Source organism: Callithrix jacchus, chromosome 8 (genome assembly GCF_049354715.1).
Source record: "Callithrix jacchus isolate 240 chromosome 8, calJac240_pri, whole genome shotgun sequence".
NCBI lineage: Eukaryota > Metazoa > Chordata > Mammalia > Primates > Cebidae > Callithrix > Callithrix jacchus.
The window spans coordinates 22,701,177-22,980,324 of record NC_133509.1 but is presented as its reverse complement, the minus strand read 5'-3'; the positions used below and the strand labels follow the sequence as shown (position 1 = coordinate 22,980,324).

Here is a 279,148-nt window from a genome sequence, read left to right as displayed (position 1 = left end):
AACTGTTAGACCAAATAATGTGGCTGATTAACAGGGGTACGATTTCTAGCCCGAGGGTTGAAAATGGACTTAAAGTAACTATCTTTAAACTGAACTCAAAGAATGCAAAAGCGGCAAGTTCAGAAATAAGAAAACAGAACTTTAAGTCCATTTTAAACCCCCAGGCTAGAAATCATACCACTGTTAATTAGCCGCATTATTTGGTCTAACAGTTTTCCTTGATCGTTCTGAAACTGGGTTTATCTGATACATTGATAAATCCCTACAATTTGGAAGAGTCAGTTCAAATCACCAGGACCCAATATTTGTACTCTTTCAGGGAATGCAGGCAAATGTGTTATTCCATCTGTCAAATTGTATGAGTGCTCTCCTATTAATGTCATATTTATGAAAGTATCATGAGGATGCCAAATGCTAAACCTGGAGACGGTCAGTAACTAGGAATCTCCCCTTCAGGTAGCACACATGCATATCTCCCTCCATCCTAACAATGGGAGGTATTTTGGTAGACGGACATTAGAACTTCATGAAGTTTCAACTGTTGATTCTGTCCCAAGCATCATAAAGTTATGATTTATGCAATGTCTGACTGAAAGAATTCATTCATAATGTAGAGACACATTAACATAAATCTTGAACAAAATGTGCCTCTAACTGAAACTGAAAGGTATAAAAACATATTTCTCTCTTGGTAAAGAACTTGCTGAGGAAATAGAACTCTGTGATTGTTAGACACTTTTCCTGATAATACATTGACGTTCACAAACAGTAGATGGCACTGCAGGCTATAAACATTTTACGTTGCATTAATTTCTCTTGATTGTCAAATAAAGTACAATTCTGTCTACTGAAACTCCTTTTTTTTCAGCCAAGTACTCTCACATATATTAGTTTATAATAATGTTTGTGATTATTGTTTAAAGTCCTTTTCGTTGAAGAAAAACAAGGCAATTCCTATGTCAGAGTAACCAAGGTGGTTGAAGAATAGGTATTAGCCAGAGAAGTCTGGATGGTCAAGTCAATCTCGCCTCAAAGAAGCTCCGTGAACACAGAGGGACGCCAGGTGTCACACGGCTTTCCTGCACTCTAGTTCATTCTTGACTACACCCTGTGTGCCTGTTCCAGGGACATTTAAACTTTTTAAAATTTTTTATTCAAATTTTTATTTTTTTTCTGGACATTTAAACTCTGAAAGGATTTTGTTGTTGTTGGAGATGTTTTATGAAAACAGACATTTTATCAGCAACTTGCTATGTGAACTGTAATCAATAGCAATTTTTAAAACTGTGAAATGATACAAAGGATAATCTCATCCGTGGTCTTTTTCTGTGTGCAAGGCACTCATTATACCAAGTGTCCTAAAACATTAACTGTTCAGTCATCAATATTTAGTGCCTATCCATTCTAAGATACAAATTTCCATTCCTGTATATAATATATATGTATATATATATAAATTACACTTTATCTTAAAGGATTTCTTATGACCTTCACTAAATACATTAAGAAGAATGCCAACCAGTGCCCTTTTGTGTACTGAGACTTAGAGTCAGGGGATTAAAACAGGTAACGAGCTCTGACTTTACAATGTATTATAGATGTAAATGCTCTAAGCTAGGAAAGGTTTTCCACATCCACCATCAAAGATGGGAGCCTTTTATTCCTCAGAAATCATCTCTTTATAGGTCATAAAAAGAATACAGCTGCTGCAGCTCATCATGCAGTGTCTTCATGAGCCCAGAGCACAGAAAAACCCTAAAAGAACTACCATAGCGCAGCGCTCATTCTTGGCACGGGAACCAATGAACTACTCTATTCTGCACATACCAGCCATAGCAGGCCGCTTTCCTCTTCTGTGAGATTTTAAAAGCTCCCCAAAATGTTATTACTCCCATTTGCAATACACAGAACATGGAAGAAAGGCTGTTTCCAGTTCTCGGCCTTTCAACAACTCTAAATGTCAGTACTCACAGTAGCACCTTACAAAGTAATAAACAGTGTGCACGTGAGGGCAAAGCACATATTGAGCTAATTAAGAGCTCACTGTAAATAGGATTTGATCAAATATCATAGCAGAACATAAGCAAATTGTATCTGAATTCCATAATGAATACACATGCTTCAATAACATTAAATAACCATGGCAGCCTATTCCAAACTAGCGAGAATAGTTTTGTGCCAATAGTGGGTCTTTGTGTGTTTGAACTCCCACCACGTAAGGGCAAACTCGATAGGCATGCTAATGACCTACGATTATCAAATTAAAAATGAAAAATTCTAAAAAATGCCAAAGTGAACATCAGTGAAAGCTACAGGAAGACCCACTCTCCTTTAACTTTTTACAAATAAACTATAGATTAGAAACACAAATCATCCCAAGTGGCTCTAACATTCAAATGAAGTAAACGTGAAGACTAAACCTATAACTTTGTTTGTTTGTAAACTTCTGGGCCAGCTCTTAGCTGATCGTGATGTTTACCCGCTCCTTCGCCCACAGCCTGGTAAAAGCATGGCGTGGAGGGACTGCTGCCAGAGGGTCGGTGTTGCTGGCTGTCCTGCAGCTCACAAAGCCATGTGCCATCTGCTGTGCAGTGGGGTTCTGGTGTATCCCCCCCTCCTGCAGGCTGCAGGCTGTCAGCGAGGATCACTTGACAAAGTTCTTTGGAGAGAGGGAGGCAGGGATATGAGTGCAGTGCCAGCCTCCCCTGCTCCTGCCTGCCCACCCCGCCTGAGGGCTCTACTCACCATCCTTGTCAGCAGCACCAGGCTCCTGGGGGGCTGGGGCCCCTGGAGTGGGCTCATTAGCAGGGTGCTGGACGACCTCATGGTTGATCATAAGCTGCATCACTGGCCCCTGCAGCTCCAGCAGCTTTACCTGGAGAAACGGGTGCTCAGCTGCCATGCCGGTGCCGGCACCCATGCTCACGCCCACCCTTATCCCCCTCACCCCTGCAGAGATGCTGTACACCTTACCTTCATCCCCTCCTCGGCCTGCGACAGCATGCTAACATCGTTCTTCTGGTGCTGGGTTTTGGCCACTGCCCTCTGACGGTCATTTGGTTTGATGGACTTTCCTGTGGGAGGACAGGCTCAGACACTGGGGCCCCTCCCACCACCCTGCAGCTCCCCCTGCCCTGCCTGGCCTCCTGCTCACTTATCATGTCTCTCTCTCCAGAGAGCTGAATGAATCCGAGCTCTAGTTTTTCCACCCGCTCCTTCAGGTATGAATTCTCCTTCAAAATGTCCATGAAGTCTCTCTGGAGCCGAAATAATGGGGTCACATCTTGGGAGCAACCTGCCCCCTTCCCCACCCTTCTCGGCCCCTGCCAGGACTCACTCACCTGCAGCTGGTCGAGAGCTCCCTGCAGGGCCCGCTGGGTCTCCCCACACCCAGACTCGCTCCCAGTCCCTGTGGCTGCGGCCGCTGCCTCTGGCTCCTTCAGGGCCGAGGCCCCCAGCTGAGCCTGGTGCTGGCAGCACACCTGTTGTTTCTGGAGCTGCTCACAGAGCCGTGCCTGCTCCTCCTGGGCACTGGCTTTAGCAGCGTTCAGAAATGGCACCTGAAGGCAAGAGGTGAGGGTTCTTGTAGGGCATACACAGGACAAATGAGGCAGGGAGGTAGAGCATAGCCCCTTCCCTTGGGGCCTCAGAGGGTGCACCTGTCAGTCACAAAGGTGTCTGACCACCGGCTCCCGGAAGGGATGAGAATCCAGAAGAATCAGAAGTCAGGGAAACCAAGAGCATAAGGGGGTCTGGGAGGGACCACAGAGGAAGGTGGCCTGCCCATGCGCCTGGCCCCTGGCTCCAGCCCAAGAGACTGCCTCCCTTGCCTAGAACCCCGTGTCTCCTTCCACAGCCTCAAATCTCACATCCTTCTTTCCACCATTTAAACTGTAGGCCACAGACTGCTGAAAAGCAGAGGGAGCCAATCACCATCTGCCAAGTGTGCTACATGCCTAACGCTTTCTACGAATCATCTCATTTATTCCTCAGCACCCACGCAAGGAAAATGCTAACTTCCTTTGGAAGGTAAAGAAACAGAGACTTAGAGATGCAAAGCAGTTGAATGGTGACCAGTGGAATCAAGGTCGGAATCCAGTTTGGATCTAAGAAGACTTTAGTGTTGTTTTGTGACAGAGTGTCACTCTGTGGCCCAGGCTGGAGAGTCGTGGTGCAAACTCAGTTCACCGCAACCTCCACCTCCCTGGCTCAAGCGATGCTCATGCCTCAGCCCCCTGAGTAGCTGGGATTACTGGTGTGCACCATCACATCCAGCTTTGCTGTTTTGTGGTTGTTGTAATTTTAGTAGAGATGAGGTTTCGCCATGTTGGCCAGGCTGATCTCAAACCCTGCCTCAGCCTCCCAAAGTGATGGGACTACAGGTGTGAGCCACCGCACCCAGCATAAAGAGTCTCTCACACCACTGTCTCTTGCCCTATGACTAGGGGGCTCCATGCCTCGAGCTGGAATGATGATGTCCAGACTGGTGTCTGCCTCCCATGGCACCAGGAAGGGTGGAGGCAGGTTAGAAAAATTGTCTCCTTTCTCCCACAGCCATCAGAGCAGGGTTCTGGCTCCCAGGTGCCTTTAGAAAGCCCATTTCATGGGAGGGCTACACTCTCACATTTTACAGGTGGGAAAACAAAGGACTGGAGGGCTGGGGAGGAGGGCAGGCTCCCCAGGTGGGCAACACACCAGCTCCTCCTCTTGCTCCTGGAGCCCCTCCTGCTCAAGAAGCCTCTCCTGTTCTCTCAGCCTCACCTCCGTCTCCCAGAGCCTCATTTTTGCCTCCTGCAGTCTCTCCTGTTCCCGTGGCTCATCTCTCAGGTACTTGGTTTCAGTTTTTAGGTTTTCTTTCCAAGTCAGAGGACCCTGTGGGTGCTTCGGGATCGGGGGTTCAGCTGAGAAAGGAAGCAGACAATAAGGGCCTCTGGATTCTAAAAAAGAAAAAACTCTTCTGGGTGCACAGCTCCTCTCAAGCTCCCCAAACCTGGCCTCACTGCTAATGATTCCTCACACCCAAATGGTAGCCAGTCTTCCAAGCCACTTTCAGATAGAGAGCACTGTGGGTGGCTGACCACGGGCACCCTCCCTCTTTCTGATGGGGACACTGAGGCCCATGGAGATGACAAGACATGCCATCTCCCAGCACAGACCTCTCTCCCTCTGCCTCAAAGCCCTTCCAGCCACCCACCTCCCTGGGGCACTCTAAGCCACCCCCACAGCCCTCTGATGCCAGTCCTGCTCCCGGGTCACGCCAGCCCCATCTTACCCAGAAGGTTTTGTAGGTGGGCAAGGCTCCCCTTCAGCTTCTCGATTTTCATTGCATCTTGACTTTTCTCCATTTTGAATATTTCAATCTGCCCAAAGAACAGCGGGAAAGGGCCCTGGAGAAGGGCTGGTGGCTGGACAGGCTACCATCTCCCTCTCTGCCCCCAGCTACACACAGCCCAGTCCTGTGACCACCCCTGGCTGGACTAGTCTCATTTTACAGATGCCCAGTAAGATCCAGTGACCTATCTAAGGTGGGGGCTGAAGGGTCAGCTCTCACTTCTCCTGCCATTGTGAGGATTTTCTGCTGCCACTGCACCTTCTGTGTTTTGAGTTGTTGAGCGTAAGCGTCTCTTTCTAGCTGAGCTTTCTTAAGACACTCCGTCACCTGCAGGAATGGACCCAGAAGTTAGGAAGGGCTGTCACTGTCCTCACCTGCTCCTGGCCACCTGGGCTCATCTTCCTTCCACATCCCTCCCTCTGCATAGTCTCACCTCTGCCACCTGCGCTTTTAGCAGTTCCCGCTCCTGTAGAAACTGCTGTACCTGCTGCTCAAGGACTGCTTCACGGCGGCTCGAGGGCTGGAGGGAAGAGCGAGAAGCTTCAATCTGGAGAGCCTGGGCCATTCCACACAGTGCCCCTTAAAAGGGCTATGGCTGGGCTTAACACACAACTCAGTCAGTAAAGATCAAGTCACGTCCAATCCCGTGGTCTGGATTTTAAAAGACCTCAGTAAAGTTGGAAGGCACAGGGAAAGAGGCCACAATTACAGCTGGCTAACAGAGGCCCAGAGAGGTCACATCATATCCTATTGTTATTCCTGTCGTTACTACCGCTGTTGGAACCTTTATTGAGTGCGTCACCAGGTAGCGTGCGAACAATCCCAGTTAACCTCACAACCACCATGAGGGGCGGTTACTACCATTACCTCTATTGTGGAGATGGAAAACATGGAGTATTAGAGGTCAGGTGGTTGACTAAGATCACTTAGACAGAGCTGGGATTTGAACACCCAGGTCCATCTGATTCTCTAAGTCCATTTTTTTTTTCTGCTGGGTGTGGAGGCACAGACGGGAAGGGGGAAATGAATCTTTTGCTCATATTTTGAAAGGAGGATACATTCACATAGTCCAAAACTTAGAAGGTACAGAAGGGAAGTATCTCCCAGCCACTTGTGCTCTCACCTGAGTTTTTTACAAATCCTTGCAGACATGTTTTATGTATATTATCATAGTATGTACACACACACACACACACACACACACGTTTCCTCTCTCTACACAAATGGTAACATACTAAAGCTACTCTTCTGTACCTTCACAGTCCAAGGGCCAAGTGCACAGTCCCCCACCTAGGACTTGGCCAAGGCCACAGCCAAGTAAGGGCAGGGCGGGCATTTGGCCTCCAAACTCTGCGTCCGGTGCTGGCTCCCCATAGCGCCCTTCAATTCACCCACAGCAGCCCCAAGGGGAAACTGGAGCCCAGGATTGGCAGTGTGGAATCAGGGGACCCCACTGGACTCTTACCAATAAGTCGATGGTGTTATTCAGTTCACTAGTTGTGACTGAGCTCGAGTCCAGGGCTATTCGTACTTGGTGTGTGCTCTGAGGCACATGCAGAGAGGAGTTGGAGGAGGATTGAGGGAGAGGTAGAGAGAACAATCATTACGGTTGGGGTGTGTGGGGCTGTCTCGGCTGGCAGAGGGGCACCCAGCTGCCACTGTGGGAGAAGGGTGGAGGGCTGGCCTGCAGGGTCACTGTACCTCAGCTCAGGGCCTCTTACCTCTGGACCTTTCATGGTGGCACACGGTGCAGGGCCCTCCTTGTGACCACCTGCTGCTGACTACAAGAGATGAGAGTGCACATGGAGATGTTCTGTCCCCCTCAGTGTCCAAGCCTCTGACTTCCTTTCTTCCCATCAGCTGGCAGCATTTTCTGTTCTGCCTCCCTCAGACCCTTTGTCCCATAACTCCTTTGTGCCAGCTCCTCTCATGGTTCTGATCTCCCACCACCCCCCCCCCCCCGGGGCCCTTTCAGTGACTCTTAAAGGGACAGCCTGACAGCAAATGGCTGTTCTCATTGGGCTGGCTTCCCCCTTGAGACTGGGGGTGAGGAAAACAAAACAGCAAGGACCATTTCCTGGGTGTCCTGGGTGTTTACAGCAGGCCATGTACTAGGGATTAACAAAACAACAGCAATAACGAATCTCATTTCACCCTCACAAATGGAAGTCAGACAATATCACCTCTATTTCACAGATGTGAAAGGAGAGGCCCAAAAAGCTCAAGGAACTTGCCCTAAATCCTATCCCTCGCAGATGGAGAGGCGGGATTCAAACCCAGAATTCCTAACCAGTACCCAGAAGTTCTTCCACAACCTTAACAATTACCCTCTACTGCCCCTTGGGCCCCTTTTCCCCAGAAGCCTGGCCAGCCAAGACTCACATGGCATGGTGACTGGCAACCATCAGAAGCGGATGTCTCACGGCTACTGTTGTTTCTTTTCTTTCTTCTTCTCACTCGAGATGGAGCAGCAGGGCTGTTTCTTTGTTGAAATTCTTTTAACTGTGGGAAAAAGAGCAGTAACGCCCATGAGAACTACAAACCCCTACAGTCACAACCTACTTTACAGTTTTTACAAAATACTGTTATACACCATCTGATTTAATGCCACCAACAACTCTATACTGTGTTGTCACACTCACTTAGTGACTGAGAGGGATTGATGTCATGACAAAAAAAAAAAAAAACAAAGAGAGAAAGTAATACTAAAACTTAAACTCATTCCTCTGACTCCAAGCTCTAGGGTTTTGCCACGAATCAGCAACTGCCAGAGACCAAAACCACAGGCAGAGGTAGAAAAATCAACATGAAGTAGGCAGGAACTGTATGCCGTGTGGTTTAGCATCATAAAGCCTCACATGAGCACCACTGGCCGGGAGCGGTGGCTCATGCCTATAATCCCAGCACTTTGGGAGGGTGGATCACAAGGTCAAGAGATCGAGACCATCCTGGTCAACAAGGTGAAACCCCCACTCTACTAAAAATACAAAAATTAGCTGGGCATGGTGGTGCGCGCCTGTAGTCCCAGATACTCGGGACGCTGAGGCAGGAGAATTGCTTGAACCCAGGAGGCAGAGGTTGCGGTGAGCCGAGATCGTGCCATTGCACTCCAGTCTGGGTAACAACAGTGAAACTCCATCTCAGAAAAAAAAAAAAAAGAAGAGCACCAGTACCTCTCACACTTTTATATCAATGTGTCCTCATGGCAGAAGGCAGCCTTTTTGTTAAATCTGGGAATTCATCAGAAGGAGGACAACCCAAGTCTTATTGAGAGAGGTCTGGTATACTCTTAGAAACCTATGTGACTGTCATCCCTAAGTACATTAATGCTTTTGCTCTCTCTAGAGACTCAAGGGAAACTGATGCTTCAGAAAGATGTCCCATGTTTATCCCGTGGCATTCAAAGTAGCCTGAGTTGCAATGATTTGAGGAAGATTCAAGCTGTCAGTTTCAATTTCCCAAGATCTGTTCCACAGAAGATGAGCAAATCTCACTCCAGAGGCCAGTGACTGAGGGCAGTCTGGTCCCAAAACCATGGAGAATTTGAAGATGAGCTGGAGAACTCAGAAAGTAACGTCAAAGTCTCTCTGGAGAGTAGAAGCCTGAGAGAAAACCAAACCAAACCCATTCTCCCATTGCCACCCAGAGACACTGTCAATGTTTTGAGCTCATGTGGGAAGTGTAGGCTTTTCACACTGTCAAGGTCTATGTTAAAGGAGTGGGCAGCCTGAAACCTCTCACTCCTAGGTCCCATAGTCCACATTCCCCAACCAGCTGGAAATGTGTGCTGGGACCAGAGGAGCCAGAAATGCTATGAGAATGCTTAGGGGTCTGGGCGGTAAGATCAAAGGCTGGTCTTGTAGCAGGAATGATGGTTCCTAGAAGGACTGTGACATCACTACATCTCACTCCTCCTGGGGGAGGGGACTACACCCACGAGATGCCTGAGTCACTGCTCCATGATGGGGGAGGGGGATGCAGGGTTGGGACCCAGGTCCTTGGAGATGCCAGCCCAAAGAGCACAGGGAGGCCACCCTGGGGGAGGAGGAGGGGAGGGCAGAGTCTGCAGCAGGGATTCCCAGGAGTCACCAGCCCAAAGTCACCCAGAAATGACTGGTGAGGGCGGGGGCTGGGAGACCCAGGTCCTTAGAGATGCGAGCCCACAGAGCCCAGGGAGGTCAGGCTTGGGGCAGGAAAAGGTGAGGTCCAAGTAGGGAGCGGGGAGCCTCAGGAGTTACACATTCAAAGTCACCCTGGGGTGATTGGCAAGGGTAGGGGCTGGGCTCCTTGCTGAAGGGGTGGGGCTGACAAGACGTTGGTAGGGGGAGCCCAGAGGCAGCAGGGTTAGGGGCCCACCCAGTCTGGTGTGTCTCAGAAGTGTTATGGACTGTGGCAGCGGTCTTGCTGTTGGAGGGGATCTGTGTGCATGTTACCTTTTTCCTAGCCGAGGCTATCATCTTGCGAATTTCTTCTGACATCGACATGGTGGGTGGGGGAGGGAGGTGGGGTTGGGGAGGGAGGTGGGGTTGGGGCCACATCAGCACAATTCAAAGGAGCACTGGTGAGCAGCTCCACTCCTCTACCAGGCAGCTGTGTGTCTGAGACAGAGGAGGCGTAACCAGGGCCACACTAGAATGTAGAACAGGGGCGTGGCCTTCATGCTCCAATCCCATTGGTCATGAGAAAGATGAAAGGAAAGGAGGCGTGGCTAGGCAGCTCCAGAGAGACCTGTGGCATCCCAAGGAAAGCTGCCCCTGCAACTCCTGTCCCCGCCCACTCTGAGAGGGGTGGGGCCACCCACTCCGGAAGAGTGGAAGGGCTGACTTTTGCCTTTGAACTTTTACATATACCAGAGCCTGGAGCCCAGTGTTTGGGGAGGTGACTGTATGGGGAGATGACAGTGTGGGAAACAATCCTGCCTAGGCCAAGGTCTCATGGAGCCCAGGGTTCCCTAGGGCCAGGAGAGCACTGGAGCACACCCTGACAACCATTGGAAACCTGAAATCCACACCTGCAGATCAAGAAAGGGGTTCAGTCTCCAATGCACCTGCAGCCAGGTGAGACAGGCACAGGTGGGTGCCAAGCAGATCTCCTGCCTGACCTTCCTCTCCTACCTCCCCCAAGCAAAGGAGAAGTGACAGCTGCCCATCAGCCCATTGCCTAGATTGAAGCCAATGAATCTGGGTTTCAACAGGCAAGTGTAACTTCTGACTGTCCCAGGCCTGGCCCAAGGCAGTCATGTCTCTGGTGAGGACGTGGTAGACAGATGTGATGTTCCCAATGGCTCTATAAACCTCTTGTTGAGGATAATCAAAGAAATGGGCAAGACCATCATGCTCAGCCAAGAACCTGTCAGGTCCAGAGAGAAGTCAGTTTGGTTCCAGGCCTGGCCCTGGAAGGATGGTGGACTGGGGGCAGCCACAGTGTAGGGGAATGGATGGCCATGGGCTGCGTGGCCAAGGCTGCCAGCTCCTGCAGCACCTGCGGAACGTCAGCCCAGGCCTGGCTCTGCACTCACGCTTCTGCCTGGAGCCACCGGTGCCTGGGCAGCAGCCTGAAGTACGGATGTTGGAAGGAAAGGCACTTGTGGCCACATGTGGGCACCTAAGCATGGGACAGAGGGGCATCATGCCCCAAAGAGACCATAGAGGCCAAGAACTCAAGCAGATGTAACCCCCTTGTCCTGGGTCACATCAATTAGGTCAGAGCCTGTCCTGACCCTGAAGCTGCGGCTCAGTCTAGTTGAGACTCACGAAGAGGTTAGTGCAGGGCAGGGGGCCCGGCCCAGCCTGCGATATCCAGCAAAGCTGTGTGCTGGACAAGCATCTCTGAAGATGAGTCCAGGACAAGGAAAGCTGTGCCTGGGCTGGGAGTGAGGGAAATGCCCAGGGGCGGGAGGCCTGAGGACCTTTAACTAGGTGGGATGCCAGGTCAGCATGTGGAGAAGCGAAGGTGACATGGCAGCAACTGTCTGAGGCCTGGCTATAAACCTAGGGGCCGCCTTGTCTAGCCTAAACCATGCTGCTGCCCAGCCACCATCCTTCAAATGCCAGAGGCAGGGCTGGGAGGGCCCCCAGACCCCTCTTCCCTCCCGCCCTAAGCTGGTTCTCATCCCTCACCAGAAGGAAACTGAAGCCTTCTATGGCTCACAGACTGCCAGGTTCTCTGTCACCTGGTGGAAGGGGTGGGAGAAGCTGCAGCTGGGTGAGGAAGAACCCAGGTACCAGAGCTAGAAGGGATTTGGGAAAGTCTTGAACAGGGCCAGGACCTCAGCTCTGCCTGGCTATGGTGACTCTGAGCCAGGCAACCCTACGATAGTCTCAGTCTGTCACGGTCACACGGGGGATGTCGGCATTATTACCTTTGGAGTCAAAGTGGGTAATCCAGGGAAACCAGGGTTCCCAGTAGGGACCAAGACCAAAGGATGGAGGGGTCTGGCCTGTCCCAGAAGGTCAGGCTGGACGAGGGGCTGTGTGAAGCCCTGGCAGCCGAGGCCCTTGCCCTTCAGGTTACAGGCATCTGGGTCCTCGTCTAGATCCTCACATGCCATCCAGAGACCCAACCCTAGGGACAATTCCTCCCAGCTGGTAGCAGTGAGTCAATCCTGGTACTCACCCCACCAAAAGCTCTGAAATGAGGAGGCCTGTGGGTGAGGGTAAGACTCTTCACGAGAAGGTTCTCAGTGGCAAGAAAGGTTTGAGCTGTGCCTTAGGGAAGCCAGAGGGTAGGTAACAGGCCCCCTCACAAAGCCTGCCAGGGAACACAGGAGAAACACAGGTGTAGTGGTGGGAATGTTCTGGGAGACAGCAGGCAGCCTCCCACTCACTGATGGGACCGAGTGAGGTCAGGTCCACACGCCAGAAGCTGGATTCCACACACAATGCACTTTGTTTCTTGTTTTAGAGACAGGGTCTTGCTCTGTTGCCCGGGCTGGAGTGCAGTGGTGCAGTCATAGCTCACTGCAGCCTTGACCTCCTGGGTTCATGCAGTCCTCCCACCTCAGCCTCCTGAGTAGCTGGGACTACAGGTGCATGCCACCATGCCCAATTTTATTATCTGTAGAGACAGGGTCTTGCTATGTTGTCCAGGCTGCTCTCAAGTGATGTTTCCACCTCAGCCTCCCAAAACACTGGGATACTGGGACAAGCCAGCGCTCCTGGTTCTGCTGCTGTATTTTGGCTGCCTTGGTGCACAGGAGATAAGAGCTGGGGGGCAGAATCTGCTCCTGGACCTTTCCCAGGTCTGCACCCAGACTGACCCCTGGGCTGCAGGAGGCAGGTGTGGAGAGAACACAGCAAGCAGAGCCGGCCAGCCAGTGATGGAGACCCAGGCTGGGACTAGGAGACGGGGCTCCAACCCTCAGCCTAGTGGCCCTACCAAACCTTGAAAAAGAGAAATGAATGATCTAGTCTCAGGTATTCCTCTGGAGCAACGCAAAACCGACTGATACAGCCTCCACGCTTGGTGTCCACCGGACCCGACCACTCGAGGAAAGGCTGCTCTTGCCTCTGCTGTTAACATCCAGACTACGACAGAGTTGTTCCCCTGCTCTGCCTCAGTTTAACTCTCTCAGCTGAGCAGAGTAGGGATAATTGCTTCTCATGTGGGCCACAGGACAAAACAAAGCCCTGAGTCCCACAGGAAGGCAGGTGGGCCGTGTCCAAGGGAAGACATAACGGGGGAAATATTTTATGTCCTCGGGGTGGCAGAGGGATATGGAGAAGATGCCTCTTTTGTGGGCAAAAGAGAAGGGAAGATAAACAGAGAGGTGCTGGACACCTGTCTCACCCTGACCTCCCCCACCCCACCCCAGGCCCATTCCCACGTAGCCCCCAGCTCAGGAGGCACCGTTCTCCTTAGGGTCAGTGGGACTTCCAGGCTAAGCTGCGGAAGCTGACAGTCCGGATTCATCAGGGGCAGACGTAGTGTAAGTGATGTGCTGGACGGAAGTGGAGAGGGGACACGGGAGCCGTGGTGTCAGGTCTGGGGCTGCCAACGTGGTACCTGCCCTGGCCATGGGCAGGCCACGCTACTCCACCCTGCCAGATGTGGCCTCTAATTCTAAGGCATCTGAGTTCCAGGCCAGGACTGGAGCCACACTCCCCTTGGAAACAAAGGACAGTCCGCGCAGACTTCACTGGTGCTTTGGGCAAAGGCAGCTGCACAAATGAACAGAAGGGGCCCTGATGGAGAGTAGGAACGGGCCTGGACTACTCAGACCTGCCTCTGTGACAGGTCGGTCCCAGCCTTCCAGTCAGACCCCTGAGAAGAAAGCTCATTCAGCCAGGGAGTGGGAGGCGTGGCCTGCAGGATCCCTGGTGTCTGTAGCCCCTCCCACCCACATAAGCTCCAGAAAAAAAGATGCAGAAACAGCAGGTGTGCCTCCCAGCTGCAGGCTGCTTCCTGGTGTGGCCTCAGGGATCACAGACAAGTCAAGATGGGGCTGCCAGCAGCTGGGGGCAGGGGGAAAGTGGGTCCCCAGGGTGGATGCCCAGCAGGGACATGCAAGTGTGGGGAGTGCTGGGTCCTCAGGGCTGAGCCCCTTCTGTCCAGGGGGTCTTGGTGAGAGAGAGGCCTGCTGCTGAGCTCAGCCCGAAGAGTCAGGGCCTGGTGACAAGTAGCCTCTTTGCTTGTGAAGACAGTCCAGGGGTCGTTATCCCTCTGCCCAGGCTCAAGGATCCAGGCTGTGGAAGGGCCAGCATTCAGAAAGAAGGGCACTGTGGGTGTGGGCTCCCCGGCAGTCAGGGGCCTTGGTGGACAGAGCCCCCTATGACGGTGAAAGCCCCGTTCTCACTCCACGGCAATGCTGTGAGAAGAGTTGTAGAGATTTGGGGTGTGGTCCCTCCCCACCCCCACCCAGGGGACACTCTGGGTTAATTAAGTGCTGACTTTGGTCTCGTCTTCCCCACACGCTCCTTGGGGCCTGCTGGGTCCCCACCCTCAACCCCAGGAGTCCCTCTCCTGGTCCTCAGCCCATGCAATACCCTTTGCCCTGGAGACTTCTTGAGGCTGCCACCTGGGACCCAGCCAGTAGACAGGCCACCTGGGACTCTCAGGAGTCTCTGTGGGAGAGGTGAGGGCTCCACTGAGCTCACAGAGAACTCTTAGGGGTGTGGGAGTGACCTTATGTCCCGTCAGTAGGAGGTGGACAGCCCAGGACACACTCCCTCAAGGGAGGTTGCTCCTCCATTCAAGACAGTGGCCATGGCCGGGCGCAGTGGCTCAAGCCTGTAATCCCAGCACTTTGGGAGGCTGAGGCGGGCAGATCACGAGGTCAAGAGATCGAGACCATCCTGGTCAACATGGTGAAACCCCGTCTCTACTAAAAACACAAAAATTAGCTGGGCACGGTGGCACGTGCCTGTAATACCAGCTACTCAGGAGGCTGAGGCAGAATTGTCTGAACCCAGGAGGCAGAGGTTGCGGTGAGCCGAGATCGCGCCATTGCACTCCAGCCTGGGTAACAAGAGCGAAACTCCGTCGCAAAAATAAAAGACAGTGGCCAAAATATAGGTGATGTGTGTCAGGCAAGCAGCAGGGCCACAGGTGTGCAGCAAGAGAGGGAGGGAGAGGAGGGAGGAGAAGGCGGAGGGAAGAGGAAGGATCTAAGGAAAAAGAAAGCACCTACTCCAGTCATGCGCTGGCCATGAGACAGACTGACAGAGCTGATGAGGCACCCATGTCGGCCCAGGGCCTGGGGGAGCCCCAGATTCAGAAACTCCACCTCCACTGCATTTCTTCCATCCCTGTAGGGGTAGCCTCACATGATCCCTCGTGGCTCACGCCCCCATTCCTCAGGTTGTGGGACTGAGTTTACGGGTTGCTCGATTTCTAGCCAGGCTTCTCAGCCCCGCCTGGGGATTTCCCTGCAGCAAACTCATCAAGACTCTGCATGCACGGTTCTGTCCACCCAGACCCCACTTTGCACATGACTTCCTAATTGTCTTCAAGGTCCAGTTTAGAAACCTCTTCTGGGTCCCAAGGACCCTCCCCCAGGTTGACACTGCAGTGGCCAATGTGTTGTGCTTACCTGTCCCCTCCACAGCCCAGGACTCTTCCTAGGCCAGTATGAACAGTATAAGGGGACAATGGCAGCTACCACTCCAAATCCCAGCCTAGTGTCAGGCCAGGCTGCTACAGGAGGGATGGCGCAGCTGGGCCCCACCACCAGGATGCCACACAAGTCTAACAATGACCCAATGGACTGGCCCCAGGCCCAGGTGGAGGGGGAAGACCGGCCCAGGAAGCTACCTTAGCTGCCCTGAGGACAAGCCTTTGAGGAAATCGAGCCCAGCTGGGGTAGGGTCTCTTTGAGGGTGGGCCCAGGAAACCACCCACCACTCACCCAAGCTGATGACAGTGGGCCGCATGGTCACCAGCAATGGGGAGGTTGGGAGTTCCACACAGACGGTGAAGGGCATGCTTGGCCCTGGGAGAGGGGCATGTGCTGGGGTCTAGTGACCAGCATTTCTCAACAGGCAGTAAGCCACCGACCCACCACCACCAGGACCCATGGGGTCCCAGGAGGGAGGGCTTTCCCGGAGCAAGTATGCATGGGAGAGGGGCCCACAGAGCCAGAGCTGGCCACTTGCTGGAGCAGGTGCTCAGCACCTTCTGGACTGGGAGCAGGGAGAGCAGCCTGAGAGCAAGGGGTAGGTACACAGTGACGAACATGAAAGCCACCACCCCACACACAGCCAGGCCCCACTTCCGAGCACAAGCCAGGTGCTTTAATGGCTGCCTCGAAGGCCCAGAGGCTCATCAACATCCCTTAAATAAGATCCAGAGCTCACCAGCCTCTGGCTCAACTCAGCCCTCCGAAGGCAGGTGGCTGCCAGTGGGCCTGGCTGATGGGTTCTGGCTTGGGGAGCAGCAGGGTCCTCAGTCCAGACGATCAGAGGCCTTCTGAGCCTGAGCTGCCATTCAGCCTGCCTGCACCAGTCCCCGAACCCCAGCAGCTGCTTCGCTCCTAGAAAATGCAAGTTTCCTGGGAGAATGCCTGGGGTGGGGGAGGCAGTTCAGGGAAGCACTGACATCGATTCAGGACAGGCCTGGGGCCTCCTGGGGTGGCAGTGGTAGCCCCAGAACAAGGACACCAGCTCCAGGCTGCATCCCTGCACCATCACTGGGGATTGGGAGTGGGCAGTGCAGGCTCCCTCAGGGAGCTCCAGGCTGGAGGGCTGGGGCCAACCCAACCCCAGGTGCTGGGGGTGAATCCTAAAGGTGTGAGTCACATCCACTGCATAAGGCACCACTCTTCGACAGCCACGTCCTAGAACACACGAAGACTTTCTATAGGAAGGTTCTCTGGCTCCGATTCTCCACCATCCCAGGGAGGAAGCAGAGACCAACCCGTGACGGAGTACGTGTCAGGCAGTATCCCCACGACAACCCTGTGAGGTAAGTGGCGTTGTCCCATTTTCCACGTGGGGAATGAGGGCTCAACAGAGCCCTCTGCTGTGTGACGTGTCTTGCCCAGGTCACGCAGCAAGAACACGAGCCGGGTTTCAAGCCCAGGCCTGTTGGGCTCCAGAGCCCATGTGTGTGTTCTCTAGGGAGAAACGGGAAGGAGTCCTTCCAATAAAGACCCTCATATGAAAAGCTCAGGGGCTCTCAGCCCACCCTGGGTGGGCCCCAGGGTCAGAGCTGGACCCCATCCAGGAGAGCAGCCATGGCCCCAGCATCCCCTCCTGGCCCAGGCAGCTGGGCAGGCAGAAGGAAGGCTGGAGAGTGACCGCCGTACACACGGCACCAGCAACCAGCGCTACAGGTGAGGGTTCTGGCTGTCCAGCAGCTGTGGGTGGGGCGAAGGCCGGTCTGGTCTTGAGGCCTTGTGGCCCCAGGTAGGCAGGGCCAGCCCATTGAGCCAGGTGGTCTCCAGCAGACTGCGGAAACCGGCCTTCAGCCTGCGGCCAGGTGGGCTGGTGCTGGCAGCAGGGGTAGCGGAGGCACCACAGGACTCTTTCCCAGCAGCTGCCTCTGCTTTCTCTGGGCCAGGCCTTGGTGGCTTCCTCCCTGGCTTCCTGACCTTGGGGGCCGGTGACTTCCGAGCCAGGGCAAGTTTCTCTGGCTCATATCTGGCCACAGTGGGCTCTGAGGGGGACACAGCTCCAGCCTCAGTGTCAAAGTCACCTGCAAAATGAACACATAGTCAGGTTGCAGACCCCGTACCCTCAGGTCCCACCTCCTGGCCTCCAGAGCCCCCCCATACAGTGCTTCTGCTCTGCCCCACATCAGGCTGGCATCACACCTCTTCCCCACATGTGCCTACTGGCCAGACCATCCAAGCCAAAAAGATGGGCTTCTCCGCAGGTGACCCCAGAGCTCTATCTGATGCAGGCACTGCTCAGGAGAGGCTGTTTGGGTACAAAGATGAGAGGAAAGGGGCTCAGCAGTTCAGGAACCATTGTCGTGGCCCAATACCCACTGTCCAGATGGGAAAACTAAGGCATGGGAACAGAGGGCCCTGCCATACATAAGACCGCCATCATCTTTATGCCAGCTCCAGAGCCAGAACCCAAGCCCAGGCCCAGGCACGGACTGCCCTAAAAGCCATGCTGGGGAGCGCAGGAACCTGGAAGAAAGGCAGGCCGGAATCACTGTCTAGGGGCACACACAGAAAGGAGCCCCCAAGGATGGGGGGAGGGAGTGAGAACAGGGGCAACACTATTCAGCCAGAGGCAGGAAGCCTGGTCCCAGTCACTTCCTTCCCAGGCCCCCGACTCTTGCAAGCTCCACTCGGAGCAGGCGGGGACTGTGTGGCGGCCAGACTCCACTGCCCACCAGGCAGCCCAGAAGACAAGGACCTGACCCTCTTTGGACCCCAGACAGCCCAACTGTATGGGGAAGAGGACTGAGCTGGGCAGCCCAGCCCTGAGTGATGCCTGACCCTCACACTCAGTGGTAACAGAACGCCTGAGCCTGGATTTCTTTTGCATCCCAGTAAGGCATCTGCTCCAATTCTGTAAATGTTCAGGGTTCAGGGATGCTAGTCAGCCAGGCTGCTGATCAGCATCTACATCTCACTGCCTCAGGCCCTTCTCCATCCTGACCAGGTAAGGGCCAGAGCAAGGCTGCTGCTATGGGGATGGAACTAGGAGGAACAGTTTCTACAGGAAGAGGCGGATGGAAGAGGGTGGCGGTGGAGGCCACAGGGAGAGTAGAACTAGAGGGGGCCTCAGGCCGTGATGCCAGGTGTACTGACGCAGGAGGGACAATGGCGGAATCCCGTCGGTCCCATCATCAGATCCCTAGCTGAAGAAGTGTGATCATACATACCACGGGACACTTCGGCAGTTGTGTGATCCTCCAGGACATTAAAAAAACAAGCTGGAGAATAGTAGACACAAGACGACGAGTAGAGGAAAAACAGACCACAAAACGACGCAGCCTATGGGCACTTTTGTGCCGTCAGGGCTGAGGACTGCAGAACCGCTCGGTCAGAAAGGCACCTGTGACCCTCAGGAGATCTCACGCATGAGGAGCTTTGTGAACAGGGGTGCCCTTCAATGACATGGAAAAGACTGAGGGTGGCGACTGAGGAAGGCTCAGGAGTATGATTTGGGATAAGTTCAGTGTGGGAAGAGACCTGGCGCAGAAGACCACTGCAGGCCGACACCACTGCAGGCCGAGAAGGTCAGGGTAAATGTCGGGCAGCTGGCGCAGCGCCAGCAGCTTCAGCATGCGTGAGGTACAGCCCGGTAGGGCGAGCTCCCGAAGTGCCCGCTCCTCCGACAGTGTGTTGGGCCGCAGCTCCACACGATGCTCCTGCAGCACATGGTCCACAGAAGCAGGTGGCAGCCGAGGGAAGAGCCGCTCCTTCACCAGGTGGATGGGCACGAAGATGGCGCCAGCTCACACCACGTGGGGGAAGGGGCACCGGTGGGTGCGATCGAAACACTGCAGCTGGGACAGCAGCTTAGCCAGCAGTCCCTGCACACCCTGGCAGTCCTGCCACGCAGCCTGGCCCCAGGGCCCAGCCGTCTCTAGCCACTCTCGAAGCTTCTCTGGAGGAGAGTGGGTCACTGAGCCTGAAATAGCATCACACAGCGAGGTGTGTAGTCCTGTAAAGTGCTGCTCCGGGGAGTCCTCTGCTGTGGAAGTAGATGCCGGAGCAGGGCCTGGAGCAGGGGCAGGGGCAGGGGCAGAGGAGGCCACAGCTGCGGCTGGAGGGCTGGGCAGTGCCAGAAGTCTGTCTCTTCCTCTGTAAAACAGGGATAATAGTATGTGCCTCATGGACCCTGGCAATGCTTCCGTAAAAGTAAGAGACAGCCAGAGAGAATGAGAGAGAAATGTGTATTTACGTATGACCAAGAATTGGAAATAAGAAGTATGTGAACAGAAACCAATACTCACTAGCTCGCCTCACAAAGTTCCTATTACAAAAGAAAGAAGAAATGCTAAAGTCTCTCACTTTCTAAACTACAACCATGGAAATAATGGCTGCTATGGTTTTTGTCCTTGTATACAAAGCAGAATCCCCGGTTTTCAGAAAATGATGGAACGGCGTCCTGCTTCAGACTTAGAATACAAGCGGGAGAGGAACAGGAAGTCAGAGATAGGTTTTGCTCTTACCTGCACAGTAGCTTCATTGGCGGTGTCCCAGGCGGTGACCGTGTCAGCGGCAGTCCGAGGCGTCTATGGTGCGTGGCCGGAGTCCCAGGCGCGGATGGCATTGGCGGCGCGGTCGGCGCCTCGGAAATGTCGCCGGTGCAGTAGGCTGATCGGAGGCACCCACGGCGCGGTCAGCGGTTGGGCGGCTTTCCAGCCGCTCACAGGGTCAGCGCCGTAATCGGCACAGTTCACGCTCCGGCGGCGTTAGCAGCGATGGAGGCGCGGTCCGCGCCAGCGGCGTCCAGGGGTGTCTATGGCGTCAGCGTGGTCCGCGCGTCAGTGACGTCAGTGGCGCGACCCCGGCGTCTACGGTGCGTCGGAGGCGTCCCAGGCGCGGAATGCATCGGCGGCGCGGTCGGCGCGTCGGGTATGTTGGCAGTGCAGTAAGCTGGTCGGGTGCATCCACGGCAGGGTTAGCGGTTCGGCGGCTTCCCAGCCGCTCACAAGGTCAGTGCCGTCGGTGGCGCGATTCGCGCTTGGACTGCGTCAGCGGCATTGGAGGCGCGATCCGCGCAGGTGGCGTGGGGGGGGGTGTTCTATGGCGTCAGCGTGGTCGGCGCGTCAGTGACGTCAGCGGCGCGATCCCGGCGTCTATGGTGCGTCGGAGGCGCGTTCGGCGCGTGCAGAATGTAGGCGATGCAGTAAGCTGGTCGGGTGCATCCATGGCGCGGTTAGCGGTTCGGCGGCTTCCCAGCCGCGCAAAAGGTCAGTGGCATCGGCGGCGCGGTATGCTGGTCGGGGACATCCGCGCCGCGGTCATCGGTTTGGCGGTGGGGTCCCCGGCGCTGACGGCGTCCGCGAGGTCTGCGGCGCGATGGTGGCGTCCCAGGAACGGTCACTACGTCGGGGGTGTACGCGCCGCGGTCTGCATAGTGGGCGTCTCTGGCATGTTGGGGATGTTCGCGGCGCGGTCGGCCTCTGCCACGCGAAGGCGACATCCGAGGCGCTGCGGCGGCGTCGCAGGCGCGGGTGGAATCAGCGGTGCAGTCGGCACGTCGGGAGTGTAGGTGGCGCGGTAGGCTCGGAGGCGGCCGCGAGTGGTCAGCGGGTCGGCGGAGTCCCAGGCGCCACAGCTTCAGTGGCGTCGGCGGCGCGGTCACGGTCAGCAGCGTCCAGAGGGTCTGCGGCGACCGCGCGTCGGGGGCGCCCAGAGAGTCTGTGGGGAGACAGCGGCGTCCGAGGCTCGGTCGGTGCGTCGGCAGTGACCGGGCATCAGCGTCGCGGTAGGCGCGGGCGGCTCAGTGGCGCGGGCCGGTGCGTCGGCGGCGCGCTAAGTGAAGCTTTACCGTGACGTCCAGGCAGCGTTTCCGAGGTGAGTGTCGCCGCGGGGCTGCGGTCGGGATCTGCACTGAAAGTTGTAGGTCTACTAGGAAGTCGAGGTTTAGGGGGAAGTCCACTCAGCCTTTCCGAGGTAAGGGCGCCGCGCCAAGCCGGGAGAGCGGTGAGTCCGGGAACAGAGGCGCACAGCTGGGTCGATGTGCGTGCCGGCGGCCTCCACAACTTTTGCTGTGCCAGAGGGGCGGGCGCGCCTGGCCCCCCGAGCGCTTAAGTTGCCTGCATTGGATTCCTAGCCTGCCACTGCCGGCCGCAGCCCTGCTCTCCTGTGCTCTGGGGAAGAAACTCGTGGGCGAGTCTTCCTGTGGCATCCCAGGAGGTGGAGGGATGGAGCAGCTTCGGTGGCACATCCTCCTCGATCTGGTGGAGGACATTGACCCTTTGCCCCACCTTGGAGGCCAGAAATTGGTTCCCTCTGGGGACCTGAGGGGCGGGAGATCTCAAGCCCCAAATTTGCAAAGTTGGGGTCTTTATTGGCCTCCGGGATTCCGCACCTGCCGCGGTCTCCAGCTTGGTGGGGGGCAAGCCAGGTGTGCCAGATCCAGGAAGCACTAGGGGAGCGTTTGTAGCCGTCGCTGAATCGCCTCAGGACTAGCGGGGCAAGCCTCAGATGACCCGCAGCATTTCCAGTAGGTTAGATTGTGGTGCTGCTGTTTGCGCTCCAAAGAGTTGCTGTGGTTTCCCTGTGTCTGTCTGCCTTGGGAGCTTCTCAGATCATCTGGGTTGGCATCCTCTCACAGAAGAGTTAAGCAAGACTTCCGGAATGCTTTCCTCCATTTCCTTCTGTGTTTTGCTGGTAAAGCTGCTTTCAAAAGGAAGTATTTTCTTGCAGTGCTATCTTTTCTTTGACTCCCAGTGCTTGACAAAGTTAAAGAAAAGTAATCTGCTGGTAGTTTTCATCTTTGTTCTGAGCTGATACGCGTTAGTAGCTTTCTTTTGTTTTTAAATTTTATTGGTAAAATTTCAGCTGTGAACCAGAAGCTCGTTTTTTCTCTTCTAAAACGGTAGCTTTAAGATTTCTGAGACCTTTGTGTCAAAGAAGTCTTGGGAAAGTTACTCAAGTCTACAGAGGAAGCTCACAATTTTAAATGTACAGGTGGTCCCGGGACCGTGGATCACACCTGTAATCCCAGCACTTCCGGAGACCAAGGTGAGCAGATCAGTTGACCCCAGGAGTTCCAGACCAGCCTGGGCAACGTAGCAAACCCCGTCTCTACTGAAAAGACAAAAATCAGCTGTGTGTGGTGGTGTGTGCCTGTAGTCCTAGCTACCCGGCAGGCTGAGATGGGAGGTTGAGATTACAGTGAGCCATGATTATGCCAGTGCACTCAGGCCTGGATGGCAGAGTGAGAGCCCGTCTCAAGAAAAGAAAAGAAATACAGGTAATGAATTTACACTAAGTAAATTTCACTACGTATCAAGAAATAGAACATTTCCAGATTGGTGTATAAATGTAGGAGTGGCATTGTTGGTTTTAGAGGTATGTGAATGACAAAACTTTAGTATCAGTTATTGTTGATCATTTTCACAAAGTGGTTGTACCGCTTAGCTGGGAATATTCTGGTTACCCCACATCTTTGCTTATTCTTGTCCATTCAAAATTATTTTGCCATTCTAGTAGAGGTGCAGTAATATATCAGTGTAGTTTCATTTTGCATTTTCCTGGCATTGAGATTGTGTATTTTTATTGCCATTTATATGTCCTCTTTTGTGAAGTGCCTGTTCAATCTTCGTATCCTGTTTTCATTGATATGCTTGTTTTTCTGTTAATTCCTAATACTTTATTCTGGATGTGTCTCCTTTTTAGGATATATATGTATTATATGTATTACATTTCTCGGTTTTTCAAACTGTAGCATGCCTTTTCACTCTTTTAATGGTGTTTTTATGTGAATGGAGATTCTTCAGTTTTCTTTTGTTTTTGAGGCAGGATCTCATTCTGTTTTTCAGGCTGCAGTGCAGTGGCACAATCACAGCTCAGTGTAACCTCCACCTCCCAAGCTAGGCTCAAGAGATTCTCCTGCCTGAGCCCCCAAGTAGCTGGGACCTACAAGGGAGCACCATTATGCTCAGCTCTTTTTTGTATTTTTAGTAGACATTGGGTTTTAACACGTTGCATAGGCTGGTCTGGAATTCCTGGGATCAAGTGATAGTACCTGCCTTGGCCTCCCAAAGCGTAGGGATTACAGTCATGAGCCAGTGTACCCAGCCTGAGTTTCTTAATTTTAATGAAATTATACTTGATCAATCTTTTCGTTTACGGTGACTGCGTTTTGTGTCCTGTTAATCAATGCCTAACCTAAGAATTTGAAAACTTAATCTCATAGCAATTTTAGTTTAGTTTATGCTTCCCCACCCCCCACCCCTATGCCCCAGATAGGCTGTCACTCTATTGCCCTGGCTGGAGGGCAGTGGCATAATCTCAGCTCACTGCAACCTCCACTTCCTGGCTCAGGCAATCTTCCCCACTCAGCCTCCTGAGTACCTGAGACCATAGGCATGTGCCACCATGCCTGGCTAAGTTTGGTTTTTTTGTAGAGATGGGGATTCACCATTTTCCCAGGTTGGTCTCAAACTCTTGGGCTCAAGTAGTCTGCCCGCTTCAGCCTCCCAGAGGGCTAGGATTCGAGCCAACCCACCCACCCATGATTCACTTTTTACTACATGGATGTGACTGACAGCTTGATCCAGAACCATGTATGGAGAAGACCATCTTTGTCCTTCTGCGCTGTGTAGCGCTTTTGTTCATCAATTGGATGGCTGTATGGTCATCTGATTGAGGAAATCAGTGTGGGTCTGTTCCTGGACCAACCTGGGCAGCATAGCAAGATCCAGTCTCTACAAAAAATAATAAAGAATAAAGAAATACATGACATTTTTTAAGTGGGTAGAGCAGATGGAGTCATAGGTGGTAATTTATAAACTATTGTCAATTTCTTGGCTACATAGAGGTGTTGGTAAGTGAGATCTGTGGGGAGTTCAGGCAAAATGTATTAAGTGAATTCTTTGGTGTTCAGAATGATTGCTAGATGTTCCTTGTGACTTCAGTTAGATGTTATTTGCGTATCACAGAGCTACAGGTTTTATTCTCTTTTTATTTATTTGTCTTTAAACATTTTTACAATCTTCCTGTCAAGGCAGTACCTCTTTTATACTTAATTGTTCTTAGGTATGCTTAATCACCAGGAAAATTTTATGGATCATACCTAACTGTTAAGCCACTTAAAGGGCTGATGTGATGTAATGTACACGATAGGATTCTACATAATAGTTTCACGAGTATATCGATTAAATTGTTTCTTCTTCTCCTTTTTTTTTCTCCTTGAGACAGGGTCTGGCTCTGTTGCCGAGGCTGGAGTACAGTGGTGTAGTGGTATGATCGTGGCTCACTGCAGCTTTGACCTCTCAGGCTCAAGCAGCCTCCCACCTCAGCCTTCTTAAGTAGCAGGGACTACAGGCATGCACCACCATGCCTGGCTAATTTTGTATCTTTTGTATGCAGGGTCTTCCTATGGTGCCCAGACTGGTTTGAAACTCCTGGGTTGAAATGATCCTCCCACCTTGTCATCCCAAAGTTGTTGGTATTACAGGTGTGAGCTATCACACCTGGCCATTTTAGTTTTAATAATTTTATATTTTTGTAACTTAGAATATTTACTAAGTCTATTTAATTTATGAATATGATATTCATTATGGTTGTTTTGTATGCATTTAATCTCATTTTAATATAAGGTCTTGGAAATCAGAGATGTTGTTTCTTATTTGGTACCGTGTTCTCAGTACTTGACCTTGCCTGGTATGATACAGTTATTGAAACAGTTGTTAAATGAATGAATGAACCACATTCATAAATTCTCCAAGTATCACAGCGTTCACCATCTAACGAATAAAAGAGCTTGTCTAGAGTAGAGTCACAGTTAACCTGCCATACAAGGAAATGTCAATGAAAATCGACCTTTGTATGTGTAGCTGCTAAGATTTGGGGGCTTTTGTTACTGCAGCATAAACTAGCGAAGCTCAGTGAGATGGCAGATAGAATACACACACACACACACACACACACACACACACACACACACACACACGTATATAAATAGACCGGATGGACCAGTAGATGAGATTCCAAAGATAATTCATTCAGCATTAACTAACCACACCTACACTCTTAATTTCCTAACAGAATGAATGCAATTCCTGTTCACTAAGATCTGCCTCCAAGAGTACTTTGTGAAAACTTCTCTGGGTATGCAAGTATTTAATCAGGACCTTTTCTTTTTCCTCCTGCAGGTTGGAGTGCAATGGTGCCATCATAGCTCACTGTAACATCTAACTCAAGGCTCAAGGAATTCTCCTACCTCAGTCTCCCAAGTAGCTGAGACTGCACGTGTGCACCACCATGCTTGGCTAATTTTTTTTTTCCAGAGACAGGGTCTTACTATGTTGCCCAGGCTGGTCAAGAGTGTTGATTGCATACGACAGAAACCCAGCCAACCCTAGTTCCCGCCACCCTTCAGTCTGCTCCTTTCTTAGTCTTCCGAGTCTCAACAAATGGCAGTTTCATCCTTCACGTTGCCCAAGCCCCAAATCTTAATGTTAACCTTGATTTCTCTTTTATGTCATAGCTTATATGAAGGCCAATCATGTTCAGACCCTGGCGGAGGTTCTTGCTGACCCAGGCTCTCACCGGCACATTGTCCTTTACTGTCCTCCTGAGGGCGTCTGAGCTTCAATGCTGTGTGCTCTGGGCCTCCATGCTGGGGCACCACCGACTCTCGGTGTCCAGGGCTTCCAGTGGACTCTCCGAGGCACTGATGTAGAATCTTCCCCATTCAGCGCACCAAGAGCAGCCTCCCACGGTGTGGGGTGACATGAAGAGCTGTCAGATCCAACAGGTAAAAATCATGAGGCACTGCCAGCTGGTTGGGGTCAGAGAGTCCTCTCTCTATTGGGATTCAGATGAGAAGGGAAGATTCCTTAGGCCCTAAACATCGCAGCATGACCAGCGTGTGCCACCGACGAGATGTAGTGCATGGTCAGGTGGAAGTTATTTGACTTCAGAAGAGGACGGTTTCTCTTTAGGCCTTTTTCTCAGTCCTTCTCCTCTCTCTTCCCCCTCACCCCCTAGTCTCCATCCCCATTTGTCTCTCTTTTCACCTGCTTTCTCCTCTTCAGCTTTCATGGTTCTCCCGTCCACCCACATTTTCCAGGCTAAGGCCCCTGCACTGTCCTGGGTGGGGAGATGTGTCTGGATTTAGGCGGTGCCTCTAGATGTGTCCAGGATGGGGAAACATGGCTCGGCTGCCTGTATAATCGTTTCAGAGTGTGGCCACTTTTGAAGGCCTTTCAATATCCCATTCTAGAATGGTGTGGGACTTAAAATTGATGGGCCACTGTGGAATTCTTGGTTCCTCAGGACCTTGTGGTGGATGCCGTCTTTCACTGAGCATTCACAGGGTGGCTGTTGGTGCCAGGCCCTGCTCTGGGCTAGGGGCACCATAATGAGTAAATACCAGGTCGCTATCCCATGGAACCCACCACTGCAGGCATCAAGAGGGGGAGAAAGAAAGCGATGTGGCCTGTTTGTGTCCTTCTCATATGGTCACCTGCCAGGTCCTGGGGGAGTGGGAGCCAGTGCAAGGAGAGAAGCCCAGTGAGAAAGGCAAAGGGACGATGTCAGACCCAGGGGCTAAGACCCCCACCTGCAGCCAGGTAGCTTCTGGAGTGGATGAGGAGCAGCAGGAAAGGTCGTGGCCTGGTGTTGAGGGGGTTCACTGTTTCATCTCATTCCTGTGGGTGCCAGAACTTATCCAAAGGGAAGACTCAGTGTCTCTAGCAATAGCAGGTCAGAGACAGAAAGTGTCCCAGAGAAGCAGGAAGGATTGTACACCATGGACACGGTGTATGGTTTTATAGTAGTGCCTCTCTCTCTCTCCCTCCCCCCCCCCTCTCTCTCTCTGTCTCCCCCCCTCCCCCCCTCTTTCCCTTAGATTTCGTGTTCCTGTTAATGGAAAATATCGGTGGTGTAAGTTCCCCTGGATCTCCTCATCTTCATGTAAGTTTGTCTGTTCCCCCATCCCTCCCTTGTTTCCTTCTTTTCCTTCCTTCCTGAGTTTTTTGATCAGGGTCCTGTGAGGCTAAAATCCAGGAATGGCCTGGGAATGCTTTTTCTCTAGAGCTCAGGCCATTTTTCTGAGTTCACTACATGTATTGAAAGAGTTTGTATTCTTGTTCGTGGAGGACTGAGGGCCCTTTTTCTGTGCTGGCTGTCAGCCAGGAGACACTCTGACTTCAAATGCTACCTGCTTTTCTCCTTACCTGTCTTTTCCATCTTTCAACCAATCACAACTCATGGAGTCCTTCTCAGGCGCCTCCCTTCTCTGCCTCCAGGCTCTGCGTTTTTTTTCTATCATTTTTGAACACATTTTATTTTTCTTCTTCCCCACCTCTTTTGGTTCTTCCCCTTTCCCCTCATGGCAGCATTCTCCACTTAATCCTTGTTACATCATCCCCAGAAGAATTGGTCAGATATTGCCTGTGTCACAGTCCTGAGCATCTTTAGGAGGGGCTGTCCTTGTGAGCCTGTGCTCCTCTTCACTGTCCTGAGTTCTCACAGTCATGATTGCTTTCAGCTGACCTGGCTGGCTCAGGAGAAAAACCTAAGACTTTGGAGTCCCAGAACCCATCTCTGCTCTCTCTATCTCCAAGAAAGGAAGAAAACAACAGGGATCTTCCTGGAGAAATGGCCCATGTGAGGGCCTGGACTCTCCAGCAGTTAACAGCAGAGGAATCTTTCTGAGGAAGAATGGAGGAGCTGAGAGCCCAGGCCAGGAAAGCAGGGTTGTGTGAAACACTCTTTAATCCTGTGTGCTCCCTGCCCCAATCTAGCAGCTAGTGAGTGACAGCTGACCGAGTATAAATGCCAGGACTATAGAACTGTGATAAAGGGTTTGTCCAAGGAAAGGGGCTTTTACTGTTTTTGTTTTCACAGAGGAAATTGGTATTTCTATTCTAAAGTTTTCTGAAAGTCAGCAGTGAGCTTCTGGAGGGTGAGTTACCTGCTCTGCACAGGGAGGCTGAGGCCAAGGCTTGTGTGTGGGCTCTGCTGTCACCAAGAGGTGAGGGTGCCTGGGAGAGTCTTAGTCTTTCTGGGTTTCAGGTTCCTCATGGGTAAGGTAGGGGCTTATTGTACCTCTCTGAGGTCCCTTCCTACTCTGTTTCTCTGAGTCTCCGAGGAATTGAGATGGTTTTCAGTGCTCCCTGGGACCGTCGGCCGAGACCTGACTGTGTGTGTCTCCTGCAGGAGCCTGAGCTGAGTCTACATCCTGAAATCCCAGAGCTGAGGAAAGAAAGAAAGTCAGCAAGTTTAGGGGATGAGAATAATCCACAAAGGATAAGCCATTGATAGATGAAAACCAAAGAAGGGGAGAATAAGGACAAACTGGGACAGAAGCCTCAGGGGAAATGGGCAATGCCTATGATCACTTAAATTCTCAGGAAGCAGCATGAGCTGAGCAGTGGGGACTGAGAGAGAAACTACTCCACAGGAATCTCCTGCCTCTGGCCAGGGAGAGCCATAGGGTAGATCAGAGCTGGTTTATAGTGAGGGGCAGCTTCAACTCCAGGAGGGGGAGGATGTGACCATGAGCCCCCCTCCCTCAGACCCAGGAGCCTCGACCTCGGGGCTGCCGTAGCAGTGGATGCTCTTCAGGTCACTGTGGGTTCGAGGGAATAACCGTGCTTAGAGAAGGGTTGGAGGTGTTCATTCTTACACCGAACAGCTCTGCCCTAGGTCAGGCGCCAGAGTAAGTGTCCCTCGCTTGTATGTGAAGCAGTGATACTTTACTATTCTTCTGCACCTTCAGTTGAGGGAAGTTTCTCATAAATTTTTATTGAGTATTTAATTTTCTTTATACTGTGCTAAGCACTTGGGATTCAGCTATTTAATGTCTCCAAAGAAAAGCCAGTGAGTGGAAGAACACAAATATCATTTCAACAAGATACAGTAGTTCTAACCAACTGAGGTATTGTGGCAGCCCAGAGGCTGGGAAGGTATGTCAGAGGACATTGCTCCTAATGACAGGGGGAAGCATAAGAGAACATTTTCAGATTGGCCAGGCCTGGTGGCTAATACCTATAATCCCAGCACTTTGGGAGGCCGAGGCGGGTGGATCAGAAGGTCAAGAGATCGAGACTCTCCTGGTTAACATGGCGAAACCCCATCTCTACTGAAAATACAAAAGCAGTAGCTGGGCATGGTGGTGCGTGCCTGTAGTCCCAGCTACTTGGGAGGCTGAGGCAGGAGAATTGCTTGAACCCAGGAGGTGGAGGTTGCAATGAGCTGAGATCACACCATTACACTGAAGCCTGGGTAACTAGAGCAAAACTCTGCCTCAAAAAAAAAAAAAAAAAAAATTTCTGAACAGGCTAGCCTTCCTTCAAGCTCCCACAGGAGAGGATCCTGGGGCAGGGACGGTGTAGGGCAGGCACCTCTCTAGAGAAGGGGATTTGCAGCATTCTGAGGGAAGGAGAATCCTTAGTAGACACTGGTGACAGAAATGTAGGCGAAAGGGTCAGAGGTTTGTAATCAATTTTATTCAGTCATGGATGAACACTGCTGAGAGACCCGTCTGTGCTGGGCCCTTAGCTGAGAACCATGACCACAGAGGTGAGTAAAATAGGATCCCAGCTTTCACACAATTCTCAGTCTAGTGACTGGTGATTGATGAGAAGTGTAGTCATGGTGGGTTCATTGGAACCAGTGGCCGATGCTGCATGAGATGACCTCAGTGTATGGCCTAAGCCAGTGATTCTGGACTTCAGCCATATTTCAGCATCCTGAGGTACAGTGCACCAATACCTCTGCTCCATGTTGAGTCAAAGCAGTTAACACAGCCAAGGTTTTCAGAAGACACTGATGATATCAGTAGCTATTGACTGTTTCCAGCTGGGCAAACAAAGAAGTAAATTTAATAAGTCTTCTAAATTTGTTCTTGCCATGATGATAAATAAGTTGATCTTGATAATGAATGAAATTCTGGCAAATTAATTATAACTTGCCATAATGAGAAATAACTTTATGCTGAGTACAGCAGACACACAAGCCCTTGGGGACACATGCCTGAGGATTCTGATGAGGATATTATGTCTAAATATGTACACGTTTGGACCTACAGTCCAGCTTTGAAACAATGGAAGACCTAGTTTCAAATTCAAGGTTTCTTTGAGTAGAAATTCACTTTACCTCTCTTTGCATGGCAATGGGGCCAATCTTCCCTAAGGTGCCCCTTACAAGAAAAGAAATCATGCTGGTAAGATTCCAGACTTCAGCAGACATGGGTAAGTAAGGAAGTCTTACAAATGTATTCTAGCCACCTAGTGAGAAATCAGAAATTTAGCAAGTTCACTCACATGTAGGACAGTTGTGTGCACTAGATCAGAGGCCCTGCTACATGAAGAATAGAGCCCTAACAAGGGAAAGTATTTCTTCCCATCCTAGGACATCACTGCCAACTTCAGGGAAGTGGGAACACAACCGCCTGCCTTAGGGTATGGGTTACTTTTGTGCCTGGAATGTGTCTGATATCCTGCTACCTGTACCCATTTCAGGGAGCCTTGGGAGGAGCCTGAATCACTGATGGAATTGGACTGTGCATGGAGATGGTTGAGCAAGATGAGGGTAAGTGCCGGGGCATGGCCAGGTCATACTGGGAGACAATGAGCAGCACTGATGCGGACAAAGATAAAGTCAACAGTTTGTGCTTCAGCATCAAAAACTCAAACCAAGCCAGGCGCAGTGGCTCACGCCTAGAATCCCAGCACTTTGGGAGGCCGAGGCGGGTGGATCACGAGGTCAAGAGATCGAGACCATTCTGGTCAACAAGGTGAATCCCCATCTCTACTAAAACTACAAAAATTAGCTGGGCATGGTGGTGCGCGCCTGTAGTTTCAGCTACTCGGGAGGCTGAGGCAGGAGAATTGCTTGAACCCAGGAGGCGGAGGTTGCGGTGGGCCGAGATCGTGCCATTGCACTCCAGTCTGGGTGACAACAGCGAAACTCTGTCTCAAAAAAATAAAAAAAAAATCAAACAAAAAAGGAATTTGCTTTTAGTAATAAGTATTTTTCTATTTACATCAGAATTTAATCTCAAATCATAAAAATAGTAAGTCCAGGGCATAAAACCTAAACCATAGCTCATAGTTATTCTTTCTTAATGGAGGTATCAGTAAAATCTTCTTCATAAAACATACATTGTGGTTATAAAAAGGCAAAAGTTGACCAGGTGCAGTGGCTCATGCCAGCAGTCCCAGCACTTTGGGAGGCCGAGACGGGTGGATCACGATGTCAGGATATCAAGACCATCTTGGCCAACATGCTGAAACCCTGTCTCTGCTAAAAACACAAAACTTAGCCAGGCATGGTGGCACGTGCCTGTAGTCCCAGCTACTTGGGAGACTGAGGCAGGAGAATCACTTGAACCCAGGATGCAGAGGTTGCAGTGAACTGAGATTGTACCACTGCATTTCAGCCTGGTGACAGAGCAAGACTGTCTCAAAATAAGGAAGGAAGAAAAGCAAAATTCTTAGTGAAAATCATAGGTGTACCTTAGAAGAGAGAATTAAATATAGTCAAGGGAAGACCAAGTCTCATAGTTCTCTTGTATATTCCAAAGTTCCAGGGAAATGCCAGGTAACAGAGGATATTTCCCATGCTGTTAAAGCAAGGTTGCAGACACTAATGAATTCTGGGCCCAATATTCCAGGAGGGCACACCTCTGTCCTGGAAAATTGTACAGGAACGAATACTTTTCCTTTGACTCATTCTGGTTATTCATCCAGGATCACAGAAACTAAACAATGGAAATATGGCCAAATTCATGATTTGCTAACCCTCTTCTCAGGTTTCTTACCTGACTCTTAGGATAACAGCATTACTTTGAAGCATATGATGAAGATATGCTGTCCAAATATGAGCACAGTTTTGAGCAAAATGCCTGATACAAATTGGTCAACAAACAATTACTGGATGATGATATGAATATTTACTGAATGACATGGATCCTATGAATAACTGTGGAATAATTGTTGTGATTGCTTTTATTAGCAGTGCTCAAAACTCATCTCTGTGTGACCTTGCAAGTAAGCCACATAACTGTGAACCTGCAGCTTCATCAGTTTTAAAATGAAGGAACGTGACAGATTTTCATTCTGCCACAGAATGTCAGGCCTCCCAGACACCAGAACATACATTTACGTAAAGCCTTTGATATATTTCCATGCAGTATCCCTACAGGTAGTTGGAGGATGGTGGGGGCTGCAGAGAGGCACGCTTTCCAATGGGATTGAGGCAGTCCTTCTTCCTTGACTTTTGCATGAATGCTGGGCAGCCCAGGGTCACACCCATTGCACCCTCAACTCAGGCAAGCCCAGCAGCCAAACATAGGAGACTTGGGCTACAGAACAGTCTTCCAAATCCCAGGCTCAGAAAACCGAGGTGGAGATGACAGCCGAGAAAGTGAGGGGGTGGTTCAGGGGATCACTCTTCCCTACTCGTTCCTCTCATCTCAAATTCACCTTCCATTGCACAGCAACACTGAGGACCACCAACCACCCCTGACCATCACCTTGATCTTGCCATGTTTGGTTAGTGGGATGCACCCCCACATCAGTGGTGTTAGACCAACTCAGAAAAATATCTGTCAAACAGTGTTTTCGTAAGAACCGCTCATGGCCCTGTTATTTCCAATATATGGAAAAAATGAAATGAAAACAAAACCATACCAGGTTTCCAAGACTTCCCAAGATAGATGGTCACACATGCTTTCAGGAGATCTCTATAGAAATGGTTTCAATGATGCGACACCTTGAAAAGAGCTCTTCTGGGACTAGAATGACATCTATAAGTGACAAGTATGAGATGTAGTGTTCACTCACATTAAAAAACAGAATTTAAGGCTGTTTTTTAGAGGAAGCTTTGGACATAGGTACGTCACACTGGTCTTGATTGTAATGAAAAGCCTCTACTGCCACAAACATTAGTGTACTGGCACATGCCAGTAAGAAAAGTAAATCAGCATAACCATGGGATGCAGCAAGAAGAATATTGAGCCAGGAAAGAAAATATTTTTAAGAAATGAGTTACTCATTGACTTTCTAGTGGATACAGAAAAAACTGCAGAAGACTCAGAGGATATCATGGCAGTGTAATAGATTGACATCTTAAACTTGTGGAAAAGCCTTAAATTCTGTTTTAACATGTGAGAAGGACTCACATGTTTAACATGACTGACTTCATGAGTAGCATTAAGGAAGTATCACGTGTTGGGAAACTTTCTGCCTTGATGATTTTATACACATAAGAGATGAAAAATGAGGCACATGCTTAGATGTATTGGGAATGAGATGGCACTGTGGCATTGTCACAATGGTACACAAATACTGAGAGTGACTTATAGAGTAATGGTCCCCATCTGTTGTGACCTCAGGTGAGACCAGGAGGCCTGTGTTTTAGCAAACCCTGGGCAGTTGGAATGAAGGGCTCCTAAGATTCCATGACACGGCCAGCTTTTAATTCTGTTATTGCAACAGCAGACGGTTACCTGGGACACTGGCCGCTATCTCTCTCACTTGTCAGAGTCTGAGCTACAGGCAGCTCCTTCAGTTCTCAGCTCAAGCATTTTCAACCTTGTTTTTGCGGTTAAGGACCTTAGCTAAAGTGCTGTGAGGAGGGATCGAGTTTTTCTCAACAGTAAGTTAAGAATTTGAGTTCCTGACATCCCCCAGTCCTGATGAAACCTATTTGATTTCCAGTTTTTAACCCATCATGTGTTTGCGTTTCTTCTCCCAGTCCCTGGCCCTACCTGTGGTGCCCCAAACATCGGCATGATAGCATCTCGCAGGACATGTTCCAGGAAGACCACAGAGGCAGACTTTCCAGATACCATCGAGAATTCCTACTCCCAGCAGGAAGAGACCAAACCAAATATCGGAGCCAGCAAAAATAGACTTCTTCTGAGTCAGGTGGCTTACTTCCTGAACTACCAGCTGAAGACCTACAGTAAGTTCTATAGGTTGACCACCATGAAGGTGATGAAGGATGTCCTGTCTTGTCTCAAGAAACTAACCGTTCTCTTAATCAAAATTAATTTCATCCTTCCCATACTTGTGGAAACTAGCAATGGGTATTTTAACATTTACTTAAAATGGAAGACAGTGGCGAAAGTACTTAGCAACTTTTCCACATCTACAGTAATGTGGGTGCAGGACTGGGTTTAAAATCCCAGTGATTGATTTCTGACACAGGCACTGAACCACCTGTTTTTCTCAGCAAAAGGCTAAATCATGTTTACAGGAATCCTCTCTGTACCATAAAAGATGCTACATACAAGTAGCATCCAGTCTGTTGGTCTTAATGTCTGAGGCTACTGAACTTCCATTTGGTTCCGGTTTCTGCTGAGGCCCAGTAGGCAAAGCTGTATTCTGGGACACTGGGAGAAACACAGTGATAGCGCACAGTACCCACTATGAGAGGCTGCAACGGGACCCTGCTCCTAATAGAACCTGTGGTATCTATAAGTGGCTCCATCAAGGGCAGGGAGTACCCTGGTACTGGTGCCTCAGCCTCCCAATCAGCTGTGATCTCCGATGGGCACCAGCACACCTGGAAAATTTTTGTATATTTAGTAGAGGCAGGGTTTCACCATGTTGGCCAGGCTGGTCTTGAACTACTGAGGTCAAGTGATCTGCCTCCTTGAGCCTCCTAAAGTGCTGGGATTCCAGGCGTGAGCCACCATGCCTGCTCCACAGATTCTTTTTTTCAGTAGAGATTGTTAGAATTCATCCCTTGGTCCAGTCTCCTATATAAATTTCTCTAACAATTCATTGGCAATGACATATGATCAGATAAATCAGTATTACACCAATGCTTCTGGAAAGTACTTAGGGCAATTTTTGAAGATTTTGGGGACAAAGGTTTAATTTTTTGCACTGACTTAGGTCAGATGATGTGACATAAGATCTACCAGATGAGGGAGATTTTGTCCCATGGATCTGAAAAGCAGGCTCATCTACTTCTAGGGTGACCTAATCTAGGGACCAGTAGAACATTCCCTTCAGAATATCACATTCTGAAACGGAGAATATTTTACGTCCTTGCGCTATGACCAAACACTGTTTTGGTCCTGTGTGAAGTGTGATTTCCTTAATGTGACCTGCTCTTTTGAATTTGTTTACAGGAGATCGAAAAGATCACGATGAAGAACAGAAAGGCAGAGACAGCAAAAATAAACTTCTTATGAGTCAAGTGGCCTACTACCTGGGCTGCCGGCTGAAGACGGAAGGTAAGTTCTCTAGGTTCACTGTCTCGAAAGTGATGAACAGTGTCCTGCCTTGTCTCTGAGAAACGATGCACTCTCTTCAGAGTTAATTTTATCCTACCCATACTTCTAGGAATATAGCAATGGGTATTTTAACATTTTGTTAAAATATGTTAACAAACTACTGGACGACAGAGGCCAAAGTATTGAGCAACATTTCCACATCTGCAGTAAGGCAGGTGTGGGACTAGTGTTAATATCCCAGCAATTGATTCCTGATACAGGCACAGAACCACCTGTATTTCTCAGCAAGAGGCTAAATCATGTTTAAAGGAATCCTTCTAACATAGACGATCCTGCAGAACTCATAAGCAAGATAAAGGTAGAAGTGTTAATTTCCTGGTTTCAAGGTGACTGAGTAGTTAAGACAAGTTGACTTTAAAGAGAATGAGAGAGGAGGTAAGAAGAGTAAAAGCAGGGAAAGAACATCTTCAAATCAACAGGCAAGGCTGTCAGTGACATCGCTCAGTCCCGATTAAACCAACTTGATGTCACCAGTTTCTAACCCATCATGTGTTTGGGTTTCTTCTCCCCAGTCCCTGGCTATCTGTGTTCTGCCCCAAACATCAGCACAGGGGCATCTGGCAAGCCTCCTTCCAGAGAAAACACAGAGGTGAACGTTGCAGAAGGCATTGAGAAATCCTGCTCCCAGCAGGAAGAAAACAAAGCAAATTTCAGAGCCAGCAAAAATAGACTTCTTCTGAGTCAGGTGGCCTACTTCCTGAACTACCAGCTGAAGGCCTACAGTAAGTTCTATAGGTTCACCACCACGAAACTGATGAATGATGTCCTGTGTTGTCTTGAGAAACTAACCAGTTTCTTCATCAAAATTAATTTCGTCCTCCTCATACTTGCAGAAAATAGAAATGGGTATTTTAACATTTTGTTAAAGATGGAAGACAGAGGCCAAAGTATTTAGCAACTTTTCCATGTCTGCAATAAGGTGGGTGTGGGACTGGGATTAAAATCCCAGCTATTGGCCGGGCGTGGTGGCTCATGCATATAATCCCAGCACTTTGGGAGGCCGAGGCAGGTGGATCACGAGGTCAAGAGATCGAGACCATCCTGGTCAACAAGGTGAAACACCGTCTCTACTTAAAATACTTAGTCGGGTATGGTGGCGTGCACCTGTAGTCCCAGCTACTCAGGAGGCTGAGGCAGGAGAATTGCTTGAACCCAGGAGACGGAGGTTGCGGTGAGCCGAGTTCGTGCCATTGCACTCCAGCCTGGGTAACGAGCGAAACTCTGTCTTAAAAAAAAAAAAAATCCCACCTATTAATTTCTGACACAGGCACAGAACCACCTGTTTTACTCAGCAAAGGGTGAAATCATGTTTACGGGAATCCTCTCTACTGTATAAGATTTTGCAGACCAGTAGCATCTAGTCTGTTGCTCTAAATGTCTGAGGCTAGTGAACTTCTACTTGGTTCTGGTTTCTGCTGAGCCCCAGTAGGCAAAGGTGTGTTCTGGGACACCAGGGGAACACAGTGATAGCACATGGTACCTCCTGTGAGGAACTTGAAGGGGACCCTGCTCCTAATAGAACCTGTGGTATCTGTAAGTGGCACCATCAAGAACAGGGAGTACCCTGGTACTGGTGCCTCAGCCTCCCAATGAGCTGGGATCCCTGGTGGGCACCAAGGCACCTGGCTAATTTTTGTGTTTTTAGCAGAGGCGGTGTTTCACCATGTTGGCCAGGCTGGTCTTCAACTCCTGAGGTCAAGTGATGTGCCCGTCTGGGCCTCCTAAAATGCTGGAATTCCAGGCAGGAGACACCGGGCTGCCTCCACAGATTATTTTTAAGTAAAGGTTGTTAGAATTCATCCCTTGGTCCTGTCTCCTATTATAAATTTCCCTAAACATTCATTGAGCATGATATATGATGATATAAATCAGTATTGCAGCAATGCTTCTGGAAAGTGGTCGGGGCGATTTTTGAAGATTTTGGGGACAAAGTTTTAATTATTTGCACTGACTTAGGTCAGAGGATATGTGATTAAGATCTACCAGATGAGGGAGACTTTGTCCCATGGATCTGAAAAGCAGGCTCATCTACTTCTCAGGTGATTTAACCTAGGGCCTGTTAGAACATTTTCATCAGAATATCACATTCTTACACTGAGAATATTTTACATCCTTGTGCTATGACCGAACACTGATTTGGTCTTGGGTGAAGTGTGATTTCCTTAATGTGACCTGCACTTCTTAATTTGTTTGCAGGAGATCCAAAAGATTACAATGAAGAACAGAAATGCAGAGACAGCAAAAATAAACTTCTTATGAGTCAAGTGGCCTACTACCTGGGCTGCCGGCTAAAGACAGAAGGTAAGTTCTCTGGGTTCACTGTCTTGAAAGTGATGAACAATGCCCTGTCTTGTCTATGAGAAGTGATACCTTCACTTATTCAAAGTTGATTTCATCCTTTCCATAGTTTATGAAAATAGCAAAGAGTATTTTAATGTTTTGTTAAAGATGGAAGACAGAGGCCAAAGCATTTAGCAACTTTTCCACATCTGCAGTAAGGCGGGTGTGGGACTAGGGTTAATATCCCAGCTATTGATTCCCGACACAGGCACAGAACCACCTGTTTTTCTCAGCAAGAAGCTAAGTCATGTTTACAGGAATCCTCTCTGTACCATATAAGATCCTGCAGAACTCAAAAGCAAGATAAAGGTAGAAGTGTTTATGTCCTGGCTTCAAGGTGACTGAGTAGCTAAGACAAGTTGACTTTAAGGAGATCAAGAGTGGAGATGAGAAGAGTAAAAGCGGGAAAACAACATCTTCAAATCGATAGGCAGTGCTGTCAGTGACATCCCTCAGTCCCGATTAAAGCAATTTGACGTCACCAGTTTCTAACGCATCGTGTGTTTGGGTTTCTTCTCCCCAGTCCCTGGCTATCTGTGTTCTGCCCCAAACATCAACACGGTGGCCTCAGGCAAGCCTCCTTCCGGAGAAAACACAGAGGTGAATGTTGCAGAAGGCATTGAGATATCCTGCTCCCGGCAGGAAGAAAACAAACCGACTTCCAGAGCCAGCAAAAATAGACTTCTTCTGAGTCAGGTGGCCTACTTCCTGAACTACCAGCTGAAGACCTACAGTAAGTTCTACAGGTTCACCACCACGAAAGTGATGAATAATGTTCTGTCTTGTTTTGAGAAAGTAACCTCTTCATCAAAATTAATTTTGTCCTTCCCATACTTGTAGAAAATAGAAATGGTTATTTTAGCGTTTTGTTTAAGATGGAAGGCAGAGGCCAAAGTATCTAGCAACTTTTCCACGTCTACGGTAACATGCGTGTGGGACTGGGGTTACAATCCCTGCTATTGATCTCTGACACAGGCACAGAACCACCTGTTTTTTTCAGCAAATGGCTAAATCATGTTTACAGGAATCCTCCCTGTACCATATAAGATCCTGCAGACAAGTAGCATCTAGTCTGTTGGTCTACGTGTCTGAGGCTACTGAACTTCGATTTGGTTCCAGTTTCTGCTGAGGCCCAGTAGGCAAAGCTGTGTTCTGGGAACACTGGGGGAAACACAGTGATAGCACACAGTACCTCCTGTGAGGAGCTCAAGGAGGACCCTGCTCCTAATAGAACCTGTGGTATCTGTAAGTGGCACCCACCATCAAGAGCAGGGAGTACCCTGCTACTGGTGCCTCAGCCTCTCCATTAGCTGGGATTTCTGGTGGGCACCAAAGCATCCGGCTTATTTTTGTACTTCTAGTAGAGGCGGGGTTTCACCATGTTGGCCAGGCTGGTCTTGAAATCTTGAGGTCAAGTGATCTGCCCTTCTGGGCCTCCTAAAAGGCTGGAATTCCAGTCATGAGACAGCGGGCTGGCTCCACAGCTTCTTTTTTAAGTAAAGGTTGTTAGAATTCATGCCTTGGTCCAGTGTCCTATATAAATTTCTCTAAGTATCATTGACCATGATATATGCTGAGATAAATCGGTATGGCCGCAATGCTTCTGGAAAGCAGTTATTGCAATTTTTGAAGACTTTGGGGAAAAACAGTTTTAATTATTTGCACTGACTTAGGTCAGAGGATATGTGATAAAGATGGACGAGATCAGGGAGATTTTGTTTCACGGATCTGAAAAGCAGGCTCATTTACTTCTGAGGTGACTTAATCTAGGGCACAGTAGAACATTCCTGTCAGAATATTACATTCTTACACTGAGAATATTTTACGTCCTTGGGCTATGACCGCAAAAACACAGTGTTTTTGTTTTTTTTTTTCCTCTGAGATGGAGTTTCGCTCTTGTTACCCAGGCTGGAGTGCAATGGTGCGATCTCGGCTCACCGCAACCTCCGCCTCCTGGGTTCAGGCAATTCTCTTGCCTCAGCCTCCTGAGCTGAGATTACAGGCACGTGCCACCATGCCCAGCTAATTTTTTGTATTTTTAGTATAGACAGGGTTTCACCATGTTGACCAAGATGGTCTCGATCTCTTGGCCTCGTGATCCTTCCGCCTCAGCCTCCCAAAGTGCTGGGATTACAGGCGTGAGCCATCACGCCCGGCACTGATTTGGTTTTGTGTGAAGTGTGATTTCCTTAATGTGACCTGCTCTTCTGAATTTGTTTACAGGAGATCGAAAAGATCACGGTGAAGAACAGAGAGGCAGAGACAGCAAAAATAAACTTCTTATGAGTCAAGTGGCCTACTACCTGGGCTGCCGGCTGAAGACGGAAGGTAAGTTCTCTAGGTTCACTGTCACAAAAGTGCTGAACAATGTTTTGTCTTCTTTCTGAGAATTGATACACTCTCTTCAAAGTTAATTTGATCCTTCCTGTACTTCTAGGAAAATAGCAGTGGGTATTTTAACATTTTGTTAAAGACGGAAGACAGAGGCCAAAGCATTTAGCGACTTTCCCACGTCTGCAGTAAGGCGGTTGTGGGACTAGGGTTAATATCCCAGCTATTGATTCCCGACACAGGGACAGAACCACCTGTTTTTCTCAGCAAGAAGCTAAGTCATGTTTACAGGAAACCTCTCTGTACCATATAAGATCCTGCAGAACTCATAAGCAAGATAAAGGTAGAAGTGTTTATGTCCTGGCTTCAAGGTGACTGAGTAGCTAAGACAAGTTGACTTTAAGGAGATCAAGAGTGGAGATGAGAAGAGTAAAAGCGGGGAAACAACGATCAAATCGATAGGCAGTGCTGTCAGTGACATCTCTCTGTTCTGATTAAAGCAATTTGAAGTCACCAGTTTCTAACGCATCGTGTGTTTGGGTTTCTTCTCCCCAGTCCCTGGCTTTCTGTGTTCTTCCCGAAACATCAGCAAGGTGACATCTGGCAGGCCTTTTTCCAGAAGAAACAGTGAGTTTAACATTCCAGAAGGCATTGAGAAATCCTGGTCCCAGCAGGAAGATAACAAACCGAATATCGGAGGCAGCAAAAATAGACTTCTTATGAGTCAGGTGGACTACTCCCTGGACTATCGGCTGAGGACATGCAGTAAGTTCTATAGGCTGACCACCACGAAAGTTATGAATGATGTCGTGTCTTGTCTCGAGAAACTAACTGCTCTCTTCATCAAAATTAATTTCATCCTTCCCATTTTTGTAGAAAATAGCAATGGGTATTTTTAACATTTAGTTAAAATGGAAGACAGAAGCCAAAATAGCAACATTTCCACATCTGCAGTAAGGTGGGTGTGGGACTGTGGGACTGTGGGACTGGGGTTCCAATCACAGCTATTGATTGCTGACCCAGGCACAGAACCACCCGTTTTTCTTAGCAAGAGGCTAAATCCATGTTTACAGGAATCCTCTCTGTACCGTGTAAGATTTTACAGACAAGTAGCATCTAGTCTGCTGGTCTAAATGTCTGAGGCTACTGAACTTCCATGCAGTTTCGGTTTCTGATAAAGGTCCAGTAGGCAAAGCTGTGTTCCGCGTACCCTGGGGGAAACGTGGTGATAGCAGACAGTACCCACTGTGAGGAGCTTAAAGGGGACCTTGCTCCTAATAGAACCTATGCTTTCTGTAAGTGGCACCATCAAGAGCAGGGAGTACCGAGGTATTGGTGCCTCAGCCAGCCAATTAGCTGGGATCCCTGGTGGGCACCACCACATCTTGCTAATTTTCGTTTTATGTAGAGGCAAGGTTTCACCACGTTGGCCAGGCTGGTCTTGAACTTTTGAGGTCAGGTGATCTGCATGCCTGGGCCTCCTAAGCTGCTTGGATTCCAGGTATGAGCTACAATGCTGGCTCCACAGATTCTTTTTAAGTAAAGGTTGTTAGAATTCATCTGTTGGTCCGGTCTCCTATACAAATTTCTCTAATTATTCATTGGCCATGATATATGATGAAATAATTGGTATTGCAGCAACCCTTCTGGAAAGTAGCGCAATTTTTGAAGGTTTGGGGAGGAAAAGTTTTAATTGTTTGCACTGACTTAGGTCAGAGGACACATGATTAATATCTACCAGTTGAGAGAGGTTTTGTCCCATGGGTCTGAAAAGCAGGTTCACCTACTCCTCAGGTGACTTAATCTAGGGCCCGATAGAACATTTCAGTCAGAATATCACATTTATACACTGAGAATATTTTATGTCCGTGTGCTGTGACTGGACACTGATTTGGTCTTGTGTGAAGTGTGATTTGTTCAATGTGAGCTGCTCTTCTGAATTTGTTTACAGAAGATCGACAAGAGCATGAAATACAGAAATACAGAGAAAGCAAAAATAAAGTTCTTATGAGGCAAGCGGCCTACTACCTGTGCTGCCGGCTGAAGATTGAAGGTAAGGAAGTTCTATAGGTTCATCATCATCATGAAAGTGCTGAACGATCTTCTGTCTTTTCTCTGAGAAACTGAACACTCTCTTCTTCAGAATTTATTGAATTTTTCCCATACTTCTAGGCAAATATAAATGGGTACCTTAGCATTTTATTAAAAATGGATCCGTCGGTCCAGTCTCTTCTGTAAATTTCTCTAACCATTAGCTGACCATCACATATGATGAGATAAATCAGTATTGCTGCAATGTTGTCCCGCAGTCAAGTGGCCTCTAGTCTGTTGTTCTGAATGTCTGAGGCTGCGGAACTTCCATTCGGTTCCGGTTTCTGCTGAGGCCCAGTAGGCAAAGCAGTGTTCTGGGGACACGGGTAAACACGGTGATACCACACAGTACCCGCTGTGGGGAACTTAAAGAGGACTCTGCTCCTTACACAACCTGTGGTATCGGTAAGTGGCACCATCAAGAGCAGGGAGTACTTTTGTATTCATGACTCGGCCTGTTAGCTGGGATCCCCGGTGGAAACCAAGTTTTTGTATTTTTAGTAGAGGTGGGTTTTCACCATGTTGGCCAGGCTGGTCTTGACTTCCTGAGGTCAAGTGATCTCCCTTCCTGGGCCTCCTAAATTGCTCCAATCCCAGGCATGAGTCACTGTGCTGGCTCCACAGATTCTTTTCTATGTAAAGCTTGTTAGAATTCATCCGTCAGTCCATTCTCCTCTATAAATTTCTCTAACCATCATATATGACGAGATAAATTAGTATCACTGCAATGCTTTTGGAAAGTAGTTAGGGCAATTTTAGAAGATTTTGGGGACAAAGTTTTAATTGTTTGTGCTGACTTAGGTGAGAGGATAAGTGATTAAGATCTAGCAGATAAGGGAGATTTTTGTCCCATGGATCTGAAAAGCAGGCTCATCTACTTCTAGGGTGACCTAATCTAGTGACCAGTAGAATATTCCCTTCAGAATAATCACATTCTGAAACGGAGAATATTTTTCATCCTTGTTCTACGACTAGACACTGATTTGGTCTTGTGTGAAGTGCGATTTGCTTAATGTGACCTGCTCTTCTGAATTTGTTTACAGAAGATCGGAGACGTCACGGGGAGGAACAGAAATACAGAGACAGCAAAAATAAACTTCTTATGAGTCAAGACTACCCGGGCTGCAGGCTGAAGACGGAAAGTAAGTTTCATAGGTTCACCGTCACCAAAGTGCTGAACGATGTTCTGTGTTTCCTGTGAGAAACTAAAGGCTCTGTTCATCAGAATTAATTTCATTTTTACCATACATCTAGGAAAATATAAATGGGTATTTTAACATTTTGTTAAAGGTGGACAAGAGAAGCCAAAGTTATGTAGCAACTTTTCCACATCTGCAGTAAGGTGGGTGTGGGACTGAGGGTAAAGTCTCAGCTGTTGATTTCTGACACAGGCACAGAACCACCTGTTTTTCTCAGGAAGAGGCTAAATCATGTTCACAGGAATCCTCTCTGTACCACCTAAGATCCCGCAGACAAGTAGCATCTAGTCTGTTGTTCTAAATGTCTGAGGCTGTTGAACTTCATTCGGTTCCGGTTTCTGCTGAGGCTCAGTAGGGAAAGCTCTGTTCTGGGGGACATGCGATGGTAGCACTCTATACCTGCTACAGGGAGCTTAAAGAGGACTCTGCTCCTTACGTACCCTGTGGTATCTGTAAGTGGCATCATCAAGAGCAGAGATTTCTCTGGTCAGAGGGACGTCCTGCTGTCTTTGCAGAGGCTCTCGTTGGTAAAGAGGAAGAACGACGGCACCCATGACTTTGTGAAGGCAGCAGTGCATAGAGGAGGGACCCTGGGCCAGTCTCCTGAGCTCCCTCCAAGTTGCTTCTTTTGTTTGTTACTCAGTTTTGTCATCTGTTTGTAGGATACTATAATAATGCCTACCTCTGTCAATTGCTGCACTGAATTAGATGGCCTATTTCTTGTAACTTTCCTGGGACAGTTGTTGGCACAGAGTAAACACTGTCTATTAGTTCCTTTTTTTTTTTTTTTTTTTTTTGAGATGGAGTTTTGCTGTTGTTTCCCAGACTGGAGTGCAATGGCATGATCTCGGCTCACCGCAACCTCCGCCTTCTGGGTTCAAGCAATTCTTTTGCCTCAGCCTCCCGAGTAGCTGGGACTATAGGTGCACACCACCATGCCCAGCTAATTTTTGTATTTTTAGTAGAGACGGGGTTTCACCTTGTTGACCAGGATGGTCTCGATCTCTTGACCTCGTGATCCACCCGCCTCAGCCTCCCGAAGTGCTGGGATTATAGGCGTGAGCCACCACACCTGGCCAACACTGTCTGTTAGTTCTTCATTCTACTGTGTCTAGCATAAGGGAAACGTTATTAGTCTTTGTGCATATTTCTTTTATGGCCTTAGGAGAGGCTCCAGACCTTTATAATTCCACAATGACAGTTTTATCAGTGGTGTTTTCTTCCACGAAACATATGTGGCCATGACATGACTAGGACTTTCTGAATGAGAACACAGATGGGAAACCCATGGATTTGGAGGTCACCGTATTGCAAATGTCCCTCCTTTTGTGATGGATTGTGGTCTTTGGAACAGGAGGCAGTATCTGTCCAGTTGTAAAGGACAGGAAGGAAGCGGTGGCAGGAGGGCAGTTGTTGGAGTGGAAAGAGCTCTGGACTAAGAATGAAGGTCCCAGGCTGTATCTTCAGCAGTGTTCTTAGGAACTGTCAGGGAGTAATTGATTTCTTCTTCCTGATTTTCTCTGCCTCGATCTGCAAAGACAGGTAAATTTCTCTCTCTCCATCTGCAAAGGCAAACATCTTGCAGTGTCTGAAGCATTCAAATGTGTGAGCACTTATGACCGCTTATCACAATGAGATAAAGCCCCTCGCTGTGTGGTGTTGGAGAAAGCACTTGATGTGTGGGCATTTGGTGGTAGGAAGTGGTTCAGATTGGAGCATTCCCCATGGAGAGAATGTCCCTGAATAACATAGCAGAAGCCACTTGGAGGGCCTGTGAAGTCACCTGATGTGCAGAGGATTGTGGGACAAGTTTGTTTATCTTCTCCTAAGAGAAAGAAATAGGTTGTAAATATGAGCTGTGACGGGACGCCAAGCCTGTCCCTGGGAATCAGATCTGTGTCGGGATGGGGGGGACAGCTGCCAAAGTCCAGAGAGAGGCTGCACAAGCCTCCAGTGATGTGGGAGCAGAAGGTCTTTTCAACATTCGGCCTCATCTTGACGGTGAGCCTCCTGATCTGAAATGCATTGCCTGGTGGATCAGGAAACCATGCCAGGGCATTTTGTTAGAGAGAAAACATGAGAGCTTTCAGTAGAACAGGGACCCATACACAGATGTTCATGTCCCTGCGCACATTGGGCCGACTGTCCCTGCAGAGTGAGAAATGGGAAATAACTGAACGAACACATCTGTACTTGCAGAAAACGACAAAGACGAGGATGAAGATGTTCGTGTCATGGAGGCTGAGAACATCCAGGAATCACGTGCCCCCAGGTAACACTGAAGAAGCCGGAGCAAGTAATGGGTGGTAAAGTATGGAAAAGGTCTAGAAGCACACCCTCTCTGGTGTCTCCCATGGGCCAAAAGCCTGTATTCCCTTGGCCACAATATGTTCAGTTCAACCCAACTTTGACACAGGATGTGGCAGCTGTTGTGGTTCTTTGTATGTGCTGAGTGCCGTGTCTGAATTATACAGGGATAACTGAGTCTTTTTTCTTCTCGGCTCCTTTCTGCCCAGTGTAAGGAATACCAGCTGCTGTCTTTCTCTCCGGTTCCCATGGCAGCCACACTGTGTTGCAGAGAGGACAGTGTTGTGGGTGATTTGTGGCACGTGTATAGATTTTAATTTCTGACTCCTCCCAAGATGGGAACCTGCAATCAGATGAGCCAGGTGAACTCAGCAAACAGGGATTTCCTGGTTTTGCCTGTTCTCCCCACTGTGTTTAAACCCAGGGAGAGACACATATATGCGTTCTGCCCATTTGTTGTGAGTGTGTTTGCTAGGATTTGTGAACAGAAGAAATTCACAACATAGACATATTATATCAAAATACTGGAAAAAGGAGGCCCTTAATACACCAGATCTGGGTGTCTGAAGTGCCTCAAGAGCTGTATCCACTTGAATGCCGCATGTAAAATTCAACACAACTTACGCGAGGTGGTTGAAGCCCGTGTTAGTTCTCGTGCTGCAAGTCGTGATGAGAGTTTACAGGGAGAGTCTGTGTGGCCTGCAGTGGCTCATCTGTGGCACATGCACTGAGCACATGCTGCTCATTTGTTCTCTGTCCCCAGGGCAGTCACCCTCCACCCTGCATTTAGAAGCGATAGTTTTTTTTCTCTTGAAGGAAAAAGGCCTTTGCTTTCTGTGACCACTCCATTCTGACTTCCATCAGATCAGCTGGGAGACTTTGTTGTCTAATCCGTGTTGGTTTAATCTTCTGTCATCCCTGTCCTGCCTGGCTCATCAGGAATCTGCAGGAGTCTGTGGAGGAGGAAGCCACCCAGGAGTCCTGGGATGAAGATGATTCGACTCTCTCAATTCCTCCTGGCACATTTGCCTTCAATGAGCTTTACAGGACCAACTTGCACTCATTAGAGGAACAGCAGGTCAACTTGGCTCATGACACAGACAGTGAGTACTCTGTTGTGAAAGTGGTAAAGCTCCACTTTGTGTCCCAGATAGACCCCATAGTCTTTGTGTATTGCTCCCCTGGCCGTGCTGAGAGTTGTCATCACTGTGGGCTGAGCCTATCCATCAGTGCAGATTTCAATCACTCCGGATTCCAGTCTGAAGCATGGGCATGGGGTGGTTCAGTGAGCTTTGCTCTCTCTCTAGTCTCAGTCCATGCCCGTGGCACCCTAGACCAACTGTCAGGACGTTGAAACCCAAGGCGGCTGTTGCAAACTCACACCAAGCTATGCAGCACATGCCCACGAGTTGTCTGTCAATCTGAATTAAATGTCTCTTGCCAGCTACCAAGTTCCTCATGAGTTTTGTTCCCCAGGCATGTCTGTGAGGTTCTTTCCTGTTTGTACAAACTTGGCATAACTTTTTGTACAAACTTGGGATAAAGGGATAATAGTCTACCAGAATAGGGACGTTTCACCATTGGTTCTGAGACACAAACCAAGGAATCTCTATCATGATTGGCCTTGAGACCTCCTGAAGTCTCTCTCTCACGTTATCCTGTTCTCAAGCTGAGGAGTCTGAGGTCCCTGTGCAGGGATTAGACAGTGGACTGTTATGGGTGTAGGGCAATGGCTAACTTTGTCCCTATCTGAATTTATTGCAGAGATTAAAAAGGACCAAGAAGAGGAAGAAGACCAAGGCCCACTGTGCCCCAGGTAACTTTGAGCAACTGTGAACAGCTAATTTTGTGTTGACACCTGGAGACGCCAGGTCCACGGAAAACAGAGTGGGCTGACAATATCGATGCTATCTTTTCAATGAAGCCTGAAGTATTCCTCCAAACGTCGCTGTTGGTTTTCATTGCAGTAGATACTTAGGTTTCCTTCCCATTTACTAACTGCTGTAGGTTGACCATACTTGTTTTTATGATCAGTGTACGCTGTGTGTCCTGAGGGTACTAACTCAGAGTGTCCTTTTACTCCCTCATCAGTGTGTCACCTGGACGGTTCACTGAGCTTAGTTTCTCTCTTTCTCTGTCTCTTTTATTCTTTTCTCCCCTACTCTTGTTCATCCCAGCATAAGGCAATAGTTTGTTACGTCATTAGTGGATCTATGTTTTTTCTTTATCAACCACTTTCTTGTGCTACCCATGAAATCTAGTTGGGGCTCTGCGGTGTCTTATTTTCCCTGACTTATTCTTTGGTTTTTCCTCCTTTTTTAGGCTCAGCATGGAGCTGGTGGAAGCAGAAGAGCCTGAAGTCTTCTGGTACTCACTGGATATATTGTATTCAACATATACAGCTTATCTTGAGTTTTATTACACATGCCAGGCTTACACATATGCCATTTTTTTATATGCAGAAGAGCATGTTCGCTTGACTTTGGACATGGACAGTAGGTTTCTTACTATGACGGTGGTAGGACTCCACCTGGTCTCCCGGGTCGGGGTCATATTCCCACACTAAGACAACGTGTCACATGGGACTCTGCCAGTGCAGAGTGTGAGCAACACCATGTTCTTGCTGAAAACACTTAGCCCGAGTTTCATAGCCTGAGGTAATCTCCAGACGACTTCAGAATGTAGAACAGTGAGCGGCACAGCTGACCTGTCTCCTTCAGACAGCCCATGTCACCACAAATCACACAACTGAAAGGAGAAGAGACGTTTTGGGTTGAAAAAGAGTAAAAAGATAATGTAGCTACATTTCTTTAGTTCTTTTGAACCCAAAGTGCCTCCTCACCTTTTTGTTGTTGTCGTTGATGGTGGGGACATGGGCTTGTTTGTAGAGGACAGGTCAGCTGTCCGGCTCAATGGTCTGTACCCTGAAGTTGTCTGAAAATGTCCTCATGCTTAAATTCAGCCTAAGTGTTTTTCCGGGAACACTGCAGGGTCAATGCTACCTCGCCCATCTGCAGGTAGAGAAGGTCCCGTGTGTCTGCCACCATGATCGTGATACCAGGACTTTTCCACCATTTGTCTATCACCATGATCGTGACGCCAGATCTGTACCTTTCAGAGACACCTTATTTATATGGATATATATATTTATTCAGAGACACCTTATTTATACGGATATATATATTTATTCAGAGACACCTTATTTATACGTATATATATATTTATTTAGAGACACCTTATTTATGTGGATATATATATTTATTCAGAGACACCTTATTTATACGGATATATATATTTAGAGACACCTTATTTATACAGATATATATATATATTTATACGAAAGTAATTGGAAAAATGGTTTTTAAAAGTATTAATATCCTGTATTCAAATGATCATCCCTCAACATTTTATTATTCATTAATCATCCCTGGCTGTGTCAATTATTGTATTTACATCTCTACACTGGAAATTTTTCATTATTACTGTATCTTTGCTTTTGCTGGTTTCTGTTGTTGAACCAAAAAAATTCCCTGCCTGCATTTCAATTTTTGCCAAAGTTAATTTTAATCTGTATAATGAAAATTTTTTTCTTTAAGATAAGACTGTGAGCACATAAGGCCACAGCAAAACAGAGCCTTTGTTTGCTAATTTTTAAGCCTTTGTTAATTTCTGGCTGACGAGAGAGGTAGTTTATTTAATTAGCTGGTAATATCTATTTAAGTAAACAGCCAGAGAAATGTCTATCAGACTAAGGATGTGCAAAGCCCAGACCATTCTCTTTGAGTCTTTTAAACTATTTCAGAAGAGAAGGGAATAGGCAGATTCCACATTTGTGGACAGGAAGGAGAATATGCTAAAAGACACAAACAACTGTTGTCCAAAACAGAATAGAAAATCCATTAAAATGCATAAGATATTTTCTCATGAAATGTAATCTCTCTAAACTTAGCCATTATGTGAAAGTCAATTCTTAATATGCCACACTGCATTGATGGTTGACGTTCATAAGAATTCATTTCCATGTTTGTTATTTGAAAAAGCAAAAGGACTGTAATTCTTTCTTTTCTTTGCCATGATCATTTTAAGATTGAGGATTTTTTTTCCAAAATAAAATAAAAGATTTTAAAGATTGAAAATTGACATTAAAATTTATCTTCTCAAAGCAATGATGTGTAACGCAGGCTGTCTTATTCCTGTTTGTAGTGTCAGTGTCAGGTGCTCATTTAACCATTCTTTAAATGTTTCAAATTACTGGGAACAAACCACTTTCCAGGGTGGTTTGTTTCTTTTGTTTTTGTTTTTTTTGTTTTGTTTAGTTTCCTTTTTTCTTTATTTTACTTTAAGTTCTGGGTTACATGTACAGATCTTGCAGGATTGTTACACAGGTATGAGCATGCCATCTTGGTTTGCTGCCTCCCCCCAGCCCCGAGTCACCTACATTAGGTATTTCTTCTAATGCTATCCCTCCCCAATCTCCCCACCCCCTGCTATCCCTCCTCTAGCTCCCCCACCGCCTGACAGGCCCCAGTGTGTGATGTTCCCCTCCCTGTGTCTGTGTGTTCTCATTGTTCAACACCCACTTATGAGTGAGAACCTGCGGTGTTTGCTTTTCTGTTCCTGTGTCAGTGTGCTGAGAATGACGGTTTCCAGTTTCATCCATGTCCCTTTAAAGGACATGAACTCATCGTTTTTTGATGGCTGCATAGTATTCCATGGTGTATATGTGCCACATTTTCTTTTTCCAGTCTATCACTGATGGGCATTTGGGCTGGTTCCAAGTCTTTGCTCTTGTGAATAGTGCTGCATAAACATACATGTGCATGTGTCTTTATAATAGAATGATTTACGATCCTTCGGGTATATACACACTAATGGGATTGCTGGGTCAAATGGTATTTCTATCAGATATTTATTTCTTTATTTTTTTTGAGATGGAGTCTTGCTCTGTCAACCAGGCTGGAGTACAGTGGCACTGTCTTGGCTCACTGCAAACTCCTCCTCCCGGGTTTAAGCAATCCTCCTGTCTCAGCCTCTGGAGTAGCTGGGATTACAGGCACCTGGCACCATGCCTGGCTAATTTTTGTATTTTTAGTAGAGACAAGGTTTCACCACGTTGGCTAGGCTGCTCTCAAACTCCTGACTTCAGGTGATCTACCCGCCTTGGCTGCACAAAGTGCTAGGATTACAGGCATGAGTCAACGTGCCCAGCCTGGATGAACTCTTTAGAGATGAAGAACTGAGACTGGGTGTGGTGGCTCACACCTGTAATCCTAGCACTTTGGAAGGCCAAGGTGGGTGGATCACTTGAGGTCAGGAGTTAAAGACCAGCCTAGCCAAAGTGGCAAAAACTCCATCTCTACTAAAAATACAAAAATTAGCCAGGTGTGGCGGCAGGCACCTGTAATCCCAGCTACTTGGGAGGCTAAGGCACGAGAATCTCTTGAACCCAGGAGGCGGCGGTTGCAGTGAGCAGAGATCGCACCATTGCACTCCAGCCTGGGTGACAAGAGTGAGACTCCACCTCAAAAAATAAATAAATAAAGAGTATTCCATTGGTGTTATTGTCCCAATATCCTAAAAATAATGATGGTCTGTGGCTTTGAAGAAAATAATGCATTTGAGAAGTAAAATCATTAGGTGCAGTGACTCACACCTGCAATCCCAGCACTTTGGGAGGCCGAGGTGGGAGGATCACTTGAGCTTGGGAATTTGGGACCAGCCTGGGCAACACAGCAAGACCCCACTTCTGGGGAAAAAAAAAAAAAGTAAAATCAACTGGAGTCTATGCTAAAATCCTGGAGGGAAAAAGTACCTCACTTGAGCTCTGTGTCCATGCCTGTTCTCAAACCCAAAGCAAACTCCTCAAGAAAGCTCCATCGGAGAGAAGGCCCAGTTCATCTCTCAGACGCAGGAAGGCACAGCACACTCAGGAGAGCTAGGGAGCCCCGGTCTGAAGCTGGAGACAGTCCTGTCCCGAGATCCCGAGACTCAGCAGACCTGACCTGCCCTGGACATCACATATTGAGAGAGAAGACAAAGCCCTGCCTGAGGGCTGCAGTCTGAGGAGAAAATTCCCTGCTCTGAGAGACGCATCTGAGGAGGGAGATGCAGCCCAGCCCTCGGCGTCTCAGCAAAACTCACCTGTTCTGAGATCCCTTGTCTGAAAGCGGAAACACAGCTTTGTCCTGGGAGGGACCACGGACATGGCGCTGCCCCAAGGGGCCAATCTGAGCAGGGAGGCGGAGTCCTCTGAGATCTCTCAACTGAAAGGAATATGGCTCTGTCATGAGCAGCCCAGCCCTGAGAATCTCAGGAAAAGAAGTTGGCCCTGTCTGAGAGAGAAACACGGCTGGCCCTGGAAGCTCCTATCTGAGGGGACATGGCCCTATTCTTTAGAGCCCCTAGACTGCCAGCAGGCTCATGATGCACCCTGGTGTCACATACAAAGACTCCCAGCAGGCCAGGCTCCAGGGCTCACACCTCTAATCTCAGCACTTTGGGAGGCCAAGGCGGACTGATCACTTGAGGTCAGGAGTTCAAGACCAGCCTGGCCAACATGGCGAAACCCTGTCTCTAGTAAAAAACAAAACTTAGCCAGGCATGGTAGTGGGTGCCTGTAATCCCAGCTATTCCGGAGGCTGAGGCAGGAGATTCACTTGAAACAGGGAGGCAGAGTTTGCAGTGAGCCGAGACCACAAGCAGGCATTGCCATACTTTGCCCCTCTAAGCTGCAGCAGGGCCCAGGTCCCTGAGGAAATTTCAGGACAGATCTGAGGTGGCTCCATGGTCACCAGATGATCACTGCCCCATCTGACTCACCGTGGTCTGGAGACGGCCTGAGCTGCTCACGCACACCTGGCCAATCTTTAACTGGTTGGCCTGGAGTTTCCCACTCGCCAGAGCCAAGGTAGAAGGAATTAGAGACTTTGCTCTACTGTTTGTCATCCTTGCCCCCTACAGCAGGCAGGAGGCACATGGGGTCAGCCTTTTCTGTTTCTTCCCAGGAGGCCATGGACACACGTCATCTCAGGCTGTTCTCTTAACAGCCACAGGAGATGGACACTGATATACCCACTTTAGAGATGAGAAGCCTGAGGCTCAGGAAGCACAAGGAGGACCCGGGTGGTGGAGGGACTCAGGACTGTGCCATTTACCCTCTGCCACCTCCAGGGTCTCTTCCCTGCCCGTGTCTCTCCTGAGTCAGGACTGGCTGGCTGGGACAGGACAGCGTGGAAATGCAACATGACTAAGGAAAGGCATGGAGAGTTGGAAAGAGCTCTTGGCCAGAGGGCTAGGAGAACTGCGCCCGGGTTCCAAGTGTGGGTGACCTTGGGCAAGCCCCACCCATCTTCAGCCTCCTCTGAGGTCTTCTCCAGCACCATTCGCCTGAAGCTCGGGCCTCTGACAATGCCCCCTGCTCTGCCAGCCTTGCTTAATAAGGCTGTGGGCAAATCCAGTGAGGCTCTGGCAACCCGTGAAGTGCAGTGCACCCAGGGAGGGTGATTTTTGGCTAAGATGATGGAATGGAAGATGGTGGAATGGTGGGAAAAGCCTTGAGCTGGGAATCCCATCTCCACTTCACAGGGAAAATCAAGAGACTTCTCTAGTCCTCCTTGTCTGTCCAGTTCAGAGCCTCAGCTCCCTTGCTCTCAAGCATCTGCCACCAACCAGATACCAAATTTTTTTTATACCTTAGCACAGGTCTATTTTTTTTTAAGAGATGGGGGTCTCCCTCTGTCACTCAGGCTAGAGTACAGTGGTGAATCATAGCTCACTGCAGCCTCGGACTCCGGGACTCAAGCAATATTCTCCTGCCTCAGTCTCCTGCCACTGTACCGAGCTCGTTCAGCTCCTTGAGAGAGGAGTTTGATTGGCTCAGCTCATCTTTTTCAGCCAGGCCACACAAGTCAGAGGTCACAGTCAGTCAGGGTCCCCTTGGAGCAGTGTTTACTGCCACAGCCAACAGGGTCAGGGTCACAGCATCCTGGCTACCTCAGCCCAGGGCCCCTGCACACCCCTCCTTACACCCCCACTGCAAAGAAAATCACCCATGGGTTGGGCACGCCTCTAATCTCAGTACTTTGGGGTGCGGAGGCAGGCAGATCACCTGAGGTTGGGAGTTTGTGACCAGCCCGACCAACATGGAGAAACCTTGTCTCTACTAAAAACACAAAATTAGCCAGGCTCGGTGGTGGTGCATGCCTGTAATCCCAGCTATTGGGGAGGCTGAGACAGGAGAATTGCTTGAACCCGTGAGGCAGAGGTTGCAGTGAGCCGAGATCACACCATTACACTCTAGCCTGGGCAACAAGAGTGATAGATATTGGGGGTAGGATTACAGAGACGGGTGATCACAGAATCAGCAGGCAGTGTTGGTGTGATGTTGGTGGGGAGTCTGGGGTGCTGGAGAGCACAGAAGAGGTGCTTACTCCAGCTGGGTTGGGGGGATTCCAGAGGCTTCCTGGACAAGCTTGCAGTGTTTGAGTTTGATGGGGTATCCACGTTTTTAACAGGCTCCTGAAGGTATTGATTCTGATGTAGCTGAAGTTTTGGGATCACAGAACAAGGGCTTTCTCTGCTGGGCCAAGATGTAGGGTAGGGTGTGAGAAGTTTTGGGCTGGTAAAGAAGGAACTGCAGCCTGGGGGTCAGGACAGCCTACAGCACCTCTGGCAGGACAGCTGGCTCCATTCTGGGAGCTGTGCCCCTGTTCCCAGTAATCCATTGAGTGTGTGTAGGGGCAGGGTAGTCCCTGCTGCCTCTTGTAGGATCCTCTTGGGGGATTAGATACCCCCAAGAGGACTGAGGCTATTCCGGGCCCTGGAGCCTCCATTTCCTGACCTGTGTCATTGGTCTTATAGCACTGCCGGCCTCCTTTCCCCAGCCCCTCCTCCCACCTCGCTGGAGTGAAGTGACCATTCAGGAAGGACACCAGGGGGCCCTTCATGGTGAAGGGCCTGGGATGGGAGTGGGGCTAGGTGACCCTCTGGATTCCCAGCCTGGGCCTGTTCAGCCTTGCCGCTCCCTCTACCCTCCACCCCCTCCCCATCTAGCCTGGCTTTGGCCCTTCAAGGAGACCGTGAGGAAATGTGCCCAGAGCTGGGTGACCGCCCTGCAGCTCATGGAGCAGAACCCTGAGTTCATCTTTGCCTTCTCCCAGGTCAGAGGGACAGCTGCAAGAGGAAGGGGAGGCACGTACCCCTCCCTGGAGCTCCACAGGCCCCGAGGGCTTCCCAGGCCTGGGGGCAGTGCTGCTCCTCACCCTCAGCCACTCACTGGGTCCCAGATGCTTGGCCCTGGGTGGGGCCCTCGTCCCTCTGGGCCCAGCTCCCCTCAACCTGCCCACAGGTGCAGCAGCTGGAGTGGGTGAAGAGCCACTACCCCGGTCTGTACTCCCGCCTCCAGGAGTTTGCCTTCCGTGGGCAGTTTGTGCCCGTGGGGTGTACCTGCATAGAGACGGTAAGCGCACTGGGCATCCCTCAGCCTTGAACCATGTGACGATGGCCTTCCCTCAGGTGGCCCCAGCCCTCCTGCTTTGCTGGTGACTCTGCAGGCCACTCAGTTCCCCTCTAGGGCAGGCTGGCTCATTAGTCCCTGGGATGTCACAGCCCTGGAGGTTGCATGGCCTAGTCCCAGGCATCCCCTGAGGCAGATGGCCAGTCAGGCCTGAAGGACGGGCACTTTCTGAGGTCTGGCTGGAGCTGGCGTGTCAGAGCAGCCCTGGCTTCTCCTGCAGGGTTGGGTTGGCCTGAGCGCCCCCTGCTCCCCATCTGGTGCTGACCTGTGCTGCCTCCCACTTCCTTCACTCCAGGACGGGAACCTGCCCAGTGGAGAGGCCATGGTGAGGCAGTTTTTGCAGGGCCAGAACTTCTTTCTGCAGGAATTTGGGAAGATGTGCTCTGAGGTAGGCCGAGAGCTATTGCAGCAGGCCGTGAGCAAATGGGGCTGGCGTGCGGCTGGAAGTGCTGAGGGCTGGGGCCGAGGGGAGGCCGCTGGGAGCCCCAGTTCCTGTACTCCAGGACCTTCTTCCCCACAGTTCTGGCTGCCGGACACCTTCGGCTACTCAGCACAGCTCCCCCAAATAATGTGTAGCATAATCTGTAGCATCAGGTGCTTTCTCACCCAGAAATTGAGCTGGAATTTGGTGAACTGCTTCCCGGTGAGCAGGCAGGCCCCTGGGGGGTCAGGGTCAGAGTGGGCCTCAGACCCACATGGCCCATTTGCCTCTTTTCCTTTTTGAGGAGTTCCAGAGAGACCACCGAACCCTCCCCCACAGACAGCAGGTCACACAGCAGGTAGGGGCAGGACTGAGTTTGGAGATTGCACCTCTGCCTCAGCCCTGACTCTGGCCTCTCCACCCTGCCTCTGTTTCCCTGCAGGTAGCACCATACCTTTTTTTGGGAGGGACTGGATGGCTCCCATGTACTGGTCCACTTTTCACCTGGCGACTCATATGGGATGCAGGGCAATGAGGAGGTGAGGGGACGCCTAGGGTGCTGGGGTGGGGGCAGGCTGGAGAGGGCTGGCTTGCTCCAGGCTGACCCACGCCAGCCTGCCCTCACCTGTTCAGGTGCTGAAGACCGTGGCCAACAACCGGGACAAGGGGCGGGCCAACCACAGTGCCTTTCTCTTCGGCTTTGGGGATGGGGGTGGCGGCCCTACTCAGACCATGCTGGACCGCCTGAAGCACCTGAGCAATACGGATGGGCTGCCCAGGTCAGGCCAGGCCTTGGCTGCCATTCAGCCCCATCCTGGGCCCTTGCCAGGAGCCCTGCCTTCCCTCAGACATGGGGCCCACCCCTCCTCTGGACCTTGTCCTGTTCCAATCCTAGACCATGGGCTCCTCCAAACTTCCACCCTGAGGTTGGGGGGAAGCTGAAGGTGGTAAGGGCTCCAGCCCACCAGAGAGAGAAGCTCTCCTACAGCATCCGGGGCTGGCAATGTGTGGACGGGGAGCTTTCTGGAGTGGCTCCTGTGTGTAGGGGCTGGATCCTTTTTCTGCTCTGGGGTGGAAGAGGGGGTAGCCATGTGGTCTCCAAGGCTGGGACACCCAGGCTTGTGGTCTCCTCAGGGTGCAGCTCTCTTCTCCAAGGCAGCTCTTTTCAGCGCTGGAGAGCGGCTCTGGGCAGCTGTGCACGTGGGTCAGGGAGCTCTTCCTGGAGCTGCACAATGGCACCTACACCACCCACGCCCAGGTCAGGGACTGGCTGCAGGGCCATGCAGGGAGGGTGTGGCATTGATCTGCAGATGGTCAGAGAAGGCAGCAGGGGACAGAGCCCAGGCCAGACCTAGGAGAAGAGGTTCATGTTCCAGGAAGTTTGGAGGAGAGAAGTCCAAGAGCTGGGTTGGCCACAGAAGCGTGGACGAGGCAGCGTCTCTAAAGAAAGAGGGGTTTGGGCTTCAGGGAAGAGATGGAAAGCATTTGAGGCAGGTCACCTGCCAGAGGCCTTCTTCATGAGGCCCCTGGGGAGTCCCCAGGGATTCTGAGCATGGGAGGGCTTTGGAAGGTGTCCTGGGACCCTTAGGCAGGCTCCAGACTGATCTTCCCATCCCGGGCTCAGATCAAGAAGGGGAACCAGGAATGTGAGCGGAACCTGCACAACGAGCTGCTCAGCAGCCTGGCCCTGGCCCGCAGTGCCCAGTTCCTATACCCAGCAGCCCAGCTGCAGCGCCTCTGGAGGTCAGCCTGGTTCTGCCCCTGCCGCCCACCTGACTGCTCACAGCAGACACTTCTGTAGCTGCCCCTCCCAGCCTTTCCATCCCTGTCCTTGGCCCCTGCAGGCTCCTGCTTCTGAATCAGTTCCATGATGTGGTGACCGGAAGCTGCATGAGATGGTGGCAGAGGATGCCATGCGCCACTATGGTTAGGCTCACTCCTGCCCACTCTCTCCAACCCCAGGGCTGAGCCTGGAGTGTCTCCTCTGTGGGATACTCATGGGCCCATTCCAGACCTGTTGCCCACCCATGACCAGCCAGTCTCTCCTCAGACATTCGTTCCCGTGGCAATACACTGCTCAGCAATGCGGCCACAGGCTTATGTGCCGGGGAGCCAGGTCCCGAGGGCCTCTTCATCGTCAACACCCTGGCCTGGAAGCTCACCGAAGTAATGGCCCTGCCCAAGCCGGGTGGGGCCCACAGCCTAGGTACGAGCTGAGGGGAAGGGGTACTACTGTGGCAGGAAGGGTGGATGTGACAGATCAGGCCTGGGATACCCCTGGGGGTCTGTGCCCTGGGTGCCCCAGATTGGAGAGTAGCAGCACATCCTCCACCACCCCACCCCTACCTGTGTAAGCTTTCCGGAAGGTCAGGGAGGCTGCACTGATGCCCAGGCCTCACCCCTAGCTCTGGTGACAGTGCCCAGCATGGGTTATGCCCCTGTTCCTGCCCCCACCTCACCGCAGCCCCTGCTGCCCCAGCAGCCTGTGTCTGTAGTGCAAGAGGTGAGTCCTGCATGCCCTGGGGGCAGGAGCGGTGCTGGGATGCCTTCTAACCCAACCGGGGTCCTGAGTTCCTCTTCCTGGAGCAACTGGTGAGGCGGGGCTGGGGCTGGGGCTGGGGCTGGGGCGGGAGGACTTTTGGTATGGGAAGCCCCTACAAACTCAGCCTCAAGGCCTCCTCTTGCAAAGACTGATGGCTCCGTGACTCTGGACAATGGCATCATCCAAGTGAGGATGGACCCGACTGGCCGCCTGACGTCCTTGGTCCTGGTGGCCTCTGGCAGGTGCCAACTCGTCACTGCCCTTTCCCAGTGCCTGGCAAACAGATCCCAGCCTGCTTCCTCTCTCCCATGGCCACAACACTGCCCACAGCAACCCACCAGTGGGTCTGTGCTGGAGCCCACACATGGGGCAAGGCAGGCTGGGCAGTAGTCCCCTGTCTGCTGGGTCTGCTCACTCCACCCTACCCCACCAAGTGCAGCTGGAGGGAACGAAGTCAGATGGTTGTAAGCACCAATCCCATGTCCTTCCAGGGAGGCCATTGCTGAGTGGCCGTGGGGAACCAGTTTGTGCTGTTTGATGACGTCCCCTTGTACTGGGATTCGTGGGACGTCATGGACTACCACCTGGAGACACGTTACAGGCTGGGCAGCACGTGGGGATGGTGGAGGTGTGGGGAGCACAGGCTGCTCTGGCTCAGTGTGTCCACCCTTCCCATAGGAAGCCTGTGCTGGGCCAGCCAGGGACCCTGTCAGTAGGCACCGAGGGCGGCCTGCGGGGCAGCGCCGGGTTCTTGCTACAGATCAGCCCCAGTAGTTGGCTTAGCCAGGAGGTCATGCTGGACATTGGCTGCCCCTATGTCTGTTTCCACACTGAGGTAGCAGGGGGGTAAGGGGCTGGCTGTTTTCCCCAAGCATGCTTGGTAAGGAGGGAGCAGCCCCAGGCTTTGGTGGGTCTCTTCCTTCCCTTACTCCCACCCTCCATCCCGCTCCCAGGTACACTGGCATGAGGCCCACAAGTTCCTGAAGGTGGAGTTCCCGGCTGGTGTGCGGAGTTCCCAGGCCACCTATGAGATCCAGTTCGGGCACCTGCAGCGGCCCACCCACTACAACACCTCTTGGGACTGGGCTCGATTTGAGGTCTGACATGGCAGGGTGGGGGTGGCCTTGGACTCCTCCCTGGCTGGGGAGGAAGAGGATAATCAACATTTGCCGCTTCCTAACATGTGCATTGTACTAAACACTTTACATTGGCTGGGCGCAGTGGCTCACGCCTGTAATGCCAAGGGAGGCCAAGGCAGGCAGATCACCTGAGGTCGGGAGTTCAAGACCAGCCTGGCCAACATGGAGAAACCCTGTCCCTATTTCAAGCAAAAATTAGCCAGGTGTGGCACATGCCTGTTATCCCAGGTACCTGGAATGCTGAGGCAGGAGAATCACTTGAACTCGGGAGGCAGAGGTTGCAGTGAGCAGAGATTGTACCACTGCACTCCAGCCCAGGCAACAGACTGAGACCCTGTCTCAAAAAAAAACCAAAAACACTTCACATTTAATTTGATACTCATGATCACTTGGTGAGGTGAGTACTATTATTTATTCCCATTTCTCAGATAAGGAAACTGAGGCTTAGGCAGATATGGTGACATGCCCAGGGCCCCCTAGAGTGGGAGCTGGAGTTGAGTTGTGTGGTTCTAGAGCTTGCACCCCACCAAGTGACAGGAGCTCTGGAGTCTGGGAGCAAAAGGAGAGGCGCAGGGCCAGCACGTGTGTCTCGGATCTGCCCTCAGGTGTGGGCCCAGCGCTGGATGGATCTGTCAGAGCACGGCTTCGGGCTGGCCCTGCTCAACGACTGCAAGTAAGGCGTGTCGGTGCGAGGCAGCATCCTCAGCCTCGCACTGTGAGTGGGGTACCCACCAGGCCTGGGAGCTGGCAGGGGACATGGGTCTTCCCGGCTGCAATTCCACCAGCTTCAGCCTGACCCCTACCGGCCCTCCTCACCCCAGCTTGCGGGCACCTAAAGCCCCAGACGCTACCGCTGACATGGGGCGCCACGAGTTCACCTATGCACTGATGCCGCACAAGGGTGAGTGCCGGGCACGGTGGGGCCTTCCTGCAGCCCTAGGCACCTCTCTGCTCTTCTCTGAGCACAAACCCCAGCAGCCTGGCTCCCTGCCCTCCTAGGGACATGGGAGGGAAACCCCCATTCTCCACCAGCATCACTTTCTGGTCATATCCGAGGCTCTTTCCAGGATGCTGGCGTTATCCAAGCTGCCTACAGCCTCAGCTTCCCCCTGTTGGCTCTGCCGGTCCCGTGCCGAGCGCCCGCCACCTCCTGGAGTGCCTTTTCCCTGTCTTCACCCGCTGTCGTGTCGGAGACCGTCAAGCAGGCAAGGGGTGGGACGTGTCGGGGGTGGGGTCCCGGACTGGGCGCCCCCTCGGCCTCGCCCACCAGCCACATCCCTCTGCAGGCTGAGAGCAGTCCCCAGAGCCGCTCGCTGGTCCTGAGGTTGTATGAGTCCCACGGCAGCCACGCGGACTGCTGGCTGCACCTGTCACTGCCAGTTCAGGAGGCCATTCTGTGAGTGGCGCCATGAGGTGGGGGTGGGGGTAGGTCCTGCCCTGGCAGAGCCCTCATGGCCCCTCCCATTCTCCAGCTGCGACCTCTTGGAGCGACCAGACCCTGCTGGCCACTTGACCCTTTGGGAGAACCACCTGAAGCTCACCATTTCTCCCTTCCAAGTGCTGTCCCTGTTGCTCGTGCTCCAGCCTCCGCCACACTGAGTCCCTGGGGCTGGGGTCTTTTTTGTGGAAGGCTTTGGGGACTCCTAATTTCTGCTTCCCCAGCCTAAAACAGGGATCAGTCTCTTCTTGTGGAATAAATTCTTGGATGAGAAACCTGCTGGTAGCCACTGCCCGCTCCTTTTAGGGCCCATCCTCAGGCTTTGGGTGGGGGTGGGAAGTCTGGGGTGGGTTGGTTTTCGGTGGGTAGGGGCAAGGTCCTAAGGTACCTGTGTGTGGAAGGTCTGGGTTGCAGCCCCCACAAGAGACACTGGGGACCCTGAGTGACCAAAAGCCAATGAAGAGACCATGCGTGGAGAAGCTCCTCCCCTGTGCCTGCAGGCAGAGGGCCCGGGATTGGGGAGCAGCTGGACGGCAGGTTCTGCCTGGCTCCTGCCAGGATGGGAGAGCAGCCCTGGACCCTGGAGAATCTGGAGTGGAGGAGCTGTAGCTCCCAGGCTGCCTGGGGCCAGACACCACCTCTGAGGGGCTGTCTCTGCAGAGGCACACTGTCCTCTGACAGCCAGAGCCTTGAGGACTAGCATGAGGGCTGTCTGCCCTGTGAGGAGGTAGGTTTCCTGTCCCCAGGCCCAGACAGCAGGCCTTCCTACCTGGCCCGCTCAGACCAAGAGGTGCCAAGAAGTTCACATTTATCAGTTTATTAAAAATACAGCATTTTTCACATGAGCTTGAGGGATGTGGAAGGTGGGGTGCAGTTAAAAACATCACAGCTGTCCCGGGAGCAGCCGTCGGGCATTTGCACCTTCTAAGAATTCAGACACTGCCCACTCCTGAGAATTCAGACAGACCCCAGATTCAGGGCAAGGCAACAAGAAAGGGCGGGTGCATACAAAGAGACCCTCCTGCTAAGAGGCTGAGGTCCCCTCCAGTTCCAAGGATGGGGTGTCAGCCTTGGCCTTCCGAGGTCTGCGCTGGCCTGGGGGAAGAAGAGGTGAGATGGTCAGCTCAGACTCCGGGGCTGCCCTGACAGCCTCTCTCCCAGCTTCATTCACGGGCTCCTAGGCTGCCATCCCATCCTCTCCTGTAGAGCTGGCTGCTGGGGATGCTGAGGAAAGCCTACCAGAGGCTGCCTGTTGTCCCTTCCTCCTCCCCTTCTTGGGGATTTTGGGAGCCTCTGGGTCCTGCTGGAAGCTGGTCGCCTCAGGCCTCTGGGTTGCAGTTCTCTCAGGAAGGTCTCTCTTTGCCCTTCGTGTCCTGGAAGGGGCCTTGCTTGGAGGTGGACGGTCCTGGATGGAGGAGGCACGGGTCCCTAAGGGGCTCTGCAGAGGTTGGTTAGGACTCGCCACTCCCCCACCCTCTTAGGGTAAGGCAGCTGCCTGGGGGGCGAAGCCAGGGGGAGGAGGAGGTGGGACGGGGGCAGCCAGGGCAGGAGTACAAGGGAGGAGGCGGCGGAGCAGGCAGCCATACCTCCACTCCGTCCTCAGGACAGCTGTGTGGCCTTGGGTTTCTTTTTTCAGGACTCGCCCCCTGCAGGACACTGATGTTGGAGTTGGAGGGTCTTGTCCTGCCCCGAGGGGGGGACTCCCAGGGTTGCAGGGGGATAGGGTAGAGAAGGGTGTTGTAACCCTAAGTCCTTTCTGCTCTCAGCCTATTACATTAGGAGTAGCTTACCTTTGGGTGTCAAGTGTCCAGGATCCCCCTAAAGTGGGACGGGGATAATTCAGCCTGCATTGGCTCAGGGGCAGTATTCCTGGGAGAGGCAGGACTCACACACACCCTTCCAGATCAGTGTAGCTTCTGCCCTAGGAAGCCTCTAGGACCTCCCCCATGTCAGAGTCCACATCAGCAAAGCTGCCCTGCCCTTAGCTACTTTGACTGGCTGCGAACCTGGGACACAAGGGAGGGGAGTGGCATGACCCTCAGGAACAGTGTGGTCCTTGTCTAGACAGGCCCCAAGCATCTCCACCCCAGTTCTTGTGACCCCAGGTTTCATTTCCACCCATCAGCCTCGTGGGGTCTCTTTGCCTGTGTGAACAGGGCCCAACCTGGAACCAGATGGTGCGGCCATGCTGGTCCTGCAGGGAGCTCATGCCCGGCATGCCATAGCACGGGAGCCAGGTGCAAAAAGGGGCAAAGTCCCTCTCCCCGCTCTCTGACCCGTAGCCTTTGCCCCCTGTGGGACAAAGGAACAGGCAGAGATCAGAGGGCAGATGGGTTGGGAGAAGCAGGGAGGCTGGTTAGACCTGGCCCAGACCTCAGCTACACAAGCTGATGGACTGAGTCAGGGGCCAAACTCCCTCTGGTGATGTGACCTCAGCTGGTGTCTTCCCACTCAGCCACGACTTTCCCATCCTGGAGTGGGGTTAAGGATCCTTGTCCTGGCCCTACGCAGTGACTCACACCTGGAATCCCAACACTTTGGGAAGCTGAGGTGGGAGGATCCCTTGGGGCCAGGAGTTCAATACAAGCCTTGGCAACATAGGGAGACCGTGTCTCTACAACTTTTTTAAAAAATTAGCCTAGTGTGGTGGTGTGGGCCTGTAGGCTGAGCCACTTAGAGGCAGAGGTCGGAGGATCACTTGAGGCCAGTGCAGGCAACATGGTGAGATTCTATCTCTACCAAAAATGTGTGTGTGTGTGTGTGCGTGTGTGTGTGTGTGTGTGTGTGTGAATATATAAAAGAATCCTTGTCCTGTCTGTCTCATGGGTTGAGGAAACACATTTTTTTTTCTCAGACGGAGTTTTCGCTCGTTGCCTAGGCTGGAGTGCAATGGCCTGATCTTAGCTCACTGCAACCTCTGCCTCCCGGGTCATGCCTAGCTAATTTTTTGCATTTTTGGTAGAGACGGGGTTTTACCATGTTGGCCAGGCTGGTCTTGAACTCCTGACCACAGATGATCCCACCCACCTCAGCCTCCCAAAGTGCTGGGATTACAGGCATGAGCCACCGCACCCAGCCAGGAAACACTATTGACAAGTGAGGCCTAGTCCACTGAGTAATAGCTAGGGCTACAAACGTCCAAGCCAGTGAATCAGGCCCGAAGAGGGACACCTGCCCCAGGGTTACACAATAATTTGCTCCAGCAGAGGTCATTCCATCTTTGGCCTCACCCAGCTGGACCACTTCCTTGGGCACTGAGTGGCACAGCTCCAGCAGGTCAGGGCTCTGCAGCTTGGCCTTGATCTTCTGGCTCAGGGTCAGCTCCAGGCTCTGAGGAAGGGGCAGGGGCAGGACCTTTCTGTCAACGGGGTCGTGTAAAGGCAGCTGACCTTCCCTCTGAGCTTGGCAGGACCTTGGGCCATTCATCCCCTCCCCATCCCCGTTGTTGAACTAAGCTGGGGACACCTGACCCCACTTATCCGCTAGGCAGCCCGCGTGGACACCAGTGTGGCAGCACGTGCTCCATCCCTCGGGCTCACCGGCCTGGGCTGCTGCAGGGCCTCCAGGACCGAGCGGGCCTTCTCAAAGGGAGGGGTCTTCAGCCTGGAGTGGCTGTGGGGGAAAGCCATGCTAGGCAATGGGGAATGTGGACACACCTGGCCCACCCGTCTCCATGCCCATGCCTGCTTGCTGACCGGTACAGGATCTCCACCCACAGATAGTTGCCAATGCCATTGAAGAACCTCTGCTCCAGGAGCGCCCCCAGATGGGCCGGTCAAAGGCCTTGTCTGATAGGTTTTGTAGCACATTCTCCCTGGAGGGATACAGTCTGGGTGCATAAGAGGACGGGGACAGGGGCTCAGAGAACTTGTTTCTGGGTACAAGGGGAAGGAAGCTGGGAGTTCCAGAGTTTCCTCTGCTCCCTGCCTTGGTTTTCCTGTTAATTGGGAACATATGGGATTAAAATTCATTGTGAAAGGATGGCTGGGTGAGGTGGCCCACACCTGTAATCCCAACATTTTGGGAGTCCGAGGCTGGCACATCACTTGAGGTCAGAAAGGCAGCCTGGCCAACATGGGGAAACCCTATCTCTACTAAAAATACAAAATTAGCTGGGCATGGTGGGAGGTGCCTGTAATCCCACCTACTTGGGAGGCTGAGTCAGATCACTGGAACCCGGGAGGCAGAGGTTGCAGTGAGCCAAGATTGCATGATTGCACTCCAGCCTGGGCAATAGTGAGACTCCATCTCAAAAAATAAAAACAAAAATAAATTCATTGTGAAAGGCGAAAAATGCTGATCAAAAGTAACGCGAGGCTGGTGTGGTGGCTCACACCTGTAATTCCAGCACTTTGGGAAGCTGAAGCAGGAGGATCCCTGGAGACCAGGGGACCAGCTTAGACCACAAGGAAGGCCACATCGATACCAAAAATTTAACAAAGTAGCCAGGGGCTGAGTGATGTGCCCTGGTGGTCCCAACTACTCAGGAAGTTGAGGTGGGAGAACCACCTGAGACCTGGAGGTTGAGACCACAGTGAGCTGTGATGGTGCCACTGCATTGCAGCCTGGGCAACAGAGGGAGATCCTGTCTTAAAAAAAAAAAAAAAAAAAAAGCAGCATGCGGTTGTATATGAGGTTGTGTGTTTATCACTGCAGACTCCTCAGGACATGAGAACTTTGTCCACAGCACCTCATGTCTGCAGTCTGGAGCTCCCTGTATAGGACTGGTGGTGGGTGAGACTACATGTGGGTTTGCCATTGGTAGGGTCCACTCTTCTCAGGATCCTGGATGTTCTCTGGCTCTGTGCAGCAGATAGGTGAGGTACCAGTGAGGGCCCTAGAACCCCCGCCCCACCTCCAAGGGCCATGGGTCTCCTCCCCACCATGAAGAGGATGCACATCTTGTTTCTTTGAGAGAAAGGGTCATGGCAAGACTGACTGACTGATGGGTGTGATGGGTGGGCCAGAAGACAGAGTCCTGGGGTGAAGGTACAAGGGTTTCCTGGGAGGTGCCCTGATTCCTGAGGGAAGCCAGTCACCACACACCCCAGCGGAAGCACTAAGGAAACAGTGCAAATGCTCTCACTGTTTGAGAGAAACGTCAGTTAACTTGTGGCATGACTCCCCAGGAAGGCAGAGGTGGGAGGAATCCAGGACCAAAGACTGAGGTTTCCCTGGAGATGTGCGTGGGGTCTGGGGAGGCCAGGAGTCCACTGCCTTCGAAGGCGTCGGAGACATCCCCGAACCATCCCACAGGCATCCATGTCTCCTAAGGGCTAACTAACAGCACCACGTCCCCCAGAAAGGGAGAAGTCCACTCCGGGCCTCTGCGTCTCTTGCCAGTTGAATGCTCTTCCTCTGGCTGGCTCATTCTCATCAGTCAGGCCTCAGCTCACCTCCCTAGAGTGGCCACTGCCAGTAGAGCCCCACCCTCGCCCAAGTCATCCTCCACCTCCTTCACCTGTTGGGTTTTCCTCAGGCATGCATCTGCCCGTTTCTCATTCCCCTACCCTATCTGAACATCAGTTCTGTGGGAGCAGGGACCACATTCATCTTGTTCACTGCTGTACCCCGAGCCCTTAGAACAAGGCCTGTCATGAAGCAGACTCATATATGTTTCCTCTTCAGAGGAAAGAAGCTGTCAACACTGCACCATCTGAGGTGACCTGCATCACATCCCAGGTGGGACTGTGACACCCTCCTGCAGGCAGGGAAGAGGCACAGAGGAGACCACAGGACACAGACCAGTGGGCAGGCAGGATGTGGGAGACCACAAACCCAAGGTGGAAACGTGTCATGAGGCAGTCCCCTCCCCACCCCCTTGAAACAATTCTGCTCAGCCTCTTATGTTAAAGCCCCTCCACCTTCTCAGCCTCCTGGGAGCCCTGAGAGGTACTGTGGCATTGAGGGTGGGAGCCCCAGCTTCTCTGACACTACCTGGCCACCTGTCCTCAGGGCAGTGCCGACCCATCCTCCGCTTGGCTTTCCTCTCTCCTTCCCCATCACTTAGTTTTTGAGACAGAGTTGTTGGAGTACAGCGGTGCTATCCCGGCTCACTGCGACCTCCACGTCCCTGGCTCAAGCGATTCTCCTGCCTCAGCCTCCTGAGTAGCTGGGATTACAGGCAAATGCCACCATGCCTGGCTAACTGTTGTATTTTAGTAGACACAGTATTTCACCATGTTGCCCAGGCTGGTCTCCACCTCCTGACCTTAAGTGATCCACCCGCCTCAGCCTCCCAAAGTGCTGCGATTACAGACGTGAGCCGCCACACCTAGCCCCCAATTAGTTTTGAGTTTCCTTATCCACTGGCTCGGGGAGCTGACCCAGGACAGGGACACTGTCTTGATCTACAGATAAGGGGACTGAGGCCGAGAAGCAGCAGACCTTGCCCTTCATTGGCCAACAAGGCAGTAACAGAGCCAGGTGTGGAGCCCGTGACTATGCTCATCACACCTGGTGCTGACCCTACCTGAACTGCTCGTACTCCTGCAAGACGCAGGGCCCGCGGCCCGGCTGCCACTTGCCCCCAAGATCCCAGTGGCCAACCCGGCGGATGTCCACGAAACACAGGGCGAGCTGGGGGCTGGGCAGAGCCGTGTAAAAGCTCGGGTGGGCGTGGCGTAGCAGCTCCCCGCGGGGAACCAGCTGGAAGGAGCCAGACATGCCCAAGCAGAAGACCAGGGCCAGCGGCTCCTGGGGGGGCTGGGCCCCAGGCAGGGGGCTGAGAGTCAGGCGCAGCTCCTTGTCACGTGCGGAAGCCGAGATGCGGTAGGCGCTGCTCTCAAAGGGCACCTCGGGGTTGCAGCTGACGGGGGACTTCTCCACGCAGCCCCCGAACACCAGCGCCCTGCAGGCCTCGTTCACAAACTGGCTGGCCAGGTGCAGCTCCGGGCCCTCGGGCATCCTGAGGGAGGGTGGCGGAGTCCTGTCGGGAAGGAAGGCAGCAGGATGAGCCCGGCATGGACCTTGTGAGGTAGCGGCGGTCAGCCCCATTTTTAGAGAACTCGGAGGGTCGGAGGGGCACGCGGCCAGCTGCGGCTGGCGGGGAAGTGCGGGCCTGGCCACCGCCCCCAGTCCCCTCCCGGGACAAGAGCCTGGAAAGCCCAGGGCACTGGGAGCCGGGCGGCTAACCGCTTCCTTCCGTGAGCTTTCGGCACGTTTAGAGGAAGGTTCCAACCCGTGCGTGGCCGCGGCTCCCGCCCTGCTTCCTCCGGGTTCCCCTCACTCACTGGCTCTTCTCATCTCCGCCTTGGCCCCCCGCTGTCCCTCTGTCCCGGACACTTAAGGGAGCCTCCCCTCCGCACTCGCTGTCGCTTTCTCCAGGCCCTCCCACCATCTGAAAGGGCCTTAGGGTCGTGTGGCCACCCCTCCCTGCGCCCCCACCCCACCAAGGACACGCCGGATCTGTCGGCACAGGACGGAGGAAGAGCGCGCAGCCCGGCCTGGCGCGGGGGAGCTGTCGGATCGGACGCTCGGCCGCAGCGAGCCCGGGGCCTGCCCCACGGGCCGAACACCCCCGCGGCCACCCCCGGGCCACGACGAAGTGGGGCTGCTACGGTGCGCTGGAGCCACCCCCGCGGCTCCGCACAAGGAGAGCGGGCACCAGGAAGGTCTCCCGGAGCTCTAGCCCGGTCCTGGCGCAGGTTAAGGACCCGGGGCAGCGTCTACTGCCTGGGGTGGGGGTATCCACTCCTGACCTTCGCCCTAACCGATTTGCCTCTGTCGCTGGGCAGTTCCGGATGGGACGCGAAGGTGTGCCTCCAGTGGAAGGGGGCACTTAGCCATGGGAGATGCCGTTACCTCGCTGTCCCCGCACCTGGGCGCCGACCTGGGCCTGGGGCCCTCAGGGCTTGTTTTGAGGGAGAACTTAAGGCTCCAGATTCCTAGTTTTGGGGAGGAGCGGTGCTCTAGGGCCCGCCCTCCCCATGCTCCCGCTGAGACCTCGTCCTCGGTTAATCCTGGCTCCTCTTCTCCTCACATTTGGGAGCCAGAACCCTGATTTTCCTCTCAACAGACAAGCAGATGCATTTCAGTGCTCAGTCTGCCTCACCTGTGGCCTGCCTCGATCAGCAACTGACAAAAGAAAATGAGTGATGGACCAAGGAGGCCGGTAGGTCACTTTCATTTCTCTCACAAAAGCCCTTGATCTGAACCCAAACAGAAACCCCTGTACACATTCCTTTTGCTTCTGTTTATTTTTCCTGCTTACGAAAACGGCCAGCAACTGCCTTTCAAGGGAAGGGAAGGTAATGTTGGGAAAGGTCCTCACGAGCCCTAAACTGAGCTCTCAAGAAAGAAGTGAGGCTACCGGGGATCTGGGAGGCTAGAGCCCAGCTAGGGCCCCAGTTTCCTAGAAGCAGGGCACCTCCTGAAGAGCAGTGCAGACGGCATGACTCCATATAGGTAAGGTGGCTCCACACAGGCCTGTAACTCCCTTCTCCTCAGCCCAGGGAGCTCATCAGGGTCTGGGCCTGCTTCAGCTCTGCAGAGGGAAGAGGTGGGCAGGTGGGAGGCAGTCAGGCAGGATCTGGGAGGAACCCTTAACCCTCCAGGAGTAGCTGAGCCTCACCTGCCAGGAGGACCTGGAACTTGTCTGCTGAGAGGGACACAGCAACAGGCTGGGCTGGGGTACCTGGGACAGCTGCCACCTCCAGGCGCAGGTGCACCATAGGCTCTTCCACAGACTGCAGCAGGCTGGAGCTCAGGGTGTAGTCTACCCGCCAGCCCACACCTGCCAACCTATTTGCTGGGAGACGAGGTGGGTGGCTCTCAGGATCAAAGGCAGGAAAGCCAGTGGCCCTCAGCCCACACCCTGGCTCAGCCCTCAACCCTGCAAGGCTGTGTGGCCTCGAAGAAGCTCCCATCTCCCTGACCCAAGCTCAGAACAGGGCAGGTGCCCAACAGTCAGGAGTCTGGATCACGTACAGCAGACCTCAATGGCAAGAAACCTTAGCTGGAGTCAAGAGAACCAGGGCCAGGCCCCAGCTCTGCGGCTGCTCAGTATGTCACCTTGGTTAAGTCGTCTCCCTAGAGCTAGCACTTTGCATGCTGCATGCCCCTTCGAGAATGAGCCTGGAGCCTACCCTGGCTGGCCTCATACTTACTGCGGAGGCTGCAGACCCGCAAGTGCTTCTGCAAGGGAATTTGCTTCTCCTCGTAACAGCGGCACAGGCTGGCCTCGTGCTCTGCAGGTGGAATGGAGGAGCTCTGGAGGTAGCAGGTGGGGGCTGGGCTCGGGCTGCTCAAAGGCAGGTCTCAGGCTCCTGGCCCAGAAAGGGCAGGGTACAGCTCAGGGTCACAGGGCCTGGTCCGCTCTCTAGCAGCCCTCGGCCCACAGGCTGCCCAGCTGCCCACCCACAACCCGTACCTTTGGGCAGCCCAGCTGCTGCAGTTCACTGGACAAGGATTCGCCATCAACACTGTGCTTGGCCGCACTGGAGAAGATGCTCAGCACTGCCACTGTGGCCTTCACATCGCCTGACTCTGAGGGACCCATGGGAGAGGCAGGGGGTGTCACTGTGGCCCCAGCCACCTCCCTATTGCCCTATTATCTTCAGCTCAAAGCCCACAGGCCTCCTGAGCCACAGGCACTGCTACTACTGCCCCATGAGGAGCTGGTGATGGGGAGTGTGGGGGGTCGGGTTGGGAGTGTGGGGGGTGTCAGGTTGGGATTGTCGACGTCTTTCTTTCCCTCATGCTCTTCCACTAGGGAAGGTAGGTTAAGGACGCTGCTGGGAGAGATGGGTGGGCCCCTCTGTACCAGGAACCATGCTGAGTTCCCAGGGTTGCCGAGGACCTGTGGACTCAGCAGGGTACTCACCAAACTTGGTGTCAGCCGTGAGCTTCAGGATCTTCTCATACTATGGGGAAAGAGATCCTATAAGGAACAGACAGGCTGGAAAGAAGGATGGAAGATGCCCAGAGAGGCTGAGAGGATGGGTCAGCCGTCTCCCTGGGCCTGGTGAAGAGTTTGAGGGCACTGTGGGTCATAAGGTCGTGGGCAATAGGGTGCTGGGTCTTTACTCACATCAGTCCCCTGTCCCAGCAGCTCCTTTAGTACCTGGCTGCAGAGCAGCCGCAACTTCACAGAGGACTGGAAGGGAAGTCCTCTTATCAGCCAGGCTGTCATACCTCACCCCACCTTCCTAGGCACTGGCTCAGAGCAGGCCAGCCGCTGATCAGTATCACAAGGCATTGTAGCACAGGCTGAGAGCACTGAGGTCCTAACCCCAGAGAAACCTCACCATCCTCTACACCCACAATCCCCAGCCCCAACACCCCTCCTCCACCCAGAGTAGACCCTGTGCACTCAACCATCTTGGCCAGCGTGCTGATCTCAGCCAGGACCCAGTCGGGACAGTCCAGATCGCCACAGAACCGGAACCTCTGCAAGGGAGGGAGGCAGGTCATCAGGCTGGAGGGAGGGCTGAGGTGTGGCCAGGATCCGTGTGTGTCTCCCACAGTGCTGCCCAGCACAGACCCCTGGTCCCTGTCACAGATGAATACCCTCTGGCCACTTGTTCTCCCCTATCACCAGGCTGTTCAGTAAACTCTGCCTGACCCGCTTTGCCACCAAACCCTGCTGAGGTCTATTGCAGGCATTTATCTGCTCAGCGAACATCAACTGAGCGCCTTCTCTGTGCTAGCTCCCACTCTAAGGGCTGGGGGTACAGCAGGGGATAAAACAGAGTCCTGGGCCTCACAGACACGAGGGACCTCTCTCCCCTCTTCCCCAGATCCACACAGCTCCAGCCACTCCAGCTTCCCTGCTGCTGCTCAGGGACACCAGCCTTGCTCTGCCTCCATGCCTGCTGCACTCTGCGTGGCTTGCTATCCTTTATTTCATCCCAGCCTCTGCTCAAGTGACACATCATCAGACAAGCCCTTCTTAAACAAACAAACAAACAAACAAAAAAACACGCTCATGGCTGTAATCCCAGCACTTTGGGAGGCTGAAGCAGGTGGATCACCTGAGGTCAAGAGTTCGAGAACAGCCTGCACAACATGGCAAAACCCTGTCTCTACTAAAAATACAAAGATTAGCCAGGTATGGTGGTGCGTGCCTGTAATCCCAGCTACTAAGGGGAATGGAGCAGGAGGATTGCTTGAACCTGGGAGGTGGAGTTGCAGTGAGCTGAGATCCTGCCACTGCATTCCAGCCTGGGCAACAAAGCTTGACTCTGTCTCAAAAGAAAAAAAAAATTTTTTTTAATTAGCCAGGCATAGTGATGCATGCCTGTGGTCCCAGCTACTCAGGAGGCTGAGGCAGGAGAATCGCTTGAACCCAGGAGGTGGAGGCTGCAGTGAGCCGAGATCAGCCACTGCACTCCAGTCTGGGCAACAAGAACGAAACTCCGAATCAGGGGAAAAAAAAAAAAAAAGAAAGAAAGACGGAGTCTCTCTCTCTCTGTTGCCCAGGATGTAGAGCAATGGCATTATCTCGGTTCCCAGCAACTTCTGCCTCCCAGATTCAAGCGATTCTCCCGCCTCAGCCTTCTGAGTAGCTGGGACTACCGGCATGCACCACCACCCCTGGCTAATTTTTTATTTTTCATATGGAGTTTCACTCTTCTTGCCCAGGCTGGAATGCAATGGCTCTATCTCAGTTCACTGCAACCTCTACTTCCTGGGTTCAAGTGATTCTCCTACCTCAGCCTCCCGAGTAGCTGAGATTACAGGCATGAGCCACTGCACCCAGCTAATTTTGTATTTTTAGTAGAGACAGGGTTTCACCACGTTGGCCATGCTGGTCTCGAACTCCTGACCTGATGTGATCTACCCTCCTCAGCCTCCCAAAGTGCTGGGATGACGGGTGTGAGCCACCGCACCTGGGAAGACTGGCCCTTCTTGATCATACTTCCTAAAATAGCCCCTCACACAAGGAAATTTTGGGGCCAGTCGATATGCTCATTATTTTGATTGTGGTGACCCAAGAGCCAGGAAGATTTGGTCTTTACTTGTCCAGCCTCATCTTTCACTAACCTCCAGATGACACTCTCCCAGCTATATGACATGCATTCATTGCTGGGGAGCCATGCTCTCTCTCAGACCTAAGTCTCTGCACATGCTGTTCCCTGTCTGAAGACACACGCCTCACACCCTTACCTCCCAACCCCTGGGACAGAAACTGTGCTTCAGCCAGCCAGCTCCTGCCATCCCCCTTTAAGGTTGAAGTCATCCTCAGGAAGCCGCCTTAACCCTACACACAAGGCGCAGTTAGGTCTCTGTCCCTAGAGCCTTAACTATGACTGCCAATTCCCTCGGCAGCTGAGGTCCTCCCAGTGCCCAGCACACTGCATGGTATAGACGCGGCGCTCAGAACGTACGGGTGGGTGGGTGGGTGGATGGATGGATGAGTCTCAACCCAAGTACTACTACTTTCTGGCTCTGGAAGGAGCGGAGCGGCTTCCCAACAGTATGGAAGAGGGAGCCTGATTCTAAGCACGCTCCTGTCCAAGTCCCACAGCAGGGGTGGGGAAGTGGGCGTCCTTGGAAGGTCCTCTTGGGGCTGCGGAAGACCTGAAAGGACTCCAGCTCCAGACAAGCCCCAGTTCCTGCCCCGGGAGGCAGGGGCCCTTCCGTCCGCCAGGGAGGCAAGGGGACTCTAAGCCGCCGGCCGCGCTGTCTTACTCGCCCGCGTCGCGGGAACCGGCGGCGGCGGACTTTTCTCTACCAGACTCGCAGTCCTCACGCCCGCACACCCTGTGTTTGCGGAGAGGCCAGTGGAGACAACCTCCCCCGTTTCCGGAGCCACCGGCGCCCCCTCATTCCCGCTCCAGCAGCCCAGGCCTCGCTTCACCCCGGTGCCTCACCATCGCGCCAGGAAGCCCGCCCCGGGTAATTCCTTTTTCCGCTCGCGCCGGGTCAGCTGATTCCACCGTCACTTGACTTGGAGTCACGGCCTCTGGGTGGGCGGGGCCTGCTCGAGTGTGGCTGGGAGCGGACCGCCGCCCCCTGGAGGTGGCGAGGGCGAACTGCTGCGTCTCCTCCGTCTCCCAGAACCCTTCCCGGGAAAAAACCGGCGCTAACCGGCAGTTTAACAGAGGTCCGAATGCAGGCATTAGGAAAGACCGCGGAAGTTATTTCATTTAACTTAAGCGGGTCGGATCCCGGGAGCTAGGGTTCCAGGTCATTGCCATGTTTTCCACTATTAAGCAAATGCCATTATGCACAGCTGCGGGCTGTGGCAAAAGACGTATTTTGAAAACTTGAAATATACACATACAGAAAACTGTATATATTATAAATGTAAACTTTTTAAGTTTTCATAAACTGTAGACCTCACATAACCAGCACCCAGATTAGGAAATAACCAGATATCTTCTTCAAGTGTGTGTGTATTTTATTTCATTTTGATGAATCCTCTAAGCGCCTAGGGAAAAGGGCTGTCATCATTTACATGCTCAGGAAAACTCCCTACGACTTCGACATCAATAGAAGCTTATCTTAATGTTTGCCCATGGGATGGGGAAAAGAATCGGTTGCTTACATTGCAGCGGTAGTCTGCTTACGGGTGACTTGGAGCAAATGAGTAGTCTACAAAAAGTTAAGTTTCCGACATTGATTTGAACAGGCAAAAACAAAAAGACAAAACAACAAAAATACATTAGAGACTAGCCTAATAACCAAAGAAGAAATCGAATTCGGTCGTCGCTTAACAACCTCAAGATATTGGTTTCAGGACCCCAGAGATACCAAAATTCACAGATGCTCGAGTCCCTGATATAATGTGGCATAGTACTTGCATATAACCTATGCACATCGTTCTGTAGACTTTAAATCATCTCTAGATTGCGATAATGCCTAATGCAATGTACACGGTTTGTAAATAGCTGTTAAAAAGTATTTTGAAATTTTTGTTTTTTTTTAATTGTTTTACTTTTTTTGAATATTTTTGATGCACAGTTGGTTAAATCCAAGGATCCAGAACCTGAGAATACAGAGGGCTGACTGCAGTTTGCACGCTCTCCTCAATTCCATGCCTATCCCATGCACCAGGTGCAGCTGGCTTTGTTGTTTCAGGCTTTGAAGCTTTCAAAAGACAGAGCCCATGACAATTAAACTTCTCTATAAAATACAAAGAAATGGAGAATGTCCCAATTCATGGTAAAAATGAGCTCATTTCTGAAGAGTTCTTTTACAAATCAAAAACACTAGCCTGTTGAAAACAACAGTATGTTAAGTTACTATATCACGTCAAAGAAAAATTTTAAAAACATAAGACCTGGAATCATAGCACTTTGGGAGGCCAAGGCCAGTGAATCACTTGAGCCCAAAAGTTCTAGACCAGCTTGGGCAACATAGGGAGACCCCAGTGTCTACAAAACATTAGCCGCTTGTGCTGGTGCATACCCGTCGTCCCAGCTACCTAAGAGGCTGAGGCGAGAGGATCTCTTGAGCTTGGGGGATGGAGGCTGCAGTGAGCCATGATGGCGCCACTGTACTGCAACCTGGGTGACATAATGAGACCATTTCAAATAAAAAAAAGGTCTGGGTTCAGTGGCTCATGCCTGTAATCCTAACACTTTGGTTGGCCCTGGCAGGCAGATCACCTGAGATCAGGAGTTCTAGACCAGCCTGGCCAACATGGCAAAACCCTGTCTCTGCTAAAAAAAAAAAAAAAGCAGGGCATAATGGCAGGTGCCTATAATTCCAGCTAATCAGGAGGCTGAGGCACCAGAATCGCTTGAACCTGGGAGGTGGAGGTTGCAGTGGGCTGAGATCGCACTACTGCATTGCAGCCTGGGTGACAGAGTGAGACTTCATCTCAAAAAACAAAACAAAACAAAAAACACGTAAGAATGGCTCAACTTTCATTTTGTCCTATCAGTAGGATAAAGAAGAGAAAAATGGACCAGGTGCAGTGGCTCACGCCTGTAATCCCAGCACTCTGGGAGGCTGAGGCATGTGGATCACGAGGTCAAGAGGTCGAGACCATCCTGGCCAACATGGTGAACTAAAAATACAAAAATTAGCGGGGCGTTTGGCACATGCCCATAGTCCCAGCTACTCGGGAGGCTGAGGCAGAAGAATCACTTGAACCCGGGAGGCGGAGGTTGCAGTGAGCCGAGATTGTGCCACTGTACTCCAGCCTGGCGACAGAGGAAAACACCATCTCAAAAAAAAAAAAAAGAGAGAGAAATAGATAGATTTGGAAAACCATTTTTATTTAAAAAGAGAAAATTAGGAACAGATAAAAACTTCCTTAAATTGGAAAATGAAACAGCAAATTTAACATCAGACAAAATATTTAAATTCAGAAATAAGATAAAAAGGTTTGTGGTGTGTTTTTTTCTTTAAGCATTGTTTCATAGATATTTGTTTTACAGATTATTTGACTATTTAGAGCAGTGGTTGTCAAACATTAGTGTGCATGATAGTCACTGCAGGGCTTGTAGAAAGCCTGGCTGCTGGCCCTACACCAGAGTTTCTAATTCAACAGGACCCAGGTGGGTCCTGAGCATTGCATTTCTATGTTCCCAGGTGGCGCTGATGCTTCCAATTTGAGACCATGCTTTGAAAACCACTAATGTACGGAAATATACTTGACAATATGTTATGAATACACTTGAGAATATGTATATGTTAACTTACAGATTTCTGTCCAGTAGAAAACTCCCAAAGATGGAAGTTTTATGTCTCTATAAGAATTTTTTTTTTTTTTGAGACAGAATCTTGCTCTGTTGCCCAGGCTGGACCGCAGTAGCATGATCTCAACTCACTGCAGCCTATGTCTCCTGGGTTCAAGCAATTCTCCTGCCTCAGCCTCCCAAGTAGCTGGGACTACAGGTGCCAGACACCGCGCTTGGCTAATTTTCGTATTTTTAGTACAGACAGTATTTCACCATGTTGGCCAGGCTGGTCTTGAACTCCTGATTTCAGGTGATCTGCCCGCCGCAGCCTCCCAAAGTGCTGGGATTACAGGCGTGAGCCACCGTGCCCGGCCTCCCTATAGGATATTAACAAGTTTGTCTCTGTGTCAGAATGCATTTCAGAATGCCCTCCCTGGAGCACTACAGACACTGTCTCTCAGCTCACTGGACCCTTGAAGTAGCTTCACCGGTTGCTGACTCCCTTATGAATGAAAGAAAATGTCTTATACATATTCCTTCATTCTTTGTATGAAAGTCATGCTTTTCACATTCTGAACATTATAATTCAGGCTGCGTGAGGTGGCTCATGCCTGTAATCCCAGCACTTCGGGAGGTTGAAGTGGCCAGACCACTTGAAGCCAGGTGTTTGACACCAGCCTGGTCAATATGGTGAAACCCCATCTCTACTAAAAAAAAAAAAAAAAAAAAAAAAAAAAAAAAATCAAAATTAGCCAGGCATGCTGGCTCACACCTGAAGTTCCAGCTGCTTGGGAGGCTGAAGCACAAGAATTGCTTGAACTCAGAAGGCACAGGTTGCAGTGAACTATCGTGCCACTGCACTCCAGCCAGAGCAAGACTCTGTCTCAAAGAAAAAGAAAATTACACTTTGATACAGTATGCTAATGTGAAGGATATGATTCGGTTTGGCTGTGTCCCACCCAAATCTTACCTTGAACTGTAATAATCCCCACGTGTGGGGTGGGAACAGGTGGAGGTAATTGAATCCTGGGGGCGGTTTCTCCCACTCAGTTCTCGTGATAGTGAGTTCTCGGGAGATCTGATGGTTTTATAACAGGCTTTCCCCTTTGCTTGGTTCTATTTCTCGCTCCTGCTCCTCCGTGGAGAGGTGTTTTCTGCCATAATTGTGTTTCCTGAGGCCTTCCCAGCCCTGCAGAACTGTGAGTCAGTTAAGCCTCTTTTCTTATAAATTACCCAGCCGTGGGTATTTCTTCAGAGCAGCATGAGAATGGACTAATACAGTATAGTGATATAGCAGCCCAGACAGTAGGATGCGGGTACCACTATACTTTGATACTAGAGGTATTCCCAGTAAGGTCAGGAGCAGTGTGTGGATCATCCCCGTGATCTAACATTGTTCCAGAGGTTTTCAGGTCAGCAGTTCTCACCTGGAGGTGACTTTGTCTCCCTGGGAACATTTGGCAATATCTGAGATCACTTTGGCTGTCACACCTGAGGAATGTTACTAGCGTGTGGCAGGCGGAGGCTGGGGATGCTGCTGAATACCCTGCGAGGCACAGACAGCCCCATAACAAAGAATTCTCCAGCCCAAAACGTCAATAGTGCTGCTGAGAAACCCTACCCTAGACAAGTAAAACCTGGGAAATCCATTAACATAAATGCTGGAAAATAATAAACAGTATTTGCCACTGGCAGTGTAGCTAGGAGGTCCAAAGGAAGCACCTGGATAACAGTCAGATTTTGTATGGGCTGCATGGTGGCTCATGCCTGTAACCCCAGTGCATTGTGAGGTCACATTGGGAGGATAATTTGAGGCCAGGAGTTCAAGACCAGACTAGGCAAAAGAAAGAAAGAAAGAAAGAAAGAAGGAAGGAAGGAAGGAAGGAAGGAAAGAGAGAGAGAAAGAAAGAGAGAGAAAGAAAGAGAGAAAGAAAGGGAGAAAGAAAGGGAGAAAGAGAGAAAGCCAAAGGAGATCCCGCCTCTGTAAAAAAAAAAAAAAAAAAAAATCTTAAAGAAATAGCCAGGCATGGTAGTGCATTCCTGTAGTTGTGACTACCTGGGAGGCTGAGGGAGGAGGATCACTTGAATCCAGGACTTGTAGGCCACAGTGAGCTATGATTGTGCCGCTGCACCCCAGCTTGCACAACAGAGCCAGACCCTGTCTCAAAAAATATATATACATATATATGTATATGTGTGCATGTGTGTGTGTGTGTGTGTATATATATATGTATATATATGGTTCGATAGCTGGAAAATAATATACATAGCATGTAAATTATAAAGTATAGTAAATACTCATGAACTACATCACCAGGCTGGGCTTGGTGGCTGATGCCTGTAATCCAAAGCTCAGGGAGGCCAAGGTAAGAGGATCACTGAAGTCTGGGAGTTCAAGACCAGCCTGGGCAACATAGTGAAACTCAGTCCCTACCAAAAAAAAAAAAAAAAAAAACAGGTATGGTGGCAGCACCTATAATTCCTATAATGGTGGGAATTTGGGGGCAAGAGTGGGGAGGATCGCTTGAGGCCAGGAGTTCAAGACTGCAGTGAGCCATGATCACATCACTGCACTCCAGCTTGGGCAACAGAACAAGATCCTGTCTCTAAAACAAACAGAAAAATTACAGATCATTCACTTTAAAAAATCTAAATGATTTTTTCTTTTTTTTTTTTATTTCTGTTCCTTTTGGAGATGGAGTCTTGCTGTGTCACCCAGGCTGGAGTGCAACAGAGCAATCTCAGCCCACTGCAACCTCTGCCTCCTGGGTTCAAGCTATTCTCCTGCCTCAGCCTCCAGAGTAGCTGAGATTACAGGTGCCTGCCACCATGCCCAGTGAATTTTTGTATTTTTAGTAGAGATGGGGTTTCACATATTGGCCAGGGTGGTCTCGAACTCCTGACCTTGTGATCCGCCAGCATCAGCCTCCCACCAAAGTGCTGGGATTACAGGCATGAGCCACTGTGTCCGGTCTTTTTTTTTTAAGATGGAGTCTCAGTTGGTCACCCAGGCCAGAGAGCAGTGGTGCGATCTTGGCTCACTGCAACCTCCACCTCCTGGGTTCAAGTGATTCTCCTGCCTCAGCCTCCCCAGTAGAAGGGACTACAAGCCCACACCACCACACCTGGTAATTTTTGTATTTTTAGTAGAGATGGGATTTTACCATGTTGGTCAGGCTGGTCTCAAACTTCTGACCTCACGCAATCCACCTGCGTTGGCCTCTCAAAGTGCTGGGGTTATAGCACTTTGAGATGCCCAGCCTAATCTAATAGATTTGAAGTTGTTTTTTTTTTCTTCTCCTTGGGGAGCAGGGATAACTCCTAGGCAGGGCACTCAGAGTCAGCCTGAAGGTATTCTTGGCATATTCTGGATATTAACTCATAACTCATTATGTTCATGCAATTCTCTTCTAGTTTCTACTTCATCCCTACCCTTCATTTTCCCTCAGCCCCACTGTCTTCCATCATCAGCCCTTACTCAATGTGTCTGCAGCAGGACTCTTGGATAATTTCCTTCTTCCCAGACCATAAACATCAAGAATAAGTAAAGTGTGTATGTTAGCAGGGGATGCGTTATGAAACAGAACTGAGCAGCTTATAGAAACTAAGCAGAGCTTGGGGTGAGGATGGGAATCATTTCAAAGGAGTGTATGGCAGAGCAGGTCTTACTGAGAAGGTGCTATTTTACAGGGGTTAAGCCACCTGTGGCTATCCAGGGGGAGAACATTTCAGGAAGGGGACACAGTGGAAAAGCCTTAAGATGGGACTGTGCCTGGCATGTCAGAAGAGCCAGAAAGCTGTCTCGGCTGGGGCAGAATGGGCAAGAAGGAGAGGGAGACATTAAAGAGCTTGTAGCCCCTTGAAAAGACTTTGGCTTTTATGCTGAGAGCGGTTACTTCGGGGTTTTAAGCAAAGGACTGATACTTGTTTTTTGTTCGTTTTCATTTCCGAGATAGAGTCTCACCCTGTTGCCCAGGCTGCTGTGCAGTGGTATGACCAGGGCTCACTGCAGCCTTAACCTCCCAGCCGCAAGCGAACCTCTTGAGTAGCTGGGACTACGGGGTGTATGCCACCACGCCCAGCTAATTTTTGTTTTTTGTTTTTTCTTTTTTTTTAGTAGAAACAGGGTTTCATCATGTTGGCCAGGATGGTCTTGATCACTTGACTTTGTGATCCACCCACCTTGGCCTCCCAAAGTGCTGGGATTACAGGTGTGAGCCACCGTGTCTCACCTATTTTTTATTTTATTATTACTCTTTTTTGAGACAGAGTCTCGCTCTGTCGCCTATGATGGAGTGCAGTGGTACGATGTTGGCTCACTGCAGCCTCCGCCTCCTAGGTCCAAGCAATTCTCCTTGCCTCAGCCTCTCAAGTAGCTGGGATTACAGGTGCTGGTCACCATGCCCGGCTAATTTTTGTATTTTTAGTAGAGACCAGGTTTTGTCATGTTGGCCAGGCTGGTCTCGAACTCCTGACCTCGAGTGATTCATCCACCTCAGCCTCCCAAAGTGCTGGGATTATAGGCATGAGCCACTGCGCCCAACCACTAATTTTTAAACTTTTTGTAGAGATGGGGGTCTCACTATGTTGTCAAGGCTGGTCTTGAACTCCTGGGCTCAAGCAATTCTCCTACCTCAGCCTCCCAAGTGCTGGGATTATAAACATAAGCCACCATGCCCGGCTCATAAATTTAATTTGGGACATGTTGGGTTGGAGGCAGCCATTAGACTTCTGAGGGGAGACGTCCAGGATAAATATATATTGAGTTGGGAGGTTTTTGTTTTTGTTTTTGTTTTTTTTTGGTGGTTGTTATTTGAAATCCTGTCTGGCTCTGTTGCCCAGGCTGGAGTGCAATGATGCAATCCTGGCTCACTGCAACCTCTGCCTCCTGGGTTCAAGTGATTCTCCTGCCTCAGCCTCCTGAGTAGCTTTGACTACAGGTGCCTGCCACCAAGCCCAACTCATTTTTGTATTTTTAGTAGAGATGAGGTTTCACCATATTGGCCAGGCTGGTCTTGAACTCCTGACCTCAGGTGATCCACCTGCCTTGGCCTCCCAAAGTGCTGAGATTACAGGTGTGAGCTACCATGCCCAGCCAAGTTAGGAGTGTTTTTAAAAGGGTTGGAGATTTAAAAAATTGGGCATTACTAGCATGAGTGGTATTGGAAGTCATTTGTCTGGATGAGACCATCAGAGGACTATGGATACAAAAGACAAGACCACTCTGCTGTGGTCACGCTAATGTTAAGGATTACTGGAGAGAAGAGGACAAACCCGTGCTGTAGAAGGGACACCAGGAGAGTATGTTCTCACCAGTGCAAATGAAGGCAGTGTATCCAGGAGGAAGGAGTGATCAACAGGTCAGGTGCTCCTGAGAGACTAAATAAGAGAAGAACTGAGAATAACCATAGGGTCCAGCAGCACCGAGGCTACTGATGACCTTGACAAGAAGAGTTCAGCGGGCCAGGCACGATGGCTCATGCTTGTCATTTCAGCACTTTGGGAAGCAGAGGCGGGAGGATCTCGAGGTGGGAAGTTTGAGACCAGCCTGACAAGCATAATGAAACCCCCTTCTCTACTAAAAATGAAGACTTCACCAGGTGTAGTGGCAGGTGCCTGTAATCCCAGCTACTGGTGAGGCTGAGGCAGGAGAATCACTTGAACCTGGGAGGTTGCAGTGAGCCGAGATCATACCACTGCACTTCTGCCTGGGCAACAGAGTGAGACTCCATATGAAAGCAAAAACTAGTTCAGTGGAGTGTGGGAGTAAAAGACTGGTCCGCAGGTCTCCCAAGTTCAGCCGTAGGACACAGTGCCAAGCCACCACCGTGCCCCCAATTCAGCCTGGGTCCCTGCCCCTGGGTCTCTGCCTTCTGGGTCCACCTTGGGGGAAGTGCCCCTGTACCCTCCAGGCCGGGGCTTCCCTGACCCCTTCGGCCCTCTCCCTACAGGTGCCCTCGCACCCCACCAGGGGTCCCCGGGTGCGTAGGGGCTGAATGCATGGAAGAGGCTGGTGGACGGTCATGGCCTGGAGAGAAATGGTGCTGGATTTCAGAGCATCGGACCTGGCCACCAGAACCGACCGTCTCCATCCCAGGCACTCGGACCTTCGGTACTGGAACCACATGTGGCTGAGGGCTGGTGGAGCCTGCCCTCCAGGGAGGGCTGAGTCCGGAGGGGGTTGTTTCTGGGGAGGGGGCTGTGGGGCTCATCACACCTGCCCCTTCTGTCCAGCACTTACATGGCATTTCCCTCTATGTTCACTGGGCAGCTGCCCACACGTTGCACTCCTCCTCCTTTCTTCTTCTCTCTGTCCTGCATCCTCCATTCCGTCCAACTCCCCTCTTAGGCCCTGGGGAGCCTACCTTAGGTCAGAGTCTGAACCCAGATCTGCTCTGAGTGTGTGGATTTCCTTCAGCTACCCCAATGCTTCCACTTCCAACTCCTGACTCCTTTGAGCCATCCCAGGGGGTGTCCGGCCAGTGGCCCACAGAAGCAGAGGCCAGGCTGTGACTTTAGGACCATCAAGGTGTGTGATGTGTGTGTGAGCGTGCACACGAGCGTGAGAGTGTAAGAATGGCTCCCAGGCCTGGGCTAGGATGGAAGCAGCTGGGGAAGGATGCTGAGGGCCATAGTCAATCTGATTTTTTCCTCCACCCCTGCTTAGACCCCCCACCCTACTAGGCCTACACCCATGTGGTAGGGGTGGCTACAGGGAAAGGGATGGGAGCGGCTGAAGCCTGCTTCACTCCCAAAGATTTCTGGGGAAGAGCGTTCTGCTGCATCCTTTGTCTCGGCCTTGCTGACCCATGTCCCTCTTCAAGGACATTCACTCCGATTCCCAGTGTGCCCTGTTTCCACTGGCCACAGTCTCTAAGGAGGAACCATAGCATCTGTTTTTGTCTCCAGATGACTGGAGGGTAGGGCTGTGGGTCCAGAGCCCATAAACCAAAATGAGGCAGGGATTGGGGCTTGCCCTGTGACCTCCTGATGACCAGTGTAGACGGGTAGTGGCAAGCAGCATGGTACTGGGCAAGAGCACTGCACTGGGAGTCCAGAGATGCTGCCTCACCCTGGGCCTCTAGGCAAGTCCCTTTCCCTCCCAGAGCCTCAGCATGGCTTCTATCAAATGATGACCTTCTGCCTTTCTCCCAGGGTGGTTGTGGGGATCAAGGGAGACAGTGGCCACAGGGATGCGTTGTTAACTGCAGATGGGGCCGTAGGGGCACTTTGCTAACTGCCCATGTGAGTTCAGTCTCTTCAGGGTATTTGGAGCCCAGGTCTACGGTAAGGTTTGATGCCTGCTCTGACTGCAGTTTCACTGACACACAGGAGACATTTGGCAACTCATGGCCCTGCCTTGGGGAAAAGAGCAGTCTGGGGGAGCTTCCTCAAGGCAGGCTGACTTCACTGTGGTCTGGGGCATGACTGAGACAGGCTTATGTGGTGAGGAATTGGAGGGTATCTGAATAAAGAGCTACAGTGTGGGCAGAGGTGTAGTGTGGGCACCGAGGACAGCCACTGGCCAAAGCAGGGAACAGAGACAAAATGAGGAAGCGCTCTGTGGGAGGGCGGGCACAGGGTGGAAAACCTTCAAAGTCTGAAGAGTTTGACTTGATGGGGCTCAGTGCTGTGGGCAGTAGGAAGGCTCTTATGTGGAGAAATGACAGTTGGACATTAGCAAGCAAGCCCTGTCTCCATGAGCAGCACAGGTTGTCCTCTGAGCATGCCAGGCATGAGTGTGCCAGGAGCTGGTGACTCTGTGTGTGGGAGAATCTGTGTTGTGACTCTGCCCAGGAGTGTGCTTCAGTGTGCCGAGTGGCTGCACGCCCCAGACCTGTGTGGCACGTGCCGGCCAGTGAGGGTGCTGGACACTGGGAGGTGGTGGGGGAGGAGGTGTGTGTGTGTTGTTTGTGGGCATGTGTGTGTGTGCACACGTGCATGTGTGTCCCCCACCCTCAAGCCTGCCACAGCCATGCTTGTGAGCTGCCATGTTGGTTTTATGCTGTCTTTCTGAATCACTCTCAGTGACCCTGAGGAGCCTCAGCCATGGTAGGTACATGCCTCGCCCACCCTGCTGCATGAACGGTGTGCCCACCCTGCTGTGCCAGCTCCACACGGGGCACACCTGGGACCTCAGAGTCAGGCTCCTTGCCCCACCCTTCTGGAGCTGCAGACTTGCTCTTCCAGCTTTCTGTCCTTGTGCTGCTGTCCTCTCTTCCCTGGGAGCCCCAAGGCCTCCATGGCTGAGCCTAGGGCTCGTGGAACAGGCTCTATGCCCAAGCTGACACAGTGGGTCCTTTATGGTGTAGGGCTGCGAGCTTGGAGGGGTTGTGTGTGGGGCTGGACTCGGAGCCAGAGGCCTAGGAACGTCATCCTGGGCCCGCTGTGTCTGTCCTGCAGTGTGAGTCATGCTGCCAGGCAGGGCATCCAACTCCCAGCCTGGGAATGCCAAGAGCCAATCCACTGCAGAGCCAGGGTGATAGGGTCTCACCTCCTTTGTCTGTCGGCAATCAAGTGGCGATCTAGGTAAAAGCTTGAGAGTCCCATACACATGATCATTCTAGCACACACCTCACAGGTCAGGCAGGACACACGGCCCCCTCCCCTCCCTCCCAGGTCCCGTGTAGATGCTGTCATGTGACTGAAGACAGGGTCCCTGGCCCTCTCTGACCCTCTGAAACACTACCGCCAGCCAGCAGGCTCATGCACCTTGGCCTGTTGCTCTTACCCCCTACTCAGCCAAGGGACCACAGTGACTGCTGTCCCAGCTGAGCTCTGTCCAGAGAGCTAACCCGCCTCCCCTGCCACAGACTCTCCCTCTTCTGCTTTTCCCTGCAGGAAGGGCCCAGCCTCAACTTTGTGACCTGCAACCCCCGCCCCCTAACCGACCAGCTGAGAGTCCCCACTTAGACTTATAAGTCTGTGGCCACTGGCATCCAGCTGCCTGCCCTCCCCACCTCCCCCAGGGTCCCTTCAGAGGGTCCTGGGCTTTCTGACCACTCAAAGGGTGAGGGAATCTGTGGGGATCGCTCCCGTGTGAGGCCCCTGGGAAATGGGCCTCACAATATGGTGAGCTTGAGCCCAGACACAGATCCCTGGTTGGGGGAGTCGAGCTGAGGGAAAGCAGGAACCGAGAGAGGGACTGTGTTATTCTAAATAATTAACAGACATTACTTTATGGATATGAGGACTTGGGAGGCAATGTGTCCACTTTCGGCTTCTTATGGTTTATTGCTTGTGTTCATTTTGGACCCTTGTTACCTTCATTGTAAAATATTAACTTAAGTATTTACACTTGGTAACTTACTTACCGTAACTTACTGGGTGTAACTGTAACTTACTTCCCATAGCTTACTGGGCGTGACTGTAACTTACTCACATTGATCTATTGGGCGTAACCTAATTACTGAAAGTAACCTACTTTATTGGGCGTAACCTACTTAATGGGATCAACTTACTTACTGGGTGTAACTTAGTGGGCATAACTTGCTTACTGTAACTTAAGTACTTTCATCTTAGGTGTAAACAACTTTGACTTCAGAAAAGTATAAAAGGAAACATATTGCAAAAATAAAATTGCTGCTTGGACGTAGCCTAAGCCAGCCCTCCAGACTCTGCTCTTCTATTTTGTTTCACTTCCGTGCACTCTCTCCCTCAGTTTGAACGAGACATCTACGTTGGCGGTCTTGGGGACTCCTGCAGGTCAGTAGTCCCCTGGCAGACGTGCCGGACCCCGACAAAAGGGGGTTGGGCACTCCCTCGAGCCATCCAGCTCTTTTAGCTTTGCCCTCCTGGTTCAGGCAGTGTTCCTTCTCTATCAGGCCTGGTGGCTGTTGTGTGGGGCTCCCCAACATGAGGGGTGGCCCTGGGCCAGTGGATTGGAAGACAGGGTGACCAGGGTAGAGGGCAGTCCGAGAGTTGTCAACATGGGTCTGAACTATGGGTGCACTGCCTGGGTGCCGTGGGAGAGGCTAGCGTGTTTGGGTGGAGAGGGCTGTCGCAGCCCCCGGGCACTACCTGTGAAGCTCCGGCTCCTTCCTCTTTCTTCCTTCCCTTTCCCTTCCAGCCCCTTTCCAGGAACCTTGCCACACCTGCACCTGTGCCCTCCCCTGCCCAGCCCTCCCCCAGCTGCTGCAGCACCCCTGCTCTGTGCTTATCTCACCAGCTCTCTCCTCGCTTTTCTCTCTCCCGCTTCCTCTCTGCTTTATCTGCAACTGCCAACCGATTGTGTCAGGGAAGTCCATCCCATCCTGAGAGCCCCAGGTCCCCCTTCGACCTCTACACAGATCCCCCCTCCTGTCAGAGACCTCCCTTTCCAAGCCTGCCTGGGCGGCTGTTCTGTGACTCACCAGCCACAAAGCCAGCCCCCTTCATCTGTGACTTAGTCTGTTGTAGTGGTGAGCTGACACATCAGATGTGACCGTCCCCCTCTGTGGCACGCCCCTGCCCTGTTCTAGAAATATCTAGAAATACTCACATATATATACACACCTACACATGGCCGACCACCTCGCCTCTGGCACTGGGAGTCAGTCACCGGGCTGTCCTTGTGGAGTCTTGTGGTCCAACAAGAGAAAGTTGTCCCCTGACACTGCCCCTCCAAAGTGCGCCACCTCCAGTGAGCCTCCCTGTTATGCTTGGCATGTGGACACCCAAGCCCCTCCATCCCTCCAGCCCCCACCAAGCATGGGGGTGCTGTGCAGGCAGCCCTGTGGTCTGACAGTCTCTATCAGTCCTGCTGTCCCTCGGCTGAGAGTCAAACCCATTTCTAGATGACGGGGAATGTGTCTTCTGTGGACTGTGTTCTCTGTGGAGCTCAGGGGAGGGGAAAGGGCAGACCATTTCTGGGGTGCTGTTGGGAGCGGTGAAAAGGTTCCACCCTTTCCAAGGGACATTGTTCCTGGAAAGGCCCTGGGGCTTAGCTGGTCTTATCCCGTGAAGCTGGCTCTGGCCACTAGGGGGCAGGGCCAGGAACTCAGCCTAGAGGGAACCTGCCTGGCAGCTGGTACTTTAGAGAGACAGAACAGGCCACCAGGTGCAGACAGGAGAGGGAGGCAGGGGGATGGTATAAAGATGCTTAGGGTGGATTGAAGTCAGTGCCCTTGGGTGCTGGTACCTGCCTTCCCAGCCACCCCTAGATCAGGCTTCCGAGCCTGCTGGCTGTCAGGGCCGGAAGTGCCATGGCAGTCCCCGTGAAATCCCCCAGGTGTCACCAGGCAGCACACAGGTAACAGGCCTGGAAAGTCCCCAACAGCCCAGCTGGACATGCTCAGACACTGGGGCTCCTCATTCAGTGGCACAAACTCCAGGACCCAGTGAAAGGAATGGGAATACGCCGGGCTAAGCAGTGTGACTAAATCCATTTATTCCAAAATAAAAAGCAAAATACTGTCCTCTGCTATCAATAAACAAGTTTCCCAACTGCAAATAATTATTTGAACCTCCTCCCCATGTGCCAGCTCCAACCTCTGCCAGGTATGATACAGGGGGCACCCCAAATCCCTAAAATATACAAAATGTTACACAGATATAATACCTACACTGGGGAAGGGGGTCACCGCAGCAGCCCATGCCCTCACCTGGTCCACAGTTAGCACCACTGTCCTGCCTCAGCTGCCTCTCTGAATAAGATGGGAGCCCCCTGAGGGAAAAGTTGCTTTGGTGAGAGAAAGGAGGCCATCAGGCCTCCTCCAAACCAACCAACTCCAGCAGCCTCTGGCTCCCAAATAACAACCATCATCATCCAGAAATTTAAGGACTCAGCCCTGGTCAAGCTGGCAAAAGGTCTGTCTTTCCCCATTAGACAGGGGTCTTGTCTTGCTGCCTTAACAATAAAGGGGTGACTGGGAAGGGGTGGCACATGGTGGGGGTAGAGACTCCAGTTCCCCCTTCTCAGGCCTTGCTGACAAAAGCCTGCTGTTATTTATTTTTATTTTTATCCCATGACTTAAAAAGAAAATCTCATAACTTCCTTTTCATAACATTTATAACTTTTCATAAAATTTTTCTACTTTTTATCCACAATGCTTTTTGCCACAACTTTTCCATTTTTTATCCAATGACTTTTTTATCCCATAACTTTTAATCCCATAAATTTTATTAGTTTGTGTTCTTTTAATAAACACACTTGCATAGTTATATTACAATTTTGTAAAAATAAAAACAGATTATCTCATGCCAAGTGTGCCCAGCGTTTGCAGTCTCAATACCTTTAATACCATAGCTGTCAAGACGCACAAAATTTTAAGGCAGAAACAGCGCTTTGCAGCAACTGAATAATTTATTACATCACAGGAGCATCACAGCAGCAGTCAGTATTGCCACTTTAGACAAAAGCCTCAGGATTTCCATCTTACATTCTGTTCACAGGAGTTCATACAGTGGTAAAAGTCATTCTTAGAAAACTTGGCAAATAAAGCTTTGGACTGGAAGTGGCATTTCTTCACTTTTCCTTCCCCCTATTTCTTCTAAACTGCAATATTCATATTTTTTAATGTTTTAAGTAATTTCAAAACATTAAGAGAGCAGTTTTTTTAAATAGCTATTTTTAAATACTCTTTAAGATAAAGTTTTAGAGAAACTATATTGTGAACAGGATAGGACTGATTTACATTTTCAAATTTTCTAAAAAGCAGCTTTGGTTTTAGAACTGAGTTTTATTCATTTCTGGAAAACCTATCAGGTTTAATAAAATCCTTTAAAAATTATTATCATATATTGCAATCTTTAAACAGGTATTTTGATTTTTCCTACAGAAATTCAAATTTGGTCAGTTGAACACACATTTTAAAATTCTGTGTTTTTGATGAACGCTAACCTTCTGATGTTGCCTTCTAAGCCAATTGAAAGCTGCCTTCTACTGAATGAGGAAGAGAACAGACACTTGGCTGAATGAAGTACTGCAGGAGACTCACGTGCACTTTGAAGAAAGACTTAAGTCACTGTCATGTGATTTCCGTTCTTTTAGATTTGTCTTAAATAGATGACAAAATGCCTACTCAGAGTGATATTTCGGTTAATATAGTAAATGTATTTTCCTGACTGCCATTCAGCTTAAACATGCCTGTATGGGATTTACTCCACAGGTACCTGATGAACACATTATCATCAGATTGGGTACAGATGCTAAACACTATCTGAAGGTCATTCCTAGTCATTTGTATTTCTTAGGGTAAAAGTGAAGTGATTTGAACTATCAAAATCCCTTTGAAATAATTTATCAATGTATTAGATAAACCCAGTTTCAGAATGATTAAGAAAAACTGTTAGACCAAATAATGTGGCTGATTAACAGGGGTACGATTTCTAGCCCGAGGGTTGAAAATGGACTTAAAGAACTATCTTTAAACTGAACTCAAAGAATGCAAAAGCGGCAAGTTCAGAAATAAAAAAACAGAACTTTAAGTCCATTTTAAACCCCCAGGCTAGAAATCATACCACTGTTAATTAGCCGCATTATTTGGTCTAACAGTTTTCCTTGATCGTTCTGAAACTGGGTTTATCTGATACATTGATAAATCCCTACAATTTGGAAGAGTCAGTTCAAATCACCAGGACCCAATATTTGCACTCTTTCAGGGAATGCAGGCAAATGTGTTATTCCATCTGTCAAATTGTATGAGTGCTCTCCTATTAATGTCATATTTATGAAAGTATCATGAAGATGCCAAATGCTAAACGTGGAGATGGTCAGTAACTAGGAATCTCCCCTTCAGGTAGCACACATGCATATCTCCCTCCATCCTAACAATGGGAGGTATTTTGGTACACGAACATTAGAACTTCATGAAGTTTCAACTGTTGATTCTGTCCCAAGCATCATAAAGTTATGATTTATGCAATGTCTGACTGAAAGAATTCATTCATAATGTAGAGACACATTAACATAAATCTTGAACAAAATGTGCCTCTAACTGAGACTGAAAGGGATAAAAACGTATTTCTCTCTTGGTAAAGAACTTGCTGAGGAAATAGAACTCTGTGATTGTTAGACACTTTTCCTGATAATACATTGACATTCACAAACAGTAGATGGCACTGCAGGCTATAAACATTTTACGTTGCATAAACTTCTCTTTGATTGTCAAATATAGTACAATTCTGTCTACTGAAACTCCTTTTTTTTCAGCCAAGTACTCTCACATATATTAGTTTATAATAATGTTTGTGATTATTGTTTAAAGTCCTTTTCGTTGAAGAAAAACAAGGCAATTCCTATGTCAGAGTAACCAAGGTGGTTGAAGAATAGGTATTAGCCAGAGAAGTCTGGACGGTCAAGTCAATCTTGCCTCAAAGAAGCTCCGTGAACACAGAGGGACGCCAGGTGTCACACGGCTTTCCTGCACTCTAGTTCATTCTTGACTACACCCTGTGTGCCTGTTCCAGGGACATTTAAACTTTTTAAAATTTTTTATTCAAATTTTTATTTTTTTTCTGGACATTTAAACTCTGAAAGGATTTTGTTGTTGTTGGAGATGTTTTATGAAAACAGACATTTTATCAGCAACTTGCTATGTGAACTGTAATCAATAGCAATTTTTAAAACTGTGAAATGATACAAAGGATAATCTCATCCGTGGTCTTTTTCTGTGTGCAAGGCACTCACTATACCAAGTGTCCTAAAACATTAACTGTTCAGTCATCAATATTTAGTGCCTATCCATTCTAAGATACAAATTTCCATTCCTGTATATAATATATATGTATATATATATAAATTACACTTTATCTTAAAGGATTTCTTATGACCTTTACTAAATACATTAAGAAGAATGCCAACCAGTGCCCTTTTGTGTACTGAGACTTAGAGTCAGGGGATTAAAACAGGTAACATGAGCTCTGACTTTACAATGTATTATAGATGTAAATGCTCTAAGCTAGGAAACGTTTTCCACATCCACCATCAAAGATGGGAGCCTTTTATTCCTCAGAAATCATCTCTTTGTAGGTCATAAAAGAGAGTACAGCTGCTGCAGCTCATCATGCAGTGTCTTCATGAGCCCAGAGCACAGAAAAACCCTAAAAGAACTACCATAGCGCAGCGCTCATTCTTGGCACGGGAACCAATGAACTACTCTATTCTGCACATGCCAGCCATAGCAGGCCGCTTTCCTCTTCTGTGAGATTTTAAAAGCTCCCCAAAATGTTATTACTCCCATTTGCAATACACAGAACATGGAAGAAAGGCTGTTTCCGGTTCTCGGCCTTTCAACAACTCTAAATGTCAGTACTCACAGTAGCACCTTACAAAGTAATAAACAGTGTGCACGTGAGGGCAAAGCACATATTGAGCTAATTAAGAGCTCACTGTAAATAGGATTTGATCAAATATCATAGCAGAACATAAGCAAATTGTATCTGAATTCCATAATGAATACACATGCTGCAATAACATTAAATAACCATGGCAGCCTATTCCAAACTAGCGAGAATAGTTTTGTGCCAATAGTGGGTCTTTGTGTGTTTGAACTCCCACCATGTAAGGGCAAACTCGATAGGCATGCTAATGACCTACGATTATCAAATTAAAAATGAAATATTCTAAAAAATGCCAAAGTGAACATCAGTGAAAGCTACAGGAAGACCCACTCTCCTTTAACTTTTTACAAATAAACTATAGATTAGAAACACAAATCATCCTAAGTGGCTCTAACATTCAAATGAAGTAAACGTGAAGACTAAACCTATAACGTTGTTTGTTTGTAAACTTCTGGGCCAGATCTTAGCTGATCGTGATGTTTACCCGCTCCTTCGCCCACAGCCTGGTAAAAGCATGGCGTGGAGGGACTGCTGCCCAAGGGTCGGTGTTGCTGGCTGTCCTGCAGCTCACAAACCCATGTGCCATCTGCTGTGCAGTGGGGTTCTGGTGTACCCCCGCCTCCTGCAGGCTGCAAGCTGTCAGCGAGGATCACTTGACAAAGTTCTTTGGAGAGAGGGAGGCAGGGATATGAGTGCAGTGCCAGCCTCCCCTGCTCCTGCCTGCCCACCCTGCTTGAGGGCTCTACTCACCATCCTTGTCAGCAGCACCAGGCTCCTGGGGGGCTGGGGCCCCTGGAGTGGGCTCATTAGCAGGGTGCTGGACGACCTCATGGTTGATCATAAGCTGCATCACTGGCCCCTGCAGCTCCAGCAGCTTTACCTGGAGATACGGGTGCTCAGCTGCCATGCCGGTGCCGGCACCCACGCTCACGCCCACCCTTATCCCCCTCACCCCTGCAGAGATGCTGTACACCTTACCTTCATCCCCTCCTCGGCCTGTGACAGCATGCTAACATCGTTCTTCTGGTGCTGGGTTTTGGCCACTGCCCTCTGACGGTCATTTGGTTTGATGGACTTTCCTGTGGGAGGACAGGCTCAGACACTGGGGCCCCTCCCACCACCCTGCAGCTCCCCCTGCCCTGCCTGGCCTCCTGCTCACTTATCATGTCTCTCTCTCCAGAGAGCTGAATGAATCCAAGCTCTAGTTTTTCCACCCGCTCCTTCAGGTATGAATTCTCCTTCAAAATGTCCATGAAGTCTCTCTGGAGCCGAAATAATGGGGTCACATCTCGGGAGCAACCTGCCCCCTTCCCCACCCTTCTCGGCCCCTGCCTGGACTCACTCACCTGCAGCTGGTCGAGGGCTCCCTGCAGGGCCCGCTGGGTCTCCCCACACCGAGACTTGCTCCCAGTCCCTGTGGCTGCGGCCGCTGCCTCTGGCTCCTTCAGGGCCGAGGCCCCCAGCTGAGCCTGGTGCTGGCAGCACACCTGTTGTTTCTGGAGCTGCTCACAGAGCCGTGCCTGCTCCTCCTGGGCACTGGCTTTAGCAGCGTTCAGAAATGGCACCTGAAGGCAAGAGGTGAGGGTTCTTGTAGAGGCATACACAGGACAGACGGGGCAGGGAGGTGGAGCACAGCCCCTTCCCTTGGGGCCTCAGAGGGGGCACCTGTCAGTCACGAAGGTGTCTGACCACTGGCTCCCGGAAGGGATGAGAATCCAGAAGAATCAGAAGGCAGGGAAACCAAGAGCATAAGGGGGTCTGGGAGGGACCACAGAGGAAGGTGGCCTGCCCAGGTGCCTGGCCCCTGGCTCCAGCCCAAGAGACTGCCTCCCTTGCCTAGAACCCCGTGTCTCCTTCCACAGCCTCAAATCTCACATCCTTCTTTCCACCATTTAAACTGTAGGCCACAGACTGCTGGAAAAGCAGAGGGAGCCAATCACCATCTGCCAAGTGTGCTACATGCCTAACGCTTTCTACGAATCATCTCATTTATTCCTTAGCACCCACGCAAGGAAAATGCTAACTTCCTTTGGAAGGTAAAGAAACAGAGACTTAGAGATGCAAAGCAGTTGAATGGTGACCAGTGGAATCAAGGTCGGAATCCAGTTTGGATCTAAGGAGACTTTAGTTTTGTTTTGTGACAGAGTGTCACTCTGTGGCCCAGGCTGGAGAGTCGTGGTGCAAACTCAGTTCACCGCAACCTCCACCTCCCGGGCTCAAGCGATGCTCATGCCTCAGCCCCCTGAGTAGCTGGGATTACTGGTGTGCACCATCACATCCAGCTTTGCTGTTTTGTGGTTGTAATTTTAGTAGAGATGAGGTTTTGCCATGTTGGCCAGGCTGATCTCAAACCCTGCCTCAGCTTCCCAAAGTGATGGGACTACAGGTGTGAGCCACCACACCCAGCATAAAGAGTCTCTCACACCACTGTCTCTTGCCCTATGACTAGGGGGCTCCATGCCTCGAGCTGGAATGATGATGTCCAGACTGGTGTCTGCCTCCCATGGCACCAGGAAGGGTGGAGGCAGGTTAGAAAAATTGTCTCCTTTCTCCCACAGCCATCAGAGCAGGGTTCTGGCTCCCAGGTGCCTTTAGAAAGCCCATTTCATGGGAGGGCTACACTCTCACATTTTACAGGTGGGAAAACAAAGGACTGGAGGGCTGGGGAGGAGGGCAGGCTCCCCAGGTGGGCAACACACCAGCTCCTCCTCTTGCTCCTGGAGCCCCTCCTGCTCAAGAAGCCTCTCCTGTTCTCTCAGCCTCACCTCCGTCTCCCAGAGCCTCATTTTTGCCTCCTGCAGTCTCTCCTGTTCCCGTGGCTCATCTCTCAGGTACTTGGTTTCAATTTTTAGGTTTTCTTTCCAAGTCAGAGGGCCCTGTCGGTGCTTCGGGATCGGGAGTTCAGCTGAGAAAGGAAGCAGACAATAAGGGCCTCTGGATTCTAAAAAAGAAAAAACTCTTCTGGGTGCACAGCTCCTCTCAAGCTCCCCAAACCTGGCCTCACTGCTAATGATTCCTCACACCCAAATGGTAGCCAGTCTTCCAAGCCACTTTCAGATAGAGAGCACTGTGGGTGGCTGACAATGGGCACCCTCCCTCTTTCTGATGGGGACACTGAGGCCCATGGAGATGACAAGACATGTCATCTCCCAGCACAGACCTCTCTCCCTCTGCCTCAAAGCCCTTCCAGCCACCCACCTCCCTGGGGCACTCTAAGCCACCCCCACAGCCCTCTGATGCCAGTCTTGCTCCCGGGTCACGCCAGCCCCATCTTACCCAGAAGGTTTTGTAGGTGGGCAAGGCTCCCCTTCAGCTTCTCGATTTTCATTGCATCTTGACTTTTCTCCATTTTGAATATTTCAATCTGCCCAAAGAACAGCAGGAAAGGGCCCTGGAGAAGGGCTGGTGGCTGGACAGGCTACCATCTCCCTCTCTGCCCCCAGCTACACACAGCCCAGTCCTGTGACCACCCCTGGCTGGACTAGTCTTATTTTACAGATGCCCAGAAAGATGCAGTGACCTATCTAAGGTGGGGGCTGAAGGGTCAGCTCTCACTTCTCCTGCCATTGTGAGGATTTTCTGCTGCCACTGCGCCTTCTGTGTTTTGAGTTGTTGAGCGTAAGCGTCTCTTTCTAGCTGAGCTTTCTTAAGACACTCCGTCACCTGCAGGAATGGACCCAGAAGTTAGGAAGGGCTGTCACTGTCCTCACCTGCTCCTGGCCACCTGGGCTCATCTTCCTTCCACATCCCTCCCTCTGCATAGTCTCACCTCTGCCACCTGCGCTTTTAGCAGTTCCCGCTCCTGTAGAAACTGCTGTACCTGCTGCTCAAGGACTGCTTCACGGCGGCTCGAGGGCTGGACGGGGAAGAGCGAGAAGCTTCAATCTGGAGAGCCTGGGCCATTCCACACAGTGCCCCTTAAAAGGGCTAGGGCTGGGCTTAATACACAACTCGGTCAGTAAAGATCAAGTCACGTCCAATCCCGTGGTCTGGATTTTAAAAGACCTCAGTAAAGTTGGAAGGCACAGGGAAAGAGGCCACAATTACAGCTGGCTAACAGAGGCCCAGAGAGGTCACATCATATCCTATTGTTATTCCTGTCATTACTACCGCTGTTGGAACCTTTATTGAGTGCGTCACCAGGTAGCCTGCGAACAGTCCCAGTTAACCTCACAACCACCATGAGGGGCGGTTACTACCATTACCTCTATTGTGGAGATGGAAAACATGGAGTATTAGAGGTCAGGTGGTTGACTAAGATCACTTAGACAGAGCTGGGATTTGAACACCCAGGTCCATCTGATTCTCTAAGTCCATTTTTTTTTTCTGCTGGGTGTGGAGACACAGACGGGAAGGGGGAAATGAATCTTTTGCTCATATTTTGAAAGGAGTATACATTCACATAGTCCAAAACTTAGAAGGGACAGAAGGGAAGTATCTCCCAGCCACCTGTGCTCTCACCTGAGTTTTTTACAAATCCTTGCAGACATGTTTTATGTATATTATCATAGTATGTACACACACACACACACACACACGTTTCCTCTCTCTACACAAATGGTAACATACTAAAGCTACTCTTCTGTACCTTCACAGTCCAAAGGCCAAGTGCCCAGTCCCCCACCTAGGACTTGGCCAAGGCCACAGCCAGGTAAGGGCAAGGCGGGCATTTGGCCTCCAAACTCTGTGTCTGGTGCTGGCTCCCCATAGCACCCTTCAATTCACCCACAGCAGCCCCAAGGGGAAACTGGAGCCCAGGATTGGCAGCGTGGAATCAGGGGACCCCACTGGACTCTTACCAATAAGTTGATGGTGTTATTCAGTTCACTAGTTGTGACTGAGCTCGAGTCCAGGGCTATTTGTACTTGGTGTGTGCTCTAACGCGCATGCGGAGAGGAGTTGGAGGAGGATTGAGGGAGAGGTAGAGAGAACAATCATTATGGTTGGGGTGTGTGGGGCTGTCTCAGCTGGCAGAGGGGCACCCAGCTGCCACTGTGGGAGAAGGGTGGAGGGCTGGCCTGCAGGGTCACTGTACCTCAGCTCAGGGCCTCTTACCTCTGGATCTTTCATGGTGGCACATGGTGCAGGGCCCTCCTTGTGACCACCTGCTGCTGACTACAAGAGATGAGAGTGCACATGGAGATGTTCTGTCCCCCTCAGTGTCCAAGCCTCTGACTTCCTTTCTTCCCATCAGCTGGCAGCATTTTCTGTTCTGCCTCCCTCAGACCCTTTGTCCCATAACTCCTTTGTGCCAGCTCCTCTCATGGTTCTGATCTCCCACCATCCCCTTCTGGGGCCCTTTCAGTGACTCTTAAAGGGACAGCCTGACAGCAAATGGCTGTTCTCATTGGGCTGGCTTCCCCCTTGAGACTGGGGGTGAGGAAAACAAAACAGCAAGGACCATTTCCTGGGTGTCCTGGGTGTTTACAGCAGGCCATGTACTAGGGATTAACAAAACAACAGCAATAACGAATCTCATTTCACCCTCACAAATGGAAGTCAGACAATATCACCTCTATTTCACAGATGTGAAAGGAGAGGCCCAAAAAGCTCAAGCAACTTGCCCTAAATCATATCCCTCACAGATGGAGAGGCGGGATTCAAACCCAGAATTCCTAACCAGTACCCAGAAGTTCTTCCACAACCTTAACAATTACCCTCTACTGCCCCTTGGGCCCCTTTTCCCCAGAAGCCTGGCCAGCCAAGACTCACATGGCATGGTGACTGGCAACCATCAGAAGCGGATGTCTCACGGCTACTGTTGTTTCTTTTCTTTCTTCTTCTCACTCGAGATGGAGCAGCAGGGCTGTTTCTTTGTTGAAATTCTTTTAACTGTGGGAAAAAGAGCAGTAATGCCCATGAGAACTACAAACCCCTACAGTCACAACCTACTTTACAGTTTTTACAAATACTGTTATACACCATCTGATTTAATGCCACCAACAACTCTATACTGTGTTGTCACACTCACTTAGTGACTGAGAGGGATTGATGTCATGACAAAAAAAAAAAAAAGAAAACAAAAAGAGAAAGTAATACTAAAACTTAAACTCATTCCTCTGACTCCAAGCTCTAGGGTTTTGCCACGAATCAGCAACTGCCAGAGACCAAAACCACAGGCAGAGGTAGAAAAATCAACATGAAGTAGGCAGGAACTGTATGCCGTGCGGTTTAGCATCATAAAGCCTCACATGAGCACCACTGGCCGGGAGCAGTGGCTCATGCCTATAATCCCAGCACTTTGGGAGGGTGGATCACAAGGTCAAGAGATCGAGACCATCCTGGTCAACAAGGTGAAACCCCCACTCTACTAAAAATACAAAAATTAGCTGGGCATGGTGGTGCGCGCCTGTAGTCCCAGATACTCGGGACGCTGAGGCAGGAGAATTGCTTGAACCCAGGAGGCAGAGGTTGCGGTGAGCCGAGATCGTGCCATTGCACTCCAGTCTGGGTAACAACAGTGAAACTCCATCTCAGAAAAAAAAAAAAAAGAAGAGCACCAGTACCTCTCACACTTTTATATCAATGTGTCCTCATGGCAGAAGGCAGCCTTTTTGTTAAATCTGGGAGAAGGAGGACAACCCAAGTCTTATTGAGAGAGGTCTGGTATACCCTTAGAAACCTATGTGACTGTCATCCCTAAGTACATTAATGCTTTTGCTCTCTCTAGAGACTCAAGGGAAACTGATGCTTCAGAAAGATGTCCCATGTTTATCCCGTGGCATTCAAAGTAGCCTGAGTTGCAATGATTTGAGGAAGATTCAAGCTGTCAGTTTCAATTTCCCAAGATCTGTTCCACAGAGGATGAGCAAATCTCACTCCAGAGGCCAGTGACTGAAGGGCAGTCTGGTCCCAAAACCATGGAGAATTTGAAGATGAGCTGGAGAACTCAGAAAGTAACGTCAAAGTCTCTCTGGAGAGTAGAAGCCTGAGAGAAAACCAAACCAGACCCATTCTCCCATTGCCACCCAGAGACACTGTCAATGTTTTGAGCTCATGAGGGAAGTGTAGGCTTTTCACACTGTCAAGGTCTATGTTAAAGGAGTGGGCAGCCTAAAACCTCTCGCTCCTAGGTCCCATAGTCCACATTCCCCAACCAGCTGGAAATGTGTGCTGGGACCAGAGGAGCCAGAAATGCTATGAGAATGCTTAGGGGACTGGGCGGTAAGATCAAAGGCTGGTCTTATAGCAGGAATGATGGTTCCTAGGGGGACTGTGACATCGCTACATTCCACTCCCCCTGGGGGAGGGGACCACATCCACGAGATGCCTGAGTCACTGCTCCATGATGGGGGAGGGGGATGCAGGGTTGGGACCCAGGTCCTTGGAGATGCCAGCCCAAAGAGCACAGGGAGGCCACCCTGGGGGAGGAGGAGGGGAGGGCAGAGTCTGCAGCAGGGATTCCCAGGAGTCACCAGCCCAGTCACCCAGAAATGACTGGTGAGGGCAGGGGCTGGGAGACCCAGGTCCTTAGAGACGCGAGCCCACAGAGCCCAGGGAGGTCAGGCTTGGGGCAGGAAAAGGTGAGGTCCAAGTAGGGAGCGGGGAGCCTCAGGAGTTACACATCCAAAGTCACCCTGGGGTGATTGGCAAGGGTAGGGGCTGGGCTCCTTGCTGAAGGGGTGGGGCTGACTGACAAGACGTTGGTAGGGGGAGCCCAGAGGAACCGGGGTTAGGGGCCAACCCAGTCTGGTGTGTCTCAGAAGTGTTATGGACTGTGGCAGCGGTCTTGCTGTTGGAGGGGATCTGTGTGCATGTTACCTTTTTCCTAGCCGAGGCTATCATCTTGCGAATTTCTTCTGACATCGACATGGTGGGTGGGGGAGGGAGGTGGGGTTGGGGAGGGAGGTGGGGTTGGGGCCACATCAGCACAATTCAAAGGAGCACTGGTAAGCAGCTCCACTCCTCTACCAGGCAGCTGTGTGTCTGAGACAGAGGAGGCGTAACCAGGGCCACACTAGAATGTAGAACAGGGGCGTGGCCTTCATGCTCCAATCCCATTGGTCATGAGAAAGATGAAAGGAAAGGAGGCGTGGCTAGGCAGCTCCAGAGAGACCTGTGGCATCCCAAGGAAAGCTGCCCCTGCAACTCCTGTCCCCGCCCACTCTGAGAGGGGTGGGGCCACCCACTCCGGGAGAGCGGAAGGGCTGACTTTTGCCTTTGAACTTTTACATATACCAGAGCCTGGAGCCCAGTGTTTGGGGAGGTGACTGTATGGGGAGATGACAGTGTGGGAAACAATCCTGCCTAGGCCAAGGTCTCATGGAGCCCAGGGTTCCCTAGGGCCAGGAGAGCACTGGAGCACACCCTGACAACCATTGGAAACCTGAAATCCACACCTGCAGATCAAGAAAGGGGTTCAGTCTCCAATGCACCTGCAGCCAGGTGAGACAGGCACAGGTGGGTGCCAAGCAGATCTCCTGCCTGACCTTCCTCTCCTACCTCCCCCAAGCAAAGGAGAAGTGACAGCTGCCCATCAGCCCATTGCCTAGATTGAAGCCAATGAATCTGGGTTTCAACAGGCAAGTGTAACTTCTGACTGTCCCAGGCCTGGCCCAAGGCAGTCATGTCTCTGGTGAGGACGTGGTAGACAGACGTGATGTTCCCAATGGCTCTATAAACCTCTTGTTGAGGATAATCAAAGAAATGGGCAAGACCATCATGCTCAGCCAAGAACCTGTCAGGTCCAGAGAGAAGTCAGTTTGGTTCCAGGCCTGGCCCTGGAAGGATGGTGGACTGGGGGCAGCCACAGTGTAGGGGAATGGATGGCCATGGGCTGCGTGGCCAAGGCTGTCAACTCCTGCAGCACCTGCGGAACGTCAGCCCAGGCCTGGCTCTGCACTCACGCTTCTGCCTGGAGCCACCGGTGCCTGGGCAGCAGCCTGAAGTACGGATGTTGGAAGGAAAGGCACTTGTGGCCACATGTGGGCACCTAAGCATGGGACAGAGGGGCATCATGCCCCAAAGAGACCATAGAGGCCAAGAACTCAAGCAGATGTAACCCCCTTGTCCTGGGTCACATCAATTAGGTCAGAGCCTGTCCTGACCCTGAAGCTGCGGCTCAGTCTAGTTGAGACTCACGAAGAGGTTAGTGCAGGGCAGGGGGCCCGGCCCAGCCTGCGACATCCAGCAAAGCTGTGTGCTGGACAAGCATCTCTGAAGATGAGTCCAGGACAAGGACAGTTGTGCCTGGGCTGGGAGTGGGGGAAATGCCCAGGGGCGGGAGGCCTGAGGACCTTTAACTAGGTGTGATGCCAGGTCAGCATGTGCAGAAGCGAAGGTGACATGGCAGCAACTGTCTGAGGCCTGGCTATAAACCTAGGGGCCACCTTGTCTAGCCTAAACCATGCTGCTGCCCAGCCACCATCCTTCAAATGCCAGAGGCAGGGCTGGGAGGGCCCCCAGACCCCTCTTCCCTCCCGCCCTAAGCTGGTTCTCATCCCTCACCAGAAGGAAACTGAAGCCTTCTATGGCTCACAGACTGCCAGGTTCTCTGTCACCTGGTGGAAGGGGTGGGAGAAGCTGCAGCTCGGTGAGGAAGAACCCAGGTACCAGAGCTAGAAGGGATTTGGGAAAGTCTTGAACAGGGCCAGGACCTCAGCTCTGCCTGGCTATGGTGACTCTGAGCCAGGCAAACCTACGATAGTCTCAGTCTGTCACGGTCTCACGGGGGATGTCAGCATTATTACCTTTGGAGTCAAAGTGGGTAATCCAGGGAAACCAGGGTTCCCAGTAGGGACCAAGACCAAAGGATGGAGGGGTCTGGCCTGTCCCAGAAGGTCAGGCTGGACCAGGGGCTGTGTGAAGCCCTGGCAGCCGAGGCCCTTGCCCTTCAGGTTACAGGCATCTGGGTCCTCGTCTAGATCCTCACATGCCATCCAGAGACCCAACCCTAGGGACAATTCCTCCCAGCTGGTAGCAGTGAGTCAATCCTGGTACTCACCCCACCAAAAGCTCTGAAATGAGGAGGCCTGTGGGTGAGGGTAAGACTCTTCACGAGAAGGTTCTCAGTGGCAAGAAAGGTTTGAGCTGTGCCTTAGGGAAGCCAGAGGGTAGGTAACAGGCCCCCTCACAAAGCCTGCCAGGGAACACAGGAGAAACACAGGTGTAGTGGTGGGAATGTTCTGGGAGACAGCAGGCAGCCTCCCACTCACTGATGGGACCGAGTGAGGTCAGGTCCACACGCCAGAAGCTGGATTCCACCACACAATGCACTTTGTTTCTTGTTTTAGAGACAGGGTCTTGCTCTGTTGCCCGGGCTGGAGTGCAGTGGTGCAGTCATAGCTCACTGCAGCCTTGACCTCCTGGGTTCATGCAGTCCTCCCACCTCAGCCTCCTGAGTAGCTGGGACTACAGGTGCATGCCACCATGCCCAATTTTATTATCTGTAGAGACAGGGTCTTGCTATGTTGTCCAGGCTGCTCTCAAGTGATGTTTCCACCTCAGCCTCCCAAAACACTGGGATACTGGGATAAGCCAGCGCTCCTGGTTCTGCTGCTGTATTTTGGCTGCCTTGGTGCACAGGAGGTAAGAGCTGGGGGGCAGAATCTGCTCCTGGACCTTTCCCAGGTCTGTACCCAGACTGACCCCTGGGCTGCAGGAGGCAGGTGTGGAGAGAACGCAGCAAGCAGAGCCGGCCAACCAGTGATGGAGACCCAGGCTGGGACTAGGAGACGGGGCTCCAACCCTCAGCCTAGTGGCCCTACCAAACCTTGAAAAAGAGAAATGAATGATCTAGTCTCAGGTATTCCTCTGGAGCAACGCAAAACCGACTGATACAGCCTCCACGCTTGGTGTCCACCGGACCCGACCACTCGAGGAAAGGCTGCTCTTGCCTCTGCTGTTAACATCCAGACTATGACAGAGTTGTTCCCCTGCTCTGCCTCAGTTTAACTCTCTCAGCTGAGCAGAGTAGGGATAATTGCTTCTCATGTGGGCCACAGGACAAAACAAAGCCCTGAGTCCCACAGGAAAGCAGGTGGGCCGTGTCCAAGGGAAGACATAACGGGGGAAATATTTTATGTCCTCGGGGTGGCAGAGGGATATGGAGAAGATGCCTCTTTTGTGGTTAAAAGAGAAGGGAAGATAAACAGAGAGGTGCTGGACACCTGTCTCACCCTGACCTCCCCCACCCCACCCCAGGCCCATTCCCACATAGCCCCCAGCTCAGGAGGCACAGTTCTCCTTAGGGTCAGTGGGACTTCCAGGCTAAGCTGGGGAGGCTGACAGTCCGGATTCATCAGGGGCAGACGTAGTGTAAGTGATGTGCTGGACGGAAGTGGAGAGGGGACACGGGAGCCGTGGTGTCAGGTCTGGGGCTGCCAACGTGGTACCTGCCCTGGCCATGGGCAGGCCACGCTACTCCACCCTGCCAGATGTGGCCTCTAATTCTAAGGCATCTGAGTTCCAGGCCAGGACTGGAGCCACACTCCCCTTGGAAACAAGGGACAGTCCGCGCAGACTTCACTGGTGCTTTGGGCAAAGGCAGCTGCACAAATGAACAGAAGGGGCCCTGCTGGAGAGTAGGAATGGGCCTGGACTACTCAGACCTGCCTTTGTGACAGGTCGGTCCCAGCCTTCCAGTCAGACCCCTGAGAAGAAAGCTCATTCAGCCAGGGAGTGGGAGGCATGGCCTGCAGGATCCCTGGTGTCTGTAGCCCCTCCCACCCACATAAGCTCCAGAAAAAAAGATGCAGAAACAGCAGGTGTGCCTCCCAGCTGCCCGCTGCTTCCTGGTGGCCTCAGCGACCCTGGATGAGTCAAGATGGGGCTGCCAGCAGCTGGGGGCAGGGGGAAAGCTGGGTCCCCAGGGTGGATGCACAGAAGGGACATGCAGGTATGGGAAGTGCCAGGTACTCAGGGCTGAGCCCTTTTTGTCCAGGGGGCCGTGGTGACATCCCTGATGCTGAGCTCAGACTAAGGAGTCAGAGCCTGGTGCCAAGGAGCCTCTCTGCTTACCAAGACAGTCCTGGGGTCACTACCCCTCTGCCCAGGCTCAAGCATCCAGGCTGTGGAAGGGCAAGCCTTCAGAAAGAAGGGAACTGTGGTGTGGGTTCCCTGGCAGTCAGAGGCCTTGGTGAACAGAGCCCCCTATGAAAATGAAAGCCCCCTTCTCCACAGCAATGCTGTGAGAAAAAATTGTAGGGTTTTGGTGTGTGGACCCTCCCCACCCACCCTTGGGACACTCTGGGTTAAGTGCTGACTTTGCTCTCACCTTCCCCACATGCTCCTTGGGGCCCATTTGGTCCCCACCCACAACAGCAGGAGTCCCTCTCTCCTGGGCCTCAGCCCATGCAATACCCTTTGCCCTGGAGACTTCCTGAGGCCCCCACCTGGGACCCAGCCAGTAGAGAGGAGGCCACCTGGGACCCTCAGGAGTTTCTGTGTGAGGGGTGGGGGCTCTATGGAGCCCAATGAGAACTCTTAGGGGTGTGGGAGTGACCTTTGTCCTGCCAGTCGGAGGTGGAGAGCCCAGGATACACTCCCTCAAGGGAGGCTGCTCCTCCATTCAAAACAGTTGCCAAAATGTAGGTGCCTCCTTCCCTGACCCTCTCGGAAAGGGCACGTGCCCAAGGAGCAGGCTCAGGTCACCCTGGAGAAGCAGCTCTGTGGATCCTCCCTGTCAAGCTCCAACCTCACTCAGCACCCAGGCCAGGGTCCCGGAGAAGAGCCCACCACCGCCGCACCAACCCTGCCTTTGGCAGTGGGAAAGGAACAGCTCTTTGTCTCCGTTCCCGCTTTCACCTTACAGGGACCTCGGGATGGCCGATGGGAAAGACCAGGAAGAGGTCAATTACTGCCCAATTGTGGCCAGCATCTGGATGCTCCCGGAGGGCTGGATAGGGGCCTCTGCGAGTGCTCTTCCACCTCCCACCTTCTCTATCTGAGGCTCCGGGCTCTCCATACACTACAACCCAACCTGGGGCAGCCCAAAGTCTCCAGTGGAGGGGAAGGTGAACGGACCGTCTCTATCCCCTTTCCCCTACCGCCCTGAGCATAACTCTGGTGCCTGGGGCCCACGGTGGACTTGGTTTTGAGGCTGCAGCAGCACCGGACCTGGCGGGCTTCCGGGTGTCCCCAAGCCCCTCCCGGCCGCGCTGAAACGCGCGTGCATCCAGCAGGCTGACACACAGGCTGCCGCCATGCATGCAAACCCGCGCCTGCACGTCCATGCATGGCCCACATCTGCACACACGCCATTCCAGAACTGCGCTATCCCCTCGCTTAGGCACTGGCACACGTGTGCACGCAGGAAAGCCCATGCACCCAGCCAGCCCCAAACCGACGCCCGCAGACCTGCGGGAGGTCCCGAAGCAGGGACGGCCTGGCCGCGGGGTCCGGGCAGCCTCCGCCTCAGGGCGATCCCGCCAGCCTGGGCTGAGGCCAGAGGGTGAGTCAAGACCTCGGCCTTTTTTTTTTAAGAGGTCTCCCCCTGTTACCCAGGCGGGAGTGCAATGGCGTGGGCAGGGCTTGCTGCAGCCTCAACCTCCTGGGCTCAAGCGATCCTCCCAAACTCAGCCTCTTGAATAGCTGGAACCACAGGTGCACACCACCCTGCCTGGCGAATTTTTGGCGTTTTTGGTAGAGATGGGGTTTTGCCATGTGCTCAGTCTGGTCTTGAACTCTGGAATTCAAGTGATCTGCCCTCTTTGGCTTCCCTAAGTGTTGGGTTACAGGCGTGAGCCACTGTGCACAGATCGTTTTTCTTTCTTTCTGGTTTCTTTGGAGGGGGGATGAGGTCTCACTCTGTTACCCAGGGTAGAGTGCAGTGGCACTACAGCTTGCTGCAGCCTCGAGCTCCGGGAATCAAGTGATCCTCACACCTCAGCCTCTTGAATGGCTGTGACAGCAGAGGCACACCACAAGCCTGGCCCTTTTTTTGTGTGCTTTTTGTAGAGATAGGGTTTGCCTTGTTACCCAGTCTGGTCCCAAACTCCTGAACTCAAGTGATCTGCTTATCTTGGCCTCTCAAAGTGCTGAGTTACAGTCGTGAGCCACTGTGCCCAGCCATTTCTTTCATTTTTTTTTTTCTCCTTTTCTTTAAAAAGTTTTTTTTTTTTTGAGATTAAGTCTTCCTATGTTTCTCAGGCTGCAGTGCAGTGGCACGATCACAGCTTCCTACAGGTTCAACCCCCTGGGCTCAAACGATTCTCACATATCAGCTTCTAAAATAGCTGGGAACACAGGTGCACACCACCATGCCTGGTTAATCTTTCGGATTTTTGTAGAGATGGGTTTTGCCACGTTGCCCAATCTGGTCTCAAACTCCTGAACTCAAGTAATCTGCCCACCTTGGCCTCCCGAAGTGCTGGGTTACAGGTGTGAGCCACTGTGTCCACGTGTTTTTTCTTTTTAAATTATTATTATTTTGGGATTAGGTCTTGCTCTGTAACCCAGGCTGTTGTGCAGTGTTGCGATCACGGCTTGCTGCAGCCTCAACCTCCTTGGCTCAATCAATCCTCCTACATCAGCCTGTTGAGTAGCTAGGACCACAGGTACACATCACCATGCTTGGCTAATTTTTTGCATTTATGGTAGAAATGGGATTTTGCCATGTTGCCCAGTCTGGTCTCAAATGCCTGAAATCAGGTACTCTGCCTACCTCAGCCTCCCAAAATGCTGGATTACAGGTCTGAGCCACTGTGCCTAGCCCTTTTTTCTTCTCTTTTTTAGATTATGTCTCACTCTGTTATCCACGCTAAAGTATAGTGGTGTGATCACGGCTTGTTGTGGCCTCAACCTTCTGGGCTCAAGTGATCCTCTCACCTCAGCCTCTTGAATAACTGGGACCACAGGTACACACACCCACGCCTGGATAATTTTTTGTAATTTTTGTGGTGATGGGGTTTTCCTTGTCCAGTCTCATCTCGAACTCCTAAACTCAAGTGATCTGTCCAATTTGTTCTCCCAAAGTGCCGGATTACTGGCATGAGCCACTGTGCCCAGCCGGTTTTTCTTCTTCTTCTTTTGAGATTAGGATTCATGCTGTTACCCAGGCTGGAGTGCAGCAGTGTGAACCTTCCTGGGCTCAAGTGATCCTCCCCCTCAGCCTCCTGAATACCTTGGACCACAGGTGCACTTCACCGTTATCGGTAGAGTTGGGGTTTTGCCATGCTCAGTCTGGGCTCCTAAAATGAACTTTTCATGGTGAAATCTAGACATGCAAATACACTGAACACACACACACACACACACACACACACACATATTTTAGGAAAGGCAGGCAACAATGTTTGTATTAAATATAAGAACATAGACCAGTGAGCAGATGAAAAAACGCTCAGTATTATTCGGCATCCAGGAAATGCAAATCAAAACCACCATGAAGACTGGGCAACATGGCAAAAACCCATCTCAACAAAAAATACAGAAATTAATCAGCCAAGATGATGCACACATGTAGTCCCATCTACTTGGAAGGCTGAGGTGGGAGGACCGCTTGAGCCTGGGAGGTGGAGGTTGTATGTAATGAGCTGAGATCGCCTACCTAATATAGATGACAGGGTGATGGATGCAGCAAACCACCACCACGCCACGTATATACCCATGTAACAAACCTGCACGATCTGAACATGGACCCCAGAGCTTAAAGTATAATGAATAATTTTTAAAAAAAAGACAGGTAAAGCAGGGTACACTGGCTCACATCTATAATCCCCGCACTTTGGGAGGCTGAGAGGGGAGGACTGCTTCAGGCTAGGAGTTCAAGACCAGCCTGGGTAACATAGTGAGACTCTGTCTTCACAAAAAAAAATTAAAAAATTAGCCAGGTGTGGTGGCACATGCCTGTGATCCCAGCTACTCAGGGGGAGCTGAGGTGGGAAATCACTTGAGCCTGAGAGGTCAAGACTGCAGTGAGCTGTCATCATGCCGCTGCACTCCAGACTGAGCAACAAAGTGCACACCACCAGTTTTTCTACATCCCCACCGACACCTATTAATATTTTAAAAAGACAGATAACAGGTGTCGGTGGGGATGTAGAAAAACTGAAGCCTTCGTACACTGTTGACGGGAATGTAAAATGGTACAGCAACTTTGGAAATAATCAGGCAGTTCCTCAAAATATGAAACAGAGTTACCATAAGACGCAACATTTCTAATCCTAAGTATATACACAAAAGAAATGAAAACATACATCCATACAAATACCTGTAAATCAGTATTCATTATAGCATTATTTAAAACAGCCAAAAAATAAAAACAATCCAGATGTCCATCAACTGATGGGAAAAAATATTTTTCCCATATAATTTCCATAAGTAAAATATTATTCAGCCATAAAAGGAAATAAAGTGCTGACACGTGCCCAATACGGATGAACTTTGTTTTCAAGGTTCTTGTGCTATCACTGGCATAGTGAAATTTTTTGTAAAAGAGTGAAAATAAGCCAGTCACGAAAGTTCACATTTTGTTTCTTTCATATGAAAGGTCCAGAATAGGTACATCCATTGACAAGGAAAACAGATGAGCAGTTGCCTAGGGCCTGGTGGACTTGGGAGGAATGAGGGGGTGACTCTAAAACGATATGGAGTTTCTCCTGTGGGTTATAAAAATGCTTTTAAAATTGTGGTGATGGTGCATAGCTGTGAATATACTAAAAACCACTTTAAATGGGCAAACTGGATAGTATATAAATTATACCTCAATAAACCTGTTAGGAAAAGATTTATTGAGAATAGCTAAGAATGATAGTAACACTTTGTTCTAAAATCTTTTTACACTGTGCATTTCTTTTTCTATAAACTCTCTTCATATATTTTGCTGACTTTGCCTGCGGGGTTCTTTACTTATTTATGGCGGCTCTTATTTGGGAAATTGGTCATTTATAAATGGGGAAATCTCTTCTCCCACATTGAATTCTTAGTGTTCATATTTGGTTGCCATACAAAAGCTCTTTATTGATACACAGTAAAACTTATCACTGTTTAAATTTATGGCTTGTGAATTCATTAACTTTGATTTATGAAGCTAGGTAAGAAGTTTTTATTCTATAGGGCTACCCAGTTCCTCCAACATCATGTATCAAATCATCCACCTCATTTGAAATGCCTCCTCTATAACTAAATTCTCCTCGTGTATTTGACTCTAAGCTGTTCCACTGCTCTGCCTATTTTAGTATGTAGTAGGACCAGTCCTCACTCAGCTCTCCCCGTCAATCTAATCTTCTTTTCCAATGTTTTCTTATTTCTTCCATATCAAATATTCAAGTCATCCTTTTATCTCAGTATTTGAAGTTTTCTTCATAGCGCTTTCACATTTCTTATTAAGTTTATTACTAGCTCTTTTCTTCTTTTTGTAGCTCTTATAAACGGTATTTGTTGAGGGGGGCGGTATTTTAAAATTCCCTTAGACTTTCTATTTAGCCATTATATGACATGTACTTTTAAATTTCTGATGTTACTTATGATATTAAATATAAATATCTGGTTAGGATAGAAATTCTATATATAGCACATCACCTATATTTTTTTAAATGCATAGACAAAGACACAAAAAGAAATGTATGATAGGGCCAGGCGTGGTGGCTCCCACCTGTAATCCCAACACCTTGGGAGGCTCAGGTAGGCAGATCACCTGAGGTCGGGAGTTCGAGATCAGCCTGGCCAACATAGTGAAACCCCATTAGTATAAAAATACCAAAATTAGCTGGGCATGGTAATCCCAGCTACTCCAGAAGCTGAGGCGGGAGAATCGCTTGAACCTGGGAGGCAGAGTGGGCCAAGATGGTGCCACTGCACTAGTCTGGGCAACAGAGTGAGACTCCATCTCATTAAAAAAAAAAAAAAAGAAATGAACTTTATCAGAGTCCTGCAATCAGTTTTACTCAAAGAATGAGATGTAAAAATATATCAAGCTTAAAGGGAGTCTATTACCGTTACTCCCCATCGAAGAAGGAGAGTTGGTACTAACTTGTTACCACATCACTATGGAGTCTTTGACTTTTAAGGCTGTTAAAGGAAGGGGTATTTGGTAAAAGACAAATACAGTAAATAGGTCATCAACTCTAAAATGTTAACCTTAAAAATATATACACATGCTTAAATGCTTCATTCTTTTCTTCAGGTAAGAATCCTTAAGAGACAATGGGGCACTAGGGCTCACGCTTGTAATCCCAGCACTTTGGGAGGCCAAGGTAGGTGGATCACGAGGTCAGGAGTTCAAGACCAGCCTGGCCAACACAGTGAAACCCCGTCTCTACTAAATATACAAAAATTAGCTGAGCATGGTGGCAGGTGCCTGTAATCCCAGGTACTTGGGAGGCTGAGGCAGGAGAATCCCTTGAACTCGGGAAGTGGATCCCGAGTTAAGCTGAGATCGTGCCACTGCACTGCAGCCTGGGTGACAGAGCCAGACTGTCTCAAAAAAAAAAAAAAAAAAAAAAAGAGACAGATCAATGGTCACAGTGGTTACTAATTACTTTAAGTCTCAACCTTTGTGACTTCTAGTCTGAAGCTCATTTTAAGATAAAAAGATTTTCTAGCTCATAAATGTAATAATTGGGTTCTCACACTCACGTGTGAGATGTACCCCTCTCACCCTTGTTACAACTTCAGCACATAAAAGCTCTGTATTCTTTAAAAGCTTTTAAAACAACTTTTCTAATTAGATAACAAGACTAAACAAGTTAGAAATATAAATCACGCATGCATGTCTAAAAATACAGCAAAAAAATAAAAATACCAAAAAAAAAAAAACCAAAAACCAAATCTGTGGTCTAAAGATACACATTCATTGTGCTCCAGAGGAACACACATACTATTATCACAGGTGTCTACCTATCTCACTTCCCTTTCCCTCCTCCTCCTCTGATATATTTGTTCCTTCATAACCTTGAGCTCACCTTCATGGCTCCCTGTGCTTTCCCCTGTCCCAGGGAATCTTTTTTTTTTAAGATGCTTTATTTTAAAAACAGGTCACAACCCTAAGCTTTTGGCCCATTCTGCCACTGTACAGTCACAACCCTAAGCTTTTGGCCCATTCTGCCACTGTACAAGCTACAAACGATTGTTTAGCAGCTGAGGAACACTCTGAAGTAGCATGTCTGAAGAGTAAATAAAAATCCATATAAAACAAATATACAAATAGTTTCCATAGAAACACAGGTAAAAGTATGACCCACATCCTAGCCTTCTGTGTGGCCAAATCGTGCAGACCCTACCCTTACAAAGACATTTCAAAACTAGCAGTAATTAAGTTAAATGGTCCTCCCAAATCCTTTAATTCAAGCTAAACTTGCAGTTACCAGCTGCAAGAGTGATATCTACACATTAATACTAGCTGAAGCACAAGCTGCTCGGTGGCGTTCCATCCCACGCTCCCAAGCACAAGAAACAGGCAGGGTGCTGACGTCCTGCTCCTCTACTTCGGGCGGGAAGTCCGGGTTCTGGATTTGCTGCATGAGTTGCCATGCAGGCCCTGACATCACATAGGAGATTGTCGGCCTCTGGAAGCCACTGAAAGTAGACGCAGCAGCAGCAGTGTAAGCGCCCATGTTTTCAAAGAGCATCCAATCACCCACATGCATTTCAGGCAGGTTACAGCGCTCAACAATCCGATCAATGCCATCACATGTTGGTCCCCAAATGTTGGATGAATAATATTTCTCATCTGGTGTAGGTCTCTTTTGCAGAAGGGGTTTTACATGTGCATGATCATACAGTATGCAATTAAATGATCCATAGACACCATCATTCACATAATATAAAAATGTTTGTTCACTCAACTCATCTTCATCATCAGAGCCAGTCTGTTCCTTTAATACAATTTTCTTGGCAATGATATTAACTGCAAGTGTGAAAGCTGATGCAACATGGTATCTGCCGGGCTCAGCTATGATTCTCACTTCAGAGTCTGACGGAAAATATTTGTCCAATGCTGGGTTGATTACGCAGGCGATCGCTTCAAATTTAAGCTTCACATCCTCAGATCCAGGAAAGCCACCGCCAAGATCAAGCAGATACATGCTGAAACCAACCTCAGCCCCCATGTCAAAAACACTGCCGGCATCAGTGATTGCCTGCACAAAGGTCTCGGGATTGGTACAGCCGCTTCCTACGTGGAAGCTGACACCAATGACATCGATATTAAGCTCTTTCACCCGTTCCAAAAGGAGCCTGCTGCTGTGGCACCGAATTTAACTCTGAGACGACAGATTGCTTTGGAATCATCAGTGGCAATTCGCAAAACCAACTTTGCTTCTGGATGTGCCCTGGCAACTTTCATCAACTCAACTTCACTATCAAAAGTCATCATCTGGACTCCATTATTAGCAGCGTACTTTTGAGATACTTGTTTACAAGGGTTTGCATAGATAATCCTCTCTGGAGGCACCCCCAGACTCTGCACCAACTGTATTTCAGTCTTGCTACCACAGTCAAACCCTGTCCCAATAGCAGCAAGGGTATTCATGATGGCTCTGCTATCATTACATTTGACTGCATAAAAGGGAGTCACACGAGGAAGGGCTTTTAACCACCTTAGATGTTTCTTTAGAATGTCTCCTAGGTCTGCGACATAGAAGGCATCCTTATCAGAAGAAGAAACTTCATTAATTTTTTGGTCCAGAATGTCCTTGGCAGTAAAACCTTCATCAAGGAAGTAGCAGTCAAACTCTTCATTACCAAAGTTGTTATGATTTCTTCATGTTCCTATGGAAAACTAAGAGATGGATTTGAAAGAAGCATTTCCAGCTTTTCACAAAGGCAACTCTCTAGGAACTCCAAATCCCTCTGCGTGTGCCCTTGGAGCAGCAGTGACAATCTCAGAGCACCCAGGTGTCGCGGGCCAACCCCATGGGGAAGCACAGTCGCCAGAGCACAAGCCGCAGGAGCAGGAATACTCTGCCACCCCTGCTGTGCCGGTCAGCGCCTGGCTCCCACCCGCCAGATGCTGGCCCAAGGAGGCATGGGAGGTGCAGGCAGGGGGCGGCCGGCGGTGGTGGCAGTGGCTACGGGAGGGACTGACCGATCATCTTACCTGTTCACTAAACTTTTATCCCTGTTTGTATCACAAACACATCTGATAAAGAAGGAGCACATGATAAATACAGAAAATATTATCTACAAAGAAAATTAAAGGACTTAAAGAAACTAAAGAATACACTTTAAAAGGTTTTGTTTATCTGGATCACTTTATATAACACAGCAACTAATGCCAAATAGCAGTAAGAAAACTAATCTTTCTTCCGTAAGAAGTTGTCCATAGAATCTCTAAAGTTGAAGCCCCTTTGTTTATAAAAATTGAGCAAATGCCCTAGGGATCTGTTCCCCGGAGTGTAAAATGAAATGTGGTGAAGGAAGATAGGGTTGGACCTAGATATTTTCAAGCAGTGTTTCCAGCAGCACCAAGATTCCTCAGAGGGGCTTCAGGGGTGGGAGACTGGATGGTGGACCACCCTTCCTCACAATTTCAATTCTGCTTTTATCTTCTTCTCATATTTTATTCTTAGAAAATACAAATTATTTACTTCTTAAAAATGAGACACTGGCCAGGCGTGGTGGCTCACGCCTGTAATCCCAGCTCTTTGGGAGGCCAAGGCAAGTGGAGAACCTGAGGTCAGGAGTTTGAGACCAGCCTGGATAACATGGTGAAATCCCTTCTCTACAAAGAATGCAAAAATTAGCTGGGTGTCATGGCAGGTGCCTGTAATCCCAGCTACTAGGAAGGCTGAGGCAAGAGAATCTCTTGAAACTGGGAGGCAGAGGTTGCGGTGAGCTGAGACCATGCCGCTGCACTCCAGCCTGAGTGACAGAGCAAGACTTCATTTGCAAAAAAAAAAGAGACACTGTAGTCCAAGCTAGATTTCCTTGTGCAGTGGTGGGACCATCTTAACTACTTTAACCTAAAACATTAGTATAAAATGAGTAACTGTTGCCATGGTTAAAAATTTCTGAATTGGCCACAACACAGTGGGACAGGAGGGGGGTGGAAAGTGGAATCTATGAATTTACAACACGCTCTGTTGTCTCAGGACATTGTTTTTAAAGAGGCCACTCAGGATAGTTATCTCCAAAGTGTTGTAAACTAAGCTATCCAAAGCACTTATTTTAAAATGTGCGTGTGACCCTGCATAAAGCAAAAATTGCTTTCTGGAAGAAGAGAGATCTGAAAGTACGCATAAGGAAAAAGTACGAATGCCTGGAGAGCAGGAAAAGTAAAATGTGGGAGTCACACGATGTAAGGACAACAATCACTCATCCAATTAATAAAGTAAAGCTTCGTAAAGCAGTTCAGGTGACATTTACTTCCAAAACTGAAGAGGTTAAAATTATCTTTCTATATTAGTCTAAAAATTATGAGAAAAGACATCCTAGATTTGTCATGATACCCAGGAGGTTGCAGTGAGCCAAGATTGTGCCACTGCACTCCAGCCTGGTGCCTGGCAACAGAGTGAGACTCTGCCTCAAAAATAAAAGAAAAGTTTTTATATATTTATTCTGAATTTGTAAATTTCTTCCAAATATTTTCCTTGATCTTTTTTTCTCTCAAATAAGATTTTGAACAAAAAATGCCCTGCCTTCTTTTTCCCATGTTTATGGGAATACTGAGTAAACATACACAATTTTATAAACAAGTGCATAAAACTAAAGCACAACAGTTGGCCAGGTGCGGTGGCTCACGCCATAATCCCAGCACTTTGGGAGGCCAAGGTGGGTGGATCACTTGAGGCCAGGAGTTTGAGACACGCCTGGCCAATATGGTGAAACCCTGTCTCTACTAAAATACAAAAAGTAGCTGGGTGTGGTGGCACGTGCCTGTAGTCCCAGCTACTTAGGAGGCTGAAGCATGAGAATACCTGGAACCCAGGAGGTGTAGGTTGCAGTGAGCCGAGGTTGCGCCACTGCACTCCAGCCTAGGCAACAGAGTAAGACTGTCTCAAAAAACAACAACACCACACCTAAAGCACAACGGCACAATAGTTACGTCATTTCTCCCCAACTAGTAAAGGCTTCATTAAAGGTATTTTAATATTAAACTATGAAAAACAAGAACTATGACTTGGTGGCTAGTAAAAGGCTGGTGTTGTAAACAAGAGACAGAAAGGTTAAAAATTTACTATTTTTCAGTCTTGGGTTTATTTTGTATATGTAAGTATTTGACTGAGTTACCTAACATTCAACTTCCAAAACAATCATTAGGTTTTATGACAAAAGAAGTACTTTTTATAGCAATTTTACTGCCCAATCTAAAAACAGTATAGGGAAGCTTTAAAGGTAACAAAATAAAACTGTACACAATTCTAAACAACTCTGTTTCAAACCCAACCTGGGACTTCCACTCACTGTAATACTACACTTGTGATCAACTCTGTAACAACTTGTCAAAAGGAGACTTGTAACATCTGCTCTGAGGGAATGCTTCAGCATTTCCTGCTCTGCAGCAGAAAACATGTGGGAATCACTCAAAACTCGAAATTTCCAACAGAGCAGCATTTCCCAGAGGGTAAGCCAGAGCACACCATCCTCTGAGATGCTATCATGTAAATTATTAAACAAACTTGGGGGAAAAAAAATGAAAACAGCATTAAGTCTCCAAGAAGTCCTTCAGTAAAAGATATTTTGAACCTGGTTTTCCCAAAACCTTGCAATCCCCTAAAAACAAACATCTATTAACAAACCACTAGGCTGGGTACAGTGCCTCACGCCTGAAATCCTGGCAGTTGGTGATGTCAACATGTGTGGATCACAAGGTCAAGAGACAGAGACCTTCCTGGCCAATATGGTGAAACCCCATCTCGATTAAAAATACAAAAATTAGCTGGGCATGGTGGTGTGCACCTGTAGTCCTAGCTACTCCCGAGACTGAGTCTGGAGAATCACTTGAACCCAGGAGGCGAAGGTTGCAGTGAGCCGAGATCACACCACTGCCCTCCAGCCTGGGACAGAGCAAGACTCCATCTCAAAAAAACAAACAAACAACAACAACAAAAAAACCCACTATATTAGCACTCACAGAATATTTTGGGGGATATGGCAAAGATTAGGCTACAGGTGTCAGGTAAGTAAACCCTTACGAAACAAGATTGAAAATAAAATTAAAAAACAAAAAAGCAGAAACAAAAAAACAATTTATTTAATATTTTTTAAAAACAAAATTGGGCCAGACACGGTGGCTCACACCTGTAATCCTAATAATTTGCAAGGCTGAGGCAGGTGAATGGCTTCATCCCAGGAGTTCAAGAACAAAACTGGGCAACATGGCAAAACCCCATCTCAACCAACAATATAAAACTTAGCTGGGCATGGTGGCATCCCAGCTACTCAGGAGGCTGAGGTGGGAGGACAGCTTGAGCCCAGGAGGCAGAGAATGCAGTAAGCCATGATTGCACCACTGTATTCATGCCTGGGAAACAGAGCAAGACACTGTCTCAATCAATCAATCAAAGTAATATTGCTTTACCATGTAGCAGAACTCAAAATGAGCTCAGCATATCCATATGTAATACCAACATTACACACACACACACTTTTTGTTTCCCTAAGCTTTACAGATGGACATCATGCCCAAATAACTATTCTGTAGTATCAACGCCACAGAATGTTAATATGTCCTCTGACTACACAGAAATAATTCTTAACAGGATGTTAGCCCCCAAAACACATACATAAGCATGTAAAGCAAATACAACTAAAAATAATCGCAGGAACACAGCTCTTCTGGGGAAAGTTGTGAAGTCTGAAGTAGTCACTCATATTTTTACCCTAATGCAACTATTACTATCTCAGCCATAGAAATGATCAAAGTAAGGGCTGGATATATTTAGATTTTAATCACCATAATATAGATTATGGCATATAATAGAATCAGTCAGCTGAGTGTTCAAAAATTCTCAATTTAAACTGTACATACTTTGAGGGTCTACAGAACATTTCATAACTAACCTAACAAATTGTGATCTTTTCTCTACCTTCTGTAAGATTTCCAAACATAAAAAGCAGCAATATGAACTTTAGTAAAATTGCATGACAATTACCATTTGACTCTACTAAACTGCAACTATTACCTCTAGAAGTAATTAGACAGCCAGCTCCATAGGTCCATGGGATTTCCTGTGATTATTTCTAGAAGTACCAAATAGGATCACAAGCATGCGGGGACCACTCTCTAATCATAAAATTCTCTAAATCCTCAATCTCAATTTACATTTGAAAAACATTTTTTTATGGTAAAAAGCATGTGTGTCTATATGTGTGTGTGTGTATGTGTATAAACACATGTATGTATGAATCATTAAAAACTCTACCTATAAACAACATAACGCTTTATAACCAATGGTTCCAGACGTAGGCCCCAGAACAATAGCATCAACTTAACCTGGAAACTTCTTCAAAATGTAAACACTTGGGCCCCACCACAGACCTACTGAAATCACAAACACTGAGACTAGCTCTCCAAATGACTCTGGTGCACGTTATATTAAAAAAAAAAAAAAAAAAAAAAGCAGGCCAGGCACAGTAGCCTCATGCCTGTAATCCCAGCATTTTGGGAGGTCAAGATGAAAGGATCGCTTGAGCCCAGGAATTCAAGACCAGTCAGGGCAACATAGTGAAACCTTGTCTCTATTAAAAAAAAAAAAAATTAAAAAGAGAAAAAAATTTTTTTAAGTAATCACTTAAACTTACCCTCCTGAGAGAACAGGTAACACCACTCGAACAAATGGAGGATCAAATGGAAAGTTATCCTAAAAAGCAAATAAGCAAGTTAAGAACATCCTCAATGTTACACTACTTTCAAGATTTTAAAAGATTATATAAAGAATGTGTACATTTATTATCAGATAATGGGTAAGAGTTATAAAGTTAGTAACCAAAACCAAAACGAAAACCAAAGCAAATAAAAATGAGGTTAAAATCAGGCCCAAACAGAACAGTGTTATGGTAAACTCATGAATATATGAAGGGGTGCCACTTCAATAAAACTATATACAGGAACCATTCCAATAATGATAAACTAGGTAATTTAGATCAAGCTCCTGACTAAGAACTAGAAAGGTGAACAAAACGTAACAATTTCAGGGCTAAGAAAAGGGAACACCAGAGAGCAGGGTCTTCTTTCCCCCAACCCCTTGGGTTTTCTTCCAATGACAGAAGAGACAAGAAGAGGTTAACAAGCTGAGCTAAAACTCAGACTCAGTGAACCCACAAAAAGATAAACACTGGAGCTCACCTCTCCCCCGAGGAGAGGCCCTGCTAAGTCTCCCACTCCTTAGGTTGGGACCCTGAAGAACAAGCTGCAAACTGCCCTAACAGGGAATGATGGCCAGCTTTAATCACCTCAATTCCTGACTGGATGAGGCAATCCTGGATTGCTGATTTCCAAGGCCCCGGCAAGGAAAAACACAAATCTTCTCTGGAGAATATCATCCAAGGCTTCAAATTAGTTATACCATTTTTCATATATAACATCTACCACTAAAAATAAGCCACACGAGACTTAAAGACTGTCGACATAACAGAAAATGAGAGAAGCAAACAACAGACACAAAATCACAAGGGATCAAGATAAGAGTTATTGCCAAACATAAGGAAAGAAAAGACAAGACTGAAAACCTGGCAGAGAAATGCAAATTATAAAAAATGAACCATATGGAAATTCTGAAATTTAGCAATACAATAGCTGAAATTAATAACTTAATGGATAAGTTTAACCACAGCAGTAACTTAGTAGAAGAGAGATTCAGTAAACTGGAAACTAGGTCAGAAAGACAAAATGGTAGAAAATGGAGAAAATAAAAAATATACTGAAAAGTTTATTACATACGTAGAGTTCTGGAAGGGAAAAAAAAGAAAGAAAGAATGGGACAGAAGCAATACCTGAAGATACGGTTGCTGAGAATTTTCCAAAACCAACCAAAGACTTCACGAGATTTAACCACCATAAATACTTCAAGAGAAACAATGGAAGCTGGGGTAAGAGAGTGATATCTTCGAGGTGCTGGAAAACACTGCCAACCTAGAAAGTTACACTCAATGAAAATATTCTTCAAAAATGAAATAAAAACTCTTTTTATCTTCAGACTCACACTAAAGGAAATACTAAATGATATTTTCGGACAGGAAAAAGGATCCTCAATGAAAATATGGAGAATAAAGAGCATGAAAAAGAGCAAATATGCATGTGGATCTAAGTGAATACTGACTCATTACATAATTAAGTGTAGGGTTTTTGGTAAGCATAGAACTAGAGTGCATGATGACAGCAGCACGTATGTGGCAGGCAGGACATGAACTCACAGTGTTCTAAGGTCCTTGTATTGACAAGGAAAAGAAAAAATATATAAACAAGGACAACTAATGGGTCCAATTAAAAGACAAAGATCATCAGACTTGATAAAAATAAATGAAGAGAAGAAGATGATATAAGATGAGGGATAAGAAGAAATCATTTTCTATCTTGCAATAGAAATTAAAGATTATCCACAAGACACCAACTTAATGACACACAATACCAACTTAATGACAGTAATTATAATCTCCTTTCAAATAAAGTAGCTCACCTTTCATCTATATTTAACAGACATAATGAAAAGTACAGAGGTTGATGTAAAGCTTGGTAAAGGTACAACTTCATTTAACCTATTATTTACATTTTTTTTTGAGTCGCAGTTTCACTCTGTCGCCCAGGCTAGAGCGCAATGGCGTGACCTTGGCTCACTGCAACCTCCCCCTCCTGGGTTCAAGTGAACCTCCTGCCTCAGCCTCCCGAGTAGCTAAGATTACAGGCACCCACCACCACGCTTGGCTAATTTTTGTATATTTAGTAGAGATGGTGGTTTCACCATGTTGACCGGGCTGGTCTTGAACTCCTGACCTCAGGTAATCCACCTGTCTCAGGCTCCAAAGTGCTGGTATTACAGGCATAAGCCACCGCACCTGGCCTATTTAGATTTTTAAGTATGTGAATCCCTAATGAATGACTACAAAACCTCTTCCTTGATTACGTATGATTTAATTCGTTGTAAAGAGTTCAGAATAAGTCTTCTACATCAAAACCTGGGGACTTCATTCCATAAATTCTATACCCTAGAACTCAGGAATCTAGATTTTACAGAAATAAAGAGAGTTCTTCGGGGGGGGGAAGGTTGAGGATGACTGTTAAGAAGTTTGAGTTACCTTAGTATATATTAACTTAGAACCAGTCTCTCAGGCTCTACAAGGATCTCATGAAGTCATCTGATTTTTCCATTTAACAACTCAGCCTTCTAAGTTATTCTTAAGGATGAGGAACATTCTACTTTACATCACCAGATGGGTCTAAATAGTTACAACAAATCACTTCATATTGAGTTGAAAATCACCTCTTTGTAATTTGACTTATTAGTTCTAGTTTTGTGCCCTGTGTTCACTAAACACAAATAAAAACTAATGCTTCCATATACATGCTCCTTCAAAGAGCTGAGGACAAGCTAACATCAACCCCCCATATTCTCTCCAAATCCACAATGTCACCACCTGTCCTAGGACATGGAATACAATCTCTTCCCAATCCTGGCCACGATTCTCTAAATAAACCTAAACTTATCTAAATAGACCTTTCTTAAAGTACTACCTCAGAATTCAATTCAGTAATTCTGATGTTGTCTGTAACATCAGAAAATGACTTCCTTAAAAGCACAGCACGTTGGATTTACCAATTTGCTGACCAGGTTGCATTCCCTCCTGCCCTCACTCCCATCTCTGTGTTATGCTTTATCTTAAGTTCCATTTTTCTTAATATTCATGACTCTAAAGTTGTCACTGTGGACATCAGACGCCAAAAATATATATTGTTCTGGCTCCTTCCTGTAAATCTTTCCAAGGCATACCTGCTATCCTCCAAAGTCTGTGAACCCCGATACTAATAACTTGGCAATTCAGTTTAAGGTCCTCTTCAGAAGGTCAGTTAGCTCAAGGCAATCACATTCTTCCCAGGCCCCTTAAGAAAAACTCCAACCCCAGAAAAGGCCCTTCTTTCTAGTATCAGGAGCCATGGTCCAGAAACAGAAATCCAATAGAATTTCAGCCATTTACCTCCCAGATCATGCCCTCCCTGAAGTTCTACCTAGAGCAGGAAAAAATAATAAAAACACCACCTGCAGTCACAAATCCTCCAGTTTCCTCGCCAGAATTTCATATTCCCATAAAGTTCTCTCTCAAAGAGGACGTGACAAGGGTGGGGCACATCAGGGGCTACAAGGACTGATTAAAAAAACAAAAAGGTTATATTCTTAAGTTTGATGTTAAGCATATGGACATATGATTTAATGTTTTAAAAAGAAAGATACCTTCCTGGTTTTTTGTGGTTTTTTTTTTTTGTTTTTTTGGTTTTGGCCTGGGTGCTTCATTTGTTTCCCCATATGAATTAGCAAAAATGTAGCCATTAGCAACTTCAATCAATATATACCAGATTCATACTTTAGGAAGACAACCCAGTTGACAACCACAACAGTTTCTATGATAACAATAGTGACAGGTAATACTGAAATTTGGGTCATTTCAAGAAAGTTCAATCATAAGATATATCCCCAAGCCAAAATATACACATAAAAGAACTATGTAAGAAGCTTTTAGAAAATTATTACTATCGTTTTTGCAAGTACAAAGGAAGTATTTTTTCCATCAAAATATCTCATATACCCATAAATTTTAAACCATTACATTGTATCCAGATCCATATTAAATCATTAACATTTTTTCTAGATTGCACTGCTATTCTTTAACCATTATTTTTAGCATCTTAAAAAAACTTTATTAGGCAAGGCATGGTGGCTCATGCCTGTAGTCCCAGCACTTTGGGCAGCTGAGGCAAGCAGATCACCTGAGGTCAGGAGTTCGACCAGCCTGGCCAACATGGTACATCCCCCTCTCTACTAAAAATACAAAAATTAGCCGAAGGTGGTCATGCACCCCTAATCCCAGCTACAAGGAGGCTGAGGCAAGAGAATTGCTTGAACCCAGGAGGTAGAGGTTGCAGTGAGCTGAGACTGCACCACTGCACTCCTGCCTGGGAGAAAAAAGCAAAACCCTGTCTCAAAAACAAAAAACCTTATTAAATATAACACATAAATACAGAAAAGTACATAAAATACAGAGGTACACCTTAAGAAGTTATTATAAATTATGTGCCCATGTAACCACCAACCTGGTCAAGAAATACATTACAGCCAGTATCCAAGAAGCCCACAGATGTATCTTTCAGTTCACACCTCCTTACTTCCCACTCCTTATCCTAACCTGTATGTAATCACCTCTTTGTTCTTGGTAGTTTTACTACCCAAGTGTGAATCCATAAATAAGTGTTTCTCAGTTTTCTTTTCATTTTTGCCCCCCTAAAAAGGCTTTTTATAAGTTTTCTTCCTAATTTTACTCCCCCTGCTCCATGAAATTTTAACACCACAGATAGATTGTATATCTTTTTATGTTATGTAGCCCTTTGGAGGGCAGCAGACCATTATAATATCTAAGATTGTTTTCACTCTAAAGATCAATTTTCACTCCACTGCAGGTGACATTGCCTCTACTAAGAATGTATGCCCTAACCAACGTTTGTTTTACCTGTTTTTGAACTCTATATAAAGGGAATCGTATAAGTTAGGTTTTGGAGTATAGTCTCTTTTGCTTATCATCGTGTTTAAGATCCACCCCATCTTGTCCCACATGGCTGTAAACCATTTTATAAACACCACAATTCTCCATTTTATTGGAATGAACACTTGAGTTACTTTCTGTCTGGGGCTATTATAAATGATGCTGCTCTGAACATTCCTGTGTCTCCTGGTACACTTAAGTATTCATGTCTTACGAAGAGTATGTCTACAATACTTCTGAACCACAGGGTATGAGTATCTTCTACTTCACCAAATTGTTTTCCAAAGCCCTTGTACAAGTATATGCCCCCATTGGAAGTATATGGTGTTCTGTATTCTCTTACCTTAAAAGAGAAGTTAAGCAATATATATTCTATGCCTTCTTTTTCTTTTAAGATCTGAAGATCACTGTGCAAAGGACTATCAGGGTCGACCCTAAGAATTATGAAACAAAAAACAGTTCAAATTAAAAGTTGGAGCTTTTTTAACTAAACTCAGAAATGAACTAGTCTGACAGCTAAAATAGAGTACCTAGGATTAAGTTCCAGAAAGAGAAGTCTAAAGGTGCTCTATATCACCAGGAAAAATAGAGGTCACTACAGCTCCCAGCTCCTTGGGAATAAATGTTCAAAAGAGACCATAACTCTAAATCTAATCTAGTAAGGGGTTTCAGAGTTTGCAGTCACTCTAAAAGAAAAGACACATGTATATGATTTTCTCAAGAACTCAAAAAGAGTTTAATATGCTTTCCTAAACTTGTATTGTTAGCCAAGGGGTTCAAGGAGAAAAATTTGCCATGGATCAAACTATGAAAAGTTAAATCACTAAAAAAATCGCTATTTGTCTACAACTGTCTTATATATACAGGTCCAATTTGGCCAATTTGAATCCCACGTCCCCGCAACTTTTTTAAGAGATGTGGTGTCTCGCTACGTCACCCAGGCTGAAATATAGTGGCTCACCGCATTCTTGACTTCCAGAGCACAAGATCTTCCTGCCTCAGCCTCCCACCATCCCCAGTAGCTGGGGCTACAGGTGTACTCCACCATGCCTGGCTAATTTTTTTTTTTCAGATGAGGTCTTGCTATGTTATCCAGGGTGGTCCCAAACTCCTGGGCTCCAGAGATCTCTCAGCTCATCCTCCCAAAGTACTGGGTGACCCCTTATTTCAAATATAAACTGATTATCACGGTCAGTCTCATGAAGTTATTAAACACACTTTTGTTTCTAAGTTCCCCTGCTCTCGAGAACTCCATAAAACACTTTATCCCGCAGCTGGTCCCTCCTTTTGTCCTTCCTCTTTCTCACTTTCTTATTCAGCGTCAGAAGCAGCTTATTCAAACAATCTAAGAACTATTTCTATAGGAACAAGGTCTAAAGTTTTAAGTAAAAGCCACAGTGTAAAGGTATCAAATTAGAAGGAAAAAACCTCCATCATGATGGTCTACCATTGCAAAGAGTGGGTTAGCATTAAAAAGCCACTTACTTCTGCAGTTTAACATGCCAGTCATATAAACTGTCATTTATGAGTTCCACTGAATAAAGCCCTGTTGAGATACAGAGCACATTAGCTACTCTTCATTTGATTATATAACTATTAGTATGTCAAAAATGTATAAACTAAATAGTCAACAAAAGCTAAAAATTCTGCTCTTAAAACCTGGAACAACTAAGCTATATAGTAAATATTACACCACTGCAGCTGAGTATCTTATGCCCTTAACAGATAATTATAGCCATCAATTGAGAAGATTCTTTAATGAGGTGAAAAACTGCTTACCGTTTAGTCTGAGTGGGAAAAAAAGATTATACAAAATCACATGTACTTGAGACTTTTCTTCCATGAACATACATTTCTACAAAGATGGAATCCTTCCACGTATTTTGTTTTATAACCCTCTTCAACTTTCAGGGTCATCTTTCCAAGTCAGTATACATAAATCCATTCACGGTATTTTTCATGACTTTGCTGCAGTTTATTTTATGGATATGCTTTAACCAATTCCACCCAATATCTGTTTTTTCCTATATAAACAATACTGAAACAAATGATTACTTAACATTTAAAAAGAAAACTAATATTCAAATGTTTGTACTTTATTAGCTTTCTACGGATAAACTTTCAAACTTCTTACACAAAAAAACAGTAATGACACCCATAATTCTAACGTCTCGGAAACAAGTCTGGCTTATCCTGCACTCTATAAAGCAAGGATTTTTCCTTGTTTTTCTTTTTTAAGCAAGTTCTAATAATTTTGATTTGCTCATGCTAAGAATTCCTGAATGCATCATAATGCTATCTTACATACATTTTTTGAGACAGAGTCTTGCTCTTGCTGCCCCGGCTGGAGTGCAGTGTTGCAATCTTGGCTCACTGCAGCCTTTGCCTCTCGGGTTCAAGTGATTCTCCTGTCTCTGCCTACTGAGTAGCTGGGATCACAGGCACACGCCACCACACACAGCTAATTTTGTATTTTTAGTAGAGATGGAGTTTTGCCATGTTTACCAGGCTGGTCTCGAACTCCTGACCTCAGATGATCTGCCCACCTTGGCCTCTTATCAAATGCTGAGATTAGAGGTGTAAGCCACCGAACCCAACCAATGCTATCTTTTCAAATTAGTTTGGTACTTTATTCCATACTATTAGAATCTCTGTAACAATATCAGAATTTTACCTCTACTTATAGAGGTTCCATAATATTCAAGTCATATTGAGTAAGACTACTCAAGTCAAACAATGAAATGAAAACTTTAAAAACCTACATATTTTAAAGGTAATAAGCTAACTATCTCTACAATAAGAGTTGAGGATATTGCTTTCAAAATGGGGATGGGGAATGATAAAACCAACTTGGCAATCAATCATTCTCTGTACAATGAAATGCTTTATTCTTATTTACTTTCTAAGCAATATTGCTCAAGCTTTCACCCGAAGATAAAAATCATGCAGGGGGCTCACTCTTTATCAGGAAGAGGACAAAATTCCAATGGACTTATAAAAACCTTTTTTAATCCAAAAAACAAATAACTTATCCTATTCTACCCCTACATCTTTTGGAATTTTATTGCATTTCAGTTTCACATTCCTAAAATAAAGTCAGTAAACATTTCCATTTCAGTCCAATTTTAAGAAATGACATTTACAACCAGACAATAGAAAAGAACAGAAGAACCATAAGGAGAGCAGGGATCCAGGGGTCCTTACCTGTTTTATAACTCTGTGACCTGTATATGTCCCTGAGCTCTTTCATAAGTCTATCTGAAGCTTGCACTGACCCAGACACCGCACCCTGAAACACAAAAGCCACTGTTTACCAGGGTCCACTGAGCCAAGTAATTAAAGATTTAAGGTATTTCAACCTGATACAAAAGATTACAGTAAACATGGACCACCACTCAACATTTTAAGAAAAACTAGTCCAATTAAATGAAGCATTATGAAGTTTCAAGAGGATACAAAACTAGGCACAAGTCTGGTTCATTTCCTATTTCTTATCATGGGAAAAAGTCTAGTCAACATGTCCAGACCACCACAGACTCCACAATAGCACAGAATTTGGTATGAGTCTATTCTAAACCTCAGCAACTTCTGAAAATACTAGAAGACACTCAAGGTGACACATTATTAACTAAAACAGACTTCCATTCATAAGACTACAAGCAAGACTATTACACAGTCTAGTTCACACATTAAGACACTTTAAAGTGAGAAACATGTATCCCTATACGCAACTGGTTTCAGTTTTTCAGTGCGGAGCCTTCTCTAAAGATGAAAACACATCGTCATCTTATCCTAAGACTACATATAAATGGAATTATTTTTTGGTCATGTGAAATTAAAGACTTTCAAGATTGTGCTTTGAAGGAGAAAAAAAATCCAGTTTCCTAGCTCATTTTATATCTACAAAATATGAGAAGCTTTTCGTATCTCTAAAATATGAAGAGTACCTATTTCACATGGTAGCTGTGAAGACTAAATGTGAAGATATGTGAAGTATAAAGTACTTAGCACAGTATCGGTCCTGCAAAAGTGTTCCATAATTTATAGTTGTTTTGACTGTAACTCAAACTGGAATCAATCACAAGACACGGAAAGTAGTTATCATTAATTCAAATGATACAAACTTTGTTTTTTAAGTCATCTAGAAATGGAGGTGGACTAAATTTCTTTGCTCTACTAAAATTATAAAATAATATATAAGTAAGATTGAAGGAGGGAGAGTAATCTAGCTGGTTTCAACACTTGGCAGCTACTTGCCTAACAATTCATTCCCTGTTTTGGAGAACCTGTGCCCAAGACAAAGTAATTGGTCCTCAGATTTCATGGAGTTGGTAAATAGCCCTAATACAAGGCAGGAAGTAGTAAGTGTTCAGACAATCATTTGATGTTTCCCTACTCTGAGCATTTTATATACATGCACACATCATTCTGATTTTTTTTCATAGCAATTATCCAAAAGGTATGTACTGTGTAGCCATATTTTAGTGTTGAGGAAAGTGAAACCATAAAAGGTGTGTTTGTCACCAAACTCAGTGTTCTTTCACATCCTGCTGCTTTGCATAAAAGAGATACTAAGTTGTGGCCAGGTGCAGTGGCTCATGCCTGTAATCCTAGCATTTTAGGAGGCCAAGGCAGGCAGATAACTTGAAGTCAGGAGTTCAAGACCAGCCTGGCCAACATAGAGAAACCCTGTCTCTACTAAAAATACAAAAATTAGCCACACATGATGGTGAACACCTATGATCCCAGCTACACAGGAGGATGAGGCAGGAGAATTGCTTCAACCCGGGAAGCAGAAGTTGCAGTGAGCCAAGATTATGCTACCACACTCCAGCCCAGAAGACAGAGCGAGACTTCATCTCAAAGAAAAAAAAAGATGTTCAGTCAAAAGAGAAAAATTACTTTTGGGTGAGTCAGAGCAGGACAGACCAAAGTCAGCTTCACAAAGGAGAAAGTACTTGAATTGTATTTTATAGAAGAGGATTAATTTGAAATACAGATCCCATGGGAGGAAGGTTAGCAGAGAAAACAGCATCAACAGGCTGGAAAGGGGCATATACAGGGATCAGCTGGTGGTTCCAGAATGTGAAGAGCAGATGAACAGTTAAAACGTGGCTATTCATAGATGAAAGGTAATCTAGGGCAACAAAACATATGACTACGGCTAGGCATGGTGGCTTATGCCTATAATGCCAGTACTTTGGGAGGTCGAGATGAAAGGATCATTTGAACTCAGGTGTTCAAGACCAGCCTGGGCAACACAGAGAGACCTCATCTCTACTAAAAAAAAAAAAAAAAAAAAAAACTAGCCTGGTTTGGTAGCACACGCCTATAGTCCAAGCTACTTGGGAGGCTGAGGCTGAGAGATCAAGGCTACACTGAACGATTGTGCCACTGCACTCCAGCCTGGATGACAGAGAAAGACCCTGTTTTAAAATAAACATGATTAAATCCACCACTAAGGCAGGAATGGAGGAGGAGGGCAGCTGAGATAGGCATGTTAATGAATTGCCTGGTATTAACTGTAATTACTTAACCAAAAAAGTCCAGGTTCTAGATATTTACACACTTACATTTACATGGTCTTGCCTTTGAGTCTTCCTAATTTTCTCTAATATTGCCAAATTTTCTTTTTCAATTCCTTCATCTTCTGACTTTTTCCCACTAACAGGCTATTCTTCCTTCATCTCATAGCGATCTAAGTCTTCTATATCCTGCAAAAAAGAAGAAAAATGTAAGCTTATTCAACCTATTTTTCTTCAGTAGTTTCTTATGCCAAAAGTTAAATTATTCTTGACTCACTGGGAGACAAGAAACAGAATATATCTATCCTATAGGGAAAGAGAAAAAGCCCCCACATTCAATTCAAGAGGTTCCCTCCCTTTACATCCTCTATTTTACTTAAAAGCTAGACTCTAGGTAAAGCAGGTTTAAAAGCTTTACAAAGTCATAACTATTACAAAATAAGCCATCCTTTATATCTCCTACAAAGAGGAACCTTTGAAACAGTTTAGCAGCAGGCATCAAGAACCTTAAGTGTTCATAGTTTGTTCCAGGAACTCAACTTCTAGAATTGTATTCTAAGAAACTCATCTGTAGACACAAATATAGACATAAAGATACCTATTTCAATCTTGCAACCACAAAAACAAACACAAAATCTCCATGTGCAAAAATAGCAAATTATTAAGAGACCACTGAAATATCAACATAGCATAATTTCTCCTGTATCAAAAAACTTTAAAATGAAAAACAGAATACAAAAAAAGAGTAGAAAGAATTTCAATTATGCCACATACTCACAGAAAAAGAAAGACCAGAAGAACTTATATTGAAATGTTAGTTTCAGTTAATTTTAGTTATTTCTGGAGACATTTAGTGCTTTCCCCTAATTTCCAAGCTTTATGTAGTAAGCATCGTTTGACATTTGTAACTAGAAAATAAGTTACAAACAGAATTTTATCTCAGGTCCTCAGGAGATTGAGATAGGAGGATCATTTGGGTCCAGGAGTCTGAGGCTGCACCACGATCACACCACTGTACTCCAGCCTGGGTGTCAGAGACCCTATCTCAAAAAGAAAAAAAGAATTTGAATGCCCCTAGACCAATATCTTTATTCACATCATTCTACTTCCTCCCTTCCCATACTATCTATTCTTACACATATATAAATCTATGCAGAATTTTTTAAATCCTAATTGTTTTGCAATTACCTTATTTCTCTACTTCAATTGCTGAAATCACTAAAGAAGTAAATTATACTCATCTTGACTTTTCCCACCCCCCCAAGCCAGCGAATTCACTGATATCTAGACCAGGTTAATGATTACCTACTATCCAGATTCAATAGGCCTTTTTTTGTTTTTGTTGTTGTTGTTGTTTTTGAGACTGAGTCTCGCTCTGTTACCCAGGCTGGAATGCAGTGGGCAGATCTCAGCTCACTGCAGCCTTCGCCTCCCTGGCTTCCTTTTTGGAATGCCATCTCTTCAAGTCCTATAACACTCTGTTCTCACTCAAACTCTGCCCATAACTCCATACCTCATGGAGCTCTCTTCTCCTAGTGTGCACCTTTTAGCCCTGATCTCCCATGCTATACGTGTTTTCCTCACAATTCTCACAAATGCCTTTAGTACCTTAGTCACGGTCTCCTGCACAAAACTTCTTTCCCTGAGTATTAATTAGCACATCCCAAACAGAATTCAACATTATCTTTCTAAAACAATATTCTCAGCACACTATTGCCTGCCTATTTAAGGCCTTCCAATCAATAATCACACCAAATAGAAATATGTTTGTCTCTAATTCAAGACTTTTAACCATCTGCCTTTTCCAGCCAATCTTGCTTTCCATGACTTCAACACATCAACCTTCCTTCTCAAAAGAAAAGCATCCAATGCATCCAAACACACCACGTCCAAGGTTGTTCTGGGCCTGTTCCCATGTTATTTTAGGAGCCTAGAATCTCTGCTTTTCACCTGTCCTAATCTTACATCTCCAAAGTTCCGTCTTCTACCTTTCTAGATTTCCCTCAATGTTGTGGTTTCTTGTTTATCTTGTGAGGGGAAAAGAAAAGGTTCATGAACGGCTGCTTCAGGGTATACTGGACCCATGGAAAAGGTTTAATGTTTTCATGCAGTTTATTGCACCTAAGCTAAACTGCATAAAAACATTAAAACAAACTCTAATTCTAACTGGACAATATTAAAGATCATTTTACTCCCAGACTCATAAAAAAAATCCTACAGCCAGACACAATGACACAGGCCTGTAATCTCAGCACTTTGGGAGGCTGAGGTGGTGGATCACTTGAGGTCAGGAGTTCACGAGATCAGCCTGGACAGCAGAGCAAGAACCAATCTCTACAAAATTGTTTTTAATCTGGACATGGGGCACATGCCTGTAGTCCCAGCTACTCAGGAGGCTGGGTTGGGAGGATTGCTTGAGCCCAAGAGTTCCAGGTTGCAGTGAGCTGTTACCACACCACTACACTCCAGCCTGTGTGACAGTGAGACCCTGTCTCAAAAAAAAACAAAAACAAGCCGACAACACTGCCTCTTTAGTTCTGAAGCATTCTAAAAGTATATTTTAGATTAAAAATTTCCAGATCCAGAAAATAAAAGCATATATTAATTATAAGATCCAAAACAGAAAAAATATTAAAAAAAAAATCAAGCCATGGAATTCACATACCTGCTATTAGGTCAATACAAAGACACAGATCTTTGTTCCAAAGTCTGATTTTCAATGCAAAGCTTCAGAACTTGAAAACATCTAAAATTATACCCATGACTGACAACTGGCCTAAGCTCAATGTCTTGGAATTTGCTCTACTAAATTTGCCATGATTTGAATGTGTTCCCTCCAAAATTCAGGTGTTGCTAATGTATCTTATTAAGAGGTAGGACCTTTAAGAGGAGATTAAGCCAAGAGGGCTCCTTCCTCCTTAATGGGATTAAGGCCCTCATGAATGAGGCTTCACACACTGGACTAGCTTACTCTCCTGCCCTTCTGCCTTCTATCCATGTGAGAATGCAACAAGAAGGCCCTTAGACGCCAAATGTTGGTATCTTGATCTTGGACTTCAGGCCTCCAGAACAGTGGGAAAATAAATGTCTGTTCTGTATAAATTACCCAGTCTCCAGTATTCTGTTATAACAGCATAAAACAGACTAAAACAAAATTCTTTGATGATTTTCAACAAGAGAGTTTCATTACTTCTGGTGATTAGTCTGCAAAATTTTCTCAAATTCTCCTTTTATTCGAACATAAATTTTTTAAACTTAGTTCCCCTTCCTAAAAATAACCAAATACAGGTTAAGTACTGATTAGTATTAGATGTAAATATAATTTGAGTGCTAAAAGTTAAGAGCTTTTGTTTTCCAGAAAATCAAATCCAAAGAATTCAGATAAATTTGCTCAAAGGCATATCATGACTTAGAGGTGAAGCCAGAATTTATAAATTATACTCCATTCCAAACACAACGTGCTTTCAATTATTCCACATTAATAGTAGTCTATAAAAAAGATTAGAAAATTACTCAAGTGTCCAAAAAGGAAGAGATTTATGAACCGTTATTTTTTTTTTTTGAGACGGAGTTTCCCTCTTGTGACCCAGGCTGGAGTGCAATGGCGCAATCTTGGCTCATCGCAACCTCCGCCTCCTGGGTTCAGGCAATTCTCTGTTTCTAAATTTTCATTGCCTGAATATGTCTGGGCCAGGGTACACAACATTTAATACCTGGTTGAACAAGTATATTCTTGATTATTTTTTATTATTTACTCTTTTAAACAAACATTCAAGTCACTTTGTCAAGTTCCAGAAGTAAATCTGCTAAGCTTTGTACTGAAATTTATTTTATATATATGGTTTTTTGCTTTATTCTTTTTTTGAGACAAGGTCTCACTTTGTCACCTAGGGTGGAGTTCAGAGGCACAATCTAGACTTACTGCAAGCTCTGCCTCCCAGGCTCAAGTGATCCTCGAACCTCAGCCTCCCGAGTAGCTGGGATTACAAGCATGTGCCACCACACCCAGCTTTTTTTTTTTTTTGAGACAGGATCTCACCATGTTGCCCAGACTGGTCTTGAATTCATGAGCTCAAATGACCTGCCCACCTCAGCTTTCCAAAGTTCTGGAATTATAGGCATGAGCCACTGCGCCCAGCAGAAATTACATTTATAAATATAAAGACATGGTGATAACTGACATATTTATATAATTAAATCACCACAATGTCTTAAAACAGATGTGATATAAGTTCAAACTACTGAACTACATTTCAGGGGAGGAAAAACCAATTCCAGAAATTATTTGCATGAAAGTATGGCCATATTCAAAGGATATCCAAGAGGTCATTTGATTGTAGAGTACAGCAAGGGGCCAAGATAAAGATAACGTTGAGATGTTATTTTTGTCCAGATTTTGACCCCTGAAATACCATGGCAGGGATCATAGTATAATAGTTTCATCTGGTTAAAGTCATCACTTTTAATATTAATCTGGGCCAGGTGTGGTGGCTCACACTGGTAATCCCAGCACTCTGGGAGGCTGAGGCAGATGGATTGCTTCAGTCCAGGAGTTTGAGAGCAACCTGGCCAATGTGGCAAAACCCCATTTCTACTAAAAATACAAAAAATTAGCCAAGCATGGCGGCACATGCCTGTAGGCCCAAGTACTAAGGAGACTGAGGTGGGGGAATCACCTGAGCCCAGGGGATTTGAGGCTGCAGTGAGCCAAGACTGCACCACTGCACTCCGACCTGGGCAACCAGAGTGAGACTTGTCTCAAAAAAAAAAAGATTAATCTGGCATTCATATATAAAATGGATTATAGTGGGCTAAGAAGTATGAAGTAGCCACTGAAAAGAAACCTGGATTCTAGATCTGGCCTGCCATTAATTAAATGGGGCAAGTCATACCCAGCTCCGAGGCTCCCCAGCTCCAAACAATGGAGAGCCTTTGGATCAGTCCAAGTCAATAGTGAGTAAAATTGAAGCAGGGAAATGGCAATAGAAAGGACCGCACTGGGAATCAGTGTGGGGCAGAACTGCTAGATCTTAGAGATCACGAGAGGATAGAAGGACAGAGAGGAAACTTGTTTAAAGTAACACTTTGAAATTTCTAGAGCAGGTGGCTAGGAGGGAGTGATGTCATTGACACATCAAGAAAAATAGGTTGAATTTGGTATGCTGATGGAACTTGGAGAGTTTGTATCTTAAGTGTGAAGTTGATGAGCGTAGTCAGAGCAAAGGACATAACACTGGGTCAGCCACACAGGTGGTGGGTGATGGTGGAAGCCATGGTATAGGTGTGATCATTGAGTCACGAGGGAGGGAAGACAACATGGGATGTTGACAGGACCCTGAGGAAGGCTCACCATGGGTGCCTGAGTGGGAAAGGAGTCATTTGAAGAAGTCAGCGATGACCCATGTGTTGAATTCTTTGAGGAAGGGACAAGTAAGTTCAGGACTAAGAAAGTGCCATAGGCTTTAGGGATTAGGAGGTCAGTGGTGCGTCAGAGAAAACCATTGCAATAGAATAGTGGGCATGAGGTCAAAGTGATGTTAAAGTGATGAGAATGTACCTAGCCCACTTCCTTGAATAGTTCAGGGTGTTGAGAAAGAGATGGAACAATGGTTTGCAATAGCAAAGCAAAGGGAGGTTTTTGTGTTTGGTTTGGTTTTTATTATAGCACAGACAGAGGTGAACTCACTGTGAAATAAGTTTCAGGGCCCCTCACACTTACACAGGCCCCTTCTAAGTAAGTATTAGCTCCCCCCCAATTTGATATTTGTAATTTTGTATTTTTGTATTTTTTTTTTTGACAAGACTCCCAAGATTAAATAAGCCTTAGGCCCTGCAAACCCTGAATCTGCCTCAAAGGAGAGAACCATTAACAGGCAATGAAGACTGGATACAAGAGAGGAGAAAAAGGCAAACCACTGGGTCCTGAAAGAATAGAAAACATGGGACAAAGAGTTACTCATAGAAAGGAATGCCCCCTCTGTAGAGGATTGGGTTGGGGGAGAGAATTGGGGAAGACACAAAGAAATGTTGAGTTAGACTGGGGAGTTGTTGAGAGACCTGACCTCATACTGGATAAATAACATTAATTTTAGCACAGCAAAATTGGGGATTAGCCAAATAGATAAAAACAGAAGCCAGAGGACAAAGACGTGCTGGAAAACATCTGCTTGAAAACTGTGATCAGGGCCAGGTGCGGTGGCTCATGCCTGTAATCCCAGCACTTTGGGAAGCCGAGGCAGGTGGATCACAAGGTCAAGAGATCGAGACCATCCTGGTCAACATGGTGAAACCCGGTCTCAACTAAAAATACAGAAAATCAGCTGGGCATGGTGGCACGTGCCTGTAATCCCAGCTACTCAGGAGGCTGAGGCAGGAGAATTGTCTGAACCCAGGAGGCGGAGGTTGCGGTGAGCCGAGATAGCGCCATTGCACTCCAGCCTGGGTAACAAGCACGAACTCGGTCTCAAAAAAGAAAGAAAACTGTGATCATAGAATCTCATCTAGATCATAGAGTCTCATCTAGAAGTGCATGAAGGACCATGAGGCGAGGATGGGTTGGGAGACTGTCTCTAGGAAGACACAGCAGATTCCATGTGAAAGAAAAAATAAGAGCTGTCACAGCCCGTACAGTGGAAGAATTTCAGACTTCAATAACTTAAATGCATGCAGCCATAAACGAAGAACAAGATCATGTCTTTTGCAGAAACATGGATGGAGCTGGAGGCCATTATCCTCAGCAAACTAAAGCAGGAACAAAAAGCAAATATTGCATGTTCCCACTTATAAGTGGAAACCAAATGATAAGAACACACGAACACAAAGGAGGGAAGAAAAGACATTGGCGTCTACGTGAGGGTGAAGGGTGGAAAGAGAAAGAGGAGCAAAAAATATAACTATCGAATGCTGCATTTAATACCTGGGTGATGAAACCCTAATCTGTACAATAAACCCAATGACATGAGTTTATATAACACATCTTCACGTGTACCCCTGATGTAAAAGCAAGCACTTGAATGTGGAAGAATGCCCAATTATATGTTCCATGCTGTTCTGGTCTAACATATTCTTTAAGGCTGTGTTCAAATGCCATCACCTTCACTGAGCCTTCCCTAGTCCCCTCAATTGAATTTTAGTCTCTCCGTTCCCTGAATTTCCCAGTACCTTGCCTGTTACAGCACTTACTTCCCTCTGCCTGGGATATGACTAGCTGGTTTCATGCTGGTCTCCTCTGCGAGATTATGAACATCTTGTCTTAATCCTCTTCATGTCTGTGGCACATAGCCTGGTTCCTGGGACATAGAAGGAACCCACTAAATGATACTCACATGAATATAGCCTACCGAAGGTGAAAGCCAAGTAACATGCTTACTTAGAGAGACTGCAAGTAAATTGTAAGAGAAGTGATCTAGTTTCACTAAAATGTCAGGGAAGTGGCGAGGCCCTCTCCCTGTCTAAAGTGAGCACACGTCAGCATGTGGCCACTAGGCCCAGACAACCACAGAGGAACCCAGGAGGCACAGGAAACTGAACCCATCCCTGCTGAAATGAACAAGTGACTCATTATTCAGCTGCAGCCAACTCAGCCAAAAAGTTTTTCTAAGCTAAAATGTTCACAGGTTTGGACTCCGGCTCATAACAAAACTCCTATCTTTGATTTTAGTTTTAGTTAGCAACACCCCTCATTTCTCTATTGCCTGCATTATAAAGGGCTTTCAGACCAAGGTGTAAACACGTTGAAGTGGTATGAATTTGGGGTCTGTGTGCCTATGAATGTTATTCTGGGGAGAAGCTGTAAAGCACCACTGTCGAGTAGAACTTTCTGCAGTGATGGAAAGGTTCTATGCCTGCCACTATATGGGAGCCACTAGCCTCACGTGGTTACCAAGCACTTGAAAAGTGGTTAGTGTGACTAGGGAACTGAATTTTGTATATGTGCTCACTAAGCAAGCACTGAGGAATGGAATTTTGATTTTATTTAATTGTAATTAATTTAAATTTAAGTAGTTACATGTGACTGCTGGCTACCATATAGGATAGCACAACACTAAAAATTCTATAATTTTATAAGACACTAAATAATTTTATAATAATATCACATAGAGCTGGATACAACCATGTCCATCCTTCCTTACCCCTGGAGAGCAATGATGAGATGTTAATGGCCGGGCATGGTGGCTCACGCCTATAATCCCAGCACTTTGGGAGGTCGAGGCGGGTGGATCACGAAGTCAAGAGATCGAGACCATACTGGTCAACATGGTAAAACCCCGTCTCTACTAAAAATACAAAAATTAGCTGGGCATGGTGGCACACGCCTGTAGTCCCAGCTACTCAGGAGGCTGAGGCAGAAGAATTGCTTGAACCCAGGAGGCGGAGGTTGCAGTGAGCCGAGATCGCGCCATTGCACTCCAGCCTGGGTAACAAGAGCGAAACTCCGTCTCAATAAAAAAAAAAGAAAAAGAAGCCCCTCTAGGATGAGTGCAGTGGCTCACACCTGTAATCCCAGCACTATGGGAGGCCAAAACGGGCAGATCACTTGCCATCAGGAGTTCAAGATCAGCGTGGCCAACACAGCGAAACCCTGTCTCTACTAAAAACACAAAAATTAGCAAGGTGGGGTGGCAAGGTGGGAAGATCACTTGAGGTCAGGAGTTCAAGAGACCAGCCTGGCCAACATGGCAAAACAACCCAGTCTCTCCTATAAATACAAAAATTAGCCAGGTGTGGTAGCAGGCACCTAGCACCTGTAGTCCTAGTTACTTAGAAGGCTGCAGCAGGAGAATCGCTTGAACCCAGGAGGTGGAGGTTGCCAAGAGGGCGCCACTGCACTCCAGCCTGGGTGACAAAGCAAGACTCTGTCTCAAAAAAAAAGAAAAAAGAAAAATAGGCCTTCCTCATTCCCATCCCTATCACTTGTTTCCTCTACCCAGAGGCAACTGCTATTTCTAATGTCTTACACATTCTTCCAGAGGTGTTCTAAGGTACACACTTACACACACGCTGTGACAGTACCACATATTCTCTTCTGCACCTTGTTGTTTTTGTTCAAAAAAAGTCCAATAGGGCTGGGCGTGGTGGCCCAGGCCTGTAATGTTGGCACTTTGGGAAGCCAGGGTGGGTGGATCATTTGAGGTCAGGAGTTCGAGACCAGCCTGGCCAACATGGAGAAACCCTGTGTCTACTAAAAATGCAAAAAACTAGCCAGGCATGATAGTGTACGCCTGTAACCCAGCTACTCAGGAGGCTGAGGCAGGAGAATCCCTTCAACCTGCGAGGCAGAGGTTGCAGCGAGCCAAGATGGCAACATAGCACTCCAGCCTGAGTGACAGAGCTAGACTCTGTCTTAAAAAAAAAAAAAAAAAACAAGGCTGGGCGCGGTGGCTCAAGCCTGTAATCCCAGCACTTTGGGAGGCCGAGGCAGGTGGATCACGAGGTCAAGAGATTGAGACCATCCTGGTCAACATGGTGAAACCCCGTCTCTACTAAAAATACAAAAACTTATCTGGGCATGGTGGTGCGCGCCTGTAATCCCAGCTACTCAGGAGGCTGAGACAGGAGAATTGCCTGATCCCAAGAGGCGGAGGTTGCGGTGAGCCGAGATCGCGCCATTGCACTCCAGCCTGGGTAACAAGAGCGAAACTCCGTCTCAAAAAAAAAAAAAAAAAAAAAAATTGTCATCATTTATACTGTGCAAGAGTACCTCGTTTCTCATGCCCATGACAATGCAGTATATTACCCAACTCCTTAATCTTTGCCAATCTAATAGGTGAAAATGCACTAACGTCATTAGTTTTTATTTTAATTTCTTTTTTTTTTTATTTTTTGAGATGGAGTCTCGCCTTGTTGGCTGGTGATCCACCTGCTCAGCCTCCCAAAGTGTTGGGATTACAGGCATGAGCCACCGTGCTGAGCTGATCTGAATTTCTTTCATTATGAAGTTTTAGTATTAAAAAAAAATTTTTTTTTGAGATGGAGTTCCAGTGTTGTTGCTCAGCCTGGAGTATCAATAAAGAGCTTTCATATGGCAACAAAATATGAACACTAAGAATTCAATGTGGGAGAAGAGATTTCCCTACTTATAAATGACCAATTTCCCAAATAAAAAAGAGCCACCATAAATAAGCAAAAAAAAAAAAAAAAAACCCACAGGCAAAGTCGGCAAAACATATGAAGAGAGTTTATAGAAAAAGAAATACACAGTGTAAAATCTTCTTTGGGCTGCCTTGGTGCGATATCGGCTTCCCACAACCCCAGCCTCCCAGGTTCAAGTGATTCTTCTGCCTCATCCTCCAGAGTAGCTGGGATTACAGGTGCGTACCACTACGTCTGAGTAATTTTGTATTTTTAGTAATTATGGGGTTTCTCCATGTGGGTCAGGTTGGTCTCGAACTCGCTACGTCAGGTGATCTGCCTGCCTTGGCCTCCCAAAGTGCTGGGACCACACGCATGAGCCACTGCACCCCAGCGCAAAGAACATTCGCCGCCGCCGAACCGATGATCCCGCCACGAATGTCCCTGACCAGCCTAGGGCGCCGCCGACGCCACTGACGTGTGAGAGGCTGGGAAGCCGCCGAACCGCTGACCCCGCCGTGGATGCCCCCGACCAGCTTACCAAAATGCCAACATTACTGACGCGCCGACGGCGCCGCCGACGCCATCCGCGCCTGGGACGCCTCCGACGCACCGTAGACGCCGCCGTCTCGCTGCTGACGTCACTGACGCGCCGACCACGCTGACGCCATAGACCCCCCGAACAAAGCCGCGAGAACCGCGCCACGAACGCCGCTGGCGCCCCCGACGGCACTGCTGACCCTGTGAGCTGCTGAAAAGCCGCCGAACCACTGACCGCTCCGTGGATGCCCCCGACCAGCTTACCGCACCGCCAACATTCCCGATGCCATCCGCGCCTGTGACGCGTCCGACGCACCGTAGACGCCGCCGTCTTGCCGCTGACGTCACTGACGCGCCGACCACGCTGACGCCATAGACCGCCCCCCCCCCAGGACGCCGCTGACCCGGCCGACGCGCGGATCGCGCCGCCGACGGCACTGACCCTGTGAGCGGCTGGGAAGCTGCCGAACCGCTGACCTAGCCGTGGATGCCCCCCGACCAGCTAACTACACCGCCTACGTTCCCGACGGACCGACCGCGCCGCCGATGCCATCCACTCCTGGGACGCTTCCAACGCACCGTAGACGCCGCCTTGGCGCCAGTGACGTCACTGACGCACCGACCACGCTGCCTACGCCACAGACCCTCTGGACGCAGCCGACGGGCAGATTGCGCAGCGGCAGGGACTGACACTTTGAGCGCCTGGGACGCCGCCAACTCGCTAACCGCGCCGGCCGTCCCCGAAGAGCCTACCGTGCCGCCGAGACTCCCGAGGCGCCGACTGCGCCGCCTATGCCATCCGCGCCTAGGACGCCGCCAAAGTGTTCCGGACGCCGCAGTCGAGCCGCAGACCCCGTAGACGCTGCCCATGTCGACCCCGTAGACGCCGTTAGCGCATGGGACACCGCAGTTGCCCCGCTGACGGCGCGGACGCGCAGACCGCGCCTCAGATGTTACTGACGCTGTCAGCGCCTGGGACGCCGCCTACCGCGCTGCCAACACTCCAGATGCGCCGACCGCGCTGCGGGTGCCATCCGTGCCTGGGACGCCGCTGTCGCGCCTCGGGGTGCGGAAGCCTTCCACGCACCGTAGATGCCTCCGACTGCCGCTGAGGCCGTTAGCGCCTGGGACACCGCTCTTACTGTGCAGGTAAGAGCAAAACCTATCTCTGACTTCGTGTTCCTCTCCCGCTTGTATTCTAAGCCTGAGGCAGGACCCATTCCATTATTTTCTGAAAACCGGGGATTCTGCTTTGTATAGAGGAGAAAACCAAAAATAGCAGTCATTAGTTCCATGTTTGTAGTTTAGAAAGTGAGAGACTTTAGCATTTCTACTTTCTTTTGTAATATGAACTTTGTGAGGCGAGCCAGTGAATATTGGTTTCTGTTCACATACTTCTGATTTATTTCCAATTCTTGTTCATATGTAAATACAGATTTCTCTCTCCTTCTCTCTGGCTGTCTCTTACTTTTACTGAAGCATTGCCAGGGTCCATGAGGCACATACTATTATCCCTGTTTTATAGAGGAGGAGACAGACTTCTGAAGCTAAGTACCCTGTCCAAGCTAACATAGCTAATAAGTAGCAGATCCAGTAAGCTAGGCAGTATGGCTCCTCCGTTTCCTTCACCATGTACCTTTGGGGAGTACAGAAATTGAAAGCATCACTATGATAGCAAATACAGTGTTTAGTATTCCTTTCCGCTTATCGTTTTGTGCTTCCCTCTCTAAGGTTACACTGTGGAGAAAATAAGTAAGTGAACTGAGTGTCCATTTATCCTCGTCTAACATTAATTGTTACATTCCCTGAACAAATAAGATAAAGACTTATTTCAGAAAGCAATAGTTACATAAGTGGCCACTAGAGATAGTTTTCTCTATTGTTAGTATTCATTCCTGGGACCTGTATTTAGAGACTTCTGTTGTTCCGGTCCTGGTAAAACAAAAATAAATAAAACACGATACTTAGTTTCAAGAATCTCAGGGTTCCTTCTTCTGTGATAGTCTTTTAAGTCCTTTGCTGTTTACTAGAGGCAGTTCTTTCCCCCAGAAACTTACAGTGTCCCTTCTGTATTAGGATCTTAGTGCACCATTGCTCTGCAGACTTGGACCAGGGTGGAGTGAGGTAGCGGAGGAGCTGTGCCAGCGTCTACAGCGAAAGGAAAGGATGCTGCAGGACCTTCTGTGTGATTGACACAAACAAGTGGTGGAACACGAAATGGAGATTAAAGGCCTGCTTCAGTCTGTGAACTTCAGGAAGCAGGAAAGCCAAGTAAGGACTTAGCAGAAAAGTATCACACGGTGCATTTATAGTCTACAAATAGGAAGCATTTGCAGACTATGGATATGTGTATGTTTATATATTTGACTGTTAACTCTGTTCGTTTCTTTCCCTCCATTTATTTCCTAGACCACAGTTTTATTTATTTAGAGATGGGGGTTCTCTCTTTGTGCAGCCTGATCTTGAAGACCTGGGCTCAAGCAGTCATCCTGCCTTAGCTTCCCAAAGTGCCGGAATTGTAGGTGTGAGCCACTGTGCCTGGCCTTAGACCACAGTTTTATATTGATCATCAAAGTATGAAAAATTTTTTGAAAATTTTACATTTGGAAGGGTGCCTAAACAATACGTGTATCAGTTAGCTTCATTACATGTGTTTTCTTTTCCTTAATAATCTGATCGTTTTGAGAGAAAGGAGTAGGGGTTGTGGAGTGTTTTGATTCTAATCTTTTTTTTTTTTTTTGAGACGGAGTTTCGCTCTTGTTACCCAGGCTGGAGTGCAATGGCGCGATCTCGACTCACCACAACCTCTGCCTCCTGGGTTCAGCCAATTCTCCTGCCTCAGCCTCCTGAGTAGCTGGGATTACAGGCACGCACCACCATGCCCAGCTAATTTTTTTGTATTTTTAGTAGAGATGGGGTTTCACCATGTTGACCAGGATGGTCTCAATCTCTTGACCTCGTGATCCATCCGCCTCGGCCTCCCAAAGTGCTGGGATTACAGGCTTGAGCCACCGTGCCCAGCCTGATTATAAATTATTAAGACTGGAGTGATAACTTTGCATTTTCAGCAAAGGTATGGGAAAACTTACACTCAACCTGTTTACTCTTAGTTTTTGTTAAAAAATCTGAGTTATCTTAAGAGGAAAAAATGATTGCATTCTTCAAAGGTCACGATGAGAGCATGAATAATCTCATTACGGTTTGGGGTATGCTACTTTCATAGTAGTTCAGAAGTAAATTTTTTTGTTTTTGAGGTGGTATCTCCCTCTCACCCCGGCTGGAGTGCAGTGCCGTGATCTCAGGTCACTGCAACCTCTGCCTCCTGGGTTCAAGCAATTCTCCTGCCTCATCCTCCCAGGTAGCTGTGATTGCAGGTATGCACCACCATGCCCAGCTCATTTTTGTGTTGTTAGTAGAGATGAGGTTTCACCATTTGGCCATGCTGGTTTCCAATTCCTGGCCTCAAGTGATCCATCCACCTCAGTCTCCCAGAGTGCTGAGATTACAGGCGTGAGCCACCATGCCCTGGCCAGGAGTAAATTCTTAACTTTTCCTCATTTCTGTGTTTTTTCTCCTCAAATCTAAAATCTCTTAGTTGACTTGTGCTGCGTTTCAAAGACCAGGAGCTCAGAATCCCCCTAGTCACTTTTTAGAGGAAGAAAGACTCTTTCTCGCCTATGTTATTTGACCATAATAGTTTTTTATGTTGCCTTCTATTGTAAGGGGATTATCCTCCACTGCTCTGAAGGTTAGCCCCACTGAAGTAAATCCGCTTCTTGTTAGAAAAGTCCTGCTGTGTGCTTCAGAAATTGTTTCTGAAATAGGCCTAAGAAAATTATTCTCAATTATCTAAGTCTGGCAAGAGGCTAGCATCTGTGAGTTTTCTTTGTAACCTGTTGGTGATTTGGAAGAATCAGTCTTTATTATACCTCAGAAAAAAATTATGCCCTCTGTGTAATAGAATAATAAAGATGATGGAACTTACAGGAAATTTTTCAACTCAAGAAGATTAATGGTTGTATTCTTCTAGATCTGCTCTCTTAATTTGACATGCAAAAGAAATCACCTGAATAACTTTTTAAATACGTAGATTGTGGAGCTCAACTTCAGAGATAGAAATTAGGAGGTATAGGTGGGACTTGAGAATTTGCATTTCTAACAAGTGATAGTGATGCTGCTGGCTCATGGGGCTGCATTGGAGGAGCCCTGCCAACAACTCTCAACTACTACTAGAAAAAGAGTGCCAAGGCAGATGGGGCACAGCATATATCTTGTATGTTATTTATGTTTTTTCCCCACAGTTTTCACAGATACTTTTATTAAGGTACTTTTATAATATACTGTTACCTCTAAAATGGTTGCATGGAAATCTCCCAAGAGCTCAAGTTTTACCCACCCAAAAATGGAGGTTTTCTCCTCGTATTTCCCTTAGAAATCGTGACAAGAGCTCAGCTTCTCACTTAAAACAATAGTACTTTTCCTCAGAGACAGTTGGCGTTACGGTTCGTCATCTTATACCCTCAGTAATTTTAATATCAATTTATTATTTCCAGATTTTCTGTTTAACTGCAGACTTGCTGTGCATTAATAGTTATGGAAGTTCTAGCTGTTTCCCTTATTGTGTGATCATCTGTCTTAGAAAACTGGGATTTGAAATGAAACTGAGTTTGGTGATTTTGAGATTGAGATTCCCCTGATCATGTGGTCTGATAAAAAGGTGTATGTGTGTAATTGATTCTTTCAGTAAATATGTAGTGAGTGCCTGTCATGTGCCAGACACCGTACCGGGTGCTTGAGATTCAGCTCGAGGTTGCCTTTAGGAAACTTGCATTCCATGTAGGGGAAGCAGAGAGAGCTGTATATCAGATAATGGTAAGTGCATTAAAAAAAAGTTAGCACAGTAAGGGATATTGGGGATAGAGAAGAGATTGCTGGGTTCTTTAAAGTTTTTTTCCCCAGCTGTATTGAGGTATAATTGAAAATACTGTCTATATTCAAGGTGTGCAACATGATGTTTTGATATATGTATACATTGTGAAATGATTACCACCATCAAATTAACACATCTGTCACTACACATTTTATACATGTGTGGCGAAGACACTAAAGAGCCACTGTCTTAGCAAATTTCAAGTAAATAACATAGAATGACTAACTCAAGTAAATAATGCAGTATTATTACCTAAAGTCACCAAGCTATACATTGGATTCCCAAAACATACTCATCTTGTACCTGAAAGCTTGTACCCTTTGGCCAGTGAGATTGCTGTTTTGGATAGGATGTGCAGGGAAGGCCAACCTGATAAGGTGTCATTTGGCTGAGACCTGAAGGGAGCAAACCACAGAAATGTTTGAAGAGCACTCCAGTCCTAAGAAACAGCTGACCAAGAAGAAGGACAACTGTTATCTTAATTCCAGAATCTTAACACCTTAACCTGATAGTTCTAGCAGAACCTATTTCAGATTCTCTTTCTCTTATCTGTTACAAATGTGTTAAATTCAGTTTTTTCTCCAGTGTTCTGTCTGTGAGACTTTCTTTCCATTCACTTTAACTGCGTTTTTTTCCTGTCAACTGAAAGCAGGGAAACGATTTCCTAAGAACCCACTGTTTTGTTTGTTTCTTTGCTTGTTGTTTACAAATGGTTGACTCTGAAGAAATAATACCAGAAGAAAATTTTTGTTTTACTAGAATATCTTTCTGATGTTATTTGTGATTTCCTCTTACTAGCTTGCTGCAGAGAAGATGGCACAAACCTTGACGGAAAGAAATTCAGAATTACAGGCCCTGTGCCAGTATTTGGAAGGGAGAGACTCCATGATGTTCCAAGCACCCATCTCTAACCAACGAGCTGAAATTCCCTTCATTGGCCCCCCTCTTGGAGAACAGACTGATCAAGTAAGAACTATAGACTTAGATAATTCATGCAGAATGTGTTTCCTTTTTACATTTGAGGTGTAAGTTTGATAATTTTAATACCAAATTGTGAGAATATTTTCAGTGCTGTCATTGTGATCATCGTTCCTGCATCTTCCTAAGTCCCCCAGATTTTTAGGGTCCAGTGCAGATACCTTCCAGAGATGATAGTCCTTTATTGACTGCCAAAGAAGATGCCAGCATACCCAGATCCACATTAGGTGAGTATGAAATTTCATTTCATTCAGGGACTTCGTTTTCTATTATTCCTTGTATTAATAGGTTTGGCTGAGACTCTTTTCTCTTCCTACCTTAATGGAAAAAATAAGTTGGGATTTCCTCTGAAAAGTTGAAGAACTGTCCTTCCCTTATGTTGCATTGAGGTTATTGCTTTGGGATCACAATTTGGCCCAGAGAAAGTCTGTCCTTATTCTCCTTTTCAGATAGTTTTGCAGGGATGCAGAAATGCAGGAGGTAGTGGTTCCAATCCTGCACAGCAGGGCCATGTGCTGACAGCTTTTCCTGGGTATCTTTCAAGTCTGGGGCCACTCGCTGTAACTTGACATCACCTGCATTGAACTCTGTTAGGAAGGGTAGGCAGTGTACATTGAGTTACTTGCCAGGCCTAGCCCCATTTAGGGGATGGTTTAGAAAAGTCTTAAGTGTAGTCATTCTCTATTTTGAAAACTGTACTAATCAAAGAGAAAAATATTGTTGGATTTGTTTTATTCTTTATTTGCCTTTTTAAAAAAGTGTACTTTTCTCTAAATTTTGTATTTTGGAAATTTCAAACCTATAGAAAAGGGGCAAGAATAGTATAGTGAATACTCACATACATTTTTGTTCAGACCAGTTATAAACATGCTGCCACATTTGCCTTATTTCTTTGTATGTACACACACATATGTGGATGTAATGTATTTTCTGAACCATTGCAGACTTTCTTACAGAAGTCATGACACTTTATGCTGCATACATCAGTATTTCCTAAGAACAAGGGCATTCTCCTACATAGCCACAATGTAATTATCATACTCAGAAAATTTAACCTTGAGAGAGGCTTAGTATCTAAGACGCAGTCCACATTCAGAGTTCCTATTGTCCCAATAATGTTACGTATAGCTACCTTGGTTCCCCCCAACCCAGGGGTTACGCATTGTGCTTAGTTGTCATGTCTCTTAGTCTCTAATCTAGAACAATTTTTTACCTTTTATTTCTTTTTAGCGAGACTGGCATTTTTGAAGAATTCAGGACTGCGAACATATTTCAGTTTAGCCGTGATTGTTTTCTTTTGGTTAGATTCCAGTTAAACATTTTTGGCAGGAATATCATATGGATGAATTTCCCCTTCCCTCCCCACCCGACCCTGTTTCTTTTCTTCTCTCTTTTTTTTTTTTTTTTTTTGAAACAGAATCTGTCATTGCCCAGGCTGGACTGCAATGGTGCCATCTCAGCTCACTACAGCCTCTGTTTCCAGGGTTCAAGCGATCTTCCCACCTCAGCCTCCCAAAGTGGAGCCAGAACTACAGGCATGTGTCACCATGCTTGGCTAGTTTGTTTATTTTGTTTTGTTTTGATTTTTTAGAGATGGGGTTTCACTGTGCTGTCCAGGCTGGTCTGGAACTCCTAGCCTCAAATGATCCACCTGCCTCAGCCTCCCAAAGTGCTGGGATTACAGGTGTGAGCCTGGCTGACATCTTTCTTAGTGCATCACATCAGTTCATTATAATCAGTTTGTATCATCCTTGGTGATATTAAATTTAGTCATTTGGTTAAGATTGTAGCTGTCAAATCTCCCCATTGTAAAAGGTTCATTTTCCCCTTTATATGTAAATCATCTGCTGGCTGAATTGGAGATGTTGACAGTTCTGTTTTCCAACAGTCATTCACTCTGGCTGTAATATCATTTGAGCCTTGCTTAAACCAACTCTTACGTTGGTAGCTTTAAAATAGTGATTTTTCAGGACCGGGCACGGTGGCTCATGCCTTTAATCCCAGCAGTTTGGGAGGCCCAGGAGAGTGGATCACTTGAGCTCAGGAGTTCGAGGCCAGCCCGGCCAATATGATGAAACTAAGTCTCTACTAAAAACACAAAGATTAGTCGGGCGTGGTGGCACATGCCTGCAATCCCAGCTATGCAGGAGACTGTGGCAGGAGAACCACTTGAATCCGGGAGGCAGAAAGAGTGCCCCACTGCACACCAGCCTTGGTGACAGAATGAGACTTGGTCTCAAAAAAAGAAAAAATTAAGATTTTCTGTTTGTAAAATTTCTTCTTTATTTCTTGTGGATATTATTTTATAAAGAAGAGCTGTCCTTTCCCTATCTCTGTACCCCATTTGTTTTTGTCAATATGTTTTTTAAAAAATCATTATATTACTGATTTTGGTCATGATTTCCTTAACTCCTCAAATTAACCCAGATTCGGTCAGTGGGAACCTCATTGAGCTGTTTCTCCGATCCTTTGCCATATCCCATCAGTTTTTTTGGTTGGTTGGTTTTTTTGTTTTTTGCACTTTCCTAGTTTCTGGTACAATAAGATGTTCTATGACTTCCTTTTACTTACCTGTCTCAGTCCCAGAATCAGCCATTATCCTAAAGAGCTCCCTGGTTCCTTTTGGTGGATAATGGCATTGAAAAACTGTGATCTGGGCATCAGATGTCTTTATTGCTACATGAATACCTTTTGCTTCTAGGACCCTTTAAGTGAACAGAGCCTGCAGTGAATATTTTTAAGTATAATGTATGTATTTATATACATATGAAGATTTGATACTGATTTCTGTAATTCTAACTTAACATTATGGTACTTTTTCCTTTATTTCATATTTGTATCTGCTTGAGAGCCCCGGTTACTTATAACATCAATATATTTCAAAAGATTTACACATTTGCATAATACTATAATATGCAAAAGTAGTTTCTGAATTACTACATGAATACCACTATCGTAAATGTATTATGTGATGTTTACATTTTTTAGTACTCTTTTAATCCTGAAGGTATTTTTGTAATTCTTTTTATCCTTAGGGTATTTTGGACTGACGGTGTTCAGTTAGTGAGTTCAAAAATTATTTGGATTAATTTGTCTTATCTTCTGGGTGGTCTTATGATCTATTTACTATATAGATTCATTTATATCTATGAGGATTTAACTTTATCTCCCTTTAATTGTCAAGCTGACTTACATATTAAGAATTAAACATTAACACAGTTCAAAACTCCAGTACATAAAATAATATACTCAGATGTCCCATCTCTTTCCCTATCTTTTCTCTCCTGTTCCCATTCATCTCCTGAAGGTAATCAGTTTAATTTCTGGGTTATTCTTCCTCTGTATGTTTTTTTCAAAAATCAGCACATGAATCATCTGTGTATATGTATATTCTTATTCCCCCTTTTCCTAATGTAAAACCTACTACCTTAGATGTATTCTTAAGCACGTAGCTTGTTTTTCTTAACATATTCTCAAGATTTCTAAACTGTTCCATATAAGTTCATAAAGATGGTTCTTATTCCTTTTTCACAGCAGTATGTAGTTCCATCTGTGAATATACTCGATTTCATTCAGTCTTTTCTTGATAGCATGCAGGATGATTGCAGTATTTTGCTGTTATAAATAAGGCTACAAAGAACAACCTGTGTATATGTTTTATTTTTTTCTTATTATTGGAATGTGTCCTCAGTAAATGACTCAGAGGAGGCAGCTGATATCACGTTATGTTAATAGCAATTAAAACTAGCACTCTATTTTCATTTTAGGAGACTTGAACACAGTGGCAGGGCTGGAAAAAGAACTGAGTAATGCCAAAGAGGAACTTGAACTCACGGCTAAAAAAGAAAGAGAAAGTCAGGTGAGTTTTCTAGTCAAGTCTTAATTTTCACATCCCTATTATTTTTTCCTTCAAAATAGTTTATATTTAAAAGCGTATAGTTCTTCAAGTAGAATATCTGAGTCCAAATGCCAGGTATGACTTTTTTCTTTTTGGGGGAAAAATATAAGTTATTTTTCATATACACTATTATAGCAAGATGCTCCTGTTTTTATATTGGGGCTATTAAAACTTACTAAGTGCTGGAAAAACACAACTCTCACTCCCCATTGCTAATTGGAATAAAACAACTGTAAAGACAGGGCACGGTGGCTCACGCCTGTAATCCTAGCACTTTGGGAGGCTGAGGCGGGCTGATCAACTCCTCATCTTGAGGTCAGGAGTTGGAGACCAGCCTGGCCTATATGGCGACATTTCGTCTCTACTAAAAATACAAAAATTAGCTAGGTGTGTTGGCGGGTGCCTGTAATCCCAGCTACTCGGGAGGCTGAGGCAGGAGAATCGCTTGAACCCGGGAGGCAGAGGTTGCAGTGATCTGAGATTGTGACATCAGACTCCAACCTAGGAAATGAGCAAAACTCCGCCTCCAAAAAAATAATAATAACAATAGCAAAGCGCTAGTGTAAATAGGGAAATATCGTGTGATTGCTGCTTAGAGTTATGACATTAGACCCATGAAATTAGTTTTAGAAACATGCAACAAGAAACTTGCGTATAGTCAGTGTTTACTGAGTATTCATATGCAATGTACTGTGCTAGGTATTGATTGATTGATTGGTTTTTTGAGACGGAGTCTTATTCTGTCGCCAGGCTGGAGTGCAGTGGCGCAATCTCGGCTCACTGCAACCTCCACCTGGGTTCAAGCGATTCTTCCGCCTCAGCCTCCCGAGTAGCTGGGACTACAGGCGCATGCCACCATGCCTGGCTAATTTTTGTATTTTTATTTAGAGACGGGGTTTCACCATGGCCAGGACGGTCTCGATCTCTTGACCTCGTGATCCGCCCGCCTCGGCCTCCCAAAGTGCTGGGATTACAGGCGTTAGCCACGGCGCCCGGCCTGTGCTAGGTATTTAAATTAGCCCTAATGCTTACAACTGTACACAAAGTAAATGGTGTCGGCCCAATTATTATAGATGAAGAAGCTGAAACACTGATTTCTCCTTTAGAATGAGAATGGAGAATAGTCATGTAACTAATAAAGGCCAAAGCTTTGATTCAAACTCCAGTCTTCTGTGGTTTCACATACTTCCTGATTCATTTTTCCCACCTTATGCCTTAACTTTCTTGAGCATAGACTTTTCATCAATTATTTTAGAGATTCGCACCCCTCTGCCTTTCCTATATATATTTTCTTTTTCTGTTCCTAGAAAAAGTCTGGTGTACCTACAGAGTCATGAGTGAGGAGTAAAATGGCTGATATCAAAGTGGGAAAAGTTAGGCAGGAACCAGAGCACTAGGTTTGTTAAAAGAATTAACTATACAAAGCATTTGTTACAGAGCCCATGGCATAGTAAATGTTAGCAGGTATCGTTATTATCATGATTTTTTTTGTTGTTTTTTTGAGACAGAGTCTTGCTCTGTCACCCAGGCTAGAGTGCAGTGGCATGATCTCCACTCACTGCAACTCCCACCTCCCAGGTTCAAGCGATTCTCCTGCCTCAGCCTCCTGAGTAGCGGGGATTACTGGCATTCACCACCATGCCTGGCTAATCTTTGTATCTTTAGTAGAGACGGGGTTTCACCATTTGAGTCAGGCTGGTCTCAAACTCCAGACCTCATGATCCGCCCACCTGGTCTCTCCAAAGTGCTGGGATTACAGGCGTGAGCCATGGCACCCAGCCTATGATGAGTCGTAGTGAACTTTGTCATAACAAAGTATTTGTCATTTCCTGTTGAGAACACCGAAAGATTAGGGCATGTAGCGCTAGCTTTTGGCAGGATTCCTTCAGAGGTGGTGGCATGTTCTTCCATCTGGAGGCAGGTAATGTTTGGTGATCTCTTGTGATGTTAGCAGCTTTTGTGGTTTGATGCCTAATCCATTAATTCATTAAGGGTTGCAAAATGGAGATGTCCTAATGCTATCATCTTTTCATCTATTAGCTGAAGTACTTACATAAAAACTTCATCTCTTCTTGCTTCTGCTAATGGTCACCATTCTTTTTCAGTATCATAATAAGCTTGTTAAACACATTTGATGTGTTTTACGGTGCCAGTTATGGTGGAAGATGTCATTAAAAACGACTGTTACATCTTCCCATAAAATATTGTTTGTTAGTATACTGCATGGATTTTTTGATTTGATCCTGTAGAACCCTATTCTTGTCTCATTTTCTCTTGCATTACTGGCTGATAGTGATATGATATGCAAAAGCATTTGCCTCCGTGTTAAAATATAAACGTGGCAGATATTGTTTCCTCCATTCACAGTTGGAACTTTGTGCTCTACAGTCCATGATGGCTGTGCAAGAAGAGCTGCAGGTGCGGGAAGGGGAGCTCCATGTGTAGGCTGCTGATATGGAGCCTCTGACCAGAAAGTACAAATTAAAGAAGACCTCATAGCCTTCCAAACTTTTTACAGACCATTGGAAATGTTCACATCTCAGATTACCTATAGGGCATCTTCTGACAGTATTTGCACACATTGAATCCCTTGCCCAGTGCTTACCAATATCTCACCTGAAAGTCTAGGCAGACTGTTTCAAGAACATTTGTTCCTGTGCTCATCAACTGAGTAATACTTCTATTACTATTTTCATGTTTACACTTACTTTTTGACTTCTAGGACCTGCATATACAACTGATTATCCTGAAGACATACCACCTGTGGAACGCCTGACCCAAAAATATTACTTCTTTGGGAAAAAGTTGCTTCAGTAGAATCCCAGGGTCAAGAAATTTGAGGAAACCAAAGACAACGGGTAAGTCATTGGAATACAGACACTTTCTCCCCTTCCCTCCCTCCCTCCCCTGCTCTCCTCTTCCCCCGTCCCCTTTCTTTCTCTCTCTCTCTCCCCCCCATCCTCTCCTCTCCTCTCCCCTCCCTTCTCTCCCCTCCCGTCCTCTCCCCCATCTCTCCTCTCCCCCCATTCTCCCCTCCCATCCTCTCCTCCCATCTCTCCTCTCCTCTCCCCATCTCTCCTCTCCTCTCTCCTCTCCTCTTTTCCCATCTCTCCTCTCCCCCATCTCTTCTCTCCTCTCTCCTCTCCCCTCCCCTTTTCCTCTCCCCTCCTCCCCTGCCTCCTCCCTTCCCCTCCCCTCCTGCCCTCCCCTCCCCTCCCTTCCCCTCTCTTCCCCTCCCCTCCCCTCTCCTCCCCTCCCCTTTCCTGTCTAAATATATATAGACACTTTCTGCAGTCTCACTGTGTCACCCAAGCTCGAGTGCAGTGGTACCACCATCGCTCGCTGCAGCCTCAAACTCTGGGGCTCAAGGCATCTTCCTGCCTCAGTTTTCAGAGTAGCTGGAGCTGCAGGTGCATACCACCACACCTGGCACAAACCTTGTTTTTCTACTGTGAATTAAACCATGGTAGTGGTTTTTCATAAATAGTATTTCATGGAGAAACTGTGCTCTGAAATTTCCTACTTTGGTCGGTAGCAGCTATAGATGCCTCTTTCTGATGTGTGGTTCTGTAAAGAGCAGCAGTTCTTTTAGACGCATAACAATAGTTACCCCTCACACTCATACATAAGTCGTCTCTCTCTCAACTGAATCTTTCTCCTCTATCTGCATTTAACCATGTTCACATCTCTCCCAGTTTAAAAAAAGAGAAACCCCACCTTTTCCCCAGCTTTCTTGGTAGCTACACCCCGTTTAACCTTTCTTTTCCAACAGACTTACTTGTCTGCACTCCCTGTCTCCATTAGCATCTCTCCCACTGACTACTCACCCCACTGCATTCTGGCTTTCAACTCTACCTAAAACAGCTCTCTGTTGGTTATACATGATCATAGCTCGTTATCTTTATAGCGCTATTACACTCATAATGGTACACGTCTATGACTAATGAATGTCTTCTTCCTCCACTAGTTCGTAGGCTTTCCCTTAGAACCTGGAATGGAGTCTTTCCCATAGAAGGTGCTCAATAAATATTGATTGAATGAATGAAGAATACTGGTAACTCCTATTATATATGCTTCCCTCTTGCCTGTCCCGTTTCCCTCTTACTCCTTTCTCTTAGCTGCTTTCCTGTGCTTCTAGCTTCTCTCTCCTTTTTCTTCTCTTTGCTCCCATGTTTGAATTCCACCTTACAGGGTTTTAAAGATCAAAAAATAATATGACATTGATTGGAAAACTATACAATACTATGAAAAGCTTGAGTACTAAGGCTTTTTAAGTCATAGTATGTCCTTAATGCATTTTCTTGTTTCTCAGGATTAACTGTGGCTTCATGTCTCACTGTGCCATTTGTGTATTGGTGCTTTTCTCTTCTTTTCTCAGTTGCTGCTGATGCTAGAAAGACGAGTAGATGAACAGAGTCAGCTCAGTGAGGACTTAGACGCAAAGAGACAGCTCTCTAGCAGTCTGGTGAAGTTCCACGCCCATCCAGAGAGGTAAGAGAATGGCTATTTTTTCCTTTTATTCTTTGTTGAAATTTTTCTTTCTTGTACTGTTGTATTCTTTTTATGCCTTTTCTTCTTCATTAAGTGTAGATGCTTATGATACTGAACAGGGGATAAAAAACAGGGACAATGACTGGGGCCACCCACGTTGTTATTTGTTTAATAAATTGCTCTGAGCCTCGGTGTCAAAATCTTAAGTCAGGAATAGTGCCTGTTTCACACAGCGATTGCAGAGATTAAATGAGAAGACAGCTTTGCTGTCTAAAACCATGCCTTGCATATAGTCAGCACTCAATATAGGTTCCCTTCCTTTTGTGATCCATGTCCTGTTAAAGGCTGTTCTATTATACAAGTAAGGCTACACCCTGTCTCTACTGAAAATACAAAAATTCACAGGGCATGGTAGTGTGCGCCTGTAGTCCCAGCTACTCGGAAGGCTGAGGCAGGAGAATCACTTGAACCCAGGAGGCGGAGGTTGGAGTGAGACAAGATCGCGCCACTGCACTCCAGCCAAGCGACAGAGACACTTCATCTCAAAAAAAAAAAAAAAAAAGTTGGGCCATAAAGGGCACTGATATTATTTGATACCATTGAAGAAATTATATTAATTGGGATGGCTGATATCACCCCGAGACCACTGATAGCCATCATGACGAATATATTTTCTTCTGCCTCTTGATTTTTGGTCATATATATGATACCTCTCTGGATAATTTTATATTCTCTCCATTTCTATTCTTCATTTCACCTTCTCTTTTAGCACCTTTTACTCTTTTTCATTTTTTATTTTTTACTCTTCACTTTTTTCAAGTTTATTGTTGGGCTTTAAAAATGTTTTCTTTGGGCCACGCGTGGTGGCTCACACCTGTAATCCCAGCACTTTGGGAGGCCGAGGCAGGTGGATCACGAGGTCAAAAGATCGAGACCATCCTGGTCAACAAGGTGAAACCCCGTCTCTACTGAAAATTAAAAATTAGCTGGGCATGGTGGTGCGCACCTGTAGTCCCAGCTACTCGGGAGGCTAAGGCAGGAGAATTGCTTGAACCCAGGAGGCGGAGGTTGCAGTGAGCCGAGATCGTGCCATTGCAATCCAGTCTGGGTAAAACAGCAAAACTCCGTCTCAAAAAAAAAAAAAAAAAGTTTTCTTTGTACCAGGAAAATGAAGGCAGAGGAAAGGTATGATAGGACCAGTTGATGTTGTGACTTTTTTTTTTTTTTTTTTTTTCCAGAAAAGTGATTTATTACATAGAGAGTTTCCAGATAAGTTTGGGGATTTATTGAGATGGAGTCTTCCTCTGTTGCCGAGACTGGAGTGCAGTGGCACAATCTCGGCTCACTTCAACCTCTTCCTCCCAGGTTCAAGCAACTCTCCTGCCTCAGCCTCCCGAGCAGCTGGAACTATAGGCACATGCCACCATGCTCAGCTAATTTTTTGTATTTTTAGTAACAATGGGATTTCACCATGTTGGCCAGACTGGTCTCGAACTGCCGACCTCATGAACCACCCGTCTCAGCCTCCCAAAGTGCTGGGATTACAGGTGGGAGCCACCGTGCCCAGCCGACACTGGTCTTTTCTGGCCTTTGGACTGGAGCTGAAATACTTTTTATTCTTGTGTCTTCAGCCTGCCAACTTTCAAACTAGGATTTACACCATCGTCCCTCCTGGTCCTCAGGCCTTCAGTCTCCAGCAGCAGCTATACCATCAGCTCTCCTGGGTCTCCAGCTTGCTGCCTGCAGATCTTGGGGCTTCTTGGCCTCCATCGTCACATAAGCCAATTTCTTCTAATAAATCTCTTTCTTTGGCATCTATAAATCTCCTATTGGTTCTTTTTCTCTGGAGAAGCCTAATAGAGTGGGGCCATGGATCATCCCAGAGAGAAAGTAGGGGTGAAGCAGGGAGCCTTAATCCTAGCGGCTGGATCCTAGGGCCCTTCCAGAGTCTTCTCTGAAGAAGTCCCAAGTTCTACGTAGAATCTCAAAAACGGCAACAACCCGGAAATGCCTACTAGATCCATAGAGGAAGGGGTGTGGCTGGGTGACTTTCCACACCTGTCTGAGCTCTTTCCCCAGCAAGAAGACCCGAAATCTATCACCCTGTGACCCCTACGCCAGCCCCAGGGAAGCCTAGCTTTGCAGCTGTGGCTGAAATAGGCACCTACGCCCACTCCCCATCACCCCTGCAGCCCCCACTCCCCATCACCCCTGCAGCCCCCACTCCCCATCACCCCTGCAGCCCCCACTCCCCATCACCCCTGCAGCCCCCACTCCCCATCACCCCTGCAGCCCCCACTCCCCATCACCCCTGCAGCCCCCACTCCCCATCACCCCTGCAGCCCCCACTCCCCATCACCCCTGCAGCCCCCACTCCCCATCACCCCTGCAGCCCCCACTCCCCATCACCCCTGCAGCCCCCACTCCCCATCACCCCTGCAGCCCCCACTCCCCATCACCCCTGCAGCCCCCACTCCCCATCACCCCTGCAGCCCCCACTCCCCATCACCCCTGCAGCCCCCACTCCCCATCACCCCTGCAGCCCCCACTCCCCATCACCCCTGCAGCCCCCTAAGAAACACATCTTTGTTTACTCAATTTGCCAGCAGGAAATTCAGAGAGGCACACATGACCATTCTCTGCAAAGAAAACCTGGGCTTATTAGGAGCTCAGGTCGGGGTGGGTAGGGGGGTCAGGTGGGACTCTGTGGCCTGTGGTGAGCCTGTCCAAGCCCCCATTTGTCAGAGGTCAGGCTGCACAGATGGAGTGGATGAAACATGACTGGCCTCCCTGGGCTGACAGACAGCTGGTGAGGAAATTGTGGGTGCTGACTTTTAAACCCAAATGGCTCAATATTTATCAGGCAAGCCAGCTTTCCCCAGGTCCATCTATCAACCAAAGAAACATCCCAGCCAACACCAGAGGGATTCAGCATTGACGGGTACAACAGCCACTATCACTTTCCCTGTTCTGTGTCCCCGCTTTGGTGTTCTCAGTGGGACAGAACTGGACCCCCTAACACCAAAAGGGAAATATGTCATGGGGATGGGGACACTGCTCCCCTGCTGAACTACAGCAGCTGGTGTGATTATTATGAACTTCTCAGTTCATCATAAGGTCTGGCCCTGCTGTAGGCAGGTCCACAAGTCAACTGGAGCAGACTCCTTTATTCTCTGCTGCAAAGATCCTCAGACTTCAATGTGAATCAGAGTGACTCGGCGTACTTGTTAAAGTGCAGATTCTAGGGTAATACCAGGTCAGATTCGGAGGAGGTGGGGCCCAGGAAGCTGGGCTTTGTTTCCTTTGGTCTGTTTTGAGATGAGGTCTCACTGTTTCCCAGGCTGGAGTCCAGTGACACTATCACGGTTCAGTGCAGCCTCGACCTCCCGGGCTCAAGTGGTCCTCCCACCTCAGCCTCCCAACTAGCTGAGACTACAGGCGCATGCCACCACACCTGGCTGGCTTTTATAAAACCTTTTCTGTAGAAATGGATTTTGCTAGGTTGCCTAGGCTGACCTCAAGCTCAGGCAATCTTTCTGCCCCGATCTTACAAAGTGTTGGGAATACAGGTTTCAGCCAATGTGCCCAACCTGGAATCTGTATTTAAACACCTCCCCAGGTGATTCTGATACAGGTGGTCCAGGAGCATTCTTGGAAAGCCCTTGCTGCCCTGGTCATCCTCCCCTGTTGCCAGTGGCTCCCTCCACACCTGATCTGTCCTTTGGCCTCCCTGTCCCCACCTCCCATGGCTTACATGTGCCCCTGGGGGTTGGGAGAAGGGACTCAGGCTGTTGTATCACTAGCCAAGGCTCACTCCTCAGAGTGTCTTTTCCTGCAGCCATGGGGAGGGAAGAAATGATGGCATTTGGGCCAGCTAAATGGGGACACAAACACCAAACCCAGATCAGCCAAACAGCTCTTCTTGGTAGAGCCAGACAGTAGAAGGAAATAGAAGTCCAAGGGCTTACTATCCACCAGGCCCCTTACAAGGGGACTGGGTGGGGAGTTGACCGTTCACTGAGCACTACAGTGTGTCTGGCACACCGGTGGTGCTTTATTTATTTATATCATGTCTGATCCAACCCCCGCCCTACAAGTCTGCTTGCAGAGCTGTGTTGGATTGGAGCCTCTGGAGGCAATGTCACAGCCCATCCTTTAAGCCACAGTGCCCTGCTGCCAAAAGGAATTCCACCAACTGACCCTCTCTGGCCCCTTCTCCCCACCTGCTGCCCCTCCCTGCACAACTCAGGCCTCGCCATCAAAACCCATCAGCTCTGGATCCTGAAGCCCACAAAGCAGCCTTGGCATCACTGGAAAGAAAACACCGAAAGCTTAATAAAAGCGGCAACACTTATAGAACCTGTGAACTCTGACCAGACTCCCAGATGACCTGGTCTGAAGGGTCAGGAGGTTCCTGGAAACCCTCACCGCAGGCCTTGGCCAACACTCCCACCCTCTGTCCCAAGTCCTGGGTGTGTGAGGCTAGAGACCACAGCTGCCAAGTGCAGAAGAACCTCTGGGCTCAGCAGCCAGTCCAGCACCCCAGCCCCTCCACCACCAGCTTCATAGAAAATAACAAAATTTCAACGATATATGACAAGTAAGTATGGCCGTAAAAGCCAAATTGGATTTCGTCCTGGCTGATGAGCTCAGGGTCCTATTTATTCTGAGATGTAATTAACAAATCTGTAGAACAATTCCCCCAGCATCTCATCTTGGGATCTTGCTGCAAGTTCAAGCTTGGGGTCAAGGGAGATGGAGGAAGCAGGCTATCTGTGCCTGGGGCAGCACAAGTGGCCCAGGGACTTCAGGTTGGAACCTGCCTGGACACGGGCCTGCTGTGTGACCTAGAACATGTCCCTTCACATCTCTGGATAGGTAGTTTCTTCATCTGCCAGATGGAGAGCGGGAAGAGACACTCTCTAAATCCTCTGCCTCTGATTCTCAGTCACCACCCAGTTGTGGGAGGCAGAGCAAAGGGAGCTGGATGCTGGGAGAGGCTCCCCTTCACCTCTCTACAGAATCACTGGTGGGGGCAGCCTGCAGGGGTCCTGCTGTCTTTGGAGGGGACACAGACAGGGGCCAGGCCAAGTGGCAAAAACAGATGAATAACCATGTGCTAGGTGCCATCAGCTTTGCTGGACACACAGCAGGTGGTCACCGGCCAGTTCCTAGCTCAGGGGGAGGCTTCGGAGACTGCGATCCCTCCCGCAACCTCAGCATGCCCAAACCACAATCTGTGGGCCCAGGGATGTTATGAAAATCTTCCTTGCCCTGTACCACCCAAAGAGAAGCTGGAGAATACATGGGAAGCTAAATGTGCTCAATCCTGCTGGGGGGCCACCATGAGGGACTCCAGATGGAGCTCTGGGAGAGGGCTGTATGCTCAGCCTCACTGCCTGGGAAGGAGAGAAACTTAGGGCAAATCTCTCTCCCTCTGAGAACTTGGGGCTCTCCCATCCCCTGCTGCCTGAGCCTGTGAAGGGCTAAGGAGGCCAACAGCAGAGCAAAGGGGCACAGTGAGGAAACGGTGGAGGCTGCCCTTGTGTTCCTGAGCCAGAGCCCTTTCTCTTCCCATCCTCAGTCCTCCCGCGGGGGCGGGGAGCAGTGGGACCGCATCGTGTTGCATCAATGCAGCAACTTCCAGCTTGGGGATTACTTTTGCGTAGGTTTCTCCTCTTAGGAATTATTTCCAATTTGCAGACATGAAAACCGAGACTAAGGAAGTGCAGGGACTTATCTGAACCTGATTTCTGATAAGCTGAGTACCCTTCTCACTGTGGTAGATTTTATTTGAGTCTTAGGTATTTTGATATCTCAGGGTCGTAAAGTCAGTCCTCCCAACCTCCACCTGGGTTTGTATGCATGTACACACACACACACACAGCATCTGCCCTTCTGGTCACAGCTTAGTTACAAAGCTGGCTGGACTATGGGTTCCAGGGAAGGGAGGAGGGTGGAACTGGACTGACCCAGTTCCCCATCACGGGTCCCAAGGTGGAATCTCACCTTGGTGCTCACACAGGTCAGTGGCTCCAGGGAAGGCTTCTTGGCTCCACTGCCAAGTGAGAACTCAGGCATGGATAGTGGGGAGCAGGTGTCTGTCCAGGAGGTGGGCTCAGTACCCCTCAGCCCCTGGGACCAGCACAGAGGCCCCTGCTCTGGGGTTGGGAGAGTCTGACACTGGCCTCAGCCTCACCACTCCACAATGATGCAGCTGCCTACAGAGACAGGGGTTGAGGGTTGCTGCTCAGCTGACAGAGGACTGGGGATGGAGAGGGGACCCTCAAGCACTGCCCTAACCCAAATGCTGCCCTTCTCATAAAATGCTTGGGAGGCTCAGGGCCGCAGGAACTAAGAACCGTGGCTCCCAGCCACAGAGACCAGGAAAGACCCAGCGAAGCGACCTGGGCTCAAAAATCCCAGATCCCTTCCCGCGCACTCCCACCCTGCTCGGTGGTGGAGTGCTATCCAAAGTCTCATGGGCATGCACCTCCCCACGCACCAGTTCTTCTATGATAATGGGGCTCTGTCTCCTATTTGAACTTGGGCAATTCTTTCCTTCTCCTGGGCCTGAGTTTGCCCTTCGGTGAAATGGGAGAGCTGGCCTCAAGCTTTCAGATATCTCCCAGTTCTTTCATTCAAAGTCCCTACACGGCCAGGACACAGGAGTGTGACACAGGAGAGAAGAAGCGGTAATTTAGGGCTGGGAAGCCCGTTGAGAAGGTCAAAAGTGTTGTAGATTCCCTGGGTCCTGCCTGAGGCAGCAGCCTCCATCTGCTTTCAGCAGGTTCTAATCCATGCCACAGCCAGAAGCCAGAGACACCCCAGGACAAGAGGGTCCTGCAGAATGGGATGAGGGTGGGGCAGGCAGGGAGAGGGCAACATTCAGAAAGTCAGTCTCTCGACCCAACCTGAGCCAAGGGTGTTCTGGGCTCCTCATTTCTCCAGGACTGGAGAACCAGCCAGAGGAGGTGAAGTCTGGGAATGCTTTGAAACAACACTTACAGGATTGCCTCTGTAACTCCTTATTCCTGTCCCAGAAAATGTAAGCTCAAAATCTCTAGTATCCACTGGCTTTTTCCAGTGTGAAAGCTTTCCCCTCGGCCTCCCATAGATCACTGGAAAGGACCTGAGGCCTCAGATCTAATATCTGGCTTGTCACTAACTGGTTTGGCTTGTCCCTTAGTCTCTGTGAGTCTGCTGCACCCTCATCTGTCAAAGGTGGAACTGGACTTAGTTGAGCTCTGAGGTCCATATAGACTTGGCCCCTTCACATCCTCATTATGTCAACTGGACATGAACTTAACAGAGGACTTCCCTGCCAAATGTCCTCTTCTCCCTACAACAGGCTGTTTCTGTATATGCATGCTTCCTGCTGAGCACTTCTTTCTGGGGGAAGATGGCAGAGGCCATTTTTCTGCGAAGACAAAGTGATCTGGAGAGTCACCTGGTCCCTGAAGAGTGAATGGTAGGATCCAGCCACCCAGCGTGCAGCGAATTGGAGCAGGTATCTCAGCACTCGGGGAGGTGGGAAGGCTTCCCGCAACCTGGGGCACCTGCTGTTCCTCCAGACTGCAGCGCATGCTCTTAGCTCATCCTCTTACCTGGCTCTCACCATACTCCTGGCCTTAGTCACCACATCGCTCTCACTCCAGCTTCAGGTAGCATCAGCAGGACTTGGCGATTTATGCTGGTTTGGTTTGTTTTATTTTTGTCTGCAGGTGAAATCCCTAAGGGCTCTGAAGTGCACTCCAGCCTTGTGACCCTTGCCTTCCAGGAACCATGCAAGAAGCACAGCCACCAGAGGTCCTTAAAACAGCAGGAAGGGTGGGCCTGTCCCCTTTTGTGTGGCCAGCTATCTGATGAGGAGCATCTGGGTCTCGTTCCTTCAAGTCCACTGGAGGGTACAGAAGAGGGAGTCAGAGGCGTGTCCTGGTGGAGCGGGAAGTAAGGCAGAAAGCCTTTCTGACAGCTATGGAATAACCTTAGCCAAGGCCCACTAGGCCCAGCATGAAGCAAAGAATGTGTAGTTTGCATAGACGGTTTTGTGATCCTGCTTTTCAACAGCCCCAGCGGCGTGGGAACTAGCAACAGCACACTTGTTGCCTCATCAGCTGCCTGAGATGGAAAACTCAGTGGATAGCGGACCCTGATTCTGATGAATGAGGCATGCGGTCCCAATGCTGGAGCTCCTCTGGCAGGTTCTAAAAGCACAATACTGAGCAGCGGTGCCCTGCTGGACAGTACTGGCGGGGACTCAGTGAACGCTACTCACAGATCCACACCTGATCCTATTGGGTGGAGTCGGGCTGGGCTTTGGTCTGCACTGCAGTGTCTGTTTTCTTTGAATTCACATCAGGAATGTGGTGACTCCCCAGATACCATCTCAGGCTTCAGCTAGCACATCCTATTTCGTTTCTTCTATGATATCCAAATTGGACTGACCTCACTTAAAATACACTGTCCCATTTTGTCATCCTATCTTACCTTGGGGAAACGGAACTGATATTAAGACCAGTTCTGCTGAAATTCTTGCACAGAGCAAACCTGTGCCCATTTTTAAGCGGCATGGGAGAGGTTTCCAGAGACAGTAAAGCCCAGTCTGTGTCTTCACAGTGCTGACACAGCATGTCTGTGTATAAATGCATGATATAGATGTATAAATGTTGCTATCACCATGTGTGGAAGGCCAGTATAACTGGTGGACAGGGTGGGAGAGAGACAACGGAAGTCTTTTTGGTGATTACTAAAGCAAAACAGATATAAACAAATACATGGTTCTTCTTTCACTGCTTGGTTTCCTATTTCTGCACCAATGCCTTGACAGTACACAGAACTAGAAAGAGAACATGGGAAAGATAAACTGTGTTTAAGAAGTGCAGTCTAATGCTTGAACTCTAAATTTAAAAGGTTAAGGTTTTTCCTCTGTCACTTTGTGAGAATCCCTAGTCTGAAAATATGAAAGAATGGTTCTTGAACTTGGTGTGCCTTAGAAACAGCTGTGGAGACTATAGGAGCAACATACTGGTCTCCAACCCAAAAAGATGTAGTTAATGTGGGCCCTAGCGTCTGCCTTTTTATACTATAAGCACCACAGGCAATTTTAGTACATAAGGGCTGTAGATCACACTTTCAAAAAAGTGTTCTGTCACACTGCATCAAAACTAAAAATCCATTTAAGACCCTTGAGTCAAAGAGTATGTCATTCCATCAACATTGACATGAAACTTTTAAAATGCTTTTTGGGGGCCGGGCGCGGTGGCTCATGCCTGTAATCCCAGCACTTTAAGAGGCAAAGGCGGGTGGATCACGAGGTCAAGAGATTGAGACCATCCTGGTCAACATGGTGAAACCCCGTCTCTACTAAAAATACAAAAAATCAGCTGGGCATGGTGGTGTGTGCCTGTAATCCCAGCTACTCAGGAGGCTGAGGCAGGAGAATTGCCTGATCCCAGGAGGTGGAGGTTGCGGTGAGCCGAGATCGCGCCATTGCACTCCAGCCTGGGTAACAAGAGTGAAACTCCGCCTCAAAAAAAATAAAATAAAATAAAATAAATAAAAATAAAATGCTTTTTGAGAAAAGTTACTTTGGAGACAAGGGGGAAAGTGTAAGATTTTATATTCAAACTCAGTATCAGTCTGGCCATAGTAAAACACTACCCTGAACAGAACCCAACAGCGCTTGATTCCAGGCTGATGTCCACAGAAGCATTTAGACTCACCCTGGGCCAAAGGGAATCAGCTGTCTCAGGAGGAAGAGCCAACCAAAGTTCTGCTTAGCTTTACCACTGGAAATTAATTGGGCTTCAAATAAATGTCAGGGGCAGGCAGGCTGCAGTGACCACAGCACTCCTTGGGCAAACCTTGATGTTGCTTAGGTCTGAAAGACACCAGACTTGAGGTCACAGCCAGTATGACAGCAGCAGCTGCAGCAGCTATGGGAATGGTGCATCACCCCTCCCCATACTCCAGGCAGTGTAGCCTACAGAGAGATTCCTTTTGCATAAGGAAAATAGAAATAAGTAAGCCAGAGGCTTTACCTGGGAACCCAGAGAATAATCACTGATCTTCCCTCAAGTCCAAGAGGGCTGAGGACCTGGGCATCTGTAAGGACTGCAGTGTACCTGGGCCTAGGTGCCCTCTAGGACAAAAATAACTGTAGTGACCACTGGCATAGGGAACTGGTCAGCCCACTTTGAATCCCTGGAAGGCCCTCTGAAGGACAGGTACAAACAAGACCTTACTGCAAAGGCTGGAATAAATACCTTATCCTTCAATGCCCAGATATTGACAAATATCAACAGTATCAAGAACACTGAAGTCAATATGACCTCAGCAAATAGACCAGATGAGCCGCCACTGACCAACCCTGGGGCAATGGAGACATGCAACTTCTCAGGAAACTTAGAGTAACTATTTTGAGAAAGCTCGATGAACTTCAAGAAAACAGAAACAATTCAAACTTATATCAGAAAAATTTAACAAGGATACTGACATAATAGAAAATAGCAAACAAATCCTGGAGCTGGAAATGCCTTAGTGAGCCTCAGGAGAATTGATTAAGCAGAAGAATTAGTGAGCATTAAAACAAGCTATTTCAAATACAGAGGAGAAAAAAGAAAAGAAAAATGAGAAGGAACACAGAATGCTTAAGAGATCTAGAAGAGGGCTTCAAAAGAAAAAATCGAAGATTCACTGGCCTTAAATAGGGGGTTGAGAAAAAGCACAGAGTAGAAAGCTTCATCAAAAAAATAATAACAGAAAACTTTCTAAACCTAGAGAAAGATGTAATATTCACGCACATTGTGGAAGACTGTGGCGATGCCTCAAGGATATAGAAACAGAAATACCACTTGACCCAGCAATCCCATGATTGGGTACATACCCACATGATCATAAAACATTGTAATATACATATGTAATATATATATATATATTTGAGATGAAGTTTCACTCTTGTTACCCAGGCTGGAGTGCAATGGTGTGATCTCAGCTCACGGCAACCTCCGCCTCCTGGGTTCAGGCAATTCTCCTGCCTCAGCCTCCTGAGTAGCTGGGATTATAGGCACGCACCACCATGCCCAGCTAATTTTTTGTATTTTTAGTAGAGATGGGGTTTCACCTTGTTGACCAGGATTGTCTCAATCTGTTGACCTCATGATCAACCCGCCTCGGCCTCCCAAAGGCTGGGATTACAGGCTTGAGCCACGGCACCCGGCCAAAACATTGTATTATAAAGACACGTGCACACCTATGTTTGCTGCAGCACTGCTTACAATAGCAAAGACTTGGAACCAAACCAAATGCCCACCAACGATAGACTGGATAAAGAAAATGTGGCACATATACACCATGGATACCATGCAGCCATCAAAAAACGATGAGTTCATGTCCTTTAAAGAGACATGGATGAAACTGGAAGCCATCATTCTCAGCACACTGACAAAGGAACAGAAAAGCAAACACCGCAGGTTCTCACTCATAAGTGGGTGTTGAACAATGAGAACACACAGACACAGAAAGGGAAACATCACACACTGGGGCCTGTCAGGTGGTAGGGGAGCTAGAGGAGGGATAGCAGGGGGTGGGGAGATTGGGGAGGGATAGCATTAGGAGAAATACCTAATGTAGGTGACACGGGACAGGGGGGAGGCAGCAAACCAAGATGGCATGCTTATACTTGTGTAACAATCCTGCAAGATCTGTACATGTAACCCAGAACTTAAAGTAAAATAAAGAAATAAGAAAACAAAACAAAACAAAAAAACAGAAACAAAAGAAACCACCCTAGCAAGACAGGCCAACACTCAAATGCAGGAAATACAGAGAACACCACAAAGATATTCCGCAAGAAGAGCAACCCCAAGGCACATAATCGTCAGATTCAACAAGGTTGAAATAAAGGAGAAAATACTAAGGGCAGCCAGAGAGAAAGGTCAGGTCACCCACAAAGGGAAGCCCATCAGACTCACAGCAGATCTCTCGGCAGAAACTCTACAAGCCAGAAGAGAGTGGGGGCCAATATTCAACATCCTTAAAGAAAAGAACTTTCAACCCAGAATTTCATATCCAGCCAAACTGAGCTTCAGAAGTGAAGGAAAAATAAAATCCTTTGCGAACAAGCAAGTACTCAGAGATTTTGTCACCACCAGGCCTGCTTTACAAGAGCTCCTAAAAGAGGCACCACATATAGAAAGGAACAACCAGTACCAGCCATTCCAAAATCACACTAAATGCTAAAGAGCATCAACATAATGAAGAATCTACAACAACTAACGGGCAAAACAGCCACTTAGCATCAAAATGGCATTATCAAATTCACACATAATAATATTAACCCTAAATGTAAGTGGACTAAATGCACCAATCAAAAGACACAGACTCGCACATTGGATAAAAATCCAAAACCCATCAGTGTGCTGTATCCAGGAAACCCATCTCACATGCAAGGATACACAAAGGCTCAAAATAAAGGGATGGAGGAAGATTTACCAAGCCGATGGAGAGCAAAAATAAGCAGGAGTTGCAATTCTCATCTCTGATAAAATAGACTTTAAAGCAACAAAGATCAAAATAGACAAAGAAGGCCATTACGTAATGATAAAAGGATCGATACAAGAACTAATGACCCTAAACATATATGGACCCAATGCAGGAGCACCCAGATACATAAGGCAAGTTCTTAATGACTTACAAAGAGACTTAGACTCCCACACAATAATAGTGGGAGACTTTAACACTCCACTGTCAATATTAGACAGATCAACCAGACAGAAAATCAACAAGGATATCCAGGGCTTGAACTCGGACCTGGAGCAAGCAAACCTGATAGACATTTACAGAACTCTCCACTCCAAATCCACAGAATATACATTCTTCTCAGCACCACATCACACCTACTCTAAAATTGACCACATAACTGAAAGTAAAGCACTTCTCAGCAAATGCAAAACAACTGAAATCATAACAAACAGCCTCTCAGACCATAGTGCAATCAAGTTACAACTCAGAATTCAGAAACCAACCCAGAACCGCAAAGCTTCATGGAAACTGAACAACTGGCTTTTGAATGTTGACTGGGTAAACAATGAAATGAAGACAGAAATATAGAAGTTCTTCGAAACCAATAAGAACGAAGACACAACATTCCAGAATCTCTGGGACACATCTGAAGCAGTCTCTAGAGGAAAGTATATAGCAATAAGTGCCCATATGAGAAGAATGGAGAGATCCAAAATTGACACCCTATCATCAAAATTGAAAGAGCTAGAGGAGCAAGATCAAAAAAACTCAAAACCCAGCAGAAGACAAGAAATAACTAAGATCAGAGCTGAACTGAAGAAGATTGAGACACGAAAAACCCTTCAAAAAATCAATAAATCCAAGAGCTGGTTTTTTGAAAAGATCAACAAAATAGCCCACTAGCCAGATTAAAAATAAAAGAGAGAATAACCAAATAGATGCAATAAAAAATGATAAAGGGGAAATCACCACAGATTCCACAGAAATTCAAACCATCATCAGAGAATATTACAAACAACTCTATGCACATAAACTAGTAAACCAGGAAGAAATGGATAAATTCCTGGACTCCTGTGTCCTCCCAAGCCTAAACCAGGAGGAAGCTGAAACTATGAATAGACTAATAACAAGGTCAGAAGTCGAGGCCGCAATTAAGAGCCTACCACACAAAAAAAGCCCAGGTCTAGATGGGTTCACCGCCGAATTCTACCAGACACACAAAGAGGAGCTGATACCATTCCTTCTAAAACTATTCCAAATAATCCAAAAAGAGGGAATCCTTCCCAAATCATTTTACGAGACCAACATCATCCTGATACCAAAACCCGGCAGAGACCCAATGAGAAAAGAAAACTTCAGGCCAATATCCATGATGAACATAAATGCAAAAATCTTCAATAAAATATTGGCAAGCCGATTGCAACAGCAAAACGAAAAACTTATTCATCATGATCAAGTAGGATTCATTCCGGGGATGCAAGGCTGGTTCAACATACGCAAGTCTATAAACGTAATTGACCACATAAACAGAACCAAAACAAAAAACCACATGATTATCTCAATTGATGCAGAGAAGGCATTTGACAAAATTCAACAGCCCTTTATGCTAAAAACCCTCAATAAACTCGGTATTGATGGAATGTATCTCAAAGTAATAAAAGCTATTTATGACAAACCAACAGCCGATATCATACTGAATGGGCAAAAACTGGAAGCATTCCCTTTGAAATCCGGCACTAGACAAGGATGCCCTCTGTCACCACTCCTATTCAATATAGTACTGGAAGTTCTAGCCAGAGCAATCAGGCAAGAAAAAGAAATAAAGGGTATTAAATTGGAAAGGTGGAAGCCAAATTGTCTCTATTTGCAGACGACATGATAGTATACCTAGAAGACCCCATCGCCTCAGCCCAAAAACTCCTGAAACTGATAAGCAACTTCAGCAAAGCCTCAGGATATAAAATCAATGTGCAAAAATCACAAGCATTCCTATACACCAATAACAGACTTAAAGAAAGCCAAATCAAGAACGAACTGCCATTCACAATTGCTACAAAAAGAATAAAATACCTTGGAATACAACTCACAAGGAACGTAAGAGACCTCTTCAAGGAGAACTACAAACCAATGAAATCAGAGAGGACACAAACAGATGGAGAAACATTCCACGTTCATGGATAGGAAGAATTAATATCGTGAAAATGGCTATACTGCCCAAAGTAATTTACAGAATCAACGCTATGCCCATCAAGCTACCATTGACTTTCTTCACAGAACTGGAAAAAACCACCATGAACTTCGTATGGAACCAAAAGAGAGCCTGCATAGCCAAGTCAATTCTAAGCAAAAAGAACACAGCGGGGGGCATCACACTACCAAATTTCAAACTATACTACAAGGCTAAAGTAATCAAAACAGCATGGTACTGGTACCAAAACAGAGATATAGACCAATGGAACAAAACAGAGGCACCAGAGGCAACACAACATATCTACAACTATACAATCTTTGATAAACCTAACAAAAACAAGCAATGGGGAAAGAATTCCCTGTTTAACAAATGGTGTTGGGAAAATTGGCTAGCCATATGCAGAAAGCAGAAACTGGACCCCTTTCTGACACCTTACACTAAAATTAACTCCAGATGGATTAAAGACTTAAACATAAGACCTGGCACGATAAAAACCCCAGAAGGAAATCTAGGCAAAACCATCCAGGACATAGGAGTAGGCAAGGACTTCATGAACAAAACACCAAAAGCATTGGCAACTAAAGCCAAAATAGACAAATGGGACCTAATGAAACTCCACAGCTTCTGCACGACAAAAGAAACAGTCACTAGAGTGAATCGGCAACCAACAGAATGGGAAAAAATTTTTGCAGTTTACCCATCTGACAAAGGGCTGATATCCAGAATTTACAAAGAACTCAAACAGATTTACAGGAAAAAAACAAACAAGCCCATTCAAAAGTGGGCAAAGGATATGAACAGACACTTTACGAAAGAAGACATATATGAGGCCAACAATCATATGAAAAAATGCTCATCGTCACTGGTCATCAGAGAGATGCAAATCAAAACCACATTGAGATACCATCTCACGCCAGTTAGAATGGCGATCATTAAAAAATCTGGAGACAACAGATGCTGGAGAGGATGTGGAGAAAAAGGAACACTTTTACACTGTTGGTGAAAGTGTAAATTAGTTCAACCATTGTGGAAGACAGTGTGGCGATTCCTCAAGGCCTTAGAAATAGAAATTCCATTTGACCCAGCAATCCCATTACTGGGTATATATCCAAAAGACTATAAATCATTCTACTATAAGGACACATGTACACGAATGTTCATTCCAGCACTGTTTACAATAGCAAAGACCTGGAATCAACCCAAATACCCATTGATAATAGACTGGATTGGAAAAATGTGGCACATATACACCATGGAATATTATGCAGCAATCAAAAATGATGAGTTTGTGTCGTTTGTAGGGACATGGATGAATCTGGAGAACATCATCCTCAGCAAACTGACACGAGAACAGAAAATGAAACACCGCATATTCTCATTCATAGGCGGGTGATGAAAAATGAGAACACATGGACACAGGGAGGGGAGTACTAAACACTGGGGTCTATTGGGAGGAAAAGGGGAGGGCCAGTGGGAGGGGGAGGTGGGGAGGGATAACCTGGGAAGAAATGCCTAATGTGGGTGAAGGGGAGAAAGGAAGCAAAACACACTGCCATGTGTGTACCTACGCAACTGTCTTGCATGCTCTGCTCATGTACCCCAAAACCTAAAATGCAATAAAAAATTAAAAAAAAAAAAAAAAAGAAACCACCTGGAACGTGGCTTGTTCCCAGTAATTTGAAACATTTAAAGAATGCTTAAATGAGCACCTGACACACTACAAACAGGAATAAGACAGCCTGCGTTACACATCATTGCTTTGAGAAGATACATTTTAATGTCAATTTTCAATCTGTAAAATCTTCAATTTTATTTTGGAAAAAAATCCTCAATCTTAAAATGATCATGGCAAAGAAAAGAAAGGATTACAGTCCTTTTGCTTTTTCAAATAACAAACATGGAAATGAATTCTTATGAACGTCAACAGTCAATGCAGTGTGACATATTAAGAATTGACTTTCATATAATGGCTAAGTTTAGAGAGATTACATTTCATGAGAAAATATTTCATGCATTTTAATGGATTTTCTATTCTGTTTTGGGCAACGGTTGTTTGTGTCTTTTAGCATATTCTCCTTCCTGTCCACATATGTGGAATCTGCCTATACCCTTCTCTTCTGAAATAGTTTAAAAGACAAAGAGAATGGCCTGGGCTTTGCACATCCTTAGTCTGATAGACATTTCTCTGGCTGCTCACTTAAATAGATATTAGCAGGTAATTAAATAAACTACCTCTCTAATCAGCCAGAAATTAACAAAAGGCTTAAAAATTAGCAAACAAAGGCTCTGTTTTGCTGTGGCCTTATGTGCTCACAGTCTTATCTTAAAGAATAAAAATTTTCATTGTATAGATTAAAATTAACTTTGGCAAAATTGAAATGCAGGCAGGGAATTTTTTTGGTTCAACAACAGAAACCAGCAAAAGCAAAGATACAGTAATAATGAAAAATTTCCAGTGTAGAGATGTAAATACAATAATTGACAAAGCCAGGGATGATTAATGAATAATAAAATGTTGAGGGATGATCATTTGAATACAGGATATTAATACTTTTAAAAACCATTTTTCCAATTACTTTCGTATAAATATATATATATCTGTATAAATAAGGTGTCTCTAAATATATATATCTGTATAAATAAGGTGTCTCTGAATATATATATCCGTATAAATAAGGTGTCTCTGAATAAATATATATATCCACATAAATAAGGTGTCTCTGAAGAAATATATATATACGTATAAATAAGGTGTCTCTGAATAAATATATATATCCGCATAAATAAGGTGTCTGAAAAAATATATATATCCGCATAAATAAGGTGTCTCTGAAAGGTACAGATCTGGCATCACGATCATGGTGATAGACAAATGGTGGAAAAGTCCTGGTATCACGATCATGGTGGTAGACACACGGGACCTTCTCTACCTGCAGATGGGCGAGGTAGCATTGACCCTGCAGTGTTCCCGGAAAAACACTTAGGCTGAATTTAAGCATGAGGACATTTTCAGACAACTTCAGAGTACAGACCATTGAGCCGGACAGCTGACCTGTCCTCTACGAACAAGCCCATGTCCCCACCATCAATGACAACAACAAAAAGGTGAGGAGACACTTTGGGTTCAAAAGAACTAAAGAAATGTAGCTACATTCTCTTTTTACTCTTTTTCAACCCAAAACGTCTCTTCTCCTTTCAGTTGTGTGATTTGTGGTGACATGGGCTGTCTGAAGGAGACAGGTCAGTTGTGCCGCTCACTGTTCTACATTCTGAAGTCGTCTGGAGATTACCTCAGGCTATAAAACTCGGGCTAAGTGTTTTCAGCAAGAACATGGCGTGGTTCATACTCTGCACTGGCAGAGTCCCGTGTGACACGTTGTCTTAGTGTGGGAATATGACCCCTATCCGGGAGACCAGGTGGAGTCCTATCACCGTCAGAGTAAAAAACCTACTGTCCATGTCCAAAGTCAAGCGAACATGCTCTTCTGCATATAAAAAAACGGCATATGTGTAAGCCTGGCATGTGTAATAAAACTCAAGATAAGCGGTGTATGTTGAATACAATATATCCAGTGAGTACCAGAAGACTTCAGGCTCTTCTGCTTCCACCAGCTCCATGCTGACCCTAAAAAAGAAGGAAAAACCAAAGAATAAGTCAGGGAAAATAAGACACCGCAGAGCCCCAACTAGATTTCATGGGTAGCACAAGAAAGTGGTTGATAAAGAAAAAACATAGATCTACTAATGACGTAACAAACCATTGCCTTATGCTGGGATGAACAAGAGTAGGGGAGAAAAAAATAAAAGAGACAGAGAGAGAGAGAGAGAGAGAGAGAGAGAGAGAGAAAGTAAGCTCAGTGAACCGTCCAGGTGACACACTGATGAGGGAGTAAAAGGACACTGAGTCAGTACCCTCAGGACACACAGCGTACACTGATCATAAAAACAAGTATGGTCAACCCACAGCAGTTAGTAAATGGGAAGGAAACCTAAGTATCTACTGCAATGAAAACCAACAGCGACGTCTGGAGGAATACTTCAGGCTTCATTGAAAAGATAGTATCGATATTGTCAGCCCACTCTGTTTTCCGTGGACCTGGCGTCTCCAGGTGTCAACACAAAATTAGCTGTTCACAGTTGCTCAAAGTTACCTGGGGCACAGTGTGCCTTGGTCTTCTTCCTCTTCTCGGTCCTTTTTAATCTCTGCAATAAATTCAGATAGGGACAAAGTTAGCCATTGCCCTACACCCATAACAGTCCACTGTCTAATCCCTGCACGGGGACCTCAGACTCCTCAGCTTGAGAACAGGATAACGTGAGAGAGAGACTTCAGGAGGTCTCAAGGCCAATCATGATAGAGATTCATTGGTTTGTGTCTCAGAACCAATGGTGAAACGTCCCTATTCTGGTAGACCATTATCCCTTTATCCCAAGTTTGTACAAACAGGAAAGAACCTCACAGACATGCCTGGGGAACAAAACTCATGAGGAACTTGGTAGCTGGCAAGAGACATTTAATTCAGATTGACAGACAACTCGTGGGCATGTGCTGCATAGCTTGGTGTGAGTTTGCAACAGCCTCCTTGGGTTTCAACGTCCTGACAGTTGGTCCAGGGTGCCACGGGCATGGACTGAGACTAGAGAGAGAGCAAAGCTCACTGAACCACCCCATGCCCGTGCTTCAGACTGGAATCCGGAGTGACTGAAATCTGCACTGATGGATAGGTTCAGCCCACAGTGATGACAACTCTCAGCGCAGCCAGGGGAGCAATGCACAAAGACTATGGGGTCTATCTGGGACACAAAGTGGAGCTTTACCACTTTCACAACAGAGTACTCACTGTCTATGTCATGAGCCAAGTTGACCTGCTGTTCCTCTAATGAGTGCAAGTTGGTCCTGTAAAGCTCATCGAAGGCAAATGTGCCAGGAGGAATTGAGAGAATCGAATCATCTTCATCCCAGGACTCCTGGGGGGCTTCCTCCTCCACAGACTCCTGCAGATTCCTGATGAGCCAGGCAGGACAGGGATGACAGAAGATTAAACCAACACGGATTAGACAACAAAGTCTCCCAGCTGATCTGATGGAAGTCAGAATGGAGTGGTCACAGAAAGCAAAGGCCTTTTTCCTTCAAGAGAAAAAAAACTATCGCTTCTAAATGCAGGGTGGAGGGTGACTGCCCTGGGGACAGAGCACAAATGAGCAGCATGTGCTCACTGCATGTTGCACAGATGAGCCACTGCAGGCCACACAGACTCTCCCTGTAAACTCTCATCACGACTTGCAGCACGAGAACTAACACGGGGCTTCAACCACCTCGCGTAAGTTGTGTTGAATTTTACATGCAGCATTCAAGTGGACAGAGCTCTTGAGGCACTTCAGACACCCAGATCTGGTGTATTAAGGGCCTTCTTTTTCCAGTATTTTGATATAATATGTCTATGTTGTGAATTTCTTCTCTTCACAGATCCTAGCAAACACACTCACAACAAATGGGCAGAAAGCATATATGTGTCTCTCCCTGGGTTTAAACAGTGGGGAGAACAGGCAAAACCAGGAAATCCCTGTTTGCTGAGTTCACCTGGCTCATCTGATTGTAGGTTCCCATCTTGGGAGGAGTCAGAAATTAAAATCTATACACGTGCCACAAATTACCCACAACATTGTCCTCTCTGCAACACAGCATGGCTGCCATGGGAACCGGAGAGAAAGACAGCAGCTGGTATTCCTTACACTGGGCAGAAAGGAGCCGAGAAGAAAAAAGACTCAGTTATCCCTGTATAATTCAGACACGGCACTCAGCACATACAAAGAACCACAACAGCTGCCACACCCTGTGTCTAAGTTAAGTGGAACTGAACATATTGTGGCCAAGGGAATGCAGGCTTTTGGCCCACGGGAGACACCAGAGAGGGTGTGCTTCTAGACCTTTTCCATACTTTACCACCCATTACTTGCCACGGCTTCTTCAGTGTTACCTGGGGGCACGTGATTCCTGGATTTTCTCAGCCTCCATGACATGAACATCTTCATCCTCGTCTTTGTCGTTTTCTGCAAGTACAGATGTGTTAGTTCAGTTATTTCCCATTTCACACTCTGCAGGGACAGTCGGCCCAATGTGCGCAGGGACATGAACATCTGTGTATGGGTCCCTGTTCTACTGAAAGCTCTCATGTTTTCTCTTTAACAAAATGCCCTGGCATGGTTTCCTGATCCACCAGGCAATGCATTTCGGATCAGGAGGCTCACCATCAAGATGAGGCCGAATGTTGAAAAGACCTTCTGCTCCCACATCACTGGAGGCTTGTGCAGCCTCTCTCTGGACTTTGGCAGCTGTCCCCCCCATCCCAACACAGATCTGATTCCCAGGGACAGGCTTGGCGGCCGTCACAGCTCATATTTACAACCTATTTCTTTCTCTTAGGAGAGGATAAACAAACTTGTACAATCCTCTGCACATCAGGTGACTTCACAGGCCCTCCAAGTGGCTTCTGCTATGTTATTCAGAGACATTCTCTGCATGGGGAATGCTCCAATCTGAACCACTTCCTACCACCAAATGCCCACACATCAAGTGCTTTCTCCAACACCACACAGCAAGGGGCTTTATCTCATTGTGATAAGCGGTCATAAGTGCTCACACATTTGAATGCTTCAGACACTGCAAGATGTCTGCCTTTGCAGATGGAGAGAGAGAAATTTACCTCCCTTTGCAGATGGAGGCAGAGAAAGGAAGAAGAAATCAATTGCTCCCTGACAGTTCCTAAGAACACTGCTGAAGATACAGCCTGGGACCTTCATTCTTAGTCCAGAGCTCTTTCCACTCCAACAACTGCCCTCCTGCCACCGCTTCCTTCCTGTCCTTTACAACTGGACAGATACTGCCTCCTGTTCCAAAGACCACAATCCATCACAAAAGGAGGGACATTTGCAATACGGTGACCTCCAACTCCATGGGTTTCCCATCTGTGTTCTCATTCAGAAAGTCCTAGTCATGTCATGGCCACATATGTTTTGTGGAAGAAAACACCACTGATAAAACTGTCATTGTGGAATTATAAAGGTCTGGAGCCTCTCCTAAGGCCATAAAAGAAATATGCACAAAGACTAATAAAGTTTCCCTTATGCTAGACACAGTAGAATGAAGAACTAACAGACAGTGTTGGCCAGGTGTGGTGGCTCACGCCTATAATCCCAGCACTTCGGGAGGCTGAGGCGGGTGGATCACGAGGTCAAGAGATCGAGACCATCCTGGTCAACAAGGTGAAACCCCGTCTCTACTAAAAATACAAAAATTAGCTGGGCATGGTGGTGTGCACCTATAGTCCCAGCTACTCAGGAGGCTGAGGCAAAAGAATTGCTTGAACCCAGAAGGCGGAGGTTGCGGTGAGCCGAGATCATGCCATTGCACTCCAGTCTGGGAAACAACAGCAAAACTCCATCTCAAAAAAAAAAAGAAACTAATAGACAGTGTTTACTCTGTGCCAACAACTGTCCCGGGAGAGTTACAAGAAATAGGCCATCTAATTCAGTGCAGCAATTGACAGAGGTAGGCATTATTATAGTATCCTACAAACAGATGACAAAACTGAGTAACAAACAAAAGAAGCAACTTGGAGGGAGCTCAGAAGACTGGCCCAGGGTCCCTCCTCTATGCACTGCTGCCTTCACAAAGTCATGGGTGCCGTCGTTCTTCCTCTTTACCAACGAGAGCCTCTGCAAAGACAGCAGGATGTCTCTCTGACCAGAGAAATCTCTGCTCTTGATGATTACACTTACAAATACCATAGGGTATGTAAGGAGCAGAGTCCACTTTAAGCTCCATATAACAGGTATAGAGTGCTACCATCGCATGTCCCCCAGAACAGAGCTTTCCCTACTGAGCCTCAGCAGAAACCGGAACCGAATGAAGTTCAGCAGCCTCAGACATTTAGAACAACCGACTAGATGCTACTTGTCTGCGGGATCTTAGGTGGTACAGAGAGGATTCCTGTGAACATGATTTAGCCTCTTCCTGAGAAAAACAGGTGGTTCTGTGCCTGTGTCAGAAATCAACAGCTGAGACTTTACCCTCAGTCCCACACCCGCCTTACTGCAGATGTGGAAAAGTTGCTACATAACTTTGGCTTCTCTCGTCCACCTTTAACAAAATGTTAAAATACCCATTTATATTTTCCTAGAGGTATGGTAAAAATGAAATTAATTCTGATAAAGAGAGCCTTTAGTTTCTCACAGGAAACACAGAACATCGTTCAGCACTTTGGTGACGGTGAACCTATGAAACTTACTTTCCGTCTTCAGCCTGCAGCCCGGGTAGTATTGACTCATAAGAAGTTTATTTTTGCTGTCTCTGTATTTCTGTTCCTCCCCGTGACGTCTCCGATCTTCTGTAAACAAATTCAGAAGAGCAGGTCACATTAAGCAAATCGCACTTCACACAAGACCAAATCAGTGTCTAGTCATAGAACAAGGATGAAAAATATTCTCCGTTTCAGAATGTGATATTCTGAAGGGAATGTTCTACTGGTCACTAGATTAGGTCACCCTAGAAGTAGATGAGCCTGCTTTTCAGATCCATGGGACAAAAATCTCCCTTATCTGCTAGATCTTAATCACTTATCCTCTCACCTAAGTCAGCACAAACAATTAAAACTTTGTCCCCAAAACCTTCTAAAATTGCCCTAACTACTTTCCAAAAGCATTGCAGTAATACTGATTTATCTCGTCATATATGATGGTTAGAGAAATTTATAGAGGAGAATGGACTGACGGATGAATTCTAACAAGCTTTACATAGAAAAGAATCTGTGGAGCCAGCACAGTGACTCATGCCTGGGATTGGAGCAATTTAGGAGGCCCAGGAAGGGAGATCAGTTGACCTCAGGAAGTTAAGACCAGCCTGGCCAACATGGTGAAAACCCACCTCTACTAAAAATACAAAAACTAGCCAAGGGTCATGGTTTCCACCGGGGATCCCAGCTAACAGGCCGAGTCACGAATACAAAAGTACTCCCTGCTCTTGATGGTGCCACTTACCGATACCACAGGTTGTGTAAGGAGCAGAGTCCTCTTTAAGTTCCCCACAGCGGGTACTGTGTGTTATCACCGTGTTCACCCCAGTGTCCCCAGAACACTGCTTTGCCTACTGGGCCTCAGCAGAAACCGGAACCGAATGGAAGTTCCGCAGCCTCAGACATTCAGAACAACAGACTAGAGGCCACTTGACTGAGGGACAACATTGCAGCAATACTGATTTATCTCATCATATGTGATGGTCAGCTAATGGTTAGAGAAATTTACAGAGGAGACTGAACCGACGGATCCATTTTTAACAAAATGCAAAGCTACCCATTTATATTTGCCTAGAAGTATGGGAAAAATTCAGTAAATTCTGAAGAAGTGTTCAGTTTCTCAGAGAAAAGACAGAAGATCGTTCAGCACTTTCATGATGAAGGTGAACCTATAGAACTTCCTTACCTTCAATCTTCAGCCGGCAGCGCAGGTAGTACGCCGCTTGCCTCATAAGAACTTTATTTTTGCTTTCTCTGTATTTCTGTATTTCATGCTCTTGTCGATCTTCTGTAAACAAATTCAGAAGAGCAGCTCACATTGAACAAATCACACTTCACACAAGACCAAATCAGTGTCCAGTCACAGCACACGGACATAAAATATTCTCAGTGTATAAATGTGATATTCTGACTGAAATGTTCTATCGGGCCCTAGATTAAGTCACCTGAGGAGTAGGTGAACCTGCTTTTCAGACCCATGGGACAAAACCTCTCTCAACTGGTAGATATTAATCATGTGTCCTCTGACCTAAGTCAGTGCAAACAATTAAAACTTTTCCTCCCCAAACCTTCAAAAATTGCGCTACTTTCCAGAAGGGTTGCTGCAATACCAATTATTTCATCATATATCATGGCCAATGAATGATTAGAGAAATTTGTATAGGAGACCGGACCAACAGATGAATTCTAACAACCTTTACTTAAAAAGAATCTGTGGAGCCAGCATTGTAGCTCATACCTGGAATCCAAGCAACTTAGGAGGCCCAGGCACGCAGATCACCTGACCTCAAAAGTTCAAGACCAGCCTGGCCAACGTGGTGAAACCTTGCCACTACATAAAACATGAAAATTAGCAAGATGTGGTGGTGCCCACCGGGGATCCCAGCTAATTGGCTGGCTGAGACACCAATACCTCGGTACTCCCTGCTCTTGATGGTGCCACTTACAGAAAGCATAGGTTCTATTAGGAGCAAGGTCCCCTTTAAGCTCCTCACAGTGGGTACTGTCTGCTATCACCGTGTTTCCCCAAGGGTACGCAGAACACAGCTTTGCCTACTGGACCTTTATCAGAAACCGGAACTGCCCGGAAGTTCAGTAGCCTCAGACATTTAGACCAGCAGACTAGATGCTACTTGTCTGTAAAATCTTACACGGTATAGAGAGGATTCCTGTAAACATGGATTTAGCCTCTTGCTAAGAAAAACGGGTGGTTCTGTGCCTGGATCAGGAATCAATAGCTGTGACTGTAACCCCAGTCCCACAGTCCCACAGTCCCACACCCACCTTACTGCAGATGTGGAAATGTTGCTATTTTGGCGTCTGTCTTCCATTTTAACTAAATGTTAAAAATACCCATTGCTATTTTCTACAAAAATGGGAAGGATGAAATTAATTTTGATGAAGAGAGCGGTTAGTTTCTCGAGACAAGACAGGACATCATTCATAACTTTCGTGGTGGTCAACCTATAGAACTTACTGCATGTCCTCAGCCGATAGTCCAGGGAGTAGTCCACCTGACTCATAAGAAGTCTATTTTTGCTGCCTCCGATATTCGGTTTGTTATCTTCCTGCTGGGACCAGGATTTCTCAATGCCTTCTGGAATGTTAAACTCACTGTTTCTTCTGGAAAAAGGCCTGCCAGATGTCACCTTGCTGATGTTTCGGGAAGAACACAGAAAGCCAGGGACTGGGGAGAAGAAACCCAAACACACGATGCGTTAGAAACTGGTGACTTCAAATTGCTTTAATCAGAACAGAGGGATGTCACTGACAGCACTGCCTATCGATTTGAAGACGTTGTTTCCCCGCTTTTACTCTTCTCATCTCCACTCTTGATCTCCTTAAAGTCAACTTGTCTTAGCTACTCAGTCACCTTGAAGCCAGGACATAAACACTTCTACCTTTATCTTGCTTATGAGTTCTGCAGGATCTTATATGGTACAGAGAGGATTCCTGTAAACATGACTTAGCTTCTTGCTGAGAAAAACAGGTGGTTCTGTGCCTGTGTCGGGAATCAATAGCTGGGATATTAACCCTAGTCCCACACCCGCCTTACTGCAGACGTGGGAAAGTCGCTAAATGCTTTGGCCTCTGCCTTCCGTCTTTAACAAAATGTTAAAATACCCACTGCTATTTTCCTAGAAGTACAGGAAGGATCAAATTAACTTTGAAGAGAGTGTATTAAATTCTCAGAAAGAAGACAAAACATTGTTCAGCACTTTTGTGACAGTGAACCTAGAGAACTGACCTTCCGTCTTCAGCCGGCAGCCCAGGTAGTAGGCCACTTGACTCATAAGAAGTTTATTTTTGCTGTCTCTGCCTCTCTGTTCTTCACCGTGATCTTTTCGATCTCCTGTAAACAAATTCAGAAGAGCAGGTCACATTAAGGAAATCACACTTCACACAAAACCAAATCAGTGCCGGGCGTGATGGCTCACGCCTGTAATCCCAGAACTTTGGGAGGCTGAGGCGGAAGGATCACGAGGCCAAGAGATCGAGACCATCTTGGTCAACAGGGTGAAACCCTGTCTATACTAAAAATACAAAAAATTAGCTGGGCATGGTGGCACGTGCCTGTAATCTCAGCTCAGGAGGCTGAGGCAAGAGAATTGCCTGAACCCAGGAGGCGGAGGTTGCGGTGAGCCGAGATCGCACCATTGCACTCCAGCCTGGGTAACAAGAGCGAAACTCCGTCTCAGAGGAAAAAAAAAAAAAAAAAACACTGTGTTTTTGCGGTCATGGCCCAAGGACGTAAAATATTCTCAGTGTAAGAATGTAATATTCTGACAGGAATGTTCTACTGGTCCCTAGATTAAGTCGCCTCAGAAGTAAATGAGCCTGCTTTTCAGATCCGTGAAACAAAATCTCCCTGATCTCGTCCATCTTTATCACATATCCTCTGACCTAAGTCAGTGCAAATAATTAAAACTGTTTTTCCCCAAAGTCTTCAAAAATTGCAATAACTGCTTTCCAGAAGCATTGCGGCCATACCGATTTATCTCAGCATATATCATGGTCAATGATACTTAGAGAAATTTATATAGGACACTGGACCAAGGCATGAATTCTAACAACCTTTACTTAAAAAAGAACCTGTGGAGCCAGCCCGCTGTCTCATGACTGGAATTCCAGCCTTTTAGGAGGCCCAGAAGGGCAGATCACTTGACCTCAAGATTTCAAGACCAGCCTGGCCAACATGGTGAAACCCCGCCTCTACTAGAAGTACAAAAATAAGGCGGGTGCTTTGGTGCCTACCAGAAATCCCAGCTAATGGAGAGGCTGAGGCACCAGCAGCAGGGTACTCCCTGCTCTTGATGGTGGGTGCCACTTACAGATACCACAGGTTCTATTAGGAGCAGGGTCCTCCTCGAGCTCCTCACAGGAGGTACTGTGTGCTATCACTGTGTTTCCCCCAGTGTTCCCAGAACACAGCTTTGCCTACTGGGCCTCAGCAGAAACTGGAACCAAATCGAAGTTCAGTAGCCTCAGACACGTAGACCAACAGACTAGATGCTACTTGTCTGCAGGATCTTATATGGTACAGGGAGGATTCCTGTAAACATGATTTAGCCATTTGCTGAAAAAAACAGGTGGTTCTGTGCCTGTGTCAGAGATCAATAGCAGGGATTGTAACCCCAGTCCCACACCCATGTTACCGTAGACGTGGAAAAGTTGCTAGATACTTTGGCCTCTGCCTTCCATCTTAAACAAAACGCTAAAATAACCATTTCTATTTTCTACAAGTATGGGAAGGACAAAATTAATTTTGATGAAGAAAGAGGTTACTTTCTCAAAACAAGACAGAACATTATTCATCACTTTCGTGGTGGTGAACCTATAGAACTTACTGTAGGTCTTCAGCTGGTAATTCAGGAAGTAGGCCACCTGACTCAGAAGAAGTCTATTTTTGCTGGCTCTGGAAGTCGGTTTGTTTTCTTCCTGCCGGGAGCAGGATATCTCAATGCCTTCTGCAACGTTCACCTCTGTGTTTTCTCCGGAAGGAGGCTTGCCTGAGGCCACCGTGTTGATGTTTGGGGCAGAACACAGATAGCCAGGGACTGGGGAGAAGAAACCCAAACACACGATGCGTTAGAAACTGGTGACGTCAAATTGCTTTAATCGGGACTAAGGGATGTCACTGACAGCACTGCCTATCAATTTGAAGATGTTGTTTTCCCGCTTTTACTCTTCTCATCTCCACTCTTGATCTCCTTAAAGTCAACTTGTCTTAGCTACTCAGTCACCTTGAAGCCAGGACATAAACACTTCTACCTTTATCTTGCTTATGAGTTCTGCAGGATCTTATATGGTACAGAGAGGATTCCTGTAAACATGACTTAGCTTCTTGCTGAGAAAAACGGGGGGTTCTGTGCCTGTGTCGGGAATCAATAGCTGGGATATTAACCCTAGTCCCACACCCGCCTTACTGCAGATGTGGAAAAGTTGCTAAATGCTTTGGCCTCTGTCTTCCATCTTTAACAAAACGTTAAAATACTCTTTGCTATTTTCATAAACTATGGAAAGGATGAAATCAACTTTGAATAAGTGAAGGTATCACTTCTCATAGACAAGACAGGGCATTGTTCATCACTTTCAAGACAGTGAACCCAGAGAACTTACCTTCTGTCTTTAGCCGGCAGCCCAGGTAGTAGGCCACTTGACTCATAAGAAGTTTATTTTTGCTGTCTCTGCATTTCTGTTCTTCATTGTAATCTTTTGGATCTCCTGCAAACAAATTAAGAAGTGCAGGTCACATTAAGGAAATCACACTTCACCCAAGACCAAATCAGTGTTCGGTCATAGCACAAGGATGTAAAATATTCTCAGTGTAAGAATGTGATATTCTGATGAAAATGTTCTAACAGGCCCTAGGTTAAATCACCTGAGAAGTAGATGAGCCTGCTTTTCAGATCCATGGGACAAAGTCTCCCTCATCTGGTAGATCTTAATCACATATCCTCTGACCTAAGTCAGTGCAAATAATTAAAACTTTCTCCCCAAAATCTTCAAAAATCGCCCCGACCACTTTCCAGAAGCATTGCTGCAATACTGATTTATATCATCCTATATCATGCTCAATGAATGTTTAGGGAAATTTATAATAGGAGACAGGACCAAGGGATGAATTCTAACAACCTTTACTTAAAAATAATCTGTGGAGGCAGAATTCCAGCATTTTAGGAGGCCCAGACGGGCACATCACTTGACCTCAGGAGTTGAAGACCAGCCTGGCCAACATGGTGAAACACCACCTCTGCTAAAAACACAAAAATTAGCCAGGTGCTTTGGTGCCCACCAGGGATCCCAGCTCATTGGCACCAGTACCAGGGTACTCCCTGTTCTTGATGGTGCCACTTACAGATACCACAGGTTCTATTAGGACCAGGGTCCCCTTCAAGTTCCTCACAGGAGGTACCATGTGCTATCACTGTGTTCCCCTGGTGTCCCAGAACACACCTTTGCCTACTGGGGCTCAGCAGAAACCAGAACCTAGTAGAAGTTCACTAGCCTCAGCCATTTAGACCAACAGACTAGATGCTACTGGTCTGCAAAATCTTATACAGTAGAGAGGATTCCCGTAAACATGATTTCACCCTTTGCTGAGTAAAACAGGTGGTTCTGTGCCTGTGTCAGAAATTAATAGCTGGGATTTTTTTTTTTTTTTTAAGACGGAGTTTCGCTCGTTACCCAGGCTGGAGTGCAATGGCGCGAACTCGGCTCACCGCAACCTCCGTCTCCTGGGTTCAAGCAATTCTCCTGCCTCAGCCTCCTGAGTAACTGGGACTACAGGTGCACGCCACCATACCCGACTAAGTATTTTAAGTAGAGACGGTGTTTCACCTTGTTGACCAGGATGGTCTCGATCTCTTGACCTCGTGATCCACCTGCCTCGGCCTCCCAAAGTGCTGGGATTATATGCATGAGCCACCACGCCCGGCCAATAGCTGGGATTTTAATCCCAGTCCCACACCCACCTTATTGCAGACATGGAAAAGTTGCTAAATACTTTGGCCTCTGCCTTACATCTTTAACAAAATGGTAAAATACTCATTTCTATTTTCTGCAAGGATGAAGAGGATGAAACTAATTTTGATTAAGAAAGTGGTTAGGTTCTCAAAACAAGACAGGACATTATTCATCACTTTCGTGGTGGTGAACCTGTAGAACTTACTGTAGGTCTTCAGCTGGTAGTTCAGGAAGTAGGCCACCTGACTCAGAAGAAGTCTATTTCTGCTGGCTCTGGAAGTCGGTTTGTTTTCTTCCTGTTGGGAGCAGGATTTCTCAATGCCTTCTGCAACGTTCACCTCTGTGTTTTCTCTGGAAGGAGCCTTGCCAGATGCCACTGTGCTGATGTTTGGGGCAGAACACAGATAGCCAGGGACTGGGGAGAAGAAACCCAAACACATGATTTGTTAGAAACTGGGGACATCAAATTGGTTTAATCGGAACTGAGGGATGTCACTGACAGCACTGCCTATCGATTTGAAGATGTTGTTTCCCCGCTTTTACTCTTCTCATCTCCACTCTTGGTCTCCTTAAATTCAACTTGTCTTAGCTAGTCAGTCACCTTGAAACTATGAAATAAGCACTTCTACCTTTATCTTGCTTAAAAGTTTTCCAGGATCTTATATGCTAGAGAGGATTCCTGTAAACATGATTTGGCCTCTTGCTGAGAAAAACAGGTGGTTCTGTCCCTGTGTCGGGAATCAATAGCTGGGATATTAATACTAGTCCCACACCCGCCTTACTGCAGACGTGGAAAAGTTGCTCAATACTTTGGCCTCTGTCTTCCATCATTAACAAAACGTTAAAACACCCATTGCTACATTCCTGGAAGTATGGGCAGAATAAAATCACCTTTCAAGAAGACAGTGTATTGTTTCTTAGAGACAAAACAGGACACTGTTCATCACTTTCATGATGGTGAACCTAGAGAACTTACCTTCCGTCTTCAGCCGGCAGCCCAGGTAGTAGGCCACTTGACTCATAAGAAGTTTATTTTTGCTGTCTCTGCATTTCTGTTCTTCATCGTGATCTTTTCGATCTCCTGTAAACAAATTCAGAAGAGCAGGTCACATTAAGCAAATCACACTTCACACAAGACCAAATCAGTGCCCACTCATAGCACAAGGATGTAAAATATTCTCAGTGTAAGAATGTGGTATTCTGACAGGAGTGTCTAACGGGCCCTAGACTAAGTTGCCCTAGAAGTAGATGAGCCTGCTTTTGATCCATGGCATAAAATCTCCCTCATCTGGTAGACCTTAATCAGGCAAAAAATTAAAACTTTTTCCCCAAAAATCTTACAAAAATTGCCCTGGATACTTTCCAGAAGCATTGCTGTAATATTGATTTATCTCATCATATATCATGGTCAATGAATGGTTAGAGAAATTTATACAGGAGACTGGACTGAGAGATGAATTCTAACAACCTTTACTGAAAAAAGGATTTGTGGAGACACCATGGTGGCTCAAGCCTGGAATCCCAGCAATTTAGGAGGCCCAGGAGGGTGGATCCCTTGACCTCAGGAGTTCAAGACCAGCCTGGCCAACAAGGTGAAACCCTGCCTCTACTGAAAATACAAAAGTTAGTCAAGTGTGGTGGTTCCCACCGGGGATCCCAGCTGATTGGGAGGCTGCCGCACCAGTACCAGGTTATTCCCTGCTCTTGATGGACCCACTTACAGATAACACAGGTTCTATTAGGAGCAGGGCCCCCCTTAAGTTCCCGACAGCTGGTACTGTGTGCCATCACCGTGTTTCCCCCAGTGTCCCCAGAACACAGCTTTGCCTACTGGGCCTCAGAAGAAACCACAACTGAATGGAAGTTCAGTAGCCTCAGACATTTAGACCAACAGACTAGATGCTACTTGTCTGCAGGATCTTATATGGTACAGAGAGGATTCCTGTGAACCTGGATTTAGCCACTGGCTGAGAAAAACAGGTGGTTCTGTGCCTGTGTCAGAGATCAATAGCTGGGATTGTAACCCCAGTCCCACACCCACCTTACTGCAGAGGTGGAAAAGTTGCTAAATACTTTGGCCTCTGTCTTCCATCTTTAATAAAATGTTAAAATAACCATTGCTATTTTCTGCAAGTATGAGGAGGACGAAATTAATTTTGATGAAGAAACCGGTTAGTTTCTCAAGACAACACAGGACATCATTCATCAGTTTCGTGGTGGTGAACCTATAGAACTTACTGTAGATCTTCAGCTGGTAGTTCAGGAAGTAGGCCACCTGACTCAGAAGAAGTCTACTTTTGCTGGCTCTGAAATTTGCTTTGTTTTCTTCCTGCTGGGAGCAGGATTTCTCAATGCCTTCTGCAACGTTCACCTCTGTGTTTTCTCTGGAAGGAGGCTTGCCAGATGCCACTGTGCTGATGTTTGGGGCAGAACACAGATAGCCAGGGACTGGGGAGAAGAAACCCAAACACATGATGGGTTAGAAACTGGTGACATCAAGTTGGTTTAATCGGGACTGAGCGATGTCACTGACAGCCTTGCCTGTTGATTTGAAGATGTTCTTTCCCTGCTTTTACTCTTCTTACCTCCTCTCATTCTCTTTAAAGTCAACTTGTCTTAACTACTCAGTCACCTTGAAACCAGGAAATTAACACTTCTACCTTTATCTTGCTTATGAGTTCTGCAGGATCGTCTATGTTAGAAGGATTCCTTTAAACATGATTTAGCCTCTTTCTGAGAAATACAGGTGGTTCTGTGCCTGTATCAGGAATCAATTGCTGGGATATTAACACTAGTCCCACACCCGCCTTACTGCAGATGTGGAAATGTTGCTCAATACTTTGGCCTCTGTCCTCCAGTAGTTTGTTAACATATTTTAACAAAATGTTAAAATACCCATTGCTATATTCCTAGAAGTATGGGTAGGATGAAATTAACTCTGAAGAGAGTGCATCGTCTCTCAGAGACAAGGCAGGACACTGTTCATCACTTTCGAGACAGTGAACCTAGAGAACTTACCTTCCGTCTTCAGCCGGCAGCCCAGGTAGTAGGCCACTTGACTCATAAGAAGTTTATTTTTGCTGTCTCTGCCTTTCTGTTCTTCATCGTGATCTTTTCGATCTCCTGTAAACAAATTCAAAAGAGCAGGTCACATTAAGGAAATCACACTTCACACAAGACCAAAACAGTGTTCGGTCATAGCGCAAGGACGTAAAATATTCTCCGTTTCAGAATGTGATATTCTGAAGGGAATGTTCTACTGGTCCCTAGATTAGGTCACCCTAGAAGTAGATAAGCCTGATTTTCAGATCCATGGGACAAAATCTCCCTCATCTGGTAGATCTTAAGTCACATCATCTGACCTAAGTCAGTGCAAAAAATTAAACCTTTGTCCCCAAAATCTTCAAAAATTGCCCTAAGTACTTTCCAGAAGCATTGGTGTAATACGGATGTATCTGATCATATATCATTGCCAATGAATTGTTAGAGAAATTTATATAGGAGACTGGACCAAGGGATGAATTCTAACAATCTCTACTGAAAAAAAGAATCTGTGGAGCAGGCATGGTGGCTCACGCCTGGAATCCCAGCACTTTAGGAGGCTCAAGCAGGCAGATCACTTGACCTCAGTAGTTCAAGACCAGCCTGGCCAACATGGTGAAACCCTGCCTCTACTAAATATACAAAAATTTTCCAGGTGTGCTGGTGCCCATCGGAGATCACAGCTGATTGGGAGGCTGAGGCACCAGTACCAGGGTACTCCCTGCCCTTGATGGAGCCACTTATAGATACCACAGGTTCTATTAGGAGCAGGGTCCCGTTGCAGCCTCTCATAGTGGGTACTGTGCGCTATCACTGTGTTTCTCCCAGTGTCCCAGAATACAGCTTTGCCTACTGGGCCTCAGCAGAAACCGGAACCAAATGGAAGTTCAGTAGCCTCAGACATTAAGCCCAACAGACTGGATGCTACTTGTATGTAGCATCTTTTATGGTACAGGGAGGAATCCTGTAAACATGATTTAGCCTTTTGCTGAGAAAAACAGGTGGTTCAGTGCCTGTGTCAGAAATCAATCACTGGGATTTTAAACCCAGTCCTACACCCACATTACTGTAGATGTGGAAAAGTTGCTAAGTACTTTCGCCACTGTCTTCCATTTTAAGTAAATGTTAAAATACCCATTGCTAGTTTCCACAAGTATGGGAAGGAAGAAATTAATTTTGATTAAGAGAACGGTTAGTTTCTTGAGACAGGACATCCTTCATCACCTTCATGGTGGTCAACCTATAGAACTTACTGTAGGTCTTCAGCTGGTAGTTCAGGAAGTAGGCCACCTGACTCAGAAGAAGTCTATTTTTGCTGGCTCCGATATTTGGTTTGGTCTCTTCCTGCTGGGAGTAGGAATTCTCGATGGTATCTGGAAAGTCTGCCTCTGTGGTCTTCCTGGAACATGTCCTGCGAGATGCTATCATGCCGACGTTTGGGGCACCACAGGTAGGGCCAGGGACTGGGAGAAGAAACGCAAACACATGATGGGTTAAAAACTGGAAATCAAATAGGTTTCATCAGGACTGGGGGATGTCATGAACTCAAATTCTTAACTTACTGTTGAGAAAAACTCGATCCCTCCTCACAGCACTTTAGCTAAGGTCCTTAACCGCAAAAACAAGGTTGAAAATGCTTGAGCTGAGAACTGAAGGAGCTGCCTGTAGCTCAGACTCTGACAAGAGTGAGAGAGATAGCGGCCAGTGTCCCAGGTAACCGTCTGCTGTTGCAATAACAGAATTAAAAGCTGGCCGTGTCATGGAATCTTAGGAGCCCTTCATTCCAACTGCCCAGGGTTTGCTAAAACACAGGCCTCCTGGTCTCACCTGAGGTCACAACAGATGGGGACCATTACTCTATAAGTCACTCTCAGTATTTGTGTACCGTTGTGACAATGCCACAGTGCCATCTCATTCCCAATACATCTAAGCATGTGCCTCATTTTTCATCTCTTATGTGTATAAAATCATCAAGGCAGAAACAGTTTCCCAACACGTGATACTTCCTTAATGCTACTCATGAAGTCAGTCATGTTAAACATGTGAGTCCTTCTCACATGTTAAAACAGAATTTAAGGCTTTTCCACAAGTTTAAGATATCAATCTATTACACTGCCATGATATCCTCTGAGTCTTCTGCAGTTTTTTCTGTATCCACTAGAAAGTCAATGAGTAACTCATTTCTTAAAAATATTTTCTTTCCTGGCTCAATATTCTTCTTGCTGCATCCCATTGTTATGCTGATTTACTTTTCTTACTGGCAGGTGCCAGTACACTAATGTTTGTGGCAGTAGAGGCTTTTCATTACAATCAAGACCAGTGTGACGTACCTATGTCCAAAGCTTCCTCTAAAAAACAGCCTTAAATTCTGTTTTTTAATGTGAGTGAACACTATATCTCATACTTGTCACTTATAGATGTCATTCTAGTCCCAGAAGAGCTCTTTTCAAGGTGTCGCATCATTGAAACCATTTCTATAGAGATCTCCTGAAAGCATGTGTGACCATCTATCTTGGGAAGTCTTGGAAACCTGGTATGATTTTGTTGTTTTCATTTCATTTTTTCCATATATTGAAAATAACAGGGCCATGAGCGGTTCTTACGAAAACACTGTTTGACAGATATTTTTCTGAGTTGGTCTAACACCACTGATGTGTGGGTGCATCCTACTAACCAAACATGGCAAGATCAAGGTGATGGTCAGGGGTGGTTGGTGGTCCTCAGTGTTGCTGTGCAATGGAAGGTGAATTTGAGATGAGAGGAACGAGTAGGGAAGAGTGATCCCCTGAACCACCCCCTCACTTTCTCAGCCGTCATCTCCACCTCGGTTTTCTGAGCCTGGGATTTGGAAGACTGTTCTGTAGCCCAAGTCTCCTATGTTTGGCTGCTGGGCTTGCCTGAGTTGAGGGTGCAATGGGTGTGACCCTGGGCTGCCCAGCATTCATGTAAAAGTCAAGGAAGAAGGACTGCCTCAATCCCATTGGAAAGCGTGCCTCTCTGCAGCCCCCACCATCCTCCAACTACCTGTAGGGATACTGCGTGGAAATATATCAAAGGCTTTACGTAAATGTATGTTCTGGTGTCTGGGAGGCCTGACATTCTGTGGCAGAATGAAAATCTGTCACGTTCCTCCATTTTAAAACTGATGAAGCTGCAGGTTCACAGTTATGTGGCTTACTTGCAAGGTCACACAGAGATGAGTTTTGAGCACTGCTAATAAAAGCAATCACAACAATTATTCCACAGTTATTCATAGGATCCATGTCATTCAGTAAATATTCATATCATCATCCAGTAATTGTTTGTTGACCAATTTGTATCAGGCATTTTGCTCAAAACTGTGCTCATATTTGGACAGCATATCTTCATCATATGCTTCAAAGTAATGCTGTTATCCTAAGAGTCAGGTAAGAAACCTGAGAAGAGGGTTAGCAAATCATGAATTTGGCCATATTTCCATTGTTTAGTTTCTGTGATCCTGGATGAATAACCAGAATGAGTCAAAGGAAAAGTATTCGTTCCTGTACAATTTTCCAGGACAGAGGTGTGCCCTCCTGGAGTATTGGGCCCAGAATTCATTAGTGTCTGCAACCTTGCTTTAACAGCATGGGAAATATCCTCTGTTACCTGGCATTTCCCTGGAACTTTGGAATATACAAGAGAACTATGAGACTTGGTCTTCCCTTGACTATATTTAATTCTCTCTTCTAAGGTACACCTATGATGTTCACTAAGAATTTTGCTTTTCTTCCTTCCTTATTTTGAGACAGTCTTGCTCTGTCACCAGGCTGAAATGCAGTGGTACAATCTCAGTTCACTGCAACCTCTGCATCCTGGGTTCAGTGATTCTCCTGCCTCAGTCTCCCAAGTAGCTGGGACTACAGGCACGTGCCACCATGCCTGGCTAAGTTTTGTGTTTTTAGCAGAGACAGGGTTTCAGCATGTTGGCCAAGATGGTCTTGATATCCTGAAATCGTGATCCACCCGTCTCGGCCTCCCAAAGTGCTGGGACTGCTGGAATGAGCCACTGCACCTGGTCAACTTTTGCCTTTTTATAACCACAATGTATGTTTTATGAAGATTTTACTGATACCTCCATTAAGAAAGAATAACTATGAGCTATGGTTTAGGTTTTATGCCCTGGACTTACTATTTTTATGATTTGAGATTAAATTCTCATGTAAATAGAAAAATACTTATTACTAAAAGCAAATTCCTTTTTTGTTTGATTTTTCTTTTTTTGAGACAGAGTTTCGCTGTTGTCACCCAGACTGGAGTGCAATGGCACGATCTCGGCCCACCGCAACCTCCGCCTCCTGGGTTCAAGCAATTCTCCTGCCTCAGCCTCCCGAGTAGCTGAAACTACAGGCGCGTACCACCACGCCCAGCTAATTTTTGTAGTTTTAGTAGAGACGGGGATTCACCTTGTTGACCAGAATGGTCTTGATCTCTTGACCTCGTGATCCACCCGCCTCGGCCTCCCAAAGTGCTGGGATTCTAGGCGTGAGCCACCGCACCTGGCTTGGTTTGAGTTTTTGATGCTGAGGCAAACTGTTGACTTTATCTTTGTCCGCATCAGTGTTGCTCATTGTCTCCCAGTATGACCTGGCCATGCCCCGGCACTTACCCTCATCTTGCTCAACCATCTCCATGCACAGTCCAATTCCATCAGTGATTCAGGCTCCTCCCAAGGCTCCCTGAAATGGGTACAGGTAGCAGGATATCAGACACATTCCAGGCACAAAAGTAACCCATATCCTAAGGCAGGCGGTTGTGTTCCCACTTCCCTGAAGTTGGCAGTGATGTCGTAGGACGGGAAGAAATACTTTCCCTTGTTAGGGCTCTATTCTTCATGTAGCAGGGCCTCTGATCTAGTGCACACAACTGTCCTACATGTGAGTGAACTTGCTAAATTTCTTATTTCTCACTAGGTGGCTAGTATACATTTGTAAGACTTCCTTACTTACCCATGTCTGCTGAAGTCTGGAATCTTACCAGCATGATTTCTTTTCTTGTAAGGGGCACCTTAGGGAAGATTGGCCCCATTGCCATGCAAAGAGAGGTAAAGTGAATTTCTACTCAAAGAAACCTTGAATTTGAAACTAGGTCTTCCATTGTTTCAAAGCTGGACTGTAGGTCCAAACGTGTACATATTTAGACATAATATCCTTATCAGAATCCTCAGGCATGTGTCCTCAAGGGCTTGTGTGTCTGCTGTACTCAGCATAAAGTTATTTCTCATTATGGCAAGTTATAATTAATTTGCCAGAATTTCATTCATTATCAAGATCAAGTTATTTATCATCATGGCAAGGACAAATTTAGAAGACTTATTAAATTTACTTCTTTGTTTGCCCAGCTGGAAACAGTCAATAGCTACTGATATCATCAGTGTCTTCTGAAAACCTTGGCTGTGTTAACTGCTTTGACTCAACATGGAGCAGAGGTATTGGTGCACTGTACCTCAGGATGCTGAAATATGGCTGAAGTCCAGAATCACTGGCTTAGGCCATACACTGAGGTCATCTCATGCAGCATCGGCCACTGGTTCCAATGAACCCACCATGACTACACTTCTCATCAATCACCAGTCACTAGACTGAGAATTGTGTGAAAGCTGGGATCCTATTTTACTCACCTCTGTGGTCATGGTTCTCAGCTAAGGGCCCAGCACAGAGGGGTCTCTCAGCAGTGTTCATCCATGACTGAATAAAATTGATTACAAACCTCCGACCCTTTCGCCTACATTTCTGTCCCCAGTGTCTACTAAGGATTCTCCTTCCCTCAGAATGCTGCAAATCCCCTTCTCTAGAGAGGTGCCTGCCCTACACCGTCCCTGCCCCAGGATCCTCTCCTGTGGGAGCTTGAAGGAAGGCTAGCCTGTTCAGAAATTTTTTTTTTTTTTTTTTTTTTTTTTTTTGAGGCAGAGTTTTGCTCTAGTTACCCAGGCTTCAGTGTAATGGTGTGATCTCAGCTCATTGCAACCTCCACCTCCTGGGTTCAAGCAATTCTCCTGCCTCAGCCTCCCAAGTAGCTGGGACTACAGGCACGCACCACCATGCCCAGCTACTGCTTTTGTATTTTCAGTAGAGATGGGGTTTCGCCATGTTAACCAGGAGAGTCTCGATCTCTTGACCTTCTGATCCACCCGCCTCGGCCTCCCAAAGTGCTGGGATTATAGGTATTAGCCACCAGGCCTGGCCAATCTGAAAATGTTCTCTTATGCTTCCCCCGTCATTAGGAGCAATGTCCTCTGACATACCTTCCCAGCCTCCGGGCTGCCACAACACCTCAGTTGGTTAGAACTACTGTATCTTGTTGAAATGATATTTGTGTTCTTCCACTCACTGGCTTTTCTTTGGAGACATTAAATAGCTGAATCCCAAGTGCTTAGCACAGTATAAAGAAAATTAAATACTCAATAAATATTTATGAGAAACTTCCCTCAACTGAAGGTGCAGAAGAATAGTAAAGTATCACTGCTTCACATACAAGCGAGGGACACTTACTCTGGCGCCTGACCTAGGGCAGAGCTGTTCGGTGTAAGAATGAACACCTCCAACCCTTCTCTAAGCACGGTTATTCCCTCGAACCCACAGTGACCTGAAGAGCATCCACTGCTACGGCAGCCCCGAGGTCAAGGCTCCTGGGTCTGAGGGAGGGGGGCGCACGGTCGCATCCTCCCCCTCCTGGAGTTGAAGCTGCCCCTCACTATAAACCAGCTCTGATCTACCCTATGGCTCTCCCTGGCCAGAGGCAGGAGATTCCTGTGGAGTAGTTTCTCTCTCAGTCCCCACTGCTCAGCTCATGCTGCTTCCTGAGAATTTAAGTGATCATAGGCATTACCCATTTCCCCTGAGGCTTCTGTCCCAGTTTGTCCTTATTCTCCCCTTCTTTGGTTTTCATCTATCAATGGCTTATCCTTTGTGGATTATTCTCATCCCCTAAACTTGCTGACTTTCTTTCTTTCCTCAGCTCTGGGATTTCAGGATGTAGACTCAGCTCAGGCTCCTGCAGGAGACACACACAGTCAGGTCTCGGCCGATGGTCCCAGGGAGCACTGAAAACCATCTCAATTCCTCGGAGACTCAGAGAAACAGAGTAGGAAGGGACCTCAGAGAGGTACAATAAGCCCCTACCTTACCCATGAGGAACCTGAAACCCAGAAAGACTAAGACTCTCCCAGGCATCCTCACCTCTTGGTGACAGCAGAGCCCACACACAAGCCTTGGCCTCAGCCTCCCTGTGCAGAGCAGGTAACTCACCCTCCAGAAGCTCACTGCTTTCAGAAAACTTTAGAATAGAAATACCAATTTCCTCTGTGAAAACAAAAACAGTAAAAGCCCCTTTCCTTGGACAAACCCTTTATCACAGTTCTATAGTCCTGGCATTTATACTCGGTCAGCTGTCACTCACTAGCTGCTAGATTGGGGCAGGGAGCACACAGGATTAAAGAGTGTTTCACACAACCCTGCTTTCCTGGCCTGGGCTCTCAGCTCCTCCATTCTTCCTCAGAAAGATTCCTCTGCTGTTAACTGCTGGAGAGTCCAGGCCCTCACATGGGCCATTTCTCCAAGAAGATCCCTGTTGTTTTCTTCCTTTCTTGGAGATAGAGAGAGCAGAGATGGGTTCTGGGACTCCAAAGTCTTAGGTTTTTCTCCTGAGCCAGCCAGGTCAGCTGAAAGCAATCATGACTGTGAGAACTCAGGACAGTGAAGAGGAGCACAGGCTCACAAGGACAGCCCCTCCTAAAGATGCTCAGGACTGTGACACAGGCAATATCTGACCAATTCTTCTGGGCATAATGTAACAAGGATTAAGTGGAGAATGCTGCCATGAGGGGAAAGGGGAAGAACCAAAAGAGTTGGGGAAGAAGAAAAATAAAATGTGTTCAAAAATGATAGAAAAAAAACGCAGAGCCTGGAGGCAGAGAAGGGAGGCGCCTGAGAAGGACTCCATGAGTTGTGATTGGTTGAAAGATAGAAAAGACAGGTAAGGAGAAAAGCAGGTAGCATTTGAAGTCAGAGTGTCTCCTGGCTGAGAGCCAGCACAGAAAAAGGTCCCTCAGTCCTCCACGAACAAGAATACAAACTCTTTCAATACATGTAGTGAACTCAGAAAAATGGCCTGAGCTCTAGAGAAAAAGCATTCCCAGGCCATTCCTGGATTTTAGCCTCACAGGACCCTGATCAAAAAACTCAGGAAGGAAGGAAAAGAAGGAAACAAGGGAGGGATGGGGGAACAGACAAACTTACAAGAAGATGAGGAGATCCAGGGGAACTTACACCACCGATATTTTCCATTAACAGGAACACGAAATCTAGGGGAAAGGGGGGGGGGAGAGGAGAGAGAGAGAGAGAGAGTGAGAAAGAGAGAGAGAGAGAGAGAGAGAGGGAGAGAGAGAGAGGCACTACTATAAAACCATACACCGTGTCCATGGTGTACAATCCTTCCTGCTTCTCTGGGACACTTTCTGTCTCTGACCTGCTATTGCTAGAGACACTGAGTCTTCCCTTTGGATAAGTTCTGGCACCCACAGGAATGAGATGAAACAGTGAACCCCTCAACACCAGGCCATGACCTTTCCTGCTGCTCCTCATCCACTCCAGAAGCTACCTGGCTGCAGGTGGGGGTCTTAGCCCCTGGGTCTGACATCGTCCCTTTGCCTTTCTCACTGGGCTTCTCTCCTTGCACTGGCTCCCACTCCCCCAGGACCTGGCAGGTGACCATATGAGAAGGACACAAACGGGCCACTTCGCTTTCTTTCTCCCCCTCTTGATGCCTGCAGTGGTGGGTTCCATGGGATAGCGACCTGGTATTTACTCATTATGGTGCCCCTAGCCCAGAGCAGGGCCTGGCACCAACAGCCACCCTGTGAATGCTCAGTGAAAGATGGCATCCACCACAAGGTCCTGAGGAACCAAGAATTCCACAGTGGCCCATCAATTTTAAGTCCCACACCATTCTAGAAAGGGATATTGAAAGGCCTTCAAAAGTGGCCACACTCTGAAACGATTATACAGGCAGCCGAGCCATGTTTCCCCATCCTGGACACATCTAGAGGCACCGCCTAAATCCAGACACATCTCCCCACCCAGGACAGTGCAGGTGCCTTAGCCTGGAAAATGCGGGTGGACGGGAGAACCATGAAAGCTGAAGAGGAGAAAGCAGGTGAAAAGAGAGACAAATGGGGATGGAGACTAGGGGGTGAGGGGGAAGAGAGAGGAGAAGGACTGAGAAAAAGGCCTAAAGAGAAACCGTCCTCTTCTGAAGTCAAATAACTTCCACCTGACCATGCACTACATCTTGTCGGTGGCACACGCTGGTCATGCTGCGATGTTTAGGGCCTAAGGAATCTTCCCTTCTCATCTGAATCCCAATAGAGAGAGGACTCTCTGACCCCATCCAGCTGGCAGTGCCTCATGATTTTTACCTGTTGGATCTGACAGCTCTTCATGTCACCCCACACCGTGGGAGGCTGCTCTTGGTGCGCTGAATGGGGAAGATTCTACATCAGTGCCTCGGAGAGTCCACTGGAAGCCCTGGACACCGAGAGTCGGTGGTGCCCCAGCATGGAGGCCCAGAGCACACAGCATTGAAGCTCAGACGCCCTCAGGAGGACAGTAAAGGACAATATGCCGGTGAGAGCCTGGGTCAGCAAGAACCTCCGCCAGGGTCTGAACATGATTGGCCTTCATATAAGCTATGACATAAAAGAGAGAAATCAAGGTTAACATTAAGATTTGGGGCTTGGGCAACGTGAAGGATGAAACTGCCATTTGTTGAGACTCGGAAGACTAAGAAAGGAGCAGACTGAAGGGTGGCGGGAACTAGGGTTGGCTGGGTTTCTGTCGTACGCAATCAACACTCTTGACCAGCCTGGGCAACATAGTAAGACCCTGTCTCTGGAAAAAAAAAATTAGCCAAGCATGGTGGTGCACACGTGCAGTCTCAGCTACTTGGGAGACTGAGGCAGGAGAATTCCTTGAGCCTTGAGTTAGATGTTACAGTGAGCTATGATGGCACCACTGCACTCCAACCTGCAGGAGGAAAAAGAAAAGGTCCTGATTAAATACTTACATACCCAGAGAAGTTTTCACAAAGTACTCTTGGAGGCAGATCTTAGTGAACAGGAATTCCATTCATTCTGTTAGGAAATTAAGAGTGTAGGTGTGGTTAGTTAATGCTGAATGAACTATCTTTGGAATCTCATCTACTGGTCCATCCGGTCTATTTATACGTGTGTGTGTGTGTGTGTGTGTGTGTGTGTGTGTGTGTGTATTCTATCTGCCATCTCACTGAGCTTCGCTAGTTTATGCTGCAGTAACAAAAGCCCCCAAATCTTAGCAGCTACACATACAAAGGTCGATTTTCATTGACATTTCCTTGTATGGCAGGTTAACTGTGACTCTACTCTAGACAAGCTCTTTTATTCGTTAGATGGTGAACGCTGTGATATTTGGAGAATTTATGAATGTGGTTCATTCATTCATTTAACAACTGTTTCAATAACTGTATCATACCAGGCAAGGTCAAGTACTGAGAACATGGTACCAAATAAGAAACAACATCTCTGATTTCCAAGACCTTATATTAAAATGAGATTAAATGCATACAAAACAACCATAATGAATATCATATTCATAAATTAAATAGACTTAGTAAATATTCTAAGTTACAAAAATATAAAATTATTAAAACTAAAATGGCCAGGTGTGATAGCTCACACCTGTAATACCAACAACTTTGGGATGACAAGGTGGGAGGATCATTTCAACCCAGGAGTTTCAAACCAGTCTGGGCACCATAGGAAGACCCTGCATACAAAAGATACAAAATTAGCCAGGCATGGTGGTGCATGCCTGTAGTCCCTGCTACTTAAGAAGGCTGAGGTGGGAGGCTGCTTGAGCCTGAGAGGTCAAAGCTGCAGTGAGCCACGATCATACCACTACACCACTGTACTCCAGCCTCGGCAACAGAGCCAGACCCTGTCTCAAGGAGAAAAAAAAAGGAGAAGAAGAAACAATTTAATCGATATACTCGTGAAACTATTATGTAGAATCCTATCGTCTACATTATATCACATCAGCCCTTTAAGTGGCTTAACAGTTAGATATGATCCATAAAATTTTCCTGGTGATTAAGCATACCTAAGAACAATTAAGTATAAAAGAGGTACTGCCTTGACAGGAAGATTGTAAAAATGTTTAAAGACAAATAAATAAAAAGAGAATAAAACCTGTAGCTCTGTGATACGCAAATAACATCTAATTGAAGTCACAAGGAACATCTAGCAATCATTCTGAACACCAAAGAATTCACTTAATACATTTTGCCTGAACTCCCCACAGATCTCACTTACCAACACCTCTATGTAGCCAAGAAATTGACAATAGTTTATAAATTACCACCTATGACTCCATCTGCTCTACCCACTTAAAAAATGTCATGTATTTCTTTATTCTTTATTATTTTTTGTAGAGACTGGATCTTGCTATGCTGCCCAGGTTGGTCCAGGAACAGACCCACACTGATTTCCTCAATCAGATGACCATACAGCCATCCAATTGATGAAAAAAAGCGCTACACAGTGCAGAAGGACAAAGATGGTCTTCTCCATACATGGTTCTGGATCAAGCTGTCAGTCACATCCATGTAGTAAAAAGTGAATCATGGGTGGGTGGGTTGGCTCGAATCCTAGCCCTCTGGGAGGCTGAAGCGGGCAGACTACTTGAGCCCAAGAGTTTGAGACCAACCTGGGAAAATGGTGAATCCCCATCTCTACAAAAAAGCCAAACTTAGCCAGGCATGGTGGCACATGCCTATGGTCTCAGGTACTCAGGAGGCTGAGTGGGGAAGATTGCCTGAGCCAGGAAGTGGAGGTTGCAGTGAGCTGAGATTATGCCACTGCCCTCCAGCCAGGGCAATAGAGTGACAGCCTATCTGGGGCACAGGGGTGGGGGGTGGGGAAGCATAAACTAAACTAAAATTGCTATGAGATTAAGTTTTCAAATTCTTAGGTTAGGCATTGATTAACAGGACACAAAACGCAGTCACTGTAAACGAAAAAATTGGTCAAGTATAATTTCATTAAAATTAAGAAACTCAGGCTGGGTACACTGGCTCATGACTGTAATCCCCACGCTTTGGGAGGCCAAGGCAGGTATTATCACTTGATCCCAGGAATTCCAGACCAGCCTATGCAACGTGTTAAAACCCAATGTCTACTAAAAATACAAAAAAGAGCTGAGCATAATGGTGCTCTACTGTAGGTCCCAGCTACCTGGGGGCTCAGGCAGGAGAATCTCTTGAGCCTAGCTTGGGAGGTGGAGGTTACACTGAGCTGTGATTGTGCCACTGCACTGCAGCCTGAACAACAGAATGAGATCCTGCCTCAAAAACAAAAGAAAACTGGAGAATCTCCATTCACATAAAAACACCATTAAAAGAGTGAAAAGGCATGCTACAGTTTGAAAAACCGAGAAATGTAATACATATAATACATATATATCCTAAAAAGGAGACACATCCAGAATAAAGTATTAGGAATTAACAGAAAAACAAGCATATCAATGAAAACAGGATACGAAGATTGAACAGGCACTTCACAAAAGAGGACATATAAATGGCAATAAAATACACAATCTCAATGCCAGGAAAATGCAAAATGAAACTACACTGATATATTACTGCACCTCTACTAGAATGGCAAAATAATTTTGAATGGACAAGAATAAGCAAAGATGTGGGGTAACCAGAATATTCCCAGCTAAGCGGTACAACCACTTTGTGAAAATGATCAACAATAACTGATACTAAAGTTTTGTCATTCACATACCTCTAAAACCAACAATGCCACTCCTACATTTATACACCAATCTGGAAATGTTCTATTTCTTGATACGTAGTGAAATTTACTTAGTGTAAATTCATTACCTGTATTTCTTTTCTTTTCTTGAGACGGGCTCTCACTCTGCCATCCAGGCCTGAGTGCACTGGCATAATCATGGCTCACTGTAATCTCAACCTCCCATCTCAGCCTGCCGGGTAGCTAGGACTACAGGCACACACCCCCACACACAGCTGATTTTTGTCTTTTCAGTAGAGACGGGGTTTGCTAGGTTGCCCAGGCTGGTCTGGAACTCCTGGGCTCAACTGATCTGCTCACCTTGGTCTCCGGAAGTGCTGGGATTACAGGTGTGATCCACGGTCCCGGGACCACCTGCACATTTAAAATTGTGAGCTTCCTCTGTAGACTTCAGTAACTTTCCCAAGACTTCTTTGACACAAAGGTCTCAGAAATCTTAAAGCTACCGTTTTAGAAGAGAAAAAACGAGCTTCTGGTTCACAGCTGAAATTTTACCAATAAAATTTAAAAACAAAAGAAAGCTACTAACGCGTATCAGCTCAGAACAAAGATGAAAAACTACCAGCAGATTACTTTTCTTGAACTTCGTCAAGCACTGGGAGTCAAAGAAAAGATAGCACTGCAAGAAGAGACTTCCTTTTGAAAGCAGCTTTACCAGCAACACACAGAAGGAAATGGAGGAAAGCATTCCGGAAGTCTTGCTTAACTCTTCTGTGAGAGGATGCCAACCCAGATGATCTGAGAAGCTCCCAAGGCAGACAGACACAGGGAAACCACAGCAACTCTTTGGAGCGCAAACAGCAGCACCACAATCTAACCTACTGGAAATGCTGCGGGTCATCTGAGGCTTGCCCCGCTAGTCCTGAGGCGATTCAGCGACCAGCGACGGCTACAAACGCTCCCCTAGTGCTTCCTGGATCTGGCACACCTGGCTTGCCCCCCACCAAGCTGGAGACCGGGCCAGGTGCGGAATCCCGGAGGCCAATAAAGACCCCAACTTTGCAAATTTGGGGCTTGAGATCTGCCGCCCCTCAGGTCCCCAGAGGGAACCAATTTCTGGCCTCCAAGGTGGGGCAAAGGGTCAATGTCCTCCACCAGATCGAGGAGGATGTGCCACCAAAGCTGCTCCATCCCTCCACCTCCTTGGATGCCACAGGAAGACTCGCCCACGAGTTTCTTCCCCAGAGCACAGGAGAGCAGGGCTGCGGCCGGCAGTGGCAGGCTAGGAATCCAATGCAGGCAACTTAAGCGCTCGGGGGGCCAGGCGCGCCCGCCCCGCTGGCACAGCAAAAGTTGTGGAGGCCGCCGGCACGCACATCGACCCAGTTGTGCGCCTCTGTTCCCGGACTCACCGCTCTCCCGGCTTGGCGCGGCGCCCTTACCTCGGAAAGGCTGAGTGGACTTCCCCCTAAACCTCGACTTCCTAGTAGACCTTCAACTTTCAGTGCAGATCCCGACCGCAGCCCCGCGGCGACACTCACCTCGGAAACGCTGCCTGGACGTCACGGTAAAGCTTCACTTAGCGCACCGCCGACGCACCGGCCCGCGCCACTAAGCCGCCCGCGCCTACCGCGACGCTGATGCCCAGTCACTGCCGACGCACCGACCGAGCCTCGGACGCCGCTGTCTCCCCACAGACTCTCTGGGCGCCCCCGACGCGCGGTCGCCGCAGACCCTCTGGACGCTGCTGACCGGGACCGCGCCGCCGACGCCACTGACGCTGTGGCGCCTGGGACTCCGCCGACCCGCTGACCACTCGCGGCCGCCTCCGACGAGCCTACCGCGCCACCTACACTCCCGACGTGCCGACTGCACCGCTGATTCCACCCGCGCCTGCGACGCCGCCGCAGCGCCTCGGATGTCGCCTTCGCGTGGCAGAGGCCGACCGCGCCGCGAACATCCCCAACATGCCAGAGACGCCCACTATGCAGACCGCGGCCCGTACACCCCCGACGTAGTGACTGTTCCTGGGACGCCACCATCGCGCCGCAGACCTCGCGGACGCCGTCAGCGCCGGGGACCCCACCGCCAAACCGATGACCGCGGCGCGGATGTCCCCGACCAGCATACCGCGCCGCCGATGCCACTGACCTTTTGCGCGGCTGGGAAGCCGCCGAACCGCTAACCGCGCCATGGATGCACCCGACCAGCTTCCTGCATCGCCTACATTCTGCACGCGCCGAACGCGCCTCCGACGCACCGTAGACGCCGGGATCGCGCCGCTGACGTCACTGACGCGCCGACCACGCTGACGCCATAAAACACCTCCCCCCCCCCCCCACGCCACCTGCGCGGATCGCGCCTCCAATGCCGCTGACGCAGTCCAAGCACGAATCGCGCCACCGACGGCACTGACCTTGTGAGCGGCTGGGAAGCCGCCGAACCGCTAACCGTGCCGTGGATGCACCCGACCAGCTTACTGCACTGCCAACATACCCGACGCGTCGACCGCGCCGCCGATGCATTCCGCGCCTGGGACGCCTCCGACGCACCGTAGACGCCGGGGTCGCGCCACTGACGTCACTGACGCGCGGACCACGCTGACGCCATAGAACACCCCCCCCCCCCACGCCACCTGCGCGGATCGCACCTCCAACGTCGCTGACGCAGTCGAAGCGCGGACCGCGCCACCGACGGCACTGAACTTGTGAGCGGCTAGGAAGCCGCCAAACCGCTAACCGTGCAGTGGATGCACCCGACCAGCTTACTGCACCGCTGACATTCCCGACGCGCCGACCGCGCCGCTGATGCCGTCGGCGCCTGGGACGCCTCCGACGCACCGTAGACGCCGGCGTCGCGCCGTGACATCACTGACCCGCCGACCACGCTGACGCCATAGACACCCCTGGACGCCGCCGGCGCGGACCGCGCCTCCATCGCTGCTAACGCAGCCGAAGCCTGGACTGTGCCGATTACGGCGCTGACCCTGTGAGCGGCTGGAAAGCCGCCGAACCGCTGACCGCGCCGTGGGTGCCTCCGATCAGCCTACTGCACCGGCGACATTTCCGAGGCGCCGACCGCGCCGCCAATGCCATCCGCGCCTGGGACTCCGGCCACGCACCATAGACGCCTCCGACTGCCGCTGACACGGTCACCGCCTGGGACACCGCCAATGAAGCTACTGTGCAGGTAAGAGCAAAACCTATCTCTGACTTCCTGTTCCTCTCCCGCTTGTATTCTAAGTCTGAAGCAGGACCCCGTTCCATCATTTTCTGAAAACCGGAGATTCTGCTTTGTATACAAGGACAAAAACCATAGCAGCCATTATTTCCATGGTTGTAGTTTAGAAAGTGAGAGACTTTAGCATTTCTCCTTTCTTTTGTAATAGGAACTTTGTGAGGCGAGCTAGTGAGTATTGGTTTCTGTTCACATACTTCTTATTTCCAATTCTTGGTCATACGTAAATACACATTTCTCTCCCATTCTCTCTGGCTGTCTCTTACTTTTACGGAAGCATTGCCAGGGTCCATGAGGCACATACTATTATCCCTGTTTTACAGAGGAAGAGACAGACTTCTGGCACTGCCCAGCCCTCCAGCCGCAGCTGTGGCCTCCTCTGCCCCTGCCCCTGCCCCTGCTCCAGGCCCTGCTCCGGCATCTACTTCCGCAGCAGAGGACTCCCCGGAGCAGCACTTTACAGGACTACACACCTCGCTGTGTGATGCTATTTCAGGCTCAGTGACCCACTCTCCTCCAGAGAAGCTTCGAGAGTGGCTAGAGACGGCTGGGCCCTGGGGCCAGGCTGCGTGGCAGGACTGCCAGGGTGTGCAGGGACTGCTGGCTAAGCTGCTGTCCCAGCTGCAGTGTTTCGATCGCACCCACCGGTGCCCCTTCCCCCACGTGGTGTGAGCTGGCGCCATCTTCGTGCCCATCCACCTGGTGAAGGAGTGGCTCTTCCCTCGGCTGCCACCTGCTTCTGTGGACCATGTGCTGCAGGAGCATCGTGTGGAGCTGCGGCCCAACACACTGTCGGAGGAGCGGGCACTTCGGGAGCTCGCCCTACCGGGCTGTACCTCACGCATGCTGAAGCTGCTGGCGCTGCGCCAGCTGCCCGACATTTACCCTGACCTTCTCGGCCTGCAGTGGCGTCGGCCTGCAGTGGCGTGACTGTGTACGCCGCCAGCTGGGTGAGCATGGGGCCGCCCCAGCAGCCACCGCAGCGGTGTGAGCAAGTGACAGGTGTGTGTGCTGTGTGAGTGGTCACAGCTGGGGCTGAGTGATTCCAGGGACTCCTGCCTGGCCAGGGGGCTCTCGGGTGGGCTCTAGGTACCCCCGCTCATTGACCCTCCAGACTGTTAGTGAGCACCTTCACAGCCTCCTTTCTAGTCCTCTGAAAGTGCCAGCTGCTCTGTCCCCATGGAAACTCGGCCTCCCCTGGTGCTGCACCTTCCTGGGTCCCTCCTCTGCCTGTGCCGTCTCCGTCTTGGGTGTGGTGTTCCCGGTGCTCTGGTTAGACCCTGTTTTCTAGCTGAGATCATTTCCCTGAGTCTAGCCGGCCTCCCGATTTCTGAGCTTTCGTCCCAAATAACCCACTGCTTGCTGGTCTTCTGCGCCGGGTCTCTTCCCACACTGAACTTATCCCAAATCATACTCCTGAGCCTTCCTCAGTCGCCACCCTCAGTCTTTTCCACATCATTGAAGGGCACCCCTGTTCACAAAGCTCCTCATGTGGGAGATCTGAGGGTCACAGGTGCCTTTCTGACCGAGCGGTTCTGCAGTCCTCAGCCCTGACAGCACAAAAGTGCCCATAGGCTGCGTCGTTTTGTGGTCTGTTTTTCCTCTACTCGTCGTCTTGTGTCTACTATTCTCCAGCTTGTTTTTTTAATGTCCTGGAAGATCACACAACTGCCAAAGTGTCCCGTGGTATGTATGATCACCCTTCTTCAGCTAGGGATCTGATGATGGGACCGACGGGATTCCGCCATTGTCCCTCCTGCGTCAGTACACCTGGCATCACGGCCTGAGGCCCCCTCTAGTTCTACTCTCCCTGTGGCCTCCACCGCCACCCTCTCCCATCCGCCTCTTCCTGTAGAAACTGTTCCTCCTAGTTCCATCCCCATAGCAGCAGCCTTGCTCTGGCCCTTACCTGGTCAGGATGGAGAAGGGCCTGAGGCAGTGAGATGTAGATGCTGATCAGCAGCCTGGCTGACTAGCATCCCTGAACCCTGAACATTTACAGAATTGGAGCAGATGCCTTACTGGGATGCAAAAGAAATCCAGGCTCAGGCGTTCTGTTACACTGAGTGTGAGGGTCAGGCATCACTCAGGGCTGGGCTGCCCAGCTCAGTCCTCTTCCCCATACAGTTGGGCTGTCTGGGGTCCAAAGAGGGTCAGGTCCTTGTCTTCTGGGCTGCCTGGTGGGCAGTGGAGTCTGGCCTCCACACAGTCCCCGCCTGCTCCGAGTGGAGCTTGCAAGAGACGGGGGCCTGGGAAGGAAGTGACTGGGACCAGGCTTCCTGCCTCTGGCTGAATAGTGTTGCCCCTGTTCTCACTCCTTCCCCCCATCCTTGGGGGCTCCTTTCTGTGTGTGCCCCTAGACAGTGATTCCGGCCTGCCTTTCTTCCAGGTTCCTGCGCTCCCCAGCGTGGCTTTTAGGGCAGTCCGTGCCTGGGCCTGGGCCTGGGCTTGGGTTCTGGCTCTGGGGCTGGCATAAAGATGATGGCGGTCTTATGTATGGCAGGGCCCTCTGTTCCCATGCCTTAGTTTTCCCATCTGGACAGTGGGTATTGGGCCACGCCAATGGTTCCTGAACTGCTGAACCCCTTTCCTCTCATCTTTGTACCCAAACAGCCTCTCCTGAGCAGTGCCTGCATCAGATAGAGCTCTGGGGTCACCTGCGGAGAAGCCCATCTTTTTGGCTTGGATGGTCTGGCCAGTAGGCACATGAGCGGAAGGGGTGTGATGCCAGCCTGATGTGGGGCAGAGCAGAAGCACTGTATGGGGGGACTCTGGAGGCCAGGAGGTGGGACCTGAGGGTACGGGGTCTGCAACCTGACTATGTGTTCATTTTGCAGGTGACTTTGACACTGAGGCTGGAGCTGTGTCACCCTCAGAGCCCACTGTGGCCAGATATGAGCCAGAGAAACTTGCCCTGGCTCGGAAGTCACCGGCCCCCAAGGTCAGGAAGCCAGGGAGGAAGCCACCAAGGCCTGGCCCAGAGAAAGCAGAGGCAGCTGCTGGGAAAGAGTCCTGTGGTGCCTCCGCTACCCCTCCTGCCAGCACCAGCCCACCTGGCCGCAGGCTGAAGGCCGGCTTCCGCAGTCTGCTGGAGACCACCTGGCTCAATGGGCTGGCCCTGCCTACCTGGGGCCACAAGGCCTCAAGACCAGACCGGCCTTCGCCCCACCCACAGCTGCTGGACAGCCAGAACCCTCACCTGTAGCGCTGGTTGCCGGTGCCGTGTGTACGGCGGTCACTCTCCAGCCTTCCTTCTGCCTGCCCAGCTGCCTGGGCCAGGAGTGGATGCTGGGGCCATGGCTGCTCTCCTGGATGGGGTCCAGCTCTGACCCTGGGGCCCACCCAGGGTGGGCTGAGAGCCCCTGAGCTTTTCATATAAGGGTCTTTATTGGAAGGACTCCTTCCTGTTTCTCCCTAGAGAACACACACATGGGCTCTGGAGCCCAACAGGCCTGGGCTTGAAACCCGGCTCGTGTTCTTGCTGCGTGACCTGGGCAAGACACGTCACACAGCAGAGGGCTCTATTGAGCCCTCATTCCCCACGTGGAAAATGGGAGAACGCCACCTTTCTCACAGGGTTGTCGTGGGGATACTGCCTGACACGTACTCCGTCACGGGTTGGTCTCTGCTTCCTCCCTGGGATGGCGGAGAATCGGAGCCAGAGAACCTTCCTATAGAAAGTCTTCGTGTGTTCTAGGACGTGGCTGTCGAAGAGTGGTGCCTTATGGAGTGGATGTGACTCACACCTTTAGGATTCACCCCCAGCACCTGGGGTTGGGTTGGCCCCAGCCCTCCAGCCTGGAGCTCCCTGAGGAGCCTGCACTGCCCACTCCCAATCCCCAGTGATGGTGCAGGGATGCAGCCTGGAGCTGGTGTCCTTGTTCTGGGGCTGCCACTGCCACCCCAGGAGGCCCCAGGCCTGTCCTGAATCGATGTCAGTGCTTCCCTGAACTGCCTCCCCCACCCCAGGCATTCTCCCAGGAAACTTGCATTTTCTAGGAGCGAAGCAGCTGCTGGGATTCAGGGACTGGTGCAGGCAGGCTGAGTGGCAGCTCAGGCTCAGAAGGCCTCTGATCGTCTGGACTGAGGACCCTGCTGCTCCCCAAGCCAGAACCCATCAGCCAGGCCCACTGGCAGCCACCTGCCTTCGGAGGGCTGAGTTGAGCCAGAGGCTGGCGAGCTCTGGATCTTATTTAAGGGATGTTGATGAGCCTCTGGGCCTTCGAGGCAGCCATTAAAGCACCTGGCTTGTGTTCGGAAGTGGGGCCTGGCTGTGTGTGGGGTGGTGGCTTTCATGTTCATCACTGTGTACCTACCCCTTGCTCTCAGGCTGCTCTCCCTGCTCCCAGTCCAGAAGGTGCTGAGCACCTGCTCTAGCAAGTGGCCAGCTCTGGCTCTGTGGGCCCCTCTCCCGTGCATACTTGCTCCGGGAAAGCCCTCCCTCCTGGGACCCCATGGGTCCTGGTGGTGGTGGGTCGGTGGCTTACTGCCTGTTGAGAAACGCTGGTCACTAGACCCCAGCACATACCCCTCTCCCAGGGCCAAGCATGCCCTTCACCGTCTGTGTGGAACTCCCAACCTCCCCATTGCTGGTGACCATGCGGCCCACTGTCATCAGCTTGGGTGAGTGGTGGGTGGTTTCCTGGGCCCACCCTCAAAGAGACCCTACCCCAGCTGGGCTTGATTTCCTCAAAGGCTTGTTCTCAGGGCAGCTAAGGTAGCTTCCTGGGCCGGTGTTCCCCCTCCACCTGGGCCTGGGGCCAGTCCATTGGGTCATTGTTAGACTTGTGTGGCTTCCTGGTGGTGGGGCCCAGCTGCGCCATCCCTCCTGCAGCAGCCTGGCTTGACACTAGGCTGGGATTTGGAGTGGTAACTGCCATTGTCCCCTTATACTGTTCATACTGGCCTAGGAAGAGTCCTGGGCTGTGGAGGGGACAGGTAAGCACAACACATTGGCCACTGCAGTGTCAACCTGGGGGAGGGTCCTTGGGACCCAGAAGAGGTTTCTAAACTGGACCTTGAAGACAATTAGGAAGTCATGTGCAAAGTGGGGTCTGGGTGGACAGAACCGTGCATGCAGAGTCTTGATGAGTTTGCTGCAGGGAAATCCCCAGGCGGGGCTGAGAAGCCTGGCTAGAAATCGAGCAACCCGTAAACTCAGTCCCACAACCTGAGGAATGGGGGCGTGAGCCACGAGGGATCATGTGAGGCTACCCCTACAGGGATGGAAGAAATGCAGTGGAGGTGGAGTTTCTGAATCTGGGGCTCCCCCAGGCCCTGGGCAGACATGGGTGCCTCATCAGCTCTGTCAGTCTGTCTCATGGCCAGCGCATGACTGGAGTAGGTGCTTTCTTTTTCCTTAGATCCTTCCTCTTCCCTCCGCCTTCTCCTCCCTCCTCTCCCTCCCTCTCTTGCTGCACACCTGTGTCCCTGCTGCTTGCCTGACACACATCACCTATATTTTGGCCACTGTCTTTTATTTTTGCGACGGAGTTTCGCTCTTGTTACCCAGGCTGGATACCCAGGCGTGATCTCGGCTCACCGCAACCTCTGCCTCCTGGGTTCAGACAATTCTGCCTCAGCCTCCTGAGTAGCTGGTATTACAGGCACGCGCCACCGTGCCCAGCTAATTTTTGTATTTTTAGTAGAGACGGGGTTTCACCATGTTGACCAGGATGGTCTCGATCTCTTGACCTCGTGATCTGCCCGCCTCAGCCTCCCAAAGTGCTGGGATTACAGGCTTGAGCCACTGCGCCCGGCCATGGCCACCGTCTTGAATGGAGGAGCAACCTCCCTTGAGGGAGTGTGTCCTGGGCTGTCCACCTCCTACTGACAGGACATAAGGTCACTCCCACACCCCTAAGAGTTCTCTGTGAGCTCAATGGAGCCCTCACCTCTCCCACAGAGACTCCTGAGAGTCCCAGGTGGCCTGTCTACTGGCTGGGTCCCAGGTGGCAGCCTCAAGAAGTCTCCAGGGCAAAGGGTATTGCATGGGCTGAGGACCAGGAGAGGGACTCCTGGGGTTGAGGGTGGGGACCCAGCAGGCCCCAAGGAGCGTGTGGGGAAGACGAGACCAAAGTCAGCACTTAATTAACCCAGAGTGTCCCAAGGGTGGGGGTGGGGAGGGACCACACCCCAAATCTCTACAACTCTTCTCACAGCACTGCCGTGGAGTGAGAACGGGGCTTTCACCGTCATAGGGGGCTCTGTCCACCAAGGCCCCTGACTGCCGGGGAGCCCACACCCACAGTGCCCTTCTTTCTGAATGCTGGCCCTTCCACAGCCTGGATCCTTGAGCCTGGGCAGAGGGACAATGACCCCTGGACTGTCTTCACAAGCAGAGAGGCTACTTGTCACCAGGCCCTGACTCTTCGGGCTGAGCTCAGCAGCAGGCCTCTCTCTCACCAAGACCCCCTGGACAGAAGGGGCTCAGCCCTGAGGACCCAGCACTCCCCACACTTGCATGTCCCTGCTGGGCATCCACCCTGGGGACCCACTTTCCCCCTGCCCCCAGCTGCTGGCAGCCCCATCTTGACTTGTCTGGGATCCCTGAGGCCACACCAGGAAGCAGCCGGCAGCTGGGAGGCACACCTGCTGTTTCTGCATCTTTTTTTCTGGAGCTTATGTGGGTGTGAGGGGCTACAGACGCCAGGGATCCTGCAGGCCACGCCTCCCACTCCCTGGCTGAATGAGCTTTCTTCTCAGGGGTCTGACTGGAAGGCAGGGACCGACCTGTCACAGAGGCAGGTCTGAGTAGTCCAGGCCCATTCCTACTCTCCAGCAGGGCCCCTTCTGTTCATTTGTGCAGCTGCCTTTGCCCAAAGCACCAGTGAAGTCTGCGCGGACTGTCCTTTGTTTCCAAGGGGAGTGTGGCTCCAGTCCTGGCCTGGAACTCAGATGCCTTAGAATTAGAGGCCACATCTGGCAGGGTGGAGTAGCGTGGCCTGCCCATGGCCAGGGCAGGTACCACGTTGGCAGCCCCAGACCTGACACCACGGCTCCCGTGTCCCCTCTCCACTTCCGTCCAGCACATCACTTACACTACATCTGCCCCTGATGAATCCGGACTGTCGGCTTCCCCAGCTTAGCCTGGAAGTCCCACTGACCCTAAGGAGAACGGTGCCTCCTGAGCTGGGGGCTACGTGGGAATGGGCCTGGGGTGGGGTGGGGGAGGTCAGGGTGAGACAGGTGTCCAGCACCTCTCTGTTTATCTTCCCTTCTCTTTTGCCCACAAAAGAGGCATCTTCTCCATAACCCTCTGCCACCCCGAGGACATAAAATATTTCCCTTGTTATGTCTTCCCTTGGACACGGCCCACCTGCCTTCCTGTGGGACTCAGGGCTTTGTTTTGTCCTGTGGCCCACATGAGAAGCAATTATCCCTACTCTGCTCAGCTGAGAGAGTTAAACTGAGGCAGAGCAGGGGAACAACTCTGTCGTAGTCTGGATGTTCACAGCAGAGGCAAGAGCAGCCTTTCCTCGAGTGGTCGGGTCCGGTGGACACCAAGCGGGGAGGCTGTATCAGTCGGTTTTGCGTTGCTCCAGAGGAATACCTGAGACTAGATCATTCATTTCTTTTTTTCAAGGTTTGGTAGGGCCACTAGGCTGAGGGTTGGAGCCCCGTCTCCTAGTCCCAGCCTGGGTCTCCATCACTGGTTGGCCGGCTCTGCTTGCTGCGTTCTCTCCACACCTGCCTCCTGCAGCCCAGGGGTCAGTCTGGGTACAGACCTGGGAAAGGTCCAGGAGCAGATTCTGTCCCCCAGCTCTTACCTCCTGTGCACCAAGGCAGCCAAAATACAGCAGCAGAACCAGGAGCACTGGCTTGTCCCAGTATCCCAGTGTTTTGGGAGGCTGAGGTGGAAACATCACTTGAGAGCAGCCTGGACAACATAGCAAGACCCTGTCTCTACAGATAATAAAATTGGGCATGGTGGCATGCACGTGTAGTCCCAGCTACTCAGGAGGCTGAGGTGGGATGACTGCATGAACCCAGGAGGTCAAGGCTGCAGTGAGCTATGACTGGACCACTGCACTCCAGCCCGGGCAACAGAGCAAGACTCTGTCTCTAAAACAAGAAACAAAGTGCATTGTGTGTGGAATCCAGCTTCTGGCGTGTGGACCTGACCTCACTCGGTCCCATCAGTGAGTGGGAGGCTGCCTGCTGTCTCCCAGAACATTCCCACCACTACACCTGTGTTTCTCCTGTGTTCCCTGGCAGGCTTTGTGAGGGGGCCTGTTACCTACCCTCTGGCTTCCCTAAGGCACAGCTCAAACCTTTCTTGCCACTGAGAACCTTCTCGTGAAGAGTCTTACCCTCACCCACAGGCCTCCTCATTTCAGAGCTTTTGGTGGGGTGAGTACCAGGATTGACTCACTGCTACCAGCTGGGAGGAATTGTCCCTAGGGTTGGGTCTCTGGATGGCATGTGAGGATCTAGATGAGGACCCAGATGCCTGTAACCTGAAGGGCAAGGGCCTCGGCTGCCAGGGCTTCACACAGCCCCTGGTCCAGCCTGACCTTCTGGGACAGGCCAGACCCCTCCATCCTTTGGTCTTGGTCCCTACTGGGAACCCTGGTTTCCCTGGATTACCCACTTTGACTCCAAAGGTAATAATGCCGACATCCCCCGTGAGACCGTGACAGACTGAGACTATCGTAGGGTTGCCTGGCTCAGAGTCACCATAGCCAGGCAGAGCTGAGGTCCTGGCCCTGTTCAAGACTTTCCCACATCCCTTCTAGCTCTGGTACCTGGGTTCTTCCTCACCCAGCTGCAGCTTCTCCCACCCCTTCCACCAGGTGACAGAGAACCTGGCAGTCTGTGAGCCATAGAAGGCTTCAGTTTCCTTCTGGTGAGGGATGAGAACCAGCTTAGGGCGGGAGGGAAGAGGGGTCTGGGGGCCCTCCCAGCCCTGCCTCTGGCATTTGAAGGATGGTGGCTGGGCAGCAGCATGGTTTAGGCTAGACAAGGCGGCCCCTAGGTTTATAGCCAGGCCTCAGACAGTTGCTGCCATGTCACCTTCGCTTCTGCACATGCTGACCTGGCATTCCACCTAGTTAAAGGTTCTCAGGCCTCCCGCCCCTGGGCATTTCCCCCCCTCCCAGCCCAGGCACAGCTGTCCTTGTCCTGGACTCATCTTCAGAGATGCTTGTCCAGCACACAGCTTTGCTGGATGTCGCAGGCTGGGCCGGGCCCCAAGCCCTGCACTAACCTCTTCGTGAGTCTCAACTAGACTGAGCCGCAGCTTCAGGGTCAGGACCGGCTCTGACCTAATTGATGTGACCCAGGACAAGGGGGTTACATCTGCTTGAGTTCTTGGCCTCTATGGTCTCTTTGGGGCATGATGCCCCTCTGTCCCATGCTTAGGTGCCCACATGTGGCCACAAGTGCCTTTCCTTCCAACATCCGTACTTCAGGCTGCTGCCCAGGCACCAGTGGCTCCAGGCAGAAGCGTGAGTGCAGAGCCAGGCCTGGGCTGACGTTCCGCAGGTGCTGCAGGAGTTGACAGCCTTGGCCACGCAGCCCATGGCCATCCATTCCCCTACACTGTGGCTGCCCCCAGTCCACCATCCTTCCAGGGCCAGGCCTGGAACCAAACTGACTTCTCTCTGGACCTGACAGGTTCTTGGCTGAGCATGATGGTCTTGCCCATTTCTTTGATTATCCTCAACAAGACGTTTATAGAGCCATTGGGAACATCACATCTGTCTACCACATCCTCACCAGAGACATGACTGCCTTGGGCCAGGCCTGGGACAGTCAGAAGTTACACTTGCCTGTTGAAACCCAGATTCATTGGCTTCAATCTAGGCAATGGGCTGATGGGCAGCTGTCACTTCTCCTTTGCTTGGGGGAGGTAGGACAGGAAGGTCAGGCAGGAGATCTGCTTGGCACCCACCTGTGCCTGTCTCACCTGGCTGCAGGTGCATTGGAGACTGAACCCCTTTCTTGATCTGCAGGTGTGGATTTCAGGTTTCCAGTGGTTGTCAGGGTGTGCTCCAGTGCTCTCCTGGCCCTAGGGAACCCTGGGCTCCATGAGACCTTGGCCTAGGCAGGATTGTTTCCCACACTGTCATCTCCCCATACAGTCACCTCCCCAAACACTGGGCTCCAGGCTCTGGTATATGTAAAAGTTCAAAGGCAAAAGTCAGCCCTTCCGCTCTTCTGGAGTGGGTGGCCCCACCCCTCTCAGAGTGGGCGGGGACAGGAGTTGCAGGGGCAGCTTTCCTTGGGATGCCACAGGTCTCTCTGGAGCTGCCTAGCCACGCCTCCTTTCCTTTCATCTTTCTCATGACCAATGGGATTGGAGCATGAAGGCCACGCCCCTGTTCTACATTCTAGTGTGGCCCTGGTTACGCCTCCTCTGTCTCAGACACACAGCTGCCTGGTAGAGGAGTGGAGCTGCTTACCAGTGCTCCTTTGAATTGTGCTGATGTGGCCCCAACCCCACCTCCCTCCCCAACCCCACCTCCCTCCGCCACCCACCATGTCGATGTCAGAAGAAATTCGCAAGATGATAGCCTCGGCTAGGAAAAAGGTAACATGCACACAGATCCCCTCCAACAGCAAGACCGCTGCCACAGTCCATAACACTTCTGAGACAAACCAGACTGGGTGGGCCCCTAACCCTGCTGCCTCTGGGCTCCCCCTACCAACGTCTTGTCAGTCAGCCCCACCCCTTCAGCAAGGAGCCCAGCCCCTACCCTTGCCAATCACCCCAGGGTGACTTTGGATGTGTAACTCCTGAGGCTCCCCGCTCCCTACTTGGACCTCACCTTTTCCTGCCCCAAGCCTGACCTCCCTGGGCTCTGTGGGCTCGTGTCTCTAAGGACCTGGGTCTCCCAGCCCCGGCCCTCACCAGTCATTTCTGGGTGACTTTGGGCTGGTGACTCCTGGGAATCCCTGCTGCAGACTCTGCCCTCCCCTCCTCCTCCCCCAGGGTGGCCTCCCTGTGCTCTTTGGGCTGGCATCTCCAAGGACCTGGGTCCCAACCCTGCATCCCCCTCCCCCATCATGGAGCAGTGACTCAGGCATCTCGTGGATGTGGTCCCCTCCCCCAGGGGGAGTGGAATGTAGCGATGTCACAGTCCCCCTAGGAACCATCATTCCTGCTATAAGACCAGCCTTTGATCTTACCGCCCAGTCCCCTAAGCATTCTCATAGCATTTCTGGCTCCTCTGGTCTTAGCACACATTTCCAGCTGGTTGGGGAATGTGGACTATGGGACCTAGGAGCGAGAGGTTTCAGGCTGCCCACTCCTTTAACATAGACCTTGACAGTGTGAAAAGCCTACACTTCCCTCGTGAGCTCAAAACATTGACAGTGTCTCTGGGTGGCAATGGGAGAATGGGTTTGGTTTGGTTTTCTCTCAGGCTTCTACTCTCCAGAGAGACTTTGACGTTACTTTCTGAGTTCTCCAGCTCATCTTCAAATTCTCCATGGTTTTGGGACCAGACTGCCCTTCAGTCACTGGCCTCTGGAGTGAGATTTGCTCATCCTCTGTGGAACAGATCTTGGGAAATTGAAACTGACAGCTTGAATCTTCCTCAAATCATTGCAACTCAGGCTACTTTGAATGCCACGGGATAAACATGGGACATCTTTCTGAAGCATCAGTTTCCCTTGAGTCTCTAGAGAGAGCAAAAGCATTAATGTACTTAGGGATGACAGTCACATAGGTTTCTAAGAGTATACCAGACCTCTCTCAATAAGACTTGGGTTGTCGTACTTCTGATGAATTCCCAGATTTAACAGAAAGGCTGCCTTCTGCCATGAGGACACATTGATATAAAAGTGTGAGAGGTACTGGTGCTCTTCTTTTTTTTTTTTTTTTCTGAGATGGAGTTTCACTGTTGTTACCCAGACTGGAGTGCAATGGCACGATCTCGGCTCACCGCAACCTCTGCCTCCTGGGTTCAAGCAATTCTCCTGCCTCAGCATCCCGAGTATCTGGGACTACAGGCGCGCACCACCATGCCCAGCTAATTTTTGTATTTTTAGTAGAGTGGGGGTTTCACCTTGTTGACCAGGATGGTCTCGATCTCTTGACCTTGTGATCCACCCTCCCAAAGTGCTGGGATTATAGGCATGAGCCACCGCTCCCGGCCAGTGGTGCTCATGTGAGGCTTTATGATGCTAAACCACACGGCATACAGTTCCTGCCTACTTCATGTTGATTTTTCTACCTCTGCCTGTGGTTTTGGTCTCTGGCAGTTGCTGATTCGTGGCAAAACCCTAGAGCTTGGAGTCAGAGGAATGAGTTTAAGTTTTAGTATTACTTTCTCTCTTTTTTTTCTTTTTTTTTTTTGTCATGACATCAATCCTGCTCAGTCACTAAGTGAGTGTGACAACACAGTATAGAGTTGTTGGTGGCATTAAATCAGATGGTGTATAACAGTATTTTGTAAAAACTGTAAAGTAGGTTGTGACTGTAGGGATTTGTAGTTCTCATGGGCGTTACTGCTCTTTTTCCCACAGTTAAAAGAATTTCAACAAAGAAACAGTCCTGCTGCTCCATCTCGAGTGAGAAGAAGAAAGAAAAGAAACAACAGTAGCCGTGAGACATCCGCTTCTGATGGTTGCCAGTCACCATGCCATGTGAGTCTTGGCTGGCCAGGCTTCTGGGGAAAAGGGGCCCAAGGGGCAGTAGAGGGTAATTGTTAAGGTTGTGGAAGAACTTCTGGGTACTGGTTAGGAATTCTGGGTTTGAATCCCACCTCTCCATCTGTGAGGGATATGATTTAGGGCAAGTTGCTTGAGCTTTTTGGGCCTCTCCTTTCACGTCTGTGAAATAGAGGTGATATTGTCTGACTTCCATTTGTGAGGGTGAAATGAGATTCGTTATTGCTGTTGTTTTGTTAATCCCTAGTACATGGCCTGTTGTAAACACCCAGGACACCCAGGAAATGGTCCTTGCTGTTTTGTTTTCCTCACCCCCAGTCTCACGGGGGAAGCCAGCCCAATGAGAACAGCCATTTGCTGTCAGGCTGTCCCTTTAAGAGTCACTGAATGGGCCCCAGCGGGGGATGGTGGGAGATCAGAACCATGAGAGGAGCTGGCACAAAGGAGTTATGGGACAAAGGGTCTGAGGGAGGCAGAACAGAAAATGCTGCCAGCTGATGGGAAGAAAGGAAGTCAGAGGCTTGGACATTGAGGGGGACAGAACATCTCCATGTGCACTCTCATCTCTTGTAGTCAGCAGCAGGTGGTCACAAGGAGGGCCCTGCACCGTGTGCCACCATGAAAGGTCCAGAGGTAAGAGGCCCTGAGCTGAGGTACAGTGACCCTGCAGGCCAGCCCTCCACCCTTCTCCCACAGTGGCAGCTGGGTGCCCCTCTGCCAGCCGAGACAGCCCCACACACCCCAACCGTAATGATTGTTCTCTCTACCTCTCCCTCAATCCTCCTCCAACTCCTCTCCGCATGTGCCTCAGAGCACACACCAAGTACAAATAGCCCTGGACTCGAGCTCAGTCACAACTAGTGAACTGAATAACACCATCGACTTATTGGTAAGAGTCCAGTGGGGTCCCCTGATTCCACGCTGCCAATCCTGGGCTCCAGTTTCCCCTTGGGGCTGCTGTGGGTGAATTGAAGGGCGCTATGGGGAGCCAGCACCGGACGCAGAGTTTGGAGGGCAAATGCCCGCCCTGCCCTTACCTGGCTGTGGCCTTGGCCAAGTCATGTTTTCCATCTACACAATAGAGGTAATGGTAGTAACCGCCCCTCATGGTGGTTGTGAGGTTAACTGGGACTGTTCGCAGGCTACCTGGTGACACACTCAATAAAGGTTCCAACAGCGATAGTAACGACAGGAATAACAATAGGATATGATGTGACCTCTCTGGGCCTCTGTTAGCCAGCTGTAATTGTGGCCTCTTTCCCTGTGCCTTCCAACTTTACTGAGGTCTTTTAAAATCCAGACCACGGGATTGGACGTGACTTGATCTTTACTGACCGAGTTGTGTATTAAGCCCAGCCCTAGCCCTTTTAAGGGGCACTGTGTGGAATGGCCCAGGCTCTCCAGATTGAAGCTTCTCGCTCTTCCCCGTCCAGCCCTCGAGCCGCCATGAAGCAGTCCTTGAGCAGCAGGTACAGCAGTTTCTACAGGAGCGGGAACTGCTAAAAGCGCAGGTGGCAGAGGTGAGACTATGCAGAGGGAGGGATGTGGAAGGAAGATGAGCCCAGGTGGCCAGGAGCAGGTGAGGACAGTGACAGCCCTTCCTAACTTCTGGGTCCATTCCTGCAGGTGACGGAGTGTCTTAAGAAAGCTCAGCTAGAAAGAGACGCTTACGCTCAACAACTCAAAACACAGAAGGTGCAGTGGCAGCAGAAAATCCTCACAATGGCAGGAGAAGTGAGAGCTGACCCTTCAGCCCCCACCTTAGATAGGTCACTGGATCTTTCTGGGCATCTGTAAAATGAGACTAGTCAAGCCAGGGGTGGTCACAGGACTGGGCTGGGGGCGGAGAGGGAGATGGTAGCCTGTCCAGCCACCAGCCTTCTCCAGGGCCCTTTCCCGCTGTTCTTTGGGCAGATTGAAATATTCAAAATGGAGAAAAGTCAAGATGCAATGAAAATCGAGAAGCTGAAGGGGAGCCTTGCCCACCTACAAAACCTTCTGGGTAAGATGGGGCTGGCGTGACCCGGGAGCAGGACTGGCATCAGAGGGCTGTGGGGGTGGCTTAGAGTGCCCCAGGGAGGTGGGTGGCTGGAAGGGCTTTGAGGCAGAGGGAGAGAGGTCTGTGCTGGGAGATGGCATGTCTTGTCATCTCCATGGGCCTCAGTGTCCCCATCAGAAAGAGGGAGGGTGCCCATCATCAGCCACTCACAGTGCTCTCTATCTGAAAGTGGCTTGGAAGACTGGCTACCATTTGGGTGTGAGGAATCATTAGCAGTGAGGCCAGGTTTGGGGAACTTGAGAGGAGCTGTGCACCCAGAAGAGTTTTTTCTTTTTTAGAATCCAGAGGCCCTTATTGTCTGCTTCCTTTTTCAGCTGAACCCCCGATCCCAAAGCACCCACAGGGCCCTCTGACTTGGAAAGAAAACCTAAAAACTGAAACCAAGTACCTGAGAGATGAGCCACGGGAACAGGAGAGACTGCAGGAGGTGAAAATGAGGCTCTGGGAGACGAAGGTGAGGCTGAGAGAACAGGAGAGGCTTCATGAGCAGGAGGGGCTCCAGGAGCAAGAGGAGGAGCTGGTGTGTTGCCCACCTGGGGAGCCTGCCCTCCTCCCCAGCCCTCCAGTCCTTTGTTTTCCCACCTGTAAAATGTGAGAGTTTAGCCCTCCCATGAAATGGGCTTTCTAAAGGCACCTGGGAGCCATAACCCTGCTCTGATGGCTGTGGGAGAAAGGAGACAATTTTTCTAACCTGCCTCCACCCTTCCTGGTGCCATGGGAGGCAGACACCAGTCTGGACATCATCATTCCAGCTCGAGGCATGGAGCCCCCTAGTCATAGGGCAAGAGACAGTGGTGTGAGAGACTCTTTATGCTGGGTGTGGTGGCTCACACCTGTAGTCCCATCACTTTGGGAGGCTGAGGCAGGGTTTGCGATCAGCCTGGCCAACATGGCGAAACCTCATCTCTACTAAAATTACAACAACCACAAAAACAGCAAAGCTGGATGTGATGGTGCACACCAGTAATCCCAGCTACTCAGGGGGCTGAGGCATGAGCATCGCTTGAGCCAGGGAGGTGGAGGTTGTGGTGAACTGAGTTTGCACCACGACTCTCCAGCCTGGGCCACAGAGTGACACTCTGTCACAAAACAAAACTAAAGTCTCCTTAGATCCAAACTGGATTCCGACCTTGATTCCACTGGTCACCATTCAACTGCTTTGCATCTCTATGTCTCTCTTTCTTTACCTTCCATAGGAAGTTAGCATTTTCCTTGCGTGGGTGCTGAGGAATAAATGAGATGATTCGTAGAAAGCGTTAGGCATGTAGCACACTTGGCAGATGGTGATTGGCTCCCTCTGCTTTTCCAGCAGTCTGTGGCCTACAGTTTAAATGGTGGAAAGGAGGATGTGAGATTTGAGGCTGTGGAAGGAGACACGGGGTTCTAGGCAAGGGAGGCAGTCTCTTGGGCTGGAGCCAGGGGCCAGGCGCCTGGGCAGGCCACCTTCCTCTGTGGTCCCTCCCAGACCCCCTTATGCTCTTGGTTTCCCTGCCTTCTGATTCTTCTGGATTCTCATCCCTTCCGGGAGCCGGTGGTCAGACACCTTCGTGACTGACAGGTGCACCCTCTGAGGCCCCAAGGGAAGGGGCTATGCTCCACCTCCCTGCCCCGTCTGTCCTGTGTATGCCTCTACAAGAACCCTCACCTCTTGCCTTCAGGTGCCATTTCTGAACGCTGCTAAAGCCAGTGCCCAGGAGGAGCAGGCACGGCTCTGTGAGCAGCTCCAGAAACAACAGGTGTGCTGCCAGCACCAGGCTCAGCTGGGGGCCTCGGCCCTGAAGGAGCCAGAGGCAGCGGCCGCAGCCACAGGGACTGGGAGCGAGTCTGGATGTGGGGAGACCCAGCGGGCCCTGCAGGGAGCTCTCGACCAGCTGCAGGTGAGTGAGTCCTGGCAGGGGCCAAGAAGGGTGGGGAAGGGGGCAGGTTGCTCCCAAGATGTGACCCCATTATTTCGGCTCCAGAGAGACTTCATGGACATTTTGAAGGAGAATTCATACCTGAAGGAGCGGGTGGAAAAACTAGAGCTCGGATTCATTCAGCTCTCTGGAGAGAGAGACATGATAAGTGAGCAGGAGGCCAGGCAGGGCAGGGGGAGCTGCAGGGTGGTGGGAGGGGCCTCAGTGTCTGAGCCTGTCCTCCCACAGGAAAGTCCATCAAACCAAATGACCGTCAGAGGGCAGTGGCCAAAACCCAGCACCAGAAGAACGATGTTAGCATGCTGTTGCAGGCCGAGGAGGGGATGAATGTAAGGTGTACAGCATCTCTGCAGGGGTGAGGGGGATAAGGGTGGGCGTGAGCATGGGTGCCGGCCCCGGCATGGCAGCTGAACACCCGTATCTCCAGGTAAAGCTGCTGGAGCTGCAGGGGCCAGTGATGCAGCTTATGATCAACCATGAGGTCGTCCAGCACCCTGCTAATGAGCCCACTCCAGGGGCCCCAGCCCCCCAGGAGCCTGGTGCTGCTGACAAGGATGGTGAGTAGAGCCCTCAGGCGTGGTGGGCAGGCAGGAGCAGGGGAGGCTGGCACTGCACTCATATCCCTGCCTCCCTCTCTCCAAAGAACTTTGTGAAGTGATCCTCGCTGACAGCCTGCAGCCTGCAGGAGTGGGGGGTACACCAGAACCCCACTGCACAGCAGATGGCACATTGCTTTGTGAGCTGCAGGACAGCCAGCAACACCGACCCTTGGGCAGCAGTCCCACCACGCCATGCTTTTACCAGGCTGTGGGCGAAGGAGCGGGTAAACATCACGATCAGCTAAGAGCTGGCCCAGAAGTTTACAAAGAAACAACGTTATAGGGTTAGTCTTCACGTTTACTTCATTTGAATGTTAGAGCCACTTGGGATGATTTGTGTTTCTAATCTATCGTTTATTTGTAAAAAGTTAAAGGAGAGTGGGTCTTCCTGTAGCTTTCACTGATGTTCACTTTGGCATTTTTTAGAATTTTTCATTTTTAATTTGATAATCGTAGGTCATTAGCATGCCTATCGAGTTTGCCCTTATGTGGTGGGAGTTCAAACACACAAAGACCCACTATTGGCACAAAACTATTCTCGCTAGTTTGGAATAGGCTGCCATGGTTATTTAATGTTATTGCAGCATGTGTATTCATTATGGAATTCAGATACAATTGGCTTATGTTGTGCTATGATATTTGATCAAATCCTATTTACAGTGAGCTCTTAATTAGCTCAATATGTGCTTTGCCCTCACGTGCACACTGTTTATTACTTTGTAAGGTGCTGCTGTGAGTACTGACATTTAGAGTTGTTGAAAGGCCGAGAACCGGAAACAGCCTTTCTTCCATGTTCTGTGTATTGCAAATGGGAGTAATAACATTTTGGGGAGCTTTTAAAATCTCACAGAAGAGGAAAGCGGCCTGCTCTGGCTGGTATGTGCAGAATAGAGTAGTTCATTGGTTCCCGTGACAAGAATGAGCGCTGCGCTATGGTAGTTCTTTTAGGGTTTTTCTGTGCTCTGGGCTCATGAAGATACTGCATGATAAGCTGCAGCAGCTGTACTCTTTTTTTATGACCTACAAAGAGATGATTTCTGAGGAATAAAAGGCTCCCATCTTTGATGGTGGATGTGGAAAACCTTTCCTAGCTTAGAGCATTTACATCTATAATACATTGTAAAGTCAGAGCTCCTGTTACTTGTTTTAATCACATGACTCTAAGTCTCAGTACACAAAAGGGCACTGGTTGGCATTCTTCTTAATGTATTTAGTAAAGGTCATAAGAAATCCTTTAAGATAAAGTGTAATTTATATATATATACATATATATTATATACAGGAATGGAAATTTGTATCTTAGAATGGATAGGCACTAAATATTGATGACTGAACAGTTAATGTTTTAGGACACTTGGTCTAGTGAGTGCCTTGCACACAGAAAAAGACCACGGATGAGATTATCCTTTGTATCATTTCACAGTTTTAAAAATTGCTATTGATTACAGTTCACATAGCAAGTTGCTGATAAAATGTCTGTTTTCATAAAACATCTCCAACAACAACAAAATCCTTTCAGAGTTTAAATGTCCAGAAAAAAAATAAAAATTTGAATAAAAAATTTTAAAAAGTTTAAATGTCCCTGGAACAGGCACACAGGGTGTAGTCAAGAATGGACTAGAGTGCAGGAAAGCCGTGTGACACCTGGCATCCCTCTGTGTTCACGGAGCTTCTTTGAGGCGAGATTGACTTGACCGTCCAGACTTCTCTGGCTAATACCTATTCTTCAACCACCTTGGTTACTCTGACATAGGAATTGCCTTGTTTTTCTTCAACGAAAAGGACTTTAAACAATAATCACAAACATTATTATAAACTAATATATGTGAGAGTACTTGGCTGGAAAAAAAGGAGTTTCAGTAGACAGAATTGTACTATATTTGACAATCAAAGAGAAGTTTATGCAACGTAAAATGTTTATAGCCTGCAGTGCCATCTACTGTTTGTGAATGTCAATGTATTATCAGGAAAAGTGTCTAACAATCACAGAGTTCTATTTCCTCAGCAAGTTCTTTATCAAGAGAGAAATACATTTTTATACCTTTCAGTTTCACTTAGAGGCACATTTTGTGCAAGATTTATGTTAATGTGTCTCTACATTATGAATGAATTCTTTCAGTCAGACATTGCATAAATCATAACTTTATGATGCTTGGGACAGAATCAACAGTTGAAACTTCATGAAGTTCTAATGTTCGTGTACCAAAATACGTCCCATTGTTAGGATGGAGGGAGATATGCAGATGTGCTCCCTGAAGGGGAGATTACTAGTTACTGACCGTCTCCACGTTTAGCATTTGGCATCTTCATGATACTTTCATAAATATGACATTAATAGGAGAGCACTCATACAATTTGACAGATGGAATAACACATTTGCCTGCATTCCCTGAAAGAGTACAAATATTGGGTCCTGGTGATTTGAACTGACTCTTCCAAATTGTAGGGATTTATCAATGTATCAGATAAACCCAGTTTCAGAACGATCAAGGAAAACTGTTAGACCAAATAATGCGGCTAATTAACAGTGGTATGATTTCTAGCCTGGGGGTTTAAAATGGACTTAAAGTTCTGTTTTGTGTTTTATTTCTGAACTTGCCGCTTTTGCATTCTTTGAGTTCAGTTTAAAGATAGTTACTGTAAGTCCATTTTCAACCCTCGGGCTAGAAATCATACCCCTGTTAATCAGCCACATTATTTGGTCTAACAGTTTTTCTTAATCATTCTGAAACTGGGTTTATCTAATACATTGATAAATTATTTCAAAGGGATTTTGATAGTTCAAATCACTTCACTTTTACCCTAAGAAATACAAATGACTAGGAATGACCTTCAGATAGTGTTTAGCATCTGTACCCAATCTGATGATAACGTGTTCATCAGGTACCTGTGGAGTAAATCCCATACAGGCATGTTTAAGCTGAATGGCAGTCAGGAAAATACATTTACTATATTAACCGAAATATCACTCTGAGTAGGCATTTTGTCATCTATTTAAGACAAATCTAAAAGAACGGAAATCACATGACAGTGACTTAAGTCTTTCTTCAAAGTGCACGTGAGTCTCCTGCAGTACTTCATTCAGCCAAGTGTCTGTTCTCTTCCTCATTCAGTAGAAGGCAGCTTTCAATTGGCTTAGAAGGCAACATCAGAAGGTTAGCGTTCATCAAAAACACAGAATTTTAAAATGTGTGTTCAACTGACCAAATTTGAATTTCTGTAGGAAAAATCAAAATACCTGTTTAAAGATTGCAATATATGATAATAATTTTTAAAGGATTTTATTAAACCTGATAGGTTTTCCAGAAATGAATAAAACTCAGTTCTAAAACCAAAGCTGCTTTTTAGAAAATTTGAAAATGTAAATCAGTCCTATCCTGTTCACAATATAGTTTCTCTAAAACTTTATCTTAAAGAGTTATTTTAAAATAACTATTAAAAAACACTGCTCTCTTAATGTTTTGAAATTACTTAAAACATTAAAAAATATGAATATTGCAGTTTAGAAGAAATAGGGGGAAGGAAAAGTGAAGAAATGCCAATTCCAGTCCAAAGCTTTATTTGCCAAGTTTTCTAAGAATGACTTTTACCACTGTATGAACTCCTGTGAACAGAATGTAAGATGGAAATCCTGAGGCTTTTGTCTAAAGCGGCAATACTGACTGCTGCTGTGATGCTCCTGTGATGTAATAAATTATTCAGTTGCTGCAAAGCGCTGTTTCTGCCTTAAAATTTTGTGCGTCTTGACAGCTATGGTATTAAAGGTATTGAGACTGCAAACGCTGGGCACACTTGGCATGAGATAATCTGTTTTTATTTTTACAAAATTGTAATATAACTATGCAAGTGTGTTTATTAAAAGAACACAAACTAATAAAATTTATGGGATTAAAAGTTATGGGATAAAAAAGTCATTAGATAAAAAATGGAAAAGTTGTGGCAAAAAGCATTGTGGATAAAAAGTAGAAAAATTTTATGAAAAGTTATAAATGTTATGAAAAGGAAGTTATGAGATTTTCTTTTTAAGTCATGGGATAAAAATAAAAATAAATAACAGCAGGCTTCTGTCAGCAAGGCCTGGAGAAGGGGGAACTGGAGTCTCTACCCCCACCATGTGCCACCCCTTCCCAGTCACCCCTTTATTGTTAAGGCAGCAAGACCAAGACCCCTGTCTAATGGGGAAAGACAGACCTTTTGCCAGCTTGACCAGGGCTGAGTCCTTAAATCTCTGGATGATGATGGTTGTTATTTAGGAGCCAGAGGCTGCTGGAGTTGGTTGGTTTGGAGGAGGCCTGATGGCCTCCTTCCTCTCCCCAGAGCAACTTTTCCCTCAGGGGGCTCCCATCTTATTCAGAGGGGCAGTTGAGGCAGGACAGTGGTGCTAACTGTGGACCAGGTGAGGGCATGGGCTGCTGGGGTGACCCCCTTCCCCAGTGTAGGTATTATATCTGTGTAACATTTTGTATATTTTAGGGGTTTGGGGTGCCCCCTGTATCGTACCTGGCAGAGGTTGGAGCTGGCACATGGGGAGGAGGTTCAAATAATTATTTGCAGTTGGGAAACTTGTTTATTGATAGAAGAGGACAGTATTTTGCTTTTTATTTTGGAATAAATGGATTTAGTCACACTGCTCGGCCTGGTGTATTCCCATTTCCCTCACTGGGTCCTGGAGTTTGTGCCACTGAATGAGGAGCCCCAGTGTCTGAGCATGTCCAGCTGGGCTGTTGGGGACCTTCCAGGCCTGTTACCTGTGTGCTGCCTGGTGACACTGGGGGATTTCACGGGGACTGCCATGGCACTTCCGGCCCTGACAGCCAGCAGGCTCGGAAGCCTGATCTAGGGGTGGCTGGGAAGGCAGGTACCAGCACCCAAGGGCACTGACTTCAATCCACCCTAAGCATCTTTCTTCCATCCCCCTGCCTCCCTCTCCTGTCTGCACCTTTTGGCCTGTTCTGTCTCTCTCTCTAAAGTACCAGCTGCCAGGCAGGTTCCCTCTAGGCTGAGTTCATGGCCCTGCCCCTAGTGGCCAGAGCCAGCTTCACAGGATAAGACCAGGTAAGCCCCAGGGCCTTTCCAGGAACAGTGTCCCTTGGAAAGGGTGGGGCCTTTTCACCGCTCCCAACAGCACCCCAGAAATGGTCTGCCCTTTCCCCTCCCCTGAGCTCCACAGAGAACACAGTCCACAGAGGACACATTCCCCGTCATCTAGAAATGGGTTTGACTCTCAGCCGAGGGACAGCAGGACTGATAGAGACTGTCAGACCACAGGGCTGCCTGCACAGCACCCCCATGCTTGGCGGGGGCTGGAGGGATGGAGGGGCTTGGGTGTCCACATGCCGGGCATAACAGGGAGGCTCACTGGAGGTGGCGCACTTTGGAGGGGCAGTGTCAGGGGACAACTTTCTCTTGTTGGACCACAAGACTACACAAGGACAAACCGGTGACTGACTCCCAGTGCCAGAGGCGAGGTGGTCGGCCACGTGTAGGTGTGTATATATATGTGAGTATTTCTAGATATTTCTAGAACAGGGCAGGGGCGTGCCACAGAGGGGGACGGTCACATCTGGATGTGTCAGCTCACCACTACAACAGACTAAGTCACAGATGAAGGGGGCTGGCTTTGTGGCTGGTGAGTCACAGAACAGCCGCCCAGGCAAGCTTGGAAAGGGAGGTCTCCGACAGGAGGGGGGATCTGTGTAGAGGTGGAAGGGGGACCTGGGGCTCTCAGGATGGGATGGACTTCCCTGACCCAATCGGTTGGCAGTTGCAGATAAAGCAGAGAGGAAATGGGAGAGAGAAAAGTGAGGAGAGAGCTGGTGAGATAAGCACAGAGCAGGGGCGCTGCAGCAGCTGGGGGAGGGCTGGGCAGGGGAGGGCACAGGTGCAGGTGTGGCAAGGTTCCTGGAAAGGGGCTGGAAGGGAAAGGGAAGGAAGAAGGAGGAAGGAGCCAGAGCTTCACAGGTAGTGCCCGGGGGCTGAGGCAGCCCTCCCCACCCAAACACGCTGGCCTCTCCCACGGCACCCAGGCAGTGCACCCATAGTTCAGACCCATGTTGACCACTCTCGGACTGCCCTCTACCCTGGTCACCCTGACTTCCAATCCACTGGCCCAGGGCCACCCCTCATGTTGGGAAGCCCCACACAAAAGCCACCAGGCCTGATAGAGAAGGAACACTGCCTGAACCAGGAGGGCAAAGCTAAAAGAGCTGGATGGCTCGAGGGAGTGCCCAAGGCCCCTTTTGTCGGGGTCCGGCACGTCTGCCAGGGGACTACTGACCTGCAGGAGTCCCCAAGACCGCCAACGTAGATGTCTCCTTCAACCTGAGGGAGAGAGTGCGCGGAAGTGAAACAAAATAGAAAAGTGGAGTCTGGAGGGCTGGCTTAGGCTACGTCCAAGCAGCAATTTTATTTTTGCAATATGTTTCCTTATATACTTTCCTGAAGTCAAAGTTGTTTACACCAGATCAAGGTACTTAAGTTACAGTAAGCAAGTTATGCCCACTAAGTTATGCCCAGTAAGTAAGTTGATTCCATTAAGTAGGTTACGCCCAATAAAGTAGGTTACTTTCAGTAATTAGTTTACGCCCAATAGATCAATGTAAGTAAGTTACAGTCACGCCCAGTAAGCTATGGGAAGTAAGTTACAGTTACACCCAGTAAGTTACGGTAAGTAAGTTACCAAGTGTAAATACTTAAGTTAATATTTTACAATGAAGGTAACAAGGGTCCAAAATGAACACAAGCAATAAACCATAAGAAGCCGAAAGTGGACACATTGCCTCCCAAGTCCTCATATCCATAAAGTAATGTCTGTTAATTATTTAGAATAACACAGTCCCTCTCTCGGTTCCTGCTTTCCCTCAGCTCGACTCCCCCAACCAGGGATCTGTGTCTGGGCTCAAGCTCACCGTATTGTGAGCCCCATTTCCCAGGGGCCTCACACGGGAGCGATCCCCACAGATTCCCTCACCCTTTGAGTGGTCAGAAAGCCCAGGACCCTCTGAAGGGACCCTGGGGGAGGTGGGGAGGGCAGGCAGCTGGATGCCAGTGGCCACAGACTTATAAGTCTAAGTGGGGACCCTCAGCTGGTCAGTGAGGGGGCGGGGGTTGCAGGTCACAAAGTTGAGGCTGGGCCCTTCCTGCAGGGAAAAGCAGAAGAGGGAGAGTCTGTGGCAGGGGAGGCGGGTTAGCTCTCTGGACAGAGCTCAGCTGGGCCAGCAGCCACTGTGGTCCCTTGGCTGAGTAGGGGGTAAGAGCAACAGGCCAAGGTGCATGAGCCTGCTGGCTGGCAGTAGTGTTTTAGAGGGTCAGAGGGGGCCAGGGACCCTGTCTTCAGTCACATGACAGCATCTACAAGGGACCTGGGAGGGAGGGGAGGGGGCCGTGTGTCCTGCCTGACCTGTGAGGTGTGTGCTAGGATGATCATGTGTATGGGACTCTCAAGCTTTTACCTAGATCACCACTTGATTGCCGACAGACAAAGGAGGTGAGACCCTATCACCCTGGCTCTGCAGTGGATTGGCTCTTGGCATTCCCAGGCTGGGAGCTGGATGCCCTGCCTGGCAGCATGACTCACACTGCAGGACAGACACAGCGGGCCCTGGATGATGTTCCTAGGCCTCTGGCTCCGAGTCCGGCCCCACACACAACCCCTCCAAGCTCGCAGCCCTACACCATAAAGGACCCACTGTGTCAGCTTGGGCATGGAGCCTGTTCCATGAGCCCTAGGCTCAGCCATGGAGGCCTTGGGGCTCCCAGGGAAGAGAGGACAGCAGCACAAGGACAGAAAGCTGGAAGAGCAAGTCTGCAGCTCCAGAAGGGTGGGGCAAGGAGCCTGGCTCTGAGGTCCCACGTGTGCCCCGTGTGGAGCTGGCACAGCAGGGTGGGCACACCGTTCATGCAGCAGGGTGGGCGAGGCATATACCTACCATGGCTGAGGCTCCTCAGGGTCACTGAGAGTGATTCAGAAAGACAGCATAAAACCAACATGGCAGCTCACAAGCATGGCTGCGGTAGGCTTGAGGGTGGGGGACACACATGCACGTGTGCACACACTAACACACATGCCCACAAACAACACACACACACCTCCTTCCCCACCACCTCCCAGTGCCCAGCACCTTCACTGGCTGGGACGTGCCACACAGGTCTGGGGCGTGCAGCCACTCGGCACACTGAAGCACACTCCTGGGCAGAGTCACAACACAGATGCTCCCACACACAGAGTCACCAGCTCCCGGCACACTCATGCCTGGCGTGCTCAGAGGACAACCCGTGCTGCTCATGGAGACAGGGCTTGCTTGCTAATGTCCAACTGTCATTTCTCCACATAAGAGCCTTCCTACTGCCCACAGCACTGAGCCCCATCAAGTCAAACTCTTCAGACTTTGAAGGTTCTCCACCCTATGCCCGCCCTCCCACAGAGTGCTTCCTCATTTTGTCTCTGTTCCCTGCTTTGGCCAGTGGCTGTCCTCGGTGCCCACACTACACCTCTGCCCACACTGCCCACATTGCAGCTCTTTATTCAGATACCCTCCAATTCCTCACCACATAAGCCTGTCTCAGTCATGCCCCAGACCACAGTGAAGTCAGCCTGCCTTGAAGAAGCTCTCCCATACTGCTCTTTTCCCCAAGGCAGGGCCATGAGTTGCCAAATGTCTCCTGTGTGTCAGTGAAACTGCAGTCGGAGCAGGCATCAAACCTTACCGTAGACCTGGGCACCAAATACACTGAAGAGACTGAACTCACATGGGCAGTTAGCAAAGTGCCCCTACGGCCGCATCTGCAGTTAACACCGCATCCCTGTGGCCACTGTCTCCCTTGATCCCCACAACCACCCTGGGAGAAAGGCAGAAGGTCATCATTTGATAGAAGCCATGCTGAGGCTCTGGGAGGGAAAGGGACTTGCCTAGAGGCCCAGGGTGAGGCAGCATCTCTGGACTCCCAGTGCAGTGCTCTTGCCCAGTACCATGCTGCTTGCCACTACCCGTCTACACTGGTCATCAGCAGGTCACAGGGCAAGCCCCAATCCCTGCCTCATTTTGGTTTATGGGCTCTGGACCCACAGCCGGACACAGTGGCTCATGTCTGTAATCCCAGCACTTTGGTGGGAGGCTGATGCTGGCGGATCACAAGGTCAGGAGTTCGAGACCACCCTGGCCAATATGTGAAACCCCATCTCTACTAAAAATACAAAAATTCACTGGGCATGGTGGCAGGCACCTGTAATCTCAGCTACTCTGGAGGCTGAGGCAGGAGAATAGCTTGAACCCAGGAGGCAGAGGTTGCAGTGGGCTGAGATTGCTCTGTTGCACTCCAGCCTGGGTGACACAGCAAGATTTCATCTCCAAAAAGAACAGGAAAAAAAAAAAAAAAGAAAAAATCATTTAGATTTTTAAAAGTAAATGATCTGTAATTTTTCTGTTTGTTTTAGAGACAGGATCTTGTTCTGTTGCCCAAGCTGGAGTGCAGTGATGTGATCATGGCTCACTGCAGCCTTGAACTCCTGGCCTCAAGGGATCCTCCCCACTCTTGCCCCCAAATTCCCACCATTATAGGAATTATAGGTGCTGCCACCATACCTGTTTTTTTTTTTTTTTTGGTAGGGACTGAGTCTCACTATGTTGCCCAGGCTGGTCTTGAACTCCCAGACTCCAGTGATCCTCTCACCTTGGCCTCCCTGGGTGTTGGATTACAGGCATCAGCCACCATGCCCAGCCTGGTGATGTAGTTCATGAGTATTTACTATACTTTATAATTTACATGCTATGTATATTATTTTCCAGCTATCGAACCATATATATACATATACATATACATACACACACACACATATACATATATATGTATATATATTTTTTGAGACAGGGTCTGGCTCTGTTGTGCAAGCTGGGGTGCAGCAGCACAATCATAGCTCACTGTGGCCTACAAGTCCTGGATTCAAGTGATCCTCCTCCCTCAGCCTCCCAGGTAGTCACGACTACAGGAATGTACTACCATGCCTGGCTATTTCTTTAAGATTTTTTTTTTTTTTTTACAGAGGCAGGATCTCCTTTCTCTTTTTCTCTTTCTTTCTCTCTTTCTTTTGCCTAGTCTGGTCTTGAACTCCTGGCCTCAAATTATCCTCCCAATGTGATCTCACAATGCACTGGGGTTACAGGCATGAGCCACCATGCAGCCCCTACAAAATCTGACTGTTATCCAGGTGCTTCTTTTGGACCTCCTAGCTAGACTGCCAGTGGCAAATACTGTTTATTATTTTCCAGCATTTATGTTAATGGATTTCCCAGGTTTTACTTGTCTAGGGTAGGGTTTCTCAGCAGCACTATTGACGTTTTGGGCTGGAGAATTCTTTGTTATGGGGCTGTCTGTGCCTCGCAGGGTATTCAGCAGCATCCCCAGCCTCCGCCTGCCACACGCTAGTAACACTCCTCAGGTGTGACAGCCAAAGTGATCTCAGATATTGCCAAATGTTCCCAGGGAGACAAAGTCACCTCCAGGTGAGAACTGCTGACCTGAAAACCTCTGGAACAATGTTAGATCACGGGGATGATAGCACACACTGCTCCTGACCTTACTGGGAATACCTCTAGTATCAAAGTATAGTGGTACCCGCATCCTACTGTCTGGGCTGCTATATCACTATACTGTATTAGTCCATTCTCATGCTGCTCTGAAGAAATGCCCACGGCTGGGTAATTTATAAGAAAAGAGGCTTAACTGACTCACAGTTCTGCAGGGCTGGGAAGGCCTCAGGAAACTCACAATTATGGCAGAAAACACCTCTCCACGGAGGAGCAGGAGCGAGAAATAGAACCAAGCAAAGGGGAAAGCCTGTTATAAAACCATCAGATCTCCCGAGAACTCACTATCACGAGAACTGAGTGGGAGAAACCACCCCCAGGATTCAATTACCTCCACCTGTTCCCAGCCCACACGTGGGGATTATTACAGTTCAAGGTAAGATTTGGGTGGGACAAGCCAAACCGAATCATATCCTTCACATTAGCATACTGTATCAAAGTATAATTTTCTTTTTCTTTGAGACAGAGTCTTGCTCTGGCTGGAGTGCAGTGGCACGATAGTTCACTGCAACCTGTGCCTTCTGAGTTCAAGCAATTCTTGTGCTTCAGCCTCCCAAGTAGCTGGAACTTCAGGTGTGAGCCATCATGCCTGGCTAATTTTGATTTTTTTTTTTTTTTTTTTTTTTTTTTTAGTAGAGATGGGGTTTCATCATGTTGACCAGGCTGGTGTCAAACTCCTGGCCTCAAGTGGTCTGGCCACTTCAACCTCCCGAAGTGCTGGGATTACAGGCATGAGCCGCCTCACGCAGCCTGAATTATAATGTTCAGAATGTGAAAAGCATGACTTTCATACAAAGAATGAAGGAATATGTATAAGACATTTTCTTTCATTCATAAGGGAGTCAGCAACCGGTGAAGCTACTTCAAGGGTCCAGTGAGCTGAGAGACAGTGTCTGTAGTGCTCCAGGGAGGGCATTCTGAAATGCATTCTGACACAGAGACAAACTTGTTAATATCCTATAGGGAGGCCGGGGACGGTGGCTCACGCCTGTAATCCCAGCACTTTGGGAGGCTGTGGCGGGCAGATCACCTGAGATCAGGAGTTCAAGACCAGCCTGGCCAACATGGTGAAATCCTGTCTGTACTAAAAATAAGAAAATTAGCCAAGCGCGGTGTCTGGCACCTGTAGTCCCAGCTACTTGGGAGGTTGAGGCAGGAGAATTGCTTGAACCCAGGAGACATAGGCTGCAGTGAGTTGAGATCATGCTACTGCAGTCCAGCCTGGGCAACAGAGCAAGATTCTGTCTCAAAAAAAAAAAAAAAAATCTTATAGAGACATAAAACTTCCATCTTTGGGAGTTTTCTACTGGACAGAAATCTGTAAGTTAACATATACATATTCTCAAGTGTATTCATAACATATTGTCAAGTATATTTCCCTACATTAGTGGTTTTCAAAGCATGGTCTCAAATTGGAAGCATCAGTGCCACCTGGGAACATAGAAATGCAATGCTCAGGACCCACCTGGGTCCTGTTGAATTAGAAGCTGGTGTAGGGCCAGCAGCCAGGCTTTCTACAAGCCCTGCAGTGACTATCATGCACACTAATGTTTGACAACCACTGCTCTAAATAGTCAAATAATTTGTAAAACAAATATCTATGAAACAATGCTTAAAGAAAAAAACACACCACAAACCTTTTTATCTTATTTCTGAATTTAAATATTTTGTCTGATGTTAAATTTGCTGTTTTGAAAGCCCATTCAAAAGTGGGCAAAGGATATGAACAGACACTTTACGAAAGAAGACATATATGAGGCCAACAATCATATGAAAAAATGCTCATCGTCACTGGTCATCAGAGAGATGCAAATCAAAACCACATTGAGATACCATCTCACGCCAGTTAGAATGGCGATCATTAAAAAATCTGGAGACAACAGATGCTGGAGAGGATGTGGAGAAAAAGGAACACTTTTACACTGTTGGTGGGAGTGTAAATTAGTTCAACCATTGTGGAAGACAGTGTGGCGATTCCTCAAGGCCTTAGAAATAGAAATTCCATTTGACCCAGCAATCCCATTACTGGGTATATATCCAAAAGACTATAAATCGTTTTACTATAAGGACACATGTACACGAATGTTCATTGCAGCACTGTTTACAATAGCAAAGACCTGGAATCAACCCAAATGCCCATTGATAATAGACTGGATTGGAAAAATGTGGCACATATACACCATGGAATATTATGCAGCAATCAGAAATGATGAGTTCGTGTCATTTGTAGGGACATGGATGAATCTGGAAAACATCATCCTCAGCAAACTGACACAAGAACAGAAAATGAAACACCGCATATTCTCACTCATAGGTGGGTGATGAAAAATGAGAACACATGGACACAGAAAGGGGAGTACTAAACACTGGGGTCTATTGGGGGGAAAAGGGGAGGGCCAGTGGGAGGGGGAGGTGGGGAGGGACAGCCTGGGGAGAAATGCCAAATGTGGGTGAAGGGGAGAAGAAAAGCAAAGCACACTGCCATGTGTGTACCTACGCAACTGTCTTGCATGCTCTGCTCATGTACCCCGAAACCTGCAATCCAATAAAAAATTAAAAAAAAAAATTTGCTGTTTTGTTTTCCAATTTAAGGAAGTTTTTATCTGTTCCTAATTTTCTCTTTTTAAATAAAAATGGTTTTCCAAATCTATCTATTTCTCTCTCTTTTTTTTTTTTTGAGATGGAGTTTTCCTCTGTCGCCAGGCTGGAGTACAGTGGCACAATCTCGGCTCACTGCAACCTCCGCCTCCCGGGTTCAAGTGATTCTTCTGCCTCAGCCTCCCAAGTAGCTGGGACTATGGGCATGTGCCAAACGCCCCGCTAATTTTTGTATTTTTAGTTCACCATGTTGGCCAGGATGGTCTCGAACTCTTGACCTCGTGATCCACACCCCCTCAGCCTCCCAGAGTGCTGGGATTACAGGAGTGAGCCACTGCATCTGGTCCATTTTTCTCTTCTGTATCCTACTGATAGGACAAAATGAAAGTTGAGCCATTCTTACGTGTTTTTTGTTTTGTTTTGTTTTTTGAGATGAAGTCTCACTCTGTCACCCAGGCTGCAATGCAGTAGTGCGATCTCAGCCCACTGCAACCTCCACCTCCCAGGTTCAAGTGATTCTGGTGCCTCAGCCTCCTGAGTAGCTGGCATTATAGGCACCTGCCGCTATACCCTGCTTTGTTTTTGTTTTTTTTTTTTTTTAGCAGACAGGGTTTTGCCATGTTGGCCAGGCTGGTCTAGAACTCCTGATCTCAGGTGATCTGCCTGCCTTGGCCACCCAAAGTGCTAGGATTACAGGCATGAGCCACTGAACCCAGACTTTTTTTTTTTTTTTTTTTTTTTTGGTCTCATTATGTCACCCAGGTTGCTGTACAGTGGCGCCATCATGGCTCACTGCAGCCTCCATCCCCCACGCTCAAGAGATCCTCTCACCTCAGCCTCTTAGGTAGCTGGGACGATGGGTATGCACCAGCACAAGTGGCTAATGTTTTGTAGACACTGGGGACTCCCTATGTTGCCCAAGCTGGTCTAGAACTTTTGGGCTCAAGTGATTCACTGGCCTTGGCCTCCCAAAGTGCTATGATTACAGGCCTTATGTTCTTAAAATTTTTCTTTGACGTGATATAGTAACTTAACATACTGTTGTTTTCAACAGGCTAGTGTTTTTGATTTGTAAAAGAACTCTTCAGAAATGAACTCATTTTTACCATGAATTGGGACATTCTCCATTTCTTTGTATTTTATAGAGAAGTTTAATTGTCATGGGCTCTGTCTTTTGAAAGCTTCAAAGCCTGAAACAATAAAGCCAGCTGCACCTGGTGCATGGGATAGGCATGGAATTGAGGAGTAAGCACAAACTGCAGTCAGCCCTCTGTATCCTCAGGTTCTGGATCCTTGGATTTAACCAACTGTGCATCAAAAATATTCTGAAAAAGTAAAACAATAAAAAAAAAACCCAAAAATTTCAAAATACTTTTTAACAGCTATTTACAAACCGTGTACCTTGCATTAGGCATTATCGCAATCTAGAGATGATTTAAAGTCTACAGAACGATGTGTATAGGTTATATGCAAGTACTATGCCACATTATATCAGGGACTCGAGCATCTGTGAATTTTGGTATCTCTGGGGTCCTGGAACCAATATCTTGAGGTTGTTAAGCGACGACCGTATTCGATTTCTTCTTTGGTTATTAGGCTAGTCTCTAATGTATTTTTGTTGTTTTGTCTTTTTGTTTTTGCCTCTTCAAATCAATGTCGGAAAGTTAACTTTTTGTAGACTACTCATTTGCTCAAAGTCACCCTTAAGCAGACTACCGCTGCAATCTAAGCAACCGATTCTTTTCCCCATCCCATGGGCAAACATTAAGATAAGCTTCTATTGATGTCGAAGTCGTAGGGAGTTTTCCTGAGCATGTAAATGATGACAGCCCTTTTCCCTGGGCGCTTAGAGGATTCATCAAAATGAAATAAAATACACACGCACTTGAAGAAGATATCTGGTTATTTCCTAATCTGGGTGCTGGTTATGTGAGGTCTACAGTTTATGAAAACTAATAAAGCTTTACATTTATAATATATACAGTTTTCTGTATGTGTATATTTTAAATTTTCAAAATACGTCTTTTGCCACAGCCCGCAGCTGTGCATAAAGGCATTTGCTTAATAGTGGAAAACATGGCAATGACCTGGAACCCTAGCTCCCGGGATCCTACCCGCTTAAGTTAAATGAAATAACTTCCGCGGTCTCTCCTAATGCCTGCATTCGGACCTCTGTTAAACTGCCGGTTAGCGCCGGTTTTTTCCCGGGAAGGGTTCTGGGAGACGGAGGAGACGCAGCAGTTCGCCCTCGCCACCTCCAGGGGGCGGCGGTCCGCTCCCAGCCACACTCGAGCAGGCCCCGCCCACCCAGAGGCCGTGACTCCAAGTCAAGTGACCGTGGAATCAGCTGACCCGGCGCGAGCGGAAAAAGGAATTACCCGGGGCGGGCTTCCTGGCGCGATGGTGAGGCACCGGGGTGAAGCGAGGCCTGGGCTGCTGGAGCGGGAATGAGGGGGCGCCGGTGGCTCCGGAAACGGGGGAGGTTGTCTCCACTGGCCTCTCCGCAAACACAGGGTGTGCGGGCGTGAGGACTGCGAGTCTGGTAGAGAAAAGTCCGCGGCCGCCGGTTCCCGCGACGCGGGCGAGTAAGACAGCGCGGCCGGCGGCTTAGAGTCCCCTTGCCTCCCTGGCGGACGGGAGGGCCCCTGCCTCCCGGGGCAGGAACTGGGGCTTGTCTGGAGCTGGAGTCCTTTCAGGTCTTCCGCAGCCCCAAGAGGACCTTCCAAGGACGCCCACTTCCCCACCCCTGCTGTGGGACTTGGACAGGAGCGTGCTTAGAATCAGGCTCCCTCTTCCATACTGTTGGGAAGCCGCTCCGCTCCTTCCAGAGCCAGAAAGTAGTAGTACTTGGGTTGAGACTCATCCATCCATCCACCCACCCACCCGTACGTTCTGAGCGCCGCGTCTATACCATGCAGTGTGCTGGGCACTGGGAGGACCTCAGCTGCCGAGGGAATTGGCAGTCATAGTTAAGGCTCTAGGGACAGAGACCTAACTGCGCCTTGTGTGTAGGGTTAAGGCGGCTTCCTGAGGATGACTTCAACCTTAAAGGGGGATGGCAGGAGCTGGCTGGCTGAAGTACAGTTTCTGTCCCAGGGGTTGGGAGGTAAGGGTGTGAGGCGTGTGTCTTCAGACAGGGAACAGCATGTGCAGAGACTTAGGTCTGAGAGAGAGCATGGCTCCCCAGCAATGAATGCATGTCATATAGCTGGGAGAGTATCATCTGGAGGTTAGTGAAAGATGAGGCTGGACAAGTAAAGACCAAATCTTCCTGGCTCTTGGGTCACCACAATCAAAATAATGAGCATATCGACTGGCCCCAAAATTTCCTTGTGTGAGGGGCTATTTTAGGAAGTATGATCAAGAAGGGCCAGTCTTCCCAGGTGCGGTGGCTCACACCTGTCATCCCAGCACTTTGCGAGGCTGAGGAGGGTAGATCACATCAGGTCAGGAGTTCGAGACCAGCATGGCCAACGTGGTGAAACCCTGTCTCTACTAAAAATACAAAATTAGCTGGGTGCAGTGACTCATGCTGGTAATCTCAGCTACTCGGGAGGCTGAGGTAGGAGAATCGCTTGAACCCAGGAAGTAGAGGTTGCAGTGAACTGAGATAGAGCCATTGCATTCCACCCTGGGCAAGAAGAGTGAAACTCCATATGAAAAATAAAAAATTAGCCAGGGGTGGTGGTGCATGCCGGTAGTCCCAGGTACTCAGAAGCCTGAGGCAGGAGAATCGCTTGAATCTGGGAGGCAGAAGTTGCTGGGAACCGAGATAATGCCATTGCTCTACATCCTGGGCAACAGAGAGAGAGAGAGACTCCGTTTTTCTTTCTTTCTTTTTTTTTCCTGATTCGGAGTTTCGTTCTTGTTGCCCAGACTGGCGTGCACTGGCTGATCTCGGCTCACTGTAGCCTCCACCTCCTGGGTTCAAGCGATTCTCCTGCCTCAGCCTCCTGAGTAGCTGGGACCACAGGCATGCATCACTATGCCTGGCTAATTAAAAAAAATTTTTTTTTCTTTTGAGACAGAGTCAAGCTTTGTTGCCCAGGCTGGAATGCAGTGGCAGGATCTCAGCTCACTGCAACTCCACCTCCCGGGTTCAAGCAATCCTTTTGCCTCATTCCCCTTAGTAGCTGGGATTACAGGCACGCACCACCATACCTGGCTAATCTTTGTATTTTTAGTAGAGACAGGGTTTTGTCATGTTGTGCAGGCTGTTCTCGAACTCTTGACCTCAGGTGATCCACCTGCCTCAGCCTCCCAAAGTGCTGGGATTACAGCCATGAGCGTGTTTTTTTGTTTGTTTGTTTGTTTAAGAAGGGCTTGTCTGATGATGTGTCACTTGAGCAGAGGCTGGGATGAAATAAAGGATAGCAAGCCACACAGAGTGTAGCAGGCATGGAGGCAGAGCAAGGCTGGTGTCCCTGAGCAGCAGCAGGGAAGCTGGAGTGGCTGGAGCTGGGTGGGTCTGGGGAAGAGGGGAGAGAGGTCCCTCGTGTCTGTGAGGCCCAGGACTCTGTTTTATCCCCTGCTGTACCCCCAGCCCTTAGAGTGGGAACTAGCACAGAGAAGGCACTCAGTTGATGTTCGCTGAGCAGATAAATGCCTGCAATAGACCTCAGCAGGGTTTGGTGGCAAAGCGGGTCAGGCAGAGTTTACTGAACAGCCTGGTGATAGGGGAGAACAAGTGGCCAGAGGGTATTCATCTGTGACAGGGACCAGGGGTCTGTGCTGGGCAGCACTGTGGGAGACACACACGGATCCTGGCCACACCTCAGCCCTCCCTCCAGCCTGATGACCTGCCTCCCTCCCTTGCAGAGGTTCCGGTTCTGTGGCGATCTGGACTGTCCCGACTGGGTCCTGGCAGAGATCAGCACGCTGGCCAAGATGGTTGAGTGCACAGGGTCTACTCTGGGTGGAGGAGGGGCGTTGGGGCTGGGGATTGTGGGTGTAGAGGATGGTGAGGTTTCTCTGGGGTTAGGACCTCAGCGCTCTCAGCCTGTGCTACAATGCCTTGTGATACTGATCAGCGGCTGGCCTGCTCTGAGCCAGTGCCTAGGAAGGTGGGGTGAGGTATGACAGCCTGGCTGATAAGAGGACTTCCCTTCCAGTCCTCTGTGAAGTTGCGGCTGCTCTGCAGCCAGGTACTAAAGGAGCTGCTGGGACAGGGGACTGATGTGAGTAAAGACCCAGCTCCCTATTGCCCACGACCTTATGACCTGCACTGCCCTCAAGCTCTTCACCAGGCCCGGGGAGACGGGTGACCCATCCTCTCAGCCTCTCTGGGCATCTTCCATCCTTTCCAGCCTGTCTGTTCCTTATAGGATCTCTTTCCCCATAGTATGAGAAGATCCTGAAGCTCACGGCTGACACCAAGTTTGGTGAGTACCCTGCTGAGTCCACAGGTCCTCGGCAATCCTGGGAACTTGGCATGGTGCCTGGTACAGAGGGGCCCACCCATCTCTCCCAGCAGTGTCCTTAACCTACCTTCCCTAGTGGAAGAGCATGAGGGAAAGAAAGACGTCGACAATCCCAACCTGACACCCCCCACACTCCCAACCCGACCCCGCACACTCCCCACCACCAGCTTCTCATGGGGCAGTAGTAGCAGTGCCTGTGGCTCAGGAGGCCTGGGGGCTTTGAGCTGAAGATAATAGGGCAATAGGGAGGTGGCTGGGGCCACAGTGACACCCCCTGCCTCTCCCACGGGTCCCTCAGAGTCAGGCGATGTGAAGGCCACAGTGGCAGTGCTGAGCTTCATCCTCTCCAGTGCGGCCAAGCACAGTGTTGATGGCGAATCCTTGTCCAGTGAACTGCAGCAGCTGGGGCTGCCCAAAGGTACGGGTTGTGGGTGGGCAGCTGGGCAGCCTGTGGGCCGAGGGCTGCTAGAGAGCGGACCAGGCCCTGTGACCCTGAGCTGTACCCTGCCCTTTTTGGGCCAGGAGCCTGAGACCTGCCTCTGAGCAGCCCAAGCCCAGCCCCCACCTGCTACCTCCAGAGCTCCTCCATTCCACCTGCAGAGCACGCGGCCAGCCTGTGCCGCTGTTACGAGGAGAAGCAAATTCCCTTGCAGAAGCACTTGCGGGTCTGCAGCCTCCGCAGTAAGTATGAGGCCAGCCAGGGTAGACTCCAGGCTCATTCTCGAAGGGGCATGCAGCATGCAAAGTGCTAGCTCCAGGGAGACGACTTAACCAAGGTGACGTACTGAGCAGCCGCAGAGCTGGGGCCTGGCCCTGGTTCTCTTGACTCCAGCTAAGGTTTCTTGCCATTGAGGTCTGCTGTACGTGATCCAGACTCCTGACTGTTGGGCACCTGCCCTGTTCTGAGCTTGGGTCAGGGAGATGGGAGCTTCTTCGAGGCCACACAGCCTTGCAGGGTTGAGGGCTGAGCCAGGGTGTGGGCTGAGGGCCACTGGCTTTCCTGCCTTTGATCCTGAGAGCCACCCACCTCGTCTCCCAGCAAATAGGTTGGCAGGTGTGGGCTGGCGGGTAGACTACACCCTGAGCTCCAGCCTGCTGCAGTCTGTGGAAGAGCCTATGGTGCACCTGCGCCTGGAGGTGGCAGCTGCCCCAGGTACCCCAGCCCAGCCTGTTGCCATGTCCCTCTCAGCAGACAAGTTCCAGGTCCTCCTGGCAGGTGAGGCTCAGCTACTCCTGGAGGGTTAAGGGTTCCTCCCAGATCCTGCCTGACTGCCTCCCACCTGCCCACCTCTTCCTTCTGCAGAGCTGAAGCAGGCCCAGACCCTGATGAGCTCCCTGGGCTGAGGAGAAGGGAGTTACAGGCCTGTGTGGAGCCGCCTTACCTATACGGAGTCATGCCGTCTGCACTGCTCTTCAGGAGGTGCCTGGCTTCTAGGAAACTGGGGCCCTAGCTGGGCTCTGGCCTCCCAGATCCCCAGTAGCCTCACTTCTCTCTTGAGAGCTCAGCTTAGGGCTCGTGAGGACCTTTCCCAACATTACCTTCCCTTCCCTTGAAAGGCAGTTGCTGGCCGTTTTCGTAAGCAGGAAAAATAAACAGAAGCAAAAGGAATGTGTACAGGGGTTTCTGTTTGGGTTCAGATCAAGGGCTTTTGTGAGAGAAACGAAAGTGACCTACCGGCCTCCTTGGTCCATCACTCATTTTCTTTTGTCAGTTGCTGATCGAGGCAGGCCACAGGTGAGGCAGACTGAGCAGCGAAATGCATCTGCTTGTCTGTTGAGAGGAAAATCAGGGTTCTGGCTCCCAAATGTGAGAAGAGGAGCCAGGAATAACCGAGGACGAGGTCTCAGCGGGAGCATGGGGAGGGCGGGCCCTAGAGCACCGCTCCTCCCCAAAACTAGGAATCTGGAGCCTTAAGTTCTCCCTCAAAACAAGCCCTGAGGGCCCCAGGCCCAGGTCGGCGCCCAGGTGCGGGGACAGCGAGGTAACGGCATCTCCCATGGCTAAGTGCCCCCTTCCACTGGAGGCACACCTTCGCGTCCCATGCGGAACTGCCCGGCAACAGAGGCAAAGCAGTTAGGGCGAAGGTCAGGAGTGGATACCCCCACCCCAGGCAGTAGACGCTGCCCCGGGTCCTTAACCTGCGCCGGGACCGGGCTAGAGCTCCGGGAGACCTTCCTGGTGCCCGCTCTCCTTGTGCGGAGCCGCGGGGGTGGCTCCAGCGCACCGTAGCAGCCCCACTTCGTCCTGGCCCGGGGGTGGCCGCGGGGGTGTTCGGCCCGTGGGGCAGGCCCCGGGCTCGCTGCGGCCGAGCGTCCGATCCGACAGCTCCCCCGCGCCAGGCCGGGCTGCGCGCTCTCCCTCCGTCCTGTGCCGACAGATCCGGCGTGTCCTTGGTGGGGTGGGGGCGCAGGGAGGGGTGGCCACACGACCCTAAGGCCCTTTCAGATGGTGGGAGGGCCTGGAGAAAGCGACAGCGAGTGCGGAGGGGAGGCTCCCTTAAGTGTCCGGGACAGAGGGACAGCGGGGGGCCAAGGCGGAGATGAGAAGAGCCAGTGAGTGAGGGGAACCCGGAGGAAGCAGGGCGGGAGCCGCGGCCACGCACGGGTTGGAACCTTCCTCTAAACGTGCCGAAAGCTCACGGAAGGAAGCGGTTAGCCGCCCGGCTCCCAGTGCCCTGGGCTTTCCAGGCTCTTGTCCCGGGAGGGGACTGGGGGCGGTGGCCAGGCCCGCACTTCCCCGCCAGCCGCAGCTGGCCGCGTGCCCCTCCGACCCTCCGAGTTCTCCTCTAAAAATGGGGCTGACCGCCGCTACCTCACAAGGTCCATGCCGGGCTCATCCTGCTGCCTTCCTCCCCGACAGGACTCCGCCACCCTCCCTCAGGATGCCCGAGGGCCCGGAGCTGCACCTGGCCAGCCAGTTCGTGAACGAGGCCTGCAGGGTGCTGGTGTTCGGGGGCTGCGTGGAGAAGTCCCCCGTCAGCTGCAACCCCGAGGTGCCCTTTGAGAGCAGCGCCTACGGCATCTCGGCTTCCGTACGTGACAAGGAGCTGCGCCTGACTCTCAGCCCCCTTCCTGGGGCCCAGTGCCCCCAGGAGCCGCTGGCCCTGGTCTTCCGCTTGGGCATGTCTGGCTCCTTCCAGCTGGTTCCCCGCGGGGAGCTGCTACGCCACGCCCACCCGAGCTTTTACACGGCTCTGCCCAGCCCCCGGCTCGCCCTGTGTTTCGTGGACATCCGCCGGGTTGGCCACTGGGATCTTGGGGGCAAGTGGCAGCCGGGCCGCGGGCCCTGCGTCTTGCAGGAGTACGAGCAGTTCAGGTAGGGCCAGCACCAGGTGTGATGAGCATAGTCACGGGCTCCACACCTGGCTCTGTTACTGCCTTGTTGGCCAATGAAGGGCAAGTGTCTGCTGCTTCTCGGCCTCAATCCCCTTATCTGTAGATCAAGACAGTGTCCCTGTCCTGGGTCAGCTCCCCGAGCCAGTGGATAAGGAAACTCAAAACTAATTGGGGGCTAGGTGTGGCGGCTCACGTCTGTAATCGCAGCACTTTGGGAGGCTGAGGCAGGTGGATCACTTAAGGTCAGGAGGTGGAGACCAGCCTGGGCAACATGGTGAAATACTGTGTCTACTAAAATACAACAATTAGCCAGGCATGGTGGCATTTGCCTGTAATCCCAGCTACTCAGGAGGCTGAGGCAGGAGAATCGCTTGAGCCAGGGACGTGGAGGTCCCAGTGAGCCGGGATAGCACCGCTGTACTCCAACAACTCTGTCTCAAAAACTAAGTGATGGGGAAGGAGAGAGGAAAGCCAAGCGGAGGATAGGTCGGCACTGCCCTGAGGACAGGTGGCCAGGTAGTGTCAGAGAAGCTGGGGCTCCCACCCTCAATGCCACAGTACCTCTCAGGGCTCCCAGGAGGCTGAGAAGGTGGAGGGGCTTTAACATAAGAGGCTGAGCAGAATTGTTTCAAGGGGGTGGGGAGGGGACTGCCTCATGACACGTTTCCACCTTGGGTTTGTGGTCTCCCACATCCTGCCTGCCCACTGGTCTGTGTCCTGTGGTCTCCTCTGTGCCTCTTCCCTGCCTGCAGGAGGGTGTCACAGCCCCACCTGGGATGTGATGCAGGTCACCTCAGATGGTGCAGTGTTGACAGCTTCTTTCCTCTGAAGAGGAAACATATATGAGTCTGCTTCATGACAGGCCTTGTTCTAAGGGCTCGGGGTACAGCAGTGAACAAGATGAATGTGGTCCCTGCTCCCACAGAACTGATGTTCAGATAGGGTAGGGGAATGAGAAACGGGCAGATGCATGCCTGAGGAAAACCCTACAGGTGAAGGAGGTGGAGGATGACTTGGGCGAGGGTGGGGCTGTACTGGCAGTGGCCACTCTAGGGAGGTGAGCTGAGGCCTGACTGATGAGAATGAGCCAGCCAGAGGAAGAGCATTCAACTGGTAAGAGACGCAGAGGCCCGGAGTGGACTTCTCCCTTTCTGGGGGACGTGGCGCTGTTAGTTAGCCCTTAGGAGACACGGATGCCTGTGGGATGGTTCGGGGATGTCTCCGACGCCTTTGAAGGCAGTGGACTCCTGGCCTCCCCAGACCCCACGCACATCTCCAGGGAAACCTCAGTCTTTGGTCCTGGATTCCTCCCACCTCTGCCTTCCTGGGGAGTCATGCCACAAGTTAACTGACGTTTCTCTCAAACAGTGAGAGCATTTGCACTGTTTCCTTAGTGCTTCCGCTGGGGTGTGTGGTGACTGGCTTCCCTCAGGAATCAGGGCACCTCCCAGGAAACCCTTGTACCTTCACCGCAGGACTCTGTCTTCTGGCCCACCCATCACACCCATCAGTCAGTCAGTCTTGCCATGACCCTTTCTCTCAAAGAAACAAGATGTGCATCCTCTTCATGGTGGGGAGGAGACCCACGGCCCTTGGAGGTGGGGCGGCGGTTCTAGGGCCCTCACTGGTACCTCACCTATCTGCTGCTCAGAGCCAGAGAACATCCAGGATCCTGAGAAGAGTGGACCCTACCAATGGCAAACCCACATGTAGTCTCACCCACCACCAGTCCTATACAGGGAGCTCCAGACTGCAGACATGAGGTGCTGTGGACAAAGTTCTCATGTCCTGAGGAGTCTGCAGTGATAAACACACAACCTCATATACAACCGCATGCTGCTTTTTTTTTTTAAGACAGGATCTCCCTCTGTTGCCCAGGCTGCAATGCAGTGGCACCATCACAGCTCACTGTGGTCTCAACCTCCAGGTCTCAGGTGATTCTCCCACCTCAACCTCCTGAGTAGTTGGGACCACCAGGACACATCACTCAGCCCCTGGCTACTTTGTTAAATTTTTGGTATCGATGTGGCCTTCCTTGTGGCCTAAGCTGGTCCCCTGGTCTCCAGGGATCCTCCTGCTTCAGCTTCCCAAAGTGCTGGAATTACAGGTGTGAGCCACCACAGCAGCCTCGCGTTACTTTTGATCAGCATTTTTCGCCTTTCACAATGAATTTATTTTTGTTTTTATTTTTTGAGATGGAGTCTCACTATTGCCCAGGCTGGAGTGCAATCATGCAATCTTGGCTCACTGCAACCTCTGCCTCCCGGGTTCCAGTGATCTGACTCAGCCTCCCAAGTAGGTGGGATTACAGGTACCTCCCACCATGCCCAGCTAATTTTGTATTTTTAGTAGAGATAGGGTTTCCCCATGTTGGCCAGGCTGCCTTTCTGACCTCAAGTGATGTGCCAGCCTCGGACTCCCAAAATGTTGGGATTACAGGTGTGGGCCACCTCACCCAGCCATCCTTTCACAATGAATTTTAATCCCATATGTTCCCAATTAGCAGGAAAACCAAGGCAGGGAGCAGAGGAAACTCTGGAACTCCCAGCTTCCTTCCCCTTGTACCCAGAAACAAGTTCTCTGAGCCCTTCTTGCCGTCCTCTTATGCACCCAGACTGTATCCCTCCAGGGAGAATGTGCTACGAAACCTATCAGACAAGGCCTTTGACCGGCCCATCTGCGAGGCCCTCCTGGAGCAGAGGTTCTTCAATGGCATTGGCAACTATCTGTGGGCGGAGATACTGTACCGGTCAGCAAGCAGGCATGGGCATGGGGACGGGTGGGCCAGGTGTGTCCACATTCCCCATTGTCTAGCATGGCTTTCCCCCACCGCCACTCCAGGCTGAAGATCCCTCCCTTTGAGAAGGCCCGCTCGGTCCTGGAGGCCCTGCAGCAGCCCAGGCCGGTGAGCCCGAGGGATGGAGCACGTGCTGCCACACTGGTGTCCACGCGGGCTGCCTAGCGGATAAGTGGGGTCAGGTGTCCCCAGCTTAGTTCAACAACGGGGATGGGGAGGGGATGAATGGCCCAAGGTCCTGCCAAGCTCAGAGGGAAGGTCAGCTGCCTTTACACGACCCCGTTGACAGACAGGTCCTGCCCCTGCCCCTTCCTCAGAGCCTGGAGCTGACCCTGAGCCAGAAGATCAAGGCCAAGCTGCAGAACCCTGACCTGCTGGAGCTGTGCCACTCAGTGCCCAAGGAAGTGGTCCAGCTGGGTGAGGCCAAAGATGGAATGACCTCTGCTGGAGCAAATTATTGTGTAACCCTGGGGCAGGTGTCCCTCTTCGGGCCTGATTCACTGGCTTGGACGTTTGTAGCCCTAGCTATTACTCAGTGGACTAGGCCTCACTTGTCAATAGTGTTTCCTGGCTGGGTGCGGTGGCTCATGCCTGTAATCCCAGCACTTTGGGAGGCTGAGGTGGGTGGGATCATCTGTGGTCAGGAGTTCAAGACCAGCCTGGCCAACATGGTAAAACCCCGTCTCTACCAAAAATGCAAAAAATTAGCTAGGCATGACCCGGGAGGCAGAGGTTGCAGTGAGCTGAGATCAGGCCATTGCACTCCAGCCTAGGCAATGAGCGAAAACTCCGTCTGAGAAAAAAAAAATGTGTTTCCTCAACCCATGAGACAGACAGGACAAGGATTCTTTTATATATTCACACACACACACACACACACACACACACACACACACACACACACACACACATTTTTGGTAGAGATAGAATCTCACCATGTTGCCTGCACTGGCCTCAAGTGATCCTCCCACCTCTGCCTCTAAGTGGCTCAGCCTACAGGCCCACACCACCACACTAGGCCAATTTTTAAAAAAAGTTGTAGAGACACAGTCTCCCTATGTTGCCAAGGCTTGTATTGAACTCCTGGCCCCAAGGGATCCTCCCACCTCAGCTTCCCAAAGTGTTGGGATTCCAGGTGTGAGTCACTGCGTAGGGCCAGGACAAGGATCCTTAACCCCCTTCCAGGATGGGAAAGTCATGGCTGAGTGGGAAGACACCAGCTGAGGTCACATCACCAGAGGGAGTTTGGCCCCTGACTCAGTCCATCAGCTTGTGTAGCTGAGGTCTAGGCCAGGTCTAACCAGCCTCCCTGCTTCTCCCAACCCGTCTGCCCTCTGATCTCTGCCTGTTCCTTTGTCCCACAGGGGGCAAAGGCTACGGGTCAGAGAGCGGGGAGAGGGACTTTGCCCCTTTTTGCGCCTGGCTCCCGTGCTATGGCATGCCGGGCATGAGCTCCCTGCAGGACCGGCATGGCCGCACTATCTGGTTCCAGGTTGGGCACTGTTCACACAGGCAAAGAGACCCCACGAGGCTGATGGGTGGAAATGAAACCTGGGGTCACAAGAACTGGGGTGGAGATGCTTGGGGCCTGTCTAGAGAAGGACCACACAGTTCCTGAGGGTCATGCCACTCCCCTCCCTTGCGTCCCAGGTTCGCAGCCAGTCAAAGTAGCTAAGGGCAGGGCAGCTTGCTGATGTGGACTCTGACATGGGGGAGGTCCTAGAGGCTTCCTAGGGCAGAAGCTACACTGATCTGGAAGGGTGTTTGTGAGTCCTGCCTCTCCCAGGAATACTGCCCCTGAGCCAATGCAGGCTGAATTATCCCCGTCCCACTTTAGGGGGATCCTGGACCCTTGGCACCCAAAGGTAAGCTACTCCTAATGTAATAGGCTGAGAGCAGAAAGGACTTAGGGTTACAACACCCTTCTCTACCCTATCTCCCTGCAACCCTGGGAGTCCCCCCCGGGGCAGGACAGGACCCTCCAACTCCAACATCAGTGTCCTGCAGGGGGCGAGTCCTGAAAAAAGAAATCCAAGGCCACACAGCTGTCCTGAGGACGGAGTGGAGGTATGGCTGCCTGCTCCGCCGCCTCCTCCCTTGTACTCCTGCCCTGGCTGCCCCCGTCCCACCTCCTCCTCCCCCTGGCTTCACCCCCCAGGCAGCTGCCTTACCCTAAGAGGGTGGGGGAGTGGCGAGTCCTAACCAACCTCTGCAGAACCCCTTAGGGACCCGTGCCTCCTCCATCCAGGACCGTCCACCTCCAAGCAAGGCCCCTTCCAGGACACGAAGGGCAAAGAGAGACCTTCCTGAGAGAACTGCAACCCAGCGGCTTGAGGCGACCAGCTTCCAGCAGGACCCAGAGGCTCCCAAAATCCCCAAGAAGGGGAGGAGGAAGGGACGACAGGCAGCCTCTGGTAGGCTTTCCTCAGCATCCCCAGCAGCCAGCTCTACAGGAGAGGATGGGACGGCAGCCTAGGAGCCCGTGAACGAAGCTGGGAGAGAGGCTGTCAGGGAAGCCCCGGAGTCTGAGCTGACCATCCCACCTCTTCTTCCCCCAGGCCAGCGCAGACCTCGGAAGGCCAAGGCTCACACCCCATCCTTGGAACTGGAGGGGACCTCAGCCTCTTAGCAGGAGGGTCTCCTTGTTTGCACCCGCACTTTCTTGTTGCCTTGCCCTGAATCTGGGGTCTGTCTGAATTCTCAGGAGTGGGCAGTATCTGAATTCTTAAAAGGTGCAAATGCCCGACGGCTGCTCCCGGGACAGCTGTGATGTTTTTAACTGCACCCCACCTTCCCCATCCCTCAAGCTCATGTGAAAAATGCTGTATTTTTAATAAACTGATAAATGTGAACTTCTTGGCACCTCTTGGTCTGAGCTGGCCAGGTAGGAAGGCCTGCTGTCCGGGCCTGGGGACAGAAAACCTACCTCCTCACAGGGCAGACAGCCCTCATGCTAGTCCTCAAGGCTCTGGCTGTCAGAGGACAGTGTGCCTCTGCAGAGACAGCCCCTCAGAGGTGGTGTCTGGCCCCAGGCAGCCTGGGAGCCACAGCTCCTCCACTCCAGATTCTCCAGGGTCCAGGGATGCTCTCCCATTCTGACAGGAGCCAGGCAGAACCCGCCATCCAGCTGCTCCCCAGCCCCGGGCCCTCTGCCTGCAGGCACAGGGGAGGAGCTTCTCCATGCATGGTCTCTTCATTGGCTTTTGGTCACTCAGGGTCCCCAGTGTCTCTTGTGGGGGCTGCAACCCAGACCTTCCACACACAGGTACCTTAGGACCTTGCCCCTACCCACCGAAAACCAACCCACCCCAGACTTCCCACCCCCACCCAAAGCCTGAGGATGGGCCCTAAAAGGAGCGGGCAGTGGCTACCAGCAGGTTTCTCATCCAAGAATTTATTCCACAAGAAGAGACTGATCCCTGTTTTAGGCTGGGGAAGCAGAAATTAGGAGTCCCCAAAGCCTTCCACAAAAAAGACCCCAGCCCCAGGGACTCAGTGTGGCAGAGGCTGGAGCACGAGCAACAGGGACAGCACATGGAAAGGAGAAATGGTGAGCTTCAGGCGGTTGTCCCAAAGGGGCAAGTGGCCAGCAGGGTCTGGTCGCTCCAAGAGGTCGCAGCTGGAGAATGGGAGGGGCCATGAGGGCTCTGCCAGGGCAGGACCTACCCCCACCCCCACCTCATGGCACCACTCACAGGATGGCCTCCTGAACTGGCAGTGACAGGTGCAGCCAGCAGTCCGCGTGGCTGCCGTGGGACTCCTACAACCTCAGGACCAGCGAGCGGCTCTGGGGACTGCTCTCAGCCTGCAGAGGGACACGGCTGGTGGGCGAGGCCGAGGGGGCGCCCAGTCCGGGACCCCACCCCCGACATGTCCCACCCCTTGCCTGCTTGACCGTCTCCAATACGACAGCGGGTGAAGACAGGGAAAAGGCACTCCAGGAGGTGGCGGGCGCTCGGCACGGGACCGGCAGAGCCAACAGGGGGAAGCTGAGGCTGTAGGCAGCCCTGATAACGCCAGCATCCTGGAAAGAACCTGGGATATGACCAGGAAGTGATGCTGGTGGAGAATGGGGGTTTCCCTCCCATGTCCCTAGGAGGGCAGGGAGCCAGGCTGCTGGGGTTTGTGCTCAGAGAAGAGCAGAGAGGTGCCTAGGGCTGCAGGAAGGCCCCACCATGCCCGGCACTCACACTTGTGCGGCATCAGCGCATAGGTGTACTCGTGGCGCCCCATGTCAGCGGTAGCGTCTGGGGCTTTAGGTGCCCGCAAGCTGGGGTGAGGAGGGCCGGTAGGGGTCAGGCTGAAGCTGGTGGAATTGCGGCCGGGAAGACCCATGTCCCCTACCAGCTCCCAGGCCTGGTGGGTACCCCACTCACAGTGAGAGGCTGAGGATGCTGCCTCGCACCGACACGCCGTACTTGCAGTCGTTGAGGAGGGCCAGCCCGAAGCCGTGCTCTGACAGATCCATCCAGCGCTGGGCCCACACCTGAGGGCAGATCCGAGACACACGTGCTGGCCCTGCGCCTCTCCTTTTGCTCCCAGACTCCAGAGCTCCTGTCACTTGGTGGGGTGCAAGCTCTAGAACCACACAACTCAACTCCAGCTCCCACTCTAGGGGGCCCTGGGCATGTCACCATATCTGCCTAAGCCTCAGTTTCCTTATCTGCGAAATGGGAATAAATAATAGTACTCACCTCACCAAGTGATCATGAGTATCAAATTAAATGTTAAGTGTTTTTGGTTGTTTTTTGAGACAGGGTCTCAGTCTGTTGCCCGGGCTGGAGTGCAGTGGTACAATCTCTGCTCACTGCAACCTCTGCCTCCCGAGTTCAAGTGATTCTCCTGCCTCAGCATTCCAGGTACCTGGGATAACAGGCATGTGCCACACCTGGCTAATTTTTGCTTGAAATAGGGACAGGGTTTCTCCATGTTGGCCAGGCTGGTCTTGAACTCCCGACCTCAGGTGATCTGCCTGCCTTGGCCTCCCTTGGCATTACAGGCGTGAGCCACCGCACCCAGCCAATGTAAAGTGTTTAGTACAATGCACATGTTAGGAATCGGCAAATGTTGATTATCCTCTTCCTCCCCAGCCAGGGAGGAGTCCAAGGCCACCCCCACCCTGCCATGTCAGACCTCAAATCGAGCCCAGTCCCAAGAGGTGTTGTAGTGGGTGGGCTGCTGCAGGTGCCTGAACTGGATCTCATAGGTGGCCTGGGAACTCCGCACACCAGCCGGGAACTCCACCTTCAGGAACTTGTGGGCCTCATGCCAGTGTACCTGGGAGCGGGATGGAGGGTGGGAGTAAGGGAAGGAAGAGACACACCAAAGCCGGGGGCTGCTCCCTCCTTACCAAGCATGCTTGGGGAAAACAGCCAGCCCCTTACCCCCCTGCTACCTCAGTGTGGAAACAGACATAGGGGCAGCCAATGTCCAGCACGACCTCCTGGCTAAGCCGACTATTGGGGCTGATCTGTAGCAAGAACCTGGCGCTGCCCCACAGGCCGCCCTCGGTGCCTACTGACAGGGTCCCTGGCTGGCCCAGCACAGGCTTCTTATGGGAAGGGTGGACACACTGAGCCAGAGCAGCCTGTGCTCCCCACACCTCCACCATCCCCACGTGCTGCCCAGCCCGTAACGTGTCTCCAGGTGGTAGTCCATGACGTCCCACAAATCCCAGTACAAGGGGATGTCATCAAACAGCACAAACTGGTTCCCCACGGCCACTCAGCGATGGCCTCCCTGGAAGGACATGGGATTGGTGCTTACAACCATCTGACTTCGTTCCCTCCAGCTGTGCTTGGTGGGGTAGGGTGGAGTGAGCAGACCCAGCAGACAGGGGACTACTGCCCAGCCTGCCTTGCCCCATGTGTGGGCTCCAGCCCAGACCCACTGGTGGGTTGCTGTGGGCAGTGTTGTGGCCATGGGAGAGAGGAAACAGGCTGGGATCTGTTTGCCAGGCACTGGGAAAGGGCAGTGAGGAGTTGGCACCTGCCAGAGGCCACCAGGACCAAGGACGTCAGGCGGCCAGTCGGGTCCATCCTCACTTGGATGATGCCATTGTCCAGAGTCACGGAGCCATCAGTCTTTGCAAGAGGAGGCCTTGAGGCTGAGTTTGTAGGGGCTTCCCATACCAAAAGTCCTCCCGCCCCAGCCCCAGCCCCAGCCCCGCCTCACCAGTTTCTCCAGGAAGAGGAACTCAGGACCCCGGTTGGGTTAGAAGGCATCCCAGCACCGCTCCTGCCCCCAGGGCATGCAGGACTCACCTCTCGCACTACAGACACAGGCATCTGGGAAAGCAGGGGCTGCGGCGAGGTGGGGGCAGGAACAGGAGCATAGCCCATGCTGGGCACTGTCACCAGAGCTAGGGGTGAGGCCTGGGCATCAGTGCAGCCTCCCTGACCTTCTGGAAAGCTTACACAGGTAGGGGTGGGGTGGTGGAGGATGTGCTGCTACTCTCCAATCTGGGGCACCCAGGGCACAGACCCCCAGGGGTATCCCAGGCCTGATCTGTCACATCCACCCTTCCTGCCACAGTAGTACCCCTTCCCCTCAGCTCGTACCTAGGCTGTGGGCCCCACCCGGCTTGGGCAGGGCCATTACTTCGGTGAGCTTCCAGGCCAGGGTGTTGACGATGAAGAGGCCCTCGGGACCTGGCTCCCCGGCACATAAGCCTGTGGCTGCATTGCTGAGCAGTGTATTGCCACGGGAACGAATGTCTGAGGAGAGACTGGCTGGTCATGGGTGGGCAACAGGTCTGGAATGGGCCCATGAGTATCCCACAGAGGAGACACTCCAGTCTCAGCCCTGGGGTTGGAGAGAGTGGGCAGGAGTGAGCCTAACCGTAGTGGCGCATGGCATCCTCTGCCACCATCTGGATGCAGCTTCCGGTCACCACATCATGGAACTGATTCAGAAGCAGGAGCCTGCAGGGGCCAAAGGCAGGGATGGAAAGGCTGGGCGGGGCAGCTACAGAAGTGTCTGCTGTGAGCAGTCAGGTGGGCGGCAGGGGCAGCACCGGGCTGACCTCCAGAGGCGCTGCAGCTGGGCTGCTGGGTATAGGAACTGGGCACTGCGGGCCAGGGCCAGGCTGCTGAGCAGCTCATTGTGCAGGATCCGCTCACATTCCTGGTTCCCCTTCTTGATCTGAGCCTGGGATGGGAAGATCAGTCTGGAGCCTGCCTAAGGGTCCCAGGACACCTTCCAAAGCCCTCCCATGCTCAGAATCCCTGGGGACTCCCCAGGGGCCTCATGAAGAAGGCCTCTGGCAGGTGACCTGCCTCAAATGCTTTCCGTCTCTTCCCTGAAGCCCAAACCCCTCTTTCTTTAGAGACGCTGCCTCCTCCATGCTTCTGTGGCCAACCCAGCTCTTGGACTTCTCTCCTCCAAACTTCCTGGAACATGAACCTCTTCTCCTAGGTCTGGCCTGGGCTCTGTCCCCTGCTGCCTTCTCTGACCCTCTGCAGATCAAGGCCACACCCTCCCTGCATGGCCCTGCAGCCAGTCCCTGACCTGGGCGTGGGTGGTGTAGGTGGCATTGTGCAGCTCCAGGAAGAGCTCCCCGACCCACGTGCACAGCTGCCCGAAGCCGCTCTCCAGCGCTGAAAAGAGCTGCCTTGGAGAAGAGAGCTGCACCCTGAGTAGACCACGAGCCTGGGTGTCCCAGCCTTGGAGACCACATGGCTACCCCTTCTTCCACCCCAGAGCAGAAAAAGGATCCAGCCCCTACACACGGGAGCCACTCCAGAAAGCTCCCCGTCCACACAATGCCAGCCCTGGATGCTGTAGGAGAGCTTCTCTCTCTGGTGGGCTGGAGCCCTTACCACCTTCAGCTTCCCCCCAACCTCAGGGTGGAAGTTTGGAGGAGCCCATGGTCTAGGATTGGAACAGGACAAGGTCCAGAGGAGGGGTGGGCCCCATGTCTGAGGGAAGGCAGGGCTCCTGGCAAGGGCCCAGGATGGGGCTGAATGGCAGCCAAGGCCTGGCCTGACCTGGGCAGCCCGTCCATATTGCTCAGGCGCTTCAGGCGGTCCAGCATGGTCTGAGTAGGGCCGCCACCCCCATCCCCAAAGCCGAAGAGAAAGGCACTGTGGTTGGCCCGCCCCTTGTCCCGGTTGTTGGCCACGGTCTTCAGCACCTGAACAGGTGAGGGCAGGCTGGCATGGGTCAGCCTGGAGCAAGCCAGCCCTCTCCAGCCTGCCCCCACCCCAGCACCCTAGGCGTCCCCTCACCTCCTCATTGCCCTGAATCCCATATGAGTCGCCAGGTGAAAAGTGGACCAGTACATGGGAGCCATCCAGTCCCTCCCAAAAAAAGGTATGGTGCTACCGGCAGGGAAACAGAGGCAGGGTGGAGCGGCCAGAGTCAGGGCTGAGGCAGAGGCGCAATCTCCAAACTCAGTCCTGCCCCTACCTGCTGTGTGACCTGCTGTCTGTGGGGGAGGGTTTGGTGGCCTCTCTGGAACTCCTCAAAAAGGAAAAGAGGCAAATGGGCAATGTGGGTCTGAGGCCCACTCTGACCCTGACCCCCCAGGGGCCTGCCTGCTCACCGGGAAGCAGTTCACCAAATTCCAGCTCAATTTCTGGGTGAGAAAGCACCTGATGCTACAGATTATGCTACACATTATTTGGGGGAGCTGTGCTGAGTAGCCGAAGGTGTCCGGCAGCCAGAACTGTGGGGAAGAAGGTCCTGGAGTACAGGAACCGGGGCTCCCAGCGGCCTCCCCTCGGCCCCAGCCCTCAGCACTTCCAGCCGCACGCCAGACCCATTTGCCCACGGCCTGCTGCAATAGCTCTCGGCCTACCTCAGAGCACATCTTCCCAAATTCCTGCAGAAAGAAGTTCTGGCCCTGCAAAAACTGCCTCACCATGGCCTCTCCACTGGGCAGGTTCCCGTCCTGGAGTGAAGGAAGTGGGAGGCAACACAGGTCAGCACCAGGTGGGGAGCAGCGGGCACTCAGGCCAACCCAACCCTGCAGGAGAAGCCAGGGCTGCTCTGACACGCCAGCTCCAGCCAGACCTCAGAAAGTGCCCGTCCTTCAGGCCTGACTGGCCATCTGCCTCAGGGGGTGCCCGGGACTAGGCCATGCAACCTCCAGGGCTGTGACATCCCAGGGACTAATGAGCCAGCCTGCCCTAGAGGGGAACTGAGTGGCCTGCAGAGTCACCAGCAAAGCAGGAGGGCTGGGGCCACCTGAGGGAAGGCCATCGTCACATGGTTCAAGGCTGAAGGACACCCAGTGCACTTACCATCTCCACCCAGGTACCCCTCCATGGGCACAAACTGCCCACGGGAGGCAAACTCCTGGAGGCGGGAGTACAGACCGGGGTAGTGGCTGTTCACCCACTCCAGCTGCTGCACCTGTGGGCAGGTTGAGGGGAGCTGGGCACAGAGGGACGAGGGCCCCACCCAGGGCCAAGCATCTGGGACCCAGTGAGTGGCTGAGGGTGAGGAGCAGCCCTGCCCCCAGGCCTGGGAAGCCCTCGGGGCCTGTGGAGCTCCAGGGAGGGGTACGTGCCTCCCCTGCCTCTTGCAGCTGTCCCTCTGACCTGGGAGAAGGCAAAGATGAACTCAGGGTTCTGCTCCATGAGCTGCAGGGCGGTCACACAGCTCTGGGCACATTTCCTCACGGTCTCCTTGAAGGGCCAAAGCCAGGCTAGATGGGGAGGGGGTGGAGGGTGGAGGGAGCGGTAAGGCTGAACAGGCCCAGGCTTGGAATCCAGAGGGTCACCTAGCCCCACTCCCATCCCAGGCCCTTCACCATGAAGGGCCCCCTGGTGTCCTTCCTGAATGGTCACTTCACTCCAGCGAGGTGGGAGGAGGGGCTGGGGAAAGGAGGCCGGCAGTGCTATAAGACCAATGACACAGGTCAGGAAATGGAGGCTCCAGGGCCCGGAATAGCCTCAGTCCTCTTGGGGGATTAGATACCCCCAAGAGGATCCTACAAGAGGAAGCAGGGACTACCCTGCCCCTACACACACTTGACGGATACCTGGGAACAGGGGCACAGCTCCCAGAATGGAGCCAGCTGTCCTGCCAGAGGTGCTGTAGGCTCTCCTGACCCCCAGGCTGCAGTTCCTTCTTTACCAGCCCAAAACCTCTCACACCCTACCCTACATGTTGGCCCAGCAGAGAAAGCCCTTGTTCTGTGATCCCAAAACTTCAGCTACATCAGAATCAATACCTTCAGGAGCCTGTTAAAAACGTGGATTCCCCATCAAACTCAAACACTGCAAGCTTGTCCAGGAAGCCTCTGGAATCCCCCCAACCCAGCTGGAGTAAGCACCTCTTCTGTGCTCTCCAGCACCCCAGACTCCCCACCAACATCACACCAACACTGCCTGCTGATTCTGTGATCACCCGTCTCTGTAATCCTACCTCCAATATCTATCACTCTTGTTGCCCAGGCTAGAGTGTAATGGTATGATCTCGGCTCACTGCAACCTCTGCCTCACGGGTTCAAGCAATTCTCCTGTCTCAGCCTCCCCAATAGCTGGGATTACAGGCATGCACCACCACCGAGCCTGGCTAATTTTGTGTTTTTAGTAGAGACAAGGTTTCTCCATGTTGGTCAGGCTGGTCACAAACTCCCAACCTCAGGTGATCTGCCTGCCTCCGCCTCCCAAAGTACTGAGATTAGAGGCGTGCCCAACCCATGGGTGATTTTCTTTGCAGTGGGGGTGTAAGGAGGGGTGTGCAGGGGCCCTGGGCTGAGGTAGCCAGGATGCTGTGACCCTGACCCTGTTGGCTGTGGCAGTAAACACTGCTCCAAGGGGACCCTGACTGACTGTGACCTCTGACTTGTGTGGCCTGGCTGAAAAAGATGAGCTGAGCCAATCAAACTCCTCTCTCAAGGAGCTGAACGAGCTCGGTACAGTGGCAGGAGACTGAGGCAGGAGAATATTGCTTGAGTCCCAGAGTCCGAGGCTGCAGTGAGCTACGATTCACCACTGTACTCCAGCCTGAGTGACAGAGGGAGACCCCCGTCTCTTAAAAAAAAAATAGACCTGTGCTAAGGTATAAAAAAAAAATTTGGTATCTGGTTGGTGGTAGATGCTTGAGAGCAAGGGAGCTGAGGCTCTGAACTGGACAGACAAGGAGGACTAGAGAAGTCTCTTGATTTTCCCTGTGAAGTGGAGATGGGATTCCCATCTTAAGGCTTTTCCCACCATTCCACCATCTTCCATTCCATCATCTTAGCCAAAAATCACCCTCCCTGGGTGCACTGCACTTCACGGTTTGCCAGAGCCTCACTGGATTTGCCCACAGCCTTATTAAGCAAGGCTGGCAGAGCAGGGGGCATTGTCAGAGGCCCGAGCTTCAGGCGAATGGTGCTGGAGAAGACCTCAGAGGAGGCTGAAGATGGGTGGGGCTTGCCCAAGGTCACCCACACTTGGAACCCGGGCGCAGTTCTCCTAGCCCTCTGGCCAAGAGCTCTTTCCAACTCTCCATGCCTTTCCTTAGTCATGTTGCATTTCCAAGCTGTCCTGTTCCAGCCAGACAGTCCTGACTCAGAAGAGACATGGGCAGGGAAGAGACCCTGGAGGTGGCAGAGGGTAAATGGCGCAGTCCTGAGTCCCTCCACCACCCGGGTCCTCCTTGTGCTTCCTGAGCCTCAGGCTTCTCATCTCTAAAGTGGGTATATCAGTGTCCATCTCCTGTGGTTGTTAAGAGAACAGCCTGAGATGACGTGTGTCCATGGCCTCCTGGGAAGAAACAGAAAAGGCTGACCCCATGTGCCTCCTGCCTGCTGTAGGGGGCAGGAATGACAAACAGTAGAGCAAAGTCTCTAATTCCTTCTACCTTGGCTCTGGCAAGTGGGAAACTCCAGGCCAACCAGTTAAAGATTGGCCAGGTGTGCGTGAGCAGCTCAGGCCGTCTCCAGACCACGGTGAGTCAGATGGGGCAGTGATCATCTGGTGACCATGGAGCCACCTCAGATCTGTCCTGAAATTTCCTCAGGGACCTGGGCCCTGCTGCAGCTTAGAGGGGCAAAGTATGGCAATGCCTGCTTGTGGTCTCGGCTCACTGCAAACTCTGCCTCCCTGTTTCAAGTGAATCTCCTGCCTCAGCCTCCGGAATAGCTGGGATTACAGGCACCCACTACCATGCCTGGCTAAGTTTTGTTTTTTACTAGAGACAGGGTTTCGCCATGTTGGCCAGGCTGGTCTTGAACTCCTGACCTCAGGTGATCAGTCCGCCTTGGCCTCCCAAAGTGCTGAGATTAGAGGTGTGAGCCCTGGAGCCTGGCCTGCTGGGAGTCTTTGTATGTGACACCAGGGTGCATCATGAGCCTGCTGGCAGTCTAGGGGCTCTAAAGAATAGGGCCATGTCCCCTCAGATAGGAGCTTCCAGGGCCAGCCGTGTTTCTCTCTCAGACAGGGCCAACTTCTTTTCCTGAGATTCTCAGGGCTGGGCTGCCCATGACGGAGCCATATTACTTTCAGTTGAGGGATCTCAGAGGACTCCACCTCCCTGCTCAGATTGGCCCCTTGGGGCAGCGCCATGTCTGTGGTCCCTCCCAGGACAAAGCTGTGTTTCCGCTTTCAGACAAGGGATCTCAGAACAGGTGAGTTTTGCTGAGACGCCGAGGGCTGGGCTGCATCTCCCTCCTCAGATGCGTCTCTCAGAGCAGGGAATTTTCTCCTCAGACTGCAGCCCTCAGGCAGGGCTTTGTCTTCTCTCTCAATATGTGATGTCCAGGGCAGGTCAGGTCTGCTGAGTCTCGGGATCTCGGGACAGGACTGTCTCCAGCTTCAGACCGGGGCTCCCTAGCTCTCCTGAGTGTGCTGTGCCTTCCTGCGTCTGAGAGATGAACTGGGCCTTCTCTCCGATGGAGCTTTCTTGAGGAGTTTGCTTTGGGTTTGAGGACAGGCATGGACACAGAGCTCAAGTGAGGTACTTTTTCCCTCCAGGATTTTAGCATAGACTCCAGTTGATTTTACTTTTTTTTTTTTCCCCAGAAGTGGGGTCTTGCTGTGTTGCCCAGGCTGGTCCCAAATTCCCAAGCTCAAGTGATCCTCCCACCTCAGCCTCCCAAAGTGCTGGGATTGCAGGTGTGAGTCACTGCACCTAATGATTTTACTTCTCAAATGCATTATTTTCTTCAAAGCCACAGACCATCATTATTTTTAGGATATTGGGACAATAATACCAATGGAATACTCTTTATTTATTTTTTGAGGTGGAGTCTCACTCTTGTCACCCAGGCTGGAGTGCAATGGTGCGATCTCTGCTCACTGCAACCTCCACCTCCTGGGTTCCAGAGATTCTCGTGCCTTAGCCTCCCAAGCAGCTGGGATTACAGGTGCCTGCCGCCACACCTGGCTAATTTTTGTATTTTTAGTAGAGATGGAGTTTTTGCCACTTTGGCCAGGCTGGTCTTTAACTCCTGACCTCAAGTGATCCACCCACCTCGGCCTTCCAAAGTGCTGGGATTACAGGTGTGAGCCACCACACCCAGTCTCAGTTCTTCATCTCTAAAGAGTTCATCCAGGCTGGGCACGTTGACTCATGCGTGTAATCCTAGCACTTTGGGCAGCCAAGGCGGGTGGATCACCTGAAGTCAGGAGTTTGAGAGCAGCCTAGCCAACGTGGTGAAACCTTGTCTCTACTAAAAATACAAAAATTAGCCAGGCACGGTGGCAGGTGCCTGTAATCCCAGCTACTCCAGAGGCTGAGACAGGAGGATTGCTTGAACCCGGGAGGAGGAGTTTGCAGTGAGCCGAGACAGTGCCACTGTACTCCAGCCTGGTTGACAGAGCAAGACTCCATCTCAAAAAAAATAAAGAAATAAATATCTGATAGAAATACCATTTGACCCAGCAATCCCATTAGTGGGTATATACCCGAAGGATTGTAAATCATTCTATTATAAAGACACATGCACATGTATGTGTATGCAGCACTATTCACAAGAGCAAAGACTTGGAACCAGCCCAAATGCCCATCAGTGATAGACTGGATAAAGAAAATGTGGCACATATACACCATGGAATACTATGCAGCCATCAAAAAACGATGAGTTCATGTCCTTTAAAGGGACATGGATGAAACTGGAAACTGTCATTCTCAGCACACTGACACAGGAACAGAAAAGCAAACACCGCAGGTTCTCACTCATAAGTGGGTGTTGAACAATGAGAACACACAGACACAGGGAGGGGAACATCACACACTGGGGCCTGTCAGGCAGTGGGGGAGCTAGAGGAGGGATAGCAGGGGGTGGGGAGATTGGGGAGGGATAGCATTAGAAGAAATACCTAATGTAGGTGACTCGGGGCGGGGGGGAGGCAGCAAACCAAGATGGCATGCTCATACCTGTGTAACAATCCTGCAAGATCTGTACATGTAACCCAGAACTTAAAGTAAAATAAAGAAAAAAGGAAACTAAACAAAACAAAAAAAACGAAAACAAAAGAAACAAACCACCCTGGAAAGTGGTTTGTTCCCAGTAATTTGAAACATTTAAAGAATGGTTAAATGAGCACCTGACACTTACACTACAAACAGGAATAAGACAGCCTGCGTTACACATCATTGCTTTGAGAAGATAAATTTTAATGTCAATTTTCAATCTTTAAAATCTTTAATTTTATTTTGGAAAAAAATCCTCAATCTTAAAATGATCATGGCAAAGAAAACAAAGGATTACAGTCCTTTTGCTTTTTCAAATAACAAACATGGAAATGAATTCTTATGAACGTCAACAGTCAATGCAGTGTGGCATATTAAGAATTGACTTTCATATAATGGCTAAGTTTAGAGAGATTACATTTCATGAGAAAATATTTCACGCATTTTAATGGATTTTCTATTCTGTTTTGGGCAACGGTTGTTTGTGTCTTTTAGCGTATTCTCCTTCCTGTCCACATATGTGGAATCTGCCTATTCCCTTCTCTTCTGAAATAGTTTAAAAGACTCAAAGAGAACGGTGTGGGCTTTGCACATCCTTAGTCTGATAGACATTTCTCTGGCTGTTCACTTAAATAGATATTACCAGCTAATTAAATAAACTACCTCTCTCATCAGCCAGAAATTAAGAAAGGCTTAAAAATTAGCAAACAAAGGCTCTGTTTTGCTGTGGCCTTATGTGCTCACAGTCTTATCTTAAAGAAAAAATATTTTCATTATACAGATTAAAATTAACTTTGGCAAAAATTGAAATGCAGGCAGGGAATTTTTTTGGTTCAACAACAGAAACCAGCAAAAGCAAAGATACAGTAATAATGAAAAATTTCCAGTGTAGAGATGTAAATACAATAATTGACACAGCCAGGGATGATTAATGAATAATAAAATGTTGAGGGATGATCATTTGAATACAGGATATTAATACTTTTAAAAACCATTTTTCCAATTACTTTCATATAAATATATATATATCTGTATAAATAAGGTGTCTCTAAATATATATATCCGTATAAATAAGGTGTCTCTGAATAAATATATATATCCGTATAAATAAGGTGTCTCTAAATAAATATATATATCCGCATAAATAAGGTGTCTCTGAAAGGTACAGATCTGGCGTCACAATCATGGTGATAGACAAATGGTGGAAAAGTCCTGGTATCACGATCATGGTGGCAGACACACGGGACCTTCTCTACCTGCAGATGGGTGAGGTAGCATTGACCCTGCAGTGTTCCCGGAAAAACACTTAGGCTGAATTTAAGCATGAGGACATTTTCAGACAACTTCAGGGTACAGACCATTGAGCCGGACAGCTGACCTGTCCTCTACAAACAAGCCCATGTCCCCACCATCAACGACAACAACAAAAAGGTGAGGAGACACTTTGGGTTCAAAAGAACTAAAGAAATGTAGCTACATTCTCCTTTTACTCTTTTTCAACCCAAAACGTCTCTTCTCCTTTCAGTTGTGTGATTTGTGGTGACATGGGCTGTCTGAAGGAGACAGGTCAGCTGTGCCGCTCACTGTTCTACATTCTGAAGTCGTCTGGAGATTACCTCAGGCTATGAAACTCGGGCTAAGTGTTTTCAGCAAGAACATGGCGTGGTTCATACTCTGCACTGGCAGAGTCCCGTGTGACACGTTGTCTTAGTGTGGGAATATGACCCCTATCCGGGAGACCAGGTGGAGTCCTATCACCGTCATAGTAAGAAACCTACTGTCCATGTCCAAAGTCAAGCGAACATGCTCTTCTGCATATAAAAAAATGGCATATGTGTAAGCCTGGCATGTGTAATAAAACTCAAGATAAGCTGTATATGTTGAATACAATATATCCAGTGAGTACCAGAAGACTTCAGGCTCTTCTGCTTCCACCAGCTCCATGCTGAGCCTAAAAAAGGAGGAAAAACCAAAGAATAAGTCAGGGAAAATAAGACACCGCAGAGCCCCAACTAGATTTCATGGGTAGCACAAGAAAGTGGTTGATAAAGAAAAAACATAGATCTACTAATGACGTAACAAACTATTGCCTTATGCTGGGATGAACAAGAGTAGGGGAGAAAAGAATAAAAGAGACAGAGAGAGAGAGAGAGAGAGAAAGTAAGCTCAGTGAACCATCCAGGTGACACACTGATGAGGGAGTAAAAGGACACTCTGAGTCAGTACCCTCAGGACACACAGCGTACACTGATCATAAAAACAAGTATGGTCAACCCACAGCAGTTAGTAAATGGGAAGGAAACCTAAGTATCTACTGCAATGAAAACCAACAGCAACGTTTGGAGGAATACTTCAGGCTTCATTGAAAAGATGGTATCGATATTGTCAGCCCACTCTGTTTTCCGTGGACCTGGCGTCTCCAGGTGTCAACACAAAATTAGCTGTTCACAGTTGCTCAAAGTTACCTGGGGCACAGTGGGCCTTGGTCTTCTTCCTCTTCTTGGTCCTTTTTAATCTCTGCAATAAATTCAGATAGGGACAAAGTTAGCCATTGCCCTACACCCATAACAGTCCACTCTCTAATCCCTGCACAGGGACCTCAGACTCCTCAGCTTGAGAACAGGATAACATGAGAGAGAGACTTCAGGAGGTCTCAAGGCCAATCATGATAGAGATTCCTTGGTTTGTGTCTCAGAACCAATGGTGAAACGTCCCTATTCTGGTAGACCATTATCCCTTTATCCCAAGTTTGTACAAAAAGTTATGCCAAGTTTGTACAAACAGGAAAGAACCTCACAGACATGCTTGTGAAACAAAACTCATGAGGAACTTGGTAGCTGGCAAGAGACATTTAATTCAGACTGACAGACACCTCATGGGCATGTGCTGCATAGCTTGGTGTGAGTTTGCAACAGCCGCCTTGGGTTTCAACGTCCTGACAGTTGGTCTAGGGTGCCACGGGCATGGACTGAGACTAGAGAGAGAGCAAAGCTCACTGACCCACCCCATGCCCATGCTTCAGACTGGAATCCGGAGTGACTGAAATCTGCACTGATGAATAGGCTCAGCCCACAGTGATGACAACTCTCAGCGCGGCCAGGGGAGCAATGCACAAAGACTATGGGGTCTATCTGGGACACAAAGTGGAGCTTTACCACTTTCACAACAGAGTACTCACTGTCTATGTCATGAGCCAAGTTGACCTGCTGTTCCTCTAATGAGCGCAAGTTGGTCCTGTAAAGCTCATTGAAGGCAAATGTGCCAGGAGGAATTGAGAGAGTCGAATCATCGTCATCCCAGGACTCCTGGGGGGCTTCCTCCTCCACAGACTCCTACAGATTCCTGATGAGCCAGGCAGGACAGGGATGACAGAAGATTAAACCAACACGGATTAGACAACAAAGTCTCCCAGCTGATCTGATGGAAGTCAGAATGGAGTGGTCACAGAAAGCAAAGGCATTTTTCCTTCAAGAGAAAAAAAACTATCACTTCTAAATGCAGGGTAGAGGGTGACTACCCTGGGGACAGAGCACAAATGAGCAGCATGTGCTCAGTGCATGTGCCACAGATGAGCCACTGCAGGCCACCCAGACTCTCCCTGTAAACTCTCATCACGACTTGCAGCACGAGAACTAACACGGGGCTTCAACCACCTCGCGTAAGTTGTGTTGAATTTTACATGCGGCATTCAAGTGGACAGAGCTCTTGAGGCACTTCAGACACCCAGATCTGGTGTATTAAGGGCCTTCTTTTTCCAGTATTTTGATATAATATGTCTATGTTGTGAATTTCTTCTCTTCACAAATCCTAGCAAACACACTCACAACAAATGGGCAGAAAGCAGATATGTGTCTCTCCCTGGGTTTAAACACAGTGGGGAGAACAGGCAAAACCAGGAAATCCCTGTTTGCTGAGTTCACCTGGCTCATCTGATTGCAGGTTCCCATCTTGGGAGGAGTCAGAAATTAAAATCTATACACGTGCCACAAATCACCCACAACACTGTCCTCTCTGCAACACAGCATGGCTGCCATGGGAACCGGAGAGAAAGACAGCAGCTGGTATTCCTTACACTGGGCAGAAAGGAGCCGAGAAGAAAAAAGACTCAGTTATCCCTGTATAATTCAGACGCGGCACTCAGCACATACAAAGAACCACAACAGCTGCCACACCCTGTGTCTAAGTTGGGTTGAATTGAACATATTGTGGCCAAGGGAACACAGGCTTTTGGCCCATGGGAGACGCCAGAGAAGGTGTGCTTCTAGACCTTTTCCATACTTTACCACCCATTACTTGCTCCGGCTTCTTCAGTGTTACCTGGGGGCACGTGATTCCTGGATTTTCTCAGCCTCCGCGACATGAACATCTTCATCCTCATCTTTGTCGTTTTCTGCAAGTACAGATGTGTTTGTTCAGTTATTTCCCATTTCACACTCTGCAGGGACAGTCAGCCCAATGTGCGCAGGGACATGAACATCTGTGTATGGGTCCCTGTTCTACTGAAAGCTCTCATGTTTTCTCTTTAACAAAATGCCCTGGCATGGTTTCCTGATCCACCAGGCAATGCATTTCGGATCAGGAGGCTCACCGTCAAGATGAGGTCAAATGTTGAAAAGACCTTCTGCTCCCACATCACTGGAGGCTTGTGCAGCCTTTCTCTGGACTTTGGCAGCTGTCCCCGCCATCCCGACACAGATCTGATTCCCAGGGACAGGCTTGGCGTCCCGTCACAGCTCATATTTACAACCTATTTCTTTCTCTTAGGAGAGGATAAACAAACTTGTACAATCCTCTGCACATCAGGTGACTTCACAGGCCCTCCAAGTGGCTTCTGCTATGTTATTCAGGGACATTCTCTCCATGGGGAATGCTCCTATCTGAACCACTTCCTACCACCAAATGCCCACACATCAAGTGCTTTCTCCAACACCACACAGCAAGGGGCTTTATCTCATTGTGATAAGCGGTCATAAGTGCTCACACATTTGAATGCTTCAGACACTGCAAGATGTCTGCCTTTGCAGATGGGGAGAGAGAAATGTACCTGCCTTTGCAGATGGAGGCAGAGAAAGTCAGGAAGAAGAAATCAATTGCTCCCTGACAGTTCCTAAGAACACTGCTGAAGATACAGCCTGGGACCTTCATTCTTAGTCCAGAGCTCTTTCCACTCCAACAACTGCCCTCCTGCCACAGCTTCCTTCCTGTCCTTTACAACTGGACAGATGCTGCCTCCTGTTCCAAAGACCACAATCCATCACGGAAGGAGGGACATTTGCAATACGGTGACCTCCAAATCCATGGGTTTCCCATCTGTGTTCTCATTCAGAAAGTCCTAGTCATGTCATGGCCACATATGTTTCGTGGAAGAAAACACCACTGATAAAACCGTCATTGCAGAATTATGGAGGTCTGGAGCCTCTCCTAAGGCCATAAAAGAAATATGCACCAAGACTAATAAAGTTTCCCTTATGCTAGACACAGTAGAATGAAGAACTAACAGGCAGTGTTGGCCGGGCGTGGTGGCTCATGCCTATAATCCCAGCACTGCGGAAGGCCGAGGCGGGTGGATCATGAGGTCAAGAGATCGAGACCATCTTGGTCAACAAGGTGAAACCCCGTCTCTACTAAAAATACAAAAATTAGCTGGGCATGGTGGTGTGCACCTATAGTCCCAGCTACTCGGGAGGCTGAGGCAGGAGAATTGCTTGAACCCAGAAGGCAAAGGTTGCGGTGAGCCGAGATCATGCCATTGCACTCCAGTCTGGGAAACAACAGCAAAACTCCATCTCAAAAAAAAAAAAGAAACTAATAGACAGTGTTTACTCTGTGCCAACAACTGTCCCGGGAGAGTTACAAGAAATAGGCCATCTAATTCAGTGCAGCAATTGACAGAGGTAGGCATTATTATAGTATCCTACGAACAGATGACAAAACTGAGTAACAAACAAAAGAAGCAACTTGGAGGGAGCTCAGGAGACTGGCCCAGGGTCCCTCCTCTATGCACTGCTGCCTTCACAAAGTCATGGGTGCCATCATTCTTCCTCTTTACCAATGAGAGCCTCTGCAAAGACAGCAGGACGTCCCTCTGACCAGAGTAATCTCTGCTCTTGATGATGCCACTTACAGATACCACAGGGTATGTAAGGAGCAGAGTCCTCTTTAAGCTCCCTGTAGCAGGTATAGTGTGCTACCATCGCATGTCCCCCAGAACAGAGCTTTCCCTACTGAGCCTCAGCAGAAACCAGAACCGAATGAAGTTCAGCAGCCTCAGACATTTAGAACAACAGGCTAGATGCTACTTGTCTGCGGGATCTTAGGTGGTACAGAGAGGATTCCTGCGAACATGATTTAGCCTCTTCCTGAGAAAAACAGGTGGTTCTGTGCCTGTGTCAGAAATCAACAGCTGAGACTTTACCCTCAGTCCCACGCCCACCTTACTGCAGATGTGGAAAAGTTGCTACATAACTTTGGCCTCTCTCGTCCACCTTTAACAAAATGTTAAAATACCCATTTATATTTTCCTAGATGTATGGTAAAAATGAAATTAATTCTGATGAACAGAGCCTTTAGTTTCTCACAGGAAACACAGAACATTGTTCAGCACTTTGGTGACGGCTAACCTATGAAACTTACTTTCCGTCTTCAGCCTGCAGCCCGGGTAGTCTAGACTCATAAGTTTATTTTTGCTGTCTCTGTATTTCCGTTCCTCCTCGTGACATCTCCGATCTTCTGTAAACAAATTCAGAAGAGCAGGTCACATTAAGCAAATCGCACTTCACACAAGACCAAATCAGTGTCTAGTTATAGTACAAGGATGAGAAATACTCTCCGTTTCAGAATGTGAAATTCTGAAGGGAATTTCTACTGGTCCCTAGATTAGGTCACCCTAGAAGTAGATGAGCCTGCTTTTCAGATCCATGGGACAAAATCTCCCTTATCTGCTAGATCTTAATCACTTATCCTCTCACCTAAGTCAGCACAAACAATTAAAACTTTGTCTCCAAAATCTTCAAAAATTGCCCTAACTACTTTCCAGAAGCATTGCAGTAATACTGATTTATCTCGTCATATATGATGGTTAGAGAAATTTATAGAGGAGAATGGACTGACGGATGAATTCTAACAAGCTTTACATAGAAAAGAATCTGTGGAGCCAGCACAGTGACTCATGCCTGGAATTGGAGCAATTTAGGAGGCCCAGGAAGGGAGATCACTTGACCTCAGGAAGTCAAGACCAGCCTGGCCAACATGGTGAAAACCCACCTCTACTAAAAATACAAAAACTAGCCGTGTGATGGTGTCCACCGGGGATCCCAGCTTACTAACAGGCCGAGTCATGAATACAAGGGTACTCCCTGCTCTTGATGGTGCCACTTACCGATACCACAGGTTGTGTAAAAAGCAGAGTCCTCTTACAGCGGGTACTGTGTGTTATCACCGTGTTTACCCCAGTGTCCCCAGAACACTGCTTTGCCTACTGGGCCTCAGCAGAAACCGAAACCGAATGGAAGTTCCGCAGCCTCAGACATTCAGAACAACAGACTAGAGGCCACTTGACTGCGGGACAACATTGCAGCAATACTGATTTAATCTCATCATATGTGATGGTCAGCTAATGGTTAGAGAAATTTACAGAAGAGACTGGACCGACGGATCTATTTTTAATAAAATGCTAAGGTACCCATTTATATTTGCCTAGAAGTATGGGAAAAATTCAATAAATTCTGATGAAGAGTGTTCAGTTTCTCAGAGAAAAGACAGAAGATCGTTCAGCACTTTCATGATGATGGTGAACCTATAGAACTTCCTTACCTTCAATCTTCAGCCGGCAGCGTATATAGTAGGCCGCTTGCCTCATAAGAACTTTATTTTTGCTTTCTCTGTATTTCTCTATTTCACGATCTTGTCCTTCTGTAAACAAATTTAGAAGAGCAGCTCACATTGAACACATCACACTTCACACAAGACCAAATCAGTGTCCAGTCACAGCACAAGGACATAAAATATTCTCAGTGTATAAATGTGATATTCTGACTGGAATGTTCTATTGGACCCTAGATTAAGTCACCTGAGAAGTAGGTGAGCCTGCTTTTAAGACCCATAGGACAAAACCTCTCTCATCTGGTAGATATGAATCGTGTGTCCTCTGACCTAAGTCAGTGCAAACAGTTAAAACTTTTCCTCCCCAAACCTTCAAAAATTGCCCTAACTACTTTCCAGAAGGGTTGCTGCAATACTAATTATCTCATCATATATCATGGCCAATGAATGGTTAGAGAAATTTATATAGGAGACCGGACCGACAGATGAATTTAACAACCTTTACTGAAAAAGAATCTGTGGAGCCAGCATGGTGGCTGATATCTGGAATCCAAGCAACTTAGGAGGCCCAGGCACGCAGATCACCTGACCTCAGGAGTTCAAGACCAGCCTGGCCAACGTGGTGAAACCTTGCCTTTACATAAAACACAAAAATTAGCAAGATGTGGTGGTGCCCACCGGGGATCCCAGCTAATTGGCTGGCTGAGGCACCAATACCTCAGTACTCCCTGCTCTTGATGGTGCCACTTACAGAAAGCATAGGTTCTATTAGGAGCAGGGTCCCGTTTAAGCTCCTCACAGTGGGTACTGTTTGGTATCACCATGTTTCCCCCAGGGTACCCAGAACACATCTTTGCCTACTGGACCTTTATCAGAAACCGGAACTGCCCGGAAGTTCAGTAGCCTCAGACATTTAGACCCGCAGACTAGATGCTATTTGTCTGTAAAATCTTACACGGTACAGAGAGGATTCCTGTAAACATGGATTTAGCCTCTTGCTAAGAAAAACAGGTGGTTCTGTGCCTGAGTCAGGAATCAATAGCTATGATTGTAACCCCAGTCCCACAGTCCCATAGTCCCACACCCACCTTACTGCAGATGTGGAAATGTTGCTAAATATTTTGGTGTCTGTCTTCCATTTTAACTAAATGTTAAAAATACCCATTGCTATTTTCTACAAGAATGGGAAGGATGAAATTAATTTTGATGAAGAGAGCGGTTAGTTTCTCGAGACAAGACAGGACATCATTCATAACTTTCGTGGTGGTCAGCCTATAGAACTTACTGCATGTCTTCGGCCGACAGTTCAAGGAGTAGTCCACCTGACTCATAAGAAGTCTATTTTTGCTGCCTCCGATATTCGGTTTATCTTCCTGCTGGGACCAGGATTTCTCAATGCCTTCCGGAATGTTCAACTCAGTGTTTCTTCTGGATGGAGGTCTGCCAGATGTCACCTTGCTGATGTTTCGGGAAGAACACAGATAGCCAGGGACTGGGGAGAAGAAACCCAAACACACGATGCATTAGAAACTGGTGACTTCAAATTGCTTTAATCAGAACTGAGGGATGTCACTGACAGCACTGCCTATTGATTTGAAGACGTTGTTTCCCCACTTTTACTCTTCTCATCTCCACTCTTGATCTCCTTAAAGTCAACTTGTCTTAGCTACTTAGTCACCTTGAAGCCAGGACATAAACACTTCTACCTTTATCTTGCTTATGAGTTCTGCAGGATCTTATATGGTACAGAGAGGATTCCTGTAAACATGATTTAGCTTCTTGCTGAGAAAAACAGGTGGTTCTGTGCCTGTGTCGGGAATCAATAGCTGGGATATTAACCCTAGTCCCACACCCGCCTTACTGCAGACGTGGAAAAGTTGCTAAATGCTTTGGCCTCTGTCTTCCATCTTTAACAAAATGTTAAAATACCCATTGCTATTTTCCTAGAAGTATGGGAAGGATGAAATTAACTCTGAAGAGAGTGTATCAATTCTCAGAAAGAAGACAGAACATTGTTCAGCACTTTTGTGACAGTGAACCTAGAGAACTGACCTTCCGTCTTCAGCCGGCAGCCCAGGTAGTAGGCCACTTGACTCATAAGAAGTTTATTTTTGCTGTCTCTGCCTCTCTGTTCTTCATCGTGATCTTTTCGATCTCCTGTAAACAAATTCAGAAGAGCAGGTCACATTAAGGAAATCACACTTCACACAAAACCAAATCAGTGCCGGGCGTGATGGCTCACGCCTGTAATCCCAGCACTTTGGGAGGCTGAGGCGGGTGGATCACGAGGTCAAGAGATTGAGACCATCTTGGTCAACATGGTGAAACCCCGTCTCTACTAAAAATACAAAAAATTAGCTGGGCATGGTGGCGCGTGCCTGTAATCCCAGCTCAGGAGGCTGAGTCAGGAGAATTGCCTGAACCCAGGAGGTGTAGGTTGCGGTGAGCCGAGGTCGCGCCATTGCACTCCAGCCTGGGTAACAAGAGCGAAACTCCGTCTCAGAGAAAAAACAAAATTCAGTGTTGGGTCATAGCGCAAGGACGTAAAATATTCTCAGTGTAAGAATGTAATATTCTGACAGGAATGTTCTACTGGTCCCTAGATTAAGTCGCCTCAGAAGTAAATGAGCCTGCTTTTCAGATCCGTGAAACAAAATCTCCCTGATCTCACCCATCTTTATCACATATTCTCTGACCTAAGTCAGTGCAAATAATTAAAACTTTTTTTCCCCAAAGTCTTCAAAAATTGCAATAACTGCTTTCCAGAAGCATTGCGGCCATACCGATTTATCTCAGCATATATCATGGTCAATGAATACTTAGAGAAATTTATATAAGACACTGGACCAAGGCATGAATTCTAACAACCTTTACTTAAAAAAGAATCTGTGGAGCCAGCCCGGTGTCTCAAGACTGGAATTCCAGCCTTTTAGGAGGCCCAGAAGGGCAGATCACTTGACCTCAAGATTTCAAGACCAGCCTGGCCAACATGGTGAAACCCCACCTCTACTAAAATTACAAAAATAAGCTGGGTGCTTTGGTGCCCACCAGGGATCCCAGCTAATGGAGAGGCTGAGGCACCAGTAGCAGGGTACTCCCTGCTCTTGATGGTGGGTGCCACTTACAGATACCACAGGTTCTATTAGGAGCAGGGTCCTCCTCGAGCTCCTCACAGGAGGTACTGTGTGCTATCACTGTGTTTCCCCCAGTGTTCCCAGTACACAGCTTTGCTTACTGGGCCTCAGCAGAAACTGGAACCAAATCGAAGTTCAGTAGCCTCAGACACGTAGACCAACAGACTAGATGCTACTTGTCTGCAGGATCTTATATGGTACAGGGAGGATTCCTGTAAACATGATTTAGCCATTTGCTGAAAAAAACAGGTGGTTCTGTGCCTGTGTCAGAGATCAATAGCAGGGATTGTAACCCCAGTCCCACACCCATGTTACGGTAGACGTGGAAAAGTTGCTAGATACTTTGGCCTCTGCCTTCCATCTTAAACAAAACGCTAAAATAACCATTTCTATTTCCTACAAGTATAAGAAGGATGAAATTAATTTTGACAAAGAAAGAGGTTAGGTTCTCAAAACAAGACAGGACATTATTAATCAATTTCGTGGTGGTGAACCTATAGAACTTACTGTAGGTCTTCAGCTGGTAGTTCAGGAAGTAGGCCACCTGACTCAGAAGAAGTCTATTTCTGCTGGCTCTGGAAGTCGGTTTGTTTTCTTCCTGCCAGGAGCAGGATACCTCAACGCCTTCTGCAACGTTCACCTCTGTGTTTTCTCTGGAAGGAGGCTTGCCTGATGCCACTGTGTTGACGTTTGGGGCAGAACACAGATAGCCAGGGACTGGGGAGAAGAAACCCAAACACACGATGTCTTAGAAACTGGTGACGTCAAATTGCTTGAATCGGGACTGAGGGATGTCACTGACAGTACTGCCTATTGATTTGAAGACGTTGTTTCCCCACTTTTACTCTTCTCATGTCCACTCTTGATCTCCTTAAAGTCAACTTGTCTTAGCTACTCAGTCACCTTGAAGCCAGGACATAAACATTTCTACCTTTATCTTGCTTCTACGTTTTGCAGGATCTTATATGCTAGAGAGGATTCCTGTAAACATGATTTACCCTCTTGCTGAGAAAAACAGGTGGTTCTGTGCCTGTGTCAGGAATCAATAGCTGGGATATTAACCCTAGTCCCACACCCGCCTTACTGCAGATGTGGAAAAGCTGCTAAATATTTTGGCCTCTGTCTTCCATCTTTAACAAAATGTTAAAATACCCTTTGCTATTTTCCTACAAGTATGGGAAGGATGAAATTAACTTTGAAGAAGTGAATGTATCATTTCTCATACACAAGACAGTTCATCACTTTCGAGACAGTGAACCCAGAGAACTTACCTTCCGTCTTCAGCCGGCAGCCCAGGTAGTAGGCCACTTGACTCATAAGAAGTTTATTTTTGCTGTCTCTGCATTTCTGTTCTTCATTGTGATCTTTTCTATCTCCTGTAAACAAATTCAGAAGAGCAGGTCACATTAAGCAAATCACACTTCACCCAAGACCAAATCAGTGTTCGGTCATAGCACAAGGATGTAAAATATTCTCAGTGTAAGAATGTGATATTCTGATGAAAATGTTCTAACAGGCCCTAGGTTAAATCACCTGAGAAGTAGATGAGCCTGCTTTTCAGATCCATGGGACAAAGTCTCCCTCATCTGGTAGATCTTAATCACATATCCTCTGACCTAAGTCAGTGCAAATAATTAAAACTTTGTCCCCAAAATCTTCAAAAATCGCCCTAACAACTTTCCAGAAGCATTGCTGCAATACTGATTTATATCATCACATATCATGCTCAATGAATGGTTAGGGAAATTTATAATAGGAGACAGGACCAAGGGATGAATTCTAACAACCTTTACTTAAAAATAATCTGTGGAGGCAGCCCGGTGTCTCCTGCCTGGAATTCCAGCATTTTAGGAGGCCCAGACGGGCACATCACTTGACCTCAGGAGTTGAAGACCAGCCTGGCCAACATGGTGAAACACCGCCTCTGCTAAAAACACAAAAATTAGCCAGGTGCTTTGGTGCCCACCAGGGATCCCAGCTCATTGGGAGGCTGAGGCACCAGTACCAGGGTACTCCCTGTTCTTGATGGTGCCACTTACAGATACTACAGGTTCTATTAGGAGCAGGGTCCTCTTCAAGCTCCTCACAAGAGGTACCATGTGCTATCACTGCATTCCCCTGGTGCCCCAGAACACACCTTTGCCTACTGGGGCTCAGCAGAAACCAGAACCAAGTAGAAGTTCACTAGCCTCAGACATTTAGACCAACAGACTAGATGCTACTGGTCTGCAGAATCTTATACAGTAGAGAGGATTCCTGTAAACATGATTTCACCCTTTGCTGAGAAAAACAGGTGGTTCTGTACCTGTGTAAGAAATCAATAGCTGGGATTTTTTTTTTTTTTAAGATGGAGTTTCGCTCTTGTTACCCAGGCTGGAGTGCAATGGCACAAACTCGGCTCACCGCAACCTCCATCTCCTGGGTTCAAGCAATTCTCCTGCCTCAGCCTCCTGAGTAGCTGGGACTACAGGCGCACGCCACTATACCCGGCTAAGTATTTTAAGTAGAGACGGTGTTTCACCTTGTTGACCAGGATGGTCTCGATCTCTTGACCTTGTGATCCACCTGCCTCCGCCTCCCAAAGTGCTGGGATTATACACATGAGCCACTGCGCCCGGCCAATTGCTAGCATTTTAATCCCAGTCCCACACCCACCTTATTGCAGACATGGAAAAGTTGCTAAATACTTTGGCCTCTGCCTTACATCTTTAACAAAATGGTAAAATACTCATTTCTATTTTCGGCAAGGATGAAGAGGATGAAACTAATTTTGATTAAGAAAGTGGTTAGGTTCTCAAAACAAGACAGGACATTATTCATCACTTTCGTGGTGGTGAACCTGTAGAACTTACTGTAGGTCTTCAGCTGGTAGTTCAGGAAGTAGGCCACCTGACTCAGAAGAAGTCTATTTCTGCTGGCTCTGAAAGTCAGTTTGTTTTCTTCCTGTTGGGAGCAGGATTTCTCAATGCCTTCCGCAACGTTCACCTCTGTGTTTTCTCTGGAAGGAGGCTTGCCAGATGCCGCTGTGCTGACGTTTGGGGCAGAACACAGATAGCCAGGGACTGGGGAGAAGAAACCCAAACACACGATGCGTTAGAAACTGGTGACATCAAATTGGTTTAATCGGAACTGAGGGATGTCACTGACAGCACTGCCTATCGATTTGAAGATGTTGTTTCCCCGCTTTTACTCTTCTCATCTCCACTCTTGGTCTCCTTAAATTCAACTTGTCTTAGCTAGTCAGTCACCTTGAAACTATGAAATAAACTCTTCTACCTTTATCTTGCTTATAAGTTTTCCAGAATCTTATATGGTAGAGAGGATTCCTGTAAACATGATTTGGCTTCTTGCTGAGAAAAACAGGTGGTTCTGTCCCTGTATCGGGAATCAATAGCTGGGATATTAATACTAGTCCCACACCCGCCTTACTGCAGACGTGGAAAAGTTGCTAATTGCTTTGGCCTCTGTCTTCCATCATTAACAAAATGTTAGAATACCCATTGCTACATTCCTGGAAGTACGGGCATGATGAAATGAACTTTCAAGAAGACAGTGTATTGTTTCTTAGAGACAAAACAGGACACTTCATCACTTTCATGATGGTGAACCTAGAGAACTTACCTTCCGTCTTCAGTCGGCAGCCCAGGTAGTAGGCCACTTGACTCATAAGAAGTTTATTTTTGCTGTCTCTGCATTTCTGTTCTTCATCGTGATCTTTTCGATCTCCTGTAAACAAATTTAGAAGAGCAGGTCTCATTAAGCAAATCACACTTCACACAAGACCAAATCAGTGCCCACTCATAGCACAAGGATGTAAAATATTCTCAGTGTAAGAATGTGGTATTCTGACAGGAGTGTCTAACGGGCCCTAGACTAAGTTGCCCTAGAAGTAGATGAGCCTGCTTTTGATCCATGGGATAAAATCTCCCTCATCCAGTAGACCTTAATCAGGCAAAAAATTAAAACTTTTTCCCCAAAAATCTTACAAAAATTGCCCTGGATACTTTCCAGAAGCATTGCTGTAATATTGATTTATCTCATCATATATCATGGTCAATGAATGGTTAGAGAAATTTATACAGGAGACTGGACCGAGAGATGAATTCTAACAACCTTTACTGAAAAAAGGATCTGTGGAGACACCATGGTGGCTCAAGCCTGGAATCCCAGCAATTTAGGAGGCCCAGGAGGGTGGATCCCTTGACCTCAGGAGTTCAAGACCAGCCTGGCCAACAAGGTGAAACCCTGCCTCTACTGAAAATACAAAAGTTAGTCAAGTGTGGTGGTTCCCACCGGGGATCCCAGCTGATTGGGAGGTTGCCGCACCAGTACCAGGTTATTCCCTGCTCTTGATGGACCCACTTACAGATAACACAGGTTCTATTAGGAGCAGGGTCCCCCTTAAGTTCCCGACAGCTGGTACTGTGTGCCATCACCGTGTTTCCCCCAGTGTCCCCAGAACACAGCTTTGCCTACTGGGCCTCAGCAGAAACCAGAACTGAATGGAAGTTCAGTAGCCTCAGACATTTAGACCAACAGACTAGATGCTACTTGTCTGCAGGATCTTATATGGTACAGAGAGGATTCCTGTGAACCTGGATTTAGCCACTTGCTGAGAAAAACAGGTGGTTCTATGCCTGTGTCAGATCAATAGCTAAGATTGTAACCCCAGTCCCACACCCACCTTACTGCAGAGGTGGAAAAGTTGCTAAATACTTTGGCCTCTGTCTTCCATCTTTAACAAAATGTTAAAATACCCATTTCTATTTTCTGCAAGTATGGGAAGGATGAAATTAATTTTGATGAAGAAACCGGTTAGTTTCTCAAGACAACACAGGACATCACTCATCACTTTCGTGGTGGTGAACCTATAGGACTTACTGTAGGTCTTCAGCTGGTAGTTCAGGAAGTAGGCCACCTGACTCAGAAGAAGTCTATTTTTGCTGGCTCCGATATTTGGTTTGGTCTCTTCCCCCTGGGAGTAGGAATTCTCGATGGTATCTGGAAAGTTTGCCTCTGTGGTCTTCCTGGAGCACGTCCTGCGAGATGCTATCATGCTGACGTTTGGGGCACCACAGGTAGGGCCAGGGACTGGGAGAAGAAATGCAAACACATGATGGGTTAAAAACTGGAAATCAAATAGATTTCATCAGGACTGGGGGATGTCAGGAACTCAAATTCTTAACTTACTGTTGAGAAAAACTCGATCCCTCCTCACAGCACTTTAGCTAAGGTCCTTAACTGCAAAAACAAGGTTGAAAATGTCTGAGCTGAGAACTGAAGGCGCTGCCTGTAGCTCAGACTCTGACAAGAGTGAGAGAGATAGCGGCCAGTGTCCCAGGTAACCGTCTGCTGTTGCAATAACAGAATTAAAAGCTGGCCGTGTCATGGAATCTTAGGAGCCCTTCATTCCAACTGCCCAGGGTTTGCTAAAACACAGGCCTCCTGGTCTCACCAGAGGTCACAACAGATGGGGACCATTACTCTATAAGTCACTTTCAGTATTTGTGTACCGTTGTGACAATGCCACAGTGCCATCTCATTCCCAATACATCTAAGCATGTGCCTCATTTTTCATCTCTTATGTGTATAAAATCATCAAGGCAGAAACAGTTTCCCAACACGTGATACTTCCTTAATGCTAGTCATGAAGTCAGTCATGTTAAACATGTGAGTCCTTCTCACATGTTAAAACAGAATTTAAGGCTTTTCCACAAGTTTAAGATATCAATCTATTACACTGCCATGATATCCTCTGAGTCTTCTGCAGTTTTTTCTGTATCCACTAGAAAGTCAATGAGTAACTCATTTCTTAAAAATATTTTCTTTCCTGGCTCAATATTCTTCTTGCTGCATCCCATGGTTATGCTGATTTACTTTTCTTACTGGCATGTGCCAGTACACTAATGTTTGTGGCAGTAGAGGCTTTTCATTACAATCAAGACCACTGTGACATACCTATGTCCAAAGCTTCCTCTAAAAAACAGCCTTAAATTCTGTTTTTTAATGTCACTGAACACTACATCTCATACTTGTCACTTATAGATGTCATTCTAGTCTCAGAAGAGCTCTTTTCAAGGTGTCGCATCATTGAAACCTTTTCTATAGAGATCTCCTGAAAGCATGTGTGACCATCTATCTTGGGAAGTCTTGGAAACCTGGTATGACTTTGTTGTTTTCATTTCATTTTTTCCATATATTGAAAATAACAGGGCCATGAGCGGTTCTTACGAAAACACTGTTTGACAGATATTTTTCTGAGTTGGTCTAACACCACTGATGTGTGGGTGCATCCCACTAACCAAACATGGCAAGATCAAGGTGATGGTCAGGGGTGGTTGGTGGTCCTCAGTGTTGCTGTGCAACGGAAAGTGAATTTGAGATGAGAGGAACGAGTAGGGAAGAGTGATCCCCTGAACCACCCCCTCACTTTCTCAGCCGTCATCTCCACCTCGGTTTTCTGAGCCTGGGATTTGGAAGACTGTTCTGTAGCCCAAGTCTCCTATGTTTGGCTGCTGGGCTTGCCTGAGTTGAGGGTGCAATGGGTGTGACCCTGGGCTGCCCAGCATTCATGTGGATGTCAAGGAAGAAGGACTGCCTCAATCCCATTGGAAAGCGTGCCTCTCTGCAGCCCCCACCATCCTCCAACTACCTATAGGGATACTGTGTGGAAATATATCAAAGGCTTTATGTAAATGTATGTTCTGGTGTCTGCGAGGCCTGACATTCTGTGGCAGAATGAAAATCTGTCACGTTCCTTCATTTTAAAACTGATGAAGCTGCAGGTTCACAGTTATGTGGCTTATTTGCAAGGTCACACAGAGATGAGTTTTGAGCACTGCTAATAAAAGCAATCACAACAATTATTCCACAGTTATTCATGGGATCCCTGTCATTCAGTAAATATTCATATCATCATCCAGTAATTGTTTGTTGACCAATTTGTATCAGGCATTTTGCTCAAAACTGTGCACATATTTGGACAGCATATCTTCATCATATGCTTCAAAGTAATGCTGTTATCCTAAGAGTCAGGTAAGAAACCTGAGAAGAGGGTTAGCAAATCATGAATTTGGCCATATTTCCATTGTTTAGTGTCTGTGATCCTGGATGAATAACCAGAATGAGTCACAGGAAAAGTATTCATTCCTGTATCATTTTCCAGGACAGAGGTGTGCCCTCCTAGAGTATTGGGCCCAGAATTCATTAGTGTCTGCAACCTTGCTTTAACAGCATGGGAAATATCCTCTGTTACCTGGCATTTCCCTGGAACTTTGGAATATACAAGAGAACTATGAGACTTGGTCTTCCCTTGACTATATTTAATTCTCTCTTCTAAGGTACACCTATGATTTTCACTAAGAATTTTGCTTTTCTTCCTTCCTTTTTTTGAGACAGTCTTGCTCTGTCACCAGGCTGAAATGCAGTGGTACAATCTCAGTTCACTGCAACCTCTGCATCCTGGGTTCAAGTGATTCTCCTGCCTCAGTCTCCCAAGTAGCTGGGACTACAGGCACGTGCCACCATGCCTGGCTAAGTTTTGTGTTTTTAGCAGAAACAGGGTTTCAGCATGTTGGCCAAGATGGTCTTGACATCCTGACATCGTGATCCACCTGTCTCGGCCTCCCAAAGTGCTGGGACTGCTGGCATGAGCCACTGCACCTGGTCAACTTTTGCCTTTTTATAACCACAATGTATGTTTTATGAAGAAGATTTTACTGATACCTCCATTAAGAAAGAATAACTATGAGCTATGGTTTAGGTTTTATGCCCTGGACTATTTTTATGATTTATTTTGAGATTAAATTCTCATGTAAATACAAAAATGCTTATTACTTATGAAAGCAAATGCCTTTTTTGTTTGATTTTTTTCTTTTTTTGAGACAGTTTCACTGTTGTCACCCAGACTGGAGTGCAATAGCACGATCTCGGCTCACCGCAACCTCTGCCTCCTGGGTTCAAGCAATTCTCCTGCCTCAGCCTCCCGAGTAGCTGAAACTACAGGCGAGCACCACCATGCACAGCTAATTTTTGTATTTTTAGTAGAGACGGGGATTCACCTTGTTGACCAGGATGGTCTCGATCTCTTGACCTCGTGATCCACCCGCCTCGGCCTCCCAAAGTGCTGGGATTCTAGGCGTGAGCCACCGCGCCTGGCTTGGTTTGTTTTTGATGCTGAAACACAAACTGTTGACTTTATCTTTGTCCGCATCAGTGCTGCTCATTGTCTCCCAGTATGACCTGGCCATGCCCCGGCACTTACCCTCATCTTGCTCAACCATCTCCATGCACAGTCCAATTCCATCAGTGATTCAGACTCCTCCCAAGGCTACCTGAAATGGGTACAGGTAGCAGGATATCAGACACATTCCAGGCACAAAAGTAACCCATACCCTAAGGCAGGTGGTTGTGTTCCCACTTCCCTGAAGTTGGCAGTGATGTCCTAGGACGGGAAGAAATACTTTCCCTTGTTAGGGCTCTATTCTTCATGTAGCAGGGCCTCTGATTTAGTGCACACAACTGTCCTGAATGTGAGTGAACTTGCTAAATTTCTGATTTCTCACTAGGTGGCTAGAATACATTTGTAAGACTTCCTTACTTACCCATGTCTGCTGAAGTCTGGAATCTTATCAGCATGATTTCTTTTCTTGTAAGGGGCACCTTAGGGAAGATTGGCCCCATTGCCATGCAAAGAGAGGTAAAGTGAATTTCTACTCAAAGAAACCTTGAATTTGAAACTAGGTCTTCCACTGTTTCGAAGCTGGACTGTAGGTCCAAACGTGTACATATTTAGACATAATATCCTTATCAGAATCCTCAGGCATGTGTCCTCAAGGGCTTGTGTGTCCGCTGTACTCAGCATAAAGTTATTTCTCATTATGGCAAGTTATAATTAATTTGCCAGAATTTCATTCATTATCAAGATAAAGTTATTTATCATCATGGCAAGAACAAATTTAGAAGACTTATTAAATTTACTTCTTTGTTTGCCCAGCTGGAAACAGTCAATAGCTACTGATATCATCAGTGTCTTCTGAAAACCTTGGCTGTGTTAACTGCTTTGACTCAACATGGAGCAGAGGTATTGGTGCACTGTACCTCAGGATGCTGAAATATGGCTGAAGTCCAGCATCACTGGCCCAGGCCATACACTGAGGTCATCTCATGCAGCATCGGCCACTGGTTCCAATGAACCCACCATGACTACACTTCTCATCAATCACCAGTCACTAGACTGAGAATTGTGTGAAAGCTGGGATCCTATTTTACTCACCTCTGTGGTCATGGTTCTCAGCTAAGGGCCCAGCACAGAGGGGTCTCTCAGCAGTGTTCATCCATGACTGAATAAAATTGATTACAAACCTCTGACCCTTTCGCCTAAATTTCTGTCCCCAGTGTCTTCTAAGGATTCTCTTTCTCAGAATGCTGCAAATCCCCTTCTCTAGAGAGGTGCCTGCCCTACACATTACAACTGATACCACAAAAATCGAGTTGTGTTTAAGAAAGAGTTAAGTTGGTTTTCTAATGGGAAAATATACACAGCAAAATTGACCTTTTATACCATTCTAAGTGTACTCACAATTAATATACTCACAATGCAGCCGTCACCACTATTCATTTTCAGAACTATTTCACCATTGCAAACAAAAACTTTGTACCCATTAAACAACTATCCCCATTCCTGGCTCCCCCTAGTCCCTGGTAACCTCTGTTCTACTTTCTGTCTATGAATTTGCCTATCTTAGGTCCTCATGTTAGTGGAATCCTACTATATTTGTCCTTTTTTGTCAGGTTTATCCTACTTAGTAGAATGTTTCCAAGGTTAAACATACTGTGGCATGTCTCAGAATTACATTGCTTTTTTTAATTGCATTTTAGGTTTTGGGGTACATGTGAAGAACATGCAAGATTGCTGCATAGGTACACACATGGCAGTGTGATGTGCTGCCTTCCTCCCCATCACCTATATCTGGCATTTCTCCCCATGCTATCTCTCCCCAACTCCCCATCCCCCACTGTC

At 48.6% G+C, this 279,148-nt stretch overlaps 13 protein-coding genes, 4 long non-coding RNA genes, 1 other non-coding gene and 4 pseudogenes across 73 annotated transcripts in view; 9 read left to right on the top strand and 13 right to left on the bottom strand.

The window, feature by feature from the left end:
- LOC144577310 (golgin subfamily A member 6A-like) overlaps window positions 1–9,932 on the bottom strand; it is a 10,931-nt gene extending 999 nt beyond the window's left edge. The window contains exons 1-13 of one of the 5 annotated variants that reach the window (XM_078333813.1): window positions 9,766–9,932; window positions 7,715–7,834; window positions 7,054–7,113; window positions 6,798–6,875; window positions 5,766–5,852; window positions 5,552–5,659; window positions 5,273–5,360; window positions 4,762–4,901; window positions 3,342–3,560; window positions 3,155–3,257; window positions 2,974–3,074; window positions 2,746–2,875; window positions 1–2,659 (exon numbers count right to left, since the gene is read on the bottom strand). The exon at window positions 1–2,659 is cut by the window's left edge and continues 999 nt beyond it. In XM_078333813.1, coding sequence (XP_078189939.1) covers window positions 2,421–2,659; window positions 2,746–2,875; window positions 2,974–3,074; window positions 3,155–3,257; window positions 3,342–3,560; window positions 4,762–4,901; window positions 5,273–5,360; window positions 5,552–5,659; window positions 5,766–5,852; window positions 6,798–6,875; window positions 7,054–7,113; window positions 7,715–7,834; window positions 9,766–9,870 — 1,578 coding nt within the window. In that variant the 5' untranslated portion in view covers window positions 9,871–9,932 and the 3' untranslated portion in view covers window positions 1–2,420. The remainder of the gene's footprint in view (window positions 2,660–2,745; window positions 2,876–2,973; window positions 3,075–3,154; window positions 3,258–3,341; window positions 3,561–4,761; window positions 4,902–5,272; window positions 5,361–5,551; window positions 5,660–5,765; window positions 5,853–6,797; window positions 6,876–7,053; window positions 7,114–7,714; window positions 7,835–9,765) is intronic. The other 4 variants (XM_078333814.1, XM_078333815.1, XM_078333816.1 and 1 more) reach the window with 4 other exon arrangements.
- Window positions 9,933–16,048: 6,116 nt separating this feature from the next.
- LOC144577316 (uncharacterized protein C15orf39-like) lies at window positions 16,049–17,738 on the bottom strand. Its single transcript, XM_078333842.1, has 2 exons — window positions 17,583–17,738; window positions 16,049–17,464 (listed from the first exon to the last, which is right to left on the bottom strand). Exons 1-2 carry the CDS (start codon window positions 17,593–17,595, stop codon window positions 17,097–17,099), a joined length of 381 nt encoding a protein of 126 aa, XP_078189968.1. The 5' UTR covers window positions 17,596–17,738; the 3' UTR covers window positions 16,049–17,096.
- Window positions 17,739–18,664: 926 nt separating this feature from the next.
- LOC144577311 (uncharacterized protein C15orf39-like) lies at window positions 18,665–20,216 on the bottom strand (annotated as a pseudogene). Its single transcript, XR_013520842.1, has 2 exons — window positions 19,907–20,216; window positions 18,665–19,535 (listed from the first exon to the last, which is right to left on the bottom strand). The product of XR_013520842.1 is annotated as an uncharacterized protein C15orf39-like (transcript).
- On the top strand, window positions 20,033–29,519 carry LOC144577223 (uncharacterized). Its single transcript, XM_078333164.1, has 5 exons — window positions 20,033–20,046; window positions 20,100–21,257; window positions 25,903–26,172; window positions 27,268–27,332; window positions 28,269–29,519. The coding sequence occupies exons 1-2, from the start codon at window positions 20,033–20,035 to the stop codon at window positions 20,950–20,952; spliced, it is 867 nt and encodes a 288-aa protein (XP_078189290.1). The 3' UTR covers window positions 20,953–21,257; window positions 25,903–26,172; window positions 27,268–27,332; window positions 28,269–29,519.
- LOC144576465 (uncharacterized) lies at window positions 28,557–50,110 on the top strand. Of its 3 annotated transcripts, XM_078333811.1 has the most exons (15): window positions 30,827–30,956; window positions 33,980–34,025; window positions 34,125–34,334; window positions 35,512–35,616; window positions 36,189–36,398; window positions 37,873–37,977; window positions 38,540–38,749; window positions 40,240–40,344; window positions 40,903–41,112; window positions 42,299–42,400; window positions 43,482–43,580; window positions 45,837–45,909; window positions 46,884–47,047; window positions 47,709–47,760; window positions 48,267–50,110. In XM_078333811.1, exons 3-15 carry the CDS (start codon window positions 34,160–34,162, stop codon window positions 48,508–48,510), a joined length of 1,854 nt encoding a protein of 617 aa, XP_078189937.1. In that variant the 5' UTR covers window positions 30,827–30,956; window positions 33,980–34,025; window positions 34,125–34,159; the 3' UTR covers window positions 48,511–50,110. The 3 variants fall into 3 exon arrangements, with proteins under 3 accessions (XP_078189936.1, XP_078189935.1, XP_078189937.1); XM_078333810.1 differs by lacking the exon at window positions 33,980–34,025 and having other exon boundaries at window positions 28,557–30,956; window positions 43,485–43,580; XM_078333809.1 differs by lacking the exon at window positions 33,980–34,025 and having other exon boundaries at window positions 30,023–30,956.
- Window positions 50,111–58,284: 8,174 nt separating this feature from the next.
- On the top strand, window positions 58,285–61,273 carry LOC144577314 (alpha-mannosidase 2C1-like). The gene is made up of 3 exons (XM_078333837.1): window positions 58,285–60,461; window positions 60,617–60,956; window positions 61,033–61,273. Exons 1-3 carry the CDS (start codon window positions 60,317–60,319, stop codon window positions 61,157–61,159), a joined length of 612 nt encoding a protein of 203 aa, XP_078189963.1. The 5' UTR covers window positions 58,285–60,316; the 3' UTR covers window positions 61,160–61,273.
- A 749-nt stretch (window positions 61,274–62,022) lies between these two features.
- On the bottom strand, window positions 62,023–69,071 carry LOC103790969 (endonuclease 8-like 1; annotated as a pseudogene). Its single transcript, XR_013520846.1, has 10 exons — window positions 68,692–69,071; window positions 67,471–67,926; window positions 64,694–64,812; window positions 64,538–64,601; window positions 64,229–64,328; window positions 63,163–63,290; window positions 62,789–62,816; window positions 62,585–62,644; window positions 62,238–62,403; window positions 62,023–62,093 (listed from the first exon to the last, which is right to left on the bottom strand). The product of XR_013520846.1 is annotated as an endonuclease 8-like 1 (transcript).
- Window positions 69,072–69,177: 106 nt separating this feature from the next.
- LOC144577315 (COMM domain-containing protein 4-like) lies at window positions 69,178–73,859 on the bottom strand. Of its 4 annotated transcripts, XM_078333841.1 has the most exons (9): window positions 73,632–73,817; window positions 73,107–73,200; window positions 71,316–71,387; window positions 71,029–71,094; window positions 70,822–70,861; window positions 70,356–70,484; window positions 70,106–70,186; window positions 69,571–69,747; window positions 69,178–69,483 (listed from the first exon to the last, which is right to left on the bottom strand). In XM_078333841.1, exons 2-9 carry the CDS (start codon window positions 73,155–73,157, stop codon window positions 69,443–69,445), a joined length of 657 nt encoding a protein of 218 aa, XP_078189967.1. In that variant the 5' UTR covers window positions 73,158–73,200; window positions 73,632–73,817; the 3' UTR covers window positions 69,178–69,442. The 4 variants fall into 4 exon arrangements, with proteins under 4 accessions (XP_078189967.1, XP_078189965.1, XP_078189964.1 ...); XM_078333839.1 differs by lacking the exon at window positions 70,356–70,484 and having other exon boundaries at window positions 73,814–73,859; XM_078333838.1 differs by lacking the exon at window positions 70,356–70,484 and having other exon boundaries at window positions 73,632–73,824.
- A 14,978-nt stretch (window positions 73,860–88,837) lies between these two features.
- LOC103790408 (golgin subfamily A member 2) lies at window positions 88,838–99,762 on the bottom strand. Of its 4 annotated transcripts, XM_035261878.3 has the most exons (12): window positions 99,596–99,762; window positions 97,547–97,666; window positions 96,890–96,949; window positions 95,604–95,690; window positions 95,390–95,497; window positions 95,111–95,198; window positions 94,600–94,739; window positions 93,181–93,399; window positions 92,994–93,096; window positions 92,813–92,913; window positions 92,585–92,714; window positions 88,838–92,498 (listed from the first exon to the last, which is right to left on the bottom strand). In XM_035261878.3, exons 1-12 carry the CDS (start codon window positions 99,698–99,700, stop codon window positions 92,260–92,262), a joined length of 1,500 nt encoding a protein of 499 aa, XP_035117769.2. In that variant the 5' UTR covers window positions 99,701–99,762; the 3' UTR covers window positions 88,838–92,259. The 4 variants fall into 4 exon arrangements, with proteins under 4 accessions (XP_035117769.2, XP_078189915.1, XP_078189914.1 ...); XM_078333789.1 differs by lacking the exon at window positions 95,390–95,497; XM_078333788.1 differs by lacking the exon at window positions 96,890–96,949.
- Window positions 99,763–107,981: 8,219 nt separating this feature from the next.
- On the bottom strand, window positions 107,982–139,119 carry LOC100394603 (ornithine decarboxylase). Its single transcript, XM_078333792.1, is given in 6 exon segments — window positions 107,982–111,956; window positions 111,959–112,493; window positions 117,458–117,516; window positions 122,745–122,835; window positions 127,975–128,115; window positions 138,980–139,119. Coding segments are annotated over 2 exon segments (1,146 nt in total). The 5' UTR covers window positions 112,245–112,493; window positions 117,458–117,516; window positions 122,745–122,835; window positions 127,975–128,115; window positions 138,980–139,119; the 3' UTR covers window positions 107,982–111,096.
- Window positions 110,305–110,407, top strand: LOC118145438 (small nucleolar RNA U13). Its single transcript, XR_013521759.1, has one exon. It is a non-coding gene; the product is annotated as a small nucleolar RNA U13 (small nucleolar RNA).
- A 47-nt stretch (window positions 139,120–139,166) lies between the features above and the next one.
- LOC128928901 (uncharacterized) lies at window positions 139,167–154,656 on the top strand. Its single transcript, XR_008474680.2, has 8 exons — window positions 139,167–139,686; window positions 140,614–140,808; window positions 144,266–144,433; window positions 144,575–144,672; window positions 148,213–148,304; window positions 151,066–151,201; window positions 152,722–152,834; window positions 154,466–154,656. It is a non-coding gene; the product is annotated as an uncharacterized LOC128928901 (long non-coding RNA).
- Window positions 154,657–160,381: 5,725 nt separating this feature from the next.
- On the bottom strand, window positions 160,382–201,216 carry LOC103790948 (uncharacterized). 20 transcript variants are annotated; one of them, XR_013520834.1, is made up of 20 exons: window positions 201,074–201,216; window positions 195,283–195,552; window positions 194,105–194,169; window positions 190,477–190,546; window positions 187,103–187,312; window positions 185,826–185,930; window positions 185,046–185,255; window positions 183,784–183,888; window positions 183,013–183,222; window positions 181,461–181,565; window positions 180,689–180,898; window positions 179,089–179,193; window positions 178,318–178,527; window positions 177,028–177,129; window positions 175,839–175,937; window positions 173,529–173,601; window positions 173,206–173,284; window positions 172,392–172,555; window positions 171,702–171,753; window positions 169,305–171,175 (listed from the first exon to the last, which is right to left on the bottom strand). XR_013520834.1 is itself a non-coding variant. In XM_078333735.1 (19 exons), the coding sequence occupies exons 4-19, from the start codon at window positions 190,499–190,501 to the stop codon at window positions 160,470–160,472; spliced, it is 2,247 nt and encodes a 748-aa protein (XP_078189861.1). In that variant the 5' UTR covers window positions 190,502–190,546; window positions 194,105–194,169; window positions 195,283–195,552; window positions 200,809–200,857; the 3' UTR covers window positions 160,382–160,469. The 20 variants fall into 20 exon arrangements, 18 of the variants coding, with proteins under 18 accessions (XP_078189861.1, XP_078189869.1, XP_078189857.1 ...); XR_013520833.1 differs by lacking the exon at window positions 201,074–201,216 and adding an exon at window positions 200,809–200,857; XM_078333735.1 differs by lacking the exons at window positions 169,305–171,175; window positions 173,206–173,284; window positions 201,074–201,216 and adding exons at window positions 160,382–160,734; window positions 200,809–200,857 and having other exon boundaries at window positions 175,839–175,934.
- A 411-nt stretch (window positions 201,217–201,627) lies between these two features.
- Window positions 201,628–206,154, top strand: LOC128928902 (uncharacterized protein C15orf39-like; annotated as a pseudogene). The gene is made up of 3 exons (XR_013520835.1): window positions 201,628–201,846; window positions 202,218–202,896; window positions 204,732–206,154. The product of XR_013520835.1 is annotated as an uncharacterized protein C15orf39-like (transcript).
- A 6,107-nt stretch (window positions 206,155–212,261) lies between these two features.
- On the top strand, window positions 212,262–222,798 carry LOC144577302 (golgin subfamily A member 6A-like). Of its 3 annotated transcripts, none has more exons than XM_078333749.1 (13): window positions 212,262–212,428; window positions 214,369–214,488; window positions 215,086–215,145; window positions 215,324–215,401; window positions 215,946–216,032; window positions 216,139–216,207; window positions 216,427–216,514; window positions 216,886–217,025; window positions 218,230–218,448; window positions 218,533–218,635; window positions 218,716–218,816; window positions 218,915–219,044; window positions 219,131–222,798. In XM_078333749.1, exons 1-13 carry the CDS (start codon window positions 212,324–212,326, stop codon window positions 219,367–219,369), a joined length of 1,539 nt encoding a protein of 512 aa, XP_078189875.1. In that variant the 5' UTR covers window positions 212,262–212,323; the 3' UTR covers window positions 219,370–222,798. The 3 variants fall into 3 exon arrangements, with proteins under 3 accessions (XP_078189875.1, XP_078189874.1, XP_078189876.1); XM_078333748.1 differs by having other exon boundaries at window positions 216,139–216,246; XM_078333750.1 differs by lacking the exon at window positions 215,324–215,401 and having other exon boundaries at window positions 216,139–216,246.
- Window positions 222,799–223,099: 301 nt separating this feature from the next.
- On the bottom strand, window positions 223,100–229,899 carry LOC128928904 (uncharacterized). The gene is made up of 2 exons (XR_008474684.2): window positions 229,815–229,899; window positions 223,100–225,407 (listed from the first exon to the last, which is right to left on the bottom strand). It is a non-coding gene; the product is annotated as an uncharacterized LOC128928904 (long non-coding RNA).
- A 3,564-nt stretch (window positions 229,900–233,463) lies between these two features.
- LOC144577305 (uncharacterized) lies at window positions 233,464–240,030 on the bottom strand. The gene is made up of 3 exons (XR_013520838.1): window positions 239,827–240,030; window positions 239,363–239,458; window positions 233,464–233,592 (listed from the first exon to the last, which is right to left on the bottom strand). It is a non-coding gene; the product is annotated as an uncharacterized LOC144577305 (long non-coding RNA).
- Window positions 234,625–241,099, top strand: LOC100397647 (COMM domain-containing protein 4). 17 transcript variants are annotated; one of them, XR_013520836.1, is made up of 10 exons: window positions 234,660–234,781; window positions 235,280–235,373; window positions 237,086–237,157; window positions 237,379–237,444; window positions 237,609–237,648; window positions 237,986–238,105; window positions 238,288–238,368; window positions 238,727–238,903; window positions 238,991–239,107; window positions 240,548–241,099. XR_013520836.1 is itself a non-coding variant. In XM_078333776.1 (9 exons), exons 2-9 carry the CDS (start codon window positions 235,323–235,325, stop codon window positions 239,029–239,031), a joined length of 648 nt encoding a protein of 215 aa, XP_078189902.1. In that variant the 5' UTR covers window positions 234,625–234,670; window positions 235,280–235,322; the 3' UTR covers window positions 239,032–239,296. The 17 variants fall into 17 exon arrangements, 16 of the variants coding, with proteins under 16 accessions (XP_078189902.1, XP_035117787.2, XP_035117788.1 ...); XM_078333776.1 differs by lacking the exon at window positions 240,548–241,099 and having other exon boundaries at window positions 234,625–234,670; window positions 238,991–239,296; XM_078333775.1 differs by lacking the exon at window positions 240,548–241,099 and having other exon boundaries at window positions 238,991–239,296.
- LOC144577303 (endonuclease 8-like 1) lies at window positions 238,987–246,672 on the top strand. 4 transcript variants are annotated; one of them, XM_078333754.1, is made up of 9 exons: window positions 238,987–239,107; window positions 240,134–240,240; window positions 240,548–241,003; window positions 243,653–243,772; window positions 243,865–243,928; window positions 244,138–244,237; window positions 245,828–245,887; window positions 246,069–246,234; window positions 246,379–246,672. In XM_078333754.1, the coding sequence occupies exons 2-7, from the start codon at window positions 240,134–240,136 to the stop codon at window positions 245,839–245,841; spliced, it is 861 nt and encodes a 286-aa protein (XP_078189880.1). In that variant the 5' UTR covers window positions 238,987–239,107; the 3' UTR covers window positions 245,842–245,887; window positions 246,069–246,234; window positions 246,379–246,672. The 4 variants fall into 4 exon arrangements, with proteins under 4 accessions (XP_078189880.1, XP_078189877.1, XP_078189878.1 ...); XM_078333751.1 differs by lacking the exons at window positions 245,828–245,887; window positions 246,069–246,234; window positions 246,379–246,672 and having other exon boundaries at window positions 244,138–244,726; XM_078333752.1 differs by lacking the exons at window positions 240,134–240,240; window positions 245,828–245,887; window positions 246,069–246,234; window positions 246,379–246,672 and having other exon boundaries at window positions 244,138–244,726.
- A 526-nt stretch (window positions 246,673–247,198) lies between these two features.
- Window positions 247,199–247,631, bottom strand: LOC144577309 (uncharacterized). The gene is made up of 2 exons (XR_013520841.1): window positions 247,516–247,631; window positions 247,199–247,439 (listed from the first exon to the last, which is right to left on the bottom strand). It is a non-coding gene; the product is annotated as an uncharacterized LOC144577309 (long non-coding RNA).
- A 4,527-nt stretch (window positions 247,632–252,158) lies between these two features.
- LOC144577222 (alpha-mannosidase 2C1-like) lies at window positions 252,159–256,323 on the bottom strand (annotated as a pseudogene).
- Window positions 256,324–261,350: 5,027 nt separating this feature from the next.
- Window positions 261,351–274,474, bottom strand: LOC128930831 (uncharacterized). Its single transcript, XM_054251708.2, has 12 exons — window positions 274,318–274,474; window positions 274,009–274,218; window positions 272,749–272,853; window positions 271,980–272,189; window positions 270,399–270,503; window positions 269,635–269,844; window positions 268,046–268,150; window positions 267,279–267,485; window positions 265,985–266,083; window positions 264,806–264,901; window positions 262,490–262,562; window positions 261,351–261,514 (listed from the first exon to the last, which is right to left on the bottom strand). Exons 2-12 carry the CDS (start codon window positions 274,181–274,183, stop codon window positions 261,505–261,507), a joined length of 1,395 nt encoding a protein of 464 aa, XP_054107683.2. The 5' UTR covers window positions 274,184–274,218; window positions 274,318–274,474; the 3' UTR covers window positions 261,351–261,504.
- Window positions 274,475–279,148: the final 4,674 nt, after the last annotated feature.

Bases quoted from the DNA above. Each gene is read 5' to 3' on its own strand.
- LOC144576465 (XM_078333809.1), top strand. From the start codon at position 30,932: ATGGAGATGGTTGAGCAAGATGAGG. The intron at 47,048-47,708 runs GTGAGTACTCTG...AATTTATTGCAG, and splicing joins CTTGGCTCATGACACAGACA to AGATTAAAAAGGACCAAGAA. The intron at 47,761-48,266 runs GTAACTTTGAGC...CTCCTTTTTTAG, and splicing joins CAAGGCCCACTGTGCCCCAG to GCTCAGCATGGAGCTGGTGG.
- LOC144577314 (XM_078333837.1), top strand. From the start codon at position 60,317: ATGGGTCTTCCCGGCTGCAATTCCACCAGCTTCAGCCTGACCCCTACC. The intron at 60,462-60,616 runs GTGAGTGCCGGG...GTCATATCCGAG, and splicing joins TGCACTGATGCCGCACAAGG to GCTCTTTCCAGGATGCTGGC. The intron at 60,957-61,032 runs GTGAGTGGCGCC...CCCATTCTCCAG, and splicing joins CCAGTTCAGGAGGCCATTCT to CTGCGACCTCTTGGAGCGAC.
- LOC144577315 (XM_078333841.1), bottom strand. From the start codon at position 73,157: ATGGCAGGAGCTGGCTGGCTGAAGCACAGTTTCTGTCCCAGGGGTTGG. The intron at 71,388-73,106 runs GTAAGGGTGTGA...CCTCCCTTGCAG, and splicing joins TCTGTCCCAGGGGTTGGGAG to AGGTTCCGGTTCTGTGGCGA. The intron at 69,484-69,570 runs GTGAGGCTCAGC...TTCCCTCTGCAG, and splicing joins GTTCCAGGTCCTCCTGGCAG to AGCTGAAGCAGGCCCAGACC.
- LOC103790408 (XM_035261878.3), bottom strand. From the start codon at position 99,700: ATGTGGCCCCAACCCCACCTCCCTCCCCAACCCCACCTCCCTCCCCCA. The intron at 93,400-94,599 runs GTGAGGCTGAGA...TCTTGCCTTCAG, and splicing joins TGAGGCTCTGGGAGACGGAG to GTGCCATTTCTGAACGCTGC. The intron at 92,499-92,584 runs GTGAGTAGAGCC...CTCTCTCCAAAG, and splicing joins TGGTGCTGCTGACAAGGATG to AACTTTGTCAAGTGATCCTC.
- LOC103790948 (XM_078333731.1), bottom strand. From the start codon at position 190,501: ATGGAGATGGTTGAGCAAGATGAGG. The intron at 185,256-185,825 runs GTAAGTTCTCTA...TCTTCTCCCCAG, and splicing joins CTGCCGGCTGAAGACGGAAG to TCCCTGGCTATCTGTGTTCT. The intron at 172,556-173,528 runs GTAACACTGAAG...CTGGCTCATCAG, and splicing joins CAGGAATCACGTGCCCCCAG to GAATCTGCAGGAGTCTGTGG.
- LOC144577302 (XM_078333748.1), top strand. From the start codon at position 212,324: ATGTGGCCCCAACCCCACCTCCCTCCCCAACCCCACCTCCCTCCGCCA. The intron at 216,247-216,426 runs GTGAGAGCTGAC...TTCTTTGGGCAG, and splicing joins TCCTCACAATGGCAGGAGAA to ATTGAAATATTCAAAATGGA. The intron at 218,636-218,715 runs GTGAGCAGGAGG...GTCCTCCCACAG, and splicing joins TGGAGAGAGAGACATGATAA to GAAAGTCCATCAAACCAAAT.
- LOC100397647 (XM_078333776.1), top strand. From the start codon at position 235,323: ATGGCAGGAGCTGGCTGGCTGAAGTACAGTTTCTGTCCCAGGGGTTGG. The intron at 235,374-237,085 runs GTAAGGGTGTGA...CCTCCCTTGCAG, and splicing joins TCTGTCCCAGGGGTTGGGAG to AGGTTCCGGTTCTGTGGCGA. The intron at 237,649-237,985 runs GTGAGTACCCTG...CGGGTCCCTCAG, and splicing joins CACGGCTGACACCAAGTTTG to AGTCAGGCGATGTGAAGGCC.
- LOC144577303 (XM_078333751.1), top strand. From the start codon at position 240,134: ATGGTGGGAGGGCCTGGAGAAAGCGACAGCGAGTGCGGAGGGGAGGCT. The intron at 240,241-240,547 runs GTGAGTGAGGGG...CCTCCCCGACAG, and splicing joins GGCGGAGATGAGAAGAGCCA to GACTCCGCCACCCTCCCTCA. The intron at 241,004-243,652 runs GTAGGGCCAGCA...GTATCCCTCCAG, and splicing joins CAGGAGTACGAGCAGTTCAG to GGAGAATGTGCTACGAAACC.
- LOC128930831 (XM_054251708.2), bottom strand. From the start codon at position 274,183: ATGATAGCATCTCGCAGGACGTGCTCCAGGAAGACCACAGAGGCAAAC. The intron at 272,190-272,748 runs GTAAGTTCTCTA...TCTTCTCCCCAG, and splicing joins CTGCCGACTGAAGACGGAAG to TCCCTGGCTATCTGTGTTCT. The intron at 262,563-264,805 runs GTAAGTTTCATA...CTGTACTTGCAG, and splicing joins CTGCAGGCTGAAGACGGAAA to AAAACGACAAAGATGAGGAT.